The sequence below is a fragment of the Acomys minous genome (assembly GCF_964271855.1).
Source record: "Acomys minous genome assembly, chromosome: 2".
Taxonomy (NCBI): domain Eukaryota; kingdom Metazoa; phylum Chordata; class Mammalia; order Rodentia; family Muridae; genus Acomys; species Acomys minous.
In genome coordinates, this window is record NC_140484.1 from 2623842 (window position 1) to 2887500 (window position 263659).

The following is a 263659-nucleotide window of genomic DNA, read 5'->3' on the forward strand; positions in this document are numbered from 1 at the left end:
TCAGGTCATCAGACCCCATGAGGAGCCACACACACACACTGGCGTAAGCGTTTAGCAGCGGCTCTTCCACAGTCAGTTACCCACGCGTACGAGATACTAAAGGGGGACAGGAAGTGGAAGATAAGGGCATTCTGAATGCATACAGCAACTCTGTGCCCGTGGGACTGGCTGCAGAGGTTTGGGGAAATGTTAAGGGATAGCTAATCTCCTGTACTTTATCTTCTGCTGGGAGGCAGAGGCCATATCTAATGGATCTTCGCGTGTCAGACAGTGACTTGTACCCCATGGGAAATGAATGTCCTGAAATAAACCAGGAGCTGCAGTCCAGGGCTGGGCTGGACTCAGGGGTCTTAGGCGCCTACTGGCCACTGCCTTCAGGAGGGTCCTGTAAGAAGCAAGCATTCAACCAGTTGGTGTTGAGTGAATAGAGAGCAATGGGGTGAAGAGGGGCATCGGTAGGCACAGCAGTTTCTGCTGAAAGCAACAAACATTTAAATATTTGTTTTAATAATAAGAAAAGATGAGCCAGGCATGGTAGTGCATGCCTTTAATCCCAGCACTCACCTGGGAAGCCAGAGGCAGGCGGATCTCTGTGCGTTTGAGTCCAGACTGTTTACTAAGCAAATCCAGGACAGCCAAGGCTGCATAGAGAAACCCTGTCCCGAAAAAAAAAAAAAAAAAAGAAGAAGAAAAGACTGGAAATCAATACTCAATTCAGTATATTGGCATTTTCATACACCCTATCAATGCCTTAGTGATAAAATGGTTTTAAAGGATTATATTCTGATCTATAAACAGAGTTGCAAGATTTATCAAATAAAAATATACCATATTCCATTAACTTGAACGTCTGACAAACAAACAAATTTTCGGCGTGCTTCAAATATAGCATGCCAATAAATCTTTAAAGTTGCATTGTGCTTTAAGTGAATTATGACTTTGTAAAGATATCCTATTTTTATAGATGGACTTAAATAGGGAAACTAGAGGTACTTTCATGAGATAAATATACTCAAAATAGGCCTGGGGGCGGGGGATGGTGAAGACCAGCGGTGTGGCCCAGGCTGCATTAAATGCGGTTTTCTCTCTGGGTCCCAGGGACCACAGAGAAGAGCAAAATGTGCCTCTTCATATTCACAGTGGGGCTATCAGCAAGCAAGCGGCAGGAACATGGGAGAAAGAGTCAGCAAGGCCAGAAGAGCTGCCCCATCAGCGCTGCCTCTTTAGAAAGGGAGTGGCCATTGCTGTAGGGTCACTTGTGCCAGGTCCCAAGGATTTTCCACTGGTTTCAACCCCACCCCCAGAGGTATTTGCATGCTACCTGTCTGGTGGGCCAGAAAATACCAGATGGTGCTTGGGAACTAAGCAGACCTGTTGCCATAGAAACAAGATGCTATCCCAGCTCCATGCAGCTGCCATCTTTTTTTTTTTTTTAAACTTCCAGCTTTTCACTGAGGTGTTCTGATAGGAACAAGTACTGATAAAACACACAGCTTCTCCCCACCCCCAACACACACACACACACACAAACACCAACAAAAACCTTGGAATATACCCAGTACTCTCAGGTTCCTAAAACCGTGGGGGAAGTGGCTTGATTTCCAGCTCTTCTGGTCAGAGTAGATGTGGTAGGTCCATGCTCTGACAGCCTCGCTTCCCTTAAACAGCAATGACGCGTCTGCCCTGCGCCTGGATGAGGCAACCCTGCATAGCAGAGAGCCTCAGCTTTGACATTCCTGGAAGTGCCACCTAAGTGCTTGTCCTCACGGCACTGTCTCTGCTCGGCAAGGGAGAGTGACCCCCCTCTTTCTCCTCAGATCCCCTCAGTAGCCAGCAGAGTGCTGGGCACTCAGGAGAAGGCTGGTAAGTCCTTGTGGACTGAGGTCTGATTTCGGCAGATGCAGTTATTGGCCTTCTGCAGCTTCTGCCAGCTATAGAGTCCTCTGGGGAGTAGGACTGTAGGCGTGGTCCTCAACGCAGGTGGAAAGAGGGGCCCACAGATCAATAAACCGTTGGGACCAGGTTAGCTCTTAGTGCCTGGAAGCTGGGCTTAAATAGCATGTTCAGCAACGAAGGGCTGTCAGGGTTGTTGCGGGTAGCAGTTCCTGCACCCACACTCCCAAACGCATTTTGACTTTAAGTAACATACACAAATCCTCTCTCGTAGTTCAAAGCTAGCGGGCTCGACAGATAGCTCAGGGGCTGCTGTGGATGCAGCTCACAGGCAGAGCACCTGAAGAGCGCGTGCGAGGTACAGGAAAGAAATAATGGAAGCTGATGCGGGGAGAGGCGCACAAGCATTCAGGTGAGCGTGTTCCCTGCGGAACAGGACCAATCTTTACCCTTTTCCCAGCGCCGGGACCTGTGCTTGCCGCTGCCATATTTACAGCCAGCAGGACGGATTCTCTGGTTCTGTTACTTTATGTGCTCTTCCTCTTACAAGAACATTTTGCTTACTCGCTGGGTCCTCTGAGGTTCCTCTGAGGTATTCCGGAACACCCTCCTCATCCCAGGATCCTTAGTCATATCTGTAGCTTCTCTTATGCTGTATAAGGCTACGGGGCTGCCTATGGATTCCAGGTATTAGGAGAGGGGTGTTATGGGAGTTATACTCGCCCTGCGCTGCTTCCAAACCCTGGAATCTTACGATAGGCACCGTATTTCAAGAGGCAGGTGGATCACTGTGAGTTCGAGGCCAGCCTGGTCTACAAAGCGAGTCCAGGACAGCCAAGGCTACACAGAGAAACTCTGTCTTGAAAAACAAACAAACAAACAAACAAACAAACAAATGAAGGTGGCCACGCCTTGCCTGGGATTCAACCTATGGAATGTATAGGTAATCTGGGGTTCCCTGTTTGTAAATCTATTAAAAAACCCCTTAAGCCTGTGTAGTGAGCATGTGGTGCCATGGCCAAGATCAAAGCCAGCATGGTGAGGGGAGGTTAAATCATCTGTTTGGAAGCTTGGACGGTTGCGCCACTGTTGGAGGACCACCGCACTCCTGCAGAAGAGCGTTGGCAAAAGCAATGTCGGGGGCTGGAGATGCTTCCTGCTAACGGTGGAGAACCCAAAATTGCCTGCTAATTCCTCCGCAGCCCTTCAGTCACAGGAAATATGTGTTTCTGCGTCTGCCTCCAGCCGGTTGGCGTCTCCTCTCGCTGACTGCCCCAGAGCGTCCTCTGCCTTTGCAGATGCTCCCATTTGGCTCCCACAGTTCATGTGTTGCCTATTTTGCCTACTTCAAGAAAAATGGCTGTGGCAGAGGGGAAAAGCCCATATAGTATCTTTAGAAAAACTGTAAATATTTCATCGTTTCTTACTAAACATGCATTATTAACTCTGTAATGTAAATATTTTATGTCCTGCAACTGGCAATTTTGGAATATATTGGTATGTTTGGAGAATTGTGGTTCAGTTAGGAAGCCTACCCCACACACCCAGCTCATATTTAAGTTACACGGCTCTTTAAAAACCATTTAACCCTCAGAATTAAGGGAATAATAGGACCTGTTTTACTTTTTTTTTTCTCTCTCAAAATAGCCTTAAAGTCCAAATTCAAGACCTGAAAGAGAACATTTGTGTGGGAAGGGAAGGGTTAGGTTGCTGTAATGGCTCAGAGCTCTGTCTTCAGGTGGATGACAGAACGGTGGATGACAGCATGGTGCAGCCACCAACACCCAGGTGGCTCTAACGTCACCTAGGACACAGAAGGGGGAGACACACCCACAGCCACCCATGAGGAGGTCCAGGATCTGCCGGGGAGCCGAATATGACTTTTATCACACACAAAAAGGCAGGAAAAGAATCGTCCTCATTTTAGAACAAGGAGTTGGTATTGTGCACTGGATGAGAAAACACTCCAATAAATAAAATGCTCCTACATCAGAACATTTTAACTATGTTTTCAGATATAGACCTAAATTGTTGGAGGTTTTTTTGTTGTTTTAATTCCAGTGACTCCTCAAGATAGAGGTCATAGAAGCTGCCGTCATTCTAAATTACAGCCCATTTCAGAGGTTGGCTGTGAGCCAGGAGGTTGCATTATTCCAAATTGCCTGTCAAAAGCTGTCAAAACACTGCCATTATCAAAAAGCAGTCCTTTAAATAATTTTCTCACTTTTCCCTGAAACTTTACTGGCATTGAGCCTCGACAGCATCCCTTATAGGCACAGTAAGTCAGTGAGTAAAAGTCTTTCAAGTGAGAAGTAGAAAAAAGGGGGGGGGGAACTCTAGGCACCCAACGGTAATATACAAAATTCTAGGCAGAAAATTCAGTCCAATCTGTAGATTCTGTTTTTCTCTGAAGCAATAGCTGTTGCAAATCTACATGTGGGGAAGTAGCCAGTGAAGAAAGAAGTCGTGATTATAAACAGTATGACTTCTTTGTGCTTAAAGATTCAGAAAGAAGAGCTGGGGAAGACGGCTCAGTTGGTGAAGTGCTAGCCTTACAAGCCTAAGGACCTGAGTTAAATCCTTAGACTGCACACTTAAGCAAGAGCCCCAGGCGTCGTGGCTCAGGCCTGCAAACCCTGCCCTGAGGAGGCGGACAAAGGAGTCTCTGGGGTTTGCTGACCAGCCTGGTCTACTTGAAGAGTTCCAGGCCGGTAAGAGAAATTGTCTTTTATTTATTTAAAAAAAGAAAAAGAAAAAGGCGAGTGGCTCATATGAAATCATAGCTGAGGTTTTCTTCAGTTCATATTAAATTTATAATAAAAAATAGTGTTTTATAGATTATCGAGGTCTCTTCCCTTCTATTCATAACTGGCAACTGCTTCCCCACAAATAGGCACTCTAACCATGTAGTCCACAACCCTAGCCTTACTAATGTATATTTGACAGATAAAAATAGTATATATGTAACGGGAACAACCATATGGCCATTCTTCAAGAAATTAGAAGTGTGAATGCTGATGCCCGGCCACTTTTGGAGTATCCAAAAGGAAGCACCCCTCAACCAGATGACCTCACTCCCTGTTCCCCTTAAAATACATGGTCTTGCTCTTTAAACCCCGCTCCTTTCTCTTTCACTTAGGACTCAACCCAAGAATTCTAGTACTGTGTTAGGAAACCCCTCTGTAGCAGAGGGGTCCCTGCTGCCTGCATCGCCTTAGACATGGAGCTGAACGTTAAGACTTCCATCCTAACTAGCAAAGACTCTCAACAGCCACCTACTGAAGACCATTTCTCTTTTAGACAGCGTGAGATGACAAAATATTTTAGAGAGACTGCACTTATTTTGAGACATTACGATTCAAGCAATGAATTAGGAAATCAGGAGAGTAATTCAGTTCTACCATCTCTGTGACAGTCTTATTTGTCAACAACTCGTTTTCAGAAGAAAATGGGACTCAAAAAATGCACAGCTTCTAAATTCAGACAAAGAGACACATAGAAATAGTTCTTCACAACGTCAGTGGTATATTACAGGGGGAAATGTAATGTGCAGGTGAATTCCTTTAACAGAAAGACAATGCTTTGAACAAATGTAGCAGAAAGATATTTCCAAATGAATGTGCAGCTTCTGAGGATGCCAGTAATATATGTAACGGTGCTTGATCTCATTAGAAAGCAGCTCGAGTTCTTCAGCGGCCATAAAACACAAATCGCAATCAGCACACTCTCCAGAGCTGTATATCGGCCTGACCCGACTTCTGCTCTGCAGTTAACAATTTCATTTTATTCCATACAAAAGAAGTTTTCATCGCCTCTAAATTATGCAAGAAGTGCTCCAAAGAGTCCATGCTCTTGTCTGGTTTCCACGCTGCACGTTGGTATATGTTCTACAATGGCCTCTAGAGCTGGGAGAAATGCATGCTTGGAAAATCACTGACAAGCTATAATTAACTCGTTGCAATGAAGACAACCCAAGACTCTTCCTGCAGAGGACGCAGAATTCCAGGAATCCCCCTCCAGACAGCACTCGAGGGGTGCGGCAGGTGCTTGGCCGGCCTGTGGTTTAAGACATGTTGGCCTAAGGCATCTAAATTTTAGAAAGATTGTGTCCTTAAAAATGTGGGGTTTATTTTGTTTTGTGGTTTTGTTTTGTTGTCTACAGCCTGTCCCATGCCTTCTTTAAACACAGGCAATGAATCCATGCACATTTCAGCAGCTCCAGGAGACTTGTGGTGTGCGCTGGTTCTTAAAAGCTCTGAGACTTTGCAGCAGCAGCAGGGAAATCTGGTTCACTTAATTTAAATCCAATGTTCCTGGCTTGGTAGGGTAAGAAGTCCTTCCCTTTTACCAGGCTAGAGTGAACAATGTTCAACAAACACAATTCGTGTCTTAAGCCCTAGTGTGGAGCTTTGGTTAGGCAGCCGTGGAGCTCTTGGTAACAGGCCACTCAGTTTCCCTCTTGCCAAGAACACAGAAGGGTGTGGCCCTGGCCCAGGTCCGAGTTCTGACAAACTGAGGCTCACCTTGGGGACAGGGTATGAGTATCAAACACCTTGAGTCTTTGGTGTGCAGGGCGACAAAGCTAGGATTAGAGTCAAAAGCCGCCGCTTTGGGTTTGTTTGTTTGTTTGCTTTTTTAATGTGGGAAGAAAGTATATAGTTTCTTTGTTCATTGGGGGAAAAATTATGGGAAAACTTAGGGTAGATATATCCAAAGACCGTAGGCAAATCTGACTCAAGAAAATCAGTATTTAATTATGGCATACGTGTGTAAGAAGAATGGACTTTACTCATTGTGCACAGTCCTCCTTGATCAATTTCACAAAAAATCTAATATCGAGTATGATCTTCTGGTTAACGACTATTCTCTCAGTTTTCATGATAGAAGAAATATGGTATGGTTGTTATTCCAACTTAATATTACTTTTTTCTAAACCTCTGTACCTGGTTATTATTCAGAAGGAGGTAAAAAGAAGAATCTGTATTTTGTTCAGCTATTGTAGTATATCATGGTCAACGTATCAATTGGGAGATACACACGCATGCATGCACGCGTGCACACACACACACACACACACACACACACACACACACACAGAGCTGAATAAATTCAAACGGAGGGTAAATGGGGACAATTATGTGATTTGTCTCCAATATGACACTGGGTAAATACTCCCTCCAAAATATTTTATTTTAATGGTATATTTAAAAGTCACACCATGTTACTTGTGTTTTAAATGAAATATATTAGCAAGCTATTGAAATACTTAACTATAAAACTAAGGTACAACAAAGCCTAGTCACTACATATATGACCAGAAATTCTGTTCTGACTTCTGTTTCCACATAAATTATTCTTCTGAAGAATATCTTAGTTCTTTGTAAGAGATCAGTTCGAAAGTCAAGACCCCCAACAGGCAGGTACACATTTTAAAAAGAGGTTAAAATCTTAACATATTTAACATTTTAAAATTACTTAATTATGTACCTTCTTAAACACGATATCAAGGGAACATTCATATTACTTTTTAAGCACAGCAACTCAGCTGTTAGCTGTTCTGTGCTTTTGTAAGATGCCTATGCTTCTGTCTTATAGAGAGAACACAGAATTCAAGGCAAAGGTTGGACATCAACACAGTGAATCAACATAGGGACATGATTATCAGATTAGTGCTGATCTCTCCCTACATCAAGAAAGCTTCACTTAGCAACAGAGACCACTACAGACTATGATAACCAATCAAAACGCAGAGCAGTGGAACCCAGTCCTGGAGCATACATCTACAAAACACTGTCATACCGAAACCTCACAGATTGTTGAGGAAGAGGGCTTGAAAGATTGTTATGGCCAGAGGACCAGGGAGTTTGCTCTGAGATTGTCTCCCAGGGAGACACACCCACGAAGTCTCACAGACACAATTCAGGGACAGCAGCAGTAGCCTTGCTGGAGTGCACAGGGAAAGACCACCACGCACAGAACTGTGGGCAACTCCAGAATGCTGAGAGCGGTAGAAACAATCTTCCTCAGGGAAGAGCACGCCAACTAGTTTTCCAATACCAGTGGTCAGCATGAAAACTTACAGGTAACATTACACATATAGACAGGTTGTTATTGTATATTTAGGAATGTATATTACATACATGTGGGAATATGTATATTGTATGTGTGCCTACACACATATGTGTATGTGATGACAATAAATTAAAGAAGAGATGATGAATTTGAAAGAGTCCAACGATGGGTGTGTGGGAGGAATTGGAGGGAGGAAAAGGAAGAACTAAATGATGTAATTATACTCTCAGAGGTATAAAATAAATAAGTTTTTAAAAAGTTCTTGCAAGCCGGGCGTGGTGGCACATGCCTTTAATCCCAGCACTTGGGAGGCAGAAGCAGGCAGATCTCTGTGAGTTCAAGGCCAGGCTGGTCCACAAAATGTGTCCAGGACAGCCAAGGTTAACAGAGAGACCCTGTCTCAAAAAAACAAAACAAAAACAAACAAACAAGCAAAAAAAAGTTCTTGCCTCAGCCAGAGACAGGAAGAAGCCTGCCTGGGACCTTGGGCCCTGAGTGGGAGTGAGCCTGAGACAGATGGCCACTCAGGTGGGCTGGGTGAGAAGCGAGCGTGAGATGCCCACCAGACTGGTGCCATGGGGCCCAGACAGCGCCCAGCTTGAGATGAACACCAGCTGGGCACTGTGCAGGCCATGCTCAAGATGGCCCCTGCCTGGTGCCGTAATGCATGAGCGGGCCATAGCACTCCTGAGACCTCCACCAGAGATGCCCCAGACACTCAGAGACTCCATGTGCCACCAAGAGGAGCAAGTAAGTGGTGGAGAAGTGGAAGAGAAAGAGAAATCAAAGACTGCGAGCTCAACGGAGAGAGATAGAACTGGACACTTGGGAGTAGTGAAGAGCGCCCTACTGTAGGCAGCTGGTGATGCCACCTGGGACCATGGTGACATCCTGGCCTGTGCTGCTGCCAGAGGCCACATATGGGTCCGTGGCTCTGAAGCAGCAGAGAACTATTACCAGCAGAGGCCAGGTAGATGTCCTCATGCCACGTGGGGACATGTTGATGTCTAAGGCCTGTATCGAGCTTGCCCCACCCGTCACCTCAGCTTCCTAGGAGGCATGAGAGTGAGAGAACTGACCCCTTGCCCATAATCAGTTAGTTACAGCACTCAGTACCCAGGACAGCTGTCCTGCACATTGCTGGTGTTGCCTGTGAGCTGCCCTGGGCATGCAAGGGTGGTAGAGCTGGCCCTAGCACTTTCTCCCTGTGTCGGTTGGTGTGGGGAAGGGAGAGATCCTCCTTTCCTTTGTCCCTCACCGCCTGTGGCAGGCAGGAGACATGGCCCTGGGGTCATGACAGCAGGAGAGCTGGCCCTGCCCTTCACCAGCTGCAGAACTCTGGAGAGCCAACCTTTCTGACGACGGTTAGGCTAGGCACACTGCAGAATTTGAAGTGTGGCCTGCTGGGCTTGTGTTCTTGCTTCGGCCCCATATTTACTCACTGTGCTTCATTTCCTCCCTCTTGGAATGGTGGTGTGTACATTCTGTGCTGCTGTGTGTTGTAAATATGTGACCTGTTTTTTTATTTTACAGGGGGTGACAGTTAAGAAACTGCCTTGAGCCTCAGAACAGGCCTTGTACTTTGAAACAGTGTTTTTTTGTTTTTGTTTTGGGGTTTTTTTGTTTGCTTGTTGGTTAGTTGGTTGGGTTTTTGAGACAGGGTCTCTCTGTATAGCCTGGGCTATCCTAGACTTGATTTGTAGACCAGGGTGGCCTCGAACACACAGCGATCTGCCTGCCTCTGCCTCCTGAGTTCTGGGATTAAAGGCATGCGCCACCATGCCCAGCGTTGAAACAGTGTCAAGACTGTGAAAGGCTGCGGACATTTTTTAGGTTGGCCTGAATTAACCTTTCATTATGATGATATGGGCACAAGTTTATGGGGGCCAGGAAGCGGAAAGTGGTGGTTTGAATAAGAATGCTCCCCACAGGCTCATCCACTTGAATGTTTGGCTCCTAGTGTGTGGACTGTTTAGGAAGGATTACAACATGTGGCTTTGATGGAAGAGGTGTGTCACTGGGGGTGGAATCTGAGGTTTCCAAAGCCCGTGGCAGCCCCAGTTTAGCTCTCTCCATTGTGTGGATGAGATGTAAGCTCTCAGCTACTTACCTCAGGGCCACTCCCGCATGGCTGCCACCACACCCCCTAACACGATGACTGTGGGACTAACCTTCTAAAACTGAGCAAGCCCTCAATTCAATGCTTTATTTTATAAGTTGTCTTGGTTCTGATATTTCTCTACAGCAATAAAACAGTCACTAAGAAATACATAGCAAGTTGGGGCCACCCGGGGATACACGAGACTCTGTCTTTAAAGGGGTCAGGTAATAGATGAAATCTACCTTTGGATAAGGATATGGTTGTGCCACACACAGGGCTCGATGGCGCCATTCTTCTTTATGGTCAAACACTTCCGATGTTGGATGTTCAGGGTTTTCGGAGAAGGGGAACTCCAGGGTTATTTTTCCTTTCAGCAGATAACGGGAGGGTCAAAACCCTCAGGGTCATTCCTTTGGTGGTGTCCAGCGTGGATCAGTGTCAGTATCTTTCGAGTCGTATTAATGCCGACACTGTTGTGATAGTTTGAATGAGAAATGTCCTTCAAAAGCTCAGGTACTTGAACAGTAAGTTCTCAGTTAGTGGAGCTGTTTAGGGGTGGGGATCCTAGAGCCTGCAGGAGGCGAGGCCTTGCTGGGTGCAGTCCTTCACTGGGGGTAAGCACTGAGGGTTTACAGCCTGCTTGCTCTCTCTCCCCTGCCCCACCCCCTGTGTGTGCGAGTGTCTACCTCCTGTGTAAAGATGAAATGTGATCACCCTGCTTCCTGTCCCTGTCACCATGCTATGACCTCTCCGGCATGTTGGGTTCTGTCCCGCCGGAACTGGAAGCTACAACACGAACTTTCTCCTCTAAGCAGTTTTTGGTCAGAGCAGTAGTCACAGCAACAGAGAGGAACTACCACAGTGGCTTTGAGCCGGGGAGGTGCAGATGAGGTGAACGTACCTCACAGCATTACAGGCATGACAGCTGTGTGATCCGGGATCGACACCAACACTCACAGTAGCTCTGTTACTTCTAAGATAATATGATTTGTTGGGTGCTGTCAAGCTCCTCTGTTAGGTATCCCTTTAGTGCATGCACACACACACACAGACACATGAACACACACACATGTAGCCACACATGCACACACCCACAGACAGACACAGGAACACACACACAAGCACACACACACACACACACGTGTACCCACACATGCACACACCCACAGACATATGAACACACATACAAGCACACACACATGCTTGCATGTATGTATGTATGGGCAGCCTACACTGTTTTACCTTGATTCTTAAAACTGAAGAAACATTCCCAGAATTGAACTGTTCATAAATGATGGCGCTAAACTTCAAACCAAGGTCCATCTGACTTCTCTTCATCTTGTGGGCTTCGGCCTCTGCAGGCGTCTCTACCCTTCTTATTTTCATATAAACTTATAATGCTTCTCCTTGCAAGGCAAAATTTTAATACTATTTAATATTAAAAGGAAGTGTTGAATGCTAAGAATCTATACAGACATTTGGGGAGATGGCTTAATGGAAAAAGGGCAGAAGAGTCAATTCCTGGAACTGTACTTGATTTTGATTTTGATATTAGTAAATTCTCAAAACATATTTGAATAATTACCATGAACTCACGACCAGCATTTATTAAGCTCTCACGAGACAGTGAGTACATCTGTGCTTTAAGTTCTTGGTCAATATATTGGCTCAAATAAAAATTTTCCCTCCCACTCAAAACCAGAGGGAACATGGGTGAGCGAGCTGCATGTGAGACAAGGACCGAGGGAGAGAGAAGAGAGATTTCACATTTCTTCTCTTATAAACTCTGCTTTTTCCCAATTGAATTCAGGTGCTGTGGTTTTTCTCTGTCCTGTCTAAAAAACAAATAAATAAAATTTCCATCACTTAACCTTGTGTGGTCTCTGGAATCAAGACTCTCTTCTTTAAAAAAAAAAATGTAGTGATGGCCAAATTTCCACAGAAAAGGAACGATTGAGACAATTTTTTCAATAATTGCTTCAATCCTCCCTCTTGTGCTGGCCTTGGGAGCCTGGCCAGCAACTGTTGGTGTTGCGTGGATGTTTCCCCTTCGTGTTCCTGCTTCCTCTGCCTGAAGTGGTGTTATTTTCGGTACTGCCCGCCTCTCTTCAGCTCAGATTCTGTGCGATGAGAAACTCACACTGTTGGCCCCTCTACTTCGCTTTCCAGACCATTGCCATTATAGCAATGCAGTTGTGGAGGGAGGGATCTCACGCCACCACACAAAAAGAAACAAGTCGTTTATTCCTTCATGTTTGCTCCCAGCAAGAGTTTCCATATTTAATCACCTCAGCTGGGTTGGTGGCTCTTAGCTCAGGCACAAATCTGGGCTCCCAGAAAATGACATGAATTGACCAATCCTGATTTCACATAGTGCTTCCTTTGGCTTGGTGGTGTCTGTTTCTTGCTTGTGTGTGGTCAAACACCTACTCTGGGGCACGCTGCCTTCATACTATTGTGTTCACACCATTAAGCAAGAGATAATCCATTTCCCATGAGATTGGCCATGCCCTGGGCCCATCAGAAAAGTCCATCTCATGGGGGTGGGGGGTGGGGAGATTGGCCAAGGATGGATCAATGAGTATTCCGTTTTGGACTAGATTGTTTGGGGGCAGCAGGTGGAGAGAGACAGGCAGGGAAACAAACAAAGATGAACTGCTAGCTTGTGAGGTTCTAAACGCACAGCCATGAAGGTCTGCGAGCCTGGCTACCAAAGGAACCAAGCTGAGAATAGGCGTAAAGGGGACCAAAGCGTGCAGACAGCCCCTATGGGCCCGCTGTGGGTGTGAGGTCTCAAAAGACTGTTCTGGGCCTGAAGGCAGGCCTCGGTACAAAAACCACAGCAAGGAGCTTTGACCAGTCAGCTCTTGCTGGGAATAGCAGAGGAGAAACCTCCCAGGCCTGCCTCTTGATCACCAGGAATCCTCCGAATGGTTCCAGACAGCTTGGGAATGGATCCATCACAGCCGAGAGACAGACTCCAGTGACGTCACCTGAACTCCGGTTTCCAGCTTGACTTGAACTTTCCAATAACCCAAGACAATAAATTATCTTTTTGGCTTGGACTAGGTTGAGCTTGGTTTCTGTCACTAGCAACTGAAAGTGGTCCAACTAGCAGATTTCTTTAGTACAGGGATCTACTTTCCATTTACAAGTAAGAGGGGAAAAAAACATCTCGTGTGCAAGGCCATGGACTTGGTTTTGAAGCTCCATGTGACCACTCCTGGGAAGACATTATTGAACAATAGTTTGGAAGGGGTGGGCCGGCTGTAACAGCTCATACTCCATTACAGCAAATGGCTCATGCCTAAGTCTGAAATTAAACCTTGATATACATAAATACATTTCAAGTCTCAAATGAAAGAGTGATAGCTGTGTCCAGCAAGGATTTCCATCAGAGGATGTCACCGCCTATGGATTCTGCCAAACGTGCACTTCTAACCTAAAGTGAGTTTGCATTCTGACTAAACATCTTAGTGCATTTCAGGCTATAATCAAGGTTCTGGAAAAGAGAAAAAAAATGAAGTTAATGAGATTTCATTTAGTGTGTATTGCTTTATACATATAGCTTTAAGAAAAGGACCCCAAACCCTAACAATCTAAAATGATGATGGGCAGTCAAAGAGCCCCCACATGTTCAATTTTCCTGTAATATAACTCGTCTCTATTGAAGCGAACTATTACAGATGCCTTAAAAAAGTATTGTTTGATGTCTGAAAGCACAGTCAGCAATCAATAATTTGAAATCTGTACCACTTGTACCTTTAAGTCCTGGCACATCATTTTTTATTTCATTCAATCTGCTTACTGTTCAAGAAAAGGGATTTTGAACCTTTGCCACAAAGCACATTTATGTGTGAAACAAGGTTCGTTTATATGGTGGAAGTTTATCATCCTGACGTTTATCTGCAATATTAATTGTATATATTGATTCTGTTTTTTTCAGAAATTGTAAATTTATTATAAATACTAGCACTGATGACCTTATTTTTTTTTTTTAGATGATTCTTCTACGGAACTTGAAAAGATTTCAGAGGCAAGTTCTTGACTTTTTTAAATTCAGAAAGGCAACATATGCTGTAATATTAAATTAAAAATTCCATAATCGGTTGTTAGTCCAAGGACAAAGCCGAGCAGGAAATACATTTTGTAGAGCTGACGCTTAGCTGTTAGAGCAAGAAGAAACGACCTTTGCTGAGCACCACTTCACTGGTGCTTGACTCGGTCCACTTATGCACACGGCACAGGAAGTTATCTCCATCATTTCTAAGTGTCGCTAGTGTCTCCACTAACCGCTTTAGGAGCAGCTAGGGTTGCTTTCAAAGCCTTCCCCTACCTTGCCTAAATAGTCTGTCCCATGCAGAACACTCAAGGATAATACTTTAAAAACCTCCTCCCGAGAGGGGCAGAAAGAGTGTAAGCACCAGAGATCAGGAAAGAACTGAGTGCCACAGTGTCTCTGGGATATGGCAGGACTGCTCCGCACAGTCTCAAGACGCCCGTGGTCGCCCACGCAAGACCTGCAGGGGGCTCCTGTGGTCGCCCTCGCAAGACCTGCATGAGACGAAGTCAGTCAGTATTCTGGTGAAAGCCAAGGGGTTCATGAGCCGACCCCCCTAGCAGAGGAGCTGGGGACAGTTGGTAGCCTCTGGGGGGAGGGAGGGTCAGTTTTCTTTGAAGTTCTGGGGCCTGGTAGAGTTGAGTGGCTGAGCTCCACACCCAGGAACACGTGGGCAACAGAAGCTGGGCTTTGTGGGTCATAGAGGAAAAACGAAAAAAAAAGACATGAAGTTTTGGGTGGATCTGGGAGGAGCTAAGAGGTGAATACATTTAAAATATATTGTATGAAACCTCAACACATTAATAAAAATGTATTTTTTAAAAATCCTCTTCCTTATAGGTTGAAGGTTTGGAACAATTGCTGAGCTTGAACGACAGTTCCTTGTAAGAGCCAGCTGAATCAAGCTCAGGGGAGAAAGAAGACCAAGTCATTGTCATCTGAGAACTCTCCAGAGGGGAGCTTCAGAATCCTCATGCCATGCATGGTGGGGGAGGGGATAGTGGGAGGGGAGTGGGGGGATGGGGGGGATGAGGGATGTGGAGGGTGAGATGCCCTGAAGCTGCGGGGGTGGGGGGGTGGGGGTGGAGAGGGCGGGAGGAGGCGGGATATAGGCTGAATGACAAGCTGCCCCTGCAAGATTGCTGCCTCTGAGAAAGGGGTACCCTTCAGTGCGGGTAACAAAGGTACAGGAAGGAAAGTGGGGCTCTAGCGCCTATCTGCCCTCAGAAGTGTGGCACACGCCCTCTATTTTACAGGCATTAAAAAACAAAACAAAACAAACAAACAAAAAAAAGTGGAGTCACGTAAGTGCTTGATCTTCAAGCTCTTTCAGCGAGGAGAAAGGGCATGGAGTAGGAGCTCCCAGGGTGAGAGCTATGACCTGGTCGGAAGGTGAAGCCCTAATATGGAAGACGAAAAAGTCGATGTATATAAAACAGGATGGTGCAGGATGACCTAAATCCCACTATAAACATTTACAGGAGGAAAGCTGATCTCTGCCGCAGAAAATTGAGAAGAATTTGCGAAGAAAGGGGTCTCTGAGTTGGATTTTGAAAGACGGGCATTAGACAGACGGGAGGGGAAGAGTGTTGAGGCAGGGGGACTGCATCTGAAAAGCAGAGGAAGTCTGTGCCTTCCAAAAGTCTGGCCCACGGGACAGGCAGAGCGGAGACGTGAAAAGAGGCGACTGCAAGGGCCAGACAGGCACTGGGAAGCCACTGAGTGTTCTTAGGAAAGTCAAGATCCGAGGTCCAGGCCAAAAAGTCCATCCTGGCCACAGGCACGTGGGTGGGGGGAAGGGTGGAGAGAGACCTCCAAGAAGAAGGCGCCAGGGGGCTGATGGGATGCGGTGGTGAGGACGGAGGGAGTGGGCAGCCGGCAGGCACGGCAGGTAAAATCCTCAGGCCTCTGCAAGTTGCCTGCATGGGCAAGACGAGAAGTTAGGGGAAGAGAGGCTGGAGCTCGAGGGACGAACCGTGGTGGAAGGCGATGGGTTTGACTGGTGGACGGCACGTTGGCACGCAGCTTCCGGTGTGAGATAAGGAGGGAGTCCAGCAGACAGCTGGGAACGCAGGTCTGGACCTGGAGAGCAAGGATGGGGCTTGGGAGTCAGCCACCGCGAGGTGAACGCAGAAGCTAGAAGCCTGGATGAGATCACTGAGGCGCTGACATGTGGAGGGAGGAGCGGGGAGGACAAGCACAGAGAGACACAGGGGCCGAGGGCGGAAGGAAAGGAAACCAAAAAAAAAAAAAAAAGCTCATTTGGAAGCCTAGCAAGTGCCGGAGAAATGTTGTGCAGAGATAAGGACTCACATAAGACGTTGTGATGCGGAGTTTAAAGAGATCTCAGATCTCAGAGTCAGCTGGAGGAGCCTTTCCACCTGGCAGGAAGCAGGACTCTGAGAAAGTTAGCCACAGCTTGATTCTGGGCTATGCTTAGACTCACCTTTTCCCATGCTTGTCCACCCCCTCTTATTATTTGTAATTCTTTATTAATAGGAGTGACATTTATTGAGTCTCTTTTCTTGGATTTTCTGGTGGAGCAGGGTTGCAAAAGCGCCATCCTCACCTTTTCCAGCCTCACTTTTCTCAGCCGTACAAGGGAACAGTACAGCCCCCTCACACTTAAAACACACAGAGCAGGCACAGAAGGATGGCTCGGCCGTTGTAAGCATTTGCTGCTCTTGCAGAGGACCTGGATTTGGTTCCCAACCCATACAGCAGATGGCTCCCAGCTGTCTGTCTGTAACTGCAGCTCCAGGGGCCCTGCTCCTGCCTCTGCAGCTCCTGCCTCTGGGCCTCCACAGATATCAGGTGTGAACACGGCTCCCACGGTCTGTCTGTGTGCAGGCATTCACACAAACACATAAGATAAGAACAAATGAAGTTTGTAAAAATCATTCCTCAAAATATTCTTTCTTTTGATTGCTAAGTCCTCCGTAGGTCCTTATGTTTCGTTCCTAAGACAAGCTCCTTTCTCACCACCCCTTTCTCACATTGGGGTGATAGGAGACACTGTCAGTAGCTAGGCTGGGACATCAGATGTCAGTTAGCCCTTCCCTGGACACCATGGGGCACACAATTCACCATGGAGCATGGAATCTGTCCATGAATCATCCCCTTACTTGAAAGTGCGTTTATGTGTCAATACGTGAGAGTGTGTGTGTGTGATTGTCCGTGCCCTTCCTGACCAGCAGGAATAAGACTCAAGACAACCAGGCTCCTTCTCAAGGCAGTTTACTCAGGAATGAAGTTACAGCAGTATCGCTTGGCAGAGAATGGCCCCGTCCCCAGGCGGGCAAAGGCTTATACCCTCAGCAAGAGCCAATCAGGGAGAGCCACGTGTAGCCTCTCCATAGGTCCAAAATGAGTCACGGAGACCGTAAGGCTTGATGCCGGTGCTGATAGCCGTATAAGGACTTGTTTACCAGGGAGAGCACTCACCTTCGGGAGGGTGGAAGGCGGAAGCCAGCGCCATCTTTAGGCATGGCAACATCGCAGCTCTCGACATGTGATAAAGCATATGTATGTGTGAGTGTGTGTGTGTGTGTGTGAGTGTGTGTGTGTGTGTGTGTATGTGTATCATAGTCTGCATATGAATGTGTAGGAGACTGTGTGTGAGTGTACATGTATATGTGTAAGTGTGTTGTGAGAATGTGTTTGAGTGTGTGTATGAGAATGTGTGGTGTAGGAGTCTGTGCATGTGAGTGTGTGAGAATACTTAGCATGTGAAACTGTGTGTGTGTGTGTGTGACAGCGCACATGCGAGAGTAAGAGCATCCGAGTTTGTGTATGTATGTGATTGCTTCCTCCTGTTGTGTGTTCTGCTTTTCCTAGGATATAGCTGTGAGCTCAGGACCAACTGAAAACCGTAAGTGAGAGCCAGGGTGCAGTCTACAAAACTGCGGGTGATTTTCAGGCACCCGCTCTGGCAAAACTGTTCCCAGTAGAGTGTGGCCTCAACTTTTGTTCCTTATATTCCTGTCAGCATGCCACTAGGCCCAATGAAAAGCTGATCTCATACGATAAGAATGACTAATACTTTAATGTTTTATCGTTTCCAGGAATATTTGCACGATGTGCGGGCTGATGTTAGGACCCATCTCATAAGATGAGACGGGATGAGGTAGAAGAGCTGCTTAGCCCAGCGGGGGAGCATGGTGCATATCAATAAGGTAGCCAGCTGTGTGGCCAGATGTACAAAATACCTAGATCGGTGGACAGCATGTAGGCAGTGTAGTCCAACTCTATAAAACTGTCCAATAGTCCACAGGGTTCGATCTACAAAAATCGGTGGTCCAGGGGGACTTTGTTTGCATACAGGAGCAACAAGGAAGGGAGATGCAGCCACATCCTCTGTATCAGCCTCTGATTCGGACGGAAAGTTAGATAAACAAGAGGATAAGAGAGCGGTGGTAGGGGCCGGGCGTGGTGGTGCACGCCTTTAATCCCAGCACTCGGGAGGCAGAGGCAGGCAGATCACTGTGAGTTCGAGGCCAGCCTGGTCTACAAAGCGACTCCAGGACAGCCAAGGCTATACAGAGAAACCCTGTCTCGAAAAACCTAAAAAAGAGAGAGAGAGAGAGAGAGAGAGAGAGAGAGAGAGAGAGAGAGGTGGTTGAGTGGCATGCAGGAGACCACTCAAGCCTGATCTTAGTCAAGAATGTGAAAGTCTGTGATCGGATGTACAGCTGGGGCTTTGACAGTGGGATCTAGGAGGGAGGGTTTCTTCATCAGGAAATACTCTGCGATAGAGCTGCTGGAATTAGGGGAGACTTTTAAGCCTCACTTTTGGCTTGTGAGGCTATGGGCCATGGGAGTGGACAGGATAAGTCTGCCTGCTGTGTAGGCAGGAGGAAGAGGAGGGAGGAGGTAACTTCCCATCCCTCTCAAGGCTGCGCGTGACCTGAGACTGTATGAGGGCAATCAGTCTCTGGTGGACTGGCTTATGAAAGCCATGAGAACACTTGGTTATCTCTGTCTGAGGGCTCCATGAATATCAGGGGCTGTAGGGGCGAAGAGGGACAGGAGCTGTTGAGAGAACTAAGAATAAGAGGGTCTGTGTGAACCCCAGTTCCCCAGGTCAGGTAGAGCTGTGTTCACAGGGAAGTCAAAGGGAAGGCTGATCCAGCAGGGAGCTCGTGGCTGCTATGGAGCTTTAGTGACTTCTCTGAGCTCGTTGGGGACAAGCTCTTTATCAAGTAGGGAAGGCGTTGACAGACCTCGGTGACTTAGAGCAAGCTGTAACGAGAGTCAGTCATGTGAGAGAGCAGCCATGAAGAGAAGAAAAAGACAAAGCAGAGAAAGGTCTGTCTGGATTCCTCAAAGACAAATGTGGTGGGATTGTGTCTCTCTAGAGTTTCCAAGGAAAAACCTGACAGAAACCCAAACTGTGTGCTAAGGGGCTTCTGGACTGCTTTAAAGCCGGAGGAGCAGTTCACAGAAGACACCATGACAGAACAATACAGGTAAAGATGGTCAAGCGTGTCCCAGGGGTGCTAATTATACCCCAGACTAAGAAGGGTGGGTACATTTCCCTCCAGCAAAAGATTATGCTAGTGGCAGAGATTGTTTGCCCAACCAGGAACTCTCCCACCAGCCAGGAACGGTGAATGGCAGGTAACACCTACAGCCGGATCCACAGCGCCTGTCTGACCTGGGAGCCAGCAGGTACAACGGGGACAAACAGGGCCACATTCACCTTTGGCCATGAGCAGGTCTGAGCAGATTAACTCAGGCCACTGAGTTTATCAGCGGTGGAGGAATGCAGAAAGGCTCCAAGAAGAGCTGGAGGACACTGAAGTTCAGTGGCTCAGAGAAGGATTGAGGGAGCTCATCAGTGCCTCCCAGGCACACTTGTAGTCAACCCTGATCTGTAGAGGAACCAACCGATAGAAACGGATAGAACCTTTCACTATTAGACTTGCTCACTTTCCACTTTACTACCCCTAGTTGTGAACTAGGCTCACCTGACACTGCTCAGAACAGATTACAATAGGCCGTCAGAGTGTTTCACCAGCGTTATCTCTGTAGCCCCCTCTTTTTTTATGTGTTGGTGCACTGGGGTGTCCCCTGTCCTGCCTGCTCTCTGGAAAGGGTTTTGTCACACAGATGACATAGTGCTAATCTCCATTTTGCACATTTGGAAAGCCATTATAGAGACACCCAGGAGCAGTGGTACCTCAGCCAGCCTTACAACCCAGCTGGGGCTGGGTTAGTGGGGAGGAGAGATGGGTTGGTAAAATAACAGCTGAAGGGTTTAAATCCAAAGGTACCTCACATGGGTGAAAAGGGACACTTACCCCAGTGCCAGAGTGGGCCACCTTCCTGTGAGTTGTTGGCTAGGGAAGCCCCCAGGCCCCCAATATCATAAAGGTTATTGCTACTACTGCTGGTTGTATGCCAGGACTAAAGGGTAAGATCCTCATTGGCGTGAAGACACCGCGTGTGCTTGCTTTAGACTACAGGACATGGAGAAATTAGGCTGAGTGTGAACTGGTAGCACCAGCCTGCTGCCTGTCTTTCATAGCCGGCTGCTGGTGCAGAGTTGTCTCCAACAGTCCTGCGTGCTGCCTGTACACAGTGGCTCCGCTACCGTGGGCACGATCAACAGCTCTCCAGCCGGACTCAAGGCCTATACCACAAAGAGAGTTCACATCTAGGATTGTTTGCCTGGACAAGAACCCATGACTGGGCAGGTCAGAGGTCCCCGCGGGGAAATAACTTGTATGGCTTTTCTAGATGGGTCAAGGTGCTTGCCAAGTGTGTGTCTACACCCATAGATCACTGTTGTCGTCAGCGTCAATGCGTAACCCCTGGCAGAGCTCTGCTGCAGGTGACTGATACTGCGCTGTGGCGGCCTGTTTCTTAGCTGTAGGTGGATATTTATATTCATCCCCTCCAAGGCTCAGGGATCGCTCCACTAAGTGAAAGAGCAGAGGAAGGGGTGAAGAGTTTAAACGTTTCCTCCTAGATTGGAACATTCCATCCTGCAGGAAACTTCTTAAAAAGGAAGGTAAACAGCCGGGCATGGTGGCGCACGCCTTTAATCCCAGCACTCGGGAGGCAGAGGCAGGCGGATCTCTGTGAGTTTAAGGCCAGCCTGGTCTACAAAGTGAGTCCAGGACAGCCAGGGCTACACTGAGAAACCCTGTCTTGAAACAAAACAAAACAAACAAACAACAAAACAAAACGAAAAGGAAGGAAAGCAACTCAAAATAGCTTCAGGGAGTCCCTGAAACCGACCAGATTCACTAGGCCCCGCCCTTCCAGAGTAAGCAGTGAGCACTGAGTTTCCCTCTCAGACACGGAAGCTGCAAAGGCTCAGGCAAGCCACGCTGTGATGAAGACTCTGAGACCGGACCTGCTGCCTGAAAGCAGCCCAGACCAGCTGCCTGGATGAAGCTGAGGACAGCTGAAGCCCTGGGAAAGCGCGCTCCCCGACCTGTTGAGCTGCCTGCAGGCTGCGCAGTGGGTTCCAGGTTCCCAGCTTGGTGAGCTGTCACCTTCAGGGGGTGGGGGTGGGTGGGGTGGGTTTGGGGTGGGCTTTGGCGATGTCTGCAGGTCATTTCTGCTCCCATAAGTAGCTCCAATAAAGCTCATTGGTTCACCAAGTTGGACTTGAGTGATATCCACACTTTCATCTGTCATGGGTTCCCTTTCTGGTGTATGTTGTGTCTCAGCAGGAAGAGTTTCGTCACACAACAGTTTCGAAGTCAGCCCATGAGAAGTCAGGGAAGTGTGGAAGCCTTGTCCTTTCTGGCAACAATATGCTTTAAGTCACACAGTGTCAGCGAAAGTTACCCAGTGGGTTTGGGCATTTGGAAAGCAACTGAGGGGTTTGCAAATTCTTTCCTCTGTCTTTCCAAGTCTTCTCTGACTTCTTAGAGTCTGCCCTTATTTCAGTAAGAACCTCCCTAAGTTACAAAGAGTTTGGTGTAGCTGAAATTTCTTTGTAATAAGTGTTCTAGTCAGATGTAGCTAAAAACAAAACACAAACAACAAACTAAGCAAACAAAACAGGAAATCATTGGGCAGTGGGAAAGAAGGCTCAAAGGCTCAAGATGACAGAAAAATCTGCAGAAATAAAAAGTAAAAATTTTTCTCACCAGGCAGTGGTGGCTCACGCCTTTAATCCTAGCACTTGAGAGGTAGAGGCAGGCGGATCACTGTGAGTTTGAGGCCAGCCTGGTCTACAAAGGGAGTCCAGGACAGCCAAGGCTACACAGAGAAACCCTGTCTCAAAAAACCAAACCAAACCAAACCAAACAAAACTCAGCTTCCCTGTAAGACCAGTGAAGCAGCAACTTGTAATGATCCAGCTCCTGCAAACGGTGTGATCCAGCTCCTGCAGTGTGGCCCAGCTCCTGCAAACGGTGTGGTCCAGCTCCTGCAAACAATGGCTGGCAGAAAAGAGACCAAAGAGAGCATCAACATCAACAATGTTGATCTCAAGAAATTTTCTTCTGAAAATGACAGGCTCTAAAATCCTTTTTAGAGCTGGACATGAAGATGTCTGCCTCCAGTCCCAACACTCAGGAGTCTGAGGCAGAAGCATCATAACTTTGAGCCATTCTGTGCTTTATTACATGTGTGTCCATACACACACACACACACACACACACACAAAACGTATACATATACATATACATACATACATAATGTATATGAACATGAACATGTATTTAAAAGGTTATTCCATGTAAAGAGATTTCAAATTAATTTCAGATAGTATTTGAGGCCTGATTTTTTGGTTTGTTTTGTTTAGTTGATGGTTACTCTCTGAAAGAGAGTAAATAAAAGTTTCAAATGAAAGTTAAAACTTCTCCCTTTTTCCTCTGCATTCCATTTTCTTTTGCATGTGTGTGTGTTTGCACGCTCACATGGGTGAACATGCGGTATGTATGTGCGCATGCACACATGTGCACATGTGATGTGTGTTTCTGTGTGCGTGCACATGTCTATTACTGAGTATACACATGTGGAGGTCAGAGGACAACTGGACAGAGTTTGTTCCTTTTTTTTCCTTCCACTATATGGGTTCCAGAGATTGAACTTAGATTTCAGTTTGAATATTAAACTATTTACTTTGCTGCCTACCCTCTGTGGCACAAGAGAATGCCTCATTTTTTAAAAACAGAATTTGGTTTTATGTAAAAGTAACTTTTATTCTCCTGCTCAGTTGTTGTCTGGGAGGCTTACTGCCTCCTTCTGCTAACCTAGGCCTAGTCCTGGAAGCTTCTGGCTTCCGTACAATCTATCCTAGGCCTAGAATGTTTTCAGCCTCTGAGACTCACTGCTTAATGAGCTCACCCTTACTTGCTCTTTCTGAGCTCTGGGCTGGCTGGTTCAACTCAGCTGTTCTGGCTGAAACTCCTCTCCCAGTTCATTTATTTAATCTGGCTTCTCTCTTGGCCCGGAATTGTACTGCTTGGCCTCAAACTAAGAAATCTGCTCTAACTTTCTGGTTTCTTCTCATCTCCTGGCTCATTCTGTCTTCACCTGAGTTCTCGCTCCGCAACCCATCTCTCTGTTACTGTTCTGGTAAAACTGTCTTCTCTTTGTGAAAACCTGCCTTGTAAGTAACTTCCCTTTCCTTCTCATGAGAGTCAGGCATATTCTATTCTGTCAAATCGTCTCTGTTTCATCATCTTTTCTGCCACTCAATTAGACATCACTTTCAAACATGGGTGCTTCCTTCTACAAACTAACTTTGCCTTCGTTTGGGATTAAAAGCATGTACCACCACGCCTGGACCTAAGCTTTTCTTTACCTGATACTTGCTCTATACCAGGCTGGTCTTGAACTCAGATCTGTTTGCCTCTGTCTCCTGGGATTAAAGGTGTGTTTGTATTCCAGTGAGATCACACAGACCTAGAGGGCCTTTGGATGTGATATCTTGCTATAGCAGCCATGTTCTGAATTAACATTCTTCTACAGTTCTGTTTCCTTCCAAGTTGTTTTCTGTGAACTACACACCTGTTTGTCCAAACATTACATCTTTATCTGTTTCACTGCATCCATGTCTGGTGTATGGTACACTGTGAGTTATTCTGTGCTGTGAGTTACCCAATCTGACCTTCAAGACACTTGAAATCCATAGGTCAAACACTATTCTATAATACAAGATGGACAGTGACAATGCCACTCATGTTCAATGATGTCTGTAATCAGGAAAGCACTGTGCTGATTGTTGTGGTCTGACACCTTTACCTCCGGCTCAAGCATTTATAACTCACCCATCACTAGGCATTTTTATAACATTGGATCTTCTAAAAGTGATTTAGACTGGAAAAGACTTCCACTATTTTCTCTATCAAAGAACCATGCCTTCTGTCAGGATTGCCTTCACGGTGGCTATAGACTCTGGTAAAAGGTGGGAGTCATTTTTCAATGCAGGAAGCAAGAAATCAATGCTGATATTTCATCAGTAACAAAAGGAGGGGATTAATAATTCCCCTCACTTGTAGCTCAAGTGCCTAGAGATAGGCATGTTAACCATTGAGGGATTCTTTGGCTTTCATGGGGAACAACATAGAGGAAAATTATTAATTTTTACAAGTGGCATAAGTGGGTTTGGGAGAACAATAAAAGTAAAAGAATGAAGAGTTCCTATAAATACTCAGCACCTAGCACTGTGTCTGGACCAATGCAAGTGAATGGTGTGGATAAATGGCCGACAGTAAATTTTATACCCAGCACATATTGCACTACACACACACACATACACACACACACACACACACACACATGCGCGCACACACACACACATGCACACACACATACATACACACACACACATACATACATACACACACACACACGCACATGCACACACACACATACATACACAACACACATACATACACACACACACGCACACACACGCACACACACACACACACACACGCACACATACATACGCGCACACACACACACACACACACACGCGCGCGCGCACACACATGCACACACACATGCACACACACATGCACACACACATACATACACACACACTCGCACACACACACACACACGCATACACACACACACACACACTCGCACACACACACACACACGCATACACACACACACACACACACACACACACACACACACACTGAAGGAAAGACTGATGAAGAAGTCCTGTCTTAGGTACTCAGCTGAGCTGGCTCTGGTCTGTAATCATCACGTGACAAGTGTGCTCACGGCAGTTCCAATACCTTGGGGCTTTTGTTGCTGGTAGGAGTCTGCTCGCCTGGGTTTCCGGGAGAAGGAGCCCACACTCCCTTCACCTCCTCAACTCCTTCCTACTCAAGCTCTCAGGCCAGTTTGATGTCATCAGAGAGATTTTTCCACCATTTCCCAATGTCCTGCTCACACTTCACCCGGATCAGTCACTTGGCTTGTCTATTATCTTAGCCAGTCCTTTTTTTTTTTTTTTTTTTTTTTTTTTGGTTTTTGTTTGTTTGTTTGTTTTGTCTTTTTTGAGACAGGATTTTTCTGTGTATGCTTGGCTGTCCTAGACTCACTTTGTAGACCAGGCTGGCCTCGAACTCACAGCGATCTGCCTGCCTCTGCCTCCCGAGTGAAGGAAGAACATGTTGAATCGTGTTGGAATACAACGTTACCTGGAGAAGAGAGGGAGGCGATCAGTATTGATGGTTCCATAACCATGTGAGTGGACTTAATGAGGCTCAACTTAAAATTGATTACAACGCAACAAGTTGTGAATGCAGCAATTTACAAAGTGGAGACTCCTGGCACATTCCTTGGTGGGTGGGTGGGTGAGCCTTGGCTCACACAACCAGAAAATGCAGCGAGGACAAGGATATTAGGGAGATAAGGGGGCAAGGAGAAAATACGTTTCTCCAGGTGAATATGGTGCAGAAATTGGAAGGCACCAATGAAATCCACATTAACTCCCCCGATTCCTACTCTCACAGCGACGTACACTGTCACGTCACAGTCGCTGGGCTTGGCCGAATCTCAGTGGAAGCAAAGCTGACTGCTGTGTTACATCGGCACTGCATTTCCAGCATTTAGTAAAATACCTGGATCAGAGCAGCCCTCAATATGTATTTATTGTGTTACTTTGTTTGAACATACGCATTATGTTTCTTACTTGTAAAATAAATGTAATTGTCTTGAATTGTTAATATAAAGATTTGAGATAATGCATTTAGAGAATTCTGCAAGGTGTCTGGGTTGGAGTAAAGGTTCCGTCAGTGGAATTTTATTATTACCGCTGGGAAGAGTCATTGAATTGTTCACAGTTTGGACTGAGAGTTACAAACTCCGATGCCTTTTGCCTCTATTGTGATTGGTTTTAATGTCAAGTTACCACAAATTAGCATGACCTAAGTAGGGAGCCTTACCTGAAGAACTATCCTGATTGGCTTAACTGATGTGGGAAGCCACACCCCAACATGGTGGGCTGCTTGTTCTGGTAGCACTCCAGATAAAAAGAGCACAACAGACCAGACCGGAATCCCAAGCTTTCCCTCCGGTGTTGATCTGCTGCTGCTCTCACTGCTGCTGCTGCTGCTCCCACTGCTGCTCCTGTTGCTCTCATTGCTGCTGCTGCTCCCACTGCTGCTGCTGCTGCTCCCACTGCTGCTCCCATTGCTGCTCCCGCTGCTGCTCCCACTGCTCCCACTGCTGCTCCCATTGCTGCTCCCACTGCTCCCACTGCTGCTCCCACTGCTGCTCCTGCTGCTCCCACTGCTCCTGCTGCTCCTTTTCCAACAGCAGAAGTAGCGTTTCCAGGCTTCCACCATGCACTAAAGACAATCCATGTTTGTGGGTGCAGACTGGGACTGCTGAGGCTCTGCTCCTTGTGGACTGAGCAAGTGCTAGATTGTGAGACAGCTACTGTGGGGCTACTCTGACCACTGAGGCACCTGGCCTGAGGACCAAGCAACTAACCAGTTCTCAGCCTCTCTGGTGGGTTCAGCTTTGTTCCTATTTTAAACTAGATGACTTAATTGATATATATATACACACATACATGTATATAAACATATATATATATATATACACACATACATACATATATGTATATATAGTCATTCCCTTGGTTCATTCCTTTAGTTCCTCTAGTGAGCCCTAGTTAACGCAGCCACCCTAACAGGCAACGTAAGTGCTTTCATCATGTTAGTCTCACTGTACCCCACACGTGAAGTCGGAGGAACTGGAGGAGCCACGTGACTGAGAGCTTCCCCGCTGGTGCTGTGTGAGCACTCATACTCCAAAGTCAGGTCTCTGCGCTGTTCACAAGAAGCCAGAAATAGTTGTGTTTTGTTGTTGTTTTGTTTTTGTGAAACAGGGTCTCTCTATTATGTAGCCTTGGCTGTCCTGGAACTTGATATGTAGACCAGGCTGGCCTTGAACTCCCAGAGATCCACCTGCCTCTGACTTCCAGTACTGGGGTTAAAGGCAGGCACCACCATACTGAAAATTTCTAATCATGTAAGTTGCCTGTTTAAAGGCTTTTAAAGTTCTATGCATATCAAACTGAAATTATACACTTTTTTTTTGTTTTTTGTTTTACAGGCTGTAACTTTGCATCTTCTGATCCATCCGAAGGTATCGGGCTGTGCCAAACACAACCAGTGTCTTTCACCTCAGTCACCATCACTCTACTTGTGCAAACAGGAGACTATCTAGTTCAAATCCGTCAGAATAGGAGAAAAAGTGATGTCTGTAGCTTTATAATTTGCCTGCTCTGAGTGAACTTTAAGGATGTGCAGGGCCAGGATAGAAGCTTAGGAATGCTCTCAGTGGTGTTGCCATGACTACAGACACAACACACACCAGGTGTGATGGTGTGTGTGTGTGTGTGTGTGTGGAAAGCGACGGATGCTCATTTTGAATTGCTGTCCTGTAGGTTTCTTGGTGAACTACTTACCACCTTTCTTACCTACACTAGGAAGGACTGAATCATCTCCCACAGCTAGGGGGCGCTAGAGACCCACCTTTCAGATACAAATGGACAAGCTATCATTTGCAAGTCTAAAAATGAATGAGTTTTTTTCCACTGCTGCTTATAAATATTAATACTTTAATATGATAAAGTATTTTAATCCATATGCAAAATGAATGAGATTCTTTGCTGACTTATCTTCTTCACTTGACTGGTTTTCTTGTATTTAAGCTTCTTGATTTTATGTGGACAATGTTTAGAAAATATCTAAATTAGAAAGTAAGCATCTGTACCAGATGACTGCCACACCAAGTCACTATAGCGTGTATTTAAAGTGATATTCCTTGACTTGAATCTTATCTGGTACATCTAGGAGTAAGCTATATGTCAATATCGATAGATAACAACAAAAAACATCCTCTGTCAAAATAACATAATTTGCCCACTTAGAGAGGCAAACTGCTTCCCAGTTGTTAGGGTTGCTCAACAAAAGGAGAGGTGATCGGAGCATCTGGAGCCGCCTCTGTTTGCACTCTTGCTAACTTTTTCTTGACATTTCTACTGTCAAGACACTGAAGTGTACTAATTTAGCCTTAATTCCCGGTTTCTCCTTATGCCCTCTATACTGCCTTAAGTCACGTTTTTAAAGCACTTAGAGGCACTTACTGGACAGATTTACCAAATCTTCACCCTGTTTTCACAGCTCAGTCACATACACAAGGCTGAATACGCCCTCCCCTGCTGCCTGCTTTCCCTAAAAATATTGATTGTTGTCAAGGCGGGAAGCAGAGGGAGATTTCTCCTGTGTGTGCATGAAAGCTACACAGAAATAAATAATTTGAATTGGTTTCTTTCAGATGCTAAATGCCCACTTCCTCCTTCTTATCAGCTACTTTAATGCAGTCCTGGAAATAGCTACTTAAACAAGCACCCACACATATTTCACTTTCCTGTATACACCAAATATTGCTGTTTCCCAAATGTACTGACTTCAGGAAAATAGAAAATGCACTTTATTCCAGACCTTTCTTTCCAATTTGCAAACCCAAGAGAGTTTAAGGGAAGTGCAGCCCATATGGTTCTGGGCACTCGAATGCCCACTGCACATCTAAAGCAACCCTTCCCTTTATGACTGCAATTTGATGTCTATGAAGCTTTTAAAATTAAATCTTGGGATTTCTCTTTTTAAAAAAAGAATAAGGAAACAACTTTCTATGGATAATATTAAATTAACGTAAGCCCTTAACAATTTAACTTTGGCTTTAAATGGAAAAGTCATTTTGTTAAAAGTGGCTTCTGAACTCACTTCAAAACTGTCCCATTGTCTGTCTGCTGTTCCTGTCCTGCCGTTTCCTTTATGCCTTGCCTCGAGTCCACTGTGTGTAGTAAATCATTCCTTCGTCCGTCTGTCCAACTTACAGGGCACCTGTTCTGTCTAGCTTGTTGCAGGTGCTGGAGACACAGCAGGAACATACAGACCGGATCCCTGTCCTCCTGGATCCAGCAGAGAAGGGACGGTGAACAAAGCCCCTGTTCAGTGAGCACACGCAAGGAAGGGGACAGGCAGGTGGAGGCGCCGTCCAGAGGAAGAGGAAGCCTAGTAAAAGGCTCGAGAGGCTGGGCTGGGCAGAGAGACCCCAGGTAAGGGAGCAGCAGGTGTGAAGGTCTGGATTATGACCCAAAGGTGTGGAGCTTACAGAGTGAAGGGGCTCATGCTAGTTAAGGCTGTTAAGATCGTGCAAGGCCGGAGGATGCTGCCACCTGTTTCTTAGGACCCACAGCACCATCAGGCTTCTCCCCAGCATGACACATCTCCCAGGCCAGTGTTCCCAGCAAGGAACCGAAATGTCTCTGACCGTGAACTGTTTTAATTATGTGCAGCTAGATAAGGCTGTAGACACGTGTCGACCTGTGGGTCCGCATCTGTATACCCCTATGGATATATGTGTGCATGCTTTGGGTTTTACTGAGTCCTGCCACACTGCTGCATTCTGAGGGGCCCCCTGCCCCGATCCTGTGCTGCAGCCACCCAGCTCTATGGGCCTTCTTCCCTTTATCTGGTAGCCCAACTTCTCATGGAATCTGGCAAAGATCAATAACAGGTTCCTAAACCCAAAATTGTCAAGGAAAAAAAAAAAGTTGATTCGCTAGACCTTCAACTGTGGCCCTCATGTATACGTTGGAATCATAACCCCACTACCTCAGAATGTGATCTCGTTTGGAAGAGCAGTAAAGTTAAAACAAGGCTACTAAAACGGAATCTAGTTCGAAATGGTATTCTTATAAAAAAGGAGAATACACACACACACACACACACACACACACACACACACACACACACACACACATGAGGTTAATAAATATGAAGATCTCTGAGTACTACCATGACCCTGTGTAAACTGCATAATTTCAGAACCCAGAGCAAAGTTAAAACTATGGCTCTTTGTATACAGACTTTTCAGAATTGCCGAACGGTGACAGGACAGCATTAAACCAGGATTGGTGGGAGTCTTCTCAAACTCAGGGAATCCTGTGTGGCCGCATGTCCATAACATCAGCCTTGTTGGGTGATTTAGTGTAACACCACCATCCACTCATTTCAGAAATTACGTTCAGAACAGTTGTGTGTTGAGGGGTCCCCATGAGTGCTTTGGTGGATTGATGGCTCCCCATGACGTAAGAGTCAGCATATAATTGTATTCATTGGCTATGATGTATCCTGGAAAACGGAGACAAGGCAAGCTTAAGAGGCAAAAAAAAAAAAAAAAAAAAAAAAAAAAAAAAAAAGTGCATGAGATAGAATGTATAAGAAACCAGATACAAGGTTCCCAGAGTCCTCCACGGCAACAAGCACACAGGACACTCATTGAAGACAGTGTCCAAGGACTCTACTGGAATCACCCCAACCCTAAAACTTCAGTATTCATAAGTGTTTGCACTAACAAGAAATAGCAACGTCGCTTCTCTGGCATTGCTCCACACTCAGGCTGAGAAGACAACCCTGTCAACAAAGTCAGGTTTCTTTTGTTCAGCCATTTAAGCTGATTGCGCTAGGAAGCCTGTAACAGATGACACAAGGGTAAAGAGTCTTCCTGTCGGGGCCGGGCAGCTTGCATGGGCAGGAGGGTTTCATGCGCCGCCTTTGGAAATCCTGCGTTCAAGATTGTCGGGTGTTGTGGACATGGTTGAAATCTTCCTTGCACAGTAATCCCAAGTCTTAGGACCAGGCTGCAGAAGTCACCCTGCTGTGCAGAGTTCTATGCCCGGGTACTCCGAATGTCTGCGTATGGTGGTGGCTTGGCCCTTTCTCTATCCAGCTAAGAGGCCATAAAATAAGTCACAACAAAGTGCATTTGGACCAAAATGGCTCTGAGCAAACTCTCTCAATGATGTTTGTGGTTTGATGGGCGTATCGATTATAGCAAAGCTTTACAAACGAGTGCTTGGCCTCTAGGGTAGAGTAAACATTGGTTACATCCCCATCAAACTGGAAGTGTTCAGTGGTGTCATGGGTGGAATCCACCACAAATCTGGGTGGACTTGACTTTGCCAACGAGGTCTTCACAGTAGCTACTGTGAGAACGACTCAGCTTAAGCCAAATGCCATCCAGTCTTAGAAAAGCTTACAAGGAAAAGTCCTAGAATGTCACATTTACAAATAACTTTGATTTCTATTTATCCAGTTTATTGGGGGTTGTGTATGTGTGTAAGCATGTTAAGTATGGTGTGCATGCATGCATGTGTGCACAGAGGCCAGGGGAGAACGTCTGGATATCCTACTGTCCTCTCTACCTTGTTCCCTTGAAACATGGTCCCTGTGACCAGCAAGCCCAGCAATGACCTGTCTCCACCCACCACACGCAGAGGTTTCTGTGCCTGTGTTTTCATGTGGGTTCTGGCAATGTGGACTGAGATGCCTATGCTTGCGTGGAGAGCGTTCTTACCCACTGTGCTGTCTCCCGAGCCCTGTGTTTGGTTTTGCTTCACCTACCCATATGAGACTATTACCTTAAGTACTTCATAAATGGAACAAATATCTAACTCATCAATACAATTCCAAAGATGATGATGATGATGATTTAACACGTGTTAATACAGTAGGACAGGAAATACAATTTCTGAAGTTTGACTTTTGTCCATTACACTATCAGGAATCTAAGGCGGATACTGAGATCAGCAGGTAGGGCCACTGGCCTTGAATCTGCCCCTTATCTAAGAAGCTGAGTGGCTTTAGGGGTGTCATAGAGCTTCAGGTTCCTTATCTACTTGAGAAGGAAAATAAAACATCAAATAGTATAAGTTACCTCATGTAAAAGTGTGTGTATGCATGCACATGCACACATACGCACACATTCATACACACACATACACACACACACACACACACACACACACACACACACACACACGTATACTCATGGTTAAAAAAATCTCAGAGGAAGTGTCTGCATTTGAGAGACCGTCACACTTAATGCATGATGGCAATAACCCAGCCCCATTACGGGGCTAGTTACTGTCATTGCCTGCATCACCGATGGCACAATTAACTTAATTAACACATACCTCTGTGGTGAGTCTGCTGAAATAACACACTTGCTTTTAACATACTCCTGCCTTGCCAGCCGGGCATGTTCCCGTCATGTGTCTTCAGGGAAGGGAGGGCCCAGGGTTAAGTAGCTCCTGGTTGGTATGCAGAAAACAGAATTATAGAATACTCATATCATTAGCAGTTCAAATGACCTGGAAAAAATATCAGAAGCTTCACTGGAAACCTGTAGACGAGCGCGATGGCCGGTGCTTCATAAAGCAGAAGAAAGCCTCAGCAGCACTCGATCAGGAGCTCGGGCTGTGCCACCGCTGCCGCCATAGCCGCCTTCTCCCCTCTGCTCCTCCTTCTTTCTCCTTCTTCTTTTCTTCCTCTTCCTCCTCTCCCTCTCTTCCCTCCCCCACCTCTTCTGTTTAAATCTGCACTCAAATATGTGTTTCTTAATAAATTCTAATTTTGCTTTTTTTTTTTAAGCCCACTCACTCCCACACATAGAAATGTGTCCAGGCCAAGTGGGTATGATCTCCACACAGAAGTCCTTGTCACTAAATGCAGAGTGACATCACACCGACGGTACCCTCATCTGCCTCAGGTTCTGACAAGGGAGCCTTGAGCCTCTGGTCTGCAGTGATGGCGGTAAGAGCCTTGGGCAAGTGAGCGTGTGACCCTGTGTACATGGGGTGTGTTTATAGAGTAGTTGCTTTGCCCTAGCATGGCCTGATTACTTCGGCAGAGTTATTATTTGAGGATAAAGATAAATCTCTGAGAAGTTTATAAAATGTACTTTGGTCATACTCACTCTCACAAATCCCACAAGCCATTGCTCTTCCTTCCCCACTCAACTTTGTACCCTCTTTTGTATGTTTTCTAAAACCTATGAAATCCAACTTGAGCACCCATACACTCTTGGGTGTGGTGTCATCCACTGGAGTGCGGCCAACACACCAGGGCCCAGGCCCTTAAAGAAAACCGACTTCAGCGCCAAGAGCTACCTGTTGCCAGCATCTCCTTAGCTAGGCACGGGACTTCATGCCCATCTCTGCCTTCCTTTCAGTCTCTGTGGATGCGAAGCCCTCGGAAGGGATCCACTTACCCACTTTCCCATCTTCGCATTCGCAATCCGTTTTGCCTTTCCCATCAGTGCCCTTCATGTTCAACCTCATTTTTAGACCCACTCATGTTTATAACTCATCTTCCCCTTTACAATGTAATTTCAGATAGGTAGCTCATCTTCCCAAGGAGGCTGCACCTCTTCTTACATGGACTCTTCTGCGTATTTCCTAAAGCTTCTCGGCTAAAGGCTGGTCTACCGTAGATATCCAGAAAATATTTTAATTAAATGTATTTCCTTTTAATTGAAACTTGGCTGTGGTAGTTATTTAAGACTGGCTGTGTGTGTTGTAGATGCAATATATTAACAGCTTAAATAAGGCATGCATTTGTCCCTTGACCAATAGTATGGAGTAGAGGGTCCGGGGAAGGTAGACAGCCATTCCTTGTAAATGATTCTTATGTGCCTGGTTGAACCTAGATCACCAAGCAGCAAATCAAGCAGAGGGTGGAGGTTAGGGGTTCACTGTGGTTCTAAGTTTCATTTATGCCACATCTTACCACATATTACACATTAGACCCTGCCCCTGTGGCCATAACTGGCAGCAAAGGAGGATGGGAAATGAAATCCTTATTCTAGTTGGAATGCCTAAGCGCCCCCATTTTTTACTTAAATCAGAAGACCATTTAATACCATGCAATAGTTTTCGGGCTTTTAAGACCATGATTCACAGTAGAAAATATGTTGTCCATGGTGTATAGGACCAAACATACATGGAAATGACACAAAAGAGTCGGACTATAGTTATTTCTGCATTGGATATATATATATATTTTAATATTTTTTAAAACAAGTGTTGCTATGACTGAGCAATGAGACATGGCTTGCAACTTGAAAGGCACTAACTACTACAGGAAGATGAGTGAAGGGCCCCAGGAGGCCTCGTCCACGGGGAAGGTAGCACTCAGCCTGGCCAAGGGCAGAGTCACTTGCCTGCAGACCTGGCTGTGCAGGCTGCAGCATTAGCCAGTAGCTAGATACAAGAAAAGAAATGGTGCACGGGCCACACAAACAACACAGTGGTCTTGAGTCAGGGCATTGTCTCTCCTCATGCTCACTCCAAAGGCTGGAGGCCAGGGGGCCCTTCAGCAGACGGCCGGCCCTCTCTTTACCTTTACATGTGTGCAGAAAACAACACTCAGCTCGTTGACCAGCCCGGTGGTCCCCGAGATACGCATACTCTGTCAAGGGCAGCTCCCCATCTACACTGTAATCTGTGCCTCCTAGACTGCCCAACTCACTTTTGTTCTAGATTCGTCCCTGTGACGGAGCTGTCGTTCCTTCTGCATGCTACGCGTTTGAGGGGAACCTCAGCATGCGATGTCGTTTTTCTTGACAGTTTCAACTGACTTTTGTCAGATTTCTGACAGAGGAAAATAAAACCAACAGCTCCAGGAACATTGCGCTGCCTTTGTTCTCACAGTATCAGTTCTGGGGGAGTTTGAAATGGCTTCCAAATGATGTCACTTCAGGCGCTTTAAAACAGGCGCTCCAGCCCTTTGTTCTGGGAGCACCCTTGGCCTCATGGGCTCTGGCAGAGGCCTAGTCCTTAACTGCAAACTAATTGTGTTAGTGAGCTCCTGCCAGGGCGCTTCCAGAGGCTTCCATTGTGGTCAGCAGTGCATTTCCACAGCAGGGCCTGAGAATCCCCTGGGTAAGAGGCAGGACAAAGGCAGCAACGTGGTACAGAGCTCTCCTTGTTGCACAAGGCCTGCCAGCTGCAAGCCTCTGGCCCAGTCGCTGCTTGTCCTGATGCATCATGGGTGGGAAAGGCCTCATTTGCCCACTTCAGCCTTAATGACGTCGATAGAAATGAGGACTCTGCACGCCTTTAAAGGCTGCTGAAAAGCTTCCGAAGAAACAAGTCAATGTTTTCAGTCTTGTTTTCACTCCACGTCCTAGCGCTCATCCGGATTGGCATCTGTGTTTGCTTCCTCCAGAGACAGAGACAGGCTAATTACTGGACAAAGCTGGGGATTAAGCCTTGCTCGTGCCCTTCTGAAGCAATGCTCCCTTTGGAACAGAATTTGGGGTGATGAGGAAAGCAGTACAGAGAAGGGGTGTCTCCCGCCGGCAGGCATTCCCACCCTGGCTGGACAAAGAGGGCTGAAATGCACAGGGCTTTTAATCCAACACCTTTGGCAGTCAGGAGTAAATCCCTTGCAAGTCCTCAGAAGACGGGTCTGTTTCGCCATATATTGAAGCAATAAGGCATGACAGGCACTTTATTTCATCAGGGCTGCGCACCTTATGCATTTTGTGGCAGAAGGCCAAAGCACAAATGACTTCAACTCTAAAGAATATTCTTCCATAAATGCATTAAAACCCTGAGCACTGACTTATTAGTACTAAGAAATGAAAATTACCTGAAACCCAAGGAGGAAGGAAGATATCCTAAGATAAAGGTTCCTAGGGGTCAGGCACCCTGACAGGCTATCAGAAACTTCCATCTGCAAATAATGTTCAAAAGATACATCTTCCCCTCTCCCTCCTGGACAGGGCTCTGTGGTCAGAGAGCACCTCCTCTTCTCCTGACCAAAGAGTGGGGGTCAACATGCAGCTAGGAAGGTGAGAGCTTCCTCAGTCCGGGAATCCTTCGCCAGCTCTCTGCTTTGGATGATCAGCATTTTCTCCTTTTCCCTAAAAGATCGCAAGAGGACTTTGCAATTGTGTCCATAGAGTTGTTTCTCTAAAAATAATTCTGAGCCAATTTGGCTTTTAAACATTTGCCTTTGAGGATGAAGGCTCCAGGGTGGTTGTGGTCTGGCCCTTCTCCCAGAGAGAGGTACATTTCTAGATGACAAGAGAACCTCAGGTGGGACCGTTACTCCGCTTCTGGCTTTATGCCTTAAAATATGACCTAAGGCAAGCTATCATTTCCCAGAAATGAAATATGTCATATTTTACTATTAAAGCGAAGCAGAAAAAGAGCATTCTATTATAATAATGGTTTTTGTTTAAAAAATTTAAATGTCAAATCCCCAAAGGAATAATACATATCTGATCCTATTATTGGAACTGTAATACCAGTAGTCATACCACGTTCTTGCATTTAGCATTGTTCGTACAGTAAAGAGGTTTTCATGTAAATCTTTCTGTAAAATTATGGTGTCAGAGGAAAATGAGGACCAGCACCACGCATTATTCATGCAATCAATACGCATTCACTGGGAATGAGTGTGTGTCAGTCATAAGGCTAAATGGTAGGGATGCAGACACAATGTCTAGAATATTCCCTTGCCTTCAACGAGCTCACAGTCCAGTCAGGGAGATGGATGGAGCATCAAACTATGAAACAATTGTCACCACAGCCACAGCAGAGGTTCTGGCAGGGCTGTGGATGCAGTGCGTGGAGCTATCAGTTCACACAAGGAGCCCTTGCTACGCCTAAGCTAGACCTCACATATCAAGATGCAGGGTTTCATGGGCCAATGGAAGACTACAGGCAAGAAAACCATAGCAAACACGAAAGGAACAGAGAAATACATTTGGTGAGTGGTTCAGGGTAGTCACGGAGGTAAGCCTGTCAAACTGTCTAATGCCAAGTGATGACGTAGTTTGAATGAGGAGAAAAGCTTGAGTGACTGTTGAGCAGTATAATTTTAGGGAATGAATATATTTTACATTATATTCTATAGGACAAAGGCAGTGAGAGTAAGAGACAAAATGCCATGTGAGATAAAACTGCCATTTCCTTCCTGACTCATCACTTAACTCAGGAAAATACTCGCACATTAAGAAACACAAGAAGACTGTGCACTTCACGTGCTCGCGGGTTGGGGGGGGGATTGAACCTAATTTTGTGGCATTAAAACCAATTTTCCACTGAGAAAACATGTCACAGAGGATAGCATGAACTTTTATAATGATTAATATTTGATATCTCAATGTCACCTTTCATCCCGAGATCTGTCACACGCTCATGGCACAGAAAAGCTCTGAGGAAGCAGCACTGCTCGAACATGCAGCGCTTTCTGCTTCCCATGTTCCAGACGGTTTCTGGCCAGGCATTCATCTTGCCTTTAGTGTTGGGTCCCACCGTGAGACGTCTTGAGCTGGAATATGAACTACATCTTTTTACTGACAGCTCTTCTTGTAGGATGGACTTCGGCATGGCCGTTCCTCTCATTTGCTTCATTGCCACTGACCTCATCCTGTGCTCAGAACAAACCTGGAGTGGGATGTATCTTTGTAGAGTTCTTCAGCTTCCTCAGGAGAAAAACAAACCACCACCACCACCACCACCATCACATCACCACCACCATCACTACCACCACCACCATCCTCACATCGCCGCCGCCACCACCACATCCACCATCAGCATCACCACCATCACATCCCCACTACCACCATCACCACTACCACCAAGACCACTATCTTAACCCACACCATCAGCGGCACCACTATCATCGCCATCATAATCATTGTCACCATCAGCACCACCACCATCAGCACCATGCACCACCCCCATCTCATCACCACCACTATCAGCATCACCACTATCACTACCATCACCATCATCACCACTACCACCATCCTCACATTGCCACCACCATCAGCACCACCATCAGCACCACCATCAGCACTGCCATCAGCATCAGCACCACTCCCATTACATCATCACCATCACTACCATCACCACCATCACATCATCACCACCACCACCACCATCACAATTTCCATTGTGTCACTACTTCTAAAGTATTTACTGGATACCTATGCTGATCTGTTATTGTACATAGAAGACATATCCAATAATTTGACACAACATTAGAGGGCAGCGCCATCCACTAGATCCTTCTGTGGTTATGGAAGAGTTCTGTAAGTGTTATCAGATATGGTGACCATTGCCATGTGTGGCTACTGGCTGGTGCTACTGAGAACTAGCCACATTTATCTTGTAGTTAATGTGAGTTAAATTCACGGCAGTAACCGAGACTGGTAGTCTGGGTGTCAGTCAACAGTTATAGCAACTAGTGACATTTATTATTGTTGTTATCATTGTTAGTTATTTTAAGCAAAGAGCTGAAGGGATGGCTTAGCGCTTAAGAGTGCTTTGCTCTTGCAGAAGACCTGAACTGGTTCCCAGCACCCATGCTGAGCTTTGACACAACCTGGAACTTTCCAGTTCTGGGCAATGTGATCCCTCTTCTGTCCTTCATGGGCCAGGACACACACATAAACAAAAATGAAACTAATGGTCCCCCCAAGCCAAACTGAACCCCAAAGGTCTCTTTTCATCATGTCTATGTTTATCATTCATCATGTTTGTTTGGTTGGGTTTTTTTGGTTTTTCAAGACAGGGTTTCTCTGTGTAGCCTTGGCTGTTCTCGAACTCACAGCTATCCACCTGCCTCTGCCTCCTGAGTGCTGGGATTAAAGGCGTGCGCCACCACTGCCCGGCCCATTTATCCTATGTTGGAGGGTAGAGTGATGAAGGGATCTGAAATATTCTCGAAGCCATAACTATTTCGGAAGGAGTCCTATATTCTACATTTGGAGAACTTTTAAATCAGCCTCTTCCTCTCTGTTAAAAGCAGAGTTTTAAAAACTCCTGTGGAATAAGTAGAATAACTTAAGTGCTTTCCGAACAAAAAAATATTTGGAAAAGATACGGTTGATGTCTTAAACGAAACTTACATGTTCTCCAGCCGCCCCAAGTGGTCCCTGAAGATAAGCGGGGACTTGACAGGGAAGGACAATACCATCTGCTTATGAAATAGGACAACGAAAACAGTTTATGTTTTGAGTGTCCATGGCACTCTTCAGATAAGTCTTCTCATTAAAATCCACTTCCCCGGGATTTTTGCTTTGCTGTGGAAATCAGCTTCTGTAAGCAGAGCTGCTGATTGGAAGACTGAATTACACCTCCTGCCTTAGTCTACACTGCAAACTTCTGACTATTATCACTAGAGAAAGCACTTAAGTAGCCCTCGGACTGAACCATCTGTCGCAAAAAAAAAAAAAAAAAAAAGTGACATATGCTTTCTTTGTTTACTCAACTATCGAGTGTAAACTGATATACTGAACTGGAAATCTGTGTCTGGTGTGACTGAATGTGACGCCAGGGGAGGGATTCATGGTGTTCATGGTGACCGGGAGGAGGAAAACGTGAAAGGCAAAGGAGCAGCTAGGACTAGCAGGATGTCCCCTGGGTTTGGGTCGCTCACTGAGGCGTAGCACTCTTTGAAGGATCCAAACAGAGCACAGCGCCACACACACACTAGCAGCAGCCACAGCTGAAGGGCGCACCTGGCTGGAAGCAGACTTGAATGGGGCTACCCATCCTCCTCCTCTTCTCCCTGCCCTTACACCCCGGCCTCAAACTTAAACTAAAGGGTGTGCCCTTTCCAATTAACCCCCCTGGATCAAAAAGAACGTTTCATGTCTGCCCTTCTTGGCCGCCCATTGTCTGAGGTGATAGGTTTGTAGATTTGACAGCTGGGCTCTTAGATTTTATTCAAACTCGGTTTCCCTGAGAGATGAACTTGGACATAGAAAAGATCTCCACTACAAGCCGGGAGCCTCGAGCTAGTCACCCACCACTGCGGACAAACTCTAGCTAGATCTCTCAGTGGGCATCACGAAGACTAGGGCTCAGCAGCATCAATGGAGCGACCCCTGAAGTTGGGGTGAAGGGCTATGGATGTGTTTGGCCTATAAAATGTTTTTTTTTTTTTTTTAAGAAATTTACTCTCGGAACAGTCAAGATGGAGGTCACCTCATAAATTACCTAAAGCTGGGTCTGATTAGACTTCTGTGCAGAGGGCTGGGGACTTTGCTTTGTCTCGCTGTGGGAGCTGGAGGAGAGCAGTGTGTGAGCTCGCACAGGCGTGGATCTAAGGGTGGTCGGTGCTGCCCATCCCCGGATAGCCGCTCAGGGCTTAGGTCTGAGTGAGTCTGTATCGTGCCAAGTCTTGAGTCACAGCCGCGAATGACGTGGAGAGAAGAAAAAAAAACCAATTTAGTGTTCAGAAGGGTCTGGATGGGTGTCTGTGTTGCACTAAAGAAAAGAGCCCTTGTGCACTGAGGGGGGTGGGGGTGTGCAGTCACGGTGGCAGCGGCGGCGGCATAGCGCTGCGGGTCCTGAGCCTGCCTGCGTTGTTGGCCTTGGGTCCCGCCGCCACTCAGCCTGTAAGTCGGCTGTGGCGGTGGACAGAGGACCTGCGCTTCACAGAGGAGCCGCGCTGCCGAGCGGGCGGGGGGGGGGGGGGGGGCGGAGCAGAAGCAGCCTGCGGATCCTTTAGCCAAAACCAATCTGGGCACGCTACCCTCCCACACTGCTTCCAATAACCGCTGACATCCCTAACGGGCATCGAGCAGGGGCGGGGAGGTCTGCTCGGAAATCGTCCTGGCCAACTCTGCCCCTCTGAGCTGTGGCAGATTATGGCATCTTTTTTTTCCCTAGCGAGGAGAAAGTGAGGCCGGAAAGAGAAAAAGGAGGCGAGGGACAACCCCTCCAAAGGATACATAAATAAACAAATAAACACTAGCTACTCGTTGCAGCTGGACGCGGGTCAGCTGGGCCCAGGTTGGTGGCATTTAGAGTTTTCTCATTCCACTTGAGAACCCATCCCCATAGCCACCTCCCCTCCAGCTCCAGCCATCCCTTTCCTTTTTCCTGGCATCCTCCAACTTTGGGGCCAGGGGGGCGCTAGTGGTGCGGGGCTGCACCTGCTGGGGCGTGCAGATGCTGCGGGCCAGCTCGCTCTCCGGGGCAGTGGTGTGGATGCACAAGAGTTCGGGCGATGGGCAAGTGCGTGTGAGGCACCGACGACTAGGAAGGAGCCGAGGATGCATGGCTGGCAGGGGTAGGGGCGCAGAAGCCAGGTTTCCGCTCCGGGCGGGATGTCAGTTTCCTCTTGCCGGACTGCCTCTGAAGAGAGAGGCTAGTCCGGGAGAGGGGGTGTCCGTGACGGAGGTAGCGAACGGCGGCCGGGATGAAGAGGGCCGGAGGCAGAGGAGCTGGAACGCTAGCGATCCAGCCAGCGAGCGGTCGGGCGGGAGCCAGGCAGGGCGGCCAACTTCCCAGAGCAGGGTCTCGGTCCAGCCGAGGTTGGTTAAAGAGAGCTTTCGGCTGCCGAGGCTCAGACTCCCGGCAGCGCCAGCTTGCTTCCGGCGCTTGCTCAGAAAGTAATGCTTATTTATTAGCTTGCGTTCAGCCTCTTGGGTTGTGCGGGATAGCCTCGGGCTTTGAACGTTGGGAACCCTAGCGGACCTCTTCATCCTCCCCCTGCGCCCCCAAACCGCGGGGTCCAGAGCTCCCACAAGCCTTTAATAGATGAACTCCCACCTCCCGCTCTCCGACCCGAGTGGGGGTAGCGCTGAGAAGTCCCCCAAGGCGGGAGCGGGGGAGGGGAGAGAGGCGGGAGCGGGGGAGGCTTTAAGCGCTCTGGGTTCTTGTTTCAAAGCGCGCTCTCCCTTCCAGGTTGGGTCGGAACTGAACCCCTAAAAGCGGGTCCGCCTCCCGCCCTCGCGCCCGCCCGAAGCTGAGTCGCTGGCGGCGGTGGGCGGCAGAGCGACGGGGAGTTTCCTTTTACCCTGGATGGAGCTGAACTTTGAGTGGCCAGAGGAGCGCGGTCGCCCGGGGATCGCAGCACGCTGAGCTCTCTCCGCGAGACCCCGGCGGCGGCGGTATCTTTGGATTTTGGGGGGGCGGGGACCAGCTGCGCGCCGGCACCATGTTCCTGGCCACTCTGTACTTCGCACTGCCACTCCTGGGTAAGTCGAGGCTGCCGCTGGCTTTCTCACGCAGAGCCTTTGGGGGGGGGGTCCTTTGCAGTGGCTACTCCGGAATTGCGGCGTGGGTGCGGTGGATGTGGGTGGAAGAAGTTCGCTAGGGGGTGAAAAGGTTCAAGACTCTCTGGGCTTGGGAAGAAGTGGCGGCGCGGTTGGTTTTATTTTGATGTGTTTAAAAAAGAACAAAACACGCTAATAATACCAGTCTGGTGGGGAACCGAGGAAACCTAGACCTTCATCCAGGGGCGTTGGTCCCCTTGGAAGTCGCAAAGAGCTCGCTGAGACGCTCCGGCAGGTGGAGTGTGGTCGAATACCACTGGGGTCGGGAAGAGAGCAAACTTGGAATGGAAAACTTTTCCGGGAATAAGGTCTCTGCGCACCCGCGGGGCAGACTGTGCCGCTCGCCCGCCTGTCGCCCAGCGTCCGACTTGTGCCAAGCGCCCTAACGCGCTGTTCCGCTGAAGGCCATTGTGCCTCCTGGCTGGCTGGGAGACTCTCTAGCTCCGGGTGTCCGGGGAGGCAGGGCAGTAGCCAGCGGTTCAGGACTGCTTCTGCTTTGGGGCTCTGAGGGCCGCGCCGGATCCTTAGCAAATCCTGCAAAGGCGGCCAGAGGAAGCTGTTGCTACCTTCCTTATTGGGCCAGGTAGGGACGCGATGGCAGGAGTTCCAGAGGTGGGAAAATGGTTTCTTTAGGTAGGAAGAGGGGTAGACCAGCTTCCTACCTAGTCCGCCCCTCACAGTGATGGAGGAGTTCTCATGCCCCAGGCTCGCATCCGCTCCCCTCTCTCCCGCGGGGTTCTCACTAGTCTGCCGCCCTTAAGCGTTCTTCCATTCACCCTGTAGATTTGCTGCTTTCGGCTGAGGTGAGTGGTGGTGACCGCCTGGATTGCGTGAAAGCCAGTGATCAGTGTCTGAAGGAACAGAGCTGCAGCACCAAGTACCGCACGCTCAGGCAGTGCGTGGCGGGCAAGGAAACCAACTTCAGCCTGACATCCGGCCTCGAGGCCAAGGATGAGTGCCGCAGCGCCATGGAGGCCCTGAAGCAGAAGTCTCTGTACAACTGCCGCTGCAAGCGGGGCATGAAGAAAGAGAAGAATTGTCTGCGCATCTACTGGAGCATGTACCAGAGCCTGCAGGGTATGCACCAACCGCCCCCCACCGGCAGCGTGCTGCCAGGCGGTGTTCCATCCCAAGCTCAGTCCAGTCGGTACTGGGGCTAAGCCGGCTGATCTCATCTTCCCCTTGCTTCTCCCAGCTGCGGAATCAGGACCTTTCATCGGCCCCTAGAGACAGCAGCAGCTGGTGTTTGCTGCAGCTGAGCAGTATTGTTGGAGCTGGTTGTTGGAAAATCCACGAGTGGGGGTGTGTGTGAGGGCGCCCCTGGGACCCCATTGACCTTCCTGAAACCTAGGCAGAACATAAGAGTGGGGGACCCCCTCAAACGCTACCTAAGGAACCCAGTTCTCAGGTGGCCTGAGGCGTTCACTGGCGGGTAATCATACAAAGGCTTGCTTTGCGTTCCTCCTTTCTTCCGTCATGACGGGAGATCAAGAAGAATTGCAGAGCCAGTGAACGCTGCTCTGTCTTCACCCCCAGTTCAAAGATACACGCGTGAAAAACCATTTGTCCTCTTAGATTAGTTGAGTTTTAAACCAGCTGCCGAGGTTCAGCCATGGTTAGCACATAAGGAGAGGTCACACCTGCCATCCCAGTGGGACTGAGGGAGTCTGTGAGTGGACCACGTGTATTCCGTACCTTCCTTCTTCACCCAGAGTCCCTGAACACTTTTAACACAGAGGCTTGGACCGTCAGCTGCCACTTCCAAAGTCTGTTCCTGAAAACCTGTTTTTAGAGATGGTTCTATGAATAGCTGATGGTCCTATTGGCAGGCCACTTTGCCTTGGTTGGGGGAGCCAGCAGAAACAGGGGCCTCTCCTGGGGTCACCTTGCTTTCATTGGTTCCCGGAGACCAGCAAAGTTTGTGACGTCACTAGCTCTTTCCTCTCAGATTTCAATTCCTTTCTAAAGAGTGGGAGAGTTTTCTGGCAAGCTGGGGCTGGGTTTGCTCCAGTGAGGCACCCTGGGAAGACCAAGGACAACAGAGGCAGAGGAATAAGAAAGAGATTACCATATCCCCCAAACATGTGTGTGAAGTCTGTGAGAGCTTCAGCGTCTTTCGGTACACAATCATGACATGATCAGGGTTCTGACCGAGCAGTGGAACGCTGAAATATATCCCTTTTTCCCAGAGCTCAGCCTAATCTTCCTGTCGTTTCTAGGAAATGACCTACTGGAAGATTCTCCATACGAGCCGGTTAACAGCAGGTTGTCAGATATATTCCGGGCGGTTCCATTCATATCAGGTAAGCTGATTTACACTTGCACTCCAATGCCTTTGCCGGCCTGAATCTGTTGGCTGGCCTTCTGCTGAGCTTTGTGCTGCATAGGACGGCAGCGGTGGTGGGGCGTTTCTGGGAAATCGGACGTAGGGTGACTGTGGGGAGAGGTGGGAGGCCTGGCAGTGCATATGTGAGTGAGGAGTAGTTCTCAATGAAGTGATTTGGTGTGGTGGTTTGGAAGAGCCTGGGGGAGGTGACTGAGTTGATTAAAATAAATAAATAAAATATGATTGGCCAGCTCTTGGGCCAAGGGAAAACCACTTCCAGTCTGTAGGTGGCAATCAGATTCTTGCTGCTGCATGCGCTACAGGGTGCCTCTGTGGGAAAAGGATCTGCTCTCCTGGAGCCACTGTTTTCAGGGAGCAGTGGGGATGACCTTAAACTGTTGATGAATCGTGGGTAGACTAACTTGTTGCCTTTGATTTAAAAGCTGACATTCTGCCGTGCGTTCACACGTCTTCTCTTTCCTGTTTTGTCCTGAGTGAGTGTGTGCGCTTCTGGGAGCCAGTGCTTCTGCCCCGATTGCCCTTTAACATGGAGTCTCATTGCCCTTGGCTGGTTTGGGCTCTCTTTACAATTCTGCATTTGGTTTGGAAATGAGCTGAAGTCTTAAGAATTAAGATTTTTTTCCATAGCATCTGCATTCAGACAGCCCACATACAATAGGCAAGGCAGTAATTTCTCTTAATGAAATACAGATTCCAGATGGATGCTGTCTTTATTTATTTACAGTTAGGACGTTTTCTCAAGTATGTATAACCACAAAAAAAATTACACATGCCTTAGTGGTAAAACATGATGTAGTGTTGGGTCTGGTTCTGTGAGGTGATGTCTGGTCGATGAGAGCGTTCTGGTATTTTGGATGCCTTGGGCTTGTATGGAGAAAAGGACAGAACCAAGGGAGTGTGTACACAGTGGTATCGTGCTAGTGTGTTGTGCCTGCACTCGCTGGCCAGATACCCATTGGACACCTATTGTGTTCTCACTGTTGTAGCTCTGGCTGCAAGCCAGCTGTCATCCCCGTCCTCAGGGGCAGCTATTGGTATTTACTGAGCCCTTACCATACGCCAAGTGTTATGTCAGCAGCCCCTCATCTAAGTCTCACTCTGTAAGGATGAGCAGTTTGAGGCCGAGGGATGGTGGGAAACTGGCCTGGGATCACAGAGTTGATAAATGCAAGAAGAAGAATCCAAAGCCAGAGTTGCCTGATTGTGAAGTGTTTGTTGTGTTTCTTCGACCTGTTGTTGGCACAGACCAGAGTTGTGGATGTTGGAATCTCAGGTTGCATCCAAACCTATCTAATCAGAATCTGCATTTTAGCAGGAGCCACCTGGACTGGTCCCCATGGATACACGAAGCTTGAGATGCACTTCTTTTTTTCCCTTGTCTTTAAAATTAATTTTCTTTTTTAACATACACACTTATATTATTACACACATATACAATAAACTACATGCAGCAAGAAGAACCACGGAACAACCAGCAATTAATGTTACATTCATAGTGTTTTAGCTGTTTGCATTTGGCAATCTTGAAGAAAACATCTTTCCTATCTTGGTGGGTCTAAAATTCTGAATGTAAATCAATATCTATCATATCTTAACTCTATCAACTTAAAACATCTATCTAGACCTAAAAACATCTTAACCCCTAAACAACTAAGCTTAATTGCAAGACTAAACTATCTGGTCTTCAACCCCATCAGAGACTTGAGAAGGAATAAAAATTAATTGCCTGAGGAGACAGAAAGTGCAGCCTGAGATGCACTTCCATACATGATTTTCTCTTTGGTCTTTTGGATTAGAGGAACACACACACACACTCTCTCTCACTCTCTCTCTCTCTCTCACTCTCTCTCTCTCTCTCTCTCTCTCTCTCTCTCACACACACACACACACACACACAGAGGGTGGGTGGGGGAGACAGAGAGAGAGAGAGAGAGAGAGAGAGAGAGAGAGAGAGAGAGAGAGAGTGTGTGTGTGTGTGTGTGTGTGTGTGTGTGTGTAGCAACACGTGAGGCTACAAGTTGGTATCTGAGACCTTCATGTTCTCTTGAATTTTCTGGTAATTTCTACTCTAAATCTTGACTGTTTTTCTCTGGCTTAAGCAGTGAGAGAGAGAGAGAGATGCATGAGTGGTGTGATCTCAAGGAAGTAGCTGTGGAGGGGGTAAGGTGGGGTGTAACTGGTGGGTACCGGGGGCCTGACCTCTGACCTCCTTTGTGCTTCTTGCCTGCTGCCTGCCGTGAGAGCATCACTTCCTTCTGATGGCTGGAAGGGTATGACCCACCCTATAAATACGGGCCATTTTGATTCAACCTCAGAATGGCTGTGAGCTGTGTGTGGAGCTTTGCACAGACTCTTCTCCCTTGCTGTGTCATTCGTCTCTCCTTGGTATAATGAGGCAATTGGAGTAAGTCGCCTCCAGTTCTCCAGTATGTGGTTCTGAAGGAAGGCTGGGGTCACCTCCAAAATTCCTTTACTGTACCACCTATAAACAGCAAGGCCGTTCTGGGGTACCATGGACCTGTCTGAATTCCCTTGATGAGTAATCAGAAAAATCTTCTGTACTGGCCAAGTTTCTCTTATTCATTTATTGCATAAATGGACTGAGTCAGGTCTGTTTTCACAGCAGACAAGATCCTGAGTATGTGAGGCCTGCCCTGCCAAGCACCTAAGACTCCGAGTGAATTCCTCAGAGGCAGGAAGCCTTCCTTTAGAGCTTGCATTTGGTATCCCAAGAGCACTGGGCTTAGGTTCATAGCCCCAGAGAGCTTTGACCTTTGACAGCGACTGTGTTCCTTAAGTGCGTATGGTAAAGCCAAGGGGAGCCTTGAGGGGTTTGGAGTCACTGAATTTGCCCCATTAGTCAGTGTGGCCTCTGTCCAATGGGTAATGGAGAGACAAGATGATAAACCAGCCCCTCGCTGCTGGATTCCGAGTTCGTGGAGTGTCTGTCTGGGTTGGGCTCATCTGTGAGGACACTGGGACAGCAGGACAGCTGACTCCTACATACGAAGTAGCCATCGAGGACCCAGTGTTTGGATGACATGTCAGGTATGCATGGAAAACAAGTGAGAGCAGAGTCTTCCCACTGACACGTTTGGAAGTCTGGCCATGACGCTGGCTCAGTGTGGGAGTGCTTGCTGTACGAACTTGGGGTCCTCAGCACCCACACAAAAGCTCAGCTCAGTGGTGTACATGTGTAACCCCAGAATTGAGGACCAGCAGGCTGAGACAGACACATCCTAGGGGCCAACCAACAAGTTTCAGGTCCAGTGAGAGACTCGGTCTCAACAAAATAAGGTAGAGAGAGTTATAGGAAGGTAGGTAACATGGACCTCCGGCCTCTACACACACACATGGCGGAGTGCGTCTGTACACACAGAAGCATCCGTGGCCCCCAAAAGGACATGTGTGTTTCCATTTTTGTTGGCGTTTTCAAACCCAAAGCTGTGTTGCTAACCGGATGAAAGGCCCTGTGCCCTGGTAGGCCCAAGGAAGACAACAGCAATAAAACACAATCTGAAACTGTTTTCTCTTGAATGGAGCTGCTGGTGCAGGCCAGTGTTTCAGTGGATGGTCGGCAGTCCTACACTTGTGGAAAATCTGATTGCCAGAGCCTCTGGTCTCTAAGCCGGAGGATGTATCTTCACTGTGGACTCTGCAGATGTGATTTCCAAGGGTCTAGGGTCTGAATCATACAAAGGAGAAAATGAGCAAGTGTGAGAGAAAGTTGGAGCAGGTGTGGGACGTGAAGAGGGTGGGGCTGTGCGCACCTGGAGAGCCAGGCTCCATCACAGAGTACGGCACTTCCTCTCTTTCCCTCAGCGCTCTCTGCCTGTTAACTTCTAATCTGCTTCCTGTTTTTGTCACAAAAGTTTAATCAACAGCAATAACTAGACCGGAACACCGAAGGATGGTGAACCTGCTGCCATTGTTTTCCCCTTTTGGCTCTCCAGACGAGAACGATGCCTGGAGAAGGTTGAAAGGCATCTTAATCCCCACCGTTTGTGGTGGGCCCTATAAACCCCCTCCACACCCATAGCTGTTGCTTAGGCCAGACTTGTGGGGGCTCAGGGCCAACTGGCAGAGCTGCTACGAGTCTGTGCTTTCCATGGCTGGGTTATCCTTAGAAGACGATGTTTTGCCGTCTAAAGGGGGCCTTTGAGTTGGGATTCGTGAGGTGAACAGGAGTTTTAATAAGTAGAGATGTTCGGGGAGGGCATTCAGGCTGAGGACCAGCAGAGACAAGGACACAGCGAGTCTGGGGCCCTCTTGGGCCTTTGCTCGTGGCCTTGCTGGTTCAGAAGCATCTAAGAGTGTTCCAAGACTGCGGTCACATTTCATCTCTGACAGTCGTGCTGGGCTCCCCAGACGGGCCCTTCACACTGGACTGTCCCTGTTTTCCTGTGCTCGTCCGTTTATGATTCCTGTTCATCACGGCCCATCAGGAGGATATTCATGTGTCTGTCTTTCCCAGTGAAGTCAGCGACCGCGTGTTATGTTCTGTGTCTCCTCATCACCCAGCAGCAGTTCTGGTCCAGAGTAGACATTTCTATTGGCCACAGGTGGCTGACTGACAGGCTGGTGTTCTTAGAGCTCTAGGCCAGCCCTCCACGTACACATACGCCCTTGCAGAGAGGTAAGTGGATGGGCCAGGGCCGCTCTGCTTGAGGTGGCCAGGGCACTGCCATGTAGGGGGACAGGCAGCCTCTTTTTGCTGCATGCTCTGGACATGCCTTACCTGTTCCAGGGACCTTGGCTCCCTGCTATGTGGGTGGCTCAGAGCCATCTCTCCCGCTCCTGCATCGTCCAGGCTCTGAAACAGTCTTTCCAGCTGAGTTGTGGATGGGATCATCTCCTTGTTCCCTGTTACTGCTGAAGTAACATGTCCAAAAGGATTCCCATTGTCTCTCCCCGTTACCTCCCTGGACCCTCTCTCCCTGAGCCTCTCATCTTACACGGAGGTGTTACTGGGTGTCCAGTTTGTTACACAATACACTTTTGGTGCCCCCCCTCCCCCGCCTTCTGCTACCCTCACTCCATCAGCAGGACCAATCTCCAGGCCCCAAGGAGACGAGAGACAACCCGTCTGCTCCCTGAGTTCCCGTCTTGTCTTTTACATGAACTTTGAGTAGGCCTTCACTGGCCATCTTGGGTCTGATTTCTGTCAGCATCATCTGCCCTCTCCATGGCCGGGCACCTTGTTGGCGTGCTGGCAGCACGTGCCTACTTTCAACCTTACCACAGATTCCCTGGCCCATCTGTCTCGCCTCATCCACTGTGTTATAGACAAGGCACAACAACTGTCTAGTCCTCTGTGAGTGCTCAGGTGGCTCTGCCCAGGGGCCACCCTTACCTCACAAAAGTGCTAGAGGAAGGGACACCTGCCCAGCTGACTCCTGCCTCTACCCACAGCTCGACTACCTTGCTTATAAAATTGGGGTGACAGCATCTACTTTATAGATTTTTGTGGGTTAAGAGTGCTTTATGTAAAGTGTTAAGTGAGCATAGTCCTTGGCAAATCTTCCTCACTCTGGACTCACTGCTGGGCCTTTCAGCTGCAGCCTCCTTTCTGACTCCGAGCCTGGCTTCTTTTCCATACAGCATATTCCCTAATCCAGGGACTGGCCCGGGTAGCAGTGCTGAACTCTCAGCGGCATCAGTTATAACTCTGTCTCTATCTCAAAGGCTCCGGAAGGCAGCCTTGTCTCTCAGTGGTAGGCATGCCTGCGGCTTGCTAGCCCTCTCAGAAGGTTCTGCTCAGGTGGTGGGTGTGTGTTGATCACCAGGAGGGAGCTCTTCCTCTACAGAAAAGAACTCTTGAGGTCAGCTTTCTTGTCTCAGGTTCGCTGACTCCCGTTTCCCCCACCTCACCCTATAAATCTTCCCAGCACCCTGCAGCAGAAGAATCACTGCGCCCTGTCTTAAACAGGGGAGAGACTTCCGCCTCCGCTAAGTACACTCCCGGTTCACTTTCACAGACCACTACTTTTGGGTTTTATTCTCTCTCTTTCCTGCCCCCGAGGCAGGCCACTTTTTTTATAGTATTAACAATGTCAAATTACAAGCAGCTTCAGATAGAAAAGATAGCCAACCTAAGGAAGTCTACTAACAGAAGCCTTTTAGGGTCTTTGAACAAGTAAACACTTGTGTAAAAACATGTACATGCTTTTTTTTGTTTTGTTTTGTTTTAGTTTTTACCTACTTGCTCATTACCTGCCTGATGCCTTGAGGAAGCTGTCTGTCTGTGTCACCGGCGGTGTCCCGCAGGTGACGTCATGTTATTTACGTTAAATGTGAGCCTCGATAAGCTTTCTGAATAAAGCATTAGGACATCAAGGTGTCCGAGTCCTCACGGCAGAGGCCTAGGTGCCCTAGTGAAGGCCAGCAAGGTGGGGACAGTCGGGTAGTTTGCATAGAGCGCTGCAGGTCCTGCTTTAGAAAGGGGATAAAGCATCTGAGTGACAGGTAATTGCATGAGCTGAAGATTGTAACAAGGCATAGAATTATTTATAGCCAATATGTCTGCCCTCATTCCTTCTCCTTAGTCTCCTGAAGTATTTCTTTCTGTCGTCGCTTTTTTTTTCTGTTGAAATTTGTTCTTTCCAAAGGACATCCCAAACCTTGTGGGGTTTTTGTTGTTGTTGTTGTTGTTGTCTGAAACACATTTCTGGATTCTGAGAGAAGGTACCAAATTGAGCAGATTTTTTTTTTTCCGTTCAAGGAGTGCTATAGTCCAGGGTTAGGAACCTGCTGGCTTAACCGCTGAGGAGCTGGGGAGCTCGGGCCAGCATCCACCTTTCCTGGAGGCCATGGACGGTGAGAAGGTATCAAGTTGGCCTTTAACAGACCTGGGCTCGCTCTTAAAGAGTCTGTGTGTTCAATCATAAACTTTCATCGGCCTTGCCCTCTTTGATTCTAACATTTTCCTCATACCAAAGAAACTGTTGGTCTTGACACACACACGTGTGTTTGTGTGTGTGTGTGTGTACACATACATGTTATAAACTGTGATTTAGTCAATTAGATAAATGTATACAGAGACGATGATGGAGAATATAAGGAAAGGGAAAGAGGGAAATGAGAGTAGGAAAGAGAAAATGGAACCGGAAGTGGGTTGATAGGCAAAACACAGATTCTGTAGGGTTACAGTGAAACAAGTGAAACCACCACAAGGGTCGAGTTTGTCTGAGGGACAGGGATGGACAGAGGCGTCCGGGCAGGACTTTTGGAGGTCACTCTAGTCCAGCTCTATTATTTTATTGATAAGAAAGCTGAGAGCTTCATAAATTTGAGGGACAGTGGGACATAAATTGTCGAGGACAATGATGACAGGCAAAATTAGGTGTGTGCTTGTTTTGAAGTTGCCAGTTGAAGCTCTCCAGACCATGGCGTTTTCCTTCCTCCTTTCAGTTGTCCTTGACCTGCCTCGGCCTCTGGTCCCTTCTGGCTCTCTTGGAGGAGGGTGGGCACTGCAGCAGGACTTTGGACTCCGGCTAGGGCGGAGCTGGCCTCTGATTCGGAGCAAGGGTTAGCTGACAGAGTCCTGGCAGCAGTGGCTGCAATGTTGATTTTCACCTCTTGACCCTATTCAGAATTTATGATAAGGAAAGAAATTATGTGTTGCTTTAAGCCCTCCCAGCCCTCAGGTTAAAAAAAACCAACAAAAATCAAAACTTAATCTTTCATGTGTTTTTTTTTTTGTTAAAGAAGCTAACCACTTCCTGTAATTTAGAGACTCAACTAGCTGGGTGGAAATGAATGGGTAATTTGCATAAGGGGCTAATTTATTATGTCCCGTGGGCATTTCTTTCATCTCTCCTTCCATTCTAATTAACGTTCTAAGGGGGTCTATCACCATATCAGAAATTAGGGGTGAAAGCACCCATTGTTAACCTTCCTGATGATTTCTCGTCTTCTCTGATCTTTTAACCATTTCTCTTCATGCCCAGGGTTTCATTTAGGACTGCAGAGTCCTTGGGGAGACTTCTTGGGGTGTTCTCTTTCATAATCTTGCACAGCCCGGGAGTGCTTGCTTTTCCCTCTCCAGAGGGACTTGAGATGCATAAAACAGAGGCTTCTGGGGTGGGGTGGGGGTGAGCTGGCTTGCACACAAGCCCTCTGAAAGCGATAGAAACATGCTTACACTGCGTACATACCACATGAGGATTTGGGCACATTTGTGTATCTGTCTGCTCTGGGGTGTACACTTACAGCATGTGCAACTTTGGATATCTACCTCATCAATCATTTTGCCTCAAAAAGATCTTCCATGACATGTGCTCAGATGGTCCTGGCTGTGACAAAGGCAGAGGCAGCTGTGTGTGACACAGCTGAGGAAGGGGAAGCAAACAGGCAATTTCTTTGAAAATCAATTGTAATTTACTCTTGCTAAATTGGCGAAGGTCTGCCCTGTCCAGGCATTAGCATATGACAGACTTTTAATCATTTGGTCAACTGGCCTATTTTTGGTCAATCCATGGTTCCATCTGGGACTCTGACATCTTAAGCCCATGTCGCTTAGATTTGCTCCCTTTTTAAAGAAAGGAGCGAGCGAGGAGGAGCCTCTCACAGGGAAGTCACTGCTGTGTGTCTTTTTTACTGAGCAGCCCACACATATGTGTAATTTGCCTTTGTGCCTCAGCTCGTTAAAGGGCAGATACTTTGCCTTCTCATTTTTGAGGGGGCCGTTTAGGCTCAGAGAGGTTGAGCAGTGCTCTCGGAGCTGCACAGCTCCAACCTGGGAAAGCTCACGTTTGTTGCCAAGACTCCAGACCTAGACTCCTCACTCCCAGGAGATTCTTAGTCCCTTTTATTTCGTCTTCACTTCCCAATTCCTCTTCCTCTTCCCTCTACATCAGGGCACTGTTTGACAAAGGGCCTTTAAAGTTGAAATATAAGCCAGTATCTGTTATTTCAATATTTGGCCCCGTGTTCTGATGGGTTCTTAATTGAGACCCGGAATCCAGAACACGCACGCTATTAAAACCATTCCGGCGGAACTGCAGAAATATTAACCAAAGAAAGCAATCTCTGCGTTCTGTCTTTCTCCATTTCTGTGTGAGGCGGGAAGGTTTCTAAAGTAGAGCAGAGTGCCTGGGGCCAGTTTTTGTCATGTTGTCATATAAATAGCATTACACAGTGGTAAAGAAAGGAATACATAGTTGAGCCCCACTTTAAGGTGACCCAGTATGCTGTTCATTTGTCTTCCGCCACGCTGGCACCCTTCCCTTTACGCCCCAGCAGATCGCCCAGGAAGCACCGCACCAGCTGTTGGTTCTCCTACCCTCTGCACACTGTCATTTCACCAACACTTAATAACGAATGAAAATCAGTATTGATTGCATTGTTCGTAGGAGCGGACCAGCAGGCCTCCTAAAGCTCATGTTTATGAAATGGCGCATCGATCCTTGTTCTATGCGTTTCACATAAACCCTCGGTGAAGCCGATGCCTGCTTGAGCACACCCCAGCTGGAAGTGAGCGACCTCACTGTGGCCACGCAAGGGAAGTACGGACAGTAATTAGGCCAGAAGTGAGGCACAGCAGCGAGGCATTTTGCATGAATCTTCTTTTTTTTTTTTTTCAAGACAGGGTCTCTCTGTGTAGCCTTGGCTGTCTTGGACTCGCTTTGTAGACCAGGCTGGCCTCGAACTCACAGCGATTCACCTGCCTCGGCTTCCCGAGTGCTGGGATTAAAGGCGTGCTCCACCACGCCTGGCATGAATCCTCTTGAGGAGTAGGAAGTTGGCCCCCCTTGGTGGATATGGTAACCGAGACCCATGTCAAGCCACCAGAGGACATACACCTCAGATGTGGCAGGGGGCGGAAAGACAGCTCTGTGAGTGACGCGCTTGCTGCTCAGACATGAAGACTGAAGTCCCCATCTTTGGAACCCAAGAAAAACGCAGGTGGTGGACATGGCAGCCCAAGGCAGGTGGTGGACATGGCGGCCCACACGCAGTTCCAGCCATAGATGGCTGAGGATCTCCAGAGCAAGCTCACTTACAGTGCGAGCCACATGGGCTTGAAGAGAGACCCTGCCTCAATGAACAAAGGTGATGTCTGACATCAGCCTCAGACCTTCACGCTCGTGCACTACACGTGCGTGCACACACTGCACAGAGACATGAAAGTGGGAAAATAAAAACAAGACAAAACTAAGCTGTGGCAGAGCCAGCCTTCTTACCTGTGAAGTTAGCGCCAGCGTTCATGTGGTGCTATCCATTTACACATGTGTTTACACGTGTGCACTGTATGTGTCCCATGAGAGTTCAGTATACAACCCGTGTGAAGGACTGGTAGATGATTTTTACTGAGAGGTACACATTTCATACCTGTTCTCTATGCCACACATGCATGTGATACATGTGGATGTATATTCACATAGTGTACCCATTGTATGTAATGGCATATGTTACATATGTCACATGACACATGCTATACATGTCATGCATACCACATGCTGAGGCTGTATGGCATATATTATATGCTACATATGTTTGTTTTAGAGTTAGGGAGATGGATTAGTTTTGGGACTCTTACTTTTCAGCTTTTCAGGGTGATAGGATCTTACTCTTGTCACATTCATTCACAGATGTCAGGGGTGGGGATCTTAGTGGCCTTGGGCTCAGCTGTCCCTTTCCCGCCTTCTGAGAACCCACACGCTCTCTCTCTTTTTTAATGATACGAGGAAAATCATGTATGGTGAATGAGTGGCTAACCCATGTAATCCATGGATATGACGCATCCTGGCTAACCCATGTAATCCATGGATGTGACGCATCCTGGCTAACCCATGTAATCCATGGATGTGACGCAGCCTGGCTAACCCATGTAATCCATGGATGTGACGCATCCTGGCTAACCCATGTAATCCATGGATGTGACGCAGCCTGGCTAATCCATGTAATCCATGGATGTGACGCAGCCTGGCTCCATGTAATCCATGGATGTGACGCAGCCTGGCCACTCCTGCTCACCCTTTCTTAGGTCTGTATGTATCTCTCCCATCCCCTTTCATCCTCCATTTTCTTTCATATTCATGACACCTTAGGGTCCCAGTGTACAGGGGAGGGGGCAGGGTGTGTCCAGGGTTCAAGAATATGGTGGCATGTGCCCATGGTACTCAGGGGCAGGCAGAGGGGCAAAGTCACCAGAGTGGGCGAAGCTGTCTCTACCTCCCTGGGTGGTCCCGGGAATACCATGGGGCAGACAGATGGCTGCGGGATGTGGAGCAGTCGGGAGCCAGACTGTGGCGGAATTCAGGAGGCACTTCAGCTGGGGAGGCCGAGGCGACGTCTGGCAGTTGTTCTGTGGAACCCCAAAAGACATTGCATGGTATGGCTCATAAAAAGAAACCTCTGCTGGCGGCCTCTGAGAGTGTGTATAGTCCTGACCCCGCTGGAGCAGAGGGTTCGCACTTGTTTTCCTGTGGTACCCCCACTGCAGCCCCGGCACTGCCTCCGTGGGCTCGGGATGTGCCTCTGCTTCCTCGCTTGGAGACAGTTGCTCAGACATGGCCAGCAGTACATCCTGCAGGACAGAGATGGTGCTGGCAAACTTGTCTGCAGACTTTCGGTCCCCCGAAGAAATGGGGCATCCATAGATGGGTGTTCTCGTTACTTTTGTACTCACTGTTTTTCTGTCTCTGGCATTTTATGTACAAACCTCACCCGGCTGTTTTCTGGGCACTCCTTAACTGAACTCGGGATGCTTTGCGAGAGTGTCTGAGTAAGAACCCCAACGTTCTCAATGCAGGACTTTGGCTGGATGGCATGGCACACCCACCCACCCCAGGACAGGAAGAAGAGGGTGGGCTGTGTGGACTTCACCCTTTCCCACCCTGCTTGAGTGCACAGGAGCCTCACAAGCTCTCTCTGGTGTGGTGATGCCGTTGTTGCTTTAATGGCCCCCTAGAGTGGGGGCGGCGGTGGTAAGTGGTGCTGGCCTTAGCTCTGACTGGGGCCTAGAAGGAAGATACCCAGAGCCTGCAGCGTCTCTCCACATGGGATCCACCAAGAAGACATGTGCGGTCCTTCACAGGGTGGACGTGGAGGCGGCGTGGCGGGAGGCCTTGATGATTATAGTAGAAGGTGATGCAGCACAGTGGTAGTGTGCAGAGGGTTTGCACACCTGGAGCACAAGCAGATGGTTCTGTCTGTTAATGGGGCAGCAGTGGTATCCAGTTCACACGAGGTGCTGGAGGTAATAGGGCCTGCTTAGTGTGCTCAGGCATTGCGGAGCAGCTAAGGAAGCAGGAAGCCAGCAACTGCTAATGCTGTCCAGGTTGTTTTTTAGTCAACTTGACAAACTAGAGTGGTGGGAAGGAGAAATGGCAGCTGGGAAAATGTCCTCATCAGATTGGTCATAGGCAAGTCTGTGTGTGTATGCGCGGGGGTGGGGGGGATGGGGTGGGTATTTTCTTCACTGATAATTGCTGTGAGATGGCCCTGCCCGCTGTGGTGGTGCCAACCCTGGGCAGGTCTTCCTGGGAGCTATTAGAAGGTAAGGTAGTAAGAGCTGTTCCTCCATGGCCTCAGCTTCCATTTCTGCCCTGGCTTCTCTCTGAGATGATGAACTCCTAACAGGGAATGTAGTCCTTTCCTTTGCAGGTTGCTTTTGGTTGTGGTGTTTATCACAGCAGTAGGACAGACGTTCTTTTTCTGTGTCTTCTAACCCCTTCATCCTCTTACCTCAGTATGTTAGCATGAAATGGGGATAGATGGGTTGAATTAAAAAGAAAAAAGAAAAGAAAAAGACACACGAAAGGAAGAAAAGACACTGTGCTAGAACTAAAGTCGAGTGCACTTTTTAAAATACAATGTCTACTCACAAAATAGTAGGAGCCCATTATTTCCAGAATCTTCTGTGGGCCAAATGTTGTGCTAATTGATGGGGAGGGAGGTGGTGATAACTGATAGGGCAAAGTGGGGAGAAGGGGCCTGGTGTGAGGTAAGGGAGAAGAGAGGCAGAAAACACAATAAGGTTTTGGAAAGAGCATCATATGGGGAGAGGAAGTTCTGGCAAGCCAGGGCATCTTAGTGGGATAGGAAAGGGTTTACCGAGCACTGAAAACTCACATTAGATACATGAGCCCAGTGCGAAATGGATGTGAGCGTGGTGAAAAGGCTGTTTCCCCTCCCCCACTATGCTGGAGAAGGTTTTGAAAATGTAGTGTTTGCAAACAGCACAGACGCAGTCTATGCATTGTTTGCTATTAGTAGTGGAAGGTTGGCTGGCTCTGGGTGGTTTTTCATTCTTGTCTTCCAAATTGTAATTTTAAAAGATGAGGCATTTCATATTCAAGAGTTTCCTTTGTCTGAAATAAATTATTCATTTCTCCCCAGTTTCAGAAACAATGAACATAATACTTAATGCACCACAATTAAGCGGGCGTAGCTTTGTATAAAAAAATATGTTCCCTGCATTTGGGTGGCAGGCAGTGCAGGCATCCTATATCTTGTCGACATTTGTTCCTCCACAGAAGAACATAAAGTCAGACACACAGAAATGTGTTTTCTTCTCTTGTGGTGGAGGAGGGGTAACTTTATACCCCTGCAGCCTTCTTTTTGACATCCCACAGCTGTTGGTGGCTAGGTCGCGGGAGAGAAAGTGGTCTTAGAGGGGCTGTATTGTGCATGGGGTCAGGTGAGGGTCAGAGCTCCTGGCCACTTGTTTCAATCTCCTTTGTCTGGGTGGAGATCCTTCTAGAATCCTGGGTGTGACTTCTTTTGGAGGCTGGAGGCAGCTTCTCTTGAATGCAGGCTGTCTGATCACATGGGTGTTTTTAAGTGCTAGCCTCTGGAGTTACCCATGCTGTGACAAGATTCCTCCCTGAAAAAGCCTGCTAACAACAAGGGTGCTGACTTCATGGAAATCTTCGAGCTTGAAGGCTGGGCTGCAGTGTTTCCTGGACAATGTTTGGGGTGCCTTCTGAACAAGGTCCAGCCCTGAGGTCTTAGTCAAAGCTGGCTCTGGTTGTCAGCGGGCAACCACCAAGGTAATTTGACTGTGACGTGTCTGTTGGGTACCCATAAATAAGATGCAAGGGGCTGTTTTGTGGGATCTTCATTAAAGCCCCGAGTATTGGCCTGGAGTTGGGACAGTCATCACATTGTAAAGCCAGACACCCAGTGACCCTTGCACACACAGCCAGCTGGTAAGCAGCTCCTGAATTCCAGCCAAGTTTGACTAACAGTAAGAACTTGACTGCTTTCTGCCTTTGCATTGTTTTGTAAGAACAGAAACAGCTGAATTCAAGATGGGTTCTCAGCTTCCTCTGGTCTAAGTACCCTCTTTATATTTGAGCAGAAAAAAAAACAAACCAATTTTATCTCTTATTTGTAGAGAGCTTAAGGAAGAGAGCCCTGGGGGTGGCCAGTGGACTTAGATGGTCACTGACTTTGACCTTGGCTCTGGCTAGTGCCTGCTGTGACTGCCCTCTCAGGACTTCAGAACTCTCTGGATCTTTGCTGCCACCTGAGGACCCCTGGGAATTAATGGATGAGTTCTTTGATGTCTGTGAGCACTCAGTTTGAGGTGTCCATCCAGCTGCCTGCTAGATACTTCCAGCAGGGTAACCAGACACCTGTCTCATGGTGAATGGAGGGCGTTGGGGGGGGGGCATGGCTATCGCTTAGCCTAGGGCAAATGGAAGAGACATATTAGATCTTGGAAAGATGTCATTGTGTGCCAGGGGACCAGCATTGTCCTGAAAAGAAGGTGGGCTTGTAGCTACATCAGGGTTATCCTTCCGACTTTACTAACCTGTCCTTAGGACGTCTCCTCTGCATGGTTCATAGCCTGGAGAGCACCTGTTACTCAGAGGCATGAATGCTGAGTCCATTCTGTGAAGCTCCATGTTCAAGGGCATCGCTCCCCGTGAAGGAGCATCATCGTGGTGAAAAGCTCTCACAGACATTTCCGTCACTCAGGAGGGGCTTTGTCTCCTGCCTGCCCTTGCAGCTTGCCTGGGTGGCGAGGGCGAGGGAAGGTGGTGCGTCTCGGGTCTCCCGGATGCTTTTCAGAGAAACTGCTGCACAGTTGTTCCTGCTCCGATTTGCCTGTAAAGCAAAGCGGCCCCACCGTGTAGTAGATGTCAGTTCTACACCTTACTCGTTACAGTCTGTCAGGGAGTAGGGGTGACGCGGTCACACACCAATCACTGGTCTGCTGTCCCCGCATCCTTCAGCATGAAAAGGAGTAGGCACAGATAGAGACAGCTGTTGGATATGGCTCTTGGTGATGACTTGGCTGACTAAACTGTGAGCCTGAAGAGTGAGGGAAAGCCAAGTGGGTGTGGGTTCCCAGGAAAGAGAAGTACCTGAGCTGAGAGTTGAATTTGCTTGTTAGGAACAGAACGTGAAAGCGGTGTATTTGTTAGATAAGGTACTCCGGCATAGGCCTTAAGTGCCCGGCAAATATTTACCATAGATGTACACTACAAAGTTAAATGTTTAGAAGGTCCTAAAATAGAAAAATTTGCTCTCAGAGTTTTATGTTTCATAACTGTGAGCAATAAGAAAGGAGCTCCTCACAGCCCAGAGGGGACAGAAGTGACGGTGGCCCGCCTGAACCCTTCCTCCCCACAGACACCTCTGTTCACATGTGCTCAGATTTGCGCTATCCCCATCATGTGAGCGATCTGTAAGCCCCGGCTGTGCACCATGTATCACATACCTGTGCTCCTGGGGATTACTGTGAGCAGAGTGTGGGATGGGGCAGTTGGGCAGCCTGCTCCCTAGGGAAGCCAAGAAGAGGCTTACTGAGGAGGGGACTTTGGGCTGGGATTTTGAGTGACAAAGTGCTGGCCATTCTGCGTAGCAGTTAGAGACCACAGTTGGCAGAGCTGTAGGCCTTGTGGCCAGATAAGCCAGTGTTGTTTGGCTTTGTGCTGGCAGTGATGTCTACCCTGGAAAGAGGGGGAAACTTGGGGCCAGGCCACCATCGGCTTTCAGTAGAGTCCACAGGGATATTGGAAAACCAGGCCTGGGCGCAGAGTTAGGGCCTGGAGATTCATAGAAAGTCTCTACGGTTGGGTCTCACCACTCTGAACTTGAAACCGTCTGAGAGGTTGTGTGTGAATGTCACTGGGTGGGGGTATCTATGTGTCCCCGGGCCATTCTGGGACAGCACTTGGGAAGTGTCACTCGCTCTTGAATGAGCATACTTTACCATAGTGCTCTTCTCTCCGCCCGTCCTACTTCTTGCTTCTCAGATACTTCCAGTGCCTGGATCACGGTGTCCGCAGAAGCAGCCCCCTCTGACACTGTGCCCCCCGTTCATCTGCTTGTGCCCTCCTGTTCATCTGCTTGTGCCCTTCACTAGAGTGATGTTGTTTCGAAGGAAAGGCCTTATCTGCGGTGTCCCTTGATTCCTTCCTAGTTGAAGAAAACTGCACCATAGGCAGCAGTGTGTACTCGTGGGTGAGTAAATGAGAGAATAAGTGCAGCGAGTGTGAGCCACGTGGGTGCACACAAACCTCCGAGGAATGATTCAGGACCGAGGCCTCATTGGGTGCCCAGCACCTGGGTGAGCCAGGATAAGTATACATAGTCATCCTGCCCTGCGGGAAGGGGTTTCTCTTAGGAGGAATCTTGGCTAATGAAGAATTTATTTGTTATTACCCCCCCCCCCTGTTTTTTCTGTGCCGGGCCCACCAGGAGTTGTAGAGGGGGGACTTGGTTCCCAGGTGTCCACTTGTCTGAGCACCCTTGGTTACAGGAACATGCGACCACAACTCCCCGAGAACTTGACTTTAGGACCTGTAAGAGGTCCATGGGTAGGAAGCTTTCTGGAAAACACTCTCACTGAGAAGCTGACCTCTTGACTTACGGCTTTTGTATCTGTTTTTCATGTTGGAGGATGCCACTGTTGAGCAGAGCAATGTCCCCCAGAAGTTCCGTGCATTTCTGTGGGTGCAGATAGGCTAAAGTTCTCCAGAGTCTAATGGATTCTCCACAACATCCCGAAACAGGTACACGGTACTGCAATGGTGATCAATGTCAGACGTGGCCCGTTCTTGGAGTTTGTTTAGCTCTAGCAGTTCAGGGGGCAATGCGAGTATACAGTGCCCACCTCCCTCCCCCTGGAGAAGCAGACATTGCTAAGAGGGCCATAACAGGGAGCTGGTTGGGTCAGGTAGAAAGAATGTTCCAGGAAAAGAAAGACTGAGAGTACATGGCATGGCTGGGTGCTGTGGCACACACCTGTAACCCCAGCACTCTGGGAGGCAGAGGCAGGTAAATTTCTGTGAGATTGAGGCCAGTCTGGTCTACAGAGGAAGTGCAGGACAGCCAAGGCTGTAAGAAAGGAAGGAAGGCAGGCAGGCAGGCCGGCCCGAGGGAGCAGGAGACAGGCCAGGGTGAGATGAGTCAAGAGAAGCCATCCAGGGATGGTGGCAGCACTTAGTGGGGGGAGCTGTGGTGGCCTGCAGATGCCGCCTAGAGCTAAACCTAGGAATGCACCGTGGCAGCAACTGTCGTCATTGTCACATTTGAGAAGGACCAACTGCACCCGTGTGGGAAAAGCATGGGCCTGTGTACTACCAATTTCATTCACATCTTTTCAAAAAGAGTCCGCATCATTTTTACACGGGCCCTGTAGCCCTCCAGCCACAGTTTCCTCCACCAGAGTTATTTCCTTATCTGCCCAAGGACGTTATAGATTTACGGGCCCTTGAAAGATACGCCCTGGAGAAAAACATGAGGCAAACACTAGAGTTTTGATCCTCGGTCAGCTGTGTGAAGGAAAGGATGGAGACCAGACAGCTCAGGGCGCTGGATCCCGGCTCTTCTCAGACAAGGGGCCCAGAGGAGCTTTTGGTTCAAGTGCAGAGAGAGGGCTGTGAATCATTGTCCTCTCTAAATGGAAAGTCATCCTGGGGCCAGTCACCTTGTCCCCCAAGAGCACTGGTTATTACCCACAAGGCTCCAGGGGAAGGCATAGCTGTGCTTTGTCCCACATACTTGGGCAAAGTCTGTGTTGCAGGCAAAGCTGTAGTCTGGAGGCCTGGGAAGCCTCAGGGACTCCAGCTCTGGTGCTGTCCTCTCCCCTGCCCTCCCCTGCCCTCCCCTGCCCCTCCCCTTCTTCTCCCTGCCCCCCCCCCCCCAGGTCTCCTTCTGGCAGAAGGACTACAGATCTGGAGGGAATCAGCCTATGGGACTCGGCTCTCCCACCGCCTGAGGCTCAGAGTCTTGTGTCAAATATACATAATGTTGAGAGGATCCCAGGTACCCACCACACACAGTGAGCAGATGTGACCGTTTTCTTCTTAACGTCTTGAAAAGACTCGCTGTAGGAGCAATTGAGTTATCCCTCAAGTGTCACTGAATAATTGATGAAGAGCCTTTTCTCAGCCAGACATGCTGGGGCCACAGTGAGGGGCATGCCAGCGAAAGTCTTTGCCCACACAGGGCCTACCTATGTTCTGACCAGGGGACACACATCCTAATTGAGGACAGAGAGGGTTAGGGTAGACTAACAGGACGGGTACTGGTTTGTTGTTGTTGTTGTTTGTATGATATTTTAATTGTGCGGGGGAGTGTGTGCCTGTCTGTGGGAGTGTGCACATGAGTGCTGGAGTCTGAGGAGAGGAGAGGTGTTGAATCCCCTGGAGCTGGAATTACGGTCAGCCGTAAGTGCTCCACACAGGCAGGGTACCTTCTGGGACCCAATTTGGTCCTTCGGAAGAACTGCAGGTGCGCTTAACTGCTGAGCCATCTCTCCAGCCTCAGTGGCTACTGTTTTAAGGCGAATCACACGCCTTGTGAGGTTTGGTAAAGAATGTTTGAATCTGGGGAGGTATCCTGGGCTTAGGCTGAGAAATGTTGAAAGGGTTCTTGTGGAGATAGAGACGGGGTGACAGGACAGCCATCTGGGGAAACAGCCAGGTGGCCGCGGGGCCTTGGCAATTATGAAGGTCCACGTGTGATGGGAAGCTCCACAAGGAATGGGGTGTTGGGGGTGGGGGTGGGAGAGGTCAGTGTCACAGCTGGGTTCTTGATTTAGGGAAATCTCTTTGAAGGAGAGATAAACCTGTTTTTTTGTTTTGGTCACAAGTGGGGGATGGGAAAAAGACTTGTGAGAGAGCAGGTGATGTTTATCCCCTTAGAAGTCGAACCACCTGTGAGGGGGAGATTGGTTGTTAACCAGCTGAAAAACATACTTGAACAAATTCTGAGAGGAGATATAAATGTAAGCCAAAAACAGGAGGCGGGGGCCTTTGGAGACTTGGGATAGTTTTGGCTGTTCATCGCTCCACTTTGAGACACTCCTAGAGAGACCTGCTTGAGGGAAGGCTTCCGGGCTCCAGGCTCCGTTGTGGTTCTGGGTTCTGGTTGCTCCAGATTCCAGCAGAAGAAATCCTGCTGATTACGCCAGGAGAATTGTTCCTCAGAACGGGTATCCTTACGGTTTCATTATTACATTCTTTAATCTTCTTTTCCTATTGTTTAGGTTAGTCGGGTTATAAGTGAAGTACTCTCGGTTAATAAGTTCTTCTTAATAAGATATATTTGCTAAGAAAATTGAGCCTACATCTGTTGGCTACAAGCAGGCAAGGAGAGGCAGACAAAAGCAGCCTGTGCTCCAGACCTCCTGGAGGCTGGATGGGGGAGGGAGGTTTGGGGTTAGGAAAGAGCCCCCAGACGTAAAGCACCCCAGGGGAGACTGGTGAACTTTGGGCAGGGTTGAGAGCATCCCGGGAGGACCTGCAGGTGCTGTTTGCTGTTTACTGGTGTGCCCTGCGGTGCCCTTTGCTGAGGTGGAGATGGGTGGCATTGGAAACAAGGCAACTTCAGCTGCCACTTGGCCACTGCAAACACCTCAGGCTCTCCAGAGTTCTGGTGTTGTGGAGCTAGTGCCTGTCCGGTCTCTCTACTTCATGCCTTACCAAGAAGGTTTTCCGTGAACTTTGAAAAGGGCGTTTATGTTATTTCTTTGTGTCTGAAGTTGCTGCTCCTATCATGTTACTATTTTGGACCCTCTGTGAATATGGGTGTGTGAATTTCACCTACAAATGGAATGACGGACTGGGTTATGAAGTGTCCACGCCCAGTGAGACAGAACTCAGTTACATAAAAGAGGGGGGGGGGTACACATTTTCACTTCCCTTTAAGTCCTTCAAAGTTAGTTTTTTGTTTTTGTTGGGTTTGTTTGTTTGTTTTGTTCATTTGTTTTGCTTTTAAGGACTTGCCATATGCTTACACTTTCTAGCATATTAACCAGCATTTTTGCTTACTGGGTGGAATGTCTTTATTGACACACAAATTTTACTAAGTGTTAATGCTCAGAAGCCTCTGCCTTCACCTTTTTCTTCTTTGCTGGATCTGTTTTTTAAGAAAAAGTTTGGATCTGCAGAGAGCTAGAGCAGGGAGCCCTGACTTGCACATCTAAGCCACCCTGGTTTGCTGGTGTGATACTTTGTTACAGTCGAGGCCTTGCAGTGCTGTGCTGTGATTACATTATTACTCTTAAGGAATACAGTCCCGTGTACCTGGTCAAGTCCCTGGTTTTGACAAGTGCATGTGGCTTTTATCTTTTAAACATTTTGAAACAGGGTCTCCCTGAGTGGCTCAGGCTGGATTTGAACTTGGAAATCTTCATCTTCCTGACTTAGCCTCCAGGTAGCTGGGATTGTAGGCCTGCTCCATGAGTGTGCCACCCCCATCGTTATTTTACAGAATAGTGTCATAGCTCTACAAGTCTCTTCCCTTTCCCTTTATGTTGGGAACTTGTCTTTGTCTTTATTGTTCGGCTGGAATTGTACCGCCTTATAGACTAGTTTCTTTCACTTAGCACTTTCATTTGTTGTTGTTTGTTTGTTGTTTGTTTTTTCTTTTGTCTTGGTGGTTCATGTTCAGTTGCTGAGTAATTGTGTCGCACCGTAAGGACCATGAGTTTGTCCATCCCCCTGGCGTGGTTCAAGTTTTAGCTGCTTGCAGCGCTGGAAAATTATGAATAAAGCTATAAACACGTTCACACAGAGTCAGAACCCAAATGGAATGACTGACTGGATTTTTCTAGACAGGGTTGCTCTGTGAAGGCTTGGCTGCCCTGGACTTACCTCAAACTTATAGAGATCTGCCTGCCTCTGCTTCCCTGAGTGCTGGGGTTACAGGCATGCGCCACTGCACCTGACTTTTATATAATATTTTAATTATTTGAGAATTTTTACATGGTACGTAAATATGCATGCAAGCAAAATACTCATACACATAAAAAAATAAATATTAAAGAGAACTGACTCCTCCTCCTTTCAGAGCTCCTCAGTTAGGGGCTGGGACTTCTGATTCACAGCCTTCCATGCCCGACTGTGGACTGGCTTGGTCTTGTGAAGGCACCGCAGCTGCCTTGGGTTCATGAGCGCAGTGGTCCTGTCCTTCCAGAAGGCACTCTGATCCTCCCCAGCCTGTGGCCCCTTACCATCTTTCCACTCGCTCTCTGTGGTGGTCCCTGAGTCTTGGGGAGGGGCTATGACTCCATCGACATGTACTCTCTGCCCTTTTTACCAGTTGTGAGTTTCTGTGTTACCAACCAACCACACCCACTGCACAAAGAAATTTCCCTGATGAGGCCCGAGAGCTGCACTTATCTGGGGATGCAAAGACAAGTTTATCGGGCAGTTCCATACTCTGTCCATTCAGCAGAATCATGGTAGTAAGTTCAGCTCTGGGACCTATGAGCGCCCAACCATGAGTTCTTGTCCAGATTTGCAGTACCAGGCATGAGTTTCCTGCCGTGGGGAAGGACTTAAATCCAACCAGAAAGCCATCGTGTACCCCATTATAGACCCCCGAGTGTTTCACTCCCTTGGGTAAATGCCTGGATATGTGACTCCTCAGTTGTGCTCTCAGCCAGGGCTTCCTTAGCCTGACTAGACTCCAGGTAGGCTGTCCCGTCTTGCAGCTGACTTGCCGTGAATGAGCGCAGCAGTCGCTCCGCATCTCTATCAGCCTTGGCTGTTACCGTGTTTTTGGATTTTGCCAGGTTGTGTTTTACTTTTGCCCTGTATGATACTGAATACCCTGCTTGGTTCTTCTCTTCTGTGTGAGGCATCTTCACAATGTCTTTTACCCATTTTTAAAAACCAAGTTATAATTCTTGATGCTTTTTTTTTTACCCGCCGTGGGTGTGTTGCAAATGCCTTGATTTGTTCTTTATTCTTGGATATTAATTTCTATAGGGAGAGCATTCAGGTTGCAGAGTTATGGTGGGTGGCACTGGTAAATATCCTTTACATAGTGTGCTTTGCCGTAGTCAGTCCCACACAGACCATCAAATAGTGCAAGGCTGGGATTCACAAGGGAAGGATGCAGCTGGCGTCTTGCCCTCTGGACCCTCCCGGTCCACACTGTTTGGTTAAGTTGGAGATAGTGGGCACGGCGGAGAGAGACAGCCTTGATTGTTCTGTAGTCCCAAGGATCCTTTCACTAGAAGACGCCTTCACAGCCACAGAGGAAGCCTCTAGCCACTCACGTTGATTTTGTGTCTCTGTAAATTAGGCGCTCAGCATTTCCAGAAGAGGCGGCTATCAGTCTACATCTTGTTTCTTTGGGCTGTCATCGTATTTTTCTTGCTGTCTGATATATTAACCTTTCATACTTGTTTCTGTATCACGGATATTCCGACATGGATTAGTTTTTGTTATTGGGTGTGGGTGTGTGTGTGCCACAGATACATGAGGGATTGAGGACAATCGCGGGTGTCGGGCCTTGGCTTCTGCCTGGTTGAGGCTGTCCCTTGTCCTTGCTCTGTAGGCCAGGCTAGCTGGCCTGTGAGCGTCTACGCATTCTCCGGTCTCCACGTTTGCTGTTGCATCTAGCTTTCGTCACGGGTTCTGGGGATTCAAACTCAGATCCGCAGGCTTGTATGAAAAGCGCCTCACCTGCTGAGCTGTCCTCAGCCCCTGGCTTGCTTTTAACTTCTCCCATTTGGCGTATATAGTGCCTTTTTTCCCCCAGTGTGAACACTTCTTCATCTCACTTTCAGACTTCCCCTTGCTCTCTGTTCTCCCAAGCATCTTCTTTGTGAACCAGCCGCTGCTTCTTCCGTCAGTGGCCCATCAGTTCAGGCCTGTGCTTCCCAGTCTTTATGTATGTAACCTTTACTTACGTGTTCAAGTCTGGCTTTCTGCTTATTACCTGTCCTGTATGTTCTCCTTAACCCATCTACTGATTTTTATTTTAATTACTACATATTTAAATTTTAAATTCCTATGTAGTGTTTAAAAACACTATTACTTTATAAGATGCAAATTACAACTCTGTGTGTGTGTGTGTGCATGTGTGTGCGCGTGCGTGTGTGCATACGTGAGTGTGTATGTGCGTGTGTGTGCGCGCGCGTGCCTATGGGGCATGTATGTATGGTGGGCAGAGGACAAGTTTCAGGAATTGATTTTTTTTTTCTGTCCACCATAGAGAGCCAGGTTTTGAACTCAGGTTCTCCTCAGCTTTGTTGGCAAGTGCACGCTGGGCCATCACATCAGCTCAAGCCTTGCCTCTTTGGAGCTGTCTCTTTGTAACATCTATTCCTTCTCTGTCTCGCTGGCCTGTTGTCACAGTCTCCTGTTTGTGGAGTTCACAGGTTCTATCTTGCTGTTCTGTTTCAGGTTTGCCTTTGGTGACAGTGGCCACTGTTGGAGTTAGTCTGGACTTGCTGTGTAGGTCTGTGAGGGTTCATGGGTACGTGGCTGTTTTTAAGGGTTTCTGTCATGCCAACCTGCTCTTATGGATTTCTGCTTCTTTCTGTACCGTGGGCCTGGGTCATCCGGCAGAGAGCCTCTGGGTTTGTTTCAAGACGTGTTTCTTCTGGGCTTCTGGGTGCCTGCCACAAGCTTAGAGGGGTTTCCTGGGTGACGGTGCCGTGACAGCTGCTGTCACAAGGCCCTGTCACTGTCACTCTGGGGATGGGCGGGATGCTGGCATTGTCTGGGGGCACTAGTGTCCTGTCATCCAGAAAGGCGCACAAGAAAGTATCTTTAAACTTCCAGACCATAATCTGGGTGTGGTGTCGCACGCTTTTAATCCCAGCACTCGGGAGGCAGAGGCAGGTAGGTCACTGTGAGTTCGAGGCCAGCCTGGTCTACAAAGTGAGTCCAGGACAGCCAAGGCTACACAGAGAAACCCTGTCTCAAAAAACAAAAACAAAAAGCAAAAACAACAAAACTCTTCCAGACCATTCTAAATATGCAGCTCATTTGCAAATTACTGCTCGTCCTTGTCCCTAGTTATTTCTTAACTTTTTAATTATTTAATAATTATTTATGTAATATTATTTAATTATTTAATAATTTAGTTAGTTAGTTTTGGTTCTGTTGGTATCTCTGTATCTGTAATGTTTCAGGTTACCATTCTGCCCAAAGCGAGATGACCATATTCTCCATTGTGCATAGAGAGAAGGTTTATCACAAACCTGCCTGGGCTATTGAATCCTTCATGTGATTTTTAATTTCTCTGCAAATGATAGTTTTTTTCCCCTACTGCCCATCCTCTCCCCGTCACCCCATTTCTTTCAGCATGGGTGCTTATCAAATATCTTTAATTAAAATGAATTTATACTTTGGTGCTGGATTTGAGTTAATGGCATATTCTGTGCTTCCCCTTTGTGTTCAACGTTTGGACAGACTCTGTGGCTGGAGAGTTTATTCCAAAGTCAGCTGTATCAGGTGTGGGAAGCATCTGTGGAGTAATACTAGAAATGCTGTATGAGATATTGTGGGAGATTTATTTGGGGGGAGGTAAAGCAAATCATTAAAAAGTGAGGGAGAAAGGAAGTCACTGAGACGGAAGGTAGTTTGTCTAGTTCTCCAAGAGAGCACGAGATGAGCAGGTTAATGGGTCTGACTGCAGTAACCGTCCACGATGCTGGTGTGAACTGAGTGGGGGCTGCTGAAAGGGCTTAGCGGAGCTTGCTGAAAGCCTGGTGACCTGAGATTCATCCCTGGAAGCCACGTGATGGGAGAAGAGAACCAACCCCAGGAAGCTGTCCGTGGCCTCCACAAGTGCGCCGTCAGAGGGCACCGTGGCCTCTACAAGTGCGCTGTCAGAGGACACAGTGATGCACAATAATAATAAAGGGGGGGTGGCTTTTTATGAAGTGTGGCTCCTGAAGTAAACAGAATGTAGTTTTCAAAGGAGTTCATTTTTAATGGTTAAAACCCCTGTTTTCAGATGCCATCCTCCAAAATCAAATCAGGGCACCATTAGTGAAACGCTTTACTTAACTTGATCAGTTTTGGGCTGTTGGCATTTCCCGAGGAAGTGACCTCTCATAGGGGCCTTGGTTGGAAAGGAGTGATCTGTGTGCAGGTGCATATTCAAGATGAGCTTCTAAGACGGAGGCCCTGGCTCTGGTCTGTGCTGTGCAGCATCTGCATGTGCCCGTCACCATAGACATCTGCATCCCTAAACATGGCATCTGCAAGTGTTCGGCTTCCCGTTGCCAGGGCTCAGGCTGCGGCCTAGGCCTACACAAGACTGGAGAGATGGAACAATTATCTGGGAACTCGAGCCCCCAACGGAAGAATCTCCCATATGATATCTTCAATGTTCTGGATGTTTCAGTCAGAGGAATGTTTTGATGAAAGTCATCTGGGTAATTGCATGAGTTTTCCACTTCATTCAGTGTGTAAACACAGCTGTCCTGTGACTGACAACTTTAAAAAATTCTCTCTTGAAAATAACCACTTTTCAAGATCATAACTGTGTGTGTGTGTGTGTGTGTGTGTGAGAGAGAGAGAGAGAGAGAGAGAGAGAGAGAGAGAGAGAGAGTGTGTGTGTGTGTGTGTGTGAGAGAGAGAGAGAGAGAGAGAGAGAGAGAGAGAGAGAGAGAGTGTGTGTGTGTGTGTCTTTACAGATGTGTGATATGCCCATGTGTGCTATGAAGGCTGGAGGTCAACATCAAGTTTTGCCTTTATGGGGTTCGCTGACTTGGCCAACTTGGCCGGCCAGGGAGCTCTAGACATCTGTCTGTCTCCATCTCCTCAGGGCAGGGACTGCAGATGTACACTGCTGTGCTTGGCTTTACGTGGCGTGCTGGGACTCGAACTCAGGTCCTCAAGCCCGCTTGGCTTGCACTTTGCTGACTGAGCCTCCTGCCTGAGCCCTGGCTTGGGAATGGTGTTCTTTGGCTCAAGTTTTGGATGCTGGGCTCTTCTGTGCCATCCTCCAGGCTGGTTAGCACAGTGCTGCTCCTATTCCTCAGTGTTGAGGGGACCTCTGTATGGATCTAATGATATTTCTGGTGGATCTCCAGATGAGCAAAGTGTTCCATCTAGCCACCGCCACCTAATTCTGGCCTTGGCAACAGCAACAGTCCCCACCTGTGCTTTCTAACCGCAAAGAGCATGGCAAATAGTTTCAAGTGTAGAGACATCCAATTTGACTAACCCATCAATTCCAGATGGTACCTGTTTCTAATGAACCTCGATTCCACGCCAGAGTGGAGCCTCAGCCAACACATTCTAATTCCATTCCCAAACTCATCTGCGTCATGTGGTGTTGAGCATTAATACCCATTGAGCCGCCGCTTGGATCAGCTGATGATGCAGATGTGGTCCAGAGAGTCACCCGGGGGCCCTCAGCTGGAGGCCAGCGAGGTCTTGTGTTTTCCCATCACAATGAGACACTGAAATTACACGGCACAGATTTGTTTTGACAGATTTTGGTTCTCCAGGGCCCCTCTGTTTTCCTGGTCTCTTCCAGGCGATTCGAAATGCTCACAAGACCGTTGGACGAAGCCTGGGGACCGTGAACCTCTTGGTGACAGGTTCTTGGAAGGTGTGCATTGGTTTTCTTCCCCCTGTTGTTGGGTTGTTGTCACAAGTGCTTTGGATTCTTCTGGCAAAGGCCAGACTACGTGAAGAGTATTGTTTTGCAAAGACACATACTTTAGAAATCTCCTGAGCTATGAAGTTTCCAAACATCCACTGTGTGAAAAAAATGGGTGTGTCTAAGCAAGGTCTAGTTTGTGATGACTGTTCCATCTGGCTCTCAGACTCTTAGCGCATGGCTGAGGGCAAAAGATTCGGCTTGCTCCTGGATCCCAGTTCCACCATTTTCCCAGGTCACCAGAGCCTCCCAACCCTCAGGCCACTATCGGTTGACATCTGCATCATCACGCATCCTCATGGGTTCGTCCCAAATTGCCCTCCCTGACGTGAGTGAGCCCTCACACACTCTTGATAGGTTTGGGCTTGTTTCTTTCTTTTCAGTCTGCAGACAGTTTCTGCATGTCTGCTATACGCCGAGCGCCAAGGCCCGGCTCGCCCCTTCTGCCTGAGATGCAGGGGTGATGTGTGAAGAGATGAGTGGAGAGGAAGGTAAACACAACACGATGGGCTCTGCAGGATGCACCCCTTTCTAGCGACTTCCCACATACGTGAAGGCTTCCTTGGTGCTCTACCCACACGGTACATGAGATGGCCTAAAGGGAAAGTGGGCTTGAAGGAGTGTGTGTACATGTATGTGTGTGTACACGTGTGTTCATGTGTGTGGTGTGTGGGTGTATGTGAATGTGTGCACATGTGTATGCGTGTATGTGAGGGTGTGTGTGTATGTATGTGTGTGCATGTGTGTGTATGAGGTGTGTGTGTGTGTACAAGTGTGTTTCTGTGTGCATTGAGGTCAATTTCTGGTGTCTTCCTCTGTTGTTTTTTCACTTTATTTTTTGAGATGGGGTCTCTCACTGACATGGAACTTTTTGTCTATAATGTCCAGAGAAGCCCCAGGACCCACCTCCCTGAGCCCTAAGGGGCTAAGGACAGGCACGTGGCAACACAGTAAGTTTTTTATCTGGTGCAAACACTTGACTCACTGTCCAAACCATCTCTCCAGCCCTCTGTCCTTTCTTGTCTTTGGCTGGGGGACTGGTGGGATCTGAAGCCTTGAAGGATGTCCTCTTTGAGGACGAAAATTCTCATTGCTGCCAATGCCTCTGTCTTAATTTCCACTGTGTGTCAAGAGGGCCAAATGCTCCGAGCTGTGTGAGGGGTGAGGAGGAGCCACTGCTGTGATGTGTGCATGGGAGCATTGGGGCAGCTCAGTCACCATAATGGGAACAAGAGGCAAGCACATTAGGTCAGTGTGAGGAGAGACAGTGAAGGCTTTGTTCAGAGACTCAAAAGTATACCAGCTGCTTCCTCAAACTCAAAAAGTCAGATTTTCTTGGTGGCCTCTGATGGACCAGAAACAGAACCCCAGCAGGCAGACCCTTCCCGTGTTTTATATCCAGCCGCAGGGGAACAGTCAGGACACCTGCTTGTTGACACACACCCCCCTCCATGAGGTGCTACTGTTTCTGGGACCCAGTTAGGCTCTGCAGACCATTTAGTGACCTGCCTATTGAGGGACCCTCAGCTTCTGCACTGAGGAGCCATTGAACAAGGCTCTGGTGTGCAACACGTTCAAAGTCGCTTTCACAGTTTGGCTCAGGGTGAACTCTCCAAAAGCTTCGGTAAATCCTGGGAGACTTGGCTATATCGGCTTACGGCTTCTGTTGTTATCGCCACACTTAAAAATGAGTCTTAAAGTATAAATTATCTTTTAATGAGGAGCAGCAACCTCCTTTTGTTGGGCATGATGCTTGCCTATCATAAGATAAATAATCACTTTAATTATTACGGTGGCATGGGAAACTACATTTTGCAAAGAATTTCACTCTAAATGTATGACAAGCTAAATTAGCATTTAGAAAGCCCTGGAAGGACTTCATGTTGCACTACGTTTTTATCTTCTATCCTATCAGGCTGGCTCTCTTTAATTGAATGTTATTATTTTGGACCTCATAATATTTGCTCTGGGTAAAATAACAATAACTCATTAGACCCACTGCCTCTGCATGAGATCAATAACAAAATTCCCATTATTTATTTTCCCCAAAGACCTTTAGACAGGGCATGGCCAGCATCGTGTAAGGGAAAGGGGTTTTATGGTGATTTACTTTAAGAAGGTTTTTTTTCCCCCTCAGATATATATCCAGTAAAACCCCACTAGAATTGCATTGTAATAATTATAAAACAAAAGTGAGGAGAATGTTTCCTTCGTGATCTGCATTCTGATTCCCTGAAACTTGAGGAACACAAAGGTTCATGGTGTCTAGAAGAAAATTTGTCATCATGACATGGTAGGAGGGACCATAAACAATATTTTTAATGTAAACCCGCAAATGCAGATGAACATGCTTTTTTTTTTTCCTCTCTCCATCTCTTTCTCCTGCCTCCATAAATGCATTTTCCTTTTTGTGTCTAAAATAGCTGGACACAGATGATGATGTCCCTGCTTTGAGATCTCTTCCCATAGGGGCTGGGGAGAAGGCTCAGGAGGTAAGAGTGCTTTCTGTGCAAGTATGAAGACCTTAGTTCAAATCCCAGCATCCACATAAACACCCAGGCATGGTCATATACCCTTATCCCCCAAAAGAAGTTGGCAGGGAGTATTAGGAGGCTTTCTGGGTTTGAGGGCTGCCAGCTTAACTCCAGGTTCTGAGAGGACTCTTGCCTTAAGGGAATAAAGCCAGGAGCAATAGAATAGGACACCAGCGTTCTCTCCTCTTAGCCCACACACGTGTACATGTTCCGCTGACACACACAGCTACCTACATACACAAGTAAAACAATCAAGTTTTTATTCTGTATATTTCTGTCTGATCCCAGTGGAGGGAATAGAAAAACAAACACAGGAGCTTTGGGGGCCTCACTTCAGGAGAATTACAAATGCTGGTTTTATAGCTAGTAATTGGTAGCATTCAGCATGGGTAAAAGTTATAGATTTTTCTTTTTCTTTTTTCTTTCTTTTTTCGTATCTCAGCCTTAGAAGTGGCCATTTGTTCTGTATGCCAATAGTTGATACATAAATGAGGAGAAAGAGATTCAAATATTCTGCTTCAGGAAAATCTGTAATGTCCCATAGATTTTTAGATTAAATGGACCAGATTAGAATAATGGCAGAGGACATTATTCCTTCATTGAGCAGATTACAACCAATTAAGTCGTAATTCTGAGCCCTTGTTAAATAAATATCTCTTATGATCAATCACGGCTGAGGGAAGCAGGCTTTTCCATTATTTCCTGTCTCTACAGGAGTTCTTTGTGAACCTGCAGTGGCTCTGTCCACAGAGAGGTGTCCATCCAGTCTGCAGAGACCGTGGACCGTAGATGGTGTGATTGCATGTGCAAATACACCCTGCTCCGAGTCACGTTTTACCCTGGTGCTTGGGAAGGCGGGCGTGCCGTGGCCTGAAGGCTGGAGGCTGTATTCTTCTGACACTTACAAGATGGAGTAAATCTTCCTGATCCCTGGCGAGGTCACAGGGAGGTTACCTTGCTGGCGTCCTCCCTAGGGCCCCTCCACGCTGAAAGATGAGGTTTTCCTGTTGTCACACGCAGCAGCCCCGTTCCAGCAGCTGCTCCCAAAAGAGGTGGTGAAGGCGTCGGTCAGCCTTGCATACACTTCATGTTGTATATAATTCTGGTGTTAAATTTATTGGAAGACTGAGCCTAATGTAAAACACAGCGTTAAAAACAAGGCTCTGGTGTCAGCTTTCTGGCACACTGGGAGGGAGATGAAGGTTCTCAGGATGCCTGCTTGTGGGGGACCTGTGTTGTGAGCTCTGGAGGGGGAGAGGGAAAGCTGGCGGCCTCCTCAGCAGGTGTGGGATGTGACACCCGGGGCACCTGGGAGGTAGCACAGGTGGTGTGTTCCCAAAGGAGCCCTTCTCCCTAGTTCCCCCTGACCTTTCAGAGTCTTAGGGGGGCCCTGGGCTGGCAAGCTCAGGGTCTGCATGGATTCTGGGATGTCCCTCAGCCAGGGTTTGCTTGGGTGTATGTAATGCGTGAGAGCGGGGCAGGTCTTTTCAGATGTCGATTGGCGGGAACATCTCTGTCCTGCCGCTTGGATACAATACACAGGAGGGGTGTCTGGATGCCTCAAGAGGAACAGACACAGATGACGGGAAGGGAGGAGGAATTCTTCTCGCTTTGTGTCTTGTGATCTGTTTATCTTGTGGCTGGTTTGTTGGGTTATTACTCAGGGTATTTACTGAGTACCTTCTGCCCGTCGGTAAATACGGCAGGTTGTTTAAGGGCCCAGGCTGGCCCCAGACCAACTTTAGCTCTAGTCGTAGACTAGACCTAGGACTTCTGACCCCAGACAAGTCACGTGACCTCTCTCAGCCTTGGTTTCCTTGTCTGTAAAATCTGATAGAAAAGTTGATATATTAGTTCATTGACACGTGGACCAGCCACGGAGTGGAGTACTATACTGCTTTAAAATGTATGTTAGCCCAATAGCTAAGCATTTCAAAGGGCAGAGAAACGTGTAATATGGGGTCTCATGTACACACCAAAATATTATATGGATGCACAAGGCACAAGGACAGACGTTAATGACAGACTTAAAGGATAGCCTGGTTATGGCGGGGGTACAGCGAGGGGGCGGGGAAATGACTTTCCATTGAGTCTTTTTATGCTTTAATCCTATGCTGCCTCATATAATAAACACAGCCTAGTTTTCTAAGTTCCTTTTAGGGATAAACTCATTCTTAAGTTCTTGTCCCAATTCCTGAGTTTAAAGGCGCTCTGAGGTTCTCTTTAACGAGGTTGTTACTGTTGTAGTGTTGAAGAAACAAAGTTGCTTATCTAAGGTTAAGGGTTTCCTGTTTATCCCGAAGACAGAAAATCGCAAGATGAACTCAGTGTTGCTGAGGGAGGGAGTCTGGAGCTAAATTAGGAGCCCTGCAAGGTTGCACGTCTGTTTGGGGGAAGGCAGAAAAGAGGGTGGCTTCACAGAGGCACGTTAGGACTTGGATTTTAATCTTCAACTTTCTTGAATGCGAACTTTCTGCCCCCCCTCTTGGGAGACTCATCAGTTGCCTTGCTTTTAAAAATCATTTTGCTGGATCTTCTTTGTCTTGTGTCACCTGTGTCCTGGAAATGAAGGAACCAGCCTCCTTAAGAACCCCCATTAAGGCCAAAGTCTGGGAAAATGTAAAAGTCGGCCTACCCAGTCCTCCCTTAAGGACCCCCATTAAGGCCAAAGCATATAAATTTCTAGAGGGTCCAGCTTAACCCAAGGACAGACAGATACCAGATCACTCTGTGTGTGTGTGTGTGTGTGTGTGTGTGTGTGTGTGTGTCAGGGACAGGAAAAACCTTGAGTCCAACTTGACTCAAGGCCTCAGTCTGTGCTCAGGGTCTAGCTGGACTCAAGGACAACTGGCTGTATTTAAATTTTCCACTACCCTTCCCCAACTAAAAAAGTTCCTAAAAGCCCCCTATGACTGCTCCACCCATTATCCAACCAGGAAACACCAACACTTGTAACTCCCTGCTTGCAGCTTTTCTGTCCAAATGGCAACCAATTACATACTGTAAAACTCATTTATTTGTCTAAAACCTATAAAAGGCCCATGCCTCTGCTTCTTGAAAGAGCTGGACAGACCCCGTCGCGTCGGCTCGATAAATTCCTATGTGTTTGCATCAACAACAGACTCCATCTCTTAGTGGGGACTCCAGGAATAGACTAGAGGTCTCAGTCTTACAGAAGGCTGCGGCTTTTCTTCCCAGTGACTCCATTCTGTCCCAGTCAACCTTTAGAAATTGCAAGCCATTGCTCCCTTTGTACATGAGAAGGATTAGCAGCTTTCACTGGGTCCCAGGGTGGGAAACTACTCAAAAGAAAGTGCCTGTTTCCTGGAAAGTGCCTTAACCCCAGGGAAGTGGGGAAGTGGTCCCCTGGCAGGGAATGGTGGCCCTTCCAGTTGTGAGCAGGGCCCCCTGGCGTGTGCCTGACCCTGAAGTTGTTGGAGTGTTATACTTGATCGGCACTAGGGGGCACCCACACTCACAGCCAGCTGGTGATGGGCACCTAAGAAAAACAAGGAAAGGTTATACCTGCAATTCTCATTACTCCAATCCTTGGATCCTCCTCGGTGCCAGGGATGGGCCATCTCTTAACAGCACTGTAGATTTGGGTGGGCTTCTGGGGTCTGAAGCCTGAGGTGGAGATGCCGTAAGAGCAGATACTGCCCTTTCCCTTGACTTACAGGCAGCTGCCATCTTGTGGGATGCTCACGTGACATCCTCTTGGTGTGGGGTGAGGGGGATGAGAGAGGAAAGTGCTTTACTTATAAGGGTGCTGATCATATCCTAGGGGGCCCACCTTTGTGACCTTACCCAAACCTAATTACCCCCCGAAGGCTCGGCTTCTGCATACCATCACACTGGAAACCGTAGCCTGTGTGAGTGACGCTGGTGGGAAAACACTCCAGTTGAGTCCCTAGTGGCTTGGAGAAAAGATAGGTGTCACACTGTGGGTGAGGCCAGTATGGCTGGACGCACCTTTCCCTGCAGACCATAGGTTGTGGTGCAGGTGGTGGTGGTGGTGGAGGAGGAGGAGGAAGCGGGTGGTCTTGGGTTTAGGGGTCTCATGGCTCTTGTTGCCGGATTTCAACTATGTGTTTGGATTGCCAATCAAATATTGCCAAGATCATTTAACTCATTATCACAAAGAGAATAAACAATCTTCAGATTTCTTTTGTAAAGAAACTGAAAGGCCAGGGAAAGATTTAATAGCCTGGAGATCCTGGGAGTGTTTGGAGGCAAGTTGCAGTGGCCATAGTGATGACGCGTTTTCTCTCTGATTGGCCTTGGCTAACCAGCTTTGGTGCGTCTTTCTGTTACTGTTTGCTTGGTGAGATTAAAGTATTGAGTCTCCAGCTCTTCCCTCCAGTTTGTGGTGTGGGCTCTTGCTGTGCCCCTGTGAGTTAGGCAGAAGCCCCAGGTGTATAATTTTGTATGTTTGTAGAGTGGGTTATATGAAAATGTACCCCATGGCTCAGGTATGTGAACAGCAGCAGCAGTTGGTGGCAGCTGGTGGGGAAGGGTTGGGATTGTGGATTTGCTGGAGGGAGTGTGCCACTGGGGCCGGGCTTTGGGTGTCACCCCATGTCTAGTGTGCTCACTGGCTGCTTTCTGCTTGGAAAATGTTGTCATGTCTGCTGCTTGGTGTCATGTTGTCCTTCCATGATGGCCCCTAACCCTCCAGAGCCCTAAGCTTTACAGCTGCCCTGGTCCCATAACCAGGTAATATAATTTATCTTGCTCGATGTCTACGGTGGCAGGCTAGGAAGGAGCCACATGCATTGCCTGGGACTACCAAGTATTGTGAGGATGTGATGGAGTTAGCAGGTGTTGTGTGATGTAACTTTTCCTGGAGAGACACAGCTCCGTCTAGTCACCCCAGATAGGGAGCCCACAGCAGACCAAAACACAGATACATCCAGAGTGTAACTTTTATTGGGGTTACTTACAGGAATGTGGGTGAGGGGTTACTTTACTGAAGAAATGACTCAAAGACCACTACATCACTGAAGCCCACGCCCAGTGTGCGTGACAGTTCACGAAGCTGGGAAGCTGGAACACAGGCCACAGTCTGAAGTATAGTTTCAGGTGTTTTTAGTTTGTCAGGCTCCCTGGGCTGATCTCGGCTTCTTTCAGTCAGTGGTCTGGTCTCAGTGTCATCTTTGCAGCTTTCCTTTCTTAGCCTGGCAGGGAAGGGCCCAGGGAATCCAGTCAGTTTCGGGAGCTTCCTGAAGCTGTTTTGAGTTGTTTACAAGGAGCTCTTCCTGAAGGATGGGATGTTTCAATCTTGGAGGAGACCTACACAACAGCAGGGTTACGTCTACATTACTTGAAGGAGCTCTGGGAGTCAGGGCTCTCAGCCAAGCACCACTGATGTACAGACGAGGCCACAGGAGCACCTGTTCCCCGGGAGACGCAGTCGTTAGTTTAGGATATCCAGTTCCGGTTCCCACACCCACCGGGACCCATCTCTTCATTTTAGTGGGTCTCTGCGAAGTTGTCTAGCTACGAGGAGGTTTGACCCGAACCAACCAGGAACAGAGTGGGTCCCCGCAGATGAAGTATCTTCCCTGGAGGGGATACAGAGGCAGGCTGATCTCTGAATTTTTGAGGCCAGCCTGGTCTACAGACCGAGTTCCAGGGCAGACAGAGCTACACAAAGAAACCCCATCTTGAGTTAAAAAACAAAACAAAACATATTTTTCGGACTATAAGATGCACCTGACCATAAGACACAGCCAGCTTTTTGAGCAATAAAACAAGAAAAACAGTAAAAACAGCAATTGGACCACAAGGCGCACCCTAATTTCTCTCCCACTTTTTTTGGGGGAAAAGTATGTCTTGTGGTCCAAAAAATATGGTAACTTATCATTGACTTGAGCTGACAAGTCTTACTTAATTAAAGGTCAGAGATGCCAGTAGCTCCCTTGAGGGGTTCAGCACAGGGGCTTCCCAACAGCGATAGCATGGGGCTCATGGGAGGTGGCGCGTCCCTGGTGCCCACACCCAGATGGGACCTGGGGAGATCTGAGGCTTTGAAGCCTCACAGAACCCTCCAGGTCCCTTTTTAACACCTTCAAGGAAGGTTCATGAGTAAAATATGTTCCACTTCAGCACACTGCAAAGCAGGCTGGAACCATAACTCGCAGCTCTCCTTTTCTTCATACGTACACAGCACGTGCTCTTTAATTACACCACAATAACTTACTGTGCTGGACAACTTTTTTTTTTTTTTGCAAAAATTGACAAGTCCTTTATCATCATTAAACATGGGATTGTTTTGTTTTTCTGTATTTTTTTTTAAATTAAGAATCATTTAAGTACCTCAAAAGAGTTGAAAAATGGTGGGGAACTGTGTTTTACTTGCACTATGAAAATTTAAACACAATGCCTTGATATTTACAATAAATGGATTCATTCAAATGGGGTATATTTAAGGAGAAGCCAGGGCACTGAAGAGCTTAAATCTGGAGGTGTGCCAGCTCCCTAATGTGCACTCTCTGGGAGCATGGGGTAGCGGCTCACGTTATTTCTGAGCAGCGTGGAGTAAGTTTAAATTTTAACTTGTTTATTTTAGAGAAACCTGGAGTCTAGCCACCCTGGCTGGGATTGGGTGACCTCAAGGGGAGTTCCCTGAAACTCTCACACCTGAGGCCGCCAGTCTCATCCCAGAAATGACGTCTCTTCATCCACTGTGGAGAGGCCCATGTGGTGAAGTGAATTTTCTAATCAGTCGTGTTTGCCGAGGAGGCATAGTTGATTCACAACTTGGTAGAGTTAGTTTTCGATAAGCTTGTGTGTCAGGCCCTGATGTGGATGTGGAAATATTAAGTAATATGCCTGTCACGGGGCATTAGCTTTTATATTGCAGTTACGACTCAAATTTACAGGTGCATTACATCAGATTATTTTCCTTCACTAAGCAGGTGAGTTGGGAAAGGGCCGGCAGATGTTTTCAGGTAAGGTCTAGAATTTGGGAAAGGCGGAAGAGGAGCTGCTAATCACGAGCAGAGGAGGACAGCTTTGTCTATTCAGTGAGAGCTCAGCCTGCATTTATGTAACACACACAAGAAAACGACACTAGAGTATCAATTATATAATCTGAGTCCACAACAAATCCAAGTCACCAGAGGAAGACTTATTCTCATGTGGAAATGATGTGAGTTTGTGGTGCGTTTATGACCTTGAGACAAGGTCACGTAGCGGAGGTGCCTGTGACTTGGCTCACCACTCAACCATGTTACCATTTAAGGCACGAAGACGCCAAGGCTCACAGAGTTTGACTTAGTTCGTGCCACAGAGTGAGTGAGGATTTGGAGACTCAGGATGCAGCCTGCGAGGTCTTGAATGGAGTCAAGAGGACACATCCTGGCTTGGTGGGGACGTTTCTCAGCATCCACCTGCCCTTGCCTGAGCTCGCACCTGTTTTAAGAATCAGCTTTCACTGGGCATGGTGGCGCATGCTTTTAAATCCCAGTGCTCGGGAGGCAGAGGTAGGTGGATTGCTGTGAGTTCGAGGCCAGCCTGGTCTACAAAGCAAGTCTAGGACAGCCAAGGCTATACAGAAAAACCTTGTCTCAAAAAACAAAAAACAAAAACAAACAAACAAAAACCCAAACAAACAAATAGAAAAGAGTCGGCTTGGTTTCTCCGTGTAGTCCTGCCTGTGCTGGCCTTGCTTTGTAGACCAGGCTGGCCTCGAACTCATAGCGATCTGCCTGCCTCTGTCTCCCTGAGTGCGTGAACCACCACACCCAGCTGAGTATTTTTAAACAGTCTGTATTGCTTTTCCCCTTTACTGAGAGTTTCTCCTTTGTTGCTTACCCTCGTCCTCAAAAAGGGGGAGCCCTCCTCCCCTATCATCTGACCCCAGCCTATCAAGTCTCATCTGGACTGCCTGCATCCTCTTCCTCTGTGACCCGGCAAGGCTGCTGTGCCAGGAGGAAGTGATCAACGAGTGGGCACCAGAGTCCATGTCAGAGGCAGCCCCTGCTCCCGTATTGTGGGACCCACAAGGAGCTGTGCTGTCTGTCTACTGCATCTGAGCAGGGGGTCTAGGCCCTCACCATGCATGGTCTTTGGTTGGTGCATGAGTCTCTGCAGCCCTGCCATTCCATGCCTGGATTTGTTGGCTCCATTGGTCTCCTTGTGGAGCTCCTGTCTCCTCTTTCCCCCAGCTCTTCCATAACACTCCCTTCTCTTCACCCTGAAGTTTGGCTGTGAGTCTCAGCATCTGCTTTGATGCTCTGCTGGGTGGAGCCTTTCAGAAGATCTCTTTGGTAGTCTCCTGTCCTGTTCCTTCTCTTCAACCACTTCCACTGTCTATTCTGTTTGCCCTTCTGAATGAGCATTAAGCATCCTCCCCAGGGTCCTCCTTGTTATTTAACTTCTTTACATCTGTGTATCATAGTGTGGTTTCCTGTACTATGTAGCTAGTACCTGCTTATAAGTGAGTACATACCATGTGTGTCTTTCTGGGTTAGGGTTTCCTCAGGATGATGGTCTCTAGTTCCATCCATTTCCCTGCAGATTTCAAGATTTCCTTTGTTTTTAACAGCTGACTAATATTCCATTGTGTCAGTGTACCACAATTTCTTTATCTTTTTTGATGTTAAAACATTGTGCGCTGGCGCGCGCGCACAAACACACACACACACACACACACACACACACACACACACACACACACGGGCTGGGGGAGAAGAAAACACCTGTGTACCTGACAGAAACAACTTTGGACGTAAGGAAGGTTTCCTTGGGTTCCCAGTTTCAGGGAATCTTACGCATTATGTGCGGGAAGGCAGGGCAGCCCTCATGACAGCGGGACTGTGCGCTGCAGCCTTCTCTCAGTGAACGAGGAAACAGGGCTGGGGAACAGTGCTGTTCCCCATGAGCCTGTGGAGGGTTCTTCCCTCTGCTCCCACTCTCTTTCCCTGTCTCTCTCTTCCTCCTCCTCCTCTCTCTCTCTCTGTGTGTGTGTGTGTGTGTGTGTGTGTGTGTCCGTCCGTGTCCATGTCCATCCACAGGCCCTAGTTCCTTTCATGAAGAGTGAAGGCTCTGGCCTGTTTATATGAACGGCACCTGTGTAGTGGTCCCTTGGTAAATATTTCTAGACTAGAAACGAGCTTGTTTATACCAAAGGCTTTTACCTGCACTGTTAGAGGAGCTAGAGTTCAGCAGGGAGAGGACACACAGCAGCCGTCACACACACTGCTGTCTCTGCAGGGAGAGGACACACAGCAGCCGTCACACACACTGCTGTCTCTGCAGCAGCAGGGTGAGAAGACCTCAGGTTTGCTCTCACACGAGAGACCCGCTTGTACTTAGCCGAGACCTCAAGCATGTGACTGGTCTCAGTTGTTTTTTTGTTTGTTTGTTTGTTTTTTTAGCTCTGAGATGGTAGTGTTCTGTTTGCCCATCAGCATCGCCTTGAAAATGACAGCAGAAAACATGTGAGGTGCAGAGGATGGGGTGGGCGGCAGGTGACAGTTGTGCCTGCATTGCAAGGCATCAGGGGTCCTTTGTATCAGGGACTCCCTTTCAGACAGGTGAGGAAACCCTCAGTCTCTCCTCCCGTGCCAGCCAATGATTCCTCGAGGTTGATGAGATGAAACCCCGACTGTAGAAAGTTCAGATGGGCCTGTGATTTATTCTCTTAAGCGAACAGCTTGGCCCAGTGCAGAGAGGCCATAAAAACTTCCTTCAGATCCCAGAGTAAAAGGCACAGTTACAGACAGCTCAGAGGGACCCTGGAAAGGGGTGGGGATGCCCAGCACTGGAAAAGCCCCCTACAGCCCAGGTTATTTGTTATGTCAGGTGGACAGTCACCGGGGCTGGAGAGATGGCTCCGTGGCTAAGAGCACTGGCTGCTCTTGCAGAGGCCCTGGGCTCAGTTCCTAGCACCCACCCGGCAGTTCACAGCCATCTGTAACTCCAGGCCAAAGGGATCCAGACTCTCTGGGTACCAGGCACACATGTGGCACACAGACATATATGCAGGCAGACACGATACTCACACATATACAGTGAAAATAAGTAAATCTTGTTTTAAAAGATAAATTTTATCTAAAGGAGAGAGAGAGAGAGAAAAAAAAAAAAAAGGATGGACGCTTACGCATTCCTCCAGACATCCAGCCTTACGGAGAAATACAATTGTATAATGTATTTGCATAGATTAGTCAATGTCCATTGTAAGACATCCATCCTAAGACAGATGCTATGAAGAAGAACAGCTTAGTGGAGGGTTTATTTTGGCTCAGAGTTTCAGGAGTCAGGGTGGCACCAAAGCTTTGGGCCTGAGGTGAGGCAGAATCTTAGGGTGGCAGGAAAATAGGGGAAGCTGCTCACCCCGTGTCAGCCAGGGAAGCAGGTTAGCCTTTGGTGCTGGCCTTCCCCTCTCTTACTCTTAACTCCTCATTGCTTTTCTGTTGCTGTGACAAAACACCATGACTCAAACAAGTTAGAGAGTCTATTCGGGCTGACGGTTGCAGAGGGTGGGAGTCCGTGATTGTGGGGAGGAGGCATGGCGCTCAAACACGGAGCAAAGAGTGAATTCAGAATGGCCTACCTCCTCCAAAAAGGCCTCTGAAGCCTCTTCGGATGGTGTCGCTTGCTGGGGATGCACTCAAGTGCTGGAGAATATAGCGAAGTCTCATGCGCACCGCGGCACTCTTGTTCCACCCAGGCTCCCAGCCACAGCTGCCAAATGTCCCTGCAGCGAGCGCCATGGCTGGCACACCCAGATGTGTGCTTTACACACGTAAGCGTCTCCCTTGATCTGTGTAAGCTGACGGTGAGGTTATCCCATCGCAGCGTACGAACCAGGGGAAGCTGTCTGGCCACAGAAATGTAGCTTTGTGTTTCTCCTCAGGAGGAAAGCCACTCACATGACTCACTCTAGTGTTTATTCTCCAGTATGAGTTTTTAAAACTGAGAGATCCCTGCCCTGGTCACTTGGCCTCATTGCCTGATCACCCCACTAGTTGTGCATAACTGCTCTATGAATTTCCTGTTGCTGCTGTAATGCGTTACCCCAGCTTTAGAGTCTTAACTCACACAAACTGATGAGTTCCTAGGTCTCTGTAGGCTAGAAGTCCACTATGCAGCCCAGTGAGGTGTGGGCAAGAGGGCTGTGTTCCATCTGCACAGCCCAAGGATGGTCTGCTTCTGTGCTTGAAACATGCAAATGTTAGTCAGAGTACGCCATGACAAAAGCCCAAAAGGGCAGCGCCTGAGAACTTCTTGAAGCCTCATTTTATTTCTTTGTGGCATCTTTTCTCCAACTTCAAGGACAGAAACAGCGTGTCCCCAGCATTTCTTCTGTCATCGCAAGTGTTTAGGGAAAGTCTTGACTAAGTTCACATAGTTAAGGTGACTATTTTTTATTTAGTCATTCTCACTGCTATGATAAAATACCTGGCAATAGTAGTTTGGGGAAAGAAGAATTTATTTCTACTCACAGTTTAAGGGCACAGATCATCATCATGGTGACATTAGAGTTGAGTAAACTGGTTGCACTACGCCCCTAGTCAGGGTCAGGTTAGGAGAACGCTGGAGCTCAGCTTGCTTTCTGTTTGGATGCATTCCAGGACACCACAGCCCCTGACCATGGAAATAACGGTGCCACCCACACTTAGGACGGGCCATCCCATCTCAGTTAACACAATCTAGAATGTTCTAATAGGTGCGCCCAGAAGCTTCTCTCTTTACTTGTTCTAGTGGCCCCCCTGAGTAATACAGGACAGCCTCCCCGTTTTAGTGCCATTGAACTTAACCTGTACTCGCAACACCTTGGCCACGTAAGACCAAATCCTGTGACTGCAAATGGGAAAGGTTTGGGTCTGGGGAGAAGTGGAGGAGAGTGAGAGAAAGAGAACCAGACCAAGGGAGGACCGAACTCAGGCTCGCGTCTGACAGGCAGACACTCAACATCCCATCCCACATGCACCTTTGGAAGCCTTTGTTCTGTTGACCGTAGCCAGAGGCAGAAATGGTTGGACGTCCTTGCTCTCCCCCAGAGCTGTCCTTTGTGGCCGGCTTCCCAGGAGTCCCTACCTAGGAGAGGATAAGACACCTTTGAGTCACTTCATCAGAGGACTCCAGATTTTTGGTGACTGTTCTCACGGTATCAAACCGTACCAGCCTGGGCATTCTAAGGCAGCCAGTTGCTCGCTGACTACCATGCCTGGTGGATAATGGGAGAGGTGGGAGGGGAACAGAAAATGAAGGCTTTGATTATCGGGCCTGAAAAAGGTCCATCCAGAAATAGCCACGTTACAGCCAGTTCTTTCAAACTCTAAGGTACATTTTGTAACAACATCTGTAATTTTAAGACATTTCAAGCCACAAACTGGCTCCAGAAATGGGCTTTGTTCTTTATAGCAAATCACTGCCCAGGCCCCTTAACAACCCAGTGGGCTCAGCGGGACATCCAGGAAGCAGAGACTGGTGGTGTGCTCAGTCTTGTCTGGCCGCCGCTTGGGCGTAGCAGCGATGGCTTGTCCCAGATGCTAGAACAGGTGTGGTGCCTTCACACTCTTGTTTGTGAGCACATAGGGGAAATGGCCTAATGGAACAGGAGATGACAGGGTTAAGACTATTTCCCACCTAGACCCCCACTGCGTGTGCAGAAGACATTAAGATGCCTGGAATGCTCTCTCTCTCTTTCCCCAGTGCACTGAGTGCAGACAATTAAGACCTAGGTGCAGGATATAAGAGAGTCTTGCATGAAGTCATAGGGTTCTGGTTCTCCTGTCTTTAAGATACGTCACTTTTAACCTTCCGCTCCCATAGTGCACAGCGAGTGGTGGGTTTGTGAGCTAGAGGCATAGCTCTGTGCTTCCTTGCCATTCAGGGTTATCTGCTGCTCAGCACTGCACTTTTTGGTTGTGCCTCTGAATCTTCTCCCTCAACTCCAAAGAGCCAGAGCAACGCCATCATTTGACACAGGCCTTTGGGAACTGGCTAAATAAAGAAGCAACCAGGGGCTGGGGTGTAGCTCAGTTGGTAGCGTGCTGGGCCAGTACACACAGTTCAGACACAGAGTTTAGACTCACAAGAGGAGTGTGGTCACGCCTGTGATCTCAGCACCCTGGAAGTGGAATGCTGTGTGATACCACTCTAGGAGGAGATGAGCAGACTACTCGGAACTTACTTCAGCGAGGGAACCAGTTAACAGGCCTATGTACCCCTACCACCGAAGTCCAAATTGGTGAACCAGTGAGGCTTTAATCTTTTCAGAAACATGGGTGACTTAAAGGGAGCTGCATTGCCCAAAGCTCACCCCCACAACGTTGACTTATGAAACCTGGAACCCTGAATTTCTCTCACCACTTGAAGACAAGCACTCAAGAGCTTTTTTACAGGGTCCTTTTTTTTTTTCCTTAGTTGTTTTGACTGCTGACATAGCTTTGGTAATGAAGGAGTCTGTGAATCTGTTAATTTTCAGGGACTTCTGAGACAAACAAGTTGTCTTATTTTCTGAGTCTTAAGGAGCTTTCCCTCAGGGTGGAGTGTTTTCGTTCTGAGGAAATTGTTACACACTATGTAACAACAGAAGGGTCGGGAATTCAAGGTCAGCAGCTGTAACACTAGAATTTGAGGCTAACCTAGGTTAAGCGAGACTTTGTCTCAAACAAAACAAAACCAAAAAACCACCACTACAACAACAAAAATCAAGCACCTGGCCCTGGCACCAGGATAGTACCTCCATCACTAGAACCCTCTGTTGCTCTCCTATTTTCCGTACAGTTTCACCTCTGCATTTTTCAAGGGGTATTTGAGCAGGGTCACTGCTGATAGCTTGCCCCTGACTCATAGCTTGGCATGTTCTCATTTCCATGGACTTGCGGATCAAAGAGCAATAAGCAAAAAGCCCCCTACACACTGCAGGGTTCCTGCATACGGGATGAGATGAGGGGGCCTTTGCAGATGACATGGAAGGCCCCTTCTAGATGACATGCCTTTGAGAAGCAGCTTCCTCTCTGTGAATGGAGGTCTGTCATCCCAGCCATGAGCTGTAACGGCTTCTACAGAAGCGACCCTTTGATCGTGGATGTTAAAGAGTTCAGGCAAAGTTTCCTGGGCCTGTCTTATTTGGGAAACATTTGTGCTTTGTAGGCTCGGGCAGGCCAATATTTTAAAGACTGTGGGTAACATCTCCCACTCTGGTTCAGGCAACTGCTTGGCAGTGCGGAGCAGACAAGGAACTGTCTGTGCCTCCGTAATTACAGGGCAGCAGGCATTTTATAACTACTGAGTGGACTTCAAAGCTAATTACCATTTAGAAGTCTGAATAAAATAATCCTCTAAAACACTGGGGATCAGGAGAGTTTCAGTGACTTATTCCTTTATTAGAAATAAATACTAGATCTTCAAGTACTTTAAAGATCAGGAAGGAGGAGACCAGCAGCCGCCAGTGGGAATATCGTGTAAGCCACGCACATGTGCACCTTAAAAACTTCTGATGCATTCAAACTCAAGTTGTACAGGAGTAATTAATCTTGATGCAGATGTTTTCCCACTTCATTAACCTATTTCAGGATATAATTGAATATGAACAATTTCTAATGAGCTATTGTATGCCCCCCAACCCCGTGGAAAGTCATTGAGATGTGTTTACGGAAAGTGTGTTGTTTGCTGCCATTGCTTTCATGCTCAGAGGCCACAATCTTCAGGGAGCTGCCAGGCTGTGGTGCTCTGGAGAGATGGGGTAGTCTCTGCAGACTGCAGTGTTTCATTTGGACATGACTGTTTGGGTGTTCTTCATGACGTTCGACTCCTGTGTCTGTTTAAATGTGTTCAGAGAGAGAGAGAGAGAGAGAGAGAGAGAGAGAGAGAGAGAGAGAGAGAGAGAGAGAGAGAGAGTGAGTGTTTGTGGTTGCAGGTAATTAGAAACGAATTCTTTTTCCAGGCAGCCTTACTGGATACAGTTTACAGGCATTCCACTTCACCTGTGTAAAGCAAGCAGTTCAGAGTGGTTTAGTCTGCTTACAAAGTTGCAAATCCACCCAGCAGTGCTGGTTACTTCAGAGGGGAAGCCCAGCATAGCCCACTGGCTCCGGCTCCTTCCTCCCTCCTCCCTTTCACCCTCCTCTCTTCCTGCTCCCGACATCCACTCATGCCTTCTTCTGTCTATGACTTTATATGGTATGGACACTTGATATAAATGGGCAAGTGATTTTCACTTATTCATGTATTCATACTATGTGGTCCTATGTGACTGGCTTCTTTCACTTAGCATAATGTCTTTAGGGGCCATCCCTGTTGTAGCACATATTAGCACTTCATTGACGATTGACTAATATTCTACTGTTCAAACATGCTATGTGTGTGTCACTTACCTGATCATGCATGGGTTAGGCATGTTGGTTATTAGAAATAATGCTGAAGTGAGTATTTGTGCACAAGTTTTTGTGTGGGCACATTTTTATTCTTTTTTTTGTGTGTGTGTGTTTATTTGCATGTGTGTGATTGTACATGTGTGCATGTGAGTATGGAGGCCCAAAGTTCATGTTGGGTGTCTTTCTTGATCGTGCTGAACTTTATTTATTGAGGCACAGTCTCTTACTGAACTCTGTATTCTCCAACATGGCATAGCCTGGCCATACAGCCTGCTGCAGAGATGTCCCATGTGTGCCTGCAGAGGGGAGTGCTGGGATTAAAAGTGGCCGCCATGCCTGCCAAAGCTTTGATGCAGGTTCTGCAGATCCAGACGCTGGCCTATGTGCCTCAGGCATCTCATCCACAAAGCTGTCTTTAGACCATAGGCTCATTTCTTGAGGGCATATTATACCCATAAGTGGAATTCCTGGGTCACAGGGAAGATTCGATTTAACCATTTGAGAACCTTCCAGACTGTTTTCCAGAGTGATGTTTTGTATTCTTATCAACAGTGTACAAATAACCACAAACACTTGTTATTACGCCTTTTTAAATCTTGGCCACGTGTTGTTAAAACCAAATGCCTGATCCTGGGTCTCTCCTGGTTTGTTTTTTGTTGCTATGATAAACACTATGTCCCAAAGCAACTTTGGGAGGAAAATGGTTGCTCTTGCCTTGCAGTCACGTTAGGTTGGACCCTCACACATCAGTCAGCCATGAAGAAAGACATCCGCAGACGTGCCGGCAGGCTGATCCAGCAGAGACACTTCCTCTTTAACAGTCTCTCTTCTGAGGCATGCCTAGGCCAAGTTGACAAAAACTCACCAGCATGCTGGGTAATTTATAAAGAAGAGATTTTGGAGGCTGAAGAGTTGAAGGTCAAGGTGCCAGGAGGCTTGATTCTGCTTCCCAGTGGCTCGTTGCTTTCTGGTCTGGCAGGAGAACGTCTGTGCCAACCACCCTGCTTAAAAAAAATTATATATAAAGCATGATTTAAACATTTTAGGTTTTGTGGTATGTTAGAATTCTTTCTTCAGGGAGCTGCTGGCGAGCCAGCTGCACAAATCCATCGTGAAAATGACATTTACGCTTTATGATTTGTGTGTGGCCGGTGAATAATAGCTCACAGGTTTAGAAGAACCTTAAACTCCCAGATGAACTTCCTTTTTTCTTAAAAGGGCACTTAGAGGGATGCGAGCTGGGTGAGCAGTAACCACTCTGGCTGCACATGGAGTCCTCTCAGGTTATGGTCCATTCATGGCTACAGACGTGATTGGTGAAGTGTCTTCAGCTCTTATTTTTTACCTCCATAAAATGTCCATTTTGTTAGAGACCAGCTCAGCCAGATGTATACTTTGGACACACAGCCGTGACCCGAGACATTGAGAGACTAATTAGCTACCCAGGCCTCCTGAACATTAGTGCCTTAGAAACTGAGCTGCCTGTGTGTATGAAGTTTCCTTTGTGTATCAGTTGCTTGGAAGATCTTCACACAGGAGCCTGATTTCTGTTCTCCATAGCAGCCCTGTAGAGTCTACAGATGGCGGTGGTGAGGCTTAGGGACAGTATCCCACCTTCCCAGGGCAGATCCTTTCAAACCCTTGTATTCCAGAGCTCAACCATGCAGGGCAAGCACTCATTACCTCTTACAGGGCGCTCTTCCTGTGTTCCACCCTGAACCACCATCCTTTTCAGGATCCCTGCTGGGATGGTTCCTCTCTAGCTCTGGCACCACCCCCATCGCAGTTAGTCTGATTTGGGGTTGCCAAGTTTTCTCCCAGCTCAGGCCCCATTCGCTGAGTTTCTCCATGGCTCTAGCCTTTACTATAAAAATAGATACATTTTTTAAAAAGATGTATTTGTTATTTATACAGTGTTTTCTTTGTATGTACACCTACACATCAGAAGAGGACACCAGATCTCATTACAGGAGGTTGTGAGCCACCATGTGGTTGCTGGGAATTGAACTTAGGACCTTTGGAGGAGCAGACGGTGCTCTTAACCTCTGAGCCATCTCTCCAACCCAATAGATATATTTTTAAAAAGAAAGAGATTGTAAAGTTAAAAGGGAGGAATAAGTATTGAGATGGTTTCTTTAGTTGGACCCCAAATTTATGGATCAACAGCATTACAGAAAAAATGTGATGGATGTGTGTGCCTCTAGAAACTGAGTGATGCGATAGTACACACGCTGGCTGTTGTGTCCTTTCTGAGATGCTGTTGAAAGCTCGAGGCTTCCTCACTCACTTGCTTGCCCTTCCTTCCGTTTGGCTGTGGGTAAACACTCACAAGAGACAATGTATCAAAGTGCACAAACCTGACCTCTGAAACCAACTTGCTTCAGCTTGAATCTTGGATGGCTTTCTTCCCTCTAACCTTCGGCAGCTTTACCCTGGTGGGGCTCTGTTTCCATTTGTGTAAAGCAAGCCCGTAACAGCTCTTGTAGAGTGAGAGAGAGCATCATTTGTCTATGCAAAGAACTTAAAATAGCATCAAGTGCATGGAAAGCTCTGGAAACATACTATTCTTAACGTTAATAGGATGAGCTACTATTTTACTCTGGGCTTTGGAGCTATGGTGATCTTATCCCTGATGTATTTTTAGCTTCCTCAGACAGAGAGTGAAGGTGATGGGTGTGTCTGAGTGCGCAGGAGACGGATGCACCTGTAACCTGGGAGCATCGTGCAGAGGGGCCTAGTGAGTGCTCCTGGTGTACTGCCCGTTCTGGAATATAGGAGCTGGAGTATCGTGTGTGTGTGTGTGTGTGTGTGTGTGTGTGTGTGTGTGTGTTAACTGACACTCAGTGTCCTCCTTGACTCTTCTCCACTCTAACTTTTTGGAGACAGGATCTCTCACTGAACCTGGGGCTAACAGATTTACTGGAATGCCCGTCCGGCAAGTCTTCAGGATCTGACTGTGTCTGTATCCCCAGCCTGCGGTTACACAGGCACATTGCTGCACCCAGCTTCTTATGTGGGTGCTGGCTTGTGAACTCATGTCTTCGCACTTGTAACAGCAAACACTTGTTACTGCGGGAGCCACCTCTCCGGCGCTGGGATTGCAGGGGCGTACAGCTCCCTGGCGCTAGGTTAGATGTTGGCATGTTGAATCCTCTTTAAAACATCCATGGAGCTTCAGGTACTTGTCCCAAGTTTATTCAGGTGATTGGGAGCCAAGCCAGGCTAGAACCTGTCACTTCCTGAAACAGAGGCCAGCCGAGAGTTTATTGTGTCTCCAGCCTTCTGTTAGGCTTTGGGTCTGTTTTATGGTGATCAACAATGTTTTCTGTTAGGGACGGCTTCTCAGAACTCCGACTTTAATTGTCTCTGGCTCCTGGGAGCTCTCCTGATGGCAATTTGTGCCAAGCCATCAAAATAATGATGATAGCCATTGTCTTCTGTTTGCTCTGAAGTTGTCCATCCTGGTAATGATCACGTGATAGGGAAACAGGTTTATCCTTCTGGACATTTGCAAATGCCTACTTTGAGTTTAAGAGACTGGGCAACCAATCTGATTAAAACCTGGATTTCTCAGACCTGTCTGAGGAATATATCTGTGATGAAATTAATCAGTTGACTTGAAAACAGGGACAAAGGGGGTGCTACAGGAAGTGCTGTTGGGTGGGTGTTGGGGGATCAGAGATTGAGGTTATGAGCTATGATAGCCTTATAGGTTTCAGACGGTTATAATTCATCTGTAATGGGAAAAATACTTTACCGTGGAGATAATATCCTGGGATAAATTCAGCATCATAGGCTGTCTTATGGATGTGTTTGTGGATGTATGTGAATTGCAGAGAGTGAATTTTTTCCTCTGGATGTAATTTCGCTTAGATAAGACGATGAATACCCTATTCCCAGCAAGAGCCCCTTTGCTGTAATGTGTGTAATTTTAAGCATAAAACCATCATGTTTCAGAACTGGAAGGGACCTTAGCCCGCAGTGAGTGCGCATCCTTTTGCAGACAGAGAAAATGAGTCCCAGAGAATGCGGTGGCCTTCTCCCGTGTGGGTAGAGACTCAGGCGGGTAATGTTGCCAACCAGAGCTGTGGTGTGATCACTGCTGCAGTATAAGGCCCCTCCTCAGCTCTTGGCACATGCAGATACTTAGTAGAAATACTTGGTGACTGCTAATTAGTCCTCAGTTACATAAGTTTAGGGAATGACGTCACTTTCGGCTTCCCCCCTTTGTTTGGCTGTTAACGTAGCTTCGCAGGGTTTCTCTGCAGGTTCTGAAGAATTCAGAAAAAGTCGTGTCTGCTGTTCTTTTCAAAGAAAACCATTGGTTGCCAGAGAGATTGAGTTTAAAACAGTTTCATATCATAGGGATTTTAATAACAAAGTCTAAAGTGTTTGTACATGAATTCATTAAGCCCAGATTAGCCTTATTGTAATTACTCAGAAAGTAATTCATCTTGGAAATATTCTTAACAGATATAAAATACACAGTTAGTCTAGAAAGCCACACAGTTCGACTTTATCAGCTCCATAAAGCACCAGCAGACTTGGACATAACTTTCATAGTATACAGAATGCAATCATAAAAAGTATTATTCCTAAATCTATTTTTTATGTTCTTTCAGTAGTTAAGAGCTTTATACCTCAGTGGTAGGAGTGAGATATACTAGGGATGGAATGTCGTAAACTGTTAGGGACTTTTACTAGCTGTCCTTTGCACTGCCTGCCCAAGTCAGCGTAGGCTGCTGGGTTACAGGCGTAGGGTTGGAGATTGATGCTGGCTGCACATGTCCTAGAAAATGTAGCTGGAAGATACTTCAGGGTTGTTTTTTCATTGTTATTTTGTGCTTTTTCTTATCTACAAATAAAAGACATTTACTGAGTGTGGAGTGCTTTCAGACAGAGTCCAGTGACAGGCAGAGTATTGGTCTTAATTTCTAACATGACGAAAGATGAGGTAAGTGCAGGAGGTGGAAGCATGACAGAACTTTCTTGGGCCCATGTCTGAAACAAGACAAGAACAAAAGATGAGGGAGACAAAGGGTCTTCTAGTGCCAAGGATGGGGGGTTAGTTTGGGGCGTCCAGGCCCTTCGAGATAGTCACTGAAGCTTTTGCCAAGGCTCATGGGGGCATTGTCCCCTTTGAACTATTTGTGTGTGCCAGGAGGAAGTGGGTGCTGGCTGTGTGGCATGGAGCTGCCAGAGCTGTCTGGCTTTGGAGACACTTAAAGCTAATCACAGCCCATGTGGTGCCACTAAGGGGCAAGGAGAGCCTCTGGAGGAGAGTAGGACTTTGGCGGGGCTCCAGTGGCGACAGCCCTGCACCAAGCAGGAAGGGGGTCTGCTTAAACGCTCTGTTGTGTTCAACCTTTGGTGTATTTAATTGAGTTTCGAAAATGTTTTCTCAGGTGAATTCTTTCAGCTGTCCCAAGGGAGGACTACCTCTTTTGACCTTTAGTCAATAGAAAGTGCATTTCTATTGGGAGCCCCTTAAATGATAGGGCCAAAAGAGGTAGGCAGGATCAGAGGGTACTGGAAACAAGGCTGGCCAGGCTGTGAGTTCCTCAAATCTGTGTGATCTGCTCATCATTCTTCCGACATTGGCATTTGGACGTTGGATGCCTTTGGGTCCCATGTCTCAAGGCCCCGAGTAAGTCTTCCATGAGGTAATATTCATGAGGTAATATTCATGAGGTAATATTCATGAGCTAATATTCATGAGGTAATATTCATGAGGTAATATCCATGAGGTAATATTTGAGAACCCCTTTGCGATTTCTTACTGGCATGTAGCTAGAGGGTGACAAGATAATGAATTTTCATTGTTCTCTTTCTACAGTACTACATTTGTCACACGCGGTTTTTTCGAGAAAGTAATCAATAAGGTTTTAATACCTTGGGTAATGTGACCACAGTGTGTAGAAGGCCCTACATAGCCCAGATTTTTCCACTCAAATGATTACTTTAGTCTCCATGGCAGTTGATGAGGTCTCATCAAAATCAGCTATTGCTTTGGACATGGAGTCCTTCTGGCTGGTTCTTGGGGTTGAGAACATCATTATTGGAATGTCACCATTCAGAGAAGAGCGAGGCATAGGGAGGCTGTGAGATTCGTCAAGGCCACAGGTCAGGGTGGGGCTTGCTTTGACTTTAGACACCAGTTTTCCATCCTGTTCTGCTTATGGTCAGGATAACATTGACTCCACTTGTTGTGGACCAACTTCCAAGTGCCAGAAGTTTTATGTATGAAAGACCGTGACTGTGCTCATGGGAATTCTGAAAGAAAGATAGGTTTTATTGTCCTTACAGACGAGGAGAACAAGACTAAAAGAATTCAGCAGCCAGCTGGAGCTGGATAGGAAGGTGGTTCAGCTCGGCCTCAACGGAGCCTTCTTGACTACCGTGTCCTGGTGCTGATTGAAGCATCAAGCCCGGTCCACACGGGATTCTTAAGATAAGGGGCTGCCTTTCCATTTTATAGATTAGGACCGAGCAGTTACCCTGACCTTCCTACCTAGGAGGAGGCAAAGTCCTGGCTCTGGGTTGTTGGGATGCCCTGGCCTCTGTCAAGTGGTGTGTCATCCCATCTTTTTTTTGGGAAGAGCACATATAGGTGACAAAACTGGACTTGGGTTTTGTCAACTTAAAACAGTGGACTAGTGGAGTGGTGGCCTGGGAAGATGGTGCAGTAGGTACAGTGCTTGCTCTGCAAACGTGAGCACCTGGGTTTGGGTCCCCAGGATACATGTATAAAGCCAGACGGTTGGAGAAGCGCCCACCTCTAACCCTGGTGCTGCAGGTAGAAACAGGAGGATCTTGAAGCTCATCGGCCGGCCAGCTAGCCTCGCTGAATCAGTGGAAATCTGTTGCAAAAAAAGGGTAGAGAGAGACTAAGAAAAGACACTGGACATTGATCTCTGGCCCCCACATGAGTATAAACATATATGCAGGCTCAGATGTGTTCACTTTGACATGGCACACATGTGTGCACACACCTCACTTACAAGTATGTAGCAAGTAACAGTAATACACATTTTGAAATAAAGCATAGGATAATCCCTGTAAGAGGGGAGGAGGCATGGACAGGCCCTACTTCTCAGTGCAGAAGAGAGTTCATTTCATTTGTACCGATTGGCAGTAGCAGAATGCGGGCTGGGTTCTGGTGACCTCTGAACCGTGTGCGGGGTTGGGGGACTGGGCTTGGGGCTCCAGTACTTGGGTTAGTAGCAAATACGATTCCTTTTAACCCCTTCCCTGGCCCTGGTTACTTGGGTGCAAGTAAACTTTATAGCGCTTTATTGTAGAAGCCCCTGACTTGAGAAAGGGATGTTCTCTCAGTAGCTCAAACCACAGGAGGACCAGTAAGACAGCCGTCTCCCCAGGTGAGACTTCGTAAATGAGAGTTAAGTGCATACATTTTCAAGAAACTTAAGCTGCCCTCATATATAATTTAACCTGGAAAAGAAAGAACTAGGGGAGAGCTGTGATTACATTGTTTGAGAAGTAGAGACTCCGCCTCCCCGAGGCTCAGAGAAGCCATGTGCGCTCTGTCTGGCAGAGCTCGAATGCTGTGGTGTATTGGGTAAGTGTGTAGTCGCGGGGAGGTTCCTCTACCTGTCGGGGACGGAGGATTGAAATAGTAAATTATTCCTAGCAGACAGAGTGGGCAATGAGACTGCCATCCACTTCTCCTCGTAAAACAAAGCAATAGATAAATAAAGGACAGCCGACTCACTTAACCCGCATGGCTCTCTGCACTGCTAATTATTAACCCAGGCACAAGACAGGGGTTCACCCAGAGTGTAGTTAAATCATTTTTAATAGAGGTAAACACTAGCCATGTAGTCGAGCAGTACTTGAGAAAATTTCTCATCAGCCACATTTAGGGATCACCCAGCCTAATTGCCATAACTTATTAATAATAATAAATAATCCAGTCTTTTTATGGCCCAGGTCTCTGGGGAGTCCATGCATTAAAGGGCTCTAGGGTTTGAGTCCTTCTATGGCAGTGGGGGAGGGGCGCACAGCCTTGGTCTTCCATCAGGGTAAGGAAGGCAGATCTGGGACCAGTCGTTCCTTCTTGTTTTCTTCCCACATCTGAATGTCCAGTTCACACATAGCTTTTCATCTGTCTCCAGGACCAGAAGGGCTCCGGAGGCTGGGGAGCGGGGGCTGGGGGCGAGGGGCCGGGGAACAGGCTTTCTTTGTTCACGTGAGTGATGGGGGTTGAGCTTCCCTCCCTTGGGAAGTAATTCTGAGCAGAGCTTTGTCTGGACGAGCTGGTCTTCCTCTGTTCCAGTGTCCATGCTGTCCTTCGGGCTCAGCCTAGCTGTGACTAGGGTGGGGGTCCCTGGGAACTCTCTGCTGTGGATCTGTGTGATCCTGACTCCTATGAGGGTGGGGAATACTGCAGTGCCTTACCCTCAGGATGGCTTATCCTGGCATAAATATCTCCGTGAACTTCACCTTCCCAAAGCTGTGGAGTTGTGTTAGAGTACGCCCAGTCTATAGCAAGGAAATGGGAGGTCAGAGGGGTCAGGTCATTTGCTGGATAATTCTCTGTGCTTGCTTAGGCGGAAATCAAGACCTCACACTCCCATTCTGGGCGCTTTGATCTTCCGCAGTGGCAAACGGATGACCTTGGAGATGGAAGCCGTGCTCACAAACACTATGGTAGAACTTAGGGGTGCTAATACCTTGTAGCACCCATTGATTCTGAGGAACATGTGTGTGTGTGTGTGTGTGTGTGTGTGTGTGTCCGGTGGGGTGTGACGTGACGCTGGGGTGTGACGTGGCGCTGGACTCCATGGAAGCTGCCAAGGCCCCCTTTCCTCTCATTTACTCCCACTGTCCCACCTAGAAACCATTCCTGCTTGTTTCCGTGGTAAAGGTGGCTGTTTTCGTCTGGTAAAGGGAAACTTAAAAGATGTGTGAGCCTCGTTAGAACGTGAAGGAAATGCTGCTAGGAATGGGATGATTAACACCCCAGACCCCCAAAGACACAAATTTAGAGTGTAAACTACAAGACAGCGAATGGGTGGTGTTTGTACTGGTGTTTATTCAGATTTACATGTAAACAAAAAGTGAACGTGAAAATATGCCTAGAAAAGTTTTTGAAGAAATCAACAACCTAAAATAGCTTCATGAATGTCAGGATTGGGAGTCCGAAGCCTGAATAGTGTTCTGTGCAGAGATGTGAAACACACATTGGAAGGAATGGGGCCAGTAAGCCTGACGCGAGCCCCTTCCCCACAGCCTGCCTGACGCGAGCCCCTTCCCCACAGCCTGCCTGACGCGAGCCCCTTCCCCACAGCCTGCCTGTGCTTTCCAGTAATTTAAATCCAAAGTGAGCTTCAAGAGAGGAGCTCTTTGCGAAAGCCATGGAGAGGAGGTTGAGGATTCTGGGCGGATGTCAAGACTGGATCTGGATCTAAGAGACTAATCTCATTTCCCTGATGCCTTCGAGGTTGACGGGTTCTGTCTGTCCTCATTAAAGGGGATGGAAACTGTCTAATTTGTTCTCTGCTGATTATCACGATGAGCATTTGAGCTTTATTAAGGTTAAGAGAGTCAGTCTCATGTCGTCCCAGCTCAGCCTTGAACTCCGTGTGTGACTTCAGGAAAGGTTTTTCATTTATCCTAGACTCAGTTTCCTTATCTGCACAATAAGGGCCCGGGAGGACAGAGGAGCCCTCGTTCCCTTCCCCCTCAGAGTAACACAGTGTCCGGTGGTGCGGACCCCCGCAGGAGTGTAAGGTCCGTTGCTCTTATCCTTAGGAACACACCGTCGACATGAGCCACTAATCATAATCTGAGCTATAATTGCAGCATGCATGGATTGCTGTAGGAACACAGGTAGGAACGAACAGCCCGTCTCTGTGGGGACATACTGCATGGTGCCTGTGGCATCTGAGCAGTGAGGAGGAGAGCTCTGTCAGCGTCCCTTACCTAAACGGCACAGTGTGCACTGATAAACTATATCAATGCCTTTCCGTATACATTAAATCGCCTCTAAATTGCTTCTAAAATCTAACAGGACAAGTGCTGAATAAATAGCTATGAAAATGTATTACTTAGGACATAATAACAATAAAACATGTTTGTCCATGTTTAGCACTAGAGAGTTTTTTTTGTTTTTTTTGTTTTTTAAAGAAAACATATCCTCGATCTGTGGTTGTTGACTCTGATAATGCAGACCTCATTGAGAACTGGGGGGGGGGGGGGCTGGCTGTATAAACGAGAGCAGAGTCAGTGTAGAGGTGTGGCTGTGGCCTGTTCACATCCCAGGTGGGAATTTGAGGACTTCTGTTTCTCATCCAAGCCGGACCAGCAGACTTGGCGTGGCTGTGAAGGCCCATGTCCCAATGGGCGTGACTGCTCTCAGAGGGGACACGGAGCCAAAAGCAGGCATGACGGGTGGGAGAGGGAAAAGAGAGGGTAGGAGAGAAAGTAATTAGATTGTGCTATGTATGTGTATCAAATTATCATGAAAGAGTTTAATTAAGCTGGTAAAATAATATATAAACTCTCATGTAAGATTAAAATTCCCAAATTCCATCTACTGAAGATGAGCAGTATTTTTGTGACCATTGTCACCAACATCTCTTAATGCAGCCATGCACACACACACAGAGGCACACACATGCACACATACACAGGCACATAAACAAATGCAGAGTTAATAGTTTCCACCTTGCTGTCTAATATTTTCACCTGAGGTCAATAGAACCATTTCAAAACAGCTCTGTGTGTCTGGGGCTGTCAGGGGGCGTGATGCAAGCCATCCTTTCTGTGTGGAGGCTGAAGGACACATTGGAGGAATCACTTCTTTCCTTTCACCTTTGCATGGATTCCGGGCTTCAGCTTGGGTTCTCAGGCTTGCACGACGAAGCCTTTGCCTGACCCGTTCCCAGTCCTCTTCAGTCACTAGACCACTGCACAGCGAGCCATGCACAGACACGCTACATCCACTCTCTGCTGGCCGTTGGCAGCATCCCATTTTTCCCATTGCAAACAGTATTTTGATGAACCTCTCTCTAGATTCCTTTTACATATTTAGGTATTTTGTTGTATTGAAGTCCTACAAGTAGTAGTATTTGATCAGAGAACACAGATTAGACATCTCTGTATGTGTTGTCAAACTATCTTCTAGAAGCTTTTTTTCACAGCCCTGTAGACAGAGCAGGTGCTAGCTGGCGCCTGGTGATCCTGTGCCACGGCCCCCTCTGACTCTTGAAGATACCAAACAAAAAAGCATCATCACACGAGAAACCAGTGGTGATTGGGAGGCCAGTCTCCATTGCACGTGGAAAAGAAGAAAAATGTTTTCTCTATACACCTATGGTCACTGACAGATGTGGAGGAAGACAATTATCTTGAGTCCTAATTGCTAAACTCACCAACATTAGAATGGAAAAACAAATGGTAGCACACTTGGCACAGTCGAGTCCTATTTAGTGCTGTGAAGATGAACACCTTACAGTGACTGATTCCCCTGTACTGTTGGGCAAAGAGGCCACGGTTAGAGGGAAAAAATGGGACTTTGTTGTTCATGTATACTAGACTTAAAGGTCAAAGTACACTTGTCATTGGAAGTACTGCTGGCAGGACACTGCTGACAGCGTCTTTGTGGGGGGGGGGTGATGGTGGTGGTGGTGGTGGTGGTGGTGGTGGCGGTGGTTGTGGTGGCGGTGGTTGTGGTGGCGGTGGTCGTGGTGGCGGTGGTCGTGGTGGTGGTGGTGGTGGTGGTGGTGGTTGTGGTCGTGGTGGTGGTGGTTTTTGCTGTGGTTACTAATAACAAAGTACTTGCACATAGCAGTGTCTCAGATGCTTGTTGAAAAAGATACAGGAATACTTTTTCATCTCTGTAGCAGACCTTGACCTAGGGTTTATGGTGAACACATGGTGTTTGTCATAGTCACGGGTTATAATGTGAAGAGTGTACATGTTTTGTTTATGTGATTAAATAAAATGAATTAAATGAATCCGCAGACCCTTTCTGTTTATGTTTTCGTGAGGTGCTGTTGTCTTCAAACAGTCAGGTAGCTTTTCAGAGCTTGATGGCTTTAGGACCATACAGGCTCGGGTCAGTTCTGAGCCCCCACTGTACCAACTCGGTGGCCTCGAATGGGTTACCTAGCCTTCTGGAGACTCGGTTTCTCTATAAACTAAAAACGATACAGAACCTGTTTCATAAGGCTGTTGCCGTGGCAACACTGTGGTGGCCACCAACAACTTTGCCTTATGTGTCAACGCCGACCACTGTCCTGAGGCCTTTAAGAGTTGCATGTTTATTTTTCCCAGTCATTCCCCTCGTGTTTGGGTCAGGAGACAGCAAATCACAGAGTTCATAAGTGTCGGCCATGATGTAGACCCAGGTGGTCATTAGCAAAACCAGCATGTGTGAGCTGACATCACATTTTCTCCTTTACTGTTACTAATATTTTTTTCCTTTCTTTCTCTCCCCTTTCCCGCTGCCCTCAGATGTCTTCCAGCAAGGTAAGTTTCACCATCTCCTGTTGCTCTTTTACTGGCTCTGTTGTTGGGTGGTGGGACGTTGACTTCTGAGGATGTGTCTCTGGAAATTAAGGGAGCCTATAAGGACCGTGGCTTGCAGTGCCATCCATCTCTGTGTGGTTCCACTTCTACCTCTGAACTGTGTTTGGTGCTAGGGCTGGGGATTAGATGTCTGGGAGGCAGGACAGGGATGCTATGAAGGTTGGGAGGAATCAGAGGCAGCCTCTGCTCTCAGGGCTCCCTAAGCCAACCCCAATGGAGGTTTCCTTGCTGAGCAAACATGGAGCCATACCTCAGCCTTTCCAACTGAGTGTGTGACTTACGACAGTGAGTGGTGCCCTTGGCTTTACAACCCAAGGTCGGGTGCTCGGGTGCGCAGAGACCTATGTGCTTTCATACTGGTGTCTTTGGCTGGGTCTTAGTCTTCACTTGTGTGAGCCACACAGCTCTTTGCAGCAGAAGGGAACTATGGAGTCATGACCTGGCTAGAACCTTCTAGATGCACATGATGTGGGAATTGTCTTTCAGTCTAGTTTGGGTAATAGTGATAGACATTAGCCGTTGTTTGTATTCAAGCTGAGAAATTTGCCCGCTGTATCTTTCTGGAACCTAAAGCTGGTTCAACAGTAAAGATTAAAAGTACACCCCGGCATTCCATGAAAAGCTTCCGAATTCTCTTAAAGGCTCAGCCTCATTTTCACAACTGCTGCTTCACCCCAAACATGCTGCTCATGTCCTGGAGAATATCAGCTCTCTGATAGAAGCCAGGTTGTGGGGAACTATGGGGCTTCTGTTGTGTTGTCTTTTAAGAGTCTGGAGCCGTAGACCTACTTTCATAAATAATTCATAAAATTGCAACAAGCCATAAGCAATAAGTTCCATTTGACTAGAGACTAAGAGATGGGAAAAATTGAAAAGGTGTCATGGCTGTTGGTGTAATGGGAGAGCTGCTGTCAGTGCCCATTCCTGTGGTGAGGTCTCGTCCTTGACAAATTGGGGGTTCAGGAGACACTTGCGAAGCAGACCACCCCCATATGGACTGCAGTATAAACGCCACCCAATTCCAAGTGGTGTTTTCTTTCCTGGAAACACAAAGCATTTGGGTTGGGAACGTGTGTTTTAAGGCTGTTGGTGAAGGGGTGCAGGAGAGCCTTATGTCAGGTCTGCTTTCCTGGGTGTACCATGAGCCTTCTTGAGCACCATAATTGATATAAGGAACGGCTGGCAGAGTGCTGATGTCAAATTTGTGTCCTTTTTTCATCAGTCATGCTGTTTGATTGATGGGATTCGCCTGTCAGTTGCAATGATACACACAGTAAAAGTTATAATCATCTACAAATCACTGGCTGTTGAGACTTAATAGCATCTCAAAGAGAAAGAATCCCGTAGCCACACTGCCTTGTGTGATGCAGCAGCTACCTTTTAAGATGTTACTAGGGGTCTGCATCCCTGAAGAAAACTGAATCTGCTCTCCAAAGCCAGTGGTTGTGAACTAAGCCACCCTTCTGAACTAAGGGTGGTGGGACCTCAGGACCCCCCCCCCCCAGTCTGAGCTGGGATTTTGGCTAGCTTGATCTTGTGCAGATCTTGTGCACACAGCCATAGCTATTTTGAGTTCATCTGGGCAGCTGCACTGTCCTGCAAGTAATGTTTCACCCTAGGCACCTGCTGCCTCTGGCTCTCTTAAGTCTTTCTCCTCTCTCTTTCACCATGAGCTTTGGAGGAAGTGGGCGTGACGTATGTGTCCCGTTCAGAGCTGAGTGTCTCACAGTCTTTGAGATGCCTCAGAAATGATCGCTAAGGGGCTTACATGGCTGATAGCTGCCCTTTCCCAGGGCCTCCACCTATGAAAATAATGCACCAAATAATGTTGACAGATGCCAGAAGCGAAGACAAAGCATTCTGCATCCTTTACACAGACTCTGGAGACATCGTTACAACCTGAAACCAGAAGACATAAGCTGTGGCAGAAAGAAGCAGCAGAAGTCTAGCGTTTGTGGATGAGTGGATGCCACTGGGGCCATTTCATGGTGGCCACCAACAGGGGCTCTGACTTCCTGAACCTATCCTGTGACTTGGGATTGGCCAAGGGGCTGGGCGGGTGGAAGAGCCCCCGCTTTGCAGGTGTGCTGCAGAAGGGAGGCCTTTCTGCCTGCAGTCTGCTTGTGTGTTTGTGCTGCGGTGCACCATGGCAAGTGTGCGCTTGACAGCACCAGACACTCTCAGAGGAAGCCCCAGCATTTCCTCTTGATTGCGTTATCTTTCGTTTCACTACAGATCGATCTTGTTACGGCAGGTGACAGCATGGCACCTACTGCTGAGTCTCTCGCGGCAGCGTGTGTGGCGCGTGTTTGTCTCGATCTGGTGGCGTTTTATTGCTTGTTTTGGTGCTTCTAGAAACCTACTTGCTGCTTTGCTTAGGCCCCAGGGGCTGGTGGTCAAGGGCCAGTGGGCCCACAGCTGAGTTTTTCCCAAATAAAGACCTGGGACCACATTTCCTGTTGCTGAGGAGCCACTGGCGACTCACTTGGTGGCTCTCCAAGCGTGTACTGAGCCACCATGTACAGGCACACATCTCCACTTAAAGCGAGCGTTTGATGATGGCAAACAGCGCCCCTCCCCCCCCCCCCCCCCCCCGCCTGCCCAACACACCATTCGATGATGGCGAACAGGCCTATGAGCACTTGTGAGCCCCACGCCTGCCTCATCTGAAGCTGCTGAAGCACCTTTGGAAAACTCACTCATCTGTAGACGCAGCCTCGATTCCAACATCGAACAGAAACTCAGCGAGCAGCTTTACGGTCAGAACGCTGTTGCTCAGTGGGGCATTTGTAAATATACATGGGCACAGAATGTAGATTTAGCCACTGAGTTAATTCTCTTTGTACTGAAACTCCTGCGTGACCCGAGACCAAAGAGGCAAAGCTTTTCCATTCCCAGTTTCAGCCCAGACCTGGGCTTATGCTAAGGGAGCGACGTCTCCTCCTCTGTCACATGTTTACTCTGTAGCTGGGTGCTTTCTAAGGCTTGATGATTGGAGAGTGAGGCGCACGCCTTTAATCCGAGCACTCAGGAGGCAGAGGCAGGCAGATCTCTTGAGTTCGAGGCCAGCCTGGTCTACAAAACAAGTCCAGGACAGCCAGGGCTGTTACACAGAGAAACCCTGTCTCGAAAAACCCAGAAAACAAACAATGAAAACAAGACAGCAGCGTTTCATTTTCATAGACCTCTCAGTCAGGCATGCAGGGTGGTCGGTAGCCAAGAAGCAAGGAAATAAAGCGATTTGGAGTGGGCCAAGGGAAGGGACTATTCCAGGGGGATAGCCTGGTGCCTCAGAGGGACACGTTATGTGGTGTGGTCAGGGAAGGACAAGGACAGTGGATTGGTGGCTGGAGGCAGGGGCTTGCAAAGGAAAGGCCCTTCAAGCAGCTGCCCGGTGTCCTGGGCTCCAGGGGAAGCAGGTGTGGCTGGTGAGAGGAAAGAACTGTGGAAAAAACTGTAGAACAAGCGAGGAGAATGGGACAGGAGTGGGGCCTCGGGGGCTGGAGAGATGGCTCAGTGGTTAAGAGCACTGCCTGCTCCTCCAGAGGTCTTGAGTTCAATTCCCAACAACCACATGTGGCTCACAACCATCTATAATGTAATCTGATGCCCTCTTCTGCAGATAAGGTACTCATATACAATAAATCTTTAATAAATAATAAAAAAGAATAGGGCCTCGGACTCGGTAGTAGAAGAGTGGAGGTCAAATCTTATTTGTATCTAAAAATGTCCTTTTGGCTGTTGAGCAAATAAGTGCAGAATAAAAGAGTATGCCATGTACAGAAACTAGACTAGAGCTGCATGCCCTAGTGGGCTCGGGCCCTGCTCTTGCCCTCCGATGAGTGAGTCACTGCTCTCCTAGGCTGGGGAACCAGCATTCTGTCCGAGTTATGAAGCCACCTTTCTCCAGTACGCATGCATGAACGCGCGTGCCCGTGCATCTGTGTGCTCTGTGTGTGTGTGCGCGCACGCGCGTGCATGTATGCATGTGATTTGTGTGCCGTGAAGCCCATGAATACTTTTCCTCTGATACCTCAATAGTTTCACACTTGCCTCTAGTTATCAGTTCTCAGACCACCACATGCGGAAGCATGGCAAGCACACGTGCAGCTACTGAGCATGTGATGCCTTATTTTCTTGTCATCCCCCCCCCCCCACAGCTTTATACATCATAGTGGCTGTGTACAAAGTACCTGCCCTTCCTAGGTGTTGAAGGTCATCTAGAGATGACATAAAGTGAACGGGAGGATGCTCTTTGCAAGCACCCTTCATCTTATGTAAGATCCTCTGTGCCTGCAGGGTTGGAGCTCTCCAGAGAGTCCTGGCACCAGCCAACAGATCCCAGAGCATGACTACGTAGGCGATAAAGACCGAGTCTGGGAGGGTGGCTTAGCAGTAAAGATTACACATGGCTGTTCCAGGAGACCCGGGTTGACTCCCAGCAACCACTTCAGCAGCTTACAACTGCCTGTAACTCCGGCTCCAGGTGATCTGACACGGTCTTCTGGCTTACTGGGGTACCTATACTCATGTGCATAGAACCAGAGGCATACACATCATTAAAAGGAAAAAAAAACTAAAAACAAGGTATACGCCCACATGCATGCACACATACACACATATGTGCATACACATATACATACATTCATACATACACACTTACATACACCTTGACTGAGTCTGGGGCAGAGGTAGAGTCATCAATTCTAAGGTCCCCTGAGCCCCTGGCAACATGGGAAGAGGGATTGTGCCATGAAGGGGCTCTGGCCCCATGACCCGTGGATCCTCATGCCCATGTGACAGAATTCCTGAGCTCCCCAGAGGAGCAGGTAGGAACCATGCAAGAATATGGATCCCTCCAGACAAAAGTTTTTCAAAAGAAGCCAGAGCTCTGGGAATGTGTGCGGCGCTTCAGTTGTTAAGCTTTTATATAAAGCTTAGTTTAGACAAACGAACTAAACCCTGTCTATGCCAGGAAGGCCTCTGGTTTCCAGCGGGTGGGGAACTCTGCTCCCAGTGGGATGGGGCTACTTTCTTCGCACATTGGGACAGTTGTGTAGCCTTGTGACCTTGGGTTCTCTCATCTGTAAAATGCAAGGATTGAGGGAGCCTACCCTGCTGCCTTCCCTCCAACAGTCTTAAGCTTTCTGTGGGTTGAGTGCAGGCAGAGCCCCATGAGGGTTTTGCTCCCACCCACAGGGCCTTGGTGGGCACCAAGCATTAAGGTTAGAGAAGGTGGCTGGCTCCAGAAGTGTGGTGCAGCCCGTTAGAAACGTCAGCTCCTCCCCGTGCAGATGAGCACGGGGATTCGCAGTGGATGGCGATGCTTTTATTAAATTGAAGAGAACGATAAATCATAGTTTGGTCTGTGGCAGCAAAGCCAAGATTGTTAATTGTTGGGGTGGGCTTGTGGTGACAGGAGACCACTGTCATTTGTAATAAGCTCTTCTGCGTATTTAGCGCTTCCTGGTCTGGCTCCTGTGGCCGGATCTTAGGTTTTCCCAGCCACTTCAGAAAACCCATCTATTATGAGGGACGCTCTGGCCCCTGAGCCGTGAATTACGGCTCCTCTGGTAACATCTCGCATTATGAAATACTGTTCTCTTTATGAGCGTGGGGCTTGGGTGGAGGAATTAAATCTGTTGCTACCATTTTCAGGGAAAAGTGCTAAGTTGTTACGCATGCTTGCTGACTTGTAAGTGGAGGGTGAGGGAATATTAACTCTATGGTGGAAGCCGTTTGGCTCCCTGGCCACACTGCTAATCTTCACAGTGCTGGAGGCGTGTGTAGTCTGTCCAGAATTAATAGAATATTCTGTGCATCTCTCTTCCCAGCATAAGGTGAACATTAGCATTTAATTTTTACACAGGTTCAGTGTGTGTGTGAATGAGTGCGGGGGGGGGGGGCAGAGAGAGTGAGAGCGTGTGAGCGAGAGAGAGCACGCGCGCGCAAAATCATAACCAAGAGTAAATAATCACATTCTCTATGACACTTTATCACACGTCATGTGAGATGTGCAGGACTGTTAGCTCCCTGCTAGGTGACTTTGTTCTGGGTCTCTTTCTTCAACGCATTTGTCCTGTGTCCACTCAGGTAGGAGGATGTGGTTTGGGGTGGGGTTGTAGCCTCTTTTCCCACCATCCTGTGTTTCAAAACTTGCCACATCTGTAAAGGTGGAAACTCTGATTCTTCTGTTCAGATAGTACTAAAGGGAGCAGTTTGTCCTTTAAGTTTACTGAAGAGTGGGGTGTCATGGTGCGTGCCTGTAATCCCAGCACTTGGGAGGAGGGGACGAGGCAGGAGGGTCACAGAGTTGGAAATAACCCTGGATGGACATTATGACAAGACCTTGCCTCAGACGACGCAGGAGGGATAATAATAATGCTGTCGTTGGTTGATTTCTATGTTCCAAGCTTTGGTCTGGGTGGTTTGCTGATTCACTCGCAAGGGTTGTGAGGTGGTTACGGTTGATAATCTGGTCTCACAAAGGGGGAAACTGGTGCAGGATGAAACTGTCCCTAGAGATAGTTACGTAACTAGAGAATGGGAGAGCTGGCTCTGTGTCTTTAATGGATAGTCTGTTTCACAGGATAGCCTGAGTTATAAAAACACAGGAAGATGGCATAGAGTGCCCCTCGGATGCTCTGTCCTCAGTCCCCTGTAATTAGTGTGGGTGGCGCTAGAGGGCGGCCAGCTTAGGAGGCTCCACCCACACGGCTGAGACTGCAGTCCACTTGCAATGGGACGTGAGAGACTCACTTTGTTCTTTTCTGTGTGAGGGTACACTAGAAGCAGGGAATGCGTCAGACCCTGTCCTCACCAGATGTCAAACCTGCTGGCACCTTAATCTTGACTTCCTGTCTACTAAGGCCGCCATCCTGGGGGGAGGGGGAGGGGATTGATCCAACCTGAGGGTTTTAAGGGATCAAACATTCAGACAAGGGCAGGCAGTTTCCCATGGGATTTCCTCTGCTGGGGGTGGCTGATGTTGTCTCTCCCACGAAGAGGTCTCGACATGTTTTCCCAGACTGCCTTATGCCTCAGTGCTGGTGGCTGCTTACTCGGGATCATACAGTGTGTTATTTGCTTTGTGCGTGATGTGCGGTGTACGTGTGCCACGGTGCGTGCACTCCTGGAGGTGAGAGCAGCATCTAGAGTTAGGTTCTCAGCTTCCGTCGTGTAGGTCCTAGGGGCTGAGCTCAGGTCATTGGGCATGGTGGAAGGTATCTTGACCAGGGAGCCATCTCCCTGTCCTGGCTTTTTATGAGTAGCTGGGAACTGTGGGTATCTGCAGGAATAGCACAGACACAGCGTGACCTTCCAGTCCCATCCCATGAAGGGTGCATGCCATCACCACAGACGTGATTTATGACTATTGATATGGATCTCGATCACTTGACTGAAATGATATTTGTCAAATTTCTCATCTGTAAAGTTGCTCTGCTCTTCTCTTTCATTCTGTTTCCCTGGAAAGATTCAGCCCGAAGCCCGCGCCAAGAAGTGCGGTTACACTACACCTCACGCATGGACTGTGCTTTCCTTTGCGACATTCTCCTTATTTAATGCTCCACTCATTAATTTATGTACATTTACTAGAATCTATTAAATGCTATAAAATAATTATGATAATTTATGATACCAATTAATATGAGCTCATGTATATTTATTTTATACTCTGTGTTATCACTATAACTATTAATTTCCTTGCTCAGTTTGCTCCACTTTGGGACACTGGAAACCCCTTGACATATTAATAATCAAGAATATATCAAGAACATATATATTTTGTATCCCTGTGCTGTGCCATGTGTGGCACCAAAAGATGTTTCCGGCTTACTTCCCAGCCCACTGTCACAGCTTTTTTTTTTTTTTTTTTTTTTTTTGTGTGCCCTGGTTGCTTTAGTGGGAGAATGATGCTAGAAACTAAAATCTGGTACAGTTTTGCTTACTGCTGCTGGAATATCATTTCGTTTAGACCCTCAATTTAGCTGAATATATAAGCTTGTGTGTGTGTGTGTGTGTGTGTGTGTGTGTGTGTGTCTGTGTGTGTGTGTGTGTGTGTCTGTGTGTGTCATTGTGTGTGTGCTGACTTCTGGGAGCATGCATATCTGTAAATATCTCTGGGTTAACCAAGTGTACCTGTGTTAAATCAAGCACAGACCCATCACCGTAAGGATACTGTTGGCCAGGGCATTTGCTACATATCTAAGGTTAATGCTCAAGGAATTTTAGTTTGGGGCTATGAATTTTAAATCTTTCTCTTTTTTGAGACAGGGTATCCCTGTGTAGCCTTGGCTGGCCCAGAGCTCACTGTACAGACCAGGCTGGTTTCAAACTCACAGAGATCTGTCTGCCTCCACCTCCCAGGTGCTGGGATTAAAGGTCTGTATCACCATGCCCGGTATTTTAAATCACTGAAACTATACCCAGACACATTTTTATCAATGGAAAAGAAACCATCACTTTCAGCACATTTTTGCCAATGAACAGTAAGGCTTTTTATTTTGTAGCATAAAAACTCTGTGCTTTGGGATTTGAAGGATCCTTGGAAAGCATTGTCTGCATACTTTTTGGTGTTTCAAGTGTTTGCCTTGCAACAAGTTGTCAAGATGTTTGAGGAAGTGATAGTTGGAAAGAGGGAAGGTGAACGTTGTGGCACACAAACTCAGCAACCCAGCGCCATCAGGTTTTGAAGCATTGGCTGTGTGAGTGTGAGGTGCAGTTAAGGCATCAGCATGGGAGAGAGCTGGGTCCTTCCTGTTGGCCAGTGCCCTCGGCAGCTGTTGCCGTTTGTGGCACATCTTACTGATTTGATGAGCATGCACCTCAGATGTAATGGGTTCCTCCAGTTCTCAGACTGACAGCAGACCCCCAGACAGTGACCATGACCTGTCTACAGTAAGCATGGTCACGGAGATGCTCTTCGTCATATATGACTTACACATAGGTTGTAGGGCAGCGTCAGATCAAGAAATGATTTGTTGGTATTGCACAGTATGGAAGAGACAGTAGTTCAAAAGTGACCTTTTTTTTTTTTTTTTTTTTTTTTTTTGCTTTTTGCTTTTGATAAGCTCGTGAGAGCAGCCACTTAGCCTTTTCACCTTCCCAAAGACCATCAAGTGCCAAGTGAACACTGAATGGACTGTGTGGCACTCCTTGGCAACTTCTCACGTCAGCTTTGATGATTGCTTGTGGTTGGTCATTGCCAACTGCTGATGGCCTCTCACCGTGCCCCACTCGTCAGCCCCCAGATGCTGGTCTCCTTTGTAGAACTGTTGAGCTACCACTGCACCGAGTGTTCATTAGCAGTTCCTACACATTGCCTTGTCAATTTGGAGAGTTGTCTCTGTAGGTTTATGGCCCATCTTTAACTTGAATTTAAAAAAAATGAATTTAATTTTCTGTTTGCCTAACAGTTCCCATAGTATAAAATAAATACAAAATAAATAGCAAACAATAAGGCATTACCAAGAAATGTGCATTTAAGTGATGTCATAACCTCATTTATTAAGAATGTATTCCAGCATTAAACTGTAAATTTCAGTAGTGCAAAAACAAAAGTTATTTTGCACCAAACTAATATTTCTCTGTTTGGTCTGGCCCCAACCACCAATTTCTCCCACATTCTTCTGACTTCCTTCCCAGTGACCATGCTCCTGGGCAGCCCTCTCTAGGCAGAGTGTTCTCACTTGGGGACTCCTGAGGGTGCTGCGTCCAGCTGGTAGACAGGTGTTACCTGCTTCCTAACTCCTTGTGACGTCTTGAGTCAAGGTCACCTAGCAGTCAAGGACAAGGAGGCTGGCTGCCTCTAGCATCCCAGTGTCAGGGCTGTCTTAGTGTGCGGCTTGTCTCAGGCCAGAGAGCATCCCAGGCCGTCGTAGTTGCTGCCACATAGTGTGAGTTGGGGTTTCTGTTGGCTGTGATAATAAGCAACTTGAGACTGAAAGGGTTTGTTTCAGGTTACAGTTTGTAGTCAAGGAAGTCAAGGTTGGGAGAACTCAAGGCAGGAACCTGGAAGGTAGGGGCTGAAGCAGAGGCTTCACTGCTTACTGGTGTGTTCCTCATGCCGTGCTCAGCATCCAGGACTACCCACCCACACAGGCAACTCCCACATCGTCAGAAACTAGGAAAACGCCTCACAGGCTTGCTCACGGGCCAGTCTTGGGGAAGCACTTTCTCAACTGAAGTTCCTCTTCCCAAACAACGCTAGCTTGTGTCAAGTTGACACAGAACGAGCCAGCTCACACGCGCTCTGGTGGTCACTGAGGTTATCTTCTGAGAAGCATTTCCAAGTTGGTTAAAATGCTGTGTTGCGAAGGGTCGGGAAGATGGCCCAGTGGATAAAGTGCCTGCTGTGAGCATGAAGACATCGGAAGTGGTTGCACAGGGCAGAGAAGGGCTTTGTGGTAGCTTAAGAGCAGACCCAGCACAGGTGGCCAGTGTGGTCGGTTGGAACAGAGAATCTGACAGAGAAGGAGACAAAGGCTTGCACGGTATTGTGGTTATGGGATGTTGCTAGGGTAACGGACCTGAGGAGTCTGGGCTGGGATCAGATGAGGACAGCCGTGGAATGCTCAGTTTGTTTACTGTTGAAAAGCCCCTTTGTTTTCTCATGTCCCTGAATAATCCCAGTACGATGGGAAAGATTTTTGTCAGCTAAATGAATGGTATTGGTTATTGAGTTCCCCTATTTTTATTACTTGTTTTATTACGTCTTTTGTTGTTCAGCAGTCGCCAGTCAGCTACTCTGCATTCCGTGTCAGAGCAGGGAGTGTCTTGTTCCGGGGCTGATGAAATTCCAACCCACTAATAAAAAGTTTGATATTATAGATAGCTGGAGCATTGATTTCCTTGGTTCTTTTAAAATCTTGGTGCAGGATTTAGCATAGTTCTCTGAAGCCCCGCCCCCTAACCACTGAAAGAGTTGACAGTGCACATCAGTGTCCCAGGGTGGATGTCAGGGAGCAGGAAAGGACTGTTCCCGTTTTTCTTCTTGGCTCCTGTCAGCAAATGTTCTTTGCATCCCTTAGCTTAGCTCGTGTCTACACTAAACTAGCTATAGACCGAATGTTTATGTTTCTCCAAATTTCTCCAAAATGTTGTCCTTTTAATCTGCATATTAGGGGTGGGCTTTTGGAAGGGCAGTTAGTCATAAAGTCAGAATCTTTACCAACAAATTAGTGGTCTTCTCGGCAGAGGAGGCAGGGGAGCATCCGCTTGCAGCTCAGATGCCATGGGAAGACACAGCAAGAAGACAGTCACCCACAAGTGCTGTCACCAAGACCTGGCCTTCTGACATTCTCATCTCAGACTAACATGTTTCAGAAATGAAAGGCCAGTGAGTGCTTGCTGTTTAATAAGCACGCGCGGCTCATTGGTTAGAGTCACTAAGCAAGCGCAGGCACGATGCCGTGAGGGTCACCGGCTTGCCAAGCGCTCCTCTTTTCCTCACACAGCTTCCGGCCTAGGCTTCCCTTGCAGAGGGCTGACAGCTAGACTGAGTCTGAGTTCAAACCCCGGCCGCTGGTCTGACTTCCTAATGCCTGCACCACACAGTCACTGTTGGAGGGACTAAGGGACGGAGTGGGACTTGCCAATGGGCAGGATTGGCAGAGTCAGGCCTGGCAAGAGATGTCAGCCACATCTGAGAGAAATGAAAGCAGGTACCCAGAAGAACCTCAAGTGTCCACAGCAGGTTAAATTGTTAATAGCCCTGAGGTCGGAAAATGAAGATTTCTGTCAGCCGGAGAAAGAGTCCCTGGAGTGTGGAAAGGAACACGTGATCCTCACAAGCGCCTTCATCCCCAGCAGTGGGACACAGAGGCGGGAGGACTCCAAGTCCAAGGCCCATCTGGGCGACATAGACCTTGTCTCAAAACAGACAAACAACAACAACAGCAACAACAAAAACAACAAGTCCTGGGGGAGAGCCGGCGCAGCAGTTAGCGTTCCTGCTGCTGTTGCTGAGGACTGGGGTTTGGTTCTCAGCTCCATCGTTGGGTAGCTCACACCTTCCTGTAATTCCAGTTCCAGAGGATGCCCTCTTCTGACCTCCAGGGAGAGGAAGAAAGGGGGAGGGAAGGGGGAGGGAGGGAGGAGGACGGAGAGGGAGAGGGAGGGAGAGAGGCATAAGAGAAGAGAAGTGAGAAATTAAGACGAAACAAAACAAAACAAAACAAAACAAAAAAACCCACAATACCTCGTGAAAGAATCTCTTTTCCGGAGATGACTCTGGTTGGTTCATTTATATGAAGTTCCAAAAACTAGTCTGATGGACACATTCCGATCTTGTTTGGTTCTGGAGGTGTAAAGGGGAGACCTACTTGGAAGATGCCAGAAGGACCATCTGTGCTGCCAATGACGATGCTCTCTGTCTTGATTGGGTTTGGGCTTTACAGTTGTATGCATCTGCCCAAACTCAGACAAGGTGCAGCTAACACTTGTGTATTTTACCTTTTGTAAGTTTCACCTTAAAGGGGGTGGGGGTGGGGGTGGGGGAAGCAGCTATGCACCGTGGTGAGTGACGTGTCCACTGAAGCACTAAGGGCAGTGTACCAACGTGTGCAGATTGCTTTGAAGCACATCCAGGAAATACACAGGCAGCATTTACCACCGGGCGGAGGGGAAGTGCACAGCTGGAGAAATACACGATAAAGCACGCATAGGCCTCTGTTAATTATAGCGCCACAGAGGCGGCAGGTATGTGAGCACACGTTGTGAGGTTCATCAACTTTGCCCCGCGTTTGGAAACATCATAATAAAATACTGAGGGGGGGAAAAAGGCAGATTGTAGTTAAGGTTCTTTATGTAAATAGAGGGTATGTGGCCTCATCCCAGGGGAACAGCTAGGGCCTGAGGCCCCAGCTAGAGAGCCTCAGGTGAGAACAGGCGCAGAGACCGAAAATGTGCCCGAGAGACTGCTGCACAGCAGGCTCTGGTGCCGTAGCCCTGACATGCAGGGCACTGCAATAAAGGGCCGCAAATTAGATGGTTTAAGATAACGCAAAATAACTCCCTTTGAGTGCTAGAGTCTCGATGGTGGCCTCAGGAACATGACATCGCTGGTGGCCCTGGAGATGGAAGTGTGGCTTTGCTTCCCAGTTCCTGGTGTTCTCTGTCAGCCTTGGCCGGTGGCTGTGCTGATCTCACCGGTTCATCATTTCCACGTGCATCCTTATCTCCCGAGGACACCGATTGTTTTGGGTGTAGAGCCCGTGCTCTCCGCTGTGGCATCTTAGTTGCATCCGTGGAGACTTGATTCTCCGTGAGGCTGCATTCTGGGGTCGCAGGTGGTGGTGGTGGGGCTTTATTGGGTGTCGTTTGTTCAAGGATAGAGATGACAAATAAGCTGGAGGTGCTGAGTGAGAGGGGGTGCTTCCAGGGCTGGACGGAAAAGCAAGAAGGAGGTTGGAAGGATAAGCTGCACCCCGAGACTGCAGAGAGCAAGTGTGGTTTTTTAAAGCGCCAAGGGGGAGAAAGAAGGGCTGGGGACAGAGCGGAAGGCAAGCGCGTCTGCGTGCAAGGGCTTGTCTCATGTCTCAGCCACGGGCCTCTCTTCCCACTTATCTCCTGAATATCTTAAAGAATTAAAATGTAAATCTCAGAAATTAAATCCACGGGTGCCCTGCACACAGAAGAGGCTTCCGCAGGACAGACAGAGCTGTTCACCACCCTTGTTAAACAGCCGCACACGGGTGGGCGGCCAGGTCTGTGCGCCCGGGGTTTATTTGAGGTGGATTAAGGTTCCTGATGAAGGAGTCTCAGAAGGATTGCAGGTGCAGCTCTGGTAAGCTTGCGAAAGTTCAGCTTATCTGGGGCTTATCTGAACCCGAGGAAACCTTTCAGGCCAGCCGTGAGGGTAGGGACCCCCAGGAGCCGAGAGTTAATATCCTGTATCAGGAAACACCTGTGTGTGGGGAGAGGCCTATAAATTAATGTTCTCTGCACCCCGGAGGCCTGCTGTGGTTTTCAGCTTCCTGGGCTTGGACCACCCACTCTTGGTGGATAGATTTCAAGATCAGCCTCCTGGCCTTTTTGGGGAGGAGTCAAGGCAGGCAGATCCCAGGGGATGCCCAACTTCATGGGTTCTCACGGCAGCCACCTGCTGTCCCACAGCACTCACTTTGGAACCGCTGTGATGTTTACTGGGGCCCTAGGAGCCCTCCCTAGCAGTTTATTTAGGTAGGGAGTTCTTCAGAGGTACCTTCCCTGGGTGTTCTAGTTTAAAAACTGTCTTATTCCCTCCTTTTAAACTTTATTTTTAAATCAGTGGAGCAGTTCTGCTCTCCCAACACACAATATTTGTTCACCTTAAAGTTCAGAATGTTTGGAAATATGGTTGACTTGGTATAATTGGACTACTATCTAAAAATACCATAAATTGAGTGGCTTATAAAAAGTAATTTCTGACAATTCTGGTGGCTGGAAAGTTGATGCTTAAAGCAAAGTGGTGGCTGAGTTGGTGTCTGCTGAGGCTCCGTTCATGGCTGATGGGTGGTCTGTTTAAGTTTGCACAAGGTGGAAGGGGCTTGCTGGGGCTTCTCTGGGGGCTCAGATCCCACCTGTGAGAGTTATGTATCCTTGGCTTAGTCACCTCCCAAACACTCTCACCTCCTCATAGTCTCATGCTGGGACTTAGGGTACAGCAGATGTTGGGGGAACGTGACATTCCAGACCAGGGCAGCTCGACATGAGAGGAAGTCTTATATTTAAGATGGGTCGTGAGGTAGGACGGGGGCGGGCAGAGAAAAGCTGCGGACAGAGGCAGGTTCGGCATGTCTGCTGAAGCTGGCGGTGCCAGGGTTCCTCCCTAGGACCTGAGTCACAGCAGGAGCGGTGTGATTGAGACACATACCATGGAGGTCTGTTCATGTGTTCAGTGTCACACACTCAGCAGAGCCAGCACTGAAGCCCAGATCCTTCCCCCGCCCCAGTTCAGGTTTCCCCACCACTCTGTCTCCGGGAGCTTAGAAAGAACTATTCTTCACGTAGCTCAAATGTCCTGATGTCCCTCCCTAGTGTGTGCTGTGGTTCCATGAGGCTTTTTGAAGAGAACCCATAGGTCACCCAGAGTTCATTTTGCTAAATAGACCGAGCAACTCACAAGGTGGGAGACCTCCAGTTCACGTCAGATAAAAAGATTCAGCTTAGGGCTGGCAGCCTGTGGCCCCTCTGTGACCCCCACAGTGGAAGCTGGTTTGGGACAGGGCTCCTTCGCTCACCATCTCACCTCCAAGGCTGAGACATGGTCCATAGTTACGGGATGCTTGGGCCATGTGTGTAGCGGCCGGAGGTCATCCTCTGTGTTATTTCTTAAGCTCCGTCTGCTTTGATCTTTAGACAGTATCTCTCACTGTCCTGGAACTCGCTAAGCTGTCAAGGCTGATGGTCAGTGAGCTGCAGGTATCTGCTGGTCCCTGCCTCCCAGTGCTGGCATCACAGATGTGTGACGTCATCGCTTCTGGCTTTTTCTAAAGGTAGACTTGAGGCGTGGAATTTCCATCCCTTTGCTTGCAAGCTCTCAGACTGAGCCGTTGCCTCGGACCTTGAATGACGTCAGAGGGCTGTATGATGAACAGGTGGCTGTGTGCAGACCGCTTACATCCGGGCAGTGAGGTCGTCCTGAGAAAGACTTCACTACGGAAGCTAGCACACTCTGCTACTACTTTGAAGGGGCATGTCACTGTTGCAGTCTGTTGCAGGGCACTTCTTGTTTTGTGTCCTGGCTTTTGTGTGTCTGTGGCTCCATAATGTCACAGGTTCTTGATGGCAGAGCCTAGACTCCTTGGTGTTTCCTAGTCACACTAAAGTGTAGTTGCCCTATAAAGCCTAGGGAAGTTGTGGCTACAAAGCAGGACAGTCATGTCACAGTAGATTGGCCCTCTGTGTGATGCCAGGTGTGATGCATTTGACAGCTGGCTGTTGCCACACCCCCTTCAAGAGCCGCTGGAAGGTCTCGTGCTCTGCGAGACGGTGGTGAGTGCTTACACTGTTCGCCTCTGCGCTTGCACTCTTCTCAACCATGCGGGTCTCTTACAGCACTGCCAGCTACTCACTGGATAGAGCTGGTTAAGGTGGCGCGGTTAGCCAGGGAGAGCTGAGATGCTACTGAAGGCGTTTGCAAGCCATAGCCTATGCCGGATGGCTAGGATTCAGACAGGCCTCTGAACGCCTCACTGTGGGTTCCTTTCAGCCTTCCCTGGCACAGCACTCAATACGCCCTCTACAAAAATGTTAATCAAATATGAAAAGCGTTTTTGCTTTTGTTTTAAGGGCCCCAAACTAGCAACTGGCCTAATGTGCTCTGTGGCTTAGTCTGCCTATGAAACTCTACCTAAAAGAAAAAGTTGGAGGTAAATGAATAAGAAAATTTAAAGTGGAGAGAGTTCATCAGGAACACAGGAGAAAAGGCTCAACAGAGGAGGTATTTTTCTAAGGTTGTGGCCATGGAAAGAAAACAAAACAAAAACCAAACCAAACCATGAGTTCCCATGTAGGAATTGGTAAACTATGGCCAGTAGGCTGCCTGTTCTCTTTTTAAATAAAGTTTTATTGGAACACATTCATGTCCATTTGTTTGTCCATTGCTCATGGCTGTTTTCTTTAGTAACCAAGATGGATGCTTTCCATCAAAGATTGTATGGCCAGCAAACTGAAAGTATTTACCACCTGGTCCTGTGCTGCAAAAAAAATGGGATGGATTCTTACTCCCTGTCTTATTGCCTGCTTTCCTGGGCGAGGCTTTTGGTCAGCAGCCATAACAAAAGAGCCATTTTGGAAGTGGTTGTCAGTCTCTGTAGGGAATGAGGAAATCCTTGGTGAATGATGAAGTGAGCCAGGGTGTAATAAGCAATTACTGACAGGTCTGCAGCGTGCTAATCAGCAGGCTTTGGGTTGACCCGTAAACAAAACAAAACAACAACAGCAAAAAAAAAATCTCTAGCCTTGGAGTCACACAGGAGTGATGCTTGTATTCTGGTTATTGGATAGTTGCAGTCCACAGACAGAGGCCAAGGACTCATCAACCGGGAGAAACGTGCCCATTAATCAAGACAACTATTGCGTGGTTAAGTTACGTATGGGCGGACAGCACAGTAGACATTTTAATGAATTTCCGAATCCCTTTTTGCTTGTTTCGGGATATGTTAGAAAACACGGACGCTTGTTGGGTTTGTTAGCCGTGAGGGGGAGCTGCTAGACCCAGCAAGGCGAGCAGGGATGGAGTGACTCTGGACATGTGCTTACTTGCTTGACTGTCTGTCGGGCAGGTATTTGCGGGGTTATTTTTAGGTGTTCTATTCTTATTTATCGGTCAGCTTAGGCAGCATCAATTCACCTAAGAGACCCAGTTTGTAAATAGTGAACCGAGCCCGCTTGAGTATTTAGAAACTACTTTCTGCGTAAAACATTAGGGTGAGAGACAGTGAGTTACCAGAGACTCTGGTCATGCTGTAGCCCCTCACTTCAGCTTTCCTAAGTAGCCGCCTTTTCGTAGACTGTTGACGCTCAGCTTGCCTTTTGGAGTCGGGCAGGCCCAGGGAAACAGGAGCTGGAGTGGGATGACCTAAAACGGATGCACACCGTAGGTAAGGGTGGTCTGCGAGGCTCTGTACCACCCTGGCTGCTACTGTCTGTCAGGTCACTGGACACAGACTTTTCCTAGTGCAAATGGCATTTGTGACTCTGAGGAGACAAGTCCTTGCTGGGCTACATCAGAAAGCACAAACCAGATGTGTTCAATGGGGAGGGCTGGGTGACAGTTTCTGTGAACTTGGGTCCTGATGAAATCCTCTCCTTTGCCCCCATCCCCACCCCCATGAAATTGTTTCTACGCCTGATCTCCCCAAAAGGGGCTTGGCTCTATTTTCCTTTGAATGGTAAAGAGTATGTTAATAGATTTTTAAGAGTCATTGCAGAAACCCCCCAAAGTCTTAAACACCCTTTCTTCTGCGTTCTCCTCCCCAGACTTGAACGGCCCCTGGAGTGGTGTGGAGGTGGCGGGGCTCCTTTGTGCTTTCCTAACCTGCTGTTTGCACAAGTGGCTGTTATGACTGCGGCAGCATAATTGCTTCTAAAATGCCTCAATAATAGAAGGAAATCTGTGTTTATTTTGTAATCCCAAGTCTCCTTAGCTTCCATCTTTCCAGCCACTTTAGTAACCTCGGAAAATGAACCTCACAGACAAGCTTTCCCAGCTAGGCCAGTGAGGTAGGGATCTGAGTCCTGGGTGGCAGCTGTTAATGCCTTCTCTTGACCACTGCGGGGGCGGGGGGGGGGGTTGGGGGTTGGGCAGGCGGACATATATGTGGAAAGTATGTTTTCTGGCACGCTTTGGGAACGTCAGTTCCTTTGGACTAATAGAAAAGCATTACCTTTTCGCTCATTGTCCATGACACCCATAGCTGCTGGCCAACCAGGTAGAGTGTGAGGACTCCTCCTCCCTGTGGAGGGCCTAGTTCACACTCATGCACACGTCTGTTCCTCCTCCCTGTGGAGGGCCTAGTTCACACTCATGCACACGTCTGTTCCTCCTCCCTGTGGAGGGCCTAGTTCACACTCATGCACACGTCTGTTCCTCCTCCCTGTGGAGGGCCCAGCTCACACTCATGCACACGTCTGTTCCTCCTCCCTGTGGAGGGCCCAGCTCACACTCATGCACACGTCTGTTCCTCCTCCCTGTAGAGGGCCCAGCTCACACACTCATGCAAATGTCTGTTTTCTGAGCACAGAGGATGCCTGGCCAGATGGACTGGAGCTGGTCCCTTGACAGAGAGGCTTCCGCATCAAGCAGAGGACAAACAGTGGCTTGCTTCTGCTCTCTCTGTCGGTCCAGCCTTCAAGCAGAGGTGGCACTGTTTCCCATGGACCACTCCTTCTCCCATCAGGAGGCCCCGTCGTGTAGATGGGAGATAGGGTTGATGTGGCCTGGAGCACAGGTTGCAGTTACATGATCCAGGACTGACTGAGATGCTAAGGGTGGCTTATTTTGGTTATTTACCTGACAGGGTTTGAAATCACTGTGGGAACACACACTTTGGGATGTAACTACCTTGAGTGTTTTCAGAGTATTTAACTCAGGAAGGAAGGCCTATCCTGAATGTGATGGCATCATTCTGTGGCCTGGGGAGAAAGTAGGGTCATCATTCCAAGGCCTGGGGAGAAAGTGGGGTCATCATTCCAAGGCCTGGGGAGAAAGTAGGGTCATCATACCAAGGCCTGGGGAGAAAGTGGGGTCATCATTCCAAGGCCTGGGGAGAAAGTAGGGTCATCATACCAAGGCCTGGGGAGAAAGTAGGGTCATCGTTCCGAGGCCTGGGGAGAAAGTGGGGTCACCATGATGGCAGTGTGTACCGCTCACCACTCAACCACGCACACTTCCTGACTAAGGATGCAATTTGTCCAGCTTCCTCATGCACCTGCACAACCATAATAGACTATCCTCTCACACCACGAGCCAGAATCAACAGACCCTTCAACACGCAGCCCTAGCCCCTGTGGGCCTGAGGCACTGGCCCGAGCAGAGGCGTGCACACCCCCTTCCTGCAGGCTGGAGACCTCACTTCCACATCTGCGGACTCGTCTCAGGAGTAAGGACACGTGAGTGAGTATGTGTCAGGGCAGAGACTCCTGGCCTCTGGGGACAGGGCTGAGGGTGTCTTTCAGAGCCAGGATGTCTGTGTCACTGTAAGAAAAGCGCTCCAAGCCATGGAGACAGAAATTTACTTCTCAGGTATCAGTATGAATGAAACAAAGACTTGCCAGGCATCTTGCAGCGGTAGCCTTCTGCTTTCTCTTCTTACCTCAAACCAAAGGGTTTGGTTCACACCAGCCCTGATGACTGGACTACCTGGCCCTGATTCCTCACTCCCACCCCTACCCCCACCCCAACCCCCACCCGCAGATGCTTTAATTCACTGGAAAATATCCTCAGGTGTTTGGAGTCTGAAGGAGACAGTCTAGCTTAAGCCTTGCAGTTTCCTGTGGCAGCTCCTGCTTCACCCCTTCATGCAGGCTGAGGGAGAAGGCGGTGGTGCAGTGTAGCCAGCCTGCGCTGTGGAGAGAGTTGATGCCTCACAGGGCAGCAGCTGTCCAGAAGTGTACTGCTTGGTGCTTAAAAAGTCGTTCTGATTTCCATTTTCGAGAAAAGTTGAATTTAGAACTCAGAATATGCTTTATAATTATGCCACTTATTCGGCAGCATAAAGGGAAAATTTACACGGCCTATCAACGTGAAAGGACGGGGCCGAGGCTCAGGCTCCTGCGGTGATTATGTCTACCTGTATGGGGGCTTTATGTGCTCACAATTTGAATCATTTATAGATGCATAGTCGACGGAGTTCCTGCGTAACTAGTACTGTGGGCTGGTTTTCTTTTTTTTTTTGCTGACTAAATGATAGGCAAAGCAATTTCCAACAAATGCCTCCCGGTAGGCTGTCATCACAGAAGCCTTGTAATATTGCTTTTTAACCTTACCAGTGGCAGCGATCCAGAAATCACCGCATTGATACCAAGCTGCCCTGCGCTAGGCGTTTGCCCTTTTCTCCACGGGAGCCCAGTGAACTCCCGAGTAGGTACCAGCTCTTCCACCTTAGTCGGCTTCCATGTTTTTACTTCCAGGAGATCTCCTGTCCCCCCCCCCCACCCTGCCCACCCCCTCCCCCTCCCTCCCCCCTCCCCCCCCACCCCCTCACCTTTCCTACCCCCCTATCCCCCCCCCCCCAGTCTTGTTCAGCTGTAGGTAGCTGAACACATAGGAAGTTGGGAAATACAGCAAAAACAATTGTCTGGATTGGGTTATTATAGCTTTAATGCATTCAATTAGCATTTGGAGCTTTGTCACCAAATAAATGACGCACATCAGCGGGTACAAGGGGAAATGGAAGAGCTTTGCTTGCTTTCTTTTTTTCTCCTCCCCTTGGGCAAAGACAAACTCCGCTGTCTTCTCTCTTAGCCCCCAGGTCCTCCCTCTCATTCTGTTTTCAAGGTATCTTGTAAATGGTTCTGGGTCTTGTCAGACCGTGATTCTGTGGCTTAGGGCAGGACTGGTGGGGGGCCTCTGGGGCAAGGTTGGGAGCAAGAAGATCCCACAGTTTCCTTGTGGTGGGGGCGGGGGTGTGGAAGAAGGGCGAGAAGGAAGCGGGCAGTGTCTCCTCTGGGTGTCTACTCCTGCTGGGAGCTGGAAGAGCCCCAGCAGCGCTGGCTCCCCCATCATCCCCTGTTGGCTGCAGGGCCTGGAGATGGGGGCGGGCAGTGGGGGGGGGGCTACTTCCTGGGAGACCCATTAGAGAGATGATGCCTCCTGGGTTCAAGGTTCTGAGTCTGCCTGCTCTATGCCAGGTGTGAGCACTGCACACTTGCTAGGTCAGGGTGACTCTGTGATGCAGGGGCCTCTCCAGCAGTTGCCTGGGCTGAAATGGAGGGAAGCCCAGTCAGTTTCTGGGTTTGAATGGTGGGTTTGGTTTTTTGTTTTTGTTTTGTTTTTTTTGTTGTGTGTGTGTGTGTGTGTGTGTGTGTGTGTGTGTGTGTTTTTCTTATCCAGTAGGAGGATGCTGTTGGGCCGCATACCGCGTTGTGACAAAGTCCCCCAGCTGTGCTCAGTTGATGATCTTCCTTTTCTCCCCCAGTCTGGGTCTGCCTTCCTTGGGGTTCCCCTTAAGCTTGGAATGCTTGGGGAGCAGGGGTGGTGCTGTCTGGTCTGTCTTCTCATGGAACATTATGCCCATCCTCATTTTCATCAGGAGAAGAGAACTTTAAAAAAAAACAAAAACAAAACAAAACAAAACAAAAAACCCTCTGGCCTAATGCACTTGCCTTGACCTTGTAAACGGCAAGTGCTGTGAACAGAGAAGTAGATAAGGACAATGTTTCCTCAGTCGTGGAGAACTCCGCCTTTGGCTTGGAAACAAAACATTGAACAAGATGAAATTGAAAGTGTAAACTGAAAATCTTAACAGTTCAACACTGAGTACGATTGTGGAAATCAGTGGTCTCTGGTCTACTCGTATTTTTATTATTTCTGCTACCTGAAGTATGTTTCATTTAGTAATTATGTGAGTGAGTAGATGACTGAATTGATGTAATAATTTTATATGATGGGCAAAGAAAGCTAGAGACTTCACTGGTGTAGTCTCAATAGTAAATACGCTTTCATGCAGGGCTTGGGACGAGAGCTGAGGAAGTAGAGAGGCGGTGTGGAGAGCAGGAGAGACAGGAAACCGCCCGTCAGAGAGCAGCCGGGCTGAGGGACTCGATTTCTTCAGTAGCAGAGTGCTAACCCAGGGAGTTCCTCAGAGGCGGTCCTTCCTGTGTTTGGACGGAGGCACAGTTGTGTCCAGGTGCCTTGTGCTAGGAGCTACCCCCTCAGACAGCGGTCTTTTGTAGGGGAAGGACGGTTAGTCCAATGTTAAGTCTTTGAAGAAGAACTACTTTTCTAACTGCAGGTAGATTTGCTTAATGATACGGGGAGTGCTCAGGTGGGTTCAGAGCACCCAACACTCAGGACTGGGAAGATGGCTCTGTAGGGAGGAACTTGCTGCATAGGGCAGAGCTCCAGCACCTATGTAAATGCTGGTAGGTATGGGAGCCTACCTGTAATCCCAGAGCTGGAGAGGCAGAGATCCGGGTCCCTGGAGCAAACTGCCAAGCTGCAGGGGCAAGCTCTGATGCCTTGAGATTAGAGAGTAATTGAGGAAGACACCTGACACAAATCTCTGGCCTCCACAGGCGTGTACACGAAAGTTCGTAACTGCACACACGTGTGCCCACACACGAAAGCATGTGTATAGTCATGTATGCACAGCCCACACAAATCCCACCCACCCCCAGTGTGAATGCCCAACCTCTTGCCTGCCTATACGCAGAACATGAAGTAGGCTGTCTTCCCCGTCCGTGGCGGTGTCCATCACTGATGACGCCTGTTCATGTTGTTGTACCACCATCTCTACCACCCAGTTCTGAAGATCTTCATCTTCCACAGCTGCTGCCACATCCCCAGTCAGCAACCGTCTCCCTTTTCCCTCCTCCCTCCAGCCTCTTGGCAACCGTGGATCTGCGTTGTATCTCATAAGCTGCACCGCTCTAGGCGCCTTGTGTAGGCGACGCCCTGCAATGTTCACTCCTGTGTGTTTGGCTTACCTCACTACTGCTTGCCTGGTTGGGAGTCTGTGTATCAGAGATAGGCTGTAGGTACCGTTCCCTTGGTCCTCAGCCCTGATAAGCATCTTTCCGTAGGGCTGATCCCCTCATCCTGTACTCCACAGCCTCTGTGGAATTGCACAAAGAGACGACCTCTACCTAACTGTCCTCTATGAAGCTGGCTTCTTTCCCCTCCCCTTGACCTTTGCCTCTTGCTTGCCTGTGATTACCTGTCCTCTGACATGTGTGTTGTATGCAGGTTATATGTTCTTGTCTTGGGCCACCTGTCCACTGGACTCTTACATCTGAGGGGACTGAGATGACGACAGCCTGGATTTATCTCAGGGATGTGACCTAGTTCCAGCCTCGCTGGGGGCACCCGGTTGACGTATGCAGAGTGATTGATGGAGGGATGCAGAGATGCACCTTTACCTCTAGCCTTGGCTGTGGCCGTCGGGAAACTGTTTGCATGTCTGGGCATTAGGTGCCTCAGAGATAAATGCAAAAACTTAACGCTTCTGTTCTTGCTGTGGTCTTTGCTGCCTCCCTGGGTCCTCCCTGGAAGATGATGTGTGGATTTACATGTCCTTGCCCCTCATAGCCAGACAAAGCTCATTTTTACCCTCGTGTGACTGTGTGCTTAGACAGAGTAAGCAAACTTTAATGTAGATTCAAGTAAAGCGTAATTAAGAAGCAAAATGTGCCACAAAAAAAGTAGGTCTCCGTATTCTTACGACTAGACGAAATGAGTTTTGGATGAGTTCTTTCATTGGATTATCCACGCCACTAACTTTTAGATTATTATAATTAGACTTTATTAATATTAAAAATAAGATAGCAGTTTTCAGGCCTGAGAAATTAGAACATAATTCCCTAGAGGTGTCTGAGGTCTTGGCCTGTTCATTCCGGAAGGTGCCTTGCTGAGGATCCCGTCCAAGTCACTCAACTCATGAAGGACATAATATGACATAATTGCAAGCAGGTGACATCAGGGGCCTCCCGGAGTCCTCAGAGACGCTGAAGGAGTGAAGGACGCTCAGAGCTACAGACTTGTGGCCTCAAGCAGATGATTTTGAATGAAACAATGATTAGGTAAATACGAAATATTTACATAACACTTGCTTTCGGGAGAAGGACTCTTTTTTCCTAAAATCCTGGTGCTTTAATTTGATGAATGCAAGCACTGCAGCTTTGAGGAAAGGGTGTGAGTATGTGTGGTGCGTGTGTGCAAGTGTGCGTGTGCACGCACAGGTGCATGTGTGCGTGTGCACGCACAGCCATGAGGTTGCTTGTGGAAGTCCAAGTTTGATGTAGAAGGTGTCCCTTCCTTTATACTCTCCAGAGTCCTTACTGTTTAAAGATGGCTTCTCACTGAACTTGGAGCTCATTGACCGAGCTAGAGCGTCAGTGTTGGGCTCACAGGAAAGCCCTCCTGCCTCCGCTGGCATGTCCCACCGACTCTGGGACCTCATGCTCACATTATAAGCATATTCTGGCTGAGCTGTTGGCAGCCACCCACCAGTGTCCCCTCCTATACAGCTCTGTCTTGGCAGTCACACACAGAGCTTTGACCATTTAAACAGCACGCTACCCCAGCACATCTGTGAAAGTCCTTGACTTACTTCATGGAGTTTTAATGCTGAAGTTCCAAACGCAGGGCTAAGGACTTATCTAGGTGCGTAAAGCACTTGCTCACAGGTGTGAAGATCTGAATTTGGTCCTCAAATCCCAGAGATGACAGAGCACACTTAGCACTTCAGAGCTCAGGATGGGAGGCAGGAGCTAGCACAATCCTGTGGAACAGTGGACCCCAGCCTAGTCTACCTGGTGAGCTGCGTGCCAGCGATATGCCTTTTCTCCAAGAATGACTCCTGAAAATAACTCCCAAGGCTGATCTCTGTCCTTCACACTCATATGCACACAAGTACACACATGCCTAAACATACGGGTGTACCTGCACACGTGTGTGTGTGTGTGTGTGTGTGTGTGTGTGTTTGTGTGTGTGTGTTTTAAGGCACAACCAAGGTTCCTGGGAAAAGGACCCTGTAGTGTAGATGGCGTTTCAGCCCTCAGAGTAACAGCTCAGTTGGACATTGCTTGATCCAAGGGAGGGAGGAGGGACTTTTAAAATCTGCTTAAAGCTCTGAAGGCCTTGGATGCAAATGCCAGCAGAAATCGCTTTGTTTCCTTGAGAGGAAGTTTTATTCCTTATAAATACAGGATATTTTTCTTTTTTTTGTTCTGTTCACCTGAAATACAAATAGAAGCGTCTGCGTGCTGTTAATTAAGCGGATGATAGATGTCCTGAAAACGGGCATGCAGCGCACACTTCTCTGTTTGCAGAATACTGAAATAATTGGCTGGGAAACAACATGGCATTTGAATGTGGACTTTAAAAAAGAACCCCCCCCCCCCGGCCTTCCAGAGAGAGGTTGCCTTTCTGAGCTGTGTCGTGTCACTGGCGAATGTGTAAGGCAGTCAGTGGCCCATGTGCCCTCATTTGGTGAGCGCACATGCTCATTTAGCTGTTGGCAAAACCTTGCTTAGTGGTGCATCAGTAATTAGAGGCTGCCACCACCTCTGCGTGAAGCAATGTGTCTCTTTTCTCTTGTCACTTGGTTCCTTGGGGAGAGGGTGAGTCACATTTCATTGCTGGTGAAATACAAGCCTGTTCGGAAGTGGCAAGGTTGTGCAGACCCAAGTTCACAGCGCTTAAACCACCGGAAGGCCCATTATGTACCAGACGCTGTCAGCGGTACTGTAACAGCGACTGCCCTCTGGGGCTGATGCATTTGTTATGGGGGTTTTTGTGGCAAAATACCTGACAGCTGAAACTTAGGGGAGCAAAGGACAGAGGGAGAGAGGGAGGGATTGTAGGAGGGCGGGTGCATCCATTTTGGATCATTGGTTAAGTGTGGCTGTGAGAGTGGCAGGCGTCTGAGTGACGTGGCAGGAAGCCGCGAGAGGCGCACCCTGCTGCCAGTGCTCAGGCCTTCCCTGTTCTGTGTTCTTAGCCCGTGAAATGCAGCTGTTCAGATTGAGGCTGGGTCTTCCTACCTCAGTTAAACCTCTTGGGAAACAACCTCACAGCCATGCCAGGAGGATCCCACCTAGATTGTTCTAGAACCGGCCAAGCTGATGATCGAGACCGATCATCACAGCTGGCATGGAAGCTTCTGCCTCTGATTCTGTTTCTGAGGCCTGTGTTGGGGCCTGGTCAACTGACAGAGTAGCTGCCCTGGCGGGAATTGACCTTTTATTCCTCTCCTCCCCAGCCAAGAAAGAGATCAAATAAAACAATAAAAACCAATGATCTGGGGGAGAGTCTCCAGAGCTCAGGCCTGGACACCAGACCAAGGGACTTGTTGATTCGAGGCATTGCAGGGTGCCTATTAACAACTAAAACAGCAGTCACAGTAACTTCGTGCACCTTTTTTTTTTTTTGGCCTGATGGTGTTAAGTGGACTGATAAGAGAGCCCCTCCTGGAAAGTTAATTACTAAGAAATTCCTTGAAGAAACTTACACATTAGGAGAGGAGACACAACAAGTACATGGGAGCCACAAGCTCCTGAGAGTGGCTCTAGAGAGCAGAGCCAGAGCCGCGCTTACAAACCCACTTGCGAGCTAGTCTTTCCACATGGAGGGTCTGGATGGTGTCCTACAGGCAGGGTGGCTTTAGTAGAGCCACCCCAGGCACAGGCTCTGGGTGACACTTGCGTGGGAGCTGGGAAGCAAAGTAAAGGGCTCATGGGGCCTGAGAGGATGTGGGTGCTGTCTCCGATGCTCGGGTTATGGCTTGATCCAGAATGAGGCTCTTCCCTTACAGCTAGAGTATCCAAGCTCCGGGGTCTCTGCGAGACCCCGTCTCACAAAATAAGATAGAGACTGACTGAGGAAGTTAACCGATGTCAACTCCTGGCCTCCGTGTGCAGTCTGTGCCAGCCGGTGTTAACTTGACATAAGCTAGAGCTGTCTGAAAGGATGGACCCTCTGTTGAGAAAATGCCTCCGTAAGACCCAGCTGTAGGGCATTTTTAAAATTAGTGATTGATGGGGGAGGGCCCAGCCCATTGTGGTCCTGGGTTCAGGCTGAGCAGGCCACGAGGAGCAAGCCAGTGCGCAGCACCCCTCCGTGGTCTCTGCATCAGCTCCTGCCTCCAGGTTCCTGCCCTGCTTGAGTTCCTGTCCTGACTTCCTTCAATGATGAACAGTGTTAGGGAAGTATAAGCCAAGTAAACCCTCTCTCCCCAAGTTGCTTTGTTCACGATGTTTCATCACAACACAGGTAACTAACTATAAGACACATTCGCGGGTGCGCACACACACACACATACACACACACACACACACACACACACACACACACACACAGCGGGGGGCCTATGACAAAGCTTGTATGTGATGCATAGAGGTATTGAGTCCATGAGCGGGTCTCTGCAGTTGCACAAAGGCCTGAGAGGGAAGAAATCCTGACAGTGCTCTGCAGATACCGTGTTTCCCGAGACATGTGAGGTCTTAGGGAAACAAATGTCAGAGTAAAGAGACCACACGTTTCTTCCGGCCTGAAGGGCAAGATGCTCTGGTGCCCTCCGTGCTGAGCTCTGGTTAAACAGCCATGAACCACATGACTGCTGGAGCAGTTTTCTCTCAGGCCTCATGCGTGTCCAGGCACAGCAGATGTGCCAGGGGGCCTCATGTCTCTGCTGTGACCCTCTGAGGACACATTTCAATTAGAGCTTGAGCAGCTGGCCAGGAAGCCCAGCAGCAGTGCCTCCTCTTCTTCATGCCAGGGCCTGGCAAGGGAGGCAGCAATATCCGTAGCCACTTGGTACCACCAGACAGATGGGGCTTGGCTTGCGGCTCTACCTAGAGGCGGCCGGTCTCTGCCAGGCCTGATGACAGAAGACACATTGCTCCCCTGGGGATGCAGTCTTTGTCATCAGCCTGGTAAATGATGGCATTTCTGAGAAGTGGGAAGATGCTATGGTGCCGGCACGTGGGGGCAGAGAGATGGCTGTCATCCAACTTCCCGTACCAGGTAGATCTTTCCTCTGACAGTTGGCCAAGAGGTGACTGATCCTGGAGGCCTGTGACTTCTTTCGGGCTCGCCCAGCTCATCGGGGTCACTGTCAAGAGACTGCATGAACCAGTTCCTGGGGGTGGTGGGGGGGGAGGGGGTTCAGGAAGGCTGTACATCTGGACCAGTCTTTAAAGGGTAGGGAGGACAAAGGGCCTGATAACTGTATCCTGTGACACACAAGCCAGGGGCCTCCTTGGATTTCGAGATGGGATGGGCCCACATTCAGTGAGATGCACTCTGTAGTATCGGGAGACAGATAAGGGGACCAGCACCTATAACATTCCTGCACACTGGGATGCTGCTTGGGTAGCTGAGGCCATCACGTTGGATTTCAGAAATTTCCCAGAGAGTCCGTGGGGCAGTGCAAAGAGTGTAGGCCCAGAAAGCTGGTCCCAGGGTCGGATAGTGATCCCGGGCAGGTGGTCAGGGACTGAAGTGCAGCACACATGTTTCTGATTGGTCTGCTTCCGCAAAGCCGAGCCCCAGGAACGTGGAAGCCCAGAGCAGCCTTGCTGTGCTGCTAAGAGGTGTAGAGAGCCATGGATGGGCCAAGCAGCGCCACCCTTGTGTTCTCTCTGAGGAAAAGAACTTGCAAACAAAGAGAGAGCCGGTGAAGAAAGACTGAAAACCAGTACCAAACACCTAGGTGCTGGGTCTCATATTCCAGCTTGTCAGAGGCTGAGCCTATTGCTGTTTACCCACATATCGGCTTAGTGCCGATAGCTCACGGGCATGCCTCTCTCCACCCTGCAGGCTCTGTCTCTCCAGTACCACAGCGAGGCAGGGGTTGGAATCATGATTTGAGACTGGCCAGTGTTGATATTTGCTTTTGATCTGGGTTGCCCTTGACTTTGGAAGTAAAGTTGTCCAGAGTTGAGATTACCACACACTGCAAAGCTACCCACTGCTGAATTCTGGGAAAACAGGAAGCTGGGGCTCTTGTGAAATAGTGGCCTAGAGTGCTCTGCTCTGAAGTGGGGTGGGGCGGGGGGTGGGGGGAGCTGTGGGACTAGAACTTGGAGCCCTGCACTTGGCTCACTTTCTACCGAACATCCAAGCACGGACCTGATAGTCTGGAACTGCTAAAAGTCATAGGTAGGCCGTTTGGATGTGCTTCCTTCCGTGTGTGAGCTGAGCTGGGTTCCCAGGTGTACCAGCAGTCTGGTTCTGGGCACGTGATTAACTCCTGAGTTGTCAAACAGCGTCTAGAACATCTCCAGATGTTCTAAAGATGCAGAGCATCACATTTATGGTGGAATCCTTACCTCACGGAGCTTCTGGGATATCCTTCAGCCAAGCCCCAGTCTCAGAATCAAGAACTGTCCAGATGTGCCCAGTAGGGACGCTAAGCTTTCTGACTTTGGGTTTTAGGACAGTGATTGAGGGTGATCATAGACAGGGTGATGTGTAAGTGGAGCCTTCACACTTGGCACACGACTGCTCTCTAACAAACACCGAAGGGAGATTTTCTGTTACGGCTCTTGTAATGAGGACAGTTGCTGATTTCATCATCTTCCTTATCTGGTCATTGCTCTGGTGAGGATGCTATCTGCAGGCCACTCTCCTGGGACAGTCTGTCTTTGGCTAACTGGGGCTTGACCCTACGCCTTCCTTCAGCCCTTCCCTCCCTACCCGCTAACTGCCCCCCCCCCACGTGTTTGACTATGTTTTTGTACATGTGTGTCCTTGAGTAAGTAAGTAATATTTTTTATTTTAATTTTAATTTATGTGCGTTAGTGTGAGGGTAGTCGGATCTTGGAGTTACAGACAGTTGTGAGCTGCCATGTGGGTGCTGGGAATTGAACCTGGGTCCTTTGGAAGAGCAGGCAGTGCTCTTAACCACTGAGCCATCTCTCCAGCTCCAAGTAAGGTAGTTTTTATATGCTTTTTTAAAATGCAGATGCTGTTGTACTATAGAGCTTGCTATAAAGTCATTTATACCCAAACTCTTTTTAAATTTTTATTAATTCATTCAGAATACATCTCAATTATTATCCCATCCCTTGTATCCTCCCGTTCCTCCCTCTCTCCCACTTTCAGCCTATTCCCCTCCCTTAGTTCTGTGACCGAGGGGGACCTCCTCCCCCACTATATGGTCATAGGCTTTCAAGTCTCATCTTGGTAGCCTCCTTATTCTTTCTCTGAGTGCCACAGGCCTCCCCACCAAGGGGAGGTGGTCAAATATGGGGTACTAGAGTTCATGGCAGAGTCAGTCCCCGCTCTCCACACACCTGTAAAGAAATGAGCCCTTGTTGTTATATGTCTGTAATTAGTTTGCAGTGGCCTCTTTGGAAACTTTTGATTCTTGGAACAGAAAGGAAGGAAGGCAGAGAAGGAAGGGAAGGCAGGGAGCTTGCTGCGTGAAGTGTTAACCGTGACCGTTTCACAGACAAATAAACTAAGGCCTGAGGTACAGAACTTGTGCTGCCATGGCTGCAGGAGTCAGGTCTTCCCTCTTATCTCTGGCCCAACACTCTTCCCACGACCAGCCCAGTGACCTCAGTTTTCATGAGCCGAGTGGTGACTTTGCCTGGGAAAGAGTCTGAGGGGTTTTATCATGGCGGCATCTCTCAGGTGCTTGGAGCAGAGCACGGCAGTACGCCTCTGCCTGCTGTCTTGCTTGGTTCTCTCAGTTTTACACATCCGGCTGCTCACAAACCATTCCTACCTGTTCCCTGCGCTTTGTTACTAAGCAAGAAATAGCAGCACCTCCCACACGAGAGCAGAATAATACTGCAAGTGTGCTATTCTTACAGGCAGAAGGACAAATTCATACAGACGTAAGGATAATAATGTCTTCTTTCCCAGGTCCTCAGAAACCAGTCCAATGGGTTTATTTCAGCTCATTATTATCGCCCACCTCAAGAGCTTCATCAAATCGACTGAGCCAGGAAACACGTTATTCATGGAGGGTTGAGGAAGGAGGAGCTCCGGTACCCATGGCCCCTCCTGGCTAAAATTACTGCTCTATAACAACTAGTCAGAAATGGAACAAAGGCGCTTTCTAGGAAAAAAGAGACCGCAGATGCAGATTAAAGAGTGAGCTGGAGAGGACATGGAGGGATGATGGCGGGGTGGGGTGAAATCCAGAGCCAAACAGAAGCATCAGTGTCAGTGCCCGTCACCTCAAAGGGGACAAGAAGCAGCTTAGCACACCCAAATAGTGACCATGGCCTAGGAGCAGGCGCTACTGCTGTCACCTCAGACTCTGTGTTCCGGTGAGGTTTTGTTTCGTGCTTTTTAGTAACAAAGTTATAAAGGTTCGGTGGTAGGAAGGGTTCTTTCGAGGAACTTCCGTCCCAGGCACCATAGAGTGGCCAGGAGGAGCGGCGGAGGGTGGCTTATAGAGAGGTCAGTGACAGTCGCCAGCAGGAGTAGAAGCAAGGGGGCGCAGAGTCAGCAGTCTATTATGAGAATAGTTAAGAAGTTAGCGACAGAACTCACCATGACTGAAAGCTGACTGAAGGCTGATACATTCCCTTAATTACGTCACCCTGGTGTTTGTGACAGTGTCATTACTGGTCTTCGTTGAGTATCTGAGTAACGAGGATGGGAGTTGATATTGATGAAGACCTTCGAGTTTCAGTATTTACCACGTGACCAAACTTTCTTGGAATACATGCCAAAGGAGCGCAGGTTCACAAAGGAAAAATTCATATTTGTGAGGACAGTCTTAAGTATTTGGCTTTTATTTATGTCCCCAGAAGCTACACAAATAGCTTTTCTGTCCAGTGTGCTGGAATTTATGCTGCAGAGTCTTATTACAGTATTGTAAATTGAACTATGCATGAATTTTCCTTTGGAATTCATACTGTATTTTTTTTCCTGAGTGTTCACCTCAGCCAGGCACTTTAAAATCTTTGAGTCAGAAAGGTATTGCCTGAAATTAATCTCATATTTGCTTGCTAAGAAACATTTGCTGATGAGCTTGGATTGCAGTAGTGGTCATCAAGGAATCTAATTCATTTGACAAAGAGTGTGTCGCCAGAGTTACCTCAGTGGAGAACCAGGGGATTTCCTCCCTGTGGTCTGCTGGGTGGGTGACGTCTTGATTATGGCAGCCTCTGAACTCCAGAGTGTGTATCTTGCTTTCCAGTAGGCACAAAGTTTTGTGCCTGTGTATGTGATGTCTGCTCCCTTCTAAGCCTCTAGCAGCCTTTAGACCCTTCTGGAATGGGACGAGGTGGCCTCTCCTGGGAGGCTTGCCCAGTTATGTTTCTGGTGTTCCTCTGCTTGGGACGAGTGGCTTTTCCTAGGCTTCTTGCTTACCCAGACGCCATCAATCACTTTGGGCCAGTCCCACAGGTTCTTTGCTCTCAGATAACGTGTTCAGAAGGTCACTTCTGTCCCCAGTACTTGGCTTAGGGGTCTGCGAGGGAAGGACACTATAAACAGTGAGGGACAGAAGAAGTCCTTCCCAGGTTCAAATCCTGACTCAACCACTAACTAGCCATGTAATCTTGGTCTGGCCATTTCATCTGTCAGCCTCAGTTTCCCCAGTCTTTGGCTACCACTTCATCTCGATGAAGCCACTAAACCCCAGAGAGTTTTTACGGGATTTTTAATAGCTGTGAGGTTCTTAGGTTCCTGCCGCACGTGGGCATCGTGTGTGGAGCCATCTCTGGAGAGCGTGGTCGTTACAGACGACTGGTTAGAGTTGGGCTGCCCATCTTCTTCTCTCCCAGATTGTACATCACTTCCCTCTGCTCCCTGTGCGCTATGAGCAGGGATGAAAATGCAGGCCTAGGAGCTTACAGAATGCCGCAGTGCTCACGCGCCCTCAGAGGATGCACAGAGGCTTCCTTCTCAGTAACCAGGAAGGAACACCTACCAGGCCGGGGACCTCCAGCATCTGGGAGAGCAACCGAGCCCCCCACTCTGCAGGAGAGGCATGGAAGTCTTCCTGTGTGCTGTCTTGCTGTCAGGAGCATGTCTTCTGCTTTAGTCTGGGAGTCTGGAAACACACACAGCCACGCACAGGCGACTAAAGTCAATGTGAGGTAGAACTGCCCTCCTCTGGGTACCATGTCCAGCTCTTCGGAGCACGCTGTGCAGTTGCTCATTAGATTCGAGTCTGTCTTTCCCACCCAGTTTTGCAGTTACAGATTCCTTTCCTAAACTGCCGAATTAGGTTCCTGAAGCGGTGTTGTCTCTAAGGGCCTGCTTCGTAACACACACACAGAAGTGTAACTCAACCTGTTCCCAAAAAGCTTGGCATCTGGCCAAGCAACAATTAAGTAATAACAATCTCAAATTGTAGGCAGTTACCAGTATAAGACAGTACATGCTGTAGGAGCGGTGGGGGGCATGGGTGCTTCTGGGCTGAACAAGGAAGAGCTCCTGACGCAGACGCCATCCCTGTGTTTAGGGCTCCTGAAGAAAATAGTCGGTACTTTGTCTGTATTTGAAAAGCATAACTCTTCACTAGGTGTGAAGAAGCCAGACGTTAGGTAAGGAGCTGGCGGAACAGTCCCCTGCCTTTGAAAGTGTGTGTTTTACGTGTGAACTCTTGCGGAAGTGAAGGCGCAAAGTCAGGTTTCCAGCATGCGATTAATCGTGGTGGTCACTGACCCCGGTGTCAGTGGCTGTGGCTGAGTCTGGCGTGGAAGGTCTCGTTTCTAACCTGGCTTCTGCCATGAGCTTGGGCTCGTCGATAGATGCCATTTCATGGTGTGTTTGTGTCTGGCTCGGGTTGGCGACACGTGGTTTTATTCTGAGTGTGCCCCAGTGCGCATGTGTGGTAGAGGACACGTAGAGGTGGGCAGCACCTCCTGGATGCAAGTTGGCTGGTTTTTTTTTTTTTCATACATGTTCATTTGTACTTCATTTCCCCCAGGTAATTGCCACCTCCTTGATGACACTTCTGTCCTGTGAGGAATGCTGCTGTACACTCAGTGTCCCCAGCACCCCTTCTGTGCACTCTGTAGCACGTGTGTGGCTTCAGTTGCCTCCTTGTCAACTGCCCACTGTGCTGCACACCCCTTCCGGGCCTCGGAGAGCTGTCTGTAACTCTTCGCTTTTCTCTGGGCCTCCCCAGGCTCAGCACTGCCTTCCACTCTGGGCCTTTCCTCTTCGAAGCTCCTGTTGACCTTGAACTTTTATATTTGGTGTAAATGTCAGTATGGTTTTGGTGTCTTTCTGTTAGGCCAGGACCTCACTTGTTTGCCCAGACGAATCCTAGTGAGCCACTTTCTGTCCCCTGGCCTCTGCCCTCCATGTAGCACTAGAGTCACCTCTGGACTCCTGTGATGACTAGTTCAAGGACCCCAGGTGTCTGCGCGTTGTCTCCCTCAGCAGAACCTGTGACGTGCCTCGCAGCTGGGCCTCACCTTATGTCTCATCCTCTACATGCCACAGACACATGCCAGGCTCCGCGCCTTTGTTCCTGTGGCCACACTGTGGGGCAGTCCCTTGGCATCCCTGCTTCTCTGTTCTGGAGTTAACTCTCCCAGGACTGTCACTGAGTGCTAGACTTGTAAGTCTAGCCAGGTCAGTGAACGCCCAGTGTTGCTGGACACGAGGAGGGAGAAAAGGATTGGGTGACACAGCTAGGGAGGAAGGTCAACGCATGTGACAGAAGCAGGGGAAACAGGACATACAAATCCCTTCCAGATTCATCAAGTGCTGCCTATGCAGCCCCTTTGTTCCATCCTCCCAGTGCCTAGCCGCATCACCTGCTGTTTCAGACCCCTGCCTAATGGTCACTTTTTAGTAAATATTTTAAAACTGATACATGTTTGTGAAAAGAATTCTTTAAAATTCTCTGTAAGAGCACAGGTTATATTCTGGTTTTGTTTTGTTTGTTTTGTTTTGTTTTTCTTATATATATATATATTTTGACATCTTTGAAAAAAAAAACCTACTGTGTTTGCTGGGCTATTTGTGCTGACAACTGTCTGCACCAGACATTAAGTGGCCCATGTTGTAAATTTTTAAAGAAAATAAACACACAAAACAAACATCCACTTAGAAAAGAAGTGAAAGGTAAGGCCCTTGGTACCCAGCTGGGCAACCTATATTATACACAGACCTGCTCTTTTGACTTCCCTCTCAGGCCCTGAAAGGTTGAGATGGGCAAAGACCCACTGGAAAACAAGGCAGCGCCCATTTAGGAAGAGGAAATGTGAGAGGACTTCCATTTCCTCCTGGATTTTGAAAAGTGGTGTAGCTGGCAAAATTCTGTTTCCTTTATTACAGTAATGATGCCTACATCTTGTAACTATGGTGATGGGGCAGTTCCCTAGGTGAGCAATGCCAAACAAAGGGACCCCCCCTCAAGGAAGGCAGAGGTCCAGGCCAGCTACCCTCACTCATTCTTCTGAAGCCTTGACTTTGAGTCAGGATGCAAAGCTCATGGTGAAATTCTAGATGAGGGTCCCAGGCACCATTGTAGTTAGCGGAAAATCAACCAGCATTAATCTCGCCCTTTAATGATCTATGCATGGTAATCCAGCATTGTGTTTTTCCCTTCTTACGTCCTTGGTGGAAGGCAGCCTGCTGAGTTCGCCTCGCTCAGGCTTCCTGATAAATGTCAAGCCATCTTTGGGAGCTGGCACGTGGTTAGACAGCTAAGTAGTCACATATTTCCTGCAAGTCCTCCTCGCTCCGAAGGATACGGCTCCACGTTGAGGATGGGGCCCAGGATGCCTCCTGCTGCAGGCACAGAGCAAATGCTGTTGATGTGGGGGAAGCTGACATTTCTACAGACCAAACCCCAGTGTTGACCTGTTGTGTGTTTCCCTTGGGGCCTGACCACACCCTGCTTCTCCCCGTGATGGACTCAGGTGGAGCCTGCATGCCGCACACAGGTTTCCCAACAGAGCCCTGGATTTCATTTTGTGTCCTCGGCCGCTGTGCACCTGCTGCCTTAAGTTGGTTAGGGCAGGGCACTCGCGCAGGCAGGCTACAGTCTTTGTCGCCTGTGTTGGGGAACGGCATGCAGATCTTTTTGGAAGAAAAGTACAATAAATCCACAGCTCGCTTGGAGCCATTATGTGTTATATTTTGCTTCCAGTATTGAGAGAGGAAAATTGTGTTTTAAAGCTTATTAAAATGTTACCCATCTAGATAGTTTTTAAAGATAATTTATATTAGCACTGGTGCGTAACCTTTTAAATTAATAATTCACAGCTGTGACTGGAGGCTTCAGTGATCTCTGGTAGTATATTATCTGTCTGCTCTACTGAGAAATTAGCACTTATGGACTAAGGTATAAAATTGAAAAATCTCACCCATTTGGTACTCTGTTCTCTCAGCCAGGAGAGCCTTCTCCAGTGAAAACCTATTAGTGTGAGAATTCTGATTTCTAGAATCAAATCTGTTTTGGGTCATTATGGAGTTTTATAAAGCAAGCCTCTGTTGTCTCACGACATGCTGAAGTCTTAAGAGTGGGCAGACTATTGATTTTCAGCAAGAGTTTTACTGCTCCAGACACTGAAGAATGGGTCACGTGCCTGAAATTTATGGGTTATTAAGGAGAAGAACTCAGGGAAAGGACTCGTTGGAACATCCACAGAATTAGCTCATTTTGTTGGTTAGAATTCACTTAGCACTCCTTTCTGAAATAGAGATACAGCTGGATGTAAAGAACTGCCTTGGTTCTGTGCTGAAGTTGCAGAGATCCAAAACAGTAGAATCTGACTCGAGCTTGCAAGGACAAAGGGTCGTTAGCAACAACAAAACACTACTAATAAGGGCAAAACTATTTTTTTTCTTCTGAGAAGCTTAATTTGTGGGCAGATCCATCCACCAAGCTGGTCTCATTTGTTTGCTTTTCTTTCCTACACCCAGAAGGAAAAAAAAATGTGTTCAGTACAAACTTAACTCAGGTGCATGGCAGAAAGCTGTCTCAAGTGTGGCATGAAGTTCTCAGTGCAATGCTGTGCTGTGTTGCCAGTCAAAGCCTGACTGAGAATGGAGGGCCTTCCCAAAGTCCACCGGGGTCACGGTCTAACCTCTGACACACAGAGGAAAAAGTAGTCATTGGAAACGCGTTCACGTGGAAGCCGTCAGCACACGCGCCATGAGATGTATGTGAAAATCCATGGTGTGTCTTATGCCAGAGGCAGAGTTTTACTGGGAAAGGCTGCCCTGAGTGAGAAGACACCTGCCAGTCCTCTGCCACATACGTCCGCAAGACAGGAGACGCAAACAGGGTGAGCCTGTCATTCAGGTGGAAGGACCTGGCCCACAGCACTGTCACCCAAGACCTGCGGTGGGCTCCACACCCAGGCCTGCTTGAGCAAGAGATGTAAAAGGCCGAACATGTACTAATCTCAAGTTTCAAGTACAAATATTTGTATTCGATACCAGACACACGCAACAAATGTTTGTTAGGTGAATGGAAAAATTTATATACCCCAGTGAACAGCTCCCTTTTTCAAGGTCAGTGCCTGCAAGGGCCTGCTCATGGCTCACTAAGGGCGTTTTCACATTAGATTTATGTCTTCACACCTCAGGGCTATCTGGAAAGTTCTTGGCACCCCGTGTGCCTTTTCATAGCCCGCCCCCTCAGGACCACCAGAGCCAAGGTGTAATTCAGTCAGTGGGTTTATTTCAGTTAGCCATGTGGTGCTGAGACCCTTGGGTAGTGACTGCCTGGTAGGGTTCCCTCCGGGCCTGAACTTAGCCTTATATTTGGGCGGGGGTGGGGGGTTCCTACAGTCTGGTCCCACTTAAATTTCTTTCCCACATCAGGCCCTCGAGCCTCCTACCTTGCCCTTTGACCCTCAGCCCCGTCTTTCCCCAGCCCACCCTTCCTTCAAAGAGTGCCACTAGTGCAGTTGGTCTGGTGAGACTTGCCGCGCTCTCTGCCTGAGGAGCGCCACATCCCGCCTCATCGCCCGCTCTGTGCCTTGAGCTTTGGGCTCCCTCCTCAGAAGAGTCTAAACATGTTGAGGGTTGACTTGCTACCATGCTGTTTCCTCGGTGGCAGCAGCATACATAGGCAAAGAACGCTTGATGAATGGATATGTGTAAGTTCCAGAGCTTTGACTTGCAGTGTCAGTGCCCATGAGGGAACAAGGCAGTGGGGCCAAGGGTCACAGAATCACTGAGCGGTCACAGTTCCTCCCTCTCCAGCTGTAGGACAAGGGCATTGAGTCTGGCTGTAGATGGTCCCTTCTGCTTGCTTCTGTCTTCCGGGGGTCGGGAGGGGGGTGTCTTAGGGTGGAGAGTAGACAAGGTGTGTGTCCACGGAAAACATTTGGAACAGACTGGGGTGATGTCTAAGCTTGGGGCCCATAAGAGAAGTTCTGGCTGGGTCATGAAACACGTGCCTCTGGCGACATACGTCCTTCCTTGTTCTCCTGTGTGCTGGGTGCGGAGGTCTCCCCTGGAGAACCTCTCTAACTGTAAGACTGAGTGATTCGGGAGGCAAGGACCTTGAGAACCTTGGACTACCGGATGAGGACTAGTGAGACCAAAGGACCTCTGGTCTGAGCAACAGGGAAATTAAGAAAACAAAAACAAAAACAACAACAAAAAACACCAATGGCACCAGTATATGGTTGCAGGGTCCCACATCTGACAGCCCTCATCACTGCAGCCCTGTGTGCTGCTCTAAGAAGCCTAATAAATCTGGTGATTTAATTATACCAAATTACTTAATCAGAGGATTTTTATGCTACAAATTATTACTTTAATAAACCAGAGAGAATAAAGAAAAATTTCTTGAATATCTCTGCCGAATCATTCATGGCATCCATTTTCAATTTAATAACTAATAGCAGAGGAGATTGAAATAGATGTTATTACAGATTTTTACAAGGCAAAATATATTTAAGCAGGATCAGAAGGTTAATTAAAATTACAGTTGAGGCTTGTCATTACCCTGCCACCTCATTCTTCTGTGCAGTTGCTCGAGTTTAGCTTCTGTTTGATAAAAATGCTTAAAATGGAATCCTCGTTTAAAAGAGAATTATATGCAGGGTTTTTTTTTTTTTTAGCCTGATCTCATGTACCTGCGTCGGAAATAAATGCATAATTAACCCTTTTTCATGATAAATTAACATTCATTTTCCTAGGATTAGTAGGAAGTAGCATGACGCAGGGCAGGGTTTGCTTTCACTCGGATCATCCCAGGGGACCTCTGACACTCTGAGAGGATTAGCGAAGCTGTGACTCATAGCGTGCCTCTGGACGTGGAAATCATCGGATGCGGGCTCTGTCAGAACAGCTGGGTTTTGTAACGGGCAGTTTTCACAGGCGAATGTTATGAAGATTGGCCTGAGAACGCTGTGAAGGCAGCTTCGGAGTCATGGCTGGGGTGCGTGAGCAAGAGGAAGGTGTCCTATGTGCACCGAGCATTTCCAGCGATTTCGAGCAGGGTTTTTAGACAGAAGGTACCACCAGCTGTTGAAATCAAAGCCTCTGACAACATATCAGCTTTCAGGGGACACTCTTTGACTGTCCCTGTTTGTCTAAACTCACAGGGCTTTCTTGCTTATCTGAGACCAGTTTTATGAATCACTGGGTTTACATTTACATAAGCGGGATGATTCGTTTCATTTCCTTTATTAAAAGCAGAGGCTTTTGAAAGGTGGAATTCGAAACCCCCTCAAGCTCTGATGGACATGGTGGTGGTGGTTGCTGCAGGGCATTTATTGGTATGTGTGTATGTGGGTGGGTTAGTCACAGGGACGGGCCCCCGCATAGTATGTGCCTGGAAGAGGACCGGCCTGGAGTGTCTTCTGCTGTCCACTCAGCAGTCAAGAGCCTGGAGCATCTCTCTGGTTTGGTCAGAGGGTAAGAGCTCAGGAAGGCATGTGAAGCCACCGTTGGTTTGAGTGGGTCCAAGGCCCAAGCCGTATTCCAAACGATGGACGTGAACCACCTCTGTGGAGAAATTAGAGCCAAGAGCGAGACGTGTGTGAAGAGTGAATCCAGGAGAGGATCAGGTCACCTCTGTGTTCCTCGTCAGTGCCGTGCACCTAGTAGATGCCAAAAAATACACGGTAAAGGTTCTCCTCGGCTTTGTCCTGTCTGGAGGACAGCACTTCCTCTCTCCTTCTCTCGCCGAGCACAGTTCCGCGGAGCCCTTTGGTTAACTGGTGATTTGAAAGCTTAGCATCCAGAGTCGCCTTCGGAAGGCAGAATTCCTGGCTGAGTTTGCCCTGTCCTGGTCCCACTGGAACAGCGATCCTCTTTGGAATTAATTCTGTGCCCTGGAATTGGAGGCCGGACACAGGAGTGGGGAGGGCAAAGGCTGCATGGTGAGAGGAGCCAAAGCCAGTGGGAAGAGCCATGGCCAGTAGGAGGAGCCAAAGCCAGTGGGAGGAATCATGGCCAGTGGGAGGAGCCATGGTCAGTGGGAGGAATCATGGCCAGTGGGAGGAGCCATGGCCAGTGGGAGGAGCCATGGCCAGTGGGAGGAGCCCAGCCCAGCACAATTGCTCCAGCAAGACTGTCGTCTCCAGCAAGGCCCACTGCCCCATCTGCAACCTGCGGCTAAGATTCCGAAGGGAAACAACTCAGAGGACTGAGCAATTGTTTACATGGCAGAGTCGTTGTGGGCTTTCTGTTTGGCAGAAGATCCAGTATGCATACAACCTCCATGCCGGATGTGGACTGCATCGAGGAACAGTTGGATCAAATAAAAGTAAAGATGAATAAAACAACTCAGCAACAGCCCAGGCCCATGAAAGATTCAGCGTGGGCCGCACAGCAGCCTCTCCTGACAGACAGCAGGGGAGGGGAAGCCTCCTGGGGACCTTAAAAGATTCCTGGGCCAGCCCTTCCCAGCCTCCCCACGGCCACAGTTGACTTAAAGGGGACTTGTAGAGCTTGGATGCCCTTTCTTCTGAGGCCTGGTGAGCAAGTTGAGTGAGGGTAGGACTAAAAGGTGACATAACAGCAGGTAGGGATTTGCAACAGGAAACAGTTGACCCAAAAGGACACTGGCCAGGGCCATCTGGTATGGAAAGGGCTCCCGCGTTTTGACCACTTTGAAAGGCCCAGAGCCGCCTTCCCGTGCTTTGCCTCAGTCTTCTTTTGAAACCTCATGGATGTCACGACAGAGGGAGGTACAGCCGCTGGGCTTCTCAGGAGGGTGGGCGTGCCACTCTCAGTGGTTAACTCTGCCACACGCATCCTAGGTACCCAGAAAAGTGCCTTAGACTTTAGGTTTTTAAAAAGGACTGTTAAATACCTGTTATATCTACACATCTTACTTAAGTAATACATTTTAAAATACGAAGTTTAGACCATTGGTTCTTTTTTCATTTTGGGATTGAGTCTCACAACACCCAGCTAGGTCTCCAACTTAAAGCCTCCTCCTGCCTCAGCCTTCCAGGAGTTGGACCACAGGGATGCACCACCGTGCTCAGTTGGACTTTTGACTCCTACCAAGGGTTCCAGGGGAAGCAAACTCAGATCCTCAGGCTTGCACAGGAAGTGCGCTTCCCTCCTGAACATCATCTCTCCAAGTCACCAACTTTTACCTAAGAGTTCCATGAGTCAGGAGTAAGGTCTACAAGTGATGTGAAGGCTGTGAACTCCAACTGTGAGGCTTTGCGGGGGTCCGTGAGTGTCACACCATGTGCTGCTGTGGGATTGCTGCAGACTTCCTCAAGGTGGAACCAGAGGAACCCTGCTTTTATTTTATTTTTTTTTATTGAAAAATGAAATCAATCATATTACATCTCATTTGCTATCCCATCCCATGCATCCTCCCATTCCTTCCTCCCTCCGACTTTCACCCCATTCACTTCCCCTATGACTGTGACTAACGGGGACCTCTTCCCCCTGAATATGATGCTAGGGTATCAGGTCTCTTCTTGGTAGCCTGCTATCCTTCCTCTGAGTGCCGTCGGGCCTCCCCATTAAGGGGACATGGCCAAATATGGGGCACCAGAGTTCGTGTGAAAGTCAGTGCACAGTCTCCACTTAACTGTGGAAAATGTCCTGTCCCTTGGCTAGATCTGGGTAGGGGTTTGATGATGACTGCATGTGTTGTCCTTGGCTGGTGCCTTAGATCAATCAGAACTCCTGGGTCCAGATCTGCCCATCATAGTTTTCTTCTTGTAGGTTTCTAGGACCCTCTGGATCCATCTATTTCCCATTCTCCTATATTTCTCTCACTTAGAGTCCCAATAGGATGTCCTCACCTCTATCCCACTTTCCTGGTAAGTGAAGACTTTCATGGGACATGCCCCTTGGGCTAGTGTCCAGATATAAGTGAGTATATATCATTTGAGTCTCTCTGCTTCTGGGTTAGCTCACTCATGATCATTTCTAGTTCAATCCATTTTCCACAAATTTCGGAAATTCCTTGTTTTTAATAGTTGAGTAGTATTCCATAGTGTAAATGTACCACAGTTTCTTTATCCATTCTTCTACTGAGGGACACTTAGGCTGTTTCCAGGTTCTGGCTATTATGAATAAGGCTGCTATGAACATGGTTGAGCATATGTCCCTGTTGTGTGGTGGAGCATTTTCTGGGTATATTCCAAGGAGTGGAATAGCTGGGTCTTGGGGAGGCCCTATTAGGAACCCTGCTTTTAAACTCAGGCAGCCGGGTCCTTCCGTGTGGCAAGGACCTGAGTGCTGTGATAGTTCTGGGTAAGAGCCTCAGGAAGAACTGGGGATGAAGAGCAGTGAGCCTGGCCGCAACTAGCTTTATAGATGACATCACAGTGGGCTCTGGTGATGTTTAAACCAGGCACAGCACTGAATCCTTGGGGATGGTTCAGGGGCCTGAGCAGTCTCTGCCCACCTGACCAACGATCGGGCCGTGGAGAGACGATGGGCTTAGAGTGTGAGAGGGCCATACCAGAATAAGAGGGGAAAAGACGGTTGGGGCAAAGGTGAGCCTGGTGAGACTGCACCTGCTGTGGCAAATGATGCCAAACTGTTGATGGTGGCGGTGGGGAGGTCAGATTCAAACTGTGGCAAATTTTGTAGCTGTGAAATGTTGACATGAGAAACCTTGGGCGATTTTTGACAGATTAGCAAACCTTCAGAGGAAAACAAAGTTACATACGGCTGGCGATCTGCTGCTCCTCAAAGGCTAATGGCAGTTTGAGGGGGCATTGTTGGATTCTGAGGCTCGGGGGATTTTTAGCATCCTCTCCCTGTCTCCATGGTGTGACAGTGGCAAGTGGGTCGTGGCTGGTGATGGAGGTGCTCTGAGGAGATGTGAAGGTTTCTACGCCCAGAAAGTGAGGGAAGCAAGGAAGAAGACGAGGCTGCAGAGGCGGTGTTTAGGAAGCAGAAGTTTTAGCTGATGGGTTGGTACAGTGAGTTGGTGCCTGATTTGGATCCCTGGGCCAGCATGGTAGAAGGGAAGCCAGCTCCCGCCAGGTCGGACTCCCCCCCATGTGAAGCAGCAAGTGCGCCCTTATATTATATAATCAGCAAGGCAGTGCGGTTTCGTTAAGAAGAATCTTTATAGCCTCACAGTGAGCTTTGGAATTTCTTGGGCTAAGAGACTAACAGCAGCCTGTCACCAAGCCCTGGCTAGAAGAGACTTCAGGCAAGAAGAAAGATAGTCTGCGTGGCCACAGACTGATGGCTGTCAGAGCGTGGCCACAGACTGATGGCTGTCAGAGCTTGTTGGAGGGTAATTAAGACAATCCTGTTTATTTGCGTATTTATTTATATTTATTTTGCTTTTCTTTGGTGGCATCCTCATTGCTACTACAGAAGAGGCAGACCAGACGTCGTAAGCATGTTGTCCACAGTGGGGGGATAGCTGAGACACAAGCATGGAGCACAGAGGAGGCCCCTCCTGTGTCGGCTGCAGTGAGAAGTCTGCCTTGCTTGGGTTTAAGATGTTGAAGGCGGAGTGACTGACAACGCGTAGGGCCACTCCCCTCAGACTCAGAGATTGCCTCTTAGTTGCTCTGGGCTTCTAGAGAATGCGTTCTGAAGGACGCGTTCAAAGCTCAGTTGCATGCTGTTAAGAGCTGTCTCTCCCTCCTCAGGTGAGGTGAAAAGCCAATATTGGAAAGGCATGTGGCTACATACTTAAAAAAGCAATGGTTTTATGAGAAACGTATAAAAGAATTCATATAAATGTTTTTTTGTGAGCGGGAGACAAAATGCCTGCTCCTAAATGACCCTGGTCATTGGAGACAAAGTCAGGGCTGTTCTGAGGGGTGGTGGGGTCCAGTCAGAGGCTGGTTTCAGAACGGTGACAGTTGTTGTTGGATTTGCACTAATGCAGTGCTGGGTTGCTACCGTTTGTGAGTGGAGTAAAGACTTTATTTTCCAGTGCAGTTCCTATGTGGCATTAATGGTATGAATTCTGTCAAGTTGTTGGCGAATACATTTGCACACAGTTTAGCATAACATGGGTACATTAAGTAAGATCTGGCACTAAAAGACCCAACACCAAGCGGGGACCTGAAAATAAATGCCCACATTCTCCCCAGAAGCCTGTTCACCCTGAGGCCCTGGGCATTAATTTAACTGAATGAGGAAGCCACTGGGGCAGCTGTAGGGAGCTTATTTGATTTGTGAATAAACAATGCCTTCATTTTAAATGCTGTTCCCTCTTACCCGAACCAGAGCAGGGCGAGAGCAGAGAGTACAAAAGAGGCTAATTGGTTACACAAGACCCACCGGCAAACAACACAGTCTGTGATTTTTAGGGTCACCACTGGCTTTTTGTTATTTGAGAGAAGTACAGAGTTTGAGAGCTCTCTCTCTCTCTGCCTTCCTCCTTCTCCTCCTCTCATTGTTGTATGTGCATAGGTGCTGATCAGTGCCTGCAGAGGCCAGAGGCTAGCCTTGGCTGTCCTTCCTCAGGCACTGTGACCTTGTTGTTGTTGTTGTTTTGTTGTTTAATCAGAGTCTCTCAGTGGCCTGGAACTTGCCAAATCGGCTAAGTTGTCTGGCCAGCCAGCTCCAGCAATCTGCCTGCCTCTGGCTCTCCAGTGCTGGGATTGCAAGTGCCTGCCACCATACCTTGAAATTTTCTTACCTAGGTTCTGGGCGTTGAACTCAGGTCCTTCTGCGTACTTTAGCAGCTAAGCTCTCCCCTTGGCCTCCGCTTGCTGAGTTTTTGAGCCCAGTGAATAGACTAAAGCTTTGAGTTGATGCATGCAAGCTTTTCAGCACAGGAGGAGGAGTAAGGGTGTGAAGGTCACTCACAGGTGCTCAGGGCTTAGGATTGTCAGCCTGAAGTCAACGGCATTCTGTCAGTGGCTACAAGGCTGGTGTGACATGGAGGAGAGCAAAGAAGAGTTGTCCCCTGGGGGATCTCCTGGCCTAGTGCTGCCTTCAACCTCCTCAGGAGTACGAATGATGTCGTCTCAAGGAGGCGCTCAGGGTCTCAGGAGTGGACTCGACAAAGCACCCGTAGCAAGGACTGGATGGCATTGGGTAGGGCTTGGCCACTTCCTCATCCGTCATACAGATTAACTGTGTCATTCGGTTGCCTTACAATCACTCAGCCAGGACTGTGGAGGAAAACTTAGCCGCTGACTATGGAGACTCTGCCCTAAAGGCTCATCCTAACCTTTTCTGACTTTACAAACTTCTGCCATGTCCACCCTGAAGAGGGAGCTGACAAAAGGCACACCCCACCTAGCCCCTGCACACCATGGGCCAAGTGCCCTTCGTATTCTGTGTACCCCCATCAGGCTATCTGATGCTAAGGGAAAAAAAATAGCGAAATCCGTGACGTTACAGAGGAGGCCGTGCAGGAAGCAGGCATGCCCCCTGACCAGCCGTTTGCATTTATTTACGGTTCGCACAAATTTCAAGATGCAGCTTGGCCTGGGGTTTGCAGTTAGCAGCTAACAGCCCAAGACAAGATGGGCCTTGAAGGCACCAGAGTGGTGCTGGAAATCCGGGGACATGGAATAGATTGTTTTCCAACAATGGCTTCAGTTTGTTGGGAACAAATCGGCTTGATGGTGGTGACAGGCTATGCTTTGGCCTCTGGTGTTTCCCAGGCAAGTGTCTGATGCGTGAGCACTTAGCTGCTGCAGGGTGCATCCAAGCAGAGGCTGTTGGTATGGACAGAGACGAGGAAAACTCTGGCATAGATGCCCGTAAGTATTTTACCTCCCCCACCACACGCGTTAATGGAGCCTGAGGTTACGCCCCACTCATAGGTTTTTATGGGGTTTTCTTTCCGCACGGGCCAGAAAATAACTCAAGGTGTTTAGTGACCCTCTTTATGAGCAGGCTCCTCTTATGGGTCATCACATTGATTTTTCTTCCTCATCTGGGCTCAGAGTTATTAAGAGCAGGGCACTCGGCCTTTCCCACACTGTGGACCAGGGGTCACTTGCCAGCAGCAGCATGTGACATTGGGGTGGCCAGCAGCCGTGTGACCGTCACTGCGCAGCAAGCCGCTGTCTTCATGACAGTCTTCACCGGTGTGTTAAGATAAACCGTAGTACAGGAGTACAGTTGTGCAGCCAGCACAGTGCAGTCCTTGGGAGCAGTGTGGGACTGCTCTTGTGACAGTGTGGTGTCCAGGGGCTGGAGAGGTGGCTCAGGAGGGAGGGTGCTTGCTTGTGAGCATGAGGACCTGAATTCAGTTACCAGTATCCATAGTAAAAGCCAGTGTGGTGTGCATGCTTGGAAGCCCAGCCCCAGGGAGGCAGAGACAGCCCATTTAGCTAAATCAGGGAGCTTTAGGTTCAGTGAGAGACTGTCTTAAACGTAAGATGGATGGAAAGTGGAGAATTACATCTAGTGTTGACTTCTGGTTCTCTCTCTCTCTCTCTCTCTCTCTCTCTCTCTCTCACACACACACACACACACACACACACACACACACACACACACACATACACACACACACGCAAGTCTAGTTACAAATTTTCAACATGAGTTTTTTGCTGTGAACTTTATTGGTAGGGAAACTGCTCAACTGTACATATGTGATGTGTACGAGTGTGTGTATTTGTGCTCAACTATATATACGGTGTGTATGAGTGTGCACATGTGTGAACATTCACATTCTCTGGAACCTCTCAGATGGGCTTGGCAGGAGCCGTGACCCCTGACCACGGGGACTTGAGAGGATGGAAGCCCAGAGGCGTGTTCTGCTCCAGTTGCCAGGGCCTCTGGGAAGCTGTGGAAACTGTTGAGCCTGTCATGGTTTTCAGAGCCCTTTTCTCTGCCCCAGGCCACTCTGTGAAATTCTCAAGCCAGTGGACTAGGAGGTAAAAGCTGACCCTGCTCTCCGCACACCTCTCTGATCTTAGAATATTTCTGTTTAGACTTCAGGTATGCGCTCTTCTTGTCTGGCTTAGCCGCCTCCACCTAGATCCATGTGTGGGTCAAGCAGCCCAATGCCTGCTTGTGAGCCAAGCTTGGTGCCTCTGGGGTTTGCATAGAGCTGACAAAACGCCCTGTGGTCAGCATTTGAGTTAATCCAGGAGCCAGCAAAGGAAGGATGGTCCTCCTTAAACCCTGAACTTGAGAGGTGGCTGGCCATCAGAAGCGAGGCTGGTGTCCGCAGAGGTTCTGCGTGTTTTGAGAGAGGTCAGGTGCTTCTTCCCTTTGATGAAGTGCAGTTCAGTGTACAAGTGTATATATAGGACAGCAAAGGTGCAAGTTAGGCTGCGCTTCCCAGTGTAGCTGTGTTCGACTTCCTTCTCTGTGGGATGTGTGTGTGTGTGTGTGTGTGTGTGTGTGTGTGTGTGTGTGTGTGTTGTATATATGTGCTCATGTGCTTGTGTTCCCATGGATAGGCCAGAGGTCAACATCTGGATTCTTTTTCAATCACTCTGTATCTGGCCCTGAGGTTCATTTATTCAGCTAAAACTGGCCAGTGATTTTTTTTTTCCCCAATGATCTTCCTGTCTCTGTCTTCCCAGGGCTGGGATTATGGATGCACACTGCTGTGCTGTGCCCACTTTCTTCACATCAGAACTGGGGGTCCAGACTCAGGATTGCACAGCAAGCACTTTTATACACTGAGCCCTCTCCCTGGTCCTTCATAGTGGAGGGGACTTCCTGTTCTGCCTTTGCTGCAGAAATACGGCTGTGTTTGAACTGTCCTGCAGAACACAGTGAGGCTCCTCAAGGGAGGTGGGTGTGTCTGGGAGGTAGACACTGAAGGGGCTGTGAAGTCCTAGCAGCCAGATAGTAGGAGCCTGCCAAAAGCATGGTGCCCGCCACAGAGGTGACTTTCCAGGGATCACACTGAGCACGTGCAGAGCCTCAGAGAGGGTCCCATCTGTTAATGTCACTGGCTGCTTAAAGATGTACCTCTACACTCAGGCCACCCTCACAGACGAAGTGCAGGACACCAGGGGTTCGCCCCTCATCTCCCAGTCAGTATGGCCTCTCTTGTGCTTGCCCCTGGTTCTGCTTCTCAGGTCCAGCCTCAAGTCCACCCTCAGGTCTAGCCTCAGGTCCACCCTCAGGTCCACCCTCAGGGCTGGAAACCAGGTACAGCACCACCCTGGCCAGACGTTTCCTGAAAAGGAGGCACGGGCCTGGAGTGTCAGGGCTTCCATTCCTACATGGATTCCCTATGAGGGGCTGAGCAGTAAATTAAGATCCTATAACCAGAGAATTAATAATTCATTGCTGTTATTGACAGGTGTCCTCCCTCCCAAGCATCGCTGACCCCGCACTGTGCGTGAGTGCCTTCCCGATCTATTTGTGGCTCCGTGCCTGGGGGTCCCCGCCACTGGGGGGTTGTCCAGATGCATGATTTGTTAAAGACGGTGTCCTTCCGTGAAACATATATTGCCCATTAATTGGCCATTGATCTCCAGCCCATTTAGGACAGTTATTCTTACTGATAATTGTATGCCTTTGTCATGTTGTATAACACTGAGCCTTAGTTTATTGCTTGTGGGTTATTGTTTCGGCTCAGGCTCTTGAATGATGTCTAATGATTTCCTACTGACATCCATCTAGCAAATATCCCTTACGCATCTGTGTGCTGTGAGTGAGATGAAACTGGCGTTTCATCAACCAAGGACATGAGCTCCCAGAGATGGATCACTGACGTCCGATGCCTTCAAGGCATTTTCTCTCTGGTTGTGGAAGAGAGACACATACCCCAGTAGCGTGCTGGAAACGTGCTAAGCGGGATTCTTCTGTAGTGTTAGTAGGGCTGTAAAATGGTTACAGCGACACTGGAGAGTAATACCACAGTATCTTTGAAAATTAAAAAAATCAGCCCGGTCTGTGACTCCTGAAATCTCTCTCTCAGAATTTTCTAGGAAGTTGGTGTGCGCATACCTGAAGATATAAATTCCAGAATGTTTATTTTTAACAACTAATAAAAACCAAGAGACAGGAACCAAACGCCGTTAATATTCAGCAATGGGGGCTAGGGAATAAGTAGCAATTTTTTTTTTTACAGTGATGGTGTGCGTGAGACAGGTTCATCTCTCAGCAGGGTAAGGCCTCTGAAACATTGGCTAGTAGGAAAAAGTAAATTTCACATGTTTCATAAATGTTTAAAAAAAAAACTAATAATTGTTAGTGAGCGTGACCAGTAGAACTCAGGGCAAGCTGTGGAAATACGGGTTGTCTCTTTCTCCTGTGCTGAGCATGGTGGAGAAAGATAATAGGAAAGACGCTGTGACAGCCTTTTGCACCTCTGTAAGTTGTTGCCTGGGGTCGTGATGCCGGAGGCGGGCACCTGGTAGCCTGGGAATCAGGTTTCCTGTCCCCACAGCCAGTCTTTCATTTTACCTGTTGGTCCAGTGCAAACCGAGCACTTCGGAATGCTGGCCACCCCCGTGGGCCGGCGCATCCTGATCCAGGACCCAGGCAACTGTGATTGTCACACCCTGAGGAGCCACCTCATTCAGGGCCAGGCTCCTCCTCGACAGGAAACTCCATGTGTGAGTTCAGACTACTACTTCCTCGTTCTCAGAGGTCAGTGTTGGGGACATGGCACAGTGTACAGCGTTGCCTGCCTGGGCAGCTGTGGCATGGTGGCACGTAACATCTGTGACAAGCTCTGCAGCTGTTCATCTGGTTCAGTTCCCTTTAAGCCAGGATGGCTCATGTGTCCGTGACTGAGGAAGCCTTCATGGGACCCTCGGCTGACTCTGAGGAGCACGTTTGGGACCTTCTGGCTGAGAGGACAGACTGGACGAGAATGACCTGGGTCAGAGTGGGTGGGGCTCCTGACTTCCACCCACAGAAGGGCAGGATCCTCAGCGAGATCAGGTCTCATAGAGGTGACTTTTGTGGTCCGAGGTCACATTAGAAACTGGTCTGCATTTTCTCCTATTTCAGTCTGTGCTCTGAGGCCTATACAGACTGATTTTGTTTCACTTTTGCGTTGCCAACAGTTGAAGACACGCAGGACATGTGTTGGCATTGTTCCTATGTGGCCATGGCAGTGCACAGTTTACCTTGAGCACAGTGGAGGATGGGCAGCCTCTGCGCTTGAGGGGACCAAGGGTTCCCTTGTAGGTGTGCACAGTGGGAATGGCCTGTGCTTTTTCCAGAGCCCAAGAGGGCTGGTGCCTCAGTGCCACAGGCAGAGCTAATCGGTTCCTGTGAGTTTGCCCCTTGGCGTCCACTGCCACTTGTGAAAGGCAGCCCTGTGGGCTCTGGGTACCAGCTGCCTGCAGAATGCCTCCTCACTCCTCTGCTCACTGTGAGTGCAGGAGGGGTGAGTCTCCGTAACTTCCTCATTCCCCGAGGCCTCCAAGAACTTGCTGGTGGAGGTTGGACAGCCATGCCTGCTCACGAGCCACCCTGCCCTTGTAGCACTGCAGGCTTTTTATCTGGAGCAGCTGTCTCCCTTCGTGTGTCTTACCTCCCTGGCCAGAGGTTCGCTCTTCACAGAGAACCCTCTTGGAGCCTGCAGACTGTCCTAATGACTCTAGTGATGTGGGGCCACTTTTTCTTCCCTTTTGCAAAGTCTTTGCTTGAATCAATCAACCAATCAATCAATCGCTACCTTCTTTAATTTGGAGATGTGCCCATCCATGCCAGGCCTCTGCGACCACATGATGTGGTTCTGATTTGATGTCCTGCCAGATAACCCTGGCATCTAGGAAGGCCTTTAGTCTCCTCAGTTGCTTTCCGAGCAACATGCTGACCAGGGATAAGGTCTTCTTCCCAGGTGTGGAGCAGTCTCCTCTACACTCTGTGGAATCCACTGGGCGTGCGTGGGGTAAGTCTGATGGGAATGCCTAATCTGGGTACCACACCGATGCTGTGGGGACAGCAGCCCACATACCAGTAAGACCAGACAGTAGGAATAATCCAGAAAAGAGGTGAGACGTCCCTACATGAAAGTCTTCCTGACCCATCAGACAAGTGGTTGGGAGGCTCAAGCATGCTAGGACTGAACTGTTTCTATAAACCCAGCTTCTGTTGAGCATGTCAGAGATGCCCCCATTGCCAGCTCTGAGATTCAAGACAAGAAAGGGGCTGTCGGTCCGTTCCTTCACTGATTTGCTCATCCGTTCCTTCACTGCTCCCATCCTTTCACTACGCTGCCAGCCACAGTACATGGCACTAGGAATATAAAACTAGTTCTGTGGCATGAACAGGCCTAGGAACACAGGCTCCTCCGTGAACCGTTGGCTCTGTGGCTGTGTGGTGCTGAGGCTGCAGCAAGGTGGGAGAGGAGGGACAGAAATAAGAGCAGGGGGAGGAGGGAGGAGCAAGAACAGGGAGAGGAGGAGAGGGGAGGCGGGAGGAGGGAGAAAAGCATGGGAGAGGAGGGAGGAGGAGGCGCCTCACTGGAGGAAAGGGCAGAACATCAGGCACGCAGTGAAGCTCTTCAAGGACAAATACAGGATTACTGGAAGGACCAGCAGAGCTCAGGGCGTCGAGGCTGCGAGGCTGTGTGCTCTGAACCATGAAGGCGCGAAGGAGTCAAACTCTGACACCTTCCCGCAGCCTGGAAGGCACAGGTCCACAGAAAGTAAGGGCGAAGAGAGGGAAGTTGTGTCCCAACCTCAGGTGTCACCAGAATGCCACACGCAGGGCCGTCCTAGCACAGCCAGGTGGCGACATAGGAAGGTGAGGTGTGTGGCCTGCCTGCCCCTCCCTACCCACGCCCCCCTCCACACCTGCACGCTCCATTCCCAGCAGAGCAACAGTGTTAGGCGCTGGGCCTAGAGCAGGCCCTAGGGCTGACTTTGAAATCCACAGGGAGGGCGATCTGAGTTCAAACCTGACTGCTAAGCTTGTGTGCGCTCACACAGCGTGGCTGGAGGGCTAACGCCATAGAAGCTGTGAGGGCTAATCTGTCCTCTACAGTTTTAATGTTTGGAAACACCCATTGTTTGAGTTCCTACCTCACTCACCCTTCCTGGGAGAGCGAAGCAGGTTGCAGTTGAGTCCACTACGGCTTGATTACCTGAGGACAGCCCTGCTCCTAAACTCTGTAGGAGAAAAACTGGTTCTGGGACAGAGGCTGGCTGTGACTATCAGGCCCTGGTGCCTTGGTAATGTGAGGTTTGTCAAGAGGGCGCCCCTCACCACACTTGGGGGGGGGGGCGGAGAGACTGACCCCGCCCTCTGGTTTGGAAACACAATAGGTACAATTCCAATTAAAGAACAAAGGAGAAACAGTGAGAGACCCACACTGAAATACCATCTCTAATTGGATTTTACTTTCACAATAGCGCAGATTAAATGCAGAGCATCAACTTAACCTTTCCATTGGCTGCCTTTGTCAGCCCCCTAACAGACGGTTAACATGATTTATAGTTTGCTTTTTATTGTAGTTCTTCACCATCTAATTGGAATCAGATCACCAAGCTGTTTCATAAACAACCTGGAATTGAGGTGTTTGTTTTTACCAGCAGCGGATGTGGATGGCAAACACGTGGGATCGAAGCTAAGTGCCACGTCGTCGCACAGGGGTGGGGACGGAGGGCAGGCCTGGTATTGCATGGCCAAGTTTAGAAACAAAGGGTGGTTCTAGGCATTTCCAATGCGAAGGCCTCTGCTTACCCTGGAGGAGACATGCAAAATAAAATTCTGGGTGAATTCTTCAGAAAGCTGAAGAAAACCATTTAACCCTTAACTTCATTTGAAATGGCTCCTAATGACCCGTAATTTCCTCTGTTGAAATGGTCCCATTACATCAATCAGACTGATGCGGCAGTGACAGATTATTCTCATTAAACGGAATATTCTTTTGTTGTGCTTCCCCAAGGGCCCTTGAGACTGTTACCAGGAAGAGGACACCAGTCTGTAGCTCGAGTCGTTGTTTTTAGCGGTACCTTTGGTCGGTGTGAGGGCCTCTGCCTTGGTGGATTGGTCGATCACAGTAGCTGTCTCCCTGGGTACCTGCTCCAACTGAGGCTGGTGCGGCATGGGCCACTCAGGCTTGCAGAGTGGGATGGCAGTCTCCTTCCCTTTTTTGAAGTAGGTGTCTGCAGAGCTGTTCCAATGGAGAGTTTTCCCCTTTCAACCTGTCAGATTCACCACTCAGAGCAAGTCTTCATCGCTTTTTACTGCGGCTATAAAGCTCTGTGGCTCTGGCTCAGCCTGCAGCTCCAGCACTCATCCAGGGTGAGCACTGGGTGCCTGCAAAGCAGACTGCTGTCTCTGCGGCAGCCAGACCTTCCATTTTTCATGACATTCTGGGGGAAACAGTGCCCTCCTGGGTTTTGCCTTTATTGCTTTGTCTTCCTGGACCTGGCTGCGTTGAAGAGGGGGAAAGAAATGATATCTAAAAATCACATTACTCTGTGTATGTGTGTGTGTGTGTGTGTGTGTGTGTGTGTGTGTGTGTGTGTGTGTGTAGGCGTTTGAGCATATGTGTGGAAGCCAGAGGTCTGTCATTCTTCTGGTGTCATCCATCCTGGCTTTGCAGATAGCATCTCACTGGCCTGGAGATGACCAAGTGTGTAAGGCTGCCTGGCCAAGAAGCCCCCTCAGTCACGGGATTATAAGCACATGCCACCATTCAGGTCTAGTTTTTGTTTTGCAAGGGTTGCAGGGATTGAACTTGGGTCCTGATGCTAGCGTAGAAGGTGGCTTACCAACTGAGCTGTCTCCCAGCCTTTGTTCCATCATGTTTTTGTTTTTGTTTTGTTTTGTTTTTGTTTTTCCAGACAGGGTTTCTCTGTGTAGCCTTGACTGTCCTAGACTCGCTTTGTAGTCCAGGCTGGCCTCGAACTCACAGCGATCCACCTGCCTCTGCCTACCAAGTGCTGGGATTAAAGGCGTGCGCCACCATGCCCGGCTTTTTTTTTTTTAAGATTTGTTTATTTGTTATTATGTATACAGTGCTCTGGCTGCATATACACCTGTAGGCTGGAAGAGGGCATCATATCATATTACAGATGGTTGTGAACCACTATGTGGGTGCTGGGAATTGAACTCGGGACCTTTGGAATAGCAGCCTGTGCTCTTAACCACTGAGCCATCTCTCCAGCCCTGTTCCATCATGTTTTATTCATCTGCATTTGTAAGTTTTATGCTGTGGGGCTTAGTCCTTTGTTTCCCGGGAACCCTGCTCACCATGGCATCTCCCCTCTGAGGAGAAGTGGATGCCAGGAGGCGTTTGCTGTTTGCCTCTTCCTTTTCTCCACTGGAAGGTGAAGGGAGAGAGGGTCAGTGAAGCCCTGTGTTGCATCAGAACTGCCAGCCGTAAAAGGCTGTAGGAGCCCGGAGACTGTACTCAGTGCACTTTGCTCTGCCACTCATCAGCCTTGAAACCCTGTGATTTTACCTGCTGTGTCTGCGTGACTTGACCTGCTGTGTCTGCGCCCCTATTTTAAATGTGGGAAGAACACACATCTTCAGTAGAATTGATAGGAGAATAAGATGAGATGACACTGATGACACATAGAAGTCCTGAGAAGTGATTACCAGTAGCGTTATATGTAAAGTAATTCTATTTGGAGGTAACAATGCCGTAGCTTGCTCCGTCTGCAATATAGAGACTCCCGGGAGGTGATGCCAGGCTTTGTGTCGTGGTCCCCAAACAGCTCTGTGCACAGTTACTTTGAATCTGGCCATGCTGTATGTGGAGCAGTTCCCAGCTGGTTCGCAGTGGTGGCCACGGGCATCGAGGCCAAGGGCCGTATAGCCAGGAGGTCAGCTAAGACAGCGATAGCATCACCGGTGACGCCACATGCTCGTTCTCCGCCCCAGCCTGATGTCGCTTGCACATTGCTGTTCGGTGAGCACTTGGGGTTAAGAGGCAGGCACTGCTTTGAGTGAAGCTCACAGAAGAGTGAACGGTTGTAGGGACACAGCAGGGGGCGGTGTTCAGAAAGTGCGCCTACCTCAAAGGCCGTCGTCTATGCACGACAGCCCCTCCCACACCCCTGTGCAGTGTACGGGGAGCACAGTGATAGAAAGTGAAACTCAAATGGTGAAAACAGCTCTGTGTGTACCGCCCAGTCAAGAATTGAGGAGCGTCTGGGGTTCAAAGGGCTCCCCTCTTTTCGTGAATACCCCAGCGTCCTGTGTCCTTCATCAACATGGATAGGTCTGCCTACTTTGAACTCTATATAAATGAAATCATATACCATGAACTTGCTGCAATTGGCTCCTTTTGTTTAACATTACTATGTTCACAGGACTTGCGCACATTGTTACATGGACCAATAGTTCGTTGATTTCAGTGCTGGGTGTGATTCTATCATATGACAACACAGTTATCCACTGTGCTAGGCTTTTGCTCTTATCTACATTGGGGCTACAAATATTGCAGCAATGAATATTCTTACGTGTGTCTGTTGGTCAGATATACACATATATGCACACATGCATGCACACACACACACACACATATCTGGCTACATCTGCTAGAGCATACATTTGCATCCAGCCTAGTGCTAGGAAAGAGTTTTGTTTTCCTCTGTTTTCCCAAGTGGTTGACACTCCCTCCCCTTCCCAGTCAAGGTGTATGTGTGTGTGTATGTGTGTGTGTGTGTGCGCTCGCGCGCGCAACCCATATTCCCAGTCATGTCTGCTTTCTCTGTGTCTCTTCATTCTGACCATCTTGGTGATGCTCCCATGGCCCCGTAGCTTTACAGGCATGTCCCTGAGGGCTAATGGTGCTGAGCACTGCACCATACTCTGGTTTCTGTTTGTCAAAAGGACTTGGGTGTTTTCCCTGGCATTGCGAGTTTGGTTTTGCTGCTCTTCTGCTTGGTTGCCTGTCTTTTTTTTTTTTTTTTCCTATTGACTCATGGAGTACTCAGGAAGGTTTTTTGTCAGACAATGTATTACAAACATCTCCACCTACACAGTAGCTTGTCTTTCACCATTTAAGCTCTATCATTTGACAAGCAGGAATTTGTTTGTGCACTATAGTCCAGCGTCTGAGTTTCCTACATGCAAAATGACTGTTTTATTGGAGGTATCATTGCCTACCCTAGCTCAGTATATGGTTGTCTCTCCATGTAAGACCCATGATTATCTACAGGAACCTAACACAGAGCACGTGCAAGTCCCTTATATAGTACATATATAGCACTTACATATCCTCCTGTAAATCACCTTGTAGCGCTAACACAGTATAAATGCTGTGTAAACAGTGGTTATACTTTATTGCTTAGGGAATGGCCACTTCCCGTCTTTGGCTGACTGAATCCACAGACTAAACCTGAGGCTACTGAAGGCTAATGCACACCTCCCGTCTTCTGAGGCCGTGTTCTCTAAGTTGGTGGGATCACAGCTTATGAGACAGCTCTGAAGTGAATGCGAGTCTTGTGAAGAAGTGTCTTAGACGGAGTAGGTAGCACCCAGCCAGTCGGGACAGATGTTGGAACTATTGGACAAAGCCTGTTGGTCTACAAAGGCAGGGACTGTGAGCCTGGCCGACCGGCCAACCTGCCCATGGGAGGTCACTAACTGTGCATCTCTTCTCCTGGTCTTCATCTATCCCAAGCCCCTTCTGTTTTGGAAGTTGCAGAAAGACACACACCATGAGGCTGAGAATGGCCTGGCCCCCAGAAGCCTCTCCCACCTCCTTTCATACCACCCCACTTTCCTACTGTGGGCCAGACATAGTAGACTTAGCCCTCTGACAGCAACACACACACACACACACACACACACACACACACACTCCGCCGCTGACTGTCCTATAGCAGACTAGTAGCGTCTCTCTGACCCATTCCACACTATTCCCTCTGTGCAGTAAGCTCTGTCTATAGAGTTGACTGCTTGCCTTGCTGTTCTCTCTCCTCCCATAGACTCTTACACAGGCTTCATTTCCTGAGCCTGTACAGTGAGTGAGTGCCCAATAAACAAACATAGTGTCATTGATTCTTAGCCTCAGCTCATCCTGGGTCTTAACACCAGATTGCCAGGTTTTAAGGAGTATGTACTTCCTCTTAGCGCCTTCTTTCACTGTCTCCCAAGTCCTGGCACCTGAGCCCGTGCAGTGCCATTTGACAGTACCACATGTGCCTGTTCTCCCTCGACCTTACAAAAGGACTTGATGGCTTCTCGCCGTCACGGTGGATCTGCTGTCCCTATTTCTAAGCCCATCTTATCCAGTGACAGAGGTTTCTACTCTGCTGTCATACTGATAACCGTGGGCCACATCCTCGAGTCAGTGGTTGTGGGCTAGCCGGTGCCTCCCCCGTTGGCCTTGCAGTGGGTGTGGCATTCCCAGCACCTGTCCCAGGAGTGTTCCTCATGCCTTCGGCTCAGGCAGTGAGAGCCTCTAGAGCTTCTCTGCGGCATGCTTCATAGTCAGGGCTCTTCTGGTTTCTGATAGAAGAAAGTGACTTAAGTTGCTTAATTCACAGAGCAGGAATAAGAACCCAGACTTGTCCATGGAAACCAAAGAGCAGAACGCACATCTGGGGCCCCGTGAGGGCCTTGCCTGGGTATCTATTTTGGGAATAAGCAGTCCACGGAGACTTTCTGATGCCAGATTTCTGGAAGACGATAAGCAGGCAATGCAGCTGGTGGTCCCAGCCTCCTCAGACTTACCTCTCGGAAGGAGGGAGTGCTTCAGAGGGAGCCTCGGGCTGTAACGGCTCAGGGGGAAAGTTCTGTGTAACCCCTCAGGGTGTTTCCATGTTCCTTACCTCAGAGATTGCATTGAGCAAAGAGATTTGACAGTCTCCATCTGGGCGGTTTCTGAAGAAATGTAAGATGTCAGGACTCTCTTTGATGAAGAGCACGAGTGTGGCAATGAAGGGCCTGAGAGGGAGTTGGGCGCGTTTGTCAGAAGTGATGGGGGAAGACCCTAATGCCGAAAGCCAGCTTCTGAGATGGCTGTGTGTAGTGGGCACCTTCGGGAGACAGGAGGAGTAAGCAGGTAATAATTAGGCCCGCGAGGAGGCAAACAGACATGAGCTTTGATTCTCGGCTTCATATGCTTAGGTTTACGTCCCAGCCCTGCTACTGGTCCTTTCTAGCCTCATTAGTCAGTCAGTCAGTCTTGAGACAGGACTTCATCTGTCCCATGATGCCCTTGGTCTCAGATCTGGTTATGCCACTGAGGGTGACTTTAAGCTCCCAGTCCTCCGTTTCCCCAGATCCCAGGTACAGGGATTCCGAGTGTGAGCCCTGCCCAGGTTACATGGTGCTGGGGGGGGGGGGAGGGGCGGGGGCGTGTCAAACCCAGAGCTTAGGTGTGTATTTTACTAACAGAGCTACACCTCCAGCTCCCTTCCTCAACCTCAAGGTGGAGATCATGTGTGTTACATGCCCGAGTTGATACCACAGCGAGCACACAGGACGTGCCCAGTGAATAGAAGCGAAATACAACAGTCAGCCTCTGGACTGTCGTGACTACGTCTGACACCCAGGGAAGTCGTTTTATGAATGTGATAAAAGAGGGTCTTCCGCGTCGGTGTCTCTTGGCTGCCGGGGCCGATTGTCGGTCTGTTTCTAGTGACCGTGGGTGAATAAGTAGTGAGTCCCACCGTGTGCTACCCAGCCTGAGGAGCGGAGAGACTGCGCTGTTGTACACAGCTAGAGATGTGCGTAAGAGGAAGGACCTTGAGCTCATATCTTCCCTATGGTGTCTTCACTTAGCCTCTTGAAATCGATCATTTAACAGTTGAGATCATAGTGTACTTACCTGACACATTTAGATCGTATTAAGTATGAACCATGCGCTACCCTGTCTTTGTTGAGACTATGGGTGCCTTGTGTGGGGGACATGCCTTTTTTTCTTCGGTATGAATTGAGCAGTTTGTATGTGCACAACTCGGTGCCCCTTCAGCTCTGCGTTTCCTTTGATCCCCAGCTTATTAAAATATGCAAATCTAAACTGTATCTTATTAATGTGATCCTTTGTGTTCGAGCTGTGGGGGTCTGAGAAAATCCTTTTTTTTTTTTCCTAATATATTTGGATTTTTAATATGGAAGTGCGACAAGAGAGCTCGATTTTCTGCAGGCTACATTCTCTAATCAGTGCTAGGAAAGATTTTTTTTTCTTATTGTGATGCCATTTCTTACTTTCTTAAAATGCAGCGAGGTAAAGAGCAAAGGCTTCATTGTCACGCCCCGGATTGTCTCAAACACGTCAAGGCCCCCATTAATTTGCTATTATGTCATCAACATGTGGGTCTTACGGGGTATCCTGGGCACATCTATTAAAGACGGTCTAGATGCCTTGGCGATAAGCCAGTCCACACAGGTTCCTGATGAGGACTGGCACACACACATCCATCCCCCTGCCTCCGCAGGCTAGCATGATGTGTGTCTTGTTGCAGGTGTCCGTCCGGCCCCTTGTCTGGTGGAGAAGAGTGCTCATCAGTGCCCACGTTATTTGAACAGTTTTTTTTTTCTTTAAAAAAATTTAAGCATTTGAAATGTAATTTGAATCAAGTCAAGAATTGATCTCATGGACTACAGATGTATTTTTCTCATGTGCCCCGTTTCTTGCCCGGCCAATTCCTCTCTCTCTCTCTATCACCCATCTCTCCATGCCCTGGAGTCAGCTTCCCCCTCCTGTTTAATGATTCTTTTTCTTAAAGATCAAAGCTAATTATTTCACAAAAGCCATCATATGGAAACAGTCGCTATGTATTTACAAGGCTGCCAGTGTACCCCTCCCTACCCCAGTAATGCTATTTCTGAAGGAGTCTCTGGTTAGTGAGAGTCTTGTCCAGGTGGAACAATCTAAGCAGCAGCCACCGGCACAGGACACTCCCTGCGTGTTCTCTCACGCCATCCTCCAAATAGCCTGAGGTCCTCCAACCTGTTACTACCGTGTCTTCGGTTAGTAGATGGCGGATGGGGGAGGAGCTGGGCTGATGGACATGTCTAAAGATGGCGGCTTTCAGGGGTCGCTTTGGGGTGTCGTCACCCGGCTTTACCTCTGGGAACCATTCCGGGTTAGCGGCTGTGGAGGGTTAGCTCTGCAGGAAGCTCGCTGTGCACGTCCAGGCTTTCACTGCCACCTCCTCCCACTTGTAAATTAGAATTGTAGACTAGGTTGTCTCTGAGGTCACACTTGGCCCTGTGTTTTTTATCATCCTTTGCTGTTGTTTTGTTTGTTTGTCTGTCTGTTTTTGGAGACGGAGTTTCTCTGTGTAGACCTGGCTGTCGTCATGAAGCTCCCTCTGTAGACTAAGCTGGCCTCCAACGACGCATAGGGATTCACCCGCCTTTGCCTTCTGAGTGCTGCGATTAAAGATGTGCACCACCAATGCCTGGCAAAGCTTTGTCATGCTTACTGTTTTAAAATGCTCTGAGGTGCTACCAAAAGACAAAAGGGAAAAGACACCCCATGAGACAGACAGACAGACAGACACACACGCACACACAGGCATGCCGCGCCTGCACACAGATGCACATACACACACACAGGCACACACACATGCGCACACTCGTCTTGTTCTCTGGAACAGTGGATTACAGCACAGTGGAAGGATTGCAGCTGTCATCTCTCATCACACCGTTCATTTCCAATAGGCAGAAATTGTTACAACTTACATTCAGAAAAAGGCTACCTGTGGCTTTCTGGCATCTCCCGCAGCGTCCCCAGGAAACGGATATCTGGGGGAGGAATGTGGTAAGTAGGAAGAGTGGAGGTCCTATTTTTAACAGGAGCCTTCCCCGCCCCCTGCAGCTCCAGGAAGCAGGTGTCCCTGGTCCTCCTTCCCAAAGGCGGCGCAGTCGTTCCTAAAAGAACTCTCCAGGCACCACAAAGCACTATACGGAAAGGCTTTGATGTGCTGTGTGAGGGGATGGCAGGTGCAGCTGTCTGTGTCATTCTCTGACATATACCAGCTGAGGGGACTTGACTTGCGGGTGGCCGAATCCCTCTTGGTGACAGTGACTTCTTTTATCTTGATAAAACTGGTTGCCCTATCTCCTGGTGGCCCTGGAGAGAGAATAGAGGAGGCACCATGTGTTTTCAGATGCAAGGGTGCAGGATAAGCTGCCAGCCCCAATAGGACGGCAGGCGAGCTTGACCTTGGCCGCTGACAGAGGCCGAGCCCGGAAGGCTGTTTCCACAGACCCCTCCACAGGTTGCTTCCCTGCACGCTAAGTGTTCTCTGCCTGTTGCTTAAGATAGTGTTCCACGTGTAAAGACAAGTGTAAGCAGTGTGAATGTCAACACAGATATGCACCAACCCAGCTACTTACACAGCACTCACATTCCTCCCCCCCCCCCCCCATGGAAATCATTATGTATCTATCCCCGTGTCATGCCCTGATCCGTGATGGATCTGGTTTGAAGATTCTGATCCAAGTTCCCCCCCCACACACACACACCCCAACCAGCCCACCCCGCAGCCTTTCCCTTCCAAGTCCTCCTCGTTCAGTGGGAGGCCCGGTTACCTCTGTGACGTCACTGTCAAGCATGCCTAGCATAGGAACCGTAGAGTGGCTTCCAGGGTCATGATGTGGATGGAGGTCAGGGGTCAGAAGTCACATAGTGGCGGGGGATGTACCGTGGGTCGCCCACACCTCATGTTGGGGATATGGTAGTCAACCAAAGTTTCAGTAAGCATGGCAAACCATAAGGGAATCTCTTCTGGTTGATGCTGAGAGGAAGCAACTCAGGAACGTAGTCTGTACAGTTACAAACACACTGCTTTCTCCTGTCTGAAACCTCACATTTTCCCCCCTCATTGACAGCCTCCTATGTTATAAGAATTCCTGGCCACGGACAACCTGGGGTTGACTCAGACGTTGGGTCCTGTGGCCTCCAAATCGTTCTCTTACATGTCTTCGTATGTATATTTTATTTTAAAAACTTCATTTTATTATTCCTTTTTAAGTGTGTGAGTGAGTGTGTGTGTGTGTGTGAGTATGTATGTCTTTGAGTACAAGTTAAGAGTCTTCAGGTCCTGCAAGAGGGACTGGATCCTCTGAAACAAGTTGCAGCTCACTGTGAGCTGCTAACATCTCTGCAGGAGCTCATGGGTCCTTTGGAAGAGCAGTGTGCTCTTAATCGCCAAGACATTTCCCCAACCTTTTATATTGCCAAGTGAGTGGGTGTGCACGTACATGTGTATGTGTGCATGTGTGTGTGCATGTGTGTGCATGTGTGCATGCATGTGCGCGCGCGCGTGTGCACGTGTGTGTGCGTGCATGTGCATGCGTGTGCATGTGTGTGCATGCGCGTGTGTGCGTGCATGTGCATGCATGTGCATGTGTATGCGCGTGCGCGCGCGCGCGCACACACACACACACACGCTCCTTTGCTCTAGGGTTTTGTTTTTTATACAGAAGTTTCCACTTGCATGCTTATCAAGCACTGTTTGATGCATTGCCGTCTTCCTCATCCTTCCACAGCCGGTTTCACCGTCCCGCGCGGTGACTGTACTACACTTTGTATTCCCTGTTTCCTGTCGGTGAGCGTTTGGCTCATAATAATGACTAATTGGAAGTAAACAGTGAACATGACAGTCTGACGTACTTAGGTGAGTGGCAGGTTCTTTGTAGTGAACATCTTCAAACTCCTGCTCAAGTATTTACTGGAAGGATTGTGGAAGCGTGTGTCTCCTCTTGCATTCTTTAATTGACAGCTGAGATATGTCAGTGTACGTTAGTGTAATTTGAAAAGAGGTTGTAATTTGTATAATATTATGATATAGATATTTAAATACAAAATTAAGGATCATAATACTTGATGACACTAGTGGAATGAAAATAGGACAAAGACTGAGTTCTAGCGTTCCTGTAAGTAGTCTTGCTGCTAGGGCGGCTGTGGGTGTGGTTCAGTGGGCAGAGCACTGGCCCTGTGAACTAGAGGCCCTGGGTTCAATCCCCAGCTCTGCCCAGTGGGGTATTAGTGGCACACAGGCCTGTAATGTCATGTACGCCCTACCACTTTTTTAACCTGTGTTTTCTCTGTGGTGTGGAGGTATGCATGTCCTGTTTCTAAGTTTCTTTCTTTTCTCAAGGTTGTCATCACCTCTGTTTTCCTCCAGAAGTTTTAAAGTTGTACTTTGCATTTGAACTCTTTCATGTATTTAAATTTTACTTTCAGCTACGAATGCCTTAGAAATCTAATTTATTTTTTTTTTACCTGTGTGTGATGTATGTGTATGTGTGTGCATATATGTATTTGTGCACATGTTCATATGTATGAGTGTGAGTATGCACTGCCCGTGTGCTCTTGTGGAGGTCCGTGGACAACTTTTGAGTCAGGCCTTATTTCTTTATTGGATCCAGGGTCCCTGCAGGCTAGGTGGCCCATGAGCTCTCAGGGACCTTCCTATGGCCACTTCTCTTGCCACAGGACCCTGAAATTACAGACGTGCATGTTTTTTCCTGGCTTTTACGTTACTTTTGGTGATTCAAGCTCAGGTCTTGATGTTTGCATAGTAAGCACTTTATCCACAGAGCCACTTCCCAGCCCTAAAAATCTTAACTTTCCACAATTTGAGGATATACCCAGTCATTGCAGGGTTGTTTTGGTTTTTTTATTTCTTTGTTTTTTTAATTTGTTCATTTTACATCCCGATTGTAGCCCCCTCCCTCGTCGCCTCCCGGTCCCACCCTGTCTCCCTCATCCCCTCCCCCTCCCCAGGTCCTCAGAAAGGGGAGCCCTCCTCCCCTATCATCTGACCTCAGCCTATCAAGTCTCATCTGGACCGCCTGCATCCTCTTCCTCTGTGGTCTGGCAAGGCTGCCCCGCCTGTGGGAAGAGATCAATGTGTGTGGACCAGAGTCCGTGTCAGAAGCAGACCCTACTCCCCATGTTGTGGGACCCACAAGGAGACTGTGCTGCCTGTTTCTGTATCTGAGCAGAGGGTCTAGGTCATGGTCCTTGGTTGGTGCATCAGTCTCTGCAGCACCCCCCTCCTCTGCATGGATTTGCTGGCTCCATTGGTCTCCTTGTGGAGCTGCTGACCCCTCCAGGTCCCTCTATTCCCCCAGATCCTCCGTAAGACTCCCTCCCTGCGCTCTACCCCAAAATTTGGCTGTGAGCCTCAGCATCTGCTTGGATCCTGCAGGGTTGTTTTTAAGTAGTTTATCTTTTTTCAACTGATTTTTTTTTTTTGCCAAATTCATGTATAATCTTGAATAAACATTCACATATAATACATATTGTATATTGTAATATAATATATACACATTACAGAATACTTGGTTGTATTAGCTCTTAAGAGTTCAGGTGGGAAGGGACCGGTTTTATTCAGCTCACGCTACCTTATATTCCTTTAGGTGATCAATACAGTGCTCAGGGCACATCACTTATACAGTTAATATGCATCGACTTAACCGGAGTCTCAGTGTGGTTGGTCTTGGGATAACGGGGCAAGTTTCATACTGCCTGAGCACCAGAATAAATAACAGCATGGACACCTGAGTGAGTGAGTGAGTGACCCACCCCAAATCACCAATGTACAGGTAGAGCTGAAACTGCTGCTGGCCTACCCTCAGCTTTTATATGGAGAAAATGTATCTTACTAATACACCGTGATTTCCGGGACAGCATTTTATTTTGGCAGGATGTGTTTTTTAAGATCTGGCCTAGCAGAATCACGTGGGAGGAGTGTTAAGTATCCCTGAGCATTGTCTGGGTCTACCCACAGAGCCAGGCTGGAGCCAGATCCCTGCTCCTTGAGAACGTCCTTGTGTTCGAAGAAGTCGAAGCATTCCTGGTTTGACGGCCTGTCCTTTAGTTGTGCCAGTCAGAGCAGTGATGAGGGAACTCGGCCCTGCACATCTCCAGCCACCAGTCAGCCCCCTCAGGTCAGAGCCTCACATGAGAGCAGTCAGCTAGAACTGGGATCCTTGGGTTCTCTATCCCAGCCCTTCTGAGGGTGCTGCTGGCTTCTTCGTGAGCTCAGGCTCTGGTTCAGGGGTGCTGACGTCTCCCGTGGTTGTTCTGGTTTATTGGGCTGCTAGTCAAGCTCTCCATGATCGCTGCAGGGAGCAGGGACTAAACTGGGACCAGGAGCCTTGGCGGCTGGCGCCATTTTCCCCATATGAATCTGAGTGAAACTCAGATGGCCGTTGCAGGGCATTGGGAGCCATCTTGGCACCAGCTCGGAGCAAAGTCACACTTAGAGAAATATGTTTGGGGCTGTAGAATGGAAACTACCATCAACGCCATTTAATGAGTGTTGGGGCCACTCGGTCAGTTGTTTGCGCAGTCAGCCTAAGGGTCGTTCTGTGCTGAAGACAAGTGGGGAATTTTTATTCTAACCCACGTCGGAGTAGATTCAGAGGCCTTCCAGACTCGAGGGGGAAAACCATGGGGTTGACTGTTCCACTCTGGGAATAGCTCTGCCTAGTGGTCTGAAACCCAGCCCTGGGACCTGGCTCATCACAGGCTTCTGAATGCCTCAGCTTTCCTCCCTGCAAGTAATTCAATTTGAATGAGTGCACACTTGGAGTATATGAACCATACCACTGGCTTTAAGCAGGGATAAAGCTCATATCATCCTCCGTCCATCCTGAATGGCACAATCATTTTTTATTTCATTCTGCTCGGCCCAGGAAGCAATTAAAGCTCCCACAGTATGAAGCATTTTCATCAAGTAAGGCATTAAAAATACCAGCCTGTCAAGAGTGGGAAGTGGACCTGGGCTTTACTGCAACTATTCTTCAACTGCACCAGGGCATGACGCGGCAAATAGCATTCATTTCATGCAGGGGAAAAAATAAGGGCAGCTTTGGCTTTAATCTTTATTATGAGGGGCCCAGTCCCCTCTGGAATGGAATGAGTGGATGCACCCCATTTAGCTTAAAGTAACAGATCTATAGTGAGTTGTTAATTTGTAGATAAATACGGGTTTTCCACTGTTGATGTTTCTTGATCCACACAAAGTGGTTATATTAATACTGAAACATAATTAATCAATAGTTGGCTCTTTAAAAATACATCAGTTAGACTACCCAATTACCTTTAAGTACACATCAAAGGACAGCCGAGCAATCTAACACACACTCAGAGTCCATTAGAAGCCACCGGACATATTAATTAAAATTTTTAGTTACAGTGAACTTTTACACTGCGGCTGAAAAGATTTTTTCCTTTGGTAACAAACGCGGTGAATTGAAAACTGAGAACTTGAAAATACGTTTGGGAACCCAGTAAGGTCTTGTGGATTTCAGGGGTGTAGTGAGACACGGGGTAGCTTCATTTTACTCAAGTCCAGCATAAAATGGGGTTCCACCAGGGGCTGGCTACTTCAGGGAAGGGTGTGGTTCTCAGACACAGTATTAAGTACTAGCGCTGTGTACCAGGTAAAACCTCACTTTAGGTTAAAAGGATGGAAATGCTGTGAGGCATGTAACACAGTCCTTGCTGTGTCCTGCCGCATGGGGGCGTTGGTGAGCTTGACCATTAGGGTGAAAACAGAGGCCCACCTGGAGTGATGCTGCACTTGGGGCTCCTGCCTGCTCTGCCTCTGGTTGGTTTGTCATCTAACAGCACAGGAAAGCCTCCCTTCCCCACGGAAGTTCCTTATTGACAGCCCACTGTGCACATCTCCTCTGTGAAGATCGCTGGTCTGGTACCCTGCGGCTGTAGAAAGTCCAGATGCTTATAATTGCTCTCCGTCGTGTGGCTCTCCTCTTCCCCGGGGGGGGGGGCTGTTGGCCACCAGCCCATGAAGGCAGGAGGAGCAGAAGGTGAGGCACAGAGCTTGGAAGACTGTGAACATGAGAGAAAGACCACTCTGGGAAACACTTCAGGGAGCTGGGTCAACTGTACCTGGGGAGAACAAAGGCTGTGTACCCCTTGGGGAACGAGTGGGACTTCCAGCGTAGGTGTACATAACCAGTCGGAACCAGGCTTGGTTTGCATTTGTCTATCACACAGCACACCACCAAGACCTGGATACCGAGGAGGAACAAACATACCACCGTGGCACCGACTCCATAGTCTCCTCCATTTTAACTGAGCGGCCTTGTCAGCAAGTGGCAGCCTTATCCCTTCTGTAGAAGGGGGCTGGAGGAGAACCTGAGACTAACAGTTCAGCACCACACACCTATATCACGCCCTCCCCACCACCTAAGTGCCCACCCCTAGGCCATTACCCAGCGCGAGGCATCCGCTGAGAACCATGTGAGGTGTAACTGATTGTCATTCGAGACAAACGGGGGTTCGTAGGTGTGCATTAGTCACCATGTGAGACGTGCTCACTTCAAGTGGAAGCAGTCAATTATAGACTAGAGGTCTTATGGCTACATTATTACCATCATACTATTAGTTTTTCGGTGGTAGAATTCTGTTTGATCGATCCGTGCCAGGACATTGATGGATAGCTTTGTTCTCCAAATGTCAAATATGTGGGGCTTCTGTGCTTTATGTGTCTACTGACACACTAATCTTCGGCAGATGCCTCTCCCCAGGCCGCGCTCAGCTCTTGCAGGGGTCTGCCCTCCTCACACAGAAGGCTGTGGAGGGCTTCTAAGCACGTCGAAAGTTTCCTTTTTCACTTCTCTCAGATTCAAACACACTGACGAACCATTGACACTGTATAGAAGACCTCGCTCTGCGGGTGAAGACTGAGTAAGGCTTCCCTCCGCCGCCTTTCTCTTCTAACACGCTGGTTCCACACAGAAAATTAATGACTGATTTCAGAGTATATTTCATATTTCTGGAACTTCGTTTTGCTATTTGACTTGTCTTTCATTTTAAAATCACATTTATATGTATGTATTTATTTAGAGTGTGTGTGTGGGGGGGATGCACATGCCATACTACACATGAGATCTGAGGACCAGCCTGCGAGAGTGGATTCCCTCCTCCTGCCACATGGCATCAGTGGATCAAGTTTAGTGGCAAATGTTTTTTTTCCTGCTGCGCCATCTTGGTTTTGCTGGCTCTTGACATGTCTTTCCTAAAGCCAATTTAATCTTCAGCTTTTCTCAGATGCCTTTCTCTGAACTCTGTGAACCTCAACACACTCTCGCCCCCAGGCCTCTCCACATGCAGTCTTATTTACAACACGGGACAGAACTTCTGATGAGAAATTCTTCCAGGGAACGTGGCAAACCCTAAGGGTTTGTAATAGCTCTTACATCTTAAATTGATAGTCTTATGTCTCACACAATTAGTCAACTAAAAACTTGAGAGGTTTTCTACCAAAAAGCCAATTTGGCTTCTGTTTTCTTTCTGTCCAGGAACTTTTTAGAAGGCACGTCCTGGCTCACTGAAATGTCAGCTTCCTTCCCAGGTCACACAGCCCCCACTTTGAGTTCGTGTTCCTATGTTGGGAGCCACACCCAGCTATGGCTTGCACTCTGGTACCGTCCCAGTGCACTTGGTAAAGCTCATTAACTGCTGCCACTGGGGAGGAAGAGACTGTCCGGTGTTCAGACACATATATCAGGGCAAATCCTCAGGAGATGCTCAATGTTCATTTGCTAAGGCCAAAGGGCAGAAGGCTCATTATTTCCCGTGTTGGGCGACAAGTTGGTAAGAATGCAGCATCACCGAGCTGAGGCTCCTATCATTTTTTCTGTATCTGAAAACAAGAATTCTCCAACCCCCTTCACACTGAGCCTGCTTCATTAGTACAGGGACAGGGATCCGGGACATCTTGTGGGGTAACTGGCCATTGCTGCTTTTCAACCCTCCATGGCTTCCACACACTGAAAGGTGGGTGTGTGGCTGGCCGGCTGAGGCTGGCAGTTTTTCCTCCTCTGTGCAGGAGTGCCCTCGCCAAAGGGTGACCCTGAACCTCTAGCAAGTCCCGGGGTGCTGTGTGCAGCGTTGGCGGTTGACCTGATCCCGGGCACTTACATTGAATGCCACTCTGATCTCCCCAGGCATAAAGCTGATGGAACCACCCTGACCACAACACTTACATTCAGCCCTGAGTTAAATGCAGCCACTCAGGTGGACGTTTCTCGCAGAAACTAGTGGCTGTGCTACCTTTTTTCTACTGGAAAAGGCTCCCTTTGAAGTTTGGAGGAATATTTCACAGAACATGTGTTTGGTTGTGGTTTTTTTTTTTTTTTTTTGCCTCAGTTGTAGTTGGTTTCAACTGCAGACACATCCTAATGGGAATAGGAACTTGAGGTGTTGGCACAGTCCTTATTGAACCCTCCAGTTTTAATTCATGTGGTGTCCATGCACTCAGGAATATAAACGCTGACATTCTGGTGTGAGAAGCTAAGGAAAGCTGCATTCTAGAAGCAGCAGAGAGGGCTGTTACTCAAGGGCTTCCACAGACTCCCAGCATCCCGTGGACAGGTGCCAGGTGGGAGAGAACCAACCGCCCTCCCGCCCTCCCAACCTCCCACCCTCCCGCCCTCCCAACCTCCCACCCTCCCGCCCTCCCAACCTCCCACCCTCCCGCCCTCCCACCCTCCCACCCTCCCGCCCTCCCACCCTCCCACCCTCCCGCCCTCCCAACCTCCCACCCTCCCGCCCTCCCAACCTCCCACCCTCCCGCCCTCCCAACCTCCCACCCTCCCGCCCTCCCACCCTCCCACCCTCCCAGAATGGCTTGGTGCCCAGGACCACGAAGCTAGAGCTGTATTTACTCTGCAAATCCTCCTGGGAGCCTGAGCTGAGGCTTAAAGTTACCAGGATGCAGTGCAAGTCCTGAGTGAGGAAATTTTCATGTAAAAATTCCTGGCTTTGAACAGCCTTTGAGCTACCTGGTGTAGTCTGTGGAATAGGGATCTAACAGGGATCAGAGGACAGGTGCGAGTGTATTTGCGATTTAAAGCTGGGGGTGCAGGATGGGGAGCAGGAAGACTAACCAGCAGCCCATTAATATGAAGCAGAAAATACCCACTGGGTCACTCAGATGTATGGGTACGCACAGTCTGCTGTCTGCTGCTTCTGCAGCTCAGGGGAGACGTGGGCCCCTGACAGCAGGTGAGGAGGGAAGGTTGTCCTGCTAAGGCCACCAGTGAAAGGATGCACATCGGAGTCATCTGGTCCACCTTTACTCTGTTGTCACCTGCATCTTCCTGGGGGTGATGGCTGAAGGGACGATTCTTCAGGAGGCACTTCCTAATGAGCACGATTCTGAAAACGTGCGCAGAAGCAACCGGAAATAGAAGGCCAGCCCGAGTGTGCCCTGGAGAGAAGCAACAGTGCAGGCGGAGAGCGCAAGTAGGAGGAGGCCATGACACCTAAATCTTCTGACTCTGGCTGAACAGGAAGGCCCTCCACTGCAGTGAAACAATCCTTTTAAAATACTGGACTCTGGGTCTGGGAAGATGGCACACAAGCATGGGGACCAGAGCTGGGATCTAGAACCCACAAAGAAGCTGGATGGATGGGCCTGCCCTCCCCCGACCCCCCGCAGTTGCACACCCGCTGAGGGAGGTGGAGACCAGGAAGCAAGCTTGCCGGTTAGACTAACTAGCACAACCACTGACCTTCCGGCTCAGTGAGAGACCCAGCCTCAAGATATGAGGTGGACAGTGAGGGAGGATGACGCTTGATGTCCTCCACTTCAGACCTTCACAGCACCCGAATACACATTCCTGTAAGCCCGCCCACACACACACGAGGACACGCGGGAAGTCATATTTGTGTGTGTGCACGCACCCACATCATGCACACACCGTGTGTATTAGAAAAAAGGCAGACATAGAATTCAGAATCCACACACCTGACTCTCCGCCCCCACACTAATTCAGGCGCTTTGCCCAACTAGTGGCCCTCTTTCTATCCTGACCTCTGCCGCTGGCTACTCTAATGCCTTTTGTGAACACAAAAGCCCTTCAAATGCAAAGCGTTGCTATTATTATTCATGCAGCTCCTGTTTATCTTCCCAAAAGAAACAATTGAGCTGTAGCAACTGAGTGGCGGTTCCAGGGCCGGGCTAAGGGAAAAGCCACTGCAGGTGGAGCGGCTTAATGGGGTATTAATTGGAACGCAGGTGAAGGCAAATAGGTAGCACAGCAGGTATGTAAATAGGCTCGTGGGAGGAAAGGCATCGAATTTTATGCTCTTTAACTAAAAATAAAGACTTGATATTTAGCTTATCTTTGCTGAAATCCACACTGTGAGGCCCTGACAAACCACCGACATCATCAATGATTCATTATCTCAGCATCTCAGCTACTTAACAGGATCTTCTGTCTCTTCGCTCCCCATTGTTTCAGTGCCTTCCTAGGCTTCAGAATGTTCTCTCTTCCTGTGTCTGTATCAGAGGCCAGGGCAGTTTCTGAGAGTTTTGGGTACCAGTAACCATTACGCCCCTGCCCATCTTCTGGTCGTGTCTAATCGTAACATTGTAAACTGGATGAAGAGCTCACAAGACAGAAATTCAAACAAACACTCCATCCAGGTAGGCACCTTACAAACACTTGTCCCAGGACCTTCTGGTAGAATAAATGCCTCATCAAGTAATTGTCCTCAGCAGTGATTTATCTGTCGCCCACAGCAACAAAAAAAGCCTTACCACAGAACCATCCCTTTTCTCTGGCCAACATTGCCACCTCTTTTTTTCAACATTCACTGCTGAATGACTCAGGTAGGTGTGTGTGTGTGTGTGTGTGTGTGTGTGTGTGTGTGTGTGTGTGTCTCTGTGTCTGTCTGTCTGTCTGTCTCTCCTCTACATCTATCTATCCATCCATCCACCCATCCATCCATCCATCCATCCATCGCGTGTGTGTGTGTGTGTGTGTGTGTGTGTGTGTGTGTGTACACACTCAGCTTATATATGCTGCTCCATCCACTCAGTATCACTTGTTTGCATATGATTTCAGGGCTGACCCCTTGGTATTGCATAACCAGTCAGGGAGCTCATCTGTAAGGAAAGCTGTTTCTCCCACTCCCAGCGTCCCTTGGTCGCCTGGAGTTCTTCATCTATGGGCATTGTCCCATGATGTGTCTTCCTTCTATGTAGCATCTTTATTGGTGTTGAATTTCTTCAGGTCTTGTTTGTGTGTCCACTGTTAATTGAGGCGTCGCAGGTATAGCCTCCCTGTCGTTTGTAGGAGACACATTTCCTGGTCCTTTGGCTCTCAGTCTTTCCGCCTCCTCTTCTGTGACGTTCCCTCTGTCTTTGGTGCAGGGGTTTTGTTGTAGATGTAGCAGTTGGGTTTGGGCACCACGTGATTACTCGTTTTCTGCACTTTGGTTGATGGTGGTTTTCTGTAATGGTCTCCCGTCTGCTGCAAAGAGACGTTTCTCTGGCAGGTGGTGAGAGACGCGTTCATCTGTGGGCGTGAAGATAAATGTCTGGTGCAGTGAGGACCTGGCCTGGCTCAGTGAAGCATCAGTAGTAGGTCTTCTCTAGGGCAGTTGGCTAGGCTTCCAGGAGTGGGCGGGGCTTCCCTCCTGTTGAGTGGATCCTAAGTCCAGCTAGAGAGCTGTTGGCCACTGCTGCCTGTGAGAGGAGTGCCACTCTGGCACCCTGAGGGTTAACACACCATTCTGGTCATTGTTGTGGTCCATAGGCATCCTTGCAGCCAAGTAAAAAGGGGAGGCGCATTATCTTATGGACAGCTTTGTATCAACAACTTAGAAAGTTATTTTTTAAAGCCACTTCCTGTTACTGCTTCTAATTGGTTTTCTCTGTGGCAGTACCCCGGGTAGGGAGTGAGGGAAGGCTTGGTGTCGTCTTTATAGTCTGCTAGCCCGTATTTCCTGCCTTCCCTGAGGAGACACAGCACCTGTTCTAGAGATGGATTTAGTCTTTTACCATTGAAATCACTAAATATCAGTAGAGCTTGCATCGGCTAAATATTAGTGGAGTAACTTTTTTGTACCCTGTGAAATGAATTAGGTTTGTTTTATCATGCACGTCCTCCTGATGGTTGAAGTACTCATTAATTTTACTGCTAATGAGATGTTCGCAATTAAATACCTTTAACTAATGAAGATCAGACAAAAAGCAAGGGCTGTTCTCTGTGCCTTCATAAAAACGGGGAAATATTTATAGGCCTCGCTGTATATGGTGTTTGTGGAAAGGCCACAAGTCTGAGCTGCTTTTCTGGTCCAGAGAAGAAGATGAGAAAAGCGGGCACATTTGGATGGAACAAGAGTCTCAGAGTGGAGATGAAAGGCCCACAACTGAAAACCAGCCCTACATGGAAAAGCAAATTTCATGGTTGAACATGCAGCAGGATTGAACACAATTAATAGTTCTGTAGCCGTGGCTGAGTTCTGGGGTAGGCCCTGAGCACATAATTAGATTATTAAAAATGGCCCGTCTTAGGCCCACTATTTCCAAATTGAAATCCAATTATGCTTTTATGATTTTGCTGAAAAAAAATGATTGCTGTTTTGCTTGAGTCTGCTTAGAAGATCATTTCCTCTCTGCCTCCACATTTGCACATGGTCACAATACATTTGCAAACAAACCTGACCTCAATTATCTAGGAATCAATCTTACATTAGATAAGATATATTTTAATGAGTGTTTGTGTGTCTAATAGCATAACCATGCCTCCTAACCTGAGGAAGTGAAGGGATGGTGATACGAGTCTGCAAAAAAAAGAAAGGAAAAAGAAAGAGATATCTTTTTAATAGAAGGCATGCATATTTCAGAGAAGGCTAAATATCTAAAGTGGCATCCTAGCCCTTGGAGAGGTGTCGTGCGCAGATCCAGGCCGGAGTGTGCTACCAGACAGACTTGGTGCTGTTGACGGTTGTTGGCAGTGGGGCTGTAATAAAGCAGTTGTTTGCAGAGAGATGGGCTCCAAAGTCTCATGCACTCCTGCAGTGTCGATTTAAATGCTAAGTTAAATATTTATGAACCCAGGATTTTTATAATTGATCATTCTATGATTTATACACTGTAATTATAATTAGGTTGAAAGAGATTTTTTAAAAGCCAGTTCCCTTGTAGTCAGGGCCATTAAATAATGCTAAGCTGCCAAAACAAAAATTAAGTGGGAACCCAGCCACCAAGCACTAAGCACCCTCCCCGTGTCTGACCCACGGGGAGGGACCACACCTTACTAGGCACATGGCCTGCAGTGCTGGCTCCTGCCTCACCTGTGAACATCTATCTGTCTTGCCTTCATTTCAAACCTAGTTGAACATAAACAAATAGAAAACTTGGAGGAGCTGGTATATAACAAAGAAAAAGGTGGGGGAGGTTGGAAAGGTTAATTAAAAATGTAATGATCCCGTTTGCTGAGACAGCACCCTTAATCACTGTAGCAGCAAGCCCAGGACCAGCACACTCTCCAAGGGATGGAAACGCTTGGGGAGGGGTGGGCTGGAGGCAGGCAGCTTCGCGTGCCTTCGGAAATGGCCGGCAAGGGTTGAGACCACCTTTGACTTGTGTTTTACAGTGGGAACTGGGTAGAAGAATCGTTTCCAAATTCTTTTTTGTTTCTTTGTTTGTTTATTATCCAAATTCTTATGTTTTCAAAACATTGCCCCTGTTCTCAGCCCCAGAGGAATCTTAGGTATGGTCGCAGGCGGTCACGTAGATATAAAATCAAGGGCCAACCAGAAATGCCCATGTGTAATACAATAGGTCTGAAACGTGTGTAAATAGAGAAGTGGGCTTCAAATAACCAGCACATGGATCTTCCGTGCAATTGTTTTTGCACCTCAGCTGGACAAGGCCAAAGTCATGAAGGATCAGTTACAAGGGTCACAACCTGTGTGACCAGATCTTGCCACCTGATCCATTCAGATACCAGGTGACTGTCGGTGTGAGCCTCCTGAAAAGCTTGCCCACCCCTGGCGCCTTCTGCTCATCTCTCATTTGCTGGGCTAGTGCATTAGAGGGAGTCTATTGGAAGAGGAACAGTAGTTGTGTTAACATGGCAATTAATCAAGTCAGAAAGAAAGAACGCCCGAGTTGTGGGTTCCGTTCTGCAGCCCCACAAAGAAGGGCAGAAACGTAGCCGGAAACTGGCTAGCCATTGTGAACAGCACCCTCCCACTGTGTCTTGCGAACTCTCTGCCCAATCCATCATATTGCATGCAACCCATGCAGATTTTAATGTACTGCTCGATTCCATTTCACAATCTCCAGAAATAGATTGCTACTTGTTTTTTGCCACTGCTTCACCCGGAATAGCACCAGTGGGCCAGCTGGCACTGGTGTTGACCAATCACGGTGGCATTTTTCTGAGTGTAATGTTGAGAGGCTCTTGGTCATGGTGGTGGCCTGTTTAATTTGAGCCAGTGACAGGATTATTATTTGGGGGAAAGGCAGTTCCTTGCTTCAGAGGTTTTTGAGTTTGAATACTTCTCTCAGCCTGTTTTGCATTCCTGACCCGTCAAACCTCCCTGGGTGGGATGGGCCTCCATGTTTGCTCTGCGTGCAGCTCAGGGCTGGCTTTGGGGTCTAGGAACCCCTGGATCACCAGAGAGGCAAGTGCCTCTGACAGCATAGGACCTCCTCTGTGGTTTCCTTCTGTCCTTAGTCATCATCATCCTTAATATTTAAAGTTATAATTCGTAAAAGCAAGCTATATTGTGTATCAAACCAAAACAGAGGATGTTGAGGACTGAAGGAACCTCATTTATCATGTCCTACAACTGGGGGAAGGAGGGTACACAGGGGTGAAACTGATTTATGCATTTACGCACAGATGATTGGACCACATTTAAGCCCAAAAATCTAGCCAGGCCTGGTAGCCCACGCCGGTAATCTAGGCATCTGGATAGTTGGCTCAGAAGGATTAGGACAACCTGGACTACAGACTTATTAAAAAATCAGATAGATATGATATGAAGTGATAGATGATAGTAGGTAGATAATTAATAGATAGATGATAGACAGATGGATGACACATGGATGGAAGACAGATAGATGATAGATATTCTGACTCCTGATCCGTTACTCACTGGCAGCACCTAGCCCTTCGTTTTGGGCTCTGGTCCTCCAGTTTTGATGAATGTCACTCATCTCATGCTCAAGACATCAAAACAGATCTCCCCGTCTGACGCAGTCCTGCTGGAAAGGCTTACATGTAAGCGACGCTAAGGAGGGTACTCTGTACCGTGCAAGTAATGACATCGGCTGTGTCAAGCTTCAGAATAAAAAGCTGTTTAAGCAGTGTCCCTCATAGTATTGTGTTGGGCCCAAGCTGCACAGGGACACTTCAGCTGAACACAACCTGTTGGCATATGCCCTGCCCCTCTCCCCTGAAAAAAAAAATGGGGCGTTGGGGGGGGGGGGGAAGAGGGCTCTAGTAAACAGCCTTCTTTCTGAGAACATCTCCACTCAGCCAGCGCTCCAGACACTCTGCCAAGTTAAAGAACGAATAGCAGCAGGTGGAGGGAGAGATTAGAGGTGGGGGAGCAGTATCACTGCGATGCTGCATCAAGGATGGTGCTGAAGTCTCCCCGCACCAGCAACAGGGTGCAGAGCCCAGAGGGTGGAGAGCCGGCTGCCTGCTAGTGTCAGTCATCTCTCGTCTCCGCCCTCTGCCTGCCAGTTCCTGAAGTGGCCTGGTTGTTTGTTTGTTTGTAGCAGGAGGTTGTTTGGTAATGCAGAGATTCAGTGTCCTTCCAGCTGAGGTTAGCCTTCCCTGATACGGTCTGTGACTTCAGAAGTGTTTATCATAAACCTCGTTGCACCAAGATACCAGGATTTCAGAGAGAGCTGCAAGTGGGGTTTGTCAGGGACCCAGAGGAGAAGGGGCTGAGAGCTATTATGTGCGGTACATAGCTGCCTAAGCAAGACTTGTTTTAAAAGAGTGGCATAACATATTCATTTCTTTGAATATTTTATTATGAGCATTTGCAAGCCCACAGAAAAGTGGGAACACTTTAATAGTTTACACACGCCAACATTTAGAGGCTGTCCCCGAGTGGTTATTCTGCGAGCAGGTATTGAGTTTTTAAAGCTGTCAGAGCCCATCCTTTAAACACATCAGCCCACATACTGTTAGCCAGTGCTGGACTTCGGCCTACTTCCTTTTTTGAGGGGGAGGGGACATTTAAATATACACAAACTTTGCGCTGCACTTCCAGACTTTGACCCAAACTGTATAACCAGCCCCTGCATCTGGGTACAGAATTACATAAAATGTACATTTTCTCTGTCCCACCATGCCAGTCCCACCCGTGGCTGAGCGCCACGTGGAGCAGAGAAGGGCCGTGCCTGCAGCCCAGCACAAAGCCGTTAGCTTCCTCAAAGCTAAGTTGTGCGGTTTTCAGGTGGGAACTTTGTAGATGACAAGCATCTTCATGTTACAAGGTCATTTTTCGCTCTTCAGTACCGTGTTTCTATGATTCATGTTGTCATGCATGTTGATAGCCGACCCGTTCCCGTTTCTTATTTCTCAAGTAGTATTCCGTTGCATGCCTGTTAGGCTGCTTCCCTGTTGGTGAATGCACACACTATTTGCAGTTTGGGGTTTATCATCAGTACATTTGGATTTTTTTTTTGTTATAGTTTGAGAACTTCGTACAGGAACACTAACATCACTCCTGACACTCCCCAAATTTTCCTTGTCTGCCCCTCTCCATCCCAAATAATTACCTCTTTTCTAACTATTATTGTTACATGTGTACATGTCCTTAGCACATGCATGTGCATGCACACAGCCCACTGAGTCAGGGTTGACCATTGGCATTGGGCAAGCTATTAAGGACCTCATACCTTAACACACACACATCTCACGCGCACGCACACACACACACACCCCACTGAGACATGGCTGACCATTGGCATTGGGCAAGCTATTAAGGACCTCATACCTTAACATGCACGCACGCACGCACGCACGCACGCACATCTCACGCGCGCACACACATACAACCCACTGAGTCATGGCTGACCATTGGCATTGGGCAAGCTATTAAGGACCTCATTCATACCTGGCGAAAACTGACTCTTCCTCTCTCAACAGCCGTTGGCCCCATGTAGCACCTCTTCTTGGAGCAGGCCTTGGGACACTGTCATTGTCCTTATGCAGGTCTTGTTGGAGGCGGCCATATTGTTGAGACTTCACGGACATCTTCCCTGTCCTGTCTGGGGCATGCCATCAGTGTGGCCGCAGATGCCTTGGTCTTCTTGCACAGGGCCTTCTGATCCTAAGAGAGTTTGCTCTGGAGAGCTTTCTGGTCCATTCCATCCCAGTCCGTCCTGGTCCTGTGTGCTTTTGTCAGTAACGTAAGCCTTGTTTGTGGTCACAGTTCCTCACGTGGGTATTTATGTGTGATTGATACTGTGATGATCATCGAGTGGAAGTTGTGTGTGGGTTTTATAACACAGCCTACGCTTCATTTCCCCCAGTGTGGTTGGACCTGCAGTCCCCTGCCAGCACAGTAGACTCTGCATTTGAAGTTGTCGGTCTTTAGTTTTAACCATTTCAGTTGCCGAGTAAAACATCTCATTGTAGTTTTATTTTGCTTTTCTTTTGCATAACTAATGATGTTGAACATGTATCATGCACGGATTGGCCATTTACACACATGTTTTTGCAACATATGTTGAAGTATTTGGTGTGTTTTTAAGGAGAGTGCTTTCTTTTAACTTAAGTTTTAAGCGTTCTTCATATATTGTAGACAGTGGTACTTTGACACATATCTGTGCGTGTTTTTCCATAATGGTTTCTATGTATGTTTCCTTATCAGTGTTCTTACACCAATATGGGTTTTTAATTTTTAATTTCTGTGAACTTTAACTTATGGAAGTTTTCTTTGATGCTGTTGTTCTGTACAGTCCTATAATAGTTACTGACTGCCCAGATTAGTTTATCTTTTAATAAATTCATGACTTTGGCTTTTGTATTTAAGTCTATGGCCTATCTTGTATTTGGTTTTATGCATGGTGCGAAGTGGGGGTTGAACTTTTGGGATTTTCATCTTCTTATTAAGACATAATAAATGGCACCATTTGTTGTAAAGACATTTTTCCTTCCATTGGTTTTGTTTTGTTTAGTGTTTGGGTTATCAGTTGGTTTAAAAACTCAAAGAAACGTGAGTCCTAATGTGGACACCTTCCTGAGCTTCCGCTCCACTGTTCAGTCTGTTTGTGTCTGTCTGCGTGATGCACACCGTCTGCATGACGCACACTGACTTGACTGTAACTCTATAGTAAATCTTGAAGCTGCTTGAGCATCTCGGCTCCATCCTGTTCACCTTGCCCTTGTTACTCTGCATCACTCACATTTACATGCGGACTTTAGAATGTGAACGCCAATTCTAAAATGTTAGCATGTACAGGTACCTGACATGTTAATCATATTGGGTCTTCTGATCCATGAGCATGGTATAGATTTCCATTTATAAGTCCTTCTAATTTTTATCAGCAATGCCTTTCCTTTTCAGAATCTAGATGTCTCATGTGCTTTTTTTTTTCCTGTTCCTCACTACTATTGTAAGTGGAATTGGAGTTTGAATTGCCCTAACAGTTTGCAGCTATTCTATAAAAGGAACGGGTGTGCTAACTAGATTTGTAATCATTCCACAGTGTTGAGCACATATAGAGCATTACGTTACACCCTATAGGTATTAGTTTGTCAGCTAAAAATTAGACTCACGGTGTTGAATGCTGGCGCTGGGTATGACATGGTTGTTGCGTGCATCGGTGCAGCAGGTGTGGATATGACCTTCTGAAGACCAAGCCCCTCAGCATTCCGGCATCGCCTGGGGAGGGGTGGCCATGGAGGGAGGCAGAGTCACTCTTTTAGGGATGGGGCCACTGGTAGGGTGCCCATGTCCCAAGGGCAGCCACACACCCATGTGCACATGGGGAGCACTGGTTACATCTGGGAGGCCATTACTAACACAAATCTGTGAACTCAAGAAGGTACCATTGATTTGCATATTAATTTTATATCCTTGACAGATAAATGTAGTTATTCTAATAGTACTTTTTATTTATTTATGTTGACTTACTGCGAAGGCTAAGACCTCCACCACGTTGCAGACTCTGTGTGGTGAGGATGTATGTTCTTGGTTCCTGGTCTCATGACCTATGAGTCAGGGTTTCATCTGTGTCTCATAGCCACTCTTTCTCAAACTGGGGAAATCGTCGTCTGTTCTTGGTTTGCTGAACATTTGTTTTGAGTGAGTGTTGAGATTCACTGAATGCATTTTTTCTTTTTTTGTCTACTAAAATATTGTGTTTTTTTTTGTCGTCTTGAATTCTGTTGCTGTGGAATCACATTGATTTTTTTTTTTAACATCAAACATATTTTGGATCCTTGGGGAAATGGTGTGGTATCTTCCTAACACATTGCCGAGCAACTAGCTCAATTTTGAGGGGAGATTTGTACATCTGTGTTTGTAAGGAGTGGGTGTCTGTTGTTTGCTTATTTTCCCCGTTAGGTTCTTGTGTTTAGATTTTGCTGGACTCACTGAGACGAGAAGTGTAGTGATGGAGTGTTCTGTGTTCATAAGGATGAGAAATGTGCCAGAACTCACATATGACCTGTGAGGTGGAAACAAATTGGCTTTGCCCCTCCAGATGTGCCAGGTTGTACACTTCAGAATTTGTCACAGGCTTTAAAAGAATGGTGAGGAGGTGAGACTGCCAAGGCGCATGTACGGGAGAAACCAGAGTCAGCAAGGAAGTGAGGTGAAGTCATGCCTACTGCAAAACTAAGTTAGCTTTGAACAATTGGCCCAGACATAACACACTTTACTGTTTTTACTTGGTACAACGCTTTTCCTTTAGAATATTGCTTTTTTTTTTTTTTTTTGATAACATTAAGATGAAACAGGAAAAAAAAAATGGGCTGTGGCAATGGCCCAGTCTGCAAAGGATTTGCTGCAGGATTTTGAGGAACTAAGTTCAGATGCCCAGCACACACATAAAAGCCAGGGAAGGCAGAATGTGTGATTTCGGCCTCAGGCTAGAGGAGACAGGTTTCCGAAGCTCCCTTGCCAGCCAGGCTGGGAGCATATGGATGTGCCAGGTTCTATAAGAGTGGTAGAGGGAGACACGAGACGTTGCCCTCTTGCTTCTACATACACGTGTGGACATTTGTACACACACATAAACATGCATCTCTCTCTCTCTCTCTCTCTCTCTCTCTCTCTCTCTCTCTCTCTCTCTCTCTCGCTCTTGCTCTTGCTCTCTCTCCCTCTCACCCACACACACACACACAAGAAGAAAACAGTTAATAGTTTATGTAATTTTATCAACATTTAAAAGACAACAATGTCATGGGAACAGCAAGGTGTACACCAACCAGCCAAACGTTTCTTAAGCTTGTGTGTCACTGTACTGTGTGGGTTACTTTCAGAGTTAAAGAAGTGTTATGGATGCCACAGGTTGACTTATTTTTATTACAGTGTTATCGTAGATCTGTAAACAAAGAGGACCATTGCTTGTTCTCACACAATTATAAAAGCAGCATGAATTAAACAGTAAGAGGTCAAACTTCGAAGATCAAGAGATACAAACAAGTCACGTTAATGTAAGGAATGGTGTTGTCTTGCTGGAAGTAAGTGAGTCCTTCCCGTTGGAGGGAACCAGGTGCTGGATGTGAGCCCGGGTTCCCTTAAGTTTGGCAAGCCTGCGGTACCCAGGGCATCCAGCGACAGACATCTTCTCTGCTACTGTTCTCCACCTGAGGCTGAGGCCGCATGCACCGATGGGTCGCGCGGTACCACCCACATCCCTTATGCGGCAACCACATCTGTACCACAGCTGTTTGTTTTCTGTAGATACTAGAAAATACCTTCCATTAGAAGTCAGTGCAGACGTGAAGGCACCAGCATCTAGCTGTAACTCCTGTGTGGAGTAAGAGTTTATTAATTAACTTTCAGCGATCATAAAACATTCACAGTGTAGAACCTCAGAGGACTATAGACATACAAAAACACAAATCATTATCCTTGGGCCCAACATCTCAAGGGGCTCAGGTGGTCAAGGCAAGCATGCATCAGGCCGTCCTTGGCACCACACAAACTTTGTGGTGATGCGCGCTTTGTGACTCCAGCATTTCAGAGGCACTGGCAAGAGGATTAGAAGTTTAAGTTATCCTTACCTACAAAAGGAGTTCAAGGCCAGCTGGGGGTACATACGACCAAGTACTTAAAAAAACAAAATAAATTGTCAGGCAGTGATGGTAACAACTTATTCCCAGCACTAAGGAGGCACAGGCATTCAGATTTCTGAGTTCGAAGCCAGTGTGGTCTACAGAGCGAGTTCCAGGACAGCAAGGGCTACACAGAGAAGCCCTGTCCCAAAAAAACAAACCAAGAAGGAAAGAAATCTTTAAGGCAGAGACTGTAAGATGTGGAGAGAGCGCCCTGGCAAGGCTTGATCTCTGGAGCAGCTGCGTGGCTTACCCTGAAAGCCTGGGGGTCCTGCTCACTGCTCTCCACACTGAACCTGTAGCTCTTGGAAGCCACAGGCAGAAGCCCACAGCTTGTGGTTCCACGCTGTAATGTAGCTTCCGATTTGGAATGCTTTCTTAAAACCTTCTTCTTCTGTTCTGTTCTGTTTGGTTTAGTTTTTTAAGACATTATTTTTTTTCTCAGAAAAACTCCTTGAAGTTTTGGAGTTACTTTTTGTACCCTCTAAGTTTTTGTTTTGTAAAAACTGTTTTTGAGGTTGTGATAAGAATATCTCATACAGCCGGGCGTGGTGGCACACGCCTTTAATTCCAGCACTCGGGAGGCAGAGGCAGGCAGATCGCTGTGAGTTCAAGGCCAGCCTGATCTACAAAGCAAGTCCAGGACAGCCAAGGCTAACGCAGAGATACTCTGTCTTGAAAAACAAAAAACAAAACAACAAGAAAGAATATCTCATACTCACTATCCCTACCCCTGTGCAACTTAAAAATGCGTTTATTACATTTGGATTTATTGTGTATGTGTTTAGGGAGGATGAGAGAGTGCAGTGGTGTGGAGGTTAAAGGGCAACTTGTGTTAGCTGGTTCTTTCCTTGCGCCATATGGGTTCCCAGGGTTCAAACTCAGGTGGCAAACACCTTTACCTGCTGAGCCATCCTAGTGCCTCACCCTGAAACCCCCACCCCCAGTGAGCCTTCCATAGAGGATCACTGGCTGCTGTGGGGTCTAGAAGGTTCCTTCACTTCGCTTTCTCAAGAGAAACTCCTTTACATGGGTCATGACAGTTACTTCTAAGTGTCACCTTGCCACAACCCAAGGAGTAATCAGGTTGGTCCGTGGGTGTGTCTCCGAGATGGGGGTGTCTCCAAGGGACTGTCTAGACTGTCCATTGAGGGAATTAATTGGAGGAAGACTCAGCCCACTGTGAGTGGCACCATTCTCTAGGTGGAGGAAGTGGGGGTGACTGTTCAAGAGTGAAGAAAGCTAGCAAGCCGTCAGCATTCCCGGCTTCTCTCTGCTCAGGCTGTGGGTGTGATGTAGGAAGCCCTTTCAGACCCCACCATGGGTTCTCCCCATGTCAGACTGCACTCTGGAGCAGTAAGCCAAAGGAACCTTCCCCCTGAACGTCTTTCTGTCAGGGTGTTGGTCACAACAACTAAAACATGCACCTCACCTAGGCCGTACAAGAGCAGCCCACAGTGGGCCGTGCTGGTTTCCTGGGCAGCCTGGCCACAGAGCGCCAGAGCAGAAGCAACATATGCTCTCTGGCATATCTGAGGCCTGTGGACTACAAGCCCAGAGAAATCCTATCCAGAATCCTAGCCGAATTTTCCTAATCGGGAGCTTCAGTGTCCACAGAGCTCACATTTTGGATGTGGTGAGTTAAGTGGTAATTAGGGTTTGCAAATTTTTTTAGTGCTTTATTCTGGTTTTCTTCCAATGGTCTGCGCGCTGAAACTTAGGCACAGATCCTCTGGAGTTGCTTCTTTCTGCTTAGAGAGACTGGCATAATATTTTGTCTTCTGGGCGCAAATAACCATGTAATTACTCTGTAATCATATAGTAATTAGCATGTTCTATACGCATTTATTACATAATTATATTCCTGGAGGATTGCATGGCAATTATACTTGCATTCACCATATCATTTTATATACTGTATCATGAACAAGTATATAATTTGTTGCTGTTTTCTTTGATCCTGATTTCAGTTTACCAAGCAGGAGCTGAAAACATGTCTCCAGTCGCCTTGTTTACTGGTAGCTAGGCAGGTGCCCGAGTTCTCGTGGCCTGGGTCCATAGCTGCACACAGACATCTAGGGCCTTCTGTGGGCTGGTACCCTTTGCACCCTAACACTTTTCTCTTGGTCATGGACCTTTATGTTAGTAGCTTTGAAACTCCTTGAGTTCCAGAGTGTGTGCTTGGTCAGGTGAATGACGGAGACCCCAGGGAGGCTGTCTGTGGCTACGCCGAGGAGCAGGCACCGTGCTCACCCCTCTTTCTCTGCTTTGCAGTGGAACACATTTCCAAAGGGAACAACTGCCTGGATGCGGCCAAGGCCTGCAACCTGGACGACACCTGCAAGAAGTACAGGTCCGCCTACATCACCCCGTGCACCACCAGCATGTCCAATGACGTCTGCAACCGCCGCAAGTGCCACAAGGCCCTCAGGCAGTTCTTCGACAAAGTCCCTGCCAAGCACAGCTACGGGATGCTCTTCTGCTCCTGCCGGGACATAGCCTGCACCGAGCGGAGGCGACAGACGATTGTTCCCGTGTGCTCCTACGAAGAACGAGAGAAGCCCAACTGCCTGAACTTGCAGGACTCCTGCAAGACAAATTACATTTGCAGGTGAGTGTGCCGGCAGCAGGCGGTTGATGGGACTTGGAGGAAGCCTTGGCCCGCATCTCTAGCTCCTGGTTTTCGGTGCTGCTGTTAGGGCAGCGAGCAAGGCTGGGGGCAGGTCCTCTGAGTGGGTCGGTAAGAGTTTGCCCTCTGCTTCTGTAACAAGGCTTTCACAGCTGCTCCGCTCTCACCCTGGGCACAGTCCCGTCTTTAACCGAGGAATGCTTTGAGGCAGAGGGAGAAAGCCCACTGCTTACACGGGGCCCTCGCACCCAGGTGAGGCCAGGTCGTAGGCTTGTGCTCACTCAGGGTCCCAGGGGTTGCCAAGCCTGGAAAAGGAGCTTGCCAAGGATGGGGCTCTTGGTATACAGGTGCAGAAACCAGGAAGAGACCACACAATCAGCGTCCAGCCTTTGGCATGGGCATGGGGGTGGGGCATCAGCTCCAGCCTTTAGTGTGTGTGGGGTGGTTGATATTGTAGGAAACATTTGTTTCCTTTTTTTATTTTGGCCACTTACTGGTTTATATTTAACCTTTGAGGTGGTCTGTGAACTCATTCTCTGTGGCCAGAAAGAGAAAAGGAGGACCGGGGTCTTGTACCTTCTCCTTCCTAGGCCAGCCCTCCAGCTACCGTGCGGACAGTTTGATGTCTGCCCTTCCAGAGCCTAGAGCTGAATTCAGTCACTGTTGGAAACACACAGGTGCCAGCGGACAGAGATTAGCTCTGCACGCTGAGGCTTGCTTGCCACGTTTCCTTCAGAGGAGCAGGCCGGATCCTGATGGAGGACTTAGGCCGACATTGTATCTATGCCACCTTCACTTGGTCCCCAGGGCTGGGCGTAGGGGACTTCAGTGCCTCTGTAAATCCCTTGGGCTCTGTGGTGAGCAGCAGGTGGGCAGATGGCTGAAACTGCAAGGAGGTGCTTAGCTGGTTTGTAATAATGGACTCCCCGTTTTGAAAGAGTAGAGATCAAGAAAACCCACAATGCCTGATGTGTTGGTTCATATCCACTAAGTCTTGTTCTGGAGGAATGGGGCGCCATTCTTTCCTTAAATCAGCTCATAGAGTGGCCAGAGGACAAAGGAGGGTCTTCATATGCATAACTGTCTTATGCTGAAGATATTCTTTTTCCTCACTTCTTTCTTTTTTCACCCTTTATCTCTGTGTGTGTGTAGGGGGTATGGGGGTACACACATATACACCTAACTCTAACCTTGAGTTTGTGCATATGTTGAGACTATAGGCCAACCTCAGGTGTCGTTTCTCTGTACCCTGTCCGCTTTGATTCCTAGCATGGGATTTTTCACTTTGTCCTGAAACTCACAGATTCAGTGGGGTTAGCCAGCCACAGAGGCCCTGGGGTCTGTCTCTGACCCGCAGTTCTGGGATTACAGGTGCACATCACCAGACCTGTCTCTTTCACATGGATTCTGGGGGTGTGCACTCAAGCCCTCTTGTCAAAAGATTTTTCTGAGAGTGATGGCCACATGCCTGCATGTTGCTGTCTGTTTGCTTTGTTGAAAGAAGTGATTTGTTGTTCCTGGAGGGATGAGGACGAAGAATTACAAGGGCGGCTTGTATGTGGAGAGGAGTCAGTCTACTGGTCCAGCAGGAGCACCATGATGTCCTGAGGATGGACAGACCACAGCAAACCAGGGACACGGAAAGCAAATGCAGCTGAGGGCAGGATGAGGGTGCTGATGGGAGCCTGGCCTTGGATGAAGGCATTGGAAGGCTCAGAGATTTTGAGGAGACGGCATTCTTCTTGTTCTTCTTTGTGTGACCAGGACTCGATTCCTAGTGTTTTCTTTGGCCCAAAGCCAGACAGTTTCTCCTTAAGACATCATCCTGCCCACTTCTGGTCTGAGGAAGGAGGTGTGGGCTCTTGAGTAGGAAGGAGGGCTCAGCAGGCCGAAGTGGAGGGTTGAGTCAACGTCTCCCATGGAGTCATGGCTGGCGGAGGGGACAAATCCTTCTCTTCTCAAAGACTGATATCGCACATGACTTCCAGGGAAAGTCTGTGACACACTCACGTGGGCCAGAGGTCTATCGAGAGTGGTGAGTTTGTATTCACCACCCCCTCCCGCCCCATACACACACATGCACGTGTGCGCACATACATAGTCATATGCTGCTAAAAACAGAATCCTTTTAATCTTTGTAAATCTGTTATATCACATCGGACTCCTGCTCAGTGAGGAAGGAGAGCTGGGAATCTGAGGATTGGATGCCTCTGGGGAAGTGGCAGGAGGAATCTGTAGCTAATATGATGGTTTGGCTGCCGTCTGGGGCTCAGACTTACCCCACACACAAGTTCAAGAAACTGAGAGACACTCCCTTGGGCAGGCGTAGACTCTGCTGACAGGGCAGAAACAGAGATGGACACAAGACTAGGACAGTCCTTGCCTAACCCTGAGGGTTCCAACCCTGCCAAGGCCAGAGTGGGAGGGACAGATGCCTCCCGCTGCAGGGTGGAAGCCGAAAACATCTGGATGGGGATGCGGAGGGAGATGCGGTCACTGCTGCTCTGTTTAGAACTGGGAGGCTAGGAGAGTCAGAGCTGGGCCTATCAGGGAGCCCAGTAGGGGGGACTTCATGTTTTTAACCCTGTCTTTCCTGGGAAGGTGAACTGGGGCTTCCCTGGCATTTACCCCTGGTTAGTTAGCCCATAATTTCTCTCCAGCACCTGGACGTCTTCTCATTTACCCCTTCTCTGTCCAATGTGGTCACTGTAATTTGAGCCACCAAGTTGGCGAGTGGTGTCCTCTTTCAGCAGATTTTCTTAATCTCGTCTTTAATTTTATGCCTTCTGTTTCATCTCTTCTCAGTCCACCTTGAGGATGCCTCCATACACGCACCCAGGGCAGCAGCTGGTAGCGGCTGGAGCCTGGGGTTCTGTGGGCTTTCCTGCCCGTTCCTCACCCTCTCAGCCCCAACTCTGGCTCTGCTGTGATGACTGAAGCCCCCGGCCCCCTCCTGTGCACGCACATCCTCACCAGGAATGGGGTGGCAGGAGGAGGCACCACAGGCTAAACACCAAGCCCTCTGCGTGTTCGCACATGGCAGCCGGCCCTTCCTGCCTTACATCCCTGCCTACCAGAGAGCTGCTCAAGCTGATTAAAACTGCCCTTCAAGGGATGTTTTTCCTACTGCAGCCTTCAGGTTTCCAGTCCTGAGGGGCCCATGGCGCCTCAGCGTGAAACCGACTCTCTTTTTTGCCTTGCACCTTCAAACAGATACGGAGCAACTTGAGGTTTGCTCCGCTCTTGTTTTCCTTTCTCTCCCTTCTTCTTTAGTGAAGCTGACAGGCTCCGTCCCTCTTGAGGTGGTCGGGGAAGGAGCGAGCTCAGCTGTTCGGGCCTCTAAGCGTCTCTGCAGCGATGTATGCACGGAGATGTTATTAGACGGCTGGGATGAAATCTGAAGGCTTCGTGCCCCCCCCCCCCCAGGACCACAGCTCGCTCACGTGCCAGCTCCCTTCTGGTTGCTTCCTTTGCTGTCTGGAAGGCTGACAGTACCTAGCGTGGCCTGAAGGAAGCATGTCCTTCATTCCTGATGCAAATTATGTCCTATACATTATTTAAGTGTATACTCGGCCTGCTCCCTCCGTTCCTCCCAGCTCCAGCATTCAGAGTAAGCCCTGCACTGAGTCCTGACTCGGGGTACCGGAGATTTGCTTCGATTGCTCTTCACGCGCTAATTAGCCACTCAGGTGCTTGGCATTTCTCATCACCAAGAGACTCTGTGCTTGGATTCACTGCTCCAGCTCGCACTGAGGAGTCATAGAGGTAGTTTCACCTCTGTTCTCCTTCCAGTGCCAACCAAAGAGGGGGCCAAAGGCTATTGAGCATGCCACCTGTCGTGTGGCTTTTGATACTGCACTGTGCTGGCCTTGTTGAGTGGCTGGGGCTGCAGTGACCATTCTGTGTATGCATGGGAGACACTACAACACTGGGTGTCAGAGTGTGCACTACAGCACTGTGCCTTAGAAGGCTGGGTTCCGCTGGAGCCAGCTGGCCACCTTGGACAGCGTCCCAGGTTCCCCTTTGCTTGGCAGCACTCTCCTTCCTATCGGGAAAGACAGTGTATTCTCTGCATTCAGTGATGCTGGGTCATGGCTCTCTAATTCCTTCTAGACTATTCTAGTTATGTTGAACACCAAAAGGATGGGGAAGCTGTGTATGGTGCCGCCTGCCTTTAATCTCAGCACCTAGGAAGCAGAGACAGACAGATCTCTCTGAGTTTGAGGCCAGCCTGGTCTATATAGTAAGTTTCAGGCAAGTCAGGGCTACATAGTGAGACCATGCCTCCAAAAAATTATTTGGGCCTAGAGACATGTCTCAGCTGTGAAGAGCACTTCTTTTATAGGACCCAGGTTCAGTTCCAAGCACCCACGTGGGGGATCACAACCACCCATAACTATGGATTCCTTTCAGATATCCTTGGGTACCAGGCATGCATGTAATGCACATACATACATTCAGGCAAAAGCAGTCATGCACATAGAAATAAAATAAATAAATCTAAATCTACTTTTATGCAGTATCCCACCTGCATGCCAGAAGAGGGCACCAGATCTTATAATGGATGATTGTGAGCCACCACATGGTTGCTGGGAATTGAACTAAGGACCTTTGGAAGAACAGGCAAAACTCTCTAACCTCTGAGCCATCTCTCCAGCTCCCTGAAAGTATTTTTTTAAAAGGAGAAGTCAGGAGCCTCAAAGACTCTTGTCTCTGAACCTCCCATGGCCTCCTGGAAATAGATTTCCTCTTCCTCCTCCAGGGGTCCAGCTGTGGGCCATGTCGTCAAAAGAGTAGCTAGATTAGGTCACTAGGCATCTAGTTGTCCTTCCCCTATGGACTTAGGATTCCATAATTACATCTTAGAAACCTGGGGCATTGGTAGCAGAACCAAGAAGGCACCTGTCCCTTGGGACAGCCCTGCAAGAAAGACTGCATGCAGTTTCTGAACTCCTGCCCCAGAAAGGGGTGGTCTTCTTACATATACAGGACGTGTGGCATGTTAATCTGTCAGCTGGGAAAACATGCCAGACAGGGATGGAGGGAACTTCTGCCCTAGTGACCTGTGTAGTGCAACAGTGGTCGAGCACCTTTAAAAGGTGAGAGACGTGTTCACCTGGAATGAGATCTTTTATGCACAGCAAACTGTGTGTCTTAGGAGTCGAGAGTCTCTACTTCCTAAGAGTAAGCTCCTGCGTTGAAAACTGGATGCACTCTCACTAGACCTGGACCTGTCGTGACATGTGATAAGCTCAAGAGAAAACGGCTCAGGGGATAATTAATGCCTAAAACTAGATTAATATGGTAGATTGATTTGGCACTAGGTTTTATTTCGCACTGATTCATTCACAAATGGAAAGCGGGAATTAGGCAATGCAAACTTCTGAACCGTGGAAGGAAAGGCTCAGGAATATGAGAAAACAGAAGTAAAACATTTCCCAGTCCACTTGAACCTCTTTTGTTTCACCTGAGTACATGAGTGTCTTTAGCAGTGCTTTCAAAGTATCAAATGTCTGATTTTTTGTTTTGTTTTGTTTTGTTTTGTTTTTGGTTTTTTGAGACAGGGTTTCTCTGTATAGCCTTGGTTGTCCTGGACTCACTTTGTAGACCAGGCTGGCCTCGAACGAATGTCTTATTTTTAACACACAACTCTTGGGAGAGCAGTGTCCCCCTGCAACCGTCCCCCCACTACCCCCGCATGTGTCTGTATGACACAGGCTTGTCAGACCTTGAAAGCCGGGCCAGGGCCTCCTGCCACACTCTCTGACTGCCTGTAGGGAGGGCACAGGTCCTTCTGGGTCGCCACCTCAGGCATGTGTGAGCCAGACACAGCCTGGGCACTATCTTCCTGCGTCTCTTTCCTTATCTTTCCTTTGGCAGAAGAGGGTAAAAGCAGGTTTGTTTCTCCCAGAATCAGTAGCTTAAAAAAAAAAAAAAGCCTGGATGGTTTCACTCTGCTTTCTTCTCTCTGTCTGGTCTACTACTTCCCACACTTCCCAGGGTCAGGGTCTCTGCTGGGGTCTCCTCTGCGTCACCACCCCCAATATGTCCACATCCTCCAAAGTCGCTACCCTGGAGGCAGGAAGAATCAGAAACTCCGTTTATTACATTTGCACACTGTGTTGGTTTTTGGCTTCAAAGGAATCTTGGCACCAGAGCTGTCTTTCTCGTTGCTGAGTAGGAGAGCAGATGAAACAATGTGGGTGAGCAATGCCCAGGAAACCAGAGAGGGGCTTCTGGGTAATCACAGGGAAGCAAGTGTTCGGGTCATTGGTGGCCAAGAAATAGAGATGGTGAGGCTGAGGATGGAGGGAGCTTGGGAGGCATAGAGGGGAGGAGTCAGGGAAAACCCAGTATGGTTGAAGGCAGGACGCAGGGCTCCCAGCACAGTGCTAGACTATATACCTCAAAGACCTAGAGAACATCAGAGGAGGGCGGGTGGGCGGGGTCTGGAGAGGAGGGCGGGTGGGCGGGGTCTGGAGAGGAGGGCGGGTGGGCGGGGTCTGGAGAGGAGGGCGGGTGGGCGGGGTCTGGAGAGGAGGGCGGGTGGGCGGGGTCTGGAGAGGAGGGCGGGTGGGCGGGGACTGGAGAGGAGGGCGGGTGGGCGGGGTCTGGAGAGGAGGGCAGGCGGGCAGGGACTGGAGAGGAGGGCGGGTGGGCGGGGTCTGGAGGCTATCAGCAACTGTATTAGGCAATCATAGATAACTGGGGAGCATTCCTTACGTGGATCCAGGCGATGGCTCAGCGTACATATCAATTCCCCGTGGCTGGGCAGTAACCGGATCTCAGGGCACTGAAACCAGCACCTGACAACACAGTGAACAAGACCCTCGTCCAACAGATTAACACTTGGAAAACTTTAAAAACTGCCAGCAAAGGTAACTAACGAACACTTGCCGAGTGAGTAAGTGAATGAAGAAATAGAAAGTGCGAATAAGTAGACATCAGAGACGAGGCGGGCAAAGCGGGGAGGATTTAGGACTGGCCGTATAGAAGCTGCTGTTGAAGTCCTGGGCAGTGGGTGAGAAAAGAAATATCCCCACACCTGGGGTTCTTGACAGAAGGGTCTGGAGTGGCCGTAGGTAGGAAGTGGAGCTGGGACGGGCAGAACAGTCAGTGATGTCAGCTGTTCAGAGAGTAAAGCTCAGAGGGACTCTGGGTGTTTAGTACAGAGAGGTTCCATCCCTCTGTCTGTCATTCCGTCCTTCCGTTCCTCCCTCTGTGGGACGTCTGTCTACTCGTTCTCCCACGTATCTGTGTATTATCTGTTATTCATTGCACATCCATCCAGCCGCTCTCCGTCCACATAACAACCATCCCATCCGCCCATCTGCTCGGCACTTACTGCGAGACAGTAAAACCCTGGAAGCTCCGCACGTTGCAGAGGAGGCCAGCGCGCGCATCCTACGTCGGGATGGTAGCCATGAAGTGATTTGGGAGAACAGAGATGAGAACAGCGAACTTAACGCTTCCTGGGGAAGCCACCTGGTGAAGTGGGTCAGGGGATGAGTCGCACGGAAGAGAAACTTGTAGAAAAGCCCAGGGCTGTACCGAGCAAGGCATGAGATGTAAAGCAACCCCCCCCCCCCCCACCCATGGATGCTGATAGGACCATCAGCAGACTGCATACTCCACTGATGGCAGGCGCCTCACTGACATGGCCCCACAGTTGTGACCTCACTCACAGGACCACACTGATGGCACCTCACTGACATGGCCACACAGTTGTGACCTCACTCACAGGACCACACTGATGGCACCTCACTGACATGGCCACACAGTCGTGACCTCACTCACAGGACCACACTGATGGCAGGCGCCTCACTGACATGGCCCCACAGTCGTGACCTCACTCACAGGACCACACTGATGGCACCTCACTGACATGGCCACACAGTTGTGACCTCACTCACAGGACCACACTGATGGCACCTCACTGACATGGCCACACAGTTGTGACCTCACTCACAGGACCACACTGATGGCACCTCACTGACATGGCCACACAGTCGTGACCTCACTCACAGGACCACACTGATGGCAGGCGCCTCACTGACATGGCCCCACAGTCGTGACCTCACTCACAGGACCACACTGATGGCACCTCACTGACATGGCCACACAGTTGTGACCTCACTCACAGGACCACACTGATGGCACCTCACTGACATGGCCACACAGTCGTGACCTCACTCACAGGACCACACTGATGGCACCTCACCGACATGGCCACACAGTCATGACCTCACTCATAGGACCACACTGGTGGCATCTCACTGACATGGTCACACAGTTGTGACCTCACTCATAGGACCACACTGGTGGCACCTCACTGACATGGCCCCACAGTTGTGACCTCACTCATAGGACCACACTGATGGCGCCTCACTGACATGGCCACACAGTTGTGACCTCACTCATAGGACCACACTGGTGGCACCTCACTGACATGGTCACACAGTTGTGACCTCACTCATAGGACCACACTGGTGGCACCTCACCGACATGGCCCCACAGTTGTGACCTCACTCATAGGACCACACTCAAAGGACCATTTAGTCTCTGATCATACTGGCTGCCTTATATGGGTTGGCCTAGGGTACAGCCGGAAGCACAGAGCTGCTCTATACAGGGCCTGGAGTCAACCCAGGCTTCCTAACTCCCAAGTCCTGGTTTCTGTCATCAGCTGCAAAGGATTCTTCCTCCTGACAAAAATACAGTTTCCACACTGTTCAGCCTTCCCACCTTTAGTGACAGACAGACAGACAGACTACCTTTAGTTTCAGAGTCCAGACACTCTGCATGGCTCAGTAACTCTGACTTCCTTGGCTTTAGAGAGTGGAGCTGAGAGCATCACCCATCAGAGGGTCTCAGCATCCTTTGAAAAGGGGAGATGGCTTCTCGGGTAACACCTGCTCATTAAGTTCTTGCTTTATCTCATTTCCTCCTGAGCGCTCTCCTTGTTACAGACGCTCTGTGACAGCTTACCGACTCTGATACAGTTGTTTCCACAAATAGGAAACACACCCTCCAAGATCACACTGCCCTTCTAATGATCATTATTAACTCCCTATTGACTCTGGGCACACCAGCTGAGTGTCTGTGACAGCCTGGGTCCTGGACCTATCGGTCATGTGTCTTTTTCCAGATACTCAGGCTCCCCTGTGTGATCCTTAAATCCTTGACTCGCACCTAGCCCAAAGCAGCACACGTCTGGAGCCTTGGCTACATGTCTCATGGTCTAGATAACGTCTTGGCTGTCACATGCTGACACCAGCTCTAAATAATCCATGCTTCTGTCCTGCTCCTGGGACATACCTAATAGATTTGCCTTCCTAAGACCCCTGCCCCCAAGGCCACCGTGTTCATTACAGAGAAAAGTCTGTGCTGAGTGGATAGCGTCTCAGTACAAGGCTAGGGGGATGACCTTAGGATCTCTCCTGTAAGAACTGAAGGGTGTGGGGGGAGGTCCCTGCGTCTGTGGACTTCAGACCACCCTGTCTAAAGCTGCGGTCAGCTGAGGGAGACCACATTTCATACCCTCGGCTGCCCCCAGAACAGCCAACTCTTCCTCTGCAAAGAGGGCCCACTAGTGGCTCCCGTCCTCCTCCGCACCGGTGAAGGAAGGTCTGGCAAACTAGGGTAATACCCCATCAGGCTCGTAAACTAACCAGGCACACTTGACTCTCCTCAGGTCCCTACCTGACCCCTCTTCCATAGCTTCTTTGCAAGGCTGCTTCAGCCATTGAGCAATTGAGGAGGGAGAAGCGAGACCTCCGCCTTCCCAAGGGCCGCCATCTTCCAGGCCCTCCCTGCCCACCCACAGACTGCATGCTGCCTCCCAAGAGTGCGCAGCTCCTCAGCACAGTGTGTCCTTTTTTGGTCACTCAGAGTTGTCGTAGCACCTGCAGCCTATGACCTGGGTGTTTCTCACTTTGTGCTTGGTTGTCCTTTACAGTCTCCTGTGAGCCAGCAAGGGAGCTTGTCCCGTCTTTGACTAGCCTCTGCTGCTTGAGGAGGGCCTGGGGGGGGGGGCAAGGGTCACCCAGGCAGTATGAACATCAGGTCACCCCCTCCAGAGCCAGCAGCACTGTCCTCTCCTTGGGGTCTGTGCCTGGGATTCTGCCTGAGCCTCCTCGGTGCGGTCTTCGCCATCGAAGCCTGGTCTCCGCTGCCCTCTTCCTGGGGCTCACACAGCAGACTTGACATGCCGCTCCCTGCCCCCACCTCATGTTTCCACACTCTCAGGGTGTCTTGTGGGGCACACACTGCCATTTTCATTTCTGTGGGCATTTCCGACTCAGTGAATAAGAAATTTCTCTGTAATTTCCAAAGGTGATTAATTATGCAGAAAATTTCACATCCAAGGAAAACAAGAACTTAAAAAGAACTATCAACATGAAAAATCCCACACTCTGCTGAAGTCTCGGGATTTTTATTTCCCCATCACAGTTGTCAGTGTAGGGCAAGTGAGGCTGACCTGGGCTTCCATTCTGGTTATGATACGGGCAGCTTGAAGCCCTGTTTCCCTTCTGTGGACCGCTTTCTCCGCACTCACAAGGCTGCCTGGGGTTAGAATAAAGCAAGCGTATTAGCTGGTCAGTGCTGCAGAGTACACGAAACTCTCAGTCGTATATACTCCTCTCTCCTTGATCTACAAAAATTTCCAGATGTAACATTTCTGTCCCGTAGCGACAGAGTCGGGCGAGGGTGTAGGGCAGACCGCTGCTGCTTACCTCTTTATGCACCCACACCACTGAGAAGCTCACAGAAATGCCAGTGCTATTTCCGGAGGTCACATTGCTAAACTTTACACATCACCCTCTTTTCCATTTTGGTGTTTGGGCCTCCAGAGAAAGTGAGAAGACAGAGGCAGGGGGCAAAACTCTAGATGTGTGTGGGATATGTGTCATTTCCGGAATATCTCTTGTAGAATAGAATACTCAGTTAGTATCACACATGGATACAGTAAGATGTGCGCGGAGCTGGCCACAAGACCGCTGGGCCCACAGTGCTGAGACTCACTATTGTTGAGGACGTGTAGGCAGTAGGGATGTGACTGGCAGCCTTGTGGGCATGGAAACCTTCAGTGACCCAAAGTGACCACATCAAATAAGGGGCTCCCACCTCTGAGCGAGTGTTGCGCATGAGCCAGTCAGATGAGGAGCCAGACAAAGGGCACTGACTGACTCAGGGCGGCGGAGCCTACACAACCCTCCCCTGGATGGTTCCACGCAGTGAGTCACCCACTGTCCCATTGGGAACCAAGCCGCAAGTAGGGACAGAGAGGACATCCCTCCAGGAACGCGTGACTGTCAGCAGCAGCTGAGTTAGGGTAAGGGTGAGCAGCGTTCACGTGGCATTTGCAGCGTGCCAAGCATTGTGCGAGCTCTTCCCAGCAAGGCAGGGGTGGGAAGGCTGGGGATGTGAGATCCTAAGGCATCTACATGTCACCCAAATGGTGTGACTGGAATTTGAGGAGGCGTGGTGGGCTGCAGAGCCCAAGATCTTGAATGCGTGCCACCCGCTGCTGCGCCAAGGGCGCCCGTCTTGTAGGCTACCGGTGTGGCGGCCAGAGCACTGTGCAGGAATGAAGTTGGGTGCTGGAGGTACCTTTGTTTTCACTTTTCATTTAAATCTTTTCTATTGAGAATGTTTAAGTAAGAGCCGGAGCACCTTGTCTGGACAGGGCTTCTGGACCTGTTGGAAGTATAATTTCATTTCTCATTAAAGTAGCAAATCTTCAGCCTTTTTGGTTTACACTCTTGAAAAGCCACCGAGAACCCCAGTGGGAAGGGGCTGTTTATGTGGGTTAAATCTATTAATAAAACTTCCCGCATCACATCAAAGCTTCAGGAGTGTTTGCATGCCTGTGGATGCCCTTGCTTGCATTTCAAGAAGCCTATCCTGTGTGACTTTAAACAACAGGATCTATTCTCTTAGAAACGCTCCTCAAATAAAACAACAAAAATACATGGGGAAGTGCATGGGGGAGTTCTAGACACTCCTCGAGGTCTTGTGTTTGGCAGGAAGACCTCTGGGCGGCTCCTGCATCCAGTGTGTTGCATTTTCACATCAAGCGGCCTCTGGCCAACCTCCTGTTGCTTTCCTGAGAACAGGAGAACCAGGGCAGAGTCACCTGGCTCTGGTAACTAATTGCTTGAAGGTTCTAGGAACAGGAGTGGGGAATACAGGAAATGCCTTCCCCTCAGGAACACCGCAGCAAAGGAGCCAGATGCCATGCAAGAAAATGTTTCTGTGGAGGCAGGACAGAGGCCTAGAGATCAACCCCCCATCAGAACTTCAAGCTGAACCTTGACCAGCTACAAATAAGGTCCGTGGCAAAGATGCTTCCGCCTTGTTTGCTGGACTAGCTGGTGGTTGGTTCCGCGATGGGTCATCAGCTGTTTTGTAGGGCTCAAAGGTGAGAGTTGACTCAAGTATCCTCAGTGCCCAGGAGACAGGCGAGGGCAGGTATCTATGCCACAGCAGGAGGCCCAGAGGGATGGTTTTGGAACTTCTCAGGAGAGTCACTGGTGCGCCAGCTCTAGCTATCCTGGGATCAGTTCTAATGCAGGAGCTCTGGTGTGGGACCAGAGACTCTGCAGTGGAAAGGCTGGAGCTGCTGGTACTGACGGTGTGAGGGTCACACTTGGAGAGCTTCAGATTTGGGGACTGCTGGCTATGTGCTCTGGGCTGGTGGCCAGGTGCTGTGGCCTGGTGGTGGTCATGTCATCCTCCTTTCAGGTCTAAGGATCCACAGAGGAAACACCCCAGATCAATGTTGCTGGGAATGAGCCTTGCGGCAGGGGATGGAAGGGAACAGCACAAGCTGTAGCTGGGGTCTGGACTGTCTAGACAGTGGGAGGTGAGCGTTAGGGAAGGCGTCAGCACCAGGAAGTTAGACACAGGCAAGGAGGGCAGGTGGGAAGCCCTTGCCCGTGCACTAAAAGGGAGACAGTACTATGGTGCTGGGATCATGTGACAGAATCTGTTCCCTTCATGGTGGCCAGACAGAGAGGGACGTGGGACAAGGTACAGGCCCTAAGGACACACGCCCAGCCCAGCAGCCCACTTACTCCAGCTAGGCCACATCTCTGAAAGTTTCCAGAGCCCAAACTAGTCCCACCAACTGGGGAAAAGGTTTCAACACAGGAGCTTTTGGGGGGAGCACTCCCATCAAACAGTAACAATGTGTGTTGACCAGGAATGTGCTTAGATCCATTCAGGGGTAACATGACTGCCTGTCAACCCTGTCTCGTCATAATGTACACGAAGGAGGAGACAACCAGTTGTCCATGAGCTGACCTTGGCCTGAAACAGGGATGCAGTTGTCCGAGTTATAACTGAAAATGCATTCCCAAATAGAGGACTTGAGGGCAATTCTTTAGAGAGAAGCCCTCCTTCCAGAAGTGACCTTCAGAGCAGTCTTTATGCCCTGAGCTGTTGGAAGGGCAGCTGACACATTTCACTCTGTTCCTCTTGTTCCTTCCCCTGTGTAGACGCAGCTCTGGTTTCCAGGAGGGAGTGTGGGCTGGGCTGGGCTGGGCTGAGAATACCATCTAGACTGCACTGAGGGGTGTGTGTGTGTCTGGGTGTCCAAGAGGCGCCACCAGCTACTGTCTGACTGGGTTTCTGATACCAAGCCATGCAGGATAGAGAGAGCCTCCTGCAGCACCTGTGAGATAGGTCGCTTGTTCTTGTTCCCACGAGGACAGAGGACACTGGCCGCAGGCACTTCCAGAACCCAGCAAGCACCGTATCAAGTCTATACTCCTTGGGTAGAAACAGTACCTGGTTCCTTTGGGCTGCCCCCTCCTGCGAAGGGAGAGTGGTTCCTGCTACAGTGTCCCTGGATGGTCACAGTGAGCATGGGAGGAGCACTGGGAGGAGGAACAGCGGTCTGTATTCCCAGGCCTCTTTTGGTGTAGGCATAGAGGCTCTAATCCTGTGTCCTGTCCTTGGAGTGTACTCAATGTATGGGACAGTTACAGTTTGGTCTTACGTACCTTTCCCATGAGGCCTTACATACTTTACCATCATGGTGCATGGCACCTGCCCACTCTGAAAGGTCCATGTATGTGTCTCCTACTTCCAAGGGCAGTCCACAGGCGATGGGCCTGCCAAGGCCAGTTCCAGCTGGGTGCCTCCTGTCACTAGTAGCCTTGGAGTGGCTCCTGCAGTGAGGGGGACACTGCTGTGGCCTACAGAGCTCAAGTGCTCAGAGTGATGCACGGTTTGGGACTCCACACTGTCTGAGGTCTGTAGGGCCCAGACCCAGAACCTTACTGACCAGTAACAACAAATATTATATTTTATGTTTTCCAACAGTAAGCACTGTGAAACTGGGCTCACTGATTCTGTTGTTGCACTTGATTGGGCCTAGTAGAGATCGCCGATATGGACTCTAAGTCAGATTTGAGCTTCATGCATGTGGAATTCATTTCAAAGTGGAGGCAGACGTCCAAGGGCTCAAAGTACGGAACATGAAGTTAGTGCCCTGTGATGAGTTTGCCCTCGGAGCATGTGGGCTTCTTCAGATCTGGTTCTAACTCTAAGCAGGCCCGTGGCTGGGCTGCCTGTGGGCTTTGTGGATGAAGGTTGACCCGGCTAAGAAGGTTGTTGTGTGGCAACTGTCCTGTGCCCCTACACCGTCGGGTGCGGGCTGCCACAGGTTCAGAGTGAGTGTGGCTGCTGTGAGTGCAATCTAGAACAGCTGGGCTCGGCCTGATTCCTCCTCACCTGAGCCTGGCATGCCAATGGATGCGTAAACCCAAGACGTCTGCAGTAAGATTGGTTAGCAGGCAGTTGGAGCCCTGGCCTTGGGAACTTAGGTTTATTTGCTCACACATCCAAGTATTTACTAACTACCCACTTTGTTCCGGTCATAATTCTAGGTGCCCACTTTCTCATAGTGTTGGCAAGACTGTTCGAAAGTGACAGAGCAGTTGAGGTCATCAGGGGTAAAGCTGGCGCACCCTGCTGGAGGCTGAGACAGGGAGAAGAGGCTTACATGGTGGCCGGGCCTCGAGGTGTCCCTGCGTGCTGCTGTACAGACCAGCTGTTTCCTCAGCAGCTAGGTAGAGAAGCCCAGGGACACGTTTCTAGAAAATGGCCTGCATAAACCATGGGACTTGGCTCCTTTGTCCTCGAGAAGAGTGTTTTAGATGCGGCTGTGAGAGCTGTATGTAAAGTGCAGGAAATGCTACCGGCTGGGGCACTGCTGTGAGAGAGCGCATCAAGGAGAAGGGATTGCTAAGAAGAGCAGAGGAGCCGCTAGCAGGAGTGACCCGTACCTCTGATGTACACCTCCGTGAGCCCCTGCCTCCTGCACATTTGTGATGTTCTCTGTGCGTGACTCCGGAAGGAAGACATTAGAGAGCAGCTGTTTGCTCAGCTCAAAGCCTGTTGACTCTAAAACGACTTGCCTAAAAGAAAAATGGCCTAGTGTATATTTACTGTTGAATATAATTTTCCTTAGGAAGTCTGCAAGCCCATTAAAGATTAATAGGAGACCTTATTTTCGTGTTCCCTGTGTAAGGTTTGTTCGTAGGGGTGTAGGTCGTTAGCCACCCAGGCATCCGTTTCTCTCCGCGTTCCCCACATCTCTCTAGGGCTCCGCTAATGTGACACAGGTGAGCCAACAGTCCATGGAGCAGAGCTTAAGGCCCAGGCTCCACAGAGGCAGTTAGCGCTTGCCTTGGAGAGTCAGGGCACCAGGGAAGGGCTTTGCGAATTATTGATGTTAAGAGAGTGTGTAATTTTAATTTTTCATCTTTTGGGAACCCCAAAGAACCAACGCTTGACTGAAGGAAGCAGCATTTGTGATAATTTCTAGAACTGACTTGCTGTTCCCAAAGCTAATTAGAGTTCAGACAGACCCTTTGGCTATAAACATCATGATATTAAGTTACCGGTCTCTCCACACCCTTCTGAAAGTAGTCAGCCGCCCTGTAATGAGTACAGGCCCCGAGGGCTGGTCTCCAGGCCCGCGCTCAGTGTAGGAGCCACACATAGAGCTGCACTTCCGCTGCCTGTTTTTTGGGCTGTGGTCTCATTGGCCTGTAGGATGGACTGATGTCCTACAGTAGAGGACTTGTGGGGAAAAGGGCTCTGGGCTCAGTGACAGGGATGAGCCTCCTGTCTCAAGGACTTACTGAGTGATTTCAGACTTTGAACACATGGGAGTTATACACCAAGTTACTAGCACACAGGTTCTAGAAGTACCAGGGTGGTCATGTAAACCCTAGTGTTTCACAGAGGTCCCAAGGTCAGTGTGGAGTCCCTGGGCTGGCCCGGAGCAGAACTGCAGAGACTGGTACCCAATACTTTTAGCCTAGGAATCAGGAGCAGCTGTCAACAGGTGCAAGATACCAGACTTGCCTAGCCCCACTCCCTCCAACCCCCTAACCCCCCACCCACCCCCCAGTTATAGCCTGAAGAGAGGAGTTAGGGTCCTTGCCCAAAGTTAGTAAGTAGCCCAATCGAAACAGTTTCTAATCCATCGGCCAATTTGATAGTCAAAACCTCTGGCTGTTTCTGTTGCTCAGGGGTGTTTTCCTAACATACTAGCACAAACCTGGTGGCTTGAAGCAACATGAATGTATCCTCCCACAAGTCTTCAGGTCTGCAGCTCATCATGGTTGCCTTAGGCTAGCCTTGGGTACCAGGTGGGCTGAGTTCTTTTACATACCCACAGCTTGTTCCTCTTTCTTGGCTCATATGTCTGTCTGTCGTCTGCCTGTGTCACTCTTGTTGTCATCATCTTCTCCTCCCTCTTGCTTTACCCCTTTTCTTCTTTGTGTGTGTGTGGGGTGGGCGGCCTTGGCTGTCCTGGACTCGCTTTGTAGACCAGGCTGGCCTGGAACACACAGAGATCACAGCTTCTGCCTCCTTGAGTGCTGGAATTATGCCACGTGCCACCATGCCCAGCCAACCCACACGGCTTTATAGGATCTTACTGTGTAGCCCAGGCTGGCCTTGCATTAGTAATCTTCCTGACTTGGCTTTGTGAATTCTGGGACGACCAGCACACACCGCTACACCTGGCTTTCCCTCCTTTTCCAAAGCCAGCAGAAGCCTTCGGAGTCTCACACAGGGCACCCCACTTCCACCTCCAAGGGTCCTTGCTTGGTATTGCCTTGTTCCCACCAGCAAAGTCCCTTTCACTGTGTGAGGTAGCATTGTCTTAGGCTCCTAGCATTAGAGTGTAGACACCCCCAGGAATCAAAAGTGGCCCAGGGGTCAGTATGCATGATTTCACAAGTGGTTTTCTCTCTCTCTCACACACACATCTTGTTTTAATTCTTTGGGTGTCGTGAGCTGTGTTAGAATTTTCTTCCCAGGGAGCTTGAAAGCTCTGCTCCGGATACGTAGCTTTCACCCAGCTAGCAGGGATGTGTGCATTCTGTGTCTTCTCTGTCTGTGGCCCTCAGCCCTCTCATTAATGCTTGACTCTGCTGAATGGCAGCTACACTGGGATGTATCTCAGAGTTCTCTCTGAGGCAAGAGTGGGCGTGAATAGTTGAATGAAGCCGCTGTGGTTGACCTCGCGGTCCGGAGTTCCTAAGCGATGTGAGACTTGAGTTTCAAGATGAATATGAGTCCACTTCTGAAAATCTCCCCTGAAGACACAAGGGCCTGCAGAGTTCTACATGATGTAAATTCACACTGCGCTGGTCTGGAGCCTTACAGTGTAGCTCTTACTGGTGAAAGATTGGTTGAACATCTAGATTTCTATTTCTCCCTGTGGCCAAATTGTCACAAAACTGATTTATTAATTTTCCCTGCAGAAATATCAAGGGCTTAAGAGCTAAGACTCACTCTAAAGGGTTTTAACATATTTGTCGCCTGCGGTTATCCCAGCAGACAACTGTTGGGTGGCTGTGAGCATTGTGATTGCTTCATCAGCCAGAAAGCCTTCCATTTCTCTGCTCTCTCAGTTCCTTCTCTTAAAAACAAGCACTGAAAAGCTAGATTTTCTGCGCTAATAGACATAGCGTGGCATGGGCAATACAAACAACTTTATTTGACTTTGAGATGCAGCGCTTGGGCTGTCTGTGGTCTTTCTGTGCTCTTCTCTTCCCTACTGTTTGTTTATCTTGCCTTTGCATGTTGGGATGGATCCTCTGAGGAAAGTAGGGGAGGCAGCCCTGGCTGAAAGACAGCGCTGGGACACCAGACCAGAGGCTATGGAAAGCCCTTTCCTGGTTGGGATGGATCTGCTTGCCAATACCCATAACTCACTTTTGCAAAACTGCTGGTGTGAGAGTAACTGCCCAGCCATGTCAGGCACCTGGTGGCTGTTGAGTGATGGCTGTCAGTGTGTGTGCAAGGTGGCTTCGGGAGGACTGCCAGCATTGATTTGGATGCTGCCTGGACTTCCCTCAGGGGCCACTACAGTGTCATGTGATCTGAAAGGATGATAACAGCTGCCTCGCCCTGCAGCCTTACCTTGTCAGCTCCACCTGGCAAGCTTCTGACAGCAGTGGACATGGGGGACGGGGAAACCACAAGATGCCCCTGTGATGTCTGAACTCCTTCCTTAGAGAGCCCTGGAGGTTGGGGCATAGAGTGTGGTGAGGGAAGCCTGTGACCCATGTGGTGAGCCCCTGCCCTTGGCAAGGAAGCCAAGGGGACAGGAATGGACAGTGTATCCACATGGTTCTTGCCAGTGCACTGAGGCTTCCAGAAATACCAGAATGGAGGTGATCGAGGATTTGTGGAAACCGGGATTGAGAACATCTTAGCGCAGAGGACTCGCTGACGCTGGAGAGGCTGTAGGATGCAGTCGTCAGTACCTGGTCACTGAGGCTGAGTCATCTCAGTTCCAGGGTCAGTAATCTTACCATGAGTGACAACTTAAGGTAGAGGCGGATGGACACAGGATGCCCGAAGCGCTAGTCTTTGCAGCAAGGAGGTGTGTGCGTATCTGCCCCAGCAAGGGTATGCTACGTGCTGTCTCCCAGGCTCACCCCCAGGCAGCAGGTAGACTCAGGCTCAGGCCTGTAGTTTGGTTCCACAGCCTTTCTCCAGCCTTTGCTCCAGGGAGCCAGTGACACAGAACAACACCTCCTGCAGAATGTATTTAATACAGGCTCTGATTTCCTGAAAGATCCTTTCCAGATGTGCACTCCAGTGGGCTGTTGGAGCACAGCAGCTAAGGTAATTTTCTAAAAACAGAAGGAGGAAAAGTCTGTTTTGTGTCACTGTATTAGACAATTACCATTGCAGTTCTCCAGCATTGTCCTCCCTGGGCTAATATTAGAAGCTTGATTTCTTTTTTTTAAGATTTTTAAAAAATTCTGCATGAGGTATTAGAAGTAGTAACGAACTTACTGATACTTAGCCATTGAAAAATATGTCTTTTCCTCCCCATCTCTTTCATAAGGTAGCTTTATCTGAAATGTCTTCAGCCTTTAAGTTCTTCTGACTGAGAGGAACGCAGTAAGATTCCTGGCTCTCAGACTTCTCAGTTTTGTTTTGGGGAAAGTGGGTTCGCCTGGTTTCCCAGATGTAGCCTCTTCTGCGTATGTGGTAGAAAGGGGGCTGTGGAGAAAGGGTACGTTTTTAATGGCAGACATTTTACAGTGGGATTGTCTGGCAACTGGGGGCAAAGGATGAAGTGAAGGGAGCAGCAGGTGTCATGAAGAACTCTGTGTAACTGGCGTTCGGTCTCCTGGGAGCCGTGCAAAGTGGCTTACGTGTGGCGCTGTCCCTGTCTTCCAAGTGAAGAAAGGAGCTGAGGTTGGGGAGGTCCAGCCACAAGCTGAGGGACCTGAGAGGAAATGTGGAGTAGAGAGGTGTTTCTGGAACAGAAAGCCTTCTCTTGGTTCGCTCACTGGGAACGCTTCCATGTGCCAAGTGACCTGAACGGAGATCCGGAACAATCTCAGTCTTCCCTCCCCACTCTCCCCAGGTTCTCACATAGCCCAGGCTGGCCTCAGTGGACCTGAAGAGAACCCTGGGCTCCTCATCCTCCTGCCTCCACCTCTCATGTCCTGGGGTTATGGGCGCGCACCACTACAACTGGCTTTATACCGAGGATCAAAGCCAGGGCTCCAAGTGGGCCACGCCAGCATGTTAACAATTCAAGATTTTCATTGGATAATCAAGTCCTTCTGTGTTACATGGACTCGGGTGGTGTCCAGAGAACCAAAGGAGAGCCCAGTTCATGGATGGGGTCACCCTCTCTTATGTGCTCTCCCTGTCCCCGAGGTATTCCTTCACGGTATCTCACAGCCACCTCTGAAGGCAGGGGACCATGAGGATGAAGTATGAAGAGCAGGTTTTATGCCAGATGACTTCAGGTTCCATGGAAAGGAAGTCTGTCCTTCCACCCTGAAGAGGTGCTACAGATGTGTGACAGCTCCTTCTCCAACATAGGCCACCTGTGGCCACCTGTTCTGGGACACTGAGCCTCTGCCGCCTTGTAAGCTGGATGAGGCGCCCTTCAGAGAAGTCTTGTGCCATGGTTTCCATGGTGGTTAGTGGCTGAATGGGATGCAGATGGCAGCATCATGACCACTTAAAGAACAAAGGACCGGTTTTTTGTTGTTGTTGCTGTTGTTTTGTTTGTTTTTGTCTTGTTCGTTTCAGGCACTCTTGTGTCCGGCTGGCTGCATGTCTGAGATTTCCAGAAGGAAATCCCAGAGCTAGGATGTTAGAAGCAACACACTTAGCAGTTGTGGTTAGTAAAGGTCAGGCTTTCCTGGGTCCCATTCAGGGTCGCAGTCTTCACCCAGGCTCAACACCGCCAGCCACACGGCTCTCATCCATGGGGTTCATCCCAGAAAAGCACTTAGAGGTTACAGTAGCCGAGGAAGAGGTGCACCACCCTTGCTGGTCCATGTTTGTGTGTTCTTCATAATACGGTTTTCCTAAAAGTTACAGAAAAGGCCGGTAAGTGGTCCCTCAGCCCACTGTCCATAGAGCGTCTGCTGTGTTGAAGTGTGTGCTTCAAGACTTTATCGTTATAATCATTTTTCTATTTCCAGTCAGCGGCATGCTCCCTTTCCTGTGCTATTTTCTGCATCAACCACTGCTTCTCAGATTTCCTGGGGGCCTCACGGCACTTGCCAGCCCTTTTTTCTTCCTTGAGGGTGGGGATTTTCTGTGACTGAGCGCGACACATTTCTACATTAGTGCCTATTCATTTCCTTTTCATTTTCTCAGAGAAAAACAATCAGCGCTCATCACGGCTGTAGTCATGGAGATTTCATGTCTCCGTAAGAAATCCAACTGTGGAGTTTCTTTGTTAATCCCATGCCGGACATTTATGCTTCCTTGTTTAGATCACAGTGGTCCAGGCAGAGAAGCCACTAAAACCAATTTACAGCATGATTCACAGCTCAGGGTCAGCAGGGGGCATGTGCATGGCGGTGTCCGAGGGCTGCTGAAGCTGTGTACACAGTAGGTGTTCAGGTGGTGGATGGCTGCTGAGACAGAGCCAGTGACCTAACCGCTTACCGAAACTTGATTTCTCAAGACACCGTGGACTTGGAAGAGCCATAGCTGCAAACCTGTCCCATGCCTTTCCCACCACACCACCATTGCTCTGATGAGTTATCCTTATTCTGAGGCTTTTTTTTTTTTTGCTTGCCCACTGCTCTCTGCATCTTGACTTCCGTCACTTCAAAATATTCTCTCCTTTGTATCTCTCCCTGGTCCTCAGTGCTTTGCTGTGATTCTTCTGGGAAACACACACACACACACACACACACACACACACACACACACACACGCTCATACACGCTCACACACGCTCATACACGCTCACACATACATACACACACATATACACATATACATATATATACACACTCACACATACATACACAAACATACATACATGCACACACATACATATACACACAGACACACACTCATACATACACACACATACACACATACACACACATATACACCCACACACTCCCACATACACAAACATACACACATACATATACACACAGACACACAACTCACACATACAGACACACACATACACACATATACACACACTCACATATATACACAAACATACACACGCACACACATATATAGATACACACACACACACATACACACAAATACCCTGCCCTCTTCCACATACTGTGTGCCTGATTACTGTTCAAGTGGTGTGGGTACACATAAGACCTAGGATCTTCGCTGAACAACCACCGGGAGATCTGAGGAAGAGCCTTTCTAACACACACACCTGGCCATTTTACGTACCAGTTTAAAGTCCTTTGGTGGCCCTCATGCCTTCAGGACAAAATCTAAACTGTGTTCACTGGTTGTGTCCTTTCCAGCCCCACCACCCCAGGTGACGTGGTTCGCAGTGCTCCTGGCAGGCTGTGAGCTAACTGTAGTGGTTGAGGGCCTTGTGTGGTGCCTGAGCTGGGTGGAATGTGGCCGCGCCCGCCCCCCCCAGTCCCAACCACGGCGCTCTAGAACTTGGAAGGGTCTACGCCGTCTGCCTCTGTCTCAGTTTTCTCCTCTAGATAGTGGGGCTCCGGCTCAGTAAGGCTGTTGTGAGAGTTGACTGTGTGACTACACGTCACGGGTATAAACCAGCACCCAGCACATGCGAATCCTTCATAAGTGTTACCCTGGAGTTACGGGAGACGTGCAGTACGGCGGGCGCGCCTTCTGCCTGTCGCATGCTCCTTTGCCTTGGCAGCAGTTGTGCCTGTCCTTGTGTCTCTGTCCCATGGCTTGACTTCTCAGAGCCGTTGTAGCAGCGGGCTAAAAGCATTTGCAGGGGGGTCAGTGTGTAGTTTTAAAATCCAGGTTCTGTTCTTTTCCTGTTTTCCTCTAGAATGAAGACTTACTTTCCTCAAGTATAAAATTAGGATTAGGGTTTGTGGTGGGGGGTAGGGCAGGGAGGTGGCAGAAAGGCATAGTGTGTGTGTGGGAATTAATCCAAAGTAAGTGTTACGAAATGCCACAGGGAAACCTGTTACTTCGTGTGCTAATTAAAAACATCAAAAATGAATAAATAAGGCAAAAACTTAAAACAACAAAATACCTACCTCATTAGACTTGCCAGGAAAGAACTAGGTCATATGTAATGCTGTCTGTTACGTTCTTCTTTTGTCTTTGGTTTCATTTTTCTTAGCAGCCTTTCTTGACAGTTTTCAAGGACTTGCTGACCGTGAAGGCTGCTCTCCCAACACTTAGGAAGTGGAGGCAGGAGGATTGGGAGTTTGAAGGTTATTCATAGCTACATACCCAGTTGAGGCCAGCCTGGGCGATGTAAGACCCTATCTGAAATTGAAAGCAAGCAAACAAAAAAGAACCAACAAGGTACTATCAGAATCCTTTAACATTTTTCTTGCGGCTTCTGGACAGTTGAGAGTTAAAAGCGACAGGCAAGGTCTTCCTCATCACTGTATTAGGAGCACGCCAAGACAGCAGTTAGTCTCTTGAGCTCAGACAGTTAGTCTGCCTGACCGCTGCGCGTGGCCCTGGGCATGCAGCACTAGAGGTGTCTTAGAGCTCTGTTGAGGAGAGGCGTTGGAAAGGATGGATTCCTCTTCTCGTTGGAAAAGGCTGAGGAGTGTTGTTGTGCCATATGGTTTTATGTAGCACCAGAGAAGCCTGGCCCAGAGGACTGGGTCAGACAGCCAAGACACCGCCCAGTCTTCACCCATAGGACCAACAGCATCATGTCTCTTCAGCATGGCTCATTTATCATCCGGGAACAACCGCTTTACAGCATTTGTTGATTACGGTGCTATAAGTACCACATTGTGGTGTGGCTGCTGTTCCAACGTCAAGCAGTTCCCACAGTTCCTCCAGTGGCCGCCTGCCCACAACGAGCCAACTCCGCCACACCGCTCTGTGGAATTCTTACCTCACTCAGTTTTCTGTCCACAATAGTGCAAGTGTCATCATGTTGTCCCCCAAGGTGAATGTGAGGAGTAAGTGAGGAACAGCTCTGATAGAACCCCAGAAATGTGGGTGCTGTAACAGTGACCCCCGTACACACCTGGATTCTGAAACTCTTTGTCCGTGGTGCACTGGTCTTGTTACTGGGGACACGGAGGTTCCCTTTGGGGGCTATTGGTTTCATTAACAAAATAACTTGAAAACAGACTCAGAAGGAGCCATGAGGATAATTTTATTAGAGTTTAAGAGGAAACATGTAGTTCAAATTAGGTGAAAACCCTGGGTACTGCCTGGAGAAAGGATGGTGACGGGAAAGTTGTATTCTTTAGGTTGGATAAGGAATATATTCTTCTGAGCTGATCTCCCTTCTCAGGCTGTGGTCTTCAGCCTTACTCATCTTAGAGCTGGGGCCTTCGTCTGTCACCCCCTCTCAAAATGCAACCACTGGGGTCCCGCTTAGAGCCGCTTAGGTCTCCCAGTCAGGCTTGTGTTTTCTGCAATGCACGGACTCAGTTAACCGTCCATCCAGGGTCCAGTTGTGAGTCAGTTCTGGATGTTAAGTAGAGTGAGTCTCGTGGTGTGTCCATGGTGGTGTGTCCATGTGCAGGGGGATTGAGGTCTGCATCACAGTGCTGTCAGGTAGCAGTGTGCTTTAGAGACTCAAGGCACGTGAGCGCATGTGGGCAGGAGGGGGTCTGCAGGCCAAGGTACTGTTCAGCCAGCTGCCACTACCGGTCAGCGTCTGGGGAGAGCTGTCTGTGGTGAAGGTGGCCTTCCTATTAGATCAGTACCTTTCATGACCAGGAGTTTTGTTCTGAAATTAACGCCCCATCCGAGCTGAATGTCGGTGTATTGTTTTTAAAATTTTTCTGTATTACCTGTAGGCCTGGCTAGCAATCAATCAAGACACAGACAGTTGTTATATTTTAAAATAGCCTTAGTTAACCTGGGGCAGGGCAGATAGCAATCCTCTAAACTACCTCCCGTAATGGGGCAGGCATGAGATCCCGGCCTCAATCCCATGCCATCTGCTTCCAATAACTTCTGTCAAGCTACCTCCCTTCCATAATCCCAAATACTTGCTAATGTTCTTCATCTGGGCCAAATCTCCATCCACGCCGGCCATGTGCGTCTCCTCCATCTAACCCATGGCGGCCTTCCTCTCTTCTCAGGTCTCTCTCCTTTTTTTCTTCTGGCAGTCTCTCTTTTCTTCTTCCCAGGATCCCTCTCTCTCTAAGCCCCACCTATCTGCTTAGCCCTGTCCAGGTGGGATGCCTTATTTATTAAGCAAAAGTTGGGTCACACAGACAGCAAACAGTAATTAGCATCAAAATACATCAGACCATCCCTCAACACCGGTGGGTCTAGTGGAGTGAGCCTGAGGTATCTTTAGGGATTTCCTGAAAATAAAAAATCTGTTGGCCAGACTGTAGAACTAGCCAGGTCTTTTGCTATTCTGCGTGTTTGGGAGGAGGTGGAGGATTCTAGCAGGCCCTTGGCTTTGCTTGTGTCCACGCGCTCACACTATTCAGAGTCTCACCAATCTGGGGAGGGGAGGTTTGCAGAGCCCATGGCCCTGCTCTGGAAGTGTGCTGAGAGACTCACCAAGGAGTGTCAGTGCTGTGTGGAAAAAAAAAAAATGAACCACATCAAATGCCTGTTCCCAGACCCCTTGTACAATCCCGCCCCCCAAAACAGAGCTCTTGCTGTATCCTGTGAGCTTTGACCACTGGCCAGGGCCTTGGCTGCCTTCTCTAGTTAAAATGGTGAGAATGATCCTAGGCATGCTAGTTTAGGCCTATAATCCTAGCACTTGGGAGGCTGAGGCAGGAGGATTACAACTTTGAGGACATCCTGGATTACATAGCAAAACCTTATCTCAAACACAAAACAACCCACCACCACCTCCAAAACCCAGAGAAAATTGGGCCTTTACAAACCCTTAACTCCTGCAGCCCGGCCCAGCTCAGCGCAGCAAGCTCAGGCCTGTGTATCTCTGTGCCTTCACCATCACGCACTCAGGGCTTCCTGACAGTCCTAACCCTAACCCTGAGTGCTGGGAGTACTACCAGCCGCACCTTGGCCAAAGGGCCCTGCAGACAAGGCATCTAGCCGCAGGCTGCTGTGCGGGCCCTGCAGAGAGCCTCACCTACCCAGCTTGGCTTTCCTTTTACTCTTTAGTGGCATGGGGCTAGGGGACCAGGGACGCTACTGTGCTTGGCCTGGGGGGATGAGAAGAGACTCAGGAGACAGAGATATGCATTTTTCACGGCTCTAGGAATTATGGGAGCAGATGGGCTGTAGGATCCAATTTTGATGCCAGGAACATGTTTCTGTATAAAGTAAATATTTTCCCGCTGTGGATCTCCGGTGAGCGTGTGGAGAAGCGTATTTCCTAAAGATGCAAATAAGTCTAGTCAGAAATAAATATTGAATGGAAACTTCAAAGCCTCTAGGTTTCTCCAGTTACAGACCCCAAAGATTTCTGTCTAAACAAGCAGCCTCACACAGGTAGGTGGGGGCTGGGGGAGGGGCAGGGGGAAGGTTGAGTTAAGGAAAGAATTACCCATATCCTGGGGTAGGGGTGGGGGGGTGGGGGGAGAAAGAGCGTAAAGCAGCATACTGCCAAAGGAATTATTGTTATGTCTGTCCAAGACTTAGTGGGTTTTCCCCCCCTCTTCATGTATATTTTGTATTTGTCATGGACATACTATATCATGCATATTTCTGGGCTATGGGGTGATGTTTCAATACGTGCTCATATGCAGTGTGTAATGGTTTGGCTAATTAGAGTGTTTGTGTCTTTGTACTGTGAACACCCCAAAATCCTCTACTCACTGAAGTGTCAGCAACCACAGTGGCCTCCTGTGCCTTGAAACATCAGAAGTTGCTCCTCAGGCCAGCCACACCCCCGAGCCTGCTCCAGGCTTCTCCATGCACCCCCTCTCTCAGTTCTGAGGCCTGGAGTGTTTTCAGCGCACAACCTTCCCTCCTTTTCTCCCCCCCCCCCATCCCCCACCCCCCACTTTCTGTTGCAGATCTCGCCTTGCGGATTTTTTTACCAACTGCCAGCCAGAATCAAGGTCTGTCAGCAACTGTCTTAAGGAGAATTACGCAGACTGCCTCCTGGCCTACTCGGGACTGATTGGTAAGACACGGGATGGGGGGATGGGGGGTGAGGGGGGCAGGAGAATCTGAAATACACGGCAGCACGAGATGTCTGCGCATGAATACATTTCCTAGTGGACTGTACTGGGGGTTTGAAGAAAGCCGGGAGGGAGGGCGGAGATAGATGCTGGAGAAAGGAGAGTCTGGGATAATTAAGGAGCAGGAAAGCTACAGATTTTAAGGAAGTGAAACATCTCCTTGGGGAACTGGCCACAGGACAGAAGCAGAGTGCATTGGGTGTTTGAAAGGGGAGAGCAAATCAAAGTTAACTGAGTCGGGGACTTCGGGTCTGAGAAACGGCCCTTTGAGAATGAACTCCCCAACACTGAGGAGCTTCTTGTCATTTGTCCTTCTTGGCCATTTGACTCCTGATGCACAGGGGATTGTTTAGGGTTTTTTTTTTTTTGCTTGTAAATAATTTGAAAAAACCAAAACTGTATTTTCTAGTTTGGGAGGGTGGTGGCACTAGGTAAGCCATATGCTCAGGTATTTAAGAGAATAGTAAAATTAAACATGACTCTTTGTGGGGGGAAAGATCTAGAAAGAGGAAGACTTCTGTTTGGGGTAAGCAGAGCTGGCAGGAAGGAAGGCACTGTCCCCAGGCAGGTACCAGGGACAGCTGAAGCTGCTCCGTCATGGCTCCATCATGGTTGGCATTTGAGAAGGGACGCGCAGTGGGGCTGTGGAAGGTGAGAGAAGACACAGCTGTCACATAGCCCTGGCCCAGAGCCTTCCAGGGAGGCCTCTGTAGGTCGCCAGCAGGGAGACCCTCCCACCTGGAGTGTGGCAGCACAGCCACAGCTCATCAGAGGTCTTCAGTGAGAGCCTTTGGCTTAAGTGAGTGAGTGCTTAATGCAAGGTTAGTCACTTCTAACTTTTTAAAAGGATGCCTGTGCTCCCACGTGGGGTGCCTTGAGTAATCTGTTACAGTTCCTCCAGGTACGCACCCTCCCTAAGTTAGAAGTGCAGAAACGTGTTCCTGCTCTCAGTAGCGAAGTTCTCAGTCTCCACCTGGGAGGATGTATGAAATTAAGGACATGAAGAAATAACAAAAGCAGTTAAGGCATATGCACTGTTTCAAAATTAAAAAAAAAAAAAAAGGTAAGTGAACGCAGGGATGCTCCCGGGAGACGGTGCTGAGTCTCCGCAGATGGAATCCCACTCCCAGATGTGATCACTGTTAGTATTTCAGCCCGTGTCCTTCCAGGAGTTTGCACTCATTAACTCCCCTGCGAGTGGCCAAGGCGAGGCACTGCCAGCATTTCGATGAGCTCATTCCCAGGCTTGGCAAAGCCTTCTGTGCCTGAGGATGATGAAACAGAGGGAACAAATGTAGATGAAGTGTGTGGTGCAGGCCAAAGAGTATTTCTCTCCTGGGTCTGGATGTCTTCGCGCACATGTTTTCCTGAGTCACAACCCTTGTTCCTGGCTCTTCACGTGTTGGGGATCCACTGCGGCCTCTGGGGTGCAGTGGCGGTGACCTCCCCAGTCTCTTACCCAGTGCCTGGTGAATCAGACTTCTCTGTGAGGTGCGGATGAAAATTGATTCTCATGCTAATAATGGGATGAGTTCAGAAACAAGTGGCAGAGCAGCAGGAAACCAGCAACATGCCCTTGACCCCGGAAGAGCTTCCCAAGACTTCTGCGCTGCGTTTGTAGCCAAACTCGTCATCTGGGTTTCCGACCACCTAACTTCTTCCTTCCACGAGAGTAACTAAAAACAGAAAGCCCTTGGCGTTCGTGGGCATTGCCGGGTGTGAGCCACCCAGGAGAAGACATTTGAGTTGTATTAAATATAAACGCAGTGTATACTTCTCCCAGTGGAGGACTCACCAGAAAACCACACGTCCATAAGCAGGAAGGCTCACACCACAGCAACTCTGTGGGAACTGCTGTGGATCTGTAGACAACGAGGCAGTTCCACCGGCTTTCTGTTTCCTTTCCCTCCCTTCCCTCCCTTAGAGGCTCCTCCTCCTCTTCTTCTTTTGCTAGAATCTCGTGTAGCCCACTGGCCTTAGACTCTCTTCCTATCTAAGGGTGACCTCGAACTCTACCTCCACTTCCCAAGTGTGTTGGGATTACAGGCGTGGCCCACCATGCCTGGCCTCTGTGAGGCTGTGGATTGTACAAGCGACCGCAGCTGAGCTACACCCCAGCCTTACTTCCATCTCTTTCCACTGTGGTGACCTTATGTAAATCAGCTGAGAGTCTGGGGGATGAACGCCTCTCTGTTTACATTTGTAGACACTGAGAACTTGGGGGCCTCATTAGAGGCATCATCACTTCCCTGTGTTACCCTAAAGAAGCCGTTTGTTTCTGAGGAGACTGGATTAAGAGCCTTAAAGGAATTCTTAAGAAGTGTGCACCCAGAACACTCTGATTTGTGAAGATTAATGGCATTTTTCAGGAAAAGGCAAGGGATTTGGCAGCACATAGATTCTTAGTTCTCGCCTTCTCCCTGACATCCATACCATTTGTGCAGGAAGAAAATCCAGCCCAAGGAGTTTGATTATGATTTTTAAAGTAAATGTAAAAATCATTCTGCGTGTTCAAGATAAATCACCATGAGGAAGGCACCGCTTAACATAACTTCCCACCCAGCAGACACAGCGTTTTGCCATTAGCCGTGGCATTACCCGCTGTCAGGCCAACATTTGTTTCCTTTTAGGCCACAGAAAAGTCTGTGTCAGCGCAGGAGGACAGCAGCAACACGCCTTGTCTTTGTCTCTTGTAGGCACGGTCATGACCCCCAACTACATAGACTCCAACAGCCTCAGCGTGGCCCCCTGGTGCGACTGCAGCAACAGTGGCAATGACCTGGAAGAATGCTTGAAATTTCTGAATTTTTTTAAGGACAATACGTGTCTCAGTAAGTCTTTCAGGAGTAAGATGAATGCCCTTGCATACATGTTTTCCTCTTGGAGCTAAAGCTCGCTTTGCTCCGTTCTCCCTCTGTCTCCCTCCCTTTCCTGATGGTTGGTGATGACTTTTGCTTCTTTTGGCACACTCAGTGACGCGGCAGGGAGCCACAGAAGTGATGGATTGGGTGCTGCCAAGACTGTGATCCCAAAGGCCTGTGAGGACAAGAGATTCAAGTAGCTGAGGGTGTATTATGTAGGAAAGAATGTCTCTCCCCACAGACCAAATTTTCATCTTGGCAGCCAATGGAAAGTCCACTCCCAGGTTCTGAAAAGCTGGTAGGGATATAAAATGTGAAAAGCTCAAACAAAGTGGATAGGACGGGCCTCTGAGGACTTGGCTGGGGAAATTAGAACGTTAAAATCAACAGCTCGTTGCTCTGCGTCTGGATCTGTCTTGATGGGGGAGTCTGGCCGTGCAGCGGGGACCTTGGGGATCTGGGTTTTCTTGGGAGTTGAGTCTTCCGGGGGCAGGACACTCCTCTTTGGGATCAGGGCTGTTCACTGCTGTGGCGTTCTTTAGGCAATTTGGAGTCATGTTAGGCAAAGGGACAGGGATGTTGTATACCCATATGAACCATGGGCATATGCCAGGAAAACTTAATATTGGGACAGCAGGTCTCTCTCACACATGGCTTCATGATGGCCGGGCATCTTCTGGATGACTTTCCAGTGGAAACACAACCCGGTGTTGTAGGTGGTACAGAGCTCATGCAGTTTCATTTTGTATACTCCACATGAGAACCCTACAGGATGCCAGTGTCGTATCCACATGACAGCTGAGAAAGAGTCTAGCGTTCTTACAGTTACGACCCAAAGCTTTGAACCTTGATTGGCTTCATGGCTCCCAAAGACCTGCTAGTGGTTGGTCTTGAAGGACCTGTTGACAGGTGTATAATCCTGGATATCAGGGGTCAGGTCTGACTTCTTAGTGACAGATATTATGGTTCAGCCACACCCCTGAAGGACTTCATCTTCAAGTGATAAGTTCTGCACAACGTTTTGTGTGGGCTGGTTTTAGAAGAATTAGCTAGAGATTTACCAACTGTATGGGAAAACAACTCGTGGACATTTCACAAAAACAAACTTGCTTGATAGGTGTGTCAAACAGTGCAGCTGCAATGCCTTAGTTTGGTTCTCCCAAAACCAAAATGATCTTTTGAGTTCTTGGGTACCATTTGAACCCAAAAAATGAGCTTAAAAAATGGAGGCATTTGCTAAAACATTGGGTGTACCAGCATGTTACAATTGGACCTTTTGTTTGGGTTTTATTTTATGCATTTAAAAAAAGACATCTTGTGCTCTTCTTGTTGAATACAAGTTTTAGCAAAAATAAAGCAATGGAAAATTTGCTCTTCAGAGAGAAATCAAAGTTGTCGCTCTTTGGCAATGTTTGGTAAAGGGGAGGATAGTCTTATTGATGACTTTTTAAATAAAAACAAATGCCAAGGCAGGCAAAGGCTTTCATAGTCATCAGATTTATCCTGGTTTGGATGGGGCACAGGGCTGCAAATGCAGTGCCTTACAGAGGGCCCTGAAGTAGAAGCCGTTACACTTCCTTAAATGTGACTCCTGTGTGGAAACCTCACTCCACTTCCTTGAGGTGAGGCCAGGCTTCTCGAGCTCCCTTGTCATGAACACAGCTGTAGTCATTGTTGGTTACAGTTGGGACTGGAAAGTGGTCATGTTAGAGCTGGGTGCATGGCAGACAGGTATGTCGGGAAGAGAGAAGATTCTGGCATTTGGTGTCACCCATGATTAGGTTGCTGTCACTGCTGTTCAAGACCTTACCTTACGCTTAGTACGTGGAGCCACACCTCACACCTGAGATTTAGTAGGTACCTAGGGAACATTCTAGTGAATGAGCAAGGGAAAAACTGAACTCAAAGGAGTGAGGTTGACACCCCTGGGAAGGTCAGGATGCTCTTCACAAAGTAAACTCTGTCTTGAGCCTCTTTGTCTAAGAAGGAAACGTGGGACTCTGTGTTGTTCTTCTCCGGAGGTCCCTGAAGGAGCCTGGTCTACAGGTTTGCCTTCCTCGGCAGTCTGTGTGGCACCAAACCACTGAGCCTAGTTAGAAGCACGAAGCTGCATCGTTTGCAAGCCATCTCTCACAGACCCCACCCACCCCAAATGTGGAGCCATGGAAAAGCAGCTTCCAATTGTGCTAAACTTGAAGGATGACAACTTTAAAACCAAGTGTCACGTCTGAAGGGAAGATTAGGGTTTGGCTATTCTGTCTTTCATATCGAAAAGTGCCAAGTAAGCATCATGTATTAGCCGTTTGCACTTTCAGGTCCCAAATGAAGGAGTTTGATTTCTTATACAATGAATATGAAATTTAAAAAAATTCCTAAATCCAGGGCAAATCCCCAAAGACCTGATTAAAAACTGTTTTTTTATTCATTTTAGGAAGGGAACAACACACAACCAATTTACTCTTGCCATAAAAACAATCTAATCCCATGAAATTATAATAAGCTTTGAAAGTTTCACGTTTCAAACTTTTCATTTACTCAGGGTTTGCCTATCTAATTATGCAGATTTTGTTTGGAAGACTGGAAGCAGAAAGGAGAAAAATAATCATACTAAAATTTTCAGTAGATATGAGTGAGGTCTGGGGCAGATTTTTCTTCTAGAGAAACTGGCTGCATTCTCCTATCAAGTGAGTGTGAGTGTTAGCATTGTTTTAGCTCCAGGCTATAGAAAATGCCACTGGTTAACTTCCATTCCATATAGAGTCCTAACACAGTGTAGGGATTTTCCTTTTTCCTGGAAAATGACGTGACTGTGGTGCCACTTCTGAGTCTGAGGATGTCTTTCAACAGGCTGACAATAAGTTCTTGGAGTGTTCATGGTATAGTTAAGTTTCTGGCTCAGTATTTAATGAGTGCATTATTGAGCACCTAATCCAAGACATTGGTTCTCAGCACCAGTAAGGTGTGTGTGTGTGTGTGTGTGTGTGTGTGTGTGTGTGTGTGTGTGTGTGTATGTGAGTGTGTGTGTGTGTGTGTGTGAGTGTGTGTGTGTGTATGTGAGTGTGTGTGTGTGTGTGTGTGTGTGTGTGTGTGTGAGAGTGAGTGATTGGTTTGATGGGTTGGGGGGTGGGGAGTGGGGGGATGAGGGCATGGGTCGGGGGATGGGTGGATTGGTTTGTTCTGAGACATCCAGCGTGCTAGATCCAGAATTGCTCCTGTGCCCCCTTTGCTGTACACATCCTACCTGCTATAGTTGCTGTTTACCTCTGAATCGGAATTTCCTTTTTTGTTTCACTGTAGAGAATGCAATTCAAGCCTTTGGCAATGGCTCAGATGTGACAGTGTGGCAGCCAGCCCTTGCAGTACAGACTACCACTGCCACCACTACCACTGCCTTCCGGGTGAAAAACAAGCCTCTGGGGCCAGCAGGGTCGTCTGAGAATGAAATTCCCACACACGTTTTACCGCCATGTGCAAATTTGCAGGTGAGAAGAGGGTCTGGGTTTCCCGTGGCGACGGCTTCTGGGAGGAGGCATACTCACTGTCAGAGAGGCATCGCTCAGATGTGAATTGTTTTCAAAACCCATCTTTGCATGTACACATGTATTCATCCGTGCGATGTGAGAGCCCGTGTGTTAAACCCGGCATGTGTAAACCGGGCTGTTTGTGAGCCTCGGTGATAATCTCTGCACTGGGATTATAGATGCCGGCTACTGTCCGGCTTTACACGGGTGCTGGGAATCTGCATGCGGGTCTTCACGCATGTACGGTCACTGGATGATCAGTGCCTTACCCATGGAGCCGTCTCTCCAGCCCAGAATTGCATCTGGGAGTTGAGATGTCTCCGAGTGAAGAGAAGGGTGACCATGGAACTGACTGCTACTTACTGAGGTTGTAGCTTTGGTCAAGGCTCTGTGAGATGACGGGTCCGGGCAGATGCACCACAAAGATTTTTTTGGGGGGGGGGCCGGGGAGTGCATGGTAGAGTTGAGTTGGATATATATATATGAAACAACGTATCAAAAGAGGGAGTTCAAACCTAGTACCGGCTTCTTCACTGTCTCTGAAGGTAAACCAGAGGCGGCCTTACTAGCAGCTGTGTAGAGTCTCGGAAAGGCTAGTTATTTACAAGGCCAAAAAGTGCTTTTCCAGAGTATGAGGAGCTTCACAGCTCCATGGGAACATTGTATGTGCCTGGAGCCCAGCGAAAATGTCCAAGAAAGTTCTTGAAGGCCAACTCGGGTGTGTCTGAGCAGAAGCAGCAAATGTGAGCATGGCAGTTTCCTGCCTCAGTCGGAGGGAGGGCTCAGTGTGGCATTTTGTTGAGTTCCGTGGAAGTGAGTACTCAGCTGTCAGCGAGGCCTTAGCTACTGGGAGGTTTTCAGGGTTCTGTGCAGTTCGGGTGCGCCCCTGATGGCCGAAGGGAAAGAGTAAGGCTCTGGGCCAGCTCTTGCATCAGAGGACGTAGACTTCAGGAAGATGATGGTTGTATTCAGGTCTGCGGAGCTGGTGGGTCACAGAAGTGGTGCTGGGAATCCAAGAATGTCACCTGTCCACGGTTGTTCCCATACGTTGAGGGAAAAGTAACCACACTGGCTTCTGCCGTCGGCTGTGCTGGGGAACGGAGTGTTAGTCTGTTTGCTGTAGTTTTGATTGTTATGGGGTCTCAGGTATCCCTGAGTGACCTTGAACTTGCTATGTAGGTAAAGTTGGCCTTGAACTTGCTATGTAGGTAAGGTTGACCTTGAACTTGCTATGTAGGTAAGGTTGGCCTTGAACTTGCTATGTAGGTAAGGTTGACCTTGAACTTGCTTTGTAGGTAAGATTGACCTTGAACTTGTTATGTAGCTAAGGTTGGCCTTGAACTTCTTCTGGTCTTCCTTTCTCTGCTTCTAGAGTGCTGGGGTTATAGACATGTGCACCATGCTTCCTTTATGCAGAGCTAAATTGAGCCCTGTGTGTTACTTTCAAGCACTGTGATGGGACCCCGCTCTCACCACTTCCCTGGCAGCGGTCACCCTCTCTGGAGCCCTCAGAAGAAGCCTTCTTCATTCACAAGGGCTGTGGTCCAGAAAGTGTTGGGCAGTTGGCCCATCTACTTTGTATGACATCACCCTATGCTCAGTGCCCTTCATCTGAGCTTTGGTCTCTGTCTCCTGGTCCTTCCGGGTCCCAACTCCAACATACAGTGCCAGACATTCACTCACACCAGACCGCAGGGAGAAATAGGATCACACAGCTCAACATCAGGCCCGGTGTTCTTTGGGTTTCTGAGATGCTTTTGAGCCCTTGCTATCTCCAGATGAGAAGGTGAGCTTGTGCTTCAGCGAGACCCACACCGCTCTGCGCACACTGAGATACACAAAGGGCGACTCAGATGCCACCTAGGCCGGTTACTGTTGCCTCTGACCTAAAGACCACATAGACATGAGCACTCAAGAGCTAAAACAGAAATTCAACTCTCAGGTGCAGCTTGCCCACAGTATGCAAGGTCAGATGAGGTAACTAGGTGACATCCCAGATTAATCACTGGAAACCACAGCATTCTTCCTTCCATGAGTGGGGAAGACTCTGTTCGCCATAAAATGTGTCCTCTGCTTTCCAGTTCCTTGTCCTATCCCTGCTCCTGGCTTGGGGTCTTGTGATGGACGTCTCACCTCCAACGCAGATATGCCCAGCCAACCCTCCCTGCCAGCAGGACTGTGTACCACTGCGCAGTTGCCCTGGCAACGCTGAGGCACACATCAGCTTCCTTCCCCCCAGAAACCATGCCTTCCCACACTCTGTTAGCATGGGAGCTCTGCTTCGTAAGCAGATGGACAGAGGTAAAAATTCAAGTGTGATGTCTGTCTCAGGGCTGAAGAAATTGTGGATTGGTCAGGACTGAGGGCAGACATACCTCTCTGCCTTGTGATGGATGCACAGAGGAGTTTAGTGGTGTCTGGTGTCTGGGAGAGGAGGCCGATGGTTTCATGGAGCTGGTCTTTACACCTGAGACACGGACGAGGGCATTAGCACGCGTGGTCTTAGCAAAGGCGCTAATCTTGTCTTTGTCCCCTGAGCACGAGTAGTGCCTCGCTGTGAGAGTTCAGTCAGTGGGGTGGAATGCACGCTCCAGAGTGATGCGCAAAGCTGACCATCTCAGTAGCGGATCCCTAGTCAGCTGGTCACCTCACCTAATTCCTGTTACAAAGACGAGTGGTGCTGCTTGGCCTTGCTCTGGGTTGGGGGTCTGAGGTGGGCTAACGAGCACTGGTGTGAGACAGAGCTGGCACATTTCATAATTCCAAGACTGTGTGCCCCCTGTCCTCCTTCTCCTCAGAGCACCCCCGAGGGGCAGACGTTGCAGGTGGGCTTAGACAACTGACAGGACAGTGACTTCACCCCAAGACCAGTGTGTCTTTCTGCCTCACTTTGTGACACTTGGACAACCAAGTCCTACTGAGTTAGGAATGGAGAGTGAGAGGAAGGGAAGGGCAGGGAAGGAGGCGGCGGGAGCTGCCCTGCTGAAGGTCAGCACAGGAAGGAAGTGGCAGGTCTACAGCCCGCCCTCCTCTCTGGGCTGCGTCTGGCTCAGGGTGCGGAGGGCTGAAGGATTGCCAGAAAAAGCTTTGTGGCTTGACAACTTCTTTAGGGTGAGCTACATGAAGAATGGCTGAAAGATAATTTGAGGTCATAGATTGGGGGTTGATGACAGTGACGAGTGAAGGGCTTTCACCCTGAGAACATGGCCCCCCCTCTGGCTGATTTAGGGCTCTCTCAGCGCAGGGCTCCCAGGAGGCCTTTCCTTTGTGCCTGCCTGGCTGTGGATGAATTCTATTCGCCAGGGGCCTAGAAATATCCCCGGATGGCGTTTGTCCCTGCTGGCTGCCTGTGTCATGACTCAGAAGAGAACGGGGACTTAAACCAACGAGGGACCCATTGGGTCACAGATCTGGAGCCGGTCAGAGACTTTGGCAGCCTTAAAGTTTACTTCTCTTGAGAAGCGCCCTCTTGTAATATTTTTAGATACACAATAACATGAGAAGGCTCTTGGGGACTGAAGAATCTGTCTTAACACTTGAGCTACACTATTTTCCTCAAAAAAGTCTGCCTGAAAGTGTCATTATCAGTAAGCCAACAGCAGAGCCTCCTGGGGAGTGGGTGGCTCTGGGCCTGGAGACCACGGGCTCATGGGTGGCAGCCGTGGAAGGATCTGCTTTAACATTTTTTTGATTGATTAGTATAAAATGTCAAGGAAATGTCCAAGTGCTGGGCCCCCCCTCCCCCGAGGTGGTAAAATACTGGGTTTGAGGTAACCTGCCAGGCTCCCATGTCAGGAGTAATCGGCAGTCACATTAGTAACAAGCACGATGCAAGCTGTGCTGTTGTTGGCCTATCTCTCTGACTTGTACGGAATGGTCACACGAGAAACAAAGAAATCTGAATAATTCTACCAGTTACTTTATCATTTGTGTGCTTGAGTGGCCTGGCCGCTGCAAACACGTGCAGCCTTTGAACCAAAAGAGCGTATTTGCCGCTTATTTAAAAGTAAACACCTCCGGGGCTTGTCAGTGGAGAGTCTTCCTCGTGGAATCACTGTGCACTGCTTAGCTCCAGCACCCCAGTGAGGACCCTTGATACAGCATCTGCTCACGTCGAGGATCCAGGTCTAGTTAAAGCAGTGCCGCATTGAGCATCGGGATGGGGGGTGGGGCGCGGCTCCCAGGATTAGTAAAAGCTGGGAAAAAGGGTCTCTCACACTGTACAACAGGGTGACCTTAAATTTGTGTCACTCTGCCTACCTCAGCCATCCAAGTGCTGGGATTTTTAGATACGAGTAACCATACCTTAATCAAATTCGGTTTGTGTGCTGTCTTGTATGCATGCCTGTTGTGAGGGTGCGAGTACACATGTGTAAGTGTGCGTGTGTGGGTGGGGGGTCATGTGCCACTCCTCAGGAAGCCATCACCCTTATCTGAAACAGTACGTCTCTTCAGCTGGAATTTCCAGATTAAGTGTGGCTGGTGGGTCAGTGAGCCACAGGAGAGACTTGCCTGTTTTCTGCTTCCCTAGTGCTGGAATTACAAGTGGGCGGTTGCTTCTTTGTGTGTCAGGGTTCGTGTGGCAGGTGTTTTACCCACCGGGAAACAAGGTTCTGTTTTGTTTTAATTTCATCCTAGGGTTGATTGAGTAGATGTCAACGGGCTGACTGTGCCGGAGGCTGGTCACTGCAGCCTTCGGCCTGGGCTCTGGGCCTGGGCTCATGATACAGCAGGTCAGAGAGCACAGCCTTGTTCCAGATCTAGCAGGGTAGCCATAGGCAGTCGGCAACAGTGCAGGCAACCAATTTAACTTTCTATGGGCCAAATAAAACTAGGTGTGAGACATGGAAAGCCATCTAGTGTTCAGCCAGGATTTGGGTCCCCTTCCCGTACCCTTGAAACCAGCATTCTGGGGGAAGGGGGATCAGCAGTGTAGGGGTCTGGGTTGTGAAAGATGTGGTCCCTGCCCAAATCAGCAGTACAAAGTCAGCTCCCCTGCTGCCCCTGTGCCCTGAAATAGGTCTACCCACCAGGGGTCTCTCCAGTCCTAAGTGGCTCTCAGCAGGTATACTCAGCTCCCTCTTTGCGCCCAAGAAGAGTGAGGTGCACAGAGCGGCTGTGAGGATCTGAATTCAGTCCACACCTCCCGGTCTCCCTGCACAGCCTGGACTCCCTTCCAGTCCGGCTTTCACTGTAGGCTGAACTTTGGTAGGAGGTCGCCTAGGGCCAGGTGAATTGGAGGCATGGTGGGAAGACGGTCAACTTACCTCTCCATATATTACGCTTGAGAATATTAAATATGACCTCTATTTAGAAGGCTTCCCCCTCCCTCCCTCCCTCCCTCCTCCACTTCAGTGTCTCATGCATTCCACACAAAGTCCATTTTACTCCAGATAGGGCCACGCCAGTCCAGAACTGATGTTGAACCTTCCCGGCAGGAAGGTGATTATCCAGAGCTGCTAACTACCCAGGGCTCTGCTGGTTGTGACCAAGCACAAATTTTTAAGTGTCGAGTTTTGAAAGGAAAGCTGCCAGTGGGTGTTCTGTAAATCATTTGTGCCGGCAGACTGACCCCATTATGTCAGCTAATCCTGGAAATACAGGAGGTAAATTTAAATCTTCGAGCATGAAACACTTAATCAATATTCTAAATGTTTTTCTTGCAATTTATGCTTGCAGAGCAATGGGGTGCTTTGGCGTCCCGTTAATCTTCCGTTGGTGAAGAGACAAGAGACACTTGTGAGAGAAGCCAGGGTGCTGGGGTTTTGCTGGTGAGAAGGCAACCCTAGGGCAGAGAGGAGGGCAGCTCCTCCCGCTCTGTCTGGAGCAGGGCATTCAGATCTCTGAGTTACTCCATTGCTTGCTTCACCCTGGGGTCAGCCCCAGGCACTTCTGTGCCTTCCTTCTAAGTATGCTAGGCAGCCTAGCAGTGACCCTGCAGGAAGGAGTCAGACCTGTGGAGTTAGTGAGGATGCTGGCTCCGTCTCCCTATTATTTTGTGTCATGAAGCATGTTCCTTAACCTCTCTGAATTTCTGCTGTCAGACACAATCCATGTTTTGAGATTTTTGTTTTTATAAAGGAACAAGGAAAGTGTGCACAAGGGCCAGCCAACCCTTCGGCACATGGAGAGTGGCTGCACTCCCATCATGGTGTGTGCAGTGCCTTAGGATGGCTTGGGGACGCTGAAGCTACAAAGGAGAATCTGTTCCAAAGATGCCAGAGGAGGCAACAGTGCAAAGTGAACGCTGAAGCTCTTAAGGTTGTGTTTTCTTACTTTGTTAGAAGGTTTTGAACTAAATGCCATCAGACAGTCTGGACTGAGGGATAGCATGTTCTTTGTATTTCAGGCCAAGAAAGGAATAGAAACCCAAAGCGGAAAGACCCAGGCCTTTCCTGAGAGATTAGAACGGCTCCAGATTCCATCTTGGTACCTAGATTATTTTCTCGGGAGCTCTGTCCTAATAGTCTGCTCACTGGAGCTACAGTGTGAGTCAGAACCGCTCCAGCATGGTTAGGAGAGTGGGTCTGTCTGCCAAGAGCCTCGCTATAACTCCTCACCAATGTTGACATGATTGTTAGCAGTAGATGCTCTTAGTTGTAGAAAAGATGGTATCCGGGAACCAGCCTTGTCTCTCAGACTCACAGACCAGGACTGTAGCTGTTCCCATACCTGTGTGCCCCTGGTCACAGTCTGGGATTAGGATTTATTAATGGATGGATTTAGAACCTCATTCATAAAACATCATCCACCACAAGCTCCTAATAGCACATGTGAAATCAAGGGTTCAGTGTAGTGGTGCCTGCTTGTGATCCCAGCTCTGGAAAAGCAGAAACAGATAGATCCCTGGGGCCTTCTGGTCAACCAGCCTAGTCTACTTGTTGAGTTCCGGACCAGTGAGGGACCTTGTCTCAAAAAGAAAGCATATGACAGCTTGAGGAACAGCACACAAGACTGTCCTCTACATGAACACGCACATGTGTGAATGTTCACCTTCACACACAAGTGCTGTCCACTCACACCCCTCCTAACACATGCACATGCGTGTGAACACAAGTATATTAAAATTAGAGTGGAGCCAAACTTGAATCCCTTCATCCTCCTATGGCTTGGGGTTGGTAAGACAGAGTCCGTACAGAGTGGCCAGGAGGTCAGTACTGCTACTCTCTCTGTTTTTCACACAAGAACAAAGAACAGCATTAAATCCACATCTCCTGTTGCCTTCAACGTGCCTGTCCCGTGTTACCTAGATCAGAGGACTTTAAACATTTGGCTTCCTGCTAACGTTATTCATCACTAAATCAGTTGTTGAACATCTGGCAGATTGAAGTGTCAGTACAGCTCATAAACTAGCATAAAGAAAAGTAACAATGGCGGTTCCGACGTCAACCGGTGTACCGCAGCACAGCTGAATCTCAACACTACAGCCGGAAGCTGTTGTCAGACCATAGACCCATCAAGGCTGGGCTCTCCTCCCGCATGTGGTCTGACCAGCAAGTCAGACAGATTCAGACATATGCAAGAAGGTTCTGGTCACCAGAATGACTCATGGGACGCAGCAAATCACTGTGCTTGACAGCTTTGTTATAAAGGGGTACAAGTCAGGGTAGCCAAATAAGGGTACACATGAGGTACCATCAGAGAAGATGTCAGTCAGAGATTCACGTGGGTGCCCCCCGCCCCCAGGCACTGAGCGCATCCCATTCTCTGGTCACATGAGTGTGCTCACCACTCAGGAAGCTCCATGTAGCCAAGTGGCTGATGTTTCTGTTGGAATTGCATTGAGTAGGCATAGGAACTGAGCCATTCACACACACACACACACACACACCATCACTGAACATAACTGTCAGCCCTCCTCAGATGTTCTCTTGGAGTCTGGTCAGTCTGAACTGCCTTGGCTCAAAGCTCTAACCCTAGAACCCACGGTTGGTTTGCCTGGTGACCAGCCTCCATCCCGAAGTAGCTCGGGGCCACACACTCAGATACAATCCATGGGGCTGATGAGTAAAGACAGGGCCAAGAATCCTCTCAGAAATAAGGAACAAGGCCAATCAATCAATTCCTTTCCTAGGCCAAAATACCATATCAGAGTGGGTTGTTTTAAGATGGGGGTTGCAGGCTTAGAGAAGTGCTGCCAAAGTTTTATAAGGAACTGGAGTTGAAAAGGAGGCTGGGCTCCCCTCAGTGTCTTCCAGTCTTGACAACCAGAGCAAGTTACTAGTGAGGTAGCCAAGACGGTAGAAATAGGACCCACTGTATTCTGTCTCTGTGCCTTGCTCAGAGCTTTGGCAACCTCTGACTTTAAGCGTGCAAGTCCCTATTGGCTATAAGTGGCTTCAGGGAGCTGTTAACACTAAGAAACCCTTGGCTGCTTTCAATCCAAACTTACTATAAATGAACTGCTTTCTGGGGCGCCAAGCATAGCTTTCAGTTCTGACTTCCAGGGGGTTTCTGGTCTTGGTGACCTGTGCAGCTTTGTACATATAGACAGTATAGAGGGGAGGAGATGAGACCATGTCACAGCTTAGAGTCCTGTACTCTGTAGGAGATCTGACATTTGCTGGCCACGAGCTGCATGTCACCAGGGCAATCTGAGGAATTCCATTCAAAATCACTTAGGGACCTCAAAGCTGGGATAGCCAGTTCTCCTGGGTGAAGCTTACTCAGTGTTGGTACTCTGGGTATTTTGGCCTGAATAATCATTATGAGGGATGTCCTGGGCATTGTCGGGTATTTAGTATCAGTCCAAAAAGCACCTTTGCCCCATTATGGCAGCCTAACGTTTCCCAAGACTTGCCAGAGAGCCCCTTGCAGGATAAAAGTAAACTTTGCCTAGACGCACTACCCACCGAGAAGACCACCTTGAAGCCCCCTTGCCCCGCCTTGCAGTTTCCTTCCCTGTGTGGTAAGGGTCCTTTCTTGCCTAACAAGAGTGAAACTGGGGACTGCGGCTGCGCGTCCTAGTCTGTTTGAGATGTTGTAACAAAGCTCCAGCAGTGGGGGTTTAAGCAGCAGGAATTGATTGTTCACGCTTCAGGCAGAGGCGGTTGAGTTCCCGGGGAAGGCGTTCTTCTGCGATGGCTTCCTTGCTGTGTCCTCGTGAGAAAGGCGTAAGTGCCACACTGGGGTCAGGCCCTGGGGACCTCATCAGTGTCCTTACCTAATTCCTTCCCCACTGTTGCTGTCGCCGAAGGCACCAGGGGTACAGCAGGGAACTGGAGAAGGGAAACCTCCAGCCCCTATCGCCACCAAAACCACACGTGGACATTGTGCTTTTCCCCAAACAGCATTTTGCCTCCAAGTTAACACTTGCCGCTGCCGCCACAGGCAAGGCTGGCCTTAGACTCGAGCTCTTAACTCTCAGGGACGTGCAGGGGTCCGTAGCCCTCTAGGACCTCACTGTCTCTTTATTCTAAGTGATGTGTGTGACGCTGCAGCACACTCTGAGTGCCCTCCAAGGGATGTCTCAAAGGAGACTTTGCACATAGGACACTGGGTAACAGGGCTGGTACCAAACCAAAGTATGACAGACTAGGGGACAAGAGTTTCAGAAGGATTGGCTGCGAGGATCCTAAAGCCTCCAGGCAGCTTTGAGTCTTAGTAAAGTTCTTGATTCCTGGTCACAGAAGGCCTTTTGTTTAAGACATCCTTGGGGATACACAGTATCAGTGGCATTGGGGTCTTGCAGTTCCCTTTGCTGTGACAAAACAGCTGATGAGAAGCAAGCTATGGAGGGAAGGCTTTGTTTTCAGGTGGACAGGAAGCAGTCCCCCATGGAGGGGGGAGCATGGCAGCAGGAACCCAAGGCCACTGGTCACACTGCATCCACAGCCAAGAACTGGACAGTGATGAGCGTTAGCGTTCAGCCCACTCTATACTAAGTCAGCCTTAGCCTGCAGAGTTGGTGCTACCCACAGTTAGGGGGGCTCTGCCCCCCTTAGTCAGCCTCATCTAGATGAATCCTCAGAGACATGCCCAGGATCTGATCGAGGGAGATGGTCCCTCGGGGACCCAGAGATCTGTCCCCTTTGTAAATCCGAGACACACTGGGTTTCCATCTTTGGGGGCTTTTTTGCCATTACTGTGTAATGCAGGGTGCGTTCCATGTCTCAGGGTTACGTTTGTCCTGTTCAAAAAAAAAACTATTGGGTATCCCCCACACTGCCTGCGCACAATGCTCCTGTGCCCAGAGTGAGGTTATTTCCCTGGTCTGGGAGCTGTGGCATATGCTGACTAACACATGGATGCAATGTCCTATTCCTTTACTCCCCAGAGGCCTCATGGCAGAGCTGTGGACCAGGTTACTGAGTGGTTCCAGTCCTTAGCTGGTGGGCTCAGGTCCTCGCAGCATGGAGGCTGCCGGGGAGGTTGGATTGGATCCTCCTCTTTGCACGTGCTAGAAGAGGAGCTCCCAGGAAGCTGAATCCCTGAATCAACCCATGTTGGCCCTGGGAAGAAAGAGGCTGCCATAAAAATGCTTTCTGGAATAACTGCTTATAGAGTGTTTTCAGAATCCTTGAACCAAGAGAGAGTTTGATTCAGAACTCAAACTGGGCAGCACTCCATTAAGGCTGCTGCACAAGCCAAGAGAGCCTAAATGCCAATTCACTTGTATGTACAGACCCGCATGGCTGAGGAAGCAGGCAGGCTGTAACCAACTCCCCTAATCAGGAACCGCCTCTTGGGGCCAGGCTTCCCAGTAGGGGCCTACACATACCCCCCACCTGCATATCAACTTGTGACTAACTTGTGCAGATGTCTCAGTAACCAAGCAATTGGAATACAAGGAAGAAGGAAGGAAGGAGGAAGAGGTGATGTTATGGGATGGTATTAAGGACAAAATTACTGTCATACCAATCCTTGCCTAAAATCCCAGGGGTCCTACCTACTAAGTGTCACCTGTGAGGCCTTTCCACTCTGGCGCTCTGATTCCTGGTTGGCCAGTGGTTGAAGGGACATTGAAAGCTGCACCTGCGTGGACGACATGCTGTCCCCGCCAGCCTGCAGATCAGGTGTTGGGCTGCCTCCAGGCAGCAGCTGTTATCAGATCGTGGGCTTGTAAAAACTTAATTCAGGTAACAATTTCCTTGTGATTGGCGTGTTTGCATTGTAGCAGGCTTAGGTTCAGCATATTGTTAGAATACATAATGCTGTAATTTAAGATTATTTTATCAGCAGTAAAGGGTTTTGTAATTCATTTAAAAAGTTGTAAATGGGCTCGAGCATCTTCAGTATAGTTAATAATACAGCATTTTATGGCTGGCTGTAAAATTTCAGATTACAGTTTTTGCAATTGTGCAATTCTATTTTATAGTTTAATAATTGTTCAAATGAAGGAGAATGTAAAGTTCCTTAAAGCCAATTTAATGACTTAGAAAAATAGCTTTTATCAAAATCTATTGCACACCTTTAATGAACCCAGATGTCCCCCTTTCAACAGAGACCTATTTTTCTCAACTAGACACCTTCCCAATTAAGCACACATAGTGAAGTAACTCTAGGTTACAGTTTTTTCCCCCCCTCTTTTATCCCTAATCTCCTGTAAATAGAATAAAACTATTTGATGAGTGAGCTCAGAGGGAAGAGAACCGGCCAGGCCAAAGAGCCTCAGCTGAACAGGCAATAAATTGCTTCTCTCTTTCAGAAGTATTTTCCTTTTCGCGGACATCTCCTTGGTCACAGAGTCTCAACTCCAGTTCCTAAGTCTAACGGAGACCCTTATTAACACTCGTGGGTAACTTGCTCTGTAAAGTGAGCAGCAAAAATGGGAGCCTTGCGTTATAATAATTTAATTATATGTTATCATTATGAGTCATAAAATGTTAGCATGCAGCATGGAGAAGAAGGCGCCATCTCATTCTGTCATTGAAACCGTAGTGTCTGTTACTGTATCTTTGAAATGTGCCATTGGACAACCAGCATCAACACAGCAAGTAACTCCAGGCCAGGTGCACAGACAGGGTCGTGTGGCACAGGCCATTTAGGGATGCAGTAGCAGGGCCCTGTTGGACTGACTGTGTATCGTAGAAACGGCACTTGTGGCAGGGCTCTTTCCTCTCTGGGCTACAGTCCAGGGACCGGAGGCACTAGTTCATTACTGCTTGGTTTTATAATGGCATTAGATGGCTGTGCTTCCTTATCCTGTGGCCGTAGGGTGAGTTCAGGCAACACTTCCATTCGTTTTTCTGAAGACTGAAATGTGCTTTAAAGTCTCCCGCATGTGGCTGTTTTGCCCATAGGTTAGCCTGTGCACCATGTGCTTGAAGCGCCTGTGGAGGTGTGACCTCCTGGTACTGGAGTTCACAGGTGGGTGTGAGCCTGCATATGGCTGTTAGGGGTCCAGTTTGGATCTGCTGGAATGTCCCTGAGCAAGCTCTCCTGTCCCTGAAATGCATCTTAAGCTAATTTCCCTCAAGCAACAAAACATGACAGCGAGTGTGCTGAGGGCTGGCAGAGGCTCGTGCAGACCAGAGGGGGATGGTCATTTTCCAGGTGATAGCGTGTTGGAGTTATCCTTGGGCAGATGGTGCTGAAGAGGGCTACAATGGCGTCAGAGAGCCCCGCAGACGGAGAGGAAGAGTCTCTTGACCCCCTGATCTTGGGATTTGTCATCTCTCCTATGGGCCTGGAGAGCCCCGCTGCCTGGACAGTTGGGGCGATTGCACAGATCAAACCCTTCCCACCCCAGGGAGGGGTTCGGTCACAGGGTTAGTGGCCCCTTGTTGACTGTGAGCCAGGAGGAGCCTGTGCGGATGGGAGCATCTGCTCCCTGTAGAAGTGGGCGTTGGGTTGAACCCCTTGTTTGTGTTCACCCATTCACTGCATCGTCTCCTTAGCAGGTTTAAAACCACCTATCTCAAAACCTGAGCTGAGCTCTGATGATTACCGCCTCTGCCCCCCGCCCCCCCCCCCCCCCATCGCTACATTCAGGAAAGGGCTGTTAGTCTACCTGGGCCTGTGGCCCAGAGGGCAGCATGGCCAAAGCCCATCAGAAGGACAGTAATTTAGCCTCGGACAATTGCTTAACCCAATTGCTGGGTAATAAACATGCTTAATAAAAAGGAACAGGATGTCTGCCGTATCTTGAATATAAATACGCTCTCTTGTTCTGGGTAACCTACGAGAATACCTCTGAGCACACTTAGATCTCATACTATAAATAAATCCAATTTCTTGAATTCCCTACTGACCTTTTTTCCATAGGACTTCTAACCAACCGTGCCTCCCTGAGTAATAGGCTCCACAGTGCTGGAACCATGGGACCCACTGTGGAGAAATCTGCTGTGAACCTCTGCTTCCCCCTCCCACTTCCTCTCTTATTTCACAGGCCCTAGAGGAGCCATATTATGGAGGATGATACCTAGTAGGGAAGCTAGGAAATTGGGCACTGACAGATGTTTAGGGAGTTTTCCCTCCCAAACGGCTGTCCTTCTGTCTGCCACTCAAATTCCAGGGGCGTCAGAGATGATGATGCGAGGCAGCTACGTCACCGTCCCTTAAGAGAGCGAAAGCTACTCGGTCCGTCCCTTTCAAGCCCCCTCCCGTCTGCGTTAGCTCTGTCCATGTTGCTGCGGGACCAGTCGTTGTTGTGCCTGTAGAAATTGCCCTCGTCTGACAGCAGAAAACTAAGATCTACTTCTAAGGTTGCACATAAGGATTATGGGAACTAAGGGACAGGGGTCTGATCTAGTGCTGTATTCGAGGGCGCTGAGGTCTGAGAAAGTGTGTTCAGATTTCTGTGTGGCCCCTCTGAGCCCCAATGTCTAACCTGTGCCAAGCGGGCCTACCCTCCTACAGCAGATAGTTGGTAAAAGGGAAGTAGACTCTCAGGAAGATTCTTAGCAGTAGGAACAATTACAGTCATCGGTTTTAGGCTACTTGGTTTTCCTGTGTTTTCTGGAATATTTTTCTCTGTTAAGTACACAATTTAAAAAAACAAAAATTTGATTTACTTTATTTATCAATCTCTCATTTATTTTGTAGCACTAAGCACATGCCGTCTTCCAAGTAGAGAGTGAACCAAAGTGCCTGCTTGGTCTTGAGACAGTAGATATTTTTAAAAATTTATTTATTTTATTTGCATTGGCATTTTGCCCACGGGTATGTCTGTGAGAGGGTGTCGGATCCTCTGAAACTGGAGTTAAAGACAGTTGTGAGCTGCCATGTGGGTGCTGGGAATTGAACTCGGGCCTCTGAAGGAGCAGCCAGTGCTTTTAACCGCTGGGCCATTTCTCAAGCCCAGTAGATATTTTTTAATTACTATTTTTTATATCAAACCCTAGTTACCGTCATAAGTCATAAGGCCATTATGGGTCTGCACTCAGCTAAACATAAATGCACCAGAGAGTGAGAGGCTTAATAAATACCGGCTGATGTGATGAGACTGCGCGTCCGGTGGGACAGGCTGCTGCACTCTTGATGGAGGATGGCTAGGAATCCTTGCCACTGCTCTTACAGATTTGCATTTCCAGCTGCAGATGTTTAGAAGTAGATGTTTTACTACAGGGCCGTCTCTCCTTGCTTTGTGCCGTGGTGTCTGAATGTTTGCAGCACAGAGCACCTCCCTCCCCGAGCAGACACCCCCAAACCAAAACGCCTTTCACACATTGTTTAGCATCGCTGTTAATTGGGCATCATTTTCTAAACTGCTGCTCATAATTGCTTCTTGTCTGAATATTTTACTAATCAAGCAAGCTAACGATGAATGGAAACACACAGTTCTGTGGTGTGTTTTGCAACCCGTGTTTGCCCCCCAACATGGGGAAAAGCAAAAACAGACATCTCGAGATGACTGTGTGGTATTGTAAAAGCTCAGCGGTGGCGTCCTGTTGCGCTCCAGGCCACAGATGTCCTGCCATTAGTGTTGAATTACAGCAGTGGCCTTTGAGCATCCTCTCATGTGTGGGAGACTGATGGCCAGGCCCAGGGGATGGCGTAGCTAACGGGGAGTGGTGACATGTCCTCCTGGATCTATGTCTGTTTTGTGTCTCCTTCATGGCATCCATTTTAAAATCTTAAGGGTGATCATGAACCACCAGCTCTTTCATATAATACTCATGGAAGCTAAATTAACCTCAGAGTTCGCCTTTTTCTATTATTCTATTTTAATAATAATAATAATAATAATAATAATAATAATAATAATAATAATAAATCCTATCTCAGTCCAAGACTGTCCAGAGACCAAAGAGAGCCCCACACAAGTCTTACTTCCTTTTAGTATGCCAAGATGCATGAAGCCTCATCTAAACACAGTCCTACTGAGTGAGGACCCTTTGCCTTCTAAGTGAGAGCCTTTGGCTGATGCGCAGGCAACAGGGACGTGTGTTCTGAGGCAAGAGGAGGTCAAGGTGAACATGCAGTCAGCAGTAGGAATTCTAAGCATGACCATAGTCAGCCCTTTCAGAGGTGGCTCCCGGTCCACCTCAGCTCTCTTCTCAGTCCCTTCCCTCTTCCTGATGGAACTCGGAGGAAGTGGGTCCCTTCCCTGCTGAGCACAGGCTCTAGGAGACAGATGGCCAGGTCCAGAGCCTCCAAGCAGGCCTTATGTGTTCACTTGCTTTGCAAAGCCGACGGTACTGCGAATTATTCAAGCTAGTGGCCGCAAGCAGTTGTTACCAAGTTAGTAGGGAGGGTGAGTTTCAAAGTAGACAGTGGAGAAAGGCTGGCCAATCACTTGTGACCAGATTGGCAATTAAAAAAACCTCTCCAGTTCTCCCAAAAGCCAGAAGCAAAAATCCACCCAAAAGCCGCAGAGTGTGGAAGGCTTGAGAACACACTACAGTAGCTCACAACAGCTTCGCTGGGATTCCCCCGTCGGTGGTGGCTTCTTCCTTCTGTTTCCTCTCTACCTGCAGAAGTTAGTTTGGGCAGATGCAGATCAGTTACACTGTACACTCGTTGCATAGCAGGTATGAGCTATAACTGAGCATCGTCAGGTGAATCTGTGATTCAGGTGCCATGCGAGAACTAGGCCCTGTGTGGCAAGTTACCTGCTCGGTTTCCCTTGGGATTAGGCATGCACCCGTATCCCTTGAACACCAAATACACATATTTAAACTGAGAAGCAAGTGGCTCCAAGTCCTGGCTTTCGCCTGTGGACTACTTCAGCCAGAGTCCCAATTTATGCCACAGAAGAGGCTCCTATGCTAATGAGCTGGTATTGACAATTGTGATAGATGCAGCCAGGAACTTAGTGAGAGCAAAGTTGATTGTGTTTTACAGCCTGTGTATTTCTCTGTTTATTGCTTGTATTCTGCCATTAAGCAAACAGGTTCCTAATGTAGCAAATCTCTCTAATCAGTAAAGTGAGAGAGAAAAGAGCCAGAGCACATTAATTATGACTCTGTGGCTGTAGCCAGGCCAGTCTGTTGCTATTGGATTGGGCAGCTTCTTCTGGTTTTATTTCCTGGAGTTAGAGCAGAGAGCGAGCGGCTTTTCTCCTGCATGGAGGAGAACAGAGAAATGTTCCATGCCCTGCTGGCTGACAGCTGCCTAAAAACCCGAGATTAAACTCTGGCTTCTCAACAGAAATGGAGTCCTGGGGCAGCAAAGGCCAGGCTCTGCGTGGATGCACTTTTAAGTCTCCAATTCCACAAACAGACCAGGCATGCTGCTCACAAACCTTAGCTGTCCCCAGAGTCCCGAGAGCCTGCTGTGGGCAGAAGCAGGTGGGGACTCCACTGCCAGCTGTAGATTACACGTGTGCCCGCGTGTCCTGCACTGGAGTGCTGTTGGCACAAAGGCTTGCTTTCCAAATGCTGATGCCTGAGGTAGAAGACAGAGAGGCTGCTCTGACTCCAGGTACCAGAGGTTAACGGCATCTAATGCATTTATTAACCCTCTGGTGCCAGGGACTGGTGAGGTCTGGCCTCCAATTATAGAGCCCTGGAAATTCTATTACGTGACATGCTTGGACTTCCTGATTATCACCAGGGATGATTTCCTAACAGCTGCTGGAGGGACAAAGCTTATGGAGACTGCAAAGGGCAAGTTTCTATGGCTTTCTAGAACGTAGGGGAGGCGTTCGAAGCATATGTTCGCCTTATTTTATGCTTGGAATGAAAACTGAGGTACTGTGTCTGGGTGGCAGCATTTCCCACAAAGCAGCCAGGAGTCTTGCCCCCCAAACCACAGGGCCAAGAATTAACTGATAGGAAACATGCTTTCATAAAACACATTAAACAGTTCACGTTTCAGCCTACTGTAATAGTTGTTCAAATTAACTGTTAGACTTCCCTTTTCTTCTTGTTTTTAAAGACATACTGTTCTTTAAAGCCAGTGGCCACTGGGTCCGTGTTCATGTAGGTGTGGGGTGCCTGGGCTCTGAGTCAGATGACTCTGTGTTCTGTCACTATCAGATATCAGAGGACCACAGAGACCCCCATATCCTGTGCCAGCATACCTTTATGGGACCCTTGGCTTTGCCAGTTGATACTTCGGGGACATCAGCTGTGGTTCCATTTTTGAGCTTGTTTTGCTGTCAGCAAAATGTCAGAAGGTGTGCGTGCGTGTGTGTGTGTGTGTGTGTGTGTGTGTGTGTGTGTGTGTGTGTGTGTGTGTTATATCTGTGTGTGTGCCTGTGTGCATGCTTGTGTGTAGTATGTATCTCTGTGTGTGTGTGTGAGAATGTATGTAATTCCCTTGATTCCATCTCAGTTTTTAGCAAGTAAAACAAGACTGTAGTGCCCTGTAATTTAATGTTTGAATTTATCAAAACTGACTAGCAAGACTGATTGTTTAATGATGTCTTTAAAAACATACAGTATGAAAATCTTCAAAACATAGAAATGACAGGTTCTTTGGGCTTACAAGTGGGTTTGTGACCCAGCTTTTCATAAGGAGACTCTAGGTCTGCAGTGGTATGTTTCTGATGCTCAGTGGTCACTGGGCGTCGTGCTGAACATAAGAGTAAGCATGTAACCAGCTGCGGAGCACATGTGTGAGGCCGGTTCTGCCCCTCTGCCTGCTGCCCACATGTAGCACGGTACACTAGATGACGCGCTTGGACTGTAGTTAGTTCCAGGCTAGGCCTGGACCCTGTGGCCTGCATCTCATCAGGTGAGGGGCTTAAAAACGTCTCATGTGTATGCAGTCCTTTGATTTCAGTGCTCAAGTGCCCAAGTGCCATCTGTCTTCACCTTCTGGCTAGTGCCACATACCTTACAGTGTCTCCTGCTAGGTTCCAGGAGAGCCTGCAAGACCACTGTGTTGACCCTCCGCTGGGGTTGTGGTGACATCCCCAGTACCAGATCTCCCCACAGGAGGCTAAGTGCTTTCTGGCAGCAGGATTTAGAGCCTGCCTTGGCCTGTGCGCAGCCAAGCCTCTCAGTGCTGCCACGGGAAGGCTGCCACGGGAACCCTCCGTTCTCACTTAGATGCAGCACCTTGTGCAGTTGTGCCCACCAGGATGGTCCTCCGGCTGTTAGGGGTGCACAGAATGCTGCTTTGGGGAACAGGGGTCACAGATGGCTCAGACTTAGGGCCCGTAAATAACGACCACAGACATTCTCTTGAGTGACACGGGAGCTGGCTATAATAATCATTTAAGCACAGGAACGGCTCCTAAGGCGGTCCCTGGTTCCATGGTGACAGGGATACAGTGACAGGAGCATAGAGTGTAAGTATACGGGATTTCTGAGCAGATCCAGGCCCACGGGGGCTAGTCAGGTGAGAGAGGCACCCAGCTACGCGTTCTGGGGAGCCACCGCGGCCCACTGCTTTGTTGTGACCAGGCTACAGACACAGCTTGAGGCCACACTGTCCAGAGGTCCTCCTGTTCCCCAAAGCCAGTCCGTGAGTGGCTTAGTCATAGAGGGTCCCTCAGTGGGGGTATTGTCTTTTGAATCTGTGTCCTAGTGAAGAAAAGGCAGAATAGGATGTTTCAGGGACATTTGGGTGTCTGGGCACAATTCCAAATCTGACAAGAAATAAAACGTGATGCTCTACACATTACTCTCCGTAGGTAGCGGAGCAGTGGATCGAGCTTGCTGTTATTATAGATTAGAAGTAGGCTTTTGAGTAAGTTCAATTCCGCTTCCAATTTCCCCTCTGATCTCCTTATACATAACATTTAGTGACCTTTGAGCGGCACAGGGATGCTTCACAGTGACTTGTTCTTAAAGCCTGCTTAAAGGTTTCTATTTCATATTCACTGCTGGCATATGCAAATGTAGGTAAAGATTATGATGCCTTCCCGGTGGCATTATGGTCAACAAATGGCTCTTTGGGTGAGCATGCTGTCCTTCCAGCCTCACGCATCTTTGGTGACTCACAGCGGCTCACAGCACACAGGCAGCCTGCTGGCGTCTGGCTCTCAGAGCTGGTTGCTCAGGTACCTCTTGACCCAAAGGTGATGACCTTTTACCAGGTTTGCCTTCTCTACAAACAAGCTCCCTTGGTGTCAGAGGGCTGCTGTTGTTCCTGCTGAGCGTGTGTATCACAGGAAGTGTTCCTTGTGTGGATTTAGGGCTGGTCAGAAACTGCACAAAGTCTGTGCTCCAGGAATGAGCACATTTTCATAAACCGCAGAGTCCTGGTTGCATCCTGGCTCTATAAGCACATCATCACTTAACTTCTCTGGGCTTAAATTGTCCGAGTTGTACTGAGTGGTTAGTTTTCAAGGCTGTTCATTTCAACTGCCAGAGTGATGGAAATACCTCTGCCTCCAAACTTCAAGCATAAGCTGGATGGTGGAGGAGTTGGTCTAGCTAAGAGGGAAAGAGCTTAAGGCCTTCACTGCTCAGCCCTCTAGCAGCTACCTCCGAGGCAGAGTTGGCATTTCTGTATTGGGGTTTGTCTTAGGTACCGGTCTATTGCTGTGAGGAGACAGGATCAGAACAACTTAGATAAAAAGAAGCATTTACTCCAGAGCTTGCTTATAGTTTCAGAAAGTTAGCCCAGGTCATTGTGGCAGGAAGCACGCAGGGGTGGGGTGGGGTCGGGGTAGGGGTAGGGGCATGCAGGCAGGGGTGGTGCTGCAGCAGCTGTTGGCAGCCTCAAGCTGATCCACAGTCTCAGGCGGGTGGGAGGTGGAGGTTGGTGGTGGATGGGAGAGAGATGGGGGCTTGGAAACTTCAACCCCTCCTCCACTGGCACACCTCCTCCAACAAGGCCACACCTCCTCCAACAAGGCCACACCTCCTAATCCTTGCTGAACAGTTCACCAACTGAGAAGCAAACATTCAAAGAGATTAGGCTGTGGGGGCCACTCTCGTTCAAACCAGCACAGGGTCTGTAGTGCCGTGTCTCTCCTGGTGAGCATCTGTATGAAAGACTCCCCACCCACAGAACCGCCTGCCAGAAAATGGGGAGTGGGGGGGGGGATCCCTGTGAGCCCAGAATCCATTCAGCTCCTCCCCCTTGCCCAGCATTAGCAATGTGAAGAGCTCCTTGATGTTTGTTGACAGCGGCAACGAGTTGGCAAATAAGCGAAGAAAAAGGTTTCCAGGAGTCTCTCTTACTGCTATGTGGTCATGTCTGTTGTGGCATTTTTAAACTAAAATGTACATTCCCCAGATTACTACCCAGGAAGATAAATGAGTCACCATTTCCTGGCTCTTTCTTCATTGTCTCCGTCCAGCCTGTGCCTTCTCTGACACAGCTACCAGTGACAGGCAGCAACTGAGCTCTGGGATAGGGCAGCCCTGAACAGAGATACGCAGGGCCAGACATTGGAGTTTGAAGACCTGGGAAGGAAGAATGCCAAATATCTCATTAATTTCTTATATCGATTTCATGTTGAAACGATAATACAGTTGGTTAAATAAAATATATAATTAAAATTAACCTTACCTGCGATCTCTTTATTAGGCAACCACTTGAACGTTGTAAATTACAGATGGGGCTCATAGTGGTGCTTCCCGTATTTACCATCCGGCCATGCCCTAGACTGTTGATTAATGGATCATAATTAATTACTCATCCCTGTTATGTCTGAGAGCATTTTTTCCCCTTTGTCTCTCTCCAGGCACAGAAGCTGAAATCCAATGTGTCGGGCGGTACACACCTCTGTCTTTCTGATGTAAGTGGCATTTCCTTTTGGTTTCTTTACCCGGGTATGTAATATATAACATTATAATATCTGAAGACCAGTGAGGTCTTGGGCCCAGGAAGGGTGCAGAATTAAGATCCAGTACGAAGAAGTTAGAACTAAGTGGACGACGACGAGGAGTGAGAAAGCAGCCTCAGCTCTGAGTCCCCTGCTCTATGCTGAGAGACTCTGAAATCAGAGGCTGGGAGTCATTCTGCCTCCTGACAGAGGACCCTGACCTGCTGCTCCTCTGACCTCACAACCACCCATAGTGAGATGGAGCTAGTCTCAGACCCTCCGCATCTGACAAAGAGGAGATAACTGGGTGTGTTGTGGGCGAGCTTCCTCTGTCATGAGGGGATGCGCCGTGCGACGGAGGCCCTGGCCATGGGGAAGGATAGCTGTGTCGGCCAGAGAGCTCACACCCTAAGGAGTCGGACAGTACCTTGGCCCTGTGGGAATCCTCATCTACGAAACTCTTGCAAGTTTGGCTAGGCATTCAGGGAAAGGCTCTGGCTCCTATCTGTCCCTGAAGTTCACTGTGAGCCTGCTGTCTCCCCTGAGCTACACATCTCTGGCTGGTTCTTCTTGCCTTCCTTGCCTGGTGGGCGGAGTCAGAAGGAAGCCAGGAGGTCTATTGGATGTTCTAGAAAAAGATACAAAGGCAGTGATCCCCAGCCTCAAACACTTCCCCCCAAAAAGGATGCATGAAGGAGCAAGCAGCAAGTCCATGGCCAGCAGTTGACCTAAAGGATGCACATCTCACTCAACTTCGTGGTCCCATCTTGTAAAAGTATAAGTTAGCCAGTTTAATGTCAGCGGTTAAATCTCAGGTCAGCTTCCTGTGAGGGAGCCAGCCATTAGGGCGAGGGGGAGGTAGAGTAGAGAGCGTAGGTAAAGTGTGACGTGACGGAGTGGGTATGTCCTGCGGGTGGTAATGAAAGCATTCTATCTTACAGCATGATTACGAGAAGGATGGTCTCTCCAGCCACATAGCCACAAAGTCGATGGCTGCTCCTCCCAGCTGCGCTCTGAGCTCGCTGCCCATGCTGGTGGTTACCCTTCTGGCCACACTGCTATCTGTATTGTTGGCAGAAACATCGTAGCTGCATTCAGAAAACAATATGAAAAGACAAAAGAGAAAGAAAGAAAAAAAAAAACCCAAGTAATCTGTTTCCTGTCCTCTTGTATATCTGAAAATCCAGTTTTAAAAGCTCGGTTGAGAAACACTTTCATCCAACTGGGACTCCTTTGTTGTTGTTAAGAAAGCTTGTCATGATCCTTCGGGGCTTTCTGCGGAAGAACTGCTACAGGGCTAACGGAACTCAGAAGGCTCTGGGGTGTGGTGGGGCTTCAGGGGGGACCGTGCGTGAGGCAGGCCGAGGCTATGTCTTTGATGGTGGTGGAGACAGTGATGCCCTTGGCAGCTTAGCCACTGTTCTCCCTCCTGGCGAGAGCAGGCGATGCTGTCGATAAAGGCTCTCTCATATCTTACTTTAATGACTTTGAAATTGTAATGACGTGACTGCAGCTTAGTACGGATGACAGCTGAAGGTTGGCCTGAGGAGTGGACTTTGTGGACTCTGTCTTGTACTGATGTTCACCTTCCAATGTACGTTCTCCATGGAGTGTTTGTGTATTACAGATAGCTCTGTGCTCCCCAACAATACAAAAGTTCCCTGGTCTCATCCAAACAGAGAACCTGCCATTTAGTCCAGTAGAGGAGAGCGGGCGTGGTCCTCACACAACACCTGATTGTCCACTGGCGGTCTGCCTTTGCCTGAATGAGAAGCCCTTAAACTAACAAGAGCCGAATATAGCTGGGACAGAGCTCTTAGTGCTTTTTACACTCATCAGGGCCACATGTAGACAAGGCATTTTGAAAGTAATGACGCTGCCCTCATTTTTACTAGTTTCCCTCTCCTGAGGAGCAGGGGCTCTGACATCAGCTTCATGGATAACGGCTCTCAGAAGCAGGTCCCAGGGAGCCCCGTGCATTAGCAGAAAGCCGCACCCCAGATCTGTGGCCAGGCAGGAGGCCAGCCCACGTCTCGCATCTGCCTTGAGAAACAAGGCTACATCTGTGTGCACAACAGGTCGCGCCCTGTGAAGGGTGGCGTCACAGTCGGGTAGCACCACTTGGCCATCGACACGGCCCCAGTACCTTGATTTCTGTGTTGCCAGGCAGAGGCAGCTTTGACTGGGACAGGGCACAGAGGACGAGATGGAGATGTGCTGCTGTCTCTTTTCAAAGTTGACCCCTGCCCCGTGCCACTGCACGTGGGGATGCCTCTGCTCCCGACCGCGGTGTCATGGCCACCACTTAGAGCAGCTGGGGCTCAGGGTCAGCAAGCACCTCCTGTGTCCTGTCCTGTGACCTTCGTGACAGACTGCGCTGCAGAAGAGGAGTGGATGTGGAAGGCCAGCCTGGGGTGTGGCACGGTGAATTGGTCGGCACAGATACACAGAACAGGATGGGACTCTTAGCCATGTGGCGTGCGTGGCCACATGCCGTCAACGGGGCTCCTCACTTCTCTTTGCCTGAGCAGACCCTTAGCTGTAGGTCTGACATCTGCTCTACATGGTCAGGTTGAGAATCTGCAAATGGCTGTGAGCCGGCAAGCCTGTTTCCCCCCCAAAGTGGGCAAAGGGAAGCAAGGTCCCTCCACTGGGCCCTGGAACATGGTCTTGCTTCCCACCTTCAGAAAAAAAGAGGAGGGAGCCTGGGGCAGATACACCCCCACACACACCCTCCCTGCCCTCTGAGTTAACGATTCATCTGGGGAGGGGCGCTTTTGATGTTCGAAGTGCATTTATATCCAAATGTTAATGAATAGCAGTGTAAAATACTCAGTAGCAACATTTTTTTTTCCCACTTCAAAATGTTTTCAAGGGGAATGCGTCCAACATGCAAGTGTACCTACCTGATCTGTGGGAAGTCCCCTGAAGACCCGTCCTTTGAATAAACACAGTTGACGTGTCAAAACATTCAGAATGCCAGTCATGAGTGGGAGCATATCTCTTACTGAGCATATTTTATTTTAATTACCAGAATCTCCATATATCTGCCCTGGACTAATTGTGTACAGTTCTGATTGGAAGCGATCCACCCTAGGAAGCTATTGATCACCCCTGCAGTACACTGCAGCTCTAATTAGCTTCAGAGGACCATAGAGGGACCAGGAGCCCTGTGCTAACAAGGGCAAGCTTCAGCAAGAATTCACGGATATGCAACATGGAAATTAAACTCTGAAAGGCTCTGTCACCAATAAAAATCTCGTTTTCTTTCAGGGATAAAAGCGTATCAGAGTTAGCAGACCCTCAATTTGAAAGCAAGGTGCTGATTAAACATGCAGTAGGAAGGGCCTCATTTAGGGACAAGACAGAGTCTATTACAAAAGCAAACTAAGTAGTCCTGTCGTTCACTCTGGGCTCAGCTTGATGCTGGGAGGTTGACAAAATGATTTGTCTCAAGACCAAGACAGGGAAAATGGCAGTATTTTGTGCACCTGGCTTCCTCTTGAAGCCCTGACAAGCAAAAGCGATGGGCTGCCTTCTGTCCCTCTGCTTTCCCTCGTCACGGGCACAGGTTTGGACTGCTGAGGTTGGATTCTTCGCAGGAAGTCTCTCTTGGAAGTTGGTTTTGCCATCGTAACAGTTGTGTCCATACAGTGATTGGGGATCCAGCACTGTCCTACCTCAGAGAGAGGCGACAGCCACGCTGAATGGACGCACATTCGTTCAGTTTGACCTTAGATGCCCTTGAGCAGGTCGCTCATGGGTCTTCCTAAGAGAGCCCACGAGGGAAGAAGTGGGAGTGCTGCTGGCTGGTTAGTTTTCCACATCTGACTAAATAGGAGAAGTAGACATTGAAAATGACATAGGTTAATGAAGTAAAGCAAATTGTATCTAGCTATAACTGGAGCATAGTTTCCATTTTATTTTTAAGGCTGTTCCACACCTTGTAGCTAAACAGACATGTCTTAGAAGTTACAGCTTGAAGTTCACTCCAGCACAGCACAAGGGCTCTCCAGAGTCCTGGGTTTAACATTGGGTTGTACGAGGCTGTCTTCGCCTGGGAGCCAAGGATGGGTCAATCCTAGCTGGACCATATCTCCCATGAGCCTCCTTGTCTCTACATCAGACATGCCAAAACACCCCCATCTGCTGAGACAGAGAAGGGAGAGAGGGTGGAAGTGTGTTTGAATCAGTGTAGTCAGGGAGAGATGTAAAAGCAGTAGGGGGTTATATAATTAGCAGATTGTTTTCTTAGATACCAACATAAACGTACTTAAGTCGTTACAAACAGAATAGTGGGCTCAGAGGAGCTATCACTTGGAACGTAAGTTTTTATTCATACAGTCAGACACGCTCGGCTTATTTGAGTCAGAAGTGTGGAGCGCAGAGAGGTCGCTTTAGTGAGTTCGGAGTCTGCCTTCCAGATGCTGTTATTGGTCGCTGAGATTCACGCCCCTGAACTCGGCTGCTGTACTTGCTTGTGCTCTTTGCCTAAGCAAGTGAGACTCCGGGAGACCCGTTTTTGTAAGAACGGCCACACACGGTGGCAGTGGATGGAAGTGAATTACCATGGCCTGGGACCACAAGGCCCATCTGCCCTGAGCGCACGGGGTTTGGAGAAATGAGGCATATTCAAAGGTCCACTAAGAAGCCACGGAGGGTCGCTCGCTCTGCTGATGTTGCTCACCGCTAGGGCCTTTCTTTTGGTGAACTAGGCAGTGGCCTGAAATAGTGTGTGTGTGTGTGTGGGGGGGTCTTCTGTAGAGAGGAAGCCGGAATTTGTGTCTGGGTGACTGCTTTTAGAAACCCAGACTGAGAGGCTAGAGACGTGGCTCAGCGGTCAAGAGCACTGACTGCTCTTCCAAAGGGCCCAGGTTCAATTCTCAGCACCCACATGGCAACTCAAAACTGTCCATAACTCCAAGATCTGACACCCTCATACAGACATACATACAGGCATAGCACCAATGCACATAAAATAAATTAAATGCAAAAAAAGAAAAAGAAAAAGAAAAAAGAAACCCAGACTGAAAACCTAGGATATGTGGCTGGGTCACCCTCGAGGCAACATTTCTCTTACCCTGAGTGAGGAAGTCTCAGCCGTTCTCTGGCATGTTGTGCCTTTGACACAGCTTTTCTTTCTGGATGGGCTGAAGTCCACTGTCTGGGAGATCTTCATGAACAACTGTCTCTCAGGATGATAGGCTCCTGCAGAGGTCTTACTCCCATGGGGTTTGCCTCTGCCTCTGCCCTCCCCCCCCCAACCCCCAACCCCCTACCCGTATGTGCTCCACAGGATACCTATTTCCCAAGGACAGGTGTCTCAAGCTGCGGTTGGTTCATTTACCTTCCTGTGGATTGTTGACAGCTCTGTGCTTCCCTCCTCTGTTACCATCTAAGCGCGTGGCAAAGCCCCTTCCTTTCCTTTCTTCATCCATTGCTCTAAACTCAGAGCTGCCAAGATCTGCTGCCCGTGTGCCAGATGATAAAAGCTTCAGGTCAGAAGTGCACTGCCCTGCCCCTTATGCCCTCGTGGGGGTCCCTTAGCTATTTCTGGGCCTCTCTGGTAGTCCAGAGGCAGCTCAGAGTGGCTGCTGGCCTGGATGCACCACCTGCATCTCTGATGAGTTCTGAGACCCAGCCCAGAGGGGTTGGGGAGGCGCACAGATCCAATTCCAATAAACTGCAGAGTGCTGCAGCCTGCTGGTAGCCACCACGTCCTCAGCATCCCCCCCACCCCCCATCCCCCACCCCCAAGTCTGTCTCCAAGCTAATTTGACCAACGCAGCTGTGACTTCGGCTGTCTGCCTCTGGCAGGTGCCGGTTTCAGCATCTTGTCCCCCTGCCATGAGGAGGAGCTCATTTCTACTCAAGGGCGGCTGCCAAGCTCAGTACCAGCATCAGTCGAAGGGGTTCTCTGGGTTTTCTCTCTCCCACAGTCTGGGACTTCGTTACTAGTCACCACTTTGCTTTTACAGAAGATGCCAGAATCCTGACCAGAGACTGACAGTTTCAGTCTGAACACTGGTCCTGGCTTGTTGTCTTGCCTTGTAGTCACAACCTGTACTCGGTACTCCTAACGCTAACACATCCCAAACCCAACAGGACACCAAAGGGCTTAGTTCTGCCTCATGGCAACAACAGCTGTCCAGTCACATGGCTGCCTGGCCTTGGATGGCACTTGCAGTAGATTGTTAAGATACGACCATTGCCCTGGGTCTAGGCAGGAGCTGAGAAGACCATGCTGCCTGCTGGGAGTTGATGTGAACACTCACTCATCCCCAGAGGAACTGAGCGTGACCAGCTAATCCCAACAGATCCATGCCTGGAGACCAGTGAGCCTGCGGAGACTTGACCTCCATAATCTTGCTGACTGATTCAGTCCTTCAGCCTGACACCCTCTCTACGATAAGCAGACTACAGACACGGTCTCCAAAAGACTGCTCACACCCAGGTCTCCAAAAGACTGCTCACACCCAGGTCTCCAAAAGACTGCTCACACCCAGCAATGCCAGGGTCTGTGTTAGGGAGGCAAACCTACCACCCGCAGTCTGAGCCTTAACCGGCCAGGAGCTTGGCTGTCCTGGTGTCACAGTGATCTGAGGCCCCTGCAGGTGTGAGGGAAGGAGAGACCCTAGAGCAAAAGTCACCCCTCTTTTTAACATTAATTGTTAGCATACAGATGTGGGTCTCATGGTTACTCCTTTTCCTCTTCTTCCTCCTCCTCCTTCTCCTTTTCTTCTTCTTTTGTCTGGGGACCTTTTAAAAACACCAATTTAAGCCTGGCATGGTGGCACATGCCTTTAGTCCCAGCACCCAGAGAGGCTGAGGCAGGCAGATCACTGTGAGTTCAAAGCCAACCTGGTCGTTTTCACATACGCACATCGTCTGTAATGCATTTGTCATCTCCTTTCTCAGCCTTTTCACTTCCCATCTCACTAATGTTCTCTATCGGGGCCCACTTAACTAGCAAAACTGAGTGTGTACAAGCAACACTGATGCTCACCTCCTGGAACATGGACCCCAAAACTCAAGTGAATTGGGATGAAGAGTTGGAGAATCTTATGGATGCCCCAGTACAGTCCCCCCCACCTGCACCCCCCGCGGTATCTCCTTAACTAGTAAAGAACGGTTGCTGGAAGCCAGGTTGGTTTGGTGGTTGTCGCAAGGATAGATGAAGGCAAGCTGTGTCCTCCCTCTTACACACCAGACTACACAAGCCCACCTGATCCCACCCCCAACTTCTCCCATCTCCTCCTCACCCAGGCAAGGCCCAACATCATCGTCTAGGCATGAGAAGTGCGCTTGAGCTGAATTGAGTTTTTACTGTTCAGCTGCAGCTGAAGGCATATGAGAGGGGTGGGGGAGGAACTGCAGGCACATCACAGCCACCCTGCCTTCTCTGGCTGTGCTATGCCGCCGTCAAGCACTTCTGCTGTGGTTTTCTGGATTCAGAAAGAGCTGGTGTCCTTGGAGAGTTGAAAAATGGCTTCAGAAACCCGAAATCCAGAGCCTTGCAGCTTTCCTAATTATCTGTCTTTTCTCTCTCCTCCCTCACCCAGGGGACAAGGGAATGCAGCTCATCACACAGCTGGCTTGAAAGAGTTTCCTGCCTTGCGCACATTATCCCTTGATATTGAAATTATTTTCTCCGTTTAATCCAGCTCCTGCTGAGAAGCTGTTTTGGATTTAGGATGCGGGATTTTCTCTTGTTCTATCCCAGTGGTGTTGCATCGCTTACTCTTGACCCGAGGGCATGCCTCAGCTGCAGCAGCTCTGTGTCATGCAGGTTAGCTGTACAAGTGGAGGAGAGGAGAGGACAGCTTCTGATGCAGGGGGTAGTTTCAGAATTCCGACTTGCACGAGGGCCCAGACACCCGCCTCCTCAGAGCCAGGGCGAGAAGAACGAGCTTGCTTAGGAGAGAGCACCACGTCCCTTGGGTACTCACACCACCTTGCATTTCCAGGGCTTTCTGCACAGAGAAGGGACATTGCCTTGCTGGCCGTCGGCTCTTCCCCAGGTTGCCCACACTCCTTCCCAGCTGTTTGGACTGTGCTCCATGCTCCAGAAAGCCACCTGTGCACAGAAGGACACGGTTTTCGTGGGAACTTGGGCTTAGGGACTGAGTGTTGGAATTTTCCGTCTGCCTCTTGCTCAAACCTGCCAGAGTCTATGTAGTCCCTTTGGCCCCCTCCACCCCAGATATCCTAATAAACATTTTCCTTTTATATAGAAACTGGCTTGTATTAGCGAATTTTCTTGTCTCGGTAACAAATTCCCTGACAGAATCAACCTAAAGGTTTATTTCAGCCTTTAGTTTGAGAGGACACAATCCTCATTGAGGAAAACAAAAGAGGTCATGGGCTGTGGCTCCCATCACATCTCTATAGAGCAAGAATCAGAAAATCCAGGCTAGAAGTGGGGCCACCACCCAGCAACCGGTGTCCTTCAGCTAAGCCCCTCCTCCTAAAGGTTCCAGAATCTTCTAAAATAATGCCACCAACTAGGAACCACAAATTCAAAGACACGAGCCTAAGAGGAACATACCACATTCAAACCATAACACTGGCACTGCGGTGTCTTTTGCTTTCACCCTAATTTTTTAAAAATGAGGTTATAAAAAGTCCTTTCTGAAACAGAATCTCACTGTGTAGCCCTGGGTAGCCTGGAACTTGCTATGTAGACCAGGCTGGCCTCCACTCAGAGAGATCTGCCTACCTCGGTCTCTCCGGTGCTAGAGTTAGAGGTGTGTACAGCACCATGCCAGGATGATGCCGAAACTTAAAAGGTCACAGAGATCCCTAAGATGGAGGGAATGGTATTTGGAGTGGCAGTGTAGTTGACACAAAGCTCTGTGCCCTTGCTTCCCAATTTGAACACTATTGGCATGTGTGACAGGGTGGTCACTCAGCAGAGAGGATGGGTCAGGCCCTGGACATTGTCGATGTTTGGTAGCATCCCTGGGCAACTGCTGTCTTCAAATATATCTAAACATCGCCAAATGTTCACTTAGATGGCGCGCACCCCTAGTTGAAAGCTGCTGTTTTAGACCCAACATGACGTCTCACCTGAGAGTCCTAGGAGGAGTTGGCTTAGTGCAGGAGCCACAGCTGGCATTTATTTTGTGTCCACTAAAGGAAATGTCATAATCACTTTTTGGGATTCTTTAGTTACCATTAAAAGGACCAAGTGACTCATAGAGACTTATAGGCAGTGCTTTTATAAAACGCAATGGTTCAGAATGGAGACACTTTTCTTACTTAGAAAGTCACCATGGTCCCAGATTCCTCCCCACATTACAACCTGGAGACAGCTGCCCCAAAGTCCCTCCGTCTCCCTCGTGCTGTGGTTGTCATGGGTCCTTTTCTCTGCCAGAACTCAGTAAAGCAGAATGTTTAGACACTATGATGTTTTCCACTGTTGCACACATCCAGATCCATTCAGTTACAGTCTAAGGGGCAGGGAGAGCTGGCTTCTGTGTGACACAGAGGCACGGTGCTTCCTTTGGGTTTCTGTGGGACCGCTTTATTCTCATTAACATATGCTAGTTATTATGGTTTCACCGCACCAGACTCCTCCTGATCCCCGTCCTCAGTTAACTCCCCCCCCCCCCCCCCCCCCCGCCTAAGGGGTTATCTACAGAAGCCCGGATGCTTTGCTAGTAGTTACAGTACTGAAGAAAATGTCTGCCTTTCTCAGCAACCCTTAGTTACCTAGAAACCCTCGGGCAGGCATAGGTGTGACGGGATGCAGACAAGCCCAGTCTTGTGCACATGCTGTGGAGGCTCTCTCAGCTGCTGTGAACACAGCGAGCATGTCATGTCCAGAAAGCAGCATTCCACAGCACTCTACCCCATCCTGCTCTGAGATCCATGTTGCTTGAGTCCTGGAAGGGTTGTCCCGTTAGGGCTAAGAATTCAGCCACCGTACATCCTCAGTGCTTTGACTTTGATAAGTTTCTGCCCACAGCAGAAGCGAATCCTTGCTTGCCAACACCACTCTGCAAGCATAAGGAAACATCTAGAAGGGCATTTGAGAGCACATTTCACCCACCAAGCAAAACACCAGCTATGGCGTCTCCTCTTTTTTGGTGTTTTTCTTTTGATTTCTTAGTCCATCTGGGCTTCCCTCCTGCCTTGCTTCCTGTGTCTGATATCAAATAACCAGGTTTGGGTTGATTAAATGCAGACCCGTCAGAACGTCTGGGTCCATTGGGGCTAAAAGTTCGCACACGTTTAGACCTGTATAACGGAAGGTTCTGGGCTTCTCAGGGAGAGGGACAGAATGACTGTTAGCTGCTCGGGGTCAGCACAGGGAGGGCTGGGATTCTGGAGACGGGCACAGGTAGGGTATCCGCACCAGCAGAGATGAGGAGAGAGCAGCCCGCAGTGCCGCACGCACCTGGGGACCTTCAGGGTCCCCTGCCTGTGCCATTCCTTCACATTCTAATCATTTTCTGAATGCAGCCAAGTCCCCAAGACACTGGTGATAGAAATTTTAGGAGCTGGAACAAGAAATGTCTAATAAAACCCTGAGGGAAATGCCAAGAAAGCAAATAAAAATAGTGACAGGAAGAAGACACAAGGCTGCCTGTGTTTGGTGATATAAATAAAGCATAAACGAAAACACAGCAATGTGAAAGATATGAGCAGGAGTAGCCATAAAAGTCCCATAAACCGCAGCACGCACTGCACCAAGGGGCTTCAGGCCGCGGAAGGTTCTTCCCGTGCAGGCTGCAGAGGAGGGAGTCGCCATATTTAAAAAGTTAAGTGAACCTTGGCCTCTGATTACGCAGGTTGGTGCATACATGGTACATAAAAGGATAGTAAATGGTATCTTCTTTTTTAAAGGAAGTTTTAAAATGTGTGTGTGCAAGTTCATGCATGCCTTTGTGTGTGCCTGTGTGCTCAGAGGCCAGAAGAGGGTGTCATGTTCCTTGAAGCTGGAGTTGCAGGCCTTTGCCAGGACGCCATACTTGCTGTGTGGCTGCTGGGATCCGAACTCTGGCCTTCATGACTGTGCAGTGAGTGCGCTTTACCACTGACTGAGCAACGTAACCACACTGCAGCCTCTGAAACTCCCTTCTGCAAGTGTCCTCCTGACTTAAAATTCACACACTCTGGGAGCCACGACCCTATTGCAAAGAGTCCATCCAGAGTTATTTGGCAGGGCACCCAAACCTGCGAGGAAGTGTTCCTACCACAGGCTGACTTATAGTGGCGTGTAACTGGAAGAGAGCAGCAAAGGGAACTCTGCACCACCATTCTGTTATCTTTACTATTCGGTTTAAGTTTCTGACGTCATATGAATGAGAGGTTGCTCTCTGTTGCCCTCTCACTCCCCTGCCAATGTCCTTTTCCAGCCCGGGAGCCCGTCTCCTGCTTTGATGTCCTCGTGACCCATTGGATTGCTTAGGGCTGTGCGCATAAGCAGGAGTGGGGCCTGTTTAGCAGGATTTGGGCTGTACTACCGAAGAAGGTAACTTCTGATTCCCCAGCAACCTGCTGACTTATGCGACTATTTTTTTTAAAGTATATGTAAATAAACTGAAAACAGATGCTTCTGTAACAATTAGGTAAAAAGCAAAAGTACGGGATAGTGGAAACTGTCATCTTATTAGTATACACTTACAAAGTGACAATAAATGACGAACAGACAGACAGACAGACAGACAGACGAGTACATAGGTGACAATGGCTGATAAACCAGCAAGAGATTATAAACACAGTATAGCTATAGGGTATAGATATGACTAGATGACAGTGGATAGATGATCGTATATAATAAAAATACTTAGGTAGATAGAAATAGGAGGGAAAGAGCTACTGATAGATCATAAATAGGTGATAGACATAGTGATAGGCACCAGTGGCGGTAGAGGTATTACCTAGATGGTTTTTACTATGTCCACATAGTTTTACTACTTGTGTTTTGGAGACTCAGAAGCAGAGGAGGCTTAGGTCGCTTCATGCTTGCGACCCTCTCGGCTTCCAAGCTCCACTTTGCAGAGAGAAGAGGTGATGGCCCACTGCCTCACAGCTCTCTCTGAGTTCCCTACTGCAGCCAGCAAGGCCCTCACACATCCCAGGAAGCAACTGGCAGCATCCCCACAGCACCTCCTGCAAGATTAATTGCCTCAATTTTGGGAAGGAACACCTCTAGGCACCTGCTGTGTGCTGTATGCCTGGCACGGCACGGTTCTGAAAGTCCCTCACCCAGGGGCTGGCGACACTTGGTGAGTCAGCTCCAGGCAGGGCTTTCCCAGCCTGAGGGAGATTGGGTCAGCATCTGGCAGGATGTACCCAGTCCTGAAGACACCTTCCAGAAGGGCTCCTGAACAGCAGCCGCTGGGTATCAAGAGTTCGTGTGCGTGTGCAGGATCTTGTCAGGTCTCACTCTAGCCGCAGTTTCAAGACAGAAGTGATTCATTTTGCAATGGAAGAGACTGGGTCTCAGAGAAGGCACGGGGTTTAGGTGAACTATGGCAGCCTTGGACGCAGTCCTTGGGGAGAGGTGGACTCCTGGCTGCTGAGCAGGGGTGGTCACAAGTACACATGGCATCTCCACGCACTCACGCTGCATCCTCCTCCACCCACGCTTGGGGCTACGCATTGAGCACAGTCCAAGTCGGTAGACTGTGGCATGAGCTCGTCTCAGAAGATAATTAGATCACCTCCCTCGCCTGGAGGAGAAGAATAGCAGATTAAAAAAGAAATATGACAAGCCGTCCCAGCGCCAGGACTGCTCCCCGGAGAGCCACACTTCCATTTTTGTCCCTCACTCCAGACATGGGACCAATTAAAGTAGCTGCAATGTACACATTTAAACCAGGCGACAAAAGCTGGCTTAAGTGGTTTTAAAGAGCCACTTTGCCCACAGACTGCACCCAGAGAAACACAGCTGGCCCATTTCCCCACAACTGTGCAAGCTCTGAGGGATTCAGGGCCATCTCAGATGCCCCTAAAGCCATCCCCTTCTACCTCCCGCCTCTTCCAGCCTCACTGACATAGTGACAGGTGAGAGAGGCTAGGCAGACAAGGCTTGTGTTTCTGACCCCTGGCAAGGTGCTGCCTTTGGGAAGTCCCCAGTCTCTGTTTCTGGGTGCTAGCTGGACAGCCAGCCTAGCCGGGGGTGAGTCCCAGGAAGAGAGGGCAACGCGGTCCTTCTGACACGTACTTTGTTGGTGATACTTGAGTGAGATTGACTCACATTTGCTTGTGTCCTTCACAAGAACAGTCAGAGCAGTTTTCTGCTCCCTTCTGCCTCATCTCTTTTGGGGAACCCATTCACCCCTAGTTCCCAGCTTCAGTTGCCACTTTAAACCCATGGAAGACAGCACCCCCCTCACTGCCCTGTCTCACCCAGCCTCCTGAGGAAGAAACAGCCATCTCCTTGAAGCCTTTGCCCCTAGCAGATGCCCTTGTCCCTCCCCACTGTCTTCCAGCCCCTCCTGGCAGACGTTAATGCCCGCCCTACTCCACGCAGCCTTCTGGGCGCTGGATACAGTTGAGAATGACAAGGACAGGTCTGTCTCCTCATTGAACCTACACAGTAATGGAAAGAGTATTTGCGATTACAGCTAAGGGAGAAAATGTGACAATGACAAGTGTCATTTTCAAAAGATAACATCCGCGCGACGTGACCGATAACTGTGCTTGTGTCACTGGTGCCGTACCTGGTTGGGTCTGAGGATGAGGTGCGATGACACAGGACAAAGGTAATCAGCTCCTGTGGTGGACGGTAAAGCCAGCACCATGGCAACACATGGTGTTTATCACTGTGAAAGGTGTGGGGTGCCTCTACAAGGGGAGGACCTGAGGTTGTCATCTGGGTGACCAGAGGAAGTCTCCTTGAGCATGTTCTCACATTTAAAGTCCAGTTGGGTTAGTTTTGTTGTTTGTTTGCTTTTCCAGAGGTTCTGGAAACAGGAAAAGAGCGCATTAAGCCAGGGCACACGGCAAGGCCGAGGTGGGAGAGGCCATGATGTACTCAAAGAAGGCAGTCCAGCCAGCATGACTGCGCAGTTATTGGGGGCGGGGAGGTAGAGACAAAGACCTGAGGCCTAGCACAGCATGCAAAGGGCAGTTCAGAGAATCAGGTTGTGGCCATCTGGGATGCTCACGGAGCAGGTGGGGGCAGTGGAGACATACAGGAGAACTGGCTGGACTGCATACCTGGAGGTGCAGGTGAGCTGGGACAGCTCCCAGGCTAAGGGGAAGCAGCGCCGATGGCCCCTTTGCAAAAGCAGGGAGTATGGAGGAGGTCCCACGGGGTGCAGAGGAAGAGACCCTGTTCTTTCATTAAGTTTGGGTGCCAAGGATCCCTTAGTCACCAGCCTCCAGCTCCACCGTGCCCTTGGGCTCGCTTTCCTCCTTGCTCTCCAGCATAACGCCGGGCAGTGCCTGCCCTCGGCTCTGTTGAGCTCCCACACACACACTGGCCTTCATCCACACCCTCATCTTTCCAACTCCCCTGTCACCAGGGCACACACAGGCCCTAGCTCTGGTCTTTCTCCTTTTTACACATCTGTCTGTGCACTGCCTTCCACCCACAGTCACCCGCCGCCGCAGCTTCCATGTCTGGTCATCTCCCACCCAGAGTGTCACTTCACTTTACAACGCACTCTCAATTTGAGGTCCTCCCCGCCCTCGTAAGCTAGCCACTCGAGTGTTCCTGTCTTCCCGGGCTTAAGAACACGAGACTTCCATCCCCGGAAAAGCCCAAAGCATCACTTCCCATCAAAGACAGGAAAGGCGACTCTGTGTTCCCAGCACACGCACTCTAGACATGGAGTTGCGTGCTTTTCCTACATCACAGCTGAGCGGCTGTCAAAGGGGCGAATTCCAGGCCCCAGGCCCAGTAGGAGTGTGAGTGTACACTATTCTGTTCTTTGCCTGGTCGAGCCTTGCTTCCTTCAGGCTCTCGCCTTTCTCTGTTGAGGAATTTTGAGGAGGTGGAGTCTATCATGTGACGTACCCTCCCTGCCTGCATGGAGCAGAAGCCAAATGTGCTTGTGTGTGTCCTGGCCCAGGGGAGTTCAGACTTCTTGGGCACAGTGGAAGTCTCAGTCCCACTAGGTGTCTGCTCTGTCAGGTGAGCCTGAAAGCTTGCAGCAGAGCCCGTGACGGCCCAAGGGATAGAATGGTTCTCATAAACGGGACTAAAGCCAGGGGAAATGACTCAGTCAGCAAATGCCTCCTTTGCAAGGACCTGCGTTTGAGACTCAGGACTCTGGACATTTATTGCAGACTTGGTGGACGCAAGGTGGGTCACTGGCCCACACCAGGCAGGTCAGCCAGCTCAGCCTCAGTGGAAGAGCTTGTGGCCAGCAAGAGACTGGAAACAAACAACGACATCAGCTTCCAGAGGAACAACACGTAAAGGTGCCCCCACTGGCGTCCACATGAGCGCATACACATGTGCATGCGCACGCACACACACACACACACACACACACACACACACACACACACACATACACACACACACACACACACACACACACACACACACACAATGAATGGGATTAACGTTTTCCTAGGTTCTGATGTGTCATAAGCCTTCATCTGCTTGTTTTTTCTGTGTTTCTAGATTTGCAGTGCCTCTGCACAGTTACCCAGCATTCCACAGCAGAGAGCCATTTCCTCCTACTACATCCTGTCACTAAATTGTCATTGTGTAGGAGTTCATTAATGCTCCCTTAATCTGTGGTGAAGACTTAAAAGGCTTTCAGATCTAGTCAAACTCAAAACACATTTATTTGCTTTTACGATGATTGAAGTGATGTGCACTGTAAATAACCTTATGTTCAACACTTGGAGATATTAATTTCACTTGACTTCATGACTTAAGGTCAAACACGCTCATCAAAGCCGCAGTCATTAGTGCGGTTTCCTTTTCTATTAAGCGATTATGATCACTTACTATTAATGAGTCGTGAAGTTTTAATAAATTTTTTGCTGGTGTGAAATTGCAAAACAGTAATTATGACACACTATATGGATGGCACGGTCCACAGCTTAGCTGTGGCCTGATACTGGGGGAGATACAAAATAATGGCAGTCAGTCAGTCGCTACCACAGAAGCCAAGCAACCCTCACCTTCAGGTTGAATGGTTTGCTGGTCTCAGTGAGCTGTTTAGTCATGTGACCTGGGTGCTCTAATGACACTGCTGGGGCATTGGCGGGGTGGGCGAGATTTGGGGCTGAAGTCAATAATTCTGGCATGACTGTATGACAGCATGGACCAGGGTGAGGCTTTTGAAATAAAGTGGATGAAAACGGGATTGATGCAAACAACACCAAAGACTCACTGTCCCAAGGGGGGGCAGCACCTGTGGCTCCCGGGGCAGCATCAGAGAAGGGGAGGGGAGCGCTTTCACCCTTACAGTCCTCTGCCTGACACAAAGGACCCTCTAGACGGTTGTGTTAAAGTGCAGCTTGGTGCACGCCCCCCTCTATAAATGTTGGTTCCATACCACAGTTCTGACTGGGGCCTAGGCATCTGCATTCATCAAGGACTATTCTAACACAAGTCACAATTCTTCAGAATTATAGAGAAGCCAAGACTCCCTCTTGGCAAACAAACATGTATCAGGTCCCGTACTAAACATGAGGCTGTAAAACTTACAGATTAACTTAATAATCCAATAAGAAAAGTATGATGCGTACAAAGAGGGTATAATAACCTAAGATTTCCTTCCTTATGGACACCAGGCACAGAGCTGAGTGGCACAGTCAGAGTCAACCTCACCACAGCCCATTTCACAGATGTGGAAACTGAGTCACAGCAAAATTAAGCAGCTTCCTTAGTTGCATAGCCAGCTGATGACAAGGCCAGGAAGCATGTTCTCTTGAGCAGGCGGAGGCAGTGAGCAGGCATGTATAGGAAGGGGGGGGCACAGCTGCAGAGCTGACCTTGAGAGCCCTTCAGGTGATACAAGCAGGAGCCTGGGCAGCTCTGGTTGTCCAGGACAGCAGCTTTCCGGGGTCTCCCTCAGAGGCCTGGAGACACATTGGGGTGCCCTGGAGTCTGTGCTGAGGTAAAGGGTTACGTGGGGTTTCTTAGGCTCCTACGCCCCCTTCTCGTGTGTGTTTCAGTGACTGGGCCATGCCATCATTTGATAAAATGGCTGAAAACTGGGGGCTCAGGGCAAGTGAGAGAAGGGGTACAGGTGAAGACGTAGAGATTCTCCCAGAATCAGACCGGGTAAGGGGGCAAGGTCAAGCCGAAGGCCGGCTGCTGGTTCAGGGTCTGGTGGGAAGGGAGCGCTAGGAGTGAGGAGATGAGCCGGGAGGCAGAGAGATAAGAAACCAGTATTTATTTTAGAATTATCTGTCACCAGACAACTTATCCTTTTAGAAAGCAGTCTCAACCCACCAATTTCTGAATGGGGCTGAGGAAGATCTCACAGTGCTCTGCACTGAGGTCTGTGTGAGGACAGTAAACACCCAGCCATGCCCAGCCCTTAAGGAGCGCCCCCGCCATGGCTCCCACCGACATCTCAGCCTCCCCTTGCTAACACCACGCAGGTACCAGGCACTGGCAAAGCCCTCTTAAAATTGTCTCCTTGGCACGTCAGAATTGCCCATGAGGAAGATGCAGTTCTGTCTCCATTTTCCATATGGATCTAATTTATTGCACCACATTGCCACTGCCAGGGGACATGTTAAGTTGTGAGACCCAGAACCACTGTGTTCTTCCTCGACGGTAGAGGAGGGAGGGAGGACACAATCCGTCATCTTTAGAGTGAAGTGAGGAGCAGAACAGCTCCAGCTCCAGCGTGCCCTGAGCAGATGGCACTCTGCTAATGTACACCGCAGCTGGGCCATCCAGACACATTAAAAAGCCCACCCCAGCTTCAGGTCACTGCTCCTGTGAGGAGACACAGGCTGTCCAAACACAGGAACAGATGAGAAGGGTCTGTGTATGGAGGTCCCAGCCAGGGTGGCCAAGGTATATGGAAAGAGATAGAAAATATGACAGAAAAAAAATGGCAAAAGAGATGTCCTGTGACCTACACAGTACCTTGTTGAGCTGGGATTTGCCCGGGGAAAGGTTTTAGTAGTGACTTCTCTATCCGTTGACTATGGCATACATCAATATGCATTTGCAGGCCTTCCTGGACTCCCTGTCAAGGCATTTAACTAGCACAACCAGGAGCAGGTATCTCGGCCCCTCGGATGCCTTCTCAATGACTATTGCCCTGGATTTGCCAAGACCAGTCTGAAAGCTGAGCTGAGGCTGGCAAACGCCACTGCCTGCGCTCTTCACAAATAGGGCTGTCTTCTTATTCTTGGCAGAACTAGTGTCATCTGGCCTTTACTTCATTATGTTTGTCTGGAATTTTCCCCATCTGGGAGGGAAATCTGATAAATGACTTGAACACAAGCTTGTGCCAACATAGAAGCAAGAATAACGGGGTGGAAATTGGCAACTATCGGGGAAGCATGTTTCCAAACAGACAGAGAGGCTGACATGGCCCATGGCCCAGACTCCACTGTGAGGCCTCCTGCGGTGCTGTGACGCTCTCTCTGGCTGAGGTCACAGAAAAGATTGGTTCAAGGGCACAGGAACTGATGTGCTACAGTGGTCACTGACTTCATTTAATGTGGTATAAGCAAACATTAAAAGGTGGGTTTCATCAAGCACCAGGTGTGTGTAGCCAATGCTCTGCTAGGTGCAGCTCAGAACATCACTTCTGAACCGCATGCCAGCTAGGTGCTGGCTGATCTGAATGTCAGGAAAAGGCACAGCATGGCTCCCCGAACCCCAGGAATGGGACAGTATCAACAGAGCTTCTTTCCCAGGGGCACCATGGGCGCGACTTCTCCCCAGTTTTTTCTGCTTTTAAATGTTCAATGCTGAACAATTAGTTCATACAACAAAAGGTCACCAAATCCTGTCTGCAACCATGTGTCCAGTCACCGATCGGATGCGACAGGGACAGAGAAGCAAAGTAAATCTCGGGGGTCCACGAGGAGACCGGGGCAGCTTAAATCCCGGGGGTCCACGAGGAGACCGGGGGCAGCTTAAATCTCGGGGGTCCACGAGGAGACCAGGGCAGCTTAAATCTCGGGGGTCCACGAGGAGACCGGGGCAGCGAGCACAGCTGCTGGGTTTAAGCTTGTTCCTGAACTGCCCTTCCTGATGCGGAGAAACTGGAGACCTTGATGCAGGGATGGAGCGGAAAAGATGAATCTGTATTATTTTGTTGTGATAAAAGTGAGGAGATACTCAAAAGCGCCTTGCGAGTGCATCAGATGAAAGGGTGCTGGGGAAAATCTGAGTGAGGAAATGAATACATCGTGGAACCGTGGGCTACTATTGAGAGGAATAAATGAATAGATTGAAAGGTTGATGAGGAGTAGGTTATTTACACAGTCACAAAGACTGTCACCTTAGGTTAATGCTTAATAATTGTCAGGCAAGGGTGAGCAGAGTAATTTTATAGTAGGAAGCTTGGCAGATTTCTTAACCAGTGATTAACATCAATGCCATCAGACATGAGGCGGGCAGCACTGTGTAACACCTGCCTAGGAGGTCTGGAAAGGACTCAGCTTATGTGACATTCTTGCTAGAACGTGCTAACATAAATAAAATCAAAACATCAGACAAATCTCAGATACTGCGGTTTTTCTACAGATTCTCTCTTGGCTGAGTAGCCTTAACTATCAACTTGACACAGCCCAGCGTCACCGGAGAAGGGAGTCCCCGCTGAGGGGCTGTGCAGATCCGACAGCCCAGTGGGCACGGGCGGGAGATTGTTCTGGTTGTCGCTTGATGTAGGGAGGCTCAGTCCACTGAGGGCGACATCATTCCCTGGGCAGGAAATCCAGGGCTACAAAGGAAGCTGGCTGGACAGGGGGCTAAGCAACATCAAACAGCACTCCCGTGTGATTTCCAAATCAAGTCCCTGCTTGAGTTCCTGACCCTGCCGTGACCTGGAAGTGTAAGCTAAGTAAACTCTTCTCTTTTTCAGTTGCTCTTGGTCAGGGTGTTTTTAAATCACAGCAACAGAAAGGAGACTAGAGCATGTATAATCTTCAGAAGAAATCATGACTGTAACGCTGAGGAAAGACTTGGGGGAGGGACCATAAGCCGAGTGACGGGAATATACACACAGTTCCACACTGGGACCAGTCATGGAGTGCCATGAAGTCTGAGGAAGAGAACGGTGCAAATGCAGGCATGCTAGCTTCAGGCCTTGCTGTCCGTGTTTTAGAAACGAGAATGTCTTTATGTGCGGTAAATACACAGAAAGGGCACCTGGGGTGGTAACTCTCGTGTTTTCAGGGCAAAGAGCGTGCAAGTCACAAAACTTCTGGTGAGTTTTAGATTGCTTCACAAATTATTTAAAGGTCACTGATGTACCAGAGTGTCCGGATGGGCTGGAAGGTAAGGTCGTACACACGAATCTGAAGCTGCTTTACTCCTACTTAGAGGTGACGCCAAAACCCAGCGCTGAGTCAAGACTTTCTTAACGTGTGTCTTAATGCAGACAGGGTCCTATACCTGAAAATTTCCGTCATACAGCATATATGTAATAATTTTATTTTAAGACATTTTTACAGGATGAAAATGAACCGTCTGTTTCAATTAAAAACATGGCGTTGAAGGGCCTACAACGCCGACAGTCTCACCGACGTGATGTGAGCTAGTTGCCAAATTAATGCCAGGAGGACTGGATGAGGTGAGGTGCTGAAGTGGTTTATTATTTATGAAGAAGTTACTAATGAGTTTTGATTCTAGCAATAATTAAATACCGGGGCCAATTTTCAGATTCATTAGATGAGATCGCCTGGGTTGATGGATCCAGGTAAACCCTAAGCTTGGCCGATGGGCCAGGGTAAAGACCGCTGTCCCTGTCACCCGCTATGCTCACCGTTGGCACTGCGACAGCAACCAGCCTTCCTGGCATGTTTTTCTCTCCTTCATTGCAGGTGGGCACACTCCAAGCTCACTGTGAGGTGGCCCGCAACAACTTAAGGATGCATTAGGAGGATGTGGGTGTGTCAGAAACTGATTCCGATGCTGGAAGTTATGAGTTCATCAGAGCAGTGGCCGTCTGGGCTGAGACAGAGATTCATGCAGGGACATCCCAGTGCAAGACTCAATAACCAAGAGACTGCTTTAAGGTCACACGTATTGGCCTATAATTGGTTCCTGCCAGAGAGTCAAAGGCGAAGGAAAGGTCTGTGAAAATCGCAATCTAAAAGCGTTTCTGGTTTATTTTTTCCATCTGTAACTCCTATAAAACGGTGACCTAAGAAACTCAGCCTGGCCATGTAGTGAGGATGAGAAGGTAGTTTTAAATGGCGTGCCCGGTAAACTAATTGGTTTGTAACTAAGGAGAGGGGAAAAAAATGCAACTCAATATCTGCTGCCAGGCAAATAAAAAACTAGGCACTTCAACCAATTTCCCCACTGAAAATAGCTTCAAAATGCTGGCAAAACATTGTGAACACCCTCTGAAGTGCTCTGAGGAGCTGGAGAGAAAGCAAGCAACACTGGGGTAGAGAAACAGTGAAACCCCAGAAGCAGCAGAAAGTGGAATAGCTCTCATCCTGGGGGCATCTTCAGAACCACGGATATTGAGCTTAGATTTTTCCAGACTCATGCAGCACCAGAGACAAAGTACAGGTCTACTTAGGAGCGGGGAGTCCAGGAACAGACCTTACCGAATGAAACCAGAAGCCTCAAAGCCAGCTTCTCAGTTTAGGGAGGATTAGAAATGAGTCCGCAACCTCCTCACCACCAATGGGACACCAAAGCATGGCTGCCCTTGAACCCCAGAACCGAAGGACAGAGGAAGAGTCCTTGAGAGACCGTACTGACACTATGGTCCTCAAATGGGGGACAATCTGAGTTCTTGTGATCTATGAGTCTGAACATCCTTAAACAACGATGTAAGTGGCCCCAGATTAGCAGTGAGCTCAGGTACCAGTGAATCCCCACGTAAGGGCACTGTTCATGCCAAGAAGAATTGTCAAGTTCAAGTGCCAGAATAAATTAACAATAAGGGGCCCTTAGAAAAA

The 263659-nt window shown here is 48.7% G+C and overlaps 1 protein-coding gene across 6 annotated transcripts; it reads left to right on the top strand.

The window, feature by feature from the left end:
• Positions 1 to 41119: 41119 nt before the first annotated feature.
• On the top strand, positions 41120 to 242843 carry GFRA1 (GDNF family receptor alpha 1). 6 transcript variants are annotated; one of them, XM_084772570.1, is made up of 11 exons: positions 41120 to 41238; positions 42136 to 42428; positions 43290 to 43583; positions 44726 to 44809; positions 102029 to 102043; positions 186732 to 187068; positions 214020 to 214129; positions 216884 to 217018; positions 220346 to 220530; positions 241541 to 241594; positions 242563 to 242843. In XM_084772570.1, the coding sequence occupies exons 2-11, from the start codon at positions 42389 to 42391 to the stop codon at positions 242707 to 242709; spliced, it is 1401 nt and encodes a 466-aa protein (XP_084628696.1). In that variant the 5' UTR covers positions 41120 to 41238; positions 42136 to 42388; the 3' UTR covers positions 242710 to 242843. The 6 variants fall into 6 exon arrangements, with proteins under 6 accessions (XP_084628696.1, XP_084628697.1, XP_084628694.1 ...); XM_084772571.1 differs by lacking the exon at positions 41120 to 41238 and adding an exon at positions 41384 to 41463; XM_084772568.1 differs by lacking the exon at positions 41120 to 41238 and adding an exon at positions 41389 to 41518.
• The last annotated feature ends 20816 nt before the right edge of the window (positions 242844 to 263659 follow it).

Bases quoted from the DNA above. Each gene is read 5' to 3' on its own strand.
- GFRA1 (XM_084772570.1), top strand. From the start codon at position 42,389: ATGTTCCTGGCCACTCTGTACTTCGCACTGCCACTCCTGG. The intron at 42,429-43,289 runs GTAAGTCGAGGC...TTCACCCTGTAG, and splicing joins CTTCGCACTGCCACTCCTGG to ATTTGCTGCTTTCGGCTGAG. The intron at 217,019-220,345 runs GTAAGTCTTTCA...GTTTCACTGTAG, and splicing joins TAAGGACAATACGTGTCTCA to AGAATGCAATTCAAGCCTTT.